Source organism: Sorex araneus, chromosome 2 (genome assembly GCF_027595985.1).
Source record: "Sorex araneus isolate mSorAra2 chromosome 2, mSorAra2.pri, whole genome shotgun sequence".
Taxonomy (NCBI): Eukaryota; Metazoa; Chordata; class Mammalia; order Eulipotyphla; family Soricidae; genus Sorex; species Sorex araneus.
This window is the reverse complement of record NC_073303.1, coordinates 342,780,921-343,069,278: the sequence shown is the minus strand read 5'-3', so window position 1 is coordinate 343,069,278 and position 288,358 is coordinate 342,780,921. Positions and strand designations below refer to the sequence as shown.

The 288,358-nt window shown below is 42.9% G+C and overlaps 1 protein-coding gene across 2 annotated transcripts; it reads left to right on the top strand.

Annotated features, from left to right (window-relative positions):
• The first annotated feature begins 51,708 nt into the window (after window positions 1-51,708).
• On the top strand, window positions 51,709-258,589 carry GAREM1 (GRB2 associated regulator of MAPK1 subtype 1). 2 transcript variants are annotated; one of them, XM_004606049.2, is made up of 6 exons: window positions 51,709-52,240; window positions 133,518-133,658; window positions 216,454-216,584; window positions 238,550-239,722; window positions 255,433-255,599; window positions 257,455-258,589. In XM_004606049.2, the coding sequence occupies exons 1-6, from the start codon at window positions 52,120-52,122 to the stop codon at window positions 258,338-258,340; spliced, it is 2,619 nt and encodes an 872-aa protein (XP_004606106.2). In that variant the 5' UTR covers window positions 51,709-52,119; the 3' UTR covers window positions 258,341-258,589. The 2 variants fall into 2 exon arrangements, with proteins under 2 accessions (XP_004606106.2, XP_004606105.2); XM_004606048.2 differs by having other exon boundaries at window positions 51,711-52,240; window positions 257,452-258,589.
• The last annotated feature ends 29,769 nt before the right edge of the window (window positions 258,590-288,358 follow it).

Here is a 288,358-nt window from a genome sequence, read left to right as displayed (position 1 = left end):
CAATTTACACATAAATAGACTGTCATTTTAACTAAAATATTTTTAAGGGGTTAGAGAGATAGTACAGGGGTTACTTGCTCATAGGTGACCCTAGTTGGATCAGCAGCATTACCTGGTCCCCAAACACTGTTCAGCATAGTGTAGGAAGCAGCGCTTGTGAGCCAATAGTATACATATATGTACATATATGTATATACATGTATATACATATATATATTAGAAGTAGAGAGAAAAGAAAGAGAATCTTTGGCTTAAAATGCAAGTGTTGTTACAGAGATTTCCTGAATGTTTAGCTATAGTCAGAGGAATAATAAGCAAGTACATACAATAATAAGCCTCTCACATACAATGAATATGTGAAAATTCAGAGATATATCTCATTCCCCCTTATAAGGGATATTTTTAATAAAGAAAAATCATGAATTAAAATGCTAAGGAAACAACTGCATCAGAGGGGAGAAGGGAATATTTTACTTCAAAAAATGATTTAGGGGCGGCCCCGCGCAAGATTGACCCCGGAGGCAACTGAACCACTTTGGACACGAGCGGCGCCCCCAAAATGCCTCCAAACTGTGTGCTGGGAGCTTCTGGCCCAGGCGCTGCCAGCGAGCAATGCAATTACCAAAAGAATTTTCCTTGGACTTCATATAGAAATCCAAAACCGCGCGGCTGCGATAGCAGCCGCGCGACCTAATATCTCTTGATTGTCAGCAACGTGTAAATGTTCCTTTTTGGCAGGGCTTAACGTGGGGGGAAACTCCAAACAATAGTACTAAGTTTTTTGTTAAAGGGTAAAAGATTGTAGCGATAGAATTTTAGGCAGAATTTTCCCTGGACTTTAACGGGTCGGACTTTGGTGGGAAATCCTAACAAGAATAGTAAGTCTTTTGCTGAAATATTGAAGGCCACCAAAGTGGTAGCCATCTCTATAGACTGAACTAAGCCATATCCCCACGCCAGCTGAGAAGAAATATCCTTCTTTCTCGGGAAAAAACGCGGCGTGGCGTTAACCATAGTATGATGTCCATTAAGCTGACACGGACCTGGTGGCGTGGGAACCGGATGCAAGGGAATAAATTATTATGTACTTGGAACAGCGGGACACTGGTGGAATCTTGAGCCGGGGCCAATACCAGCGTATTACTTTTGGTTCCAGAAACTGCTTGCAGACATTATACCAGACTATCAACTAAGCCAGAGCCCCACGCCGGCTGATGACGAGAAATAACCATCTCTTTTGGTTTGTTTTCCCTTTGTCAGGCAGCGTGGTGATTACTAAACAGGCGTGATCTCGGTGGCGCGGGACGAGGGGGGAAAAAAATAGAAAAGTTATGTAACAAACAGCGGGACTTAATATCTCTACATTCTCAGCAATGGAGAGCCATCAAATGCTTCCTTGACAGTGGGATTGTCTTCTCTTTTTTGGGGGGAAACCCTAGCAACAATAGTGAATTATGTGTTGAAACATGGACTGTAACCAAGATAAAGCGTAAACGAAGTGAAACTTATCACTTACAAGGGCGGGGACTGGGGGGAGCGGGAGGGGGCGGGAGGTATAATGGGGTGGTTGGTGATGGAATATGGGCACGGGTGAAGGGAAGGGTGTTTGAGTACTGTATAACTGACATAATCCTGAGAACTTTGTAACCCTCCACATGGTGATTCAATAAAATTTAAATAAAAAAAAAATGATTTAGGAAAAGTCCAGTGACCCTGAAGCCCAAGGGACAAACAGACTATAGACACGAGTGAGCTCATTTTTCAAATATTACAATATTCAGGCTAACAGATACTACATGTTTATTATGTTTTAAATAAAAAGGACATTTTTATTCATCAAAGATTATTAAATTTATGGAAGACATTGAATAGTCTTAAAACAATGTGCTAATTTTAATGTAACTTATGCCTAATACTGTGGATTCAGAGAGTTGTGTCAGGACTGCTGAACAGAAGAAGGCAGAGAGGCAAAGGCACTCGAAGGGGTCTGTTTATTTTTTTATTGAGGTATAATTAATACGCCCTGGAGCGGTAGTGCAGCGGGTAGGGCGTTCACCTTGCACGCGGCTGACCTGCGTTCAGTTCCTCCGCTCCTCTCAGAGAGCCCGGCAAGCTACCAAGAGTATCTCACCCGCACAGCAGAGCCTGGCAAGCTACCCATGATATATTCGATAAGTCAAATACAGTAACAAGAAGTCTCACAGTGGAGACGTTACTGGTACCCGCTTGAGCAAATCGATGAGCAATGGGATGACAGTGATACAGTGATACTTTTTTTTTTCATTTTTTGTTCTTTTATTTTTATTTATTTTTTTAAATTTTTTATTGAGTCACCATGTGGAAGATACAGTGATACTTAATGCACTACATTATATCAGCTTTAGTTGTACAGTATAATGATTGAAAATCAAAACTCAACCACGTGATTGAATACTGGTATACACATTGAAGTCTAACTACCACCCATCACAATCCATCACCACACAAACTTTGGGGATTTACTCTCTTGACAATCTTCAAGTATGCTCTCCCCAATATTATTGACTATAGTTGTCATGCTATATTACACCCCCATGATTTGTTTTATAACAGGACATCTGAACTGAATCTCAAAAGTAAAGTAATAGTTTAAAAAACAAAGAGAAGAGCAAGAGCTTCATGTCAACTCTTTAAAGAGGACACTGCAAGTTCAGTATTACCGGAAAGTAGTGTCCCCAGGTGGTAGAGAGTCTCTTGCCCTCACGCTTGGCTGTCTTCCCCAGGGCCCCTCGGAGGGGATGGGCTCCAGCTTCCGTCCCCACCCCGAGCAGAGCTCCCAGCAGCCGAAGACCATGGGAACCTAGCTACAGCCATGCTCAAGGCCCCTCTTCATACATTCGGACAAGCCTCGTGCATGAAGGTACCGGCAGAGGAACCCAGCTCTGTGTAATCCCATCAACGGCTAACATCCAGAGAGAGAGAGACTTAAAAGCAAACTCTCAGAAGAGAGTGATGCAGAGAGTCTCTTGCCCGCATGCCTGGCTGTCTTCCCTGGGGTCCCTCAGAGGGGATGGGGTCCAGCTTCCCTCCCCACCCCGAGCAGAGCTCCTGGCGGCTGAAGACCACCGGAACCTATCTACAGCCATCCTGGAGGCCCCTCTCTACATGTTCGGACAGGCTCATGCATGAAGGTACAGGCAGAGGAAGCCAGGTGTATGTAATCCCATCAACGGCCAACATCCAGAGAGAGACTTAAAAGCAAACTCTCAGAAGCGATATCTTATAGCCTACTTCTCCCTCTGGGAGAAACTGGCAAGCTTCTGAGAGTTTCCTGTCCACATGGGACAGCCTTGCAAGCTTCCCATGGTGTATTCATATGCTAAATCCAGTAACAAGCTGGATCTCATTCCTTTGACCCTGAAAGAGCCCCCAGTGCGACATCGACATCGTTGGGAGGGCCGATCTGAGTCGAGATAGACTTCTAAGATCTCAGGGAAAGGACGAAATGAGAAGTTACTGAGCCCACTCAAGAAATCAAAGATTAACGGGATTTCATGATCGTGATCCTGAGTGTGCCCAGTTGGGGGAAGGTGGGGAACAGAATCGGGAGAGGCTGGTGATGGCCCTGGGTCACCTGCCAAGGAATGAAACACCCTTAGGTAGTAAAAGGGCTACTAAGAATCCTAGAGAGAAGAGGAACTTGCTGCAATCTGCCATCCAGGAATAACACTTGAGTAATGTGTAGCTTGATGAAAGGGGATAAACTATTTTAGTTGATGATACAAAAAATAGTCATCAATGTCACCCAGTTAGAGTATTCATTGCTAACTGATTGGTATTAAGCAATAATTCTAAAGTGGTTGAACTTGAGGATACTAGACTTTAAAGGGCTGGGGGGCTGGGATTTTAGAAATTAAAGTTGTAGCACAAAATAGAAAGTTTTTCAAGGCAAATAAATAAAATAGTTCAAGGCAGATTTCATAAAACAACTGTTTGAAAGTCAAGGGCAGAGAGAGGAAAATGTCACAGGTGATTCAGCACACGCGCACGCGCATGAGCACATGCACATGCACACAAGCAAACCTCTAGAAGAAAGCAGTTGCCTGAAATTCAGAGGGAAGTTCTGTGGGAGACCACCGGTTAGTTCTACCACTGTGCCACAGCTCCAGTCCAGCTCCCCTTCCCACCTCCTATCTAATCTACTCCTTGCAGTTACATGGATTAGGGGTAGTAGTTAGTAGTCCCTCCTAGTATGTTAACTCCTTTCATATCTAGTGATCTACTGGCACAAAGAGCCAAAGTTGCCAGGCGCCAACAATAACTTGAAATGTAATGCTACTGTTTGGGGAGTCTAACCCAGTGATTCTTTTTTTTTTTTTTTAAACCCAATGATTCTTGATCAGGCAATAAAAACTGTCAGCAAAAGCAAGCTGCCAGGTATTGAGGTGATCAATTAGAGAATGAACCAAAGAGAAGGTTAAGCTATTAACCACTTACTGTGAGGTGTATAAGCAGGTAGACAAAGAGGTGTTGAAACTTGGTATGCCTGAAACTCAATCTTGAATAGCTTCGTAAATCACTTTAAATATCCATGAAAACAGCAAGGTGCTGGCGTGATAGTAAAGATACTGAGAGGTATAGAAATACAGAAGCTGGAGAGGGGTCCAAGACATGTCTTTATAAAATAATAATAATAATAATAAAATAAAATAAATTTTAAAAAAAGACATGTCTTGCATGCAGACAACCCTTGTTCCATCCCCAGCATCACTCAGTCTCCTAGCATTGCCGGATGCAGCTCTGGAGGCCCCTGAACGAGCACCAACAAGGGGACCCAAATAATCCCTGGCACCGCAGGATCATAGAAGCACAGCATCCTTAGACCCTTACCTGATGGGACAAGAATCACTGGGATAGGCTCCCAAAACAGTAACATTACATTTAAAGTTATTGTTGGCTGAGCACAAAAGTGTATAAATCTGTAACTGTACCCTCACGGTGATTCACTAATTTAAAATAAATAAATTTAAAAAAAAGAACATATCCAATTTCTCCTCTTAGAATCCCTTAGGCTAAAAGTTAACTATTTTTATGAGATCATTTATATCATTTTGTCCTTGATGATGAAATTTTCTCTTCATTTTAAAAATAAATAACCATTGTTTTTTTTTAAATAGGGGACAGAACTCACAGGGCTTGAGGGCCCTGTAGTGCCTAATTTTGATTCAGTTGCTTAAACATGCTCAGTAAGAGTACTGCCACCTCCTTGGCACTAAATAAAGCTTATATTTCTAATAATTATAAAAAAATAAAATAAAATAAAGTTATTGTTGGCATCTGGCAACTTTGGCCTCTTTGTGCCAAAAGATCAATAGGTATAAAAGGAATTAACATACTTGAAGGGTATAAGTAAGATAACATACTTAATCTTTATAAGGATAGAGAATTGCTACTATATAATTTTGACGTAAAGGAATGTTTGACACTCAAATGATCCACGAAGGTATTTCTTGTTATTCCATGACTAGTTTTAACTATGAAAGGTTATGTGCAGTAACCGCAGTCTGATGAGGTAAGCATCTCTCTGCAAATGGTTATAATCAGGTCAGCTTTGATAAGGGTTATGCACTGGAGGTGAGTCAGTGCACAGAGAGGATCCCTGCCATCCCAGTTTATTGAAATATAAACTGGAATGTCTGAAGAAGGACACTAACCAACACTGACTGAAAGAGTCATCTTGTCCACCTGATTATCAAGAGCCGCTTTTAATAGGTATAGCCTCTTGTGGGCATTTACCTAGGACACGAATCTCTTAGACACCTTTCATTTCAAGCATTCATGTACATCTCTCTCCCCAATTTCATAATGATTGATATTTCAGTAGGATTCCTTCCAAGTTACTGCGTGTAAGCCCTATTATCAAGTGCTCTTGTATAATTGTATAAGCAGGCAACCAAACAGGTGATGGCACATTGTACGCCTGAAACGCACTCATGAATAACTTTGTAAATCACCTTGAATATCTATGAATAACAGTAAGGAGAACAGAACTTCTTATCAAGACTTTTCTCCTCCCAATCGAATCAGTCAGCCATGTGTGTTACTTAAAGTTGAACTCCAGGTGTGCTGAAGGAATAGTACAGTGGGTAAGGCACTTGCTTTTGATCCCTGACACTGCATACAGCCCCTGGAGCACTGCCAGGCATGATCTCTGAGCACAGAGCCAGAGTTGGCCTGAGCACTGCCAGGCATGCACCACCCAACCCCCCAACTTGAGCTCAGTGGCATCAGGTTGATGGTGTAGCACAACTTCTTGTTGTCAGCACACAATGCAGATTCATCCCAAGTCTAAGCCCACCTCTGCTTCTGTTAACATATCATACAAAGATTAAAGGACAGAAGGAACAATTCACTGGAATCCGAGCTGTCATCTCTGCTAGTATTATCAAGCAGTATTAGTGCCAAATAGATCCTCCTGAACTAGGAAGATAGCTGACATAGGAAGTCCCTGAGCTCGATCCCTATACCCTACACCCCCATCCCCGCACTGTGGACAGTGGTCTCAGGCTCCTAAACTCCACAGGGTATGGCCTCCATCAAAATACTTCAAAAAGAAAGAAAATGACATGATGTTGTACATTGCTAAGAAAGAAAAAAAAACAACAACAGGGACTTAATGTTCTTGGGCCTGCTGTATATACACCAAAGGTCATCTTACATACCAGACTCAAACAGCTTGGGGAACCACACCCCAGAGATGACTTCAGACCACTACCTGCTGTATAGATTGCTTTCTCTTTGCAATCTAATAACTGATTTAACATTTTTCCATGGTTAGGGGAATTAGGAATAATGTATCATGACATGAAATGATACCAAATTCAAATTTCAGCCTCAATAAATAATGCCTTATTGGGACTCATTTACACACTGTTCATGGTCATTATTGAACTACAGCAGCAGAGTTCAATAGTTACAACAGAAACCATATGGCCTGCAAAGCCTAAAATATTTACTATCTGGCCCTTCACAGATAAAATGTGTTGACCCCTCATATATACTACTTCCATTTTATAATGTAATGCACTGTGCACATCCAATTTTATGGATCAGTGAATCAGAAAGCCCACGTTTGGCAATTTGGATATCCTATGGTCAAGAATTCAATCTGTTCCAAGATCAGAAGCCAGTGAGGATCTTCTTTTCTAATGAATAGTTGTTGGCAGAATAGGAATAGCATTATTCCAAAACCCCAGGGTGTCCACTATGAGTGTCCTATTGGAACTTGCCAGAAGCTGTACAGTATTTCTATCTGTCACCCACAGATAGAACAGACCAGTGGTTTTGCTAGGGCTCTGAGTTCATAAGGTGATTCGACCTGAACAACTCTGAAACCACTTCCTTTTGGGTCCCACTAAAAATGGTCACCTTCTGGAGCTACCTAGTATATGAATTGGTACAGCACGCCTAATTGTGGTATTTGTGACCACAAAAACCCAAAGAGGAACACAAAACATGATGAGTGATAAAAGGTCCATGCCTCACTGTTTAGGTCACTGATTCTCTATAAGCTTCACTGATACTGTAGACCTTGAACTTGCAAAGATGTTTCTTTCTCACTCCTTGCCAACCTATGGCTTATGCCTTCTGCAAGTGTTGATCCCTAATCAACATTCTGAACACTAAACTTCCTCTTCAAGTGTGCTTCCCAGAGAACTCAACTTGCAACCCCCTGGAGAAAGATTGTAACGGCATACTGTTATCCCTGCTATGCAAACACAAGCTGTTTCAGATTTCAGTTACCGAAGAAAATAGAGCAGAAGGAATTTTCACGCCAGGTGCCAGAGGTTCTGTTGATTTGTTCCACTAAAGATACCACATCTGGAAGACAGCTGTAGGTATAGCCATGCGATTGAATCTACATTTTCTTTAGCTCACCCTGGCTTATCTTGCTGTTGTCCCAGCTAACAGTTGAGATAAATGGTATATAGTAGAAATAACAAACCCTGCATCTTTCAATATGCATCTTTCAATACAACCCTAATCCCTGAATTTTCTTAGAATTCAGTCCCACTTAAGGTTTGGAATCTTTGAGAGGTCAGTACCTGGGAGTTCCCTGATTCCTAAAATAGAAGTATATGCTCCCTATGTATAAGAAAATATGTGGGGTAATTTACTAAGAATACTTATGACTGCTTCTATACACTAAGACTGGCAGGGTGGGGAAAAGTGTTTTTGGCTACAAGTTGGTTCTACAGTTCTACTGGACACATTACTAAATACACTTAAGCCCCAAACTCCATATACCATTAAATCCCGTTAGTTTCCATATTAATGTATATAATTGCTACATTTAGGGTACCAGGTATTAGTGATTATATCCCACTTTCTCCAGTTTATCTATGTTTGTCCTAATATTCCTAATTTCCTAATATTCCTAAATGTTCCATATTTTGATCTGAATCCCTCATTTCTCCATGGTACCATAAAATTTGAGAGCAGGGCCCAAAAAAGACAGAACAAAGATTAAGGTGTTTTCCTTGCAGACAATCAATGCAAGTTTAATCCCCAGTACTTAATCTGATTCTCCAAGAACCACCAGAAGTGATCTCTGAGCACAGACTTAGGAGTAAGTCTCCTGAGCACTGCTGGAAGAGGCTTCAAACCCTAAATAAAAAAATTAACTTGAGAACAAGTTTTGTCATCAATGGCTACAGGTAAGACTTTCTGAGTAAGACTTGGGAGAAGATTCAGATACTTGGGTCCACATAGCAGAGTTCTGTTCTTTGAAGGAAACTGGGTTCCTCTCAGGCAATTAGTTCTGGGTATACAAACTATGCTAAGTATAGGAAATTGGCAAATGACAGCAATAATCTACAACAGTGACTCAGGTAGATTTCTAGCTAGTAATCTTAGACTTTTCTCTTTGTATAAAGCAATATTTGCCTCTTTACTTGATTTCTGAAGATACCCTCTAATCAGTTCACCCTTGTAATAATTCCCTAGAGTCCAAAACACTAAATACTATTTCATCTCTACTTTGTTGTGATAAATGTCTTAGCTCTGAATGTTAATCCTGACATCTGGCCTCTACTAAACTAGGATCCCTCATTTCCAGTGATAGCAAAGAATTCAATTGGTGTCAACCCATCACTACAACCACTGTGTTCTCTGGCCTAAGACAAAATATCCACAGAACTTTTTAAAGATGGTGAATTTCTGTTAGTACATTTATTTCATAATGTCCTGATAAAAGTTATACTACTGGGTCACCCCAGGGATATGCTTAGGGAAAGTCTGGCATGCTCTGTCAGCATTCCCAGTTGCATGAGTCTTTAGATGTCCTTCTTCTTTGACAGTGTGCCAGAGAAGTTTTGAAATTTTGACCTCTCTTCTTTAGGACATGACTGAATTCAGGTTTTAATTACAATGCCTTGTCAATGGTTGTGCTACCTCCAGGTACTCAAAATGAATTAGGCTTTAAAATGCTGGGTAAATTGATCCATATCCCTTGGTATAGTATGACTGTATATGTTATTCATATGTTCAAACTCTGGTGACCAGAGTCCTTGCGACTTCTTAGTGTATCTTTTCTGAATAGGCACTTTACTTCTCTTGCCTCCTCCTCCCCACCTACCACATTATACTGGAGTCCAACTCTCATCAGGGGAGAGAATTGAGAAAATGCTGAGAAGAGCTGGCATCAATGTATGAATTTAGGGAAATCCTAAGCACCAAAGATCTCAGACCCAGACATGTTATTATGTACTTATTCTTTGTTTCAAGGTCTGATTTCTTACCCAACAGTTCTGTTACTATAATTACCCATGGCTTATCCTCAACAATACCTGCCATGTGACTATAAGAAAGAATACTGCTTTTTAAATTTCATAACAGGGACCAGCGTGATAGTACAGCAGGTAGGGTGTTTGCCTTGCATGTGGCTAACCCAGTTTCCATTCCTGGCATCCCATATGGTCCTGTGAGCACCACCAAGAGTGATTCCTGAGGGGAAAGCCAGGAGTAACCCTTAAGCACCTTGGTGTGTGGCCCCTGAAACAAAAACCTAAATTTTTTTAATGCCATAATAGGGACCAGAATGATAGTACAATGGGTAGAGCTCTTGCTTTGCATGTGGCCAACCTGGGTTCGATCCTTGGCACACTATATGATCCTCAGAGTATTACCAAGAATAATCCAAGAGTGCAGAGCCAGGAGTAAATCCTGAGCACCCCTGGGTGTGGTAACAAAACCAATAAATAAATTAACTCATTAAATACCATAAGAAGACCGGAGTAATAATTCACTGGAATGAGTGCATGCTTTACATGCAGGATGGATCTCTGGAAATACATGACCCCCTGAGCACCACCTGAGCAACTTTACTGACTTTTCTAAGCTTTCAACTTCTTTTCCCCCTATGTATGCTCTTTAAGACTACAAGAAGTCAAGTGAACCCCTCGTTTTTTACAATCACTTTTGTTGCTATAATAATGATGGACCACAACTTTTTGCTATCAGACACATCCATGCAGTCCAATACTCATATTCTTCTCCACAATTTTTGTACTAACTTGAATAACATGAACTCATCACATACTATTGTTAAACGATATCCCACTTCTCCTTAGGAAAGTATTTATTACTTTACTCAAGCATATCTGAAGCTAACCCAAAAACCCTATTCTGAGGATGTGACTTTTGAGTCAATTAAGGAATTATTATATTATCAATCTAAGTCCAAGAATTAAATAGAGGCAGAGAAAAGTGAGGATAATTCTTGGATACTTTTATAAATAAACTTGTCTCAAAGGTATAGGTAAGATAGAGGAAAACTACAAGGGGTAGTAGAACTATCTTTCAGAACTCATACAATCACTGGGCAAAAGGGGAAGAGAAGAGAGAGTAATGCCTGAGATCCAGAAAAAAAAAACATCAAGCAGGGCTCAATGATGTGGCTCAGTGATATGGCATGTGTCTTGCCTGAATGAGGGCCTAGTTGCATTTTGGCATCACAAAAAAGGTAGAGAAGTTTTCATGGATAGGACTACCTTGAGGGATAATGATGTCATTAGGTCTTGGCGATTGATTAGGATCATTGGCTGACTTGATCATTGACTGACTGGGATGTTTCTATTAAAGGATATTTTACTTATTCAACTATTTAGTTTTTCTTTTATAGTTTGTATTAAAAATAACTAGCATATTTTTTCTATATCAATTAAAAAATTAATGAACTCAAATTTATTGTAACAATTAGACATCTTCTAGCCTAATTCTCCCCTTCAGAGGACCTGGCAAGCTACAGAGAATTTCCTGCCCACATGGGAGAGCCTGGTAAGCTCCCCGTGGCATATTCATATGCCCAAACCAGTAACAATGATGGGTCTCATTCCCTGACCCTGAAAGAACCTCCAATGCAGCATCGTTGGGAAGGATGAGTAAAGAGAGGCTTCTAAAATCTCAGGACTAGGATGAATGGAGATGGTACTGAGACCGCTCAAGAAAATCAATAATCAATGGGATGATGATGATGATGATGATCAATTCAGATATTGATAATCAGTGAGATCATATCATTATATGATTGATAAGTGAGAATCTATTGGTTTAGCTCCTATTAGTTTGAGATTGCTCTCTTGCTTTTTTATAATGCAAAACATTCCAGATTCATGTTGTAAAACTCCTATGCAGGATATCCAAACACTTCTTTCTTGAATAACATATGTTTTTACCTTAGAAAATCACATTTTGAGACCATAATTTGTGAGAAGGTTTCTGTTTGATAGGAAGATAACTCAGCAGGCGGCCGGAGTCCATGCTTTACATGCATGAGAACTGGATTTGATCCCCTGAGTACTTTTAGGAGCCACTTCCAAGCACCACAATGGGAAAAGATCCTACATACTGCCAGGTGTGATACAAAAAATATTTAACTAGAATATTAATATTTTAGGAGAAAAGTTAAAAGATATATTGAGGGCCAGGGAAATAGCTCAGTGGTTAGAGAGTACATGTCTTGTAATATTAGGCCTTGGTTTCAATCCAAGGCAACACACACACACACACACAGAGACACACACAAACATACAAACACACACCTTTAGAAATTCCAGAAATAGTTTTTGGGAAATGTCCTTAGGAAATTGTTTATTCTATTTGAAAATGTAAAGTATGTATATGAAATAGGACATATCAGCTAATATATGCCTAATTTGTATTTCAAATGTAGTGGGCCCTAGGATAAGCAGTCTGTTTATCTATTAGATATACTATAGACCAAAGGACCTTTATAAAATCTTACTATAATAAAGAAGGAGATTAAAAATATTACTTAAGAGTTATAAAAAAATATTACTTAAGGGTTAAGCAAATCCAGGGACTGTAGTGATAGTATAGCTGGTAGGGCATTTGTCGTGCAGGCAGCTGACCTGGATTCAATCTCTGGCACCACATACGGTCCTCTGAGCACCACCATGAGTGATCCCTGAGTGCAGAGGTACGAGTAAGCCCTGAGCACCCTCCCCACACTCAAAAAAGTAAAAAGAAAAAAAATTCCCTTAAGTGAAGACTGTCTAGTTTTTCTTTTCCTGATACAAGTTATTGATAAAACACATCAGCCATGCAATGTATATATCAAAAATCTTAATATTAGCATGATTTATTCTTTGTGTTCCTACTTGCATAACCACACACACACACACACACACACACACACACACACACACACACACACACACACACACCAGCTCAGGTATTCATAGAATGAGCAATACTTTTTTACCAGAAAACAGTGAGCAACTCTCGACTCTGATCCAAAGAAAGAACTAATGCATCTCTTTAGACCATTTGCCAAACTTCAGGAGTGACTTTGATGTCAAAGCAGATAATCATCAGGAAAAAGGGCCTTTGAGCTGTTCCCTGGTCTTCATTTGCTATCAATCCTAGGATTTGGAGGACTTTTAACTCCTCATCTTCTATGTTTGCCCCCTCATCTTACCTTGTATATGTAATCATAATTTTCTATTCCTTTCATCTTAGCAACCACTAGATTTCATTTCTTTTAGTACTTATTCCTGCAGGACAAATCCTTCACAAGTAATTGTTAAAGGAAATTTAAAAATTTCCTTTATATTTCCTTAAATTTAAAAATTTAAGTCACAGCCCAGTGACTTAAAGGTTACCTTGAAAATATTTGTCTTCATTCGTCTTTTTTGAAAGGCCATGTTGTCTTAACTTTATAGCACGCTCTTTCCCCTACTCACTAAATTTGGTCTGAGTCTGTATTAAGGGTTACATTATTGTCTGCTGACTTCCAGAGAAACTGCTAAGCACCAAGAAAGAAAGCACTTAGCTGCTTTTAGTCATGATCAACGATTTGCTCATAAGAGCCTAAAAGGATCAGAAGAGGATGGGGAAGGATACAGAAAAACCTCTAATAGATCACCACAGGATTTTTTAGCTTATTTATGGAGAGAACACCAGTAATAGGGACTGACAGGTAATGTTCCTAATTGATGTTTTTATCATCTATAATTCTAGATGGGGTGTAAGATTATGTATATTTAATGTACAATATCTTTATAAAATTTATGTCACATTCTACTTTAATGCCCCATATAAACTGCTGCACAGGAATAGGAGGAAATAACATTTGTGTTCTTTTCCATCTCTGTCTTGGCATTAACAACTGCCTGGGGAACTTTGCTACACAATTGTCTCTATATTGGTTTAGGAGTAGCCCAAGACCAATAGGTGATATTAAATAAATAGGTATTAGCTAAAGACATTTGACCCAGGTAGACAAATCTAACTTATTGCTTTGGGATAATGTGTATTCCAGGGGGCAGTGACAATAATGGCTACTATTTATAGGATGAGCATTAGCTCATTAAACCAATAGCACAACTCTCTTCATATTTTACAGTTGAGGAAAACTGTAACCTGGGAAGAGTAAGTAACCTGCCCAAGGACATTAGACTGGTAAGGAATTAGAACAAAAGTTCATGTGCAGGTGAACCTGGCTGCAAAACCAAAGATGTTCTTATCATAATTATTATATACACCAATGCTTATTACAAAGTTAGAATTTGTCTTTAATTCTTTCATAGAGCATAAGTATCTAAGGTCAGATTTATAGTCTAAGTATAATATCAAAGAATGCGCTGGACAACTGATGAGCATGAGGGTCATCTAGTATAAATGGGCATAACTTCTGTGTTCTAAGTATAACCCTCATTTCAATAAGGAATATTCTGAGGTAAAGGGTATGATCAAAAAACAAAACAAAACAAAACCCTGTAGTGACAAGTAAGTCCTCTCTTGACAAATAAGTCCTCTATTTTCCATATGTATTTGGCAGCTATTGGTGGGTGAAGAAAGACAGACATAGTCTTCACATTTTTTTCCTGGAGTCAGGCGGTAGGGTAACATGGTTAAAGAACACATGATTTAGTCCTACTCTCTTCACGTATTTACTGTCTAACCTAGAATGAATCTAGTTTAACTCTTAGTTTCATCATGCATCAAAAGGGATAAATGATACATATTTCATAGTATTATAAGAACCAGGAAAAAACATATTTAAATTGCATTATGCAGAGTAGATGATTACGTGTTGACATATTTTTCTCTAAAAATAGAATTTAGTGGGGCTGTAGAGAGAGCACAGCAAGCAACGTATTTGTCTTGCACATGACTGACCAGACTTTGATCCCTGGTACCCCAATATGGTCCCCTGAGTCTTGCCGGGGGTGATCTCTGAAAGCAGAGTCAGAAGAAATCCCTAAGCACTCCTGGTGTGACACAAAAACAGAACAAAAACAAAACAAAAAGGAAATTCAACAAATATATAAAATGAAATAAAAATCTAATCCAGGAGCCAGAGAGTTAGGACCGGGATTAAGCCACTATTCCAACAAGATATGCCTTGTATGAGACTGACCTCTGTTTGATGCAGGCACCAGGTGGTTCCCTGAGCATTCCTAGATGTCTCCTGAGAGGTTCCTGAGCGCTACGTGTGTGTCCCAGGTACCCTGGCACCACAGGCCCAAGCAGCACCATATCCTCAGGCTCACACATTAAACTGCCATTTGGGAAGACCCTCTTGGAACTTTCTGAGCACCACTTGGGACACTCCCTCAAAAAAAAAAAAGTAACAGGGCCAGAGTGATATTACAGTTACCCTGTACACAGCTGATCCAGGTTCAATCCTGGCACCACTAGGAGTGATCCCTGAGGGTAGAGCCAGGAGTAAGCAAGCTCTGAGCACCAGCAAGATGCGGCTCCCAAAACAACAACAAAGGAAGCACGATCAATTTTTTTTCTTTTTTGGGTCACACCTGGCGATGCACAGAGGTTATTCCTGGCTCTGCACTCAGAAATTACTCCTGGTGGTGCTGAGGGGACCATAGGGGATGCTGGGAATTGAACCCAGGTCAGCCACATGCAAGGCAAATGCCCTACCCGCTGTGCTATCGCTGCAGCCCCACAAGATCAAATTTGAGAAAGGTCTGCTGGCATTGGTGGTGGGAAATGTACTACTGGTGAATGGATCAGTATTAGAACAGTAGCACTGTAGTCCCGTTGTTCATCCATTTGCTTGAGCGGGCACCAGTAACGTCTCCATTGTGAGACTTGTTGTTACTGTTTTGGGTACATTGAATATGCCACGGGCAACTTGCCAGGCTCTGCCATGCGCATGGGATACTCTTGGTAGTTTGCCGAGCTTTCTGAGAGGGACAAAGGAATCGAACCCGGGTCAGTCATGTGCAAGGCAAACGCCCTACCCGCTGTGCTATCACTCCAGTCCATTGGAACAGTATATGACTAAAACCCAATCATGAGCAAACTTGTAACTGTGTATCTCACTGTGGTTCAATTAAAAAGAAAAAAAGTTTTTAAAAGAAAGTTCTGCTTAGCCTTCTGTGATGTATCAACTGCAAAACAGAAAAAAAAAAAAACATGATTAAGAAACAATCATCCAGGGGCCAGAAAGATGTCTGGCACGCATGACATGTGATGTTCAGTACCTAGCACTACATGTCCCCCTAATTACCACAGAGTGTGGCACTGGTCGCCCCAGAATGGTCAGGCCTAAGCAGCATCACTGCTGTGAACCAAGCATTGAATCATCCAGCCTGCACAGCCCAGCAAAGAATTACCAAGGTTTGGGGCTGGAGAGATAGCACAACGGGTAGGGCATTTGCCTTGCACGCGGCCGACCCGGATTCAAATCCCAGCATCCCATATGGTCCCCTGAGCACGGCCAGGGGTAATTCCTGAGTGCAGAGCCAGGAGTAACCCCTGTGCATCGCCAGGTGTGACCCAAAAAGCCAAAAAAAAAAAAAAAAGAATTACCAAGGTTTGAAGCCAGAGAGATAGTACAGAGCATAGGGCTAACGCGGGTTCAATCCCTGGCACCCCAGCTGCTCCCCCAAGCCACCAAGAGTGATCCCTGAGTGCAGAGCCAGGGGTTTTCCCTGAGTCCTATGGCATATGCCTCTCCCCCAACCAAAAGAAAAAAATTACAAGGAATGGCCCCAAGGTCCCTAAGCAAGGCCCATGGCTACCACCCCCCCCCCCCCCGCCAAAGAAGCAAACCTCCATAAACTAGAAAGAGGGAAGGTGTATGAACAGGTCTTGTGATATGATGTGAAAGAGTCTTAAGTGATAGCACAGGAGGTAAGGCTCTTGTCCGCCACCTCAATGCAATTGAGGTGGTTGAGAACTTGGTACGAATTCACAGTACCACCTATTGTCCCTGAGCACAGATCCAAGAATAGCCCCTGATTACACCAGGAATGGCCCACACACCCCTCTCAGCCCAGAAAAAGTGCTGTCTTAGAATAGCAACATAGATTTTTTTTAATTCATTCTTTTGAAGAGGGTATCAGCAGCATTTTGCAGAACTGATATTTTCAACCTGCATTTGAACATAAAGGAAAGAAGAAATATGAATTTGAAAAGATTTTGGTACAAGTAAGATTATAAAACATCAATCTGTGTGACATCCATCCATTTATTCAAATATTCATTGAAAGCCACTATATGCCAGACCCTGTTAAAACATACTAGGATCACAGAAATGAAAAGACATAATATCATAATATTGCATTTAAGTAGCTTCTAGTATCGTGATTGATATGAGAATACTTTGCTCTTTTATTCTGAAATGTCCTATTATCTATTGTTTGAAAAGTATTAGTAACATATTTGAACAAGGGCTGGAGTGATAGTACAGTGGATAGGGCACTTGCCTTGCATGCAGCTAGCCGGGGTTTGATTCCCAGGATATGGTTCCCTGAGCACCACCAGGAGTAACCCCTGAACACAGAACCAGGAGGAAGCTCTGAGCAGAGCCAGGTGTGGCCCAAACTTAATATTTTTAAAGTAGTAGTATACTATTTAGGCATATTTGAAAAGATGGTGACTGAGCCCATAACTCAGATTAGTAATAGATTACAATAGTAATTGTAGCATTATTGCCATTCTTTCACAATAATTTATGTCATATAGGAAAAAAATTAGCTCATTAATTTTCATTTTTTTCATCACTTTCCTCTATAAAATTAATATTTACGTGCAGGTCAGCTTTTGAGTTTTTATCATACTCATTAAAATGATATGCAAAATAAATGTCTTTGTAGAGTTAACAATTTAGTGAGGCTAAGAAATCATCTGTCTGAACAGATTACGTTAAAAATCCCCTCATAAGATTTATCTTGTATGAAAACTTAAGGGTAAAATAATAGAAAGCAAAGTAGATTTATTAAACTATTCTGTAGTGTACCTGCAGAATCATTTCTATCCTAATTTCCGCAGGCACACAAGAAAACCAAATTAAGTGTGGGATTTATTGCTTGCTTTGGGCATCTTGACATGCTGCTGTATAAACTTAAGTCTCTATTTCCTTGAAACTGTTGCACAGAGATATCTTGTGTTTCTCACCCAGACATATATATATATACATATATATATACACATATAAATTTTTTTTACCAAAAAGACAGAGGACATGAAGACAATAAACAAATTGGAATGGCTTAAGTCAGTCTGGCTCTCTTCCACAATGAGACAGCAGGCCAAATTGTAGTGTTTGGAAATCCAGCTATGCTTTATTTTTAAGAGTCATCCCTAAAACAGAATGACACAGATAAAACTATATAGAGAAAAGTACTAAAAAGATTGATATGCTGAATGCCACCAAAAGAAAGCTGGTGTAGGTGATAAATACCAAATAAAACAGGGAGTCAGACAGAGACACAGAGCCTGTTTGTGAAAGGAACAAGCCACCAGAAACATCAGACAATCTTAGTCTTTTCTGAGCCTAACAAAAAAGCCAATCAAAAAAAGAAGAGCAGTTGCAAGAAGCTGACATCCACATAGTAGGCATTTAAACTGCCTGCCTCCCCCTAGCACTGTGGACTTGGTCGGGTCACACCCACACCACTGGGCTGGATGAACATGCATAGTCAGCTCCGGACACTGAACCATCAGGCCTATACCGTTAGTCCCAGTCTCACCAGGTGTGACTGGGATCTGTGCTCAGTGATTACTTCTGACAGGCTTCAGGGACCTTACATTGTGTCGGGGATTGAGCCTGGGTCAGCTGCTATGAAGGGAAAAGCCAAGACCCTTCCTACTGTACTATCTTTCCAGTCCCATAAATAAAATTTTAAATGTACTGATTGAATTGGATCAATAATCAATCAATATGCCAATATTCAATGTGCCGAAAACAGTAATAACAAGTCTCACAATGGAGACATTACTGGTGCCCGCTCAAGAAATCGATGAGCAATGGGATGACAATGATACAGTGATACAGTGAAATGTATTGATTAATTTTTAAAATGTGAGTAGAATGATAAAGGTGAAAATTTAAACAATAAGATAAGGATACTTGCAGAAATTGATCGATCTAACATCCAGCACTAAACACTTTGGAAATATGTGTTTTTCAAACATAGAAAAATAGAAAATACACTTTGAAGTATGTTTTCACATATACTCAAAACATTTACATAAACAAAGAAGTCACCCAAAAACAGTCCACCAAGTTTTAAATATTGATCCCCAGCACTGGGTGGTGGACTGGAGCAATAGCACAGAGGGTAGGGAGTTTGCCTTGCACGTGGCTGACCCGGGTTCAATTCCTCTGTCCCTCTCAGAAAGCCCGGCAAGCTACTGAGAGTATCCCGCCCGCATGGCAGAGCCTGGCAAGCTACCTGTGGCGTATTAGATATGCCAAAAACAGTAACAACAAGTCTCACAATGGAGACGTTACTGGTGCCTGCTTGAGCAAATCGATTAACAACAGGATAATAGTGCTACAGTGCTACTGGGTGGTATCCCTGGCACCACAGGAATAGCCCTAAACACAGAGCTAGAAGTAGCAAAAAGATAAATGTTTCAAAATGAGGGTCCAGAGAGATATACAGTGAGTAGGGTGTTTGCCTGGCCTGTGGTTGACACTGGTTGATCCCCCACACCCAATGTGGTACCCTGAGCCTACCAGGAATAATTCTTGAGAGCAGAGCCAGAAGTAACCCCTGTAGACTGCTGGGAGTGTCCCAAAATTTTAAAAAATTAAAAAAAGAAAGAAAGAAAAAAATCAACTCAAGAAATTAGATAAAGGAACAGGGAAGAAGAGAAAAGGAGGGGAGGGCGGGAATGGGGTAGCACTGTAGCAGTGTTGTCTTGTTGTTCATTGATTTGCTCAAGTGGGCACCAGTAATGTCTCCATTGTGAGACTTGTTGTTACTGTTTTGGGCATACAGAGTACTCCATGGGGAGCTTGCCAGGCTCTGCCGTGCGGGAGGGATACTCTCAGTAGCTTGCCGGGCTCTCCGAGAGGGGTGGAGAAATCAAACCCGGGTCAGCCGCATGCAAGGCAAACGCCCTACCCATTGTGCTATCGCTCCAGTCCTAGGAAATGGGCTAGAGAGGAGGAAAAAGGAGAGAAGGAAAATAGGAAAAACCTGAAAATAAAGAAAGCAAAGCAAATATCAGGTATTAGTAAAAATAGGAAATGAAAAATAGATGAACCAAACCAAACACCTGATTCCCTCATTGATAGCAACTAACCGGTTCATAAATCTCTAGAAAGATATATCAAAAGAAAAAAAAAAGATGATGAATCTATAATAGTGAGTTAAAAAGTGGAGAAACCTCTAGACATTTATAGAGACAGAAAAAAAAGCTAATGATGACCATGGAACTTTAATCAATGTCTATCCGTGGAGAGCCATGGACTACTCATGCTATGAAAGTGTCCTGGGTAGAAAGATGAGACGGGGGAAATCTTGAAAACAGGTTTTGGGGCTCAGGAAGAGCTCAACAGAAGATTGTCTGCTTCACAAGCCAGCAAAGCCAAAAGTTCAATCCCCAGCATCACGCCCTCGTGCACAGAATATAATCTCAGAAACCCTGCTACCTGGGATTTCGCTCCACAGCGAAGTGTTCTATCCCTGGGGCATCCAGCATCCCTCACACAGAAAATAATACGTGGGGTCTCCAATCATCACGGAAACTGCAGCCACAAAGGGAACCGTGGGGAAAGTGACAGCTGAGCACAGAGTCAAGCACAGCCCCTGAGCACTGCCCAACAATCAATAATAGACATTAAGTAAGTGTTTAAAAAATAAAGAGGAAAACACATTTTGCCCAAAAAAGGGCAAATTACAGTGTATGTCACTGTTGTAAACACCAACATGCAAATGTAAATACCAACATGCAAAGGAGCATTATATATTATATGGCATATATACTAAAGGTAATATATCCATGGGGATAGCAAAAATCAAACTCAGGATCAAGGTGACAAAGGAACATGGAAAAAGGGACACAGGCAGGAATCACATTATTCATATTTCTGTATGTATTTGAAACACCTCATAATGCAATTAAATAAATAAAAGACGGTTCAATTAGTCCATTTTTTATTCATTTTGTTTTATTGATTGACTGCCCTGGTGGTAATCAAACCAAGACCTCACATATGCAAGGTATGAGCTCTACCATGGAGCTTCAGCTGGGCTCCTTTTGCTCCTTTTAAATTCTCCCTTCTAGACACAGCAGCCAGTCCCCGAGGCACCACGGCACCGGAGATCTCTCTGGGCCCCATACTGAGCCAATTTCACCTACTCCAGATGGAACCCGGGGGAACAAGAGCTCCTGCAAGCAAGGCCCAGGTATACGGGTTCCAGAACTAAAATCTCTAAGCCGCATGGTGGCAGAGGTGCCAGGTTGTCCCTCCCCAGCTCTCCGCCCGCTCCATGGCCTAGCTGTCATGCCCACAAGCTTCCACCAGGTGCCATCTTAGCACACCAACAGCCCTGGTCTGGAGACTCCCAACTGAATCCCCAGTTGGACTATTTCCCTACAGAGATGTCTCTGGAACACAAACATTTACAATGTAGGATTCCAGTATCATGCAGCTGCAAAGTGGCCGTGCAAACTCTCAGGATATCCAAAATGAGCAACAGAAAATAAATGATCTAGCATCTGCCCCTGGCAGGCAGGCTTGAATGGTGGTGGGAAAATTTGGGCAAAACATAATGCCTAATAAGTAGAGAGAGAGTATTGGGGAAATTGTCTGCCATAGAGGCAGGGTGAGGACTGGGATGGGGGGAGGGGTGGGTTCTGGGGACATTGGTGGTGGAAAATGTGCACCGGTGGAGGATGGGTGCTCGATCATTACATGGCTGAATCTCAAATATGAAAGCTTTGTAACTGTGTCTCACAATGATTCAATAAAATTAAAAATTCTCCCTTCTATCTTTCTCCTTGACTTCCTCACAATTGTAACCAAAATCCTGAGTTCAACTTTTATGTACATGAAGTTCAGGAAACAATAATTTATTTCACACTCATCTTAAAATCTAAAAGCAAAAAGTCTTCTCTAAGCTTCTAAGAAAGTTCTTTCAAAATATTTCACTGCCTTACTCAAATCACTGCCACAGCTGTCTGAGGGAGATTCCGTTAGAACACCCAGTTTCCCTGGTACAGAAAGTGGTGAATGGGGCCAGAGAGATAGAACAGAACTTAAGGGGTTTGTTTTGCAAGAGGCTGACCTGACTTTGATCCCCAGAACCCCAGGAGTGATCTCTGAGCACAGAGTCAGGAGTAAGCCCTGAGCACCACTGGCTGTGCCCCCCCCCCCCCACACACACACCCTACCACACACAAAGTGGCCCCAAAGCCACCTTTGGAAGAAAAGGATTCAGATTAGGAGGAATGAAAAAAAAAAAAACCACCTGCTTCTTTCACTTCACTTACTGAAGTACCACCCAACAGATAAACTCCTGATTTTCTCTTAACCACCCTTTCCTCAAGGCCTAATACATGGATGCAATTCCAAGATCTTTGTTATCAACTCTGCTTCCAACCAGTCTACTCTCTGACCGTCCCCTAACCAATAGCCTACATTTCCCCAGCCCAATCCACAACCCAATACCCTTATGAATTAAGTGAAAAGGGTAGGAGATACTCCTTACCCACACCTTTGTGGCACAGGTTTTTCTTTGGAGACAAATGTGAAGTTTCAACCCAGTCGGATGTAAAATTCATCAAAACTATTGATCACTCTAAGGACAAAAAAACAACAACAAAAGCAGGAGCGAAGGAGGAGGCCCTAATGGCTGGAGCTAGCTTTGCATGTGGGAGGCCCATGTGCATCTCTTCACACCCTTGGGAACACTCCTGAGCATCATGTATGACTCAGAAATTAAAGGAAGGGCCGGATCGATAGCACAGCGGGTAGGGCATTTGCCTTGCACGTGGCCGACCCGGGTTCGATCCCCGGCATCCCATATGGTCCCCCAAGCACTGCCAGGAGTAATTCCTGAGTACAAAGCCAGGAGTAACCCCTGAGCATCGCTGGGTGTGACCCAAAAAGCAAAAAAAAAAAAAAAAGAAATTAAAGGAAGAAAAAAAAACTATTGGGGCCTTAGAAGTAGGTAGGGTGTTTGCCCTGAACATGGCCAATCTGGGTTCACTCCCCCAGAATTTCATAAGGTCGGTCCTCTGAGCACCACCAGAGAGTAATTCCTGAGTGTAGAGCCAGAAGTTAGCCCTGAGCATCTCTGGGTGTGACCCAAAAACCCAAAAGAAAAAAAAAACCAAACAACATTAAAAACAAACAAACAAAAAGAAAAACAAAACAACACCCTGTAAATCACAATCTAAAGAATAAAACATTTTTTTTAAATCTAATACTTAACATGCTCTTCAAGTCTGTGTTCCCCACTGAACTTGTGTCGCGTTTGCTTACCTCTTTGCTTGTTTTCTCCACTCTGGAAATGCCTATGTTCTCTCTTGAACAGACTTCCAATCTCTCTCCCCTAACATCTTTCTAAGTTCCATTCAACAGAAACTATCTTCCTCCTCAAAAGCAAAATAATAATTAAAATAAATTAAAAAATCAACGACTGGGGCTGGAGCGATAGCACAGCAGGTAGGGCGTTTGCCTTGCACGCGGCCGACCCGGGTTTGATCCTCGGCATCCCATATGGTCCCCCAAGCACCGCCAGGAGTAATTCCTGAGTGCAAAGCCAGGAGTAAACCCCTGAGCATCGCTGGGTGTGACCCAAAAAGAAAAAAAATAAAAAAAATCAACGACTAAACAATTATTTACCAACAAGTCAACTAAAACTCCTCCACTTTAAAATGGTGGTAAATTTTGGAGAATTACTGTTATTTTGCACAGGCTTTTTAGAGTAAGGCAGTTGGCTCTATTAATTTACTCAGTGACAATAAATTGCAAGCTATCTTCCCTTCCTTTCCTAAATGTAGACTGTGATACATAGCAAAGTGAAAACTGAGAGCAGGGCTCTCTCCTTAAGCCACTGTGGAAACTTGCTTCGAATAGCACACCCCCGCTCTGTTGCTGATGTGTTGGGCATCCAGACTTTACAGTGCTCACACAAACGTGGTCATGGAGTCCTGGAGAGCACAATTAGTTGTAGCCCTGGGGGTTCTCAAGGTTGTGCTGCTGGACCTGGAAACACACTAGGTCATGTCAGGTGGTACCAGGGATTAAACTCTTGGTCTCATACCTGAAGGCAGGTGCTCTGGCCCTGAGCCACATTGTAGGCCCTAATAAATTTTTTAAAAGAAAAAAAAGTTATCTTTACTAGACAGATAGTAAAGCAGGTAGAGTGTTTGCCTTGCACGCAGCTGATCTGGGTTCAATCCCCAGCACTACATATGACACCTGATTCCAGAGTCTGGAGCAAGCTCTGAGCACCACCAGGTGTGGCCCAAAAATATCAACGAGAAATTTGTTTTTGCTTAGTCTTTTCCAGAGGCAGCAATGTCCAGTGCTGCTTAGGGATCCAATAGTAATATTAAACCTGGACTTCCACATGCAAAACATCCACCGCAATCCTTTGAGCCAGCTTCCCTGACCTCATAATGATAATTTTAAGACAACACTATCATCTCCTTTGGACATCAGTGGAGATACAGTCACATAAGCTTGATGGGTGGAATAGCTCCTGGATATAAAAGAATCATTTAAGCTAGATAGTATTAAATTGGTGGCTTTGTGGGGCTGGAGCGATATATGGGAGGTAAGTTTTGTCTTGCATGTGGCTGCTGTGGCCCAAACCCCACAAATGGTTTCCTGAGCACCACCAGGTGTGGTCCAAATCTCACCATCACCACTCCCAAAAGAAATGGTAACTGGTCAAGAAATTTATCAGACTCTTAATAATTTCTGATATTTCAGAAATAATAAAATTAAAATTTAAGTAATAATTAAAATTTAAAAAGACAACTGCTTTTTAAGATGATTTTATGATAATCCAGGAAATAATGTTTTCATAACAGAATGTTAGACCAATCTTTCTCTTTATATATTATATATATTGTAGCCCCTGTTATTGGATCTATAAAAGTTTTCATTAGATACCAAAGAAAAATGTGAAGTATCTGTACCCGAGTATTTAAAATGAAGTATTTTTTGGCTTGAATTCATTTTTATATATATTGAATCCAGAGTTTCCATGGCACATATTATAGATGATTGGAATAAATTTGGGAAGAGTTCTCAAAAACCAACAATAGAATTTCCAGGATACAGGAAAACTTTACCTTCTTCTTCCCACTTTTATGCTAGGAAAAGAAAATATAACTTATTTATATAAACTTGATTTTACTATATTTCCCTTCCCCTGAGCTTCCCCTCCTCTCCCTTTCTCCCACTATCCCCCATTCCTCATCATTTTCACTTGAGGTTTTCTGCTCAACCTTTACTATCCCATAACCCCAAGTAATAGTTCTTTCCATTTCCACAGCCCAATTATTCCAATGAGCTTTACCCACAGGGACCTCACAGTTTTCCAGCACTTCTGTCCTATCTCCACTTCCTTCTTTCCATTTTCTCATTTTCAAGTTTCCTCTCTCTCTCTTACCCCATCCTCTACTTACTCTTGTATCACTTGTGTCACTTGTCATCCTGTTGCTCTTCGATTTGCTCGAGCAGGCACCAGTAATGTCTCCATTTGTTTCTGTCTCATGCTAGTGTACCCAGTGGCGTCTCCTCACCCCAGGAACACGAAGAGCCTCAAACTGTTCGTTCAGGGTCTTGACAAAGAAGTCCGACCATCTCGTAGGTGGGCAACCAGGCATCTTTAGATGTCCCGTGGAATCCAGTCGGTAACAGCTCTAGTCCAGCGGTCATCTACAAATCACATTACATGTCTGGCCCATCTAAGTTTTGACACCTTGGCAAATGAGACAGCGTCCCTGATTCTTGATCATCGACAGAGGTTGGAACTCCAGATTCCTTCTCTCACTTGAGTGAAACGTGCTATTCCAATCATAGCTTTTTCTATTCCTCTTTGGGTAACCCGAATAGCCTTATCCTGTTTCTGTAGGGCCCAGGTTCTCTGAGGCATATGTTCGTGCAAGAACGGTGGAGTCGAAAATATGTGCCTGGAGCCAGAGGCTCTTCATCCTCTTAACAACTTCTTCAACACTGTTGAAGGCATTCCATGCCACTCTCTTCCTCCTGCGCAGTTCAGGTGCCAGGTCATTTGTCATATTGAGTTCTCAACCTAGGTACACATAACTGCTGCATTTGGAGATGTTCATTCCATTGAGAGCAAATAGAATGTCAAGAACTTGCCTGTTTCTCATGAACATTGTCTTCGTGAGATTCAGCTATAGTCTGACCATTCCACACTCATGGTTGAAGTTGGCCAGCATTCGTGCCATTTGGCTAATGTTTGGTGTTATTAGAACAATGTTGTCAGCAAAGCAGAGGTGGTATAGTTGCCGATTGTCTATCTTCACTCCCATTCCTTCCCATTCCAGTTGTCACATGAGTTCTCGAGGGTAGCACTGGGTTCATCATGTTGACCAAGACCATCCATGGTAACTTGCAGTTCCAGAAGGCCGAATCTAAACATTGGACATGGGAGTCTCCCAGTGGACAGTTCCACAACGAAATTGGCCACATCATATTCAATCAACAGTTTTGCCTGGACGGTGTTGCTGTTGTCCCAAAATTCCAAACGGGATCAGACCACCATCTCCTTCGTGTGAAATTCTACTTCACAGAGCAGGGAGAAAGGGTTGCAAAGTTTAAGAAGAGAACTCTCAGAACGACCACCAACTGGGAGCTCTTTGGCACTATTGTGACAATATGGGAAGATGCCATAGTTGACAACATTGACAAGGAATATGATCGACTGGTTCAGCACCTCCACAATTGTGCAAGGAACACGGAGAGAAAGAAAGCCACAAAAAGACTCCTGTCTTCAGAACCTCTCGAGCTCATTTGCCAACATGGTTTGGCGCGAGCCTCAGGCAATCACAAGCTAACGTCCAAGCTCGAAAGCTATGCAGAGAAGCGATAAAGGAAGACCTCAAAGGGAGAAGAACAGCAGTGTTGGCCAATGCAGCAGAAGCTGGGAAATGTATTCACAATTCCCACCTGTCCTTTGTCAACTATAATACCAATACCACTGCCCTCCGACATCCTGATGGATCTATTACATCTTCCAGAAGGTCAATGGAAAAGGTTATCCACGACTTCTAGGATCTCTTCGATAGCCACATTCACCTGCCCACATACCAAATTCCACAGAATGTATATGTCATTCCCAGTGTTCTCCCTTTCAAAATCCGACATGCCATTTCATTGGAAAAGAAGTGTACAGCACCTGGTCCAGACATGGTCAGACCCAAACACCTGAAGAATCTGCCACTAGTACTCATCAATACACTGGCTCAGCTCTTCACACGCTACCTGTCTGAATACAAGGTTATGTCCCAACGGAAAACCAGCAGGACCTGTTGTCCTGTTGTACAAGAAGGGAGACATCCACGACATTGGCAATTATCGCCCAATCTGCCTGTTGTCCGTCATCTACAAACTATTCACTCAAATCATCCTGAATTGGATTGGCAGAACACTAAATGAAGGACAACCATGCGAACAAGCCAGGTTCTTAAAAGGATTTAGCATGATCGACCATATCCACGTGGTGACCAAGATCATTGAGGTTTCATGAGAGTTCAAGATGTCACTCTGTCTAACATTCATTGATCTAAAGAAGGCTTTTGATTCTGTTGAGACTAAAGTGGTCATTGAGGCCCTAGCCAAATAGGGCATTCAAACTCAGTAATCAGAGTCCTCCATGAGGTGTATTACAGCTTCACCACCAGGATCTCACCATTCTATAAGGAAGTGATCATTGACATAAAGAGAGGGGTTTAGCATTTCACCAAAACTCTTCTACTTACTCTATAAGTAATAAAAAAGGACATTGGTGTCTTTATTTCCCAGGGAGCCTGTGATAGATTCACCCCAGAAGTCCTATTTCCTTTGTTAATTTATATTTTAGACATTTACTTTACAAATGGAAAGGAAGTAAAAAAATTCATGTTGACCAACTGTACTTTTGTGCAATTCTCTAATCATGACAAAGTGGGATAAACTGCCCCTGGGGAATGAGAGTGAAGGCTTCCCTGAAGTCAAATGCACCAATTTTCATGTCTATCAACAAATGAGTACATCAAATCAAAGCAAATTAAATACACCAAGATATATGTTGGTGTCACAACACCAATAATGAAAAGAATCATATTAGCTCTTTTTCTCAATGGAATTATGGCTAATATCAAAAGATCAAATTCTTTACTAAATTATTATATCTTCTCTCCAGATGTGAGGTTTCTGAAATACAAACCCAGTGGCTATAATCATTTAACAAAACTCTGGAAGCACTGAGTTGCTTTAATTAGGACTTTATATATTTTTCATGAAATAAGCCTAAGTGCTCCTGTCCTCTGAACCCAATTTTTTTTTTTTTGCTTATATGTCACACCCAGCAATTCTCAAGGATTACTCCAGACTCTGTACTGCACTCAGGGATTACTCCTGTCTGTGCTCAGGGGACCATATGGGATGCTGGGAATCAAGCCCATGTTGGTTACGTGCAAGGCAAACACCCTACCCGCTGTGCTATCACTCCAGCCCTGCACCCCATTTCTTAAGGAGGTTTTTGGGCAGAATAATATTACATAAGTTGACAAGATTTTCTTTTATTTCCTCCTCCACATCTTCAAGTAAATACAAATAATATTGGATCAATATAAATGAAAGGTAAAATTTTAAAGCATTTTTTTTGAACACTGAAATAATTTTTTGTGAATATTTTCCCTGACTACAGAAATGTAAATGGGGGAAATGGTTTTTGAGCCTCACTTGGCCATGCTCAAGGGTTACTCCAGGATTTGAGCTCTGTGTTCTCAGGAGTATTGTGATGCTCAGGGTATCACCCTGACCCAGTTACTGAATTGGGGCCTCCCACATGCAAAGTCTGCATTCAGCTCTCTGAGTGATTTCTCTAGCCCAAGAAATGTAAATGTTTGGGGCAGGAGCGATAATATAGCAGGTTTTGGCTTGCACGTGGCCAACCTAGACTGCATCTCTGGCATCCCATGTGGTCCCCCAAGTCTTCCAGAAGTGAATCCTGAGTGTAGAGCCAGGAATAATTCCTGAGTACTGCCTGGTGTGGCCCAAAAACAAAAAAGAAAAAGAAAAAAAAGAAAATAAAAAAGAAATGCAAATGTCTTAATATTCAAAATGCAGCCTCCAGAGAACTTGATTCATTCTTTCCAGGTAAGAATCGTTGTGTTAAAAGATCTAATTCCAAATAAATATTAGAAACAGGAAACTTTATCACCTTTCCTTGTAAAGAAATATAGCTTGTATAACCCAGGCTAAGTGAAAATGAAAAAGACATTAGAAAGACACACGGTACCAATAGATCATGCATGGAAGAATGGTGATGATTTATTCTTCTGAAAGATCTCCAAGGAGGAAAACCTGGCAATGTTTTTCCATGACCTTTGTAGAGATTCCCCACCTCAGAGCAGAATTCCTTCTTAATCTTAATAGGAGCCTTTAAATTTTGTATAATGACAAGTATATTTCTGAGTTTAATGCTTTTATATGTATAGCACTTCTTTTCCGTAATTTATTTAGAACAGTTTCCCCCAAGTGAATTATAATTAGGCATTTAAGATTTCATTGAAAAGAGTGAAAGGCATAAATAAATCAATTTACATTTTTACCAAGACTTAGCCCATTTTGTCATATATTTAGCATTAAATTACTCTTATTTCTGTTTGCATTTAATTGTTTGTTATTATCAATTAGCAGGGACTGGAGTTTCCACCTTTATTTCAGTTGTTTGGAAAGTATTAAAAATGCTACCTGGGGCTGGAGCAATAGTACAGTGGTTAGGGCATTTGCCTTGCACACGGGGCTGACCCAGGTTCGATTCCCAGCATCCCATATGATCCCCTGAGCACCGCCAGGAGTAATTCCTGAGTGCAAAGCCAGGAGTAACCCCTGTGCATTGCCAGGTGTAACCCAAAAAGCAAAAGGAAAAAAATGCTACCAAGGAGAAGGGCCAGAAAAGGCAAACAGTGTGCCTCATAATTCTGCATCCCCTGGGCTATGAAGGCCTCCACATATTTGCTCATTTTACAAACCTTAATATTTATAATTAAGTTTTAGTTTCTGTATTAGATTCTAGGAAGTAACATGACTAATACCGGTTTAAGGAGTTTACTATCTTAACTGAACCATTTTGTAAAGAGAAAACAACAAAGTTTAAAACAATTGCTTGTTTTGTTTGGGGACCACACCTAGTGGAGCTCTGGCCTTACTCCTGGCTCTGCTCTCAAGGATCACTCCCGATAAGGCTATGGGATGCCAGGGATTGAACCCAGGCTTTGTCAAAACAAGTGCCCGATCTGCTGTACTATAGCTGAGGTTATGTTATATTGGTTTATTGTAAGTTATTCTAGTGTTCTAGGAAAACATCTTCAAAACAATCTCTGTTGTTGATACTAAATAATTCTAAGTAATCTTTTAAATAAATATTTCATCCTGTCATAAATATTCGGTCCCTATCAAAAGAAGCTAGAACTTTTACTCTTTTCTCTTTTCCTTTTCTGGGTTTTGGCCACATGCAGTGGTGACTCCTGCTTCGGTGTTGGGGATAAAGAGGGTGGGGGGCAGAATCACTCGTGGGGACTGTATGGAGCAGGGGTCAGAAGTCAGGGCTCCTGCTTGCAAAGCCAGTGCTCTACTCACTTGAGCAATTTCACTGGCCTCATTTTTATTATTTTCAGAAGCACTAGTCTGAGATATTCAGAAGTACATAAAAAACAATTAAGACATTAAGTGTACCTACAGGGAGACAAGGAGATAAATCTCTAAGGTTGTCTTGTGAACAGCATTGGCAGCTGTTGTTATAGATCATCTCTTTAAAGACACTTATAGAGTGAATGGCATTAGAAAGCAGAGATAATTTCTCCCATTGGAGCAGAATCTGTTTCTGTAATGTCCAGTGTAATAAAAATAACATCTACCTCAGGGAAAAAGATAGGTCAGGTTTGCCTGTTAAGAGATTTGGTTCCCTAATCTCAAGACTTCCTTCTGCTTTGTTGATGTTGTTGTTGTGGCTGGAGTTACAGGAGAAACACGTTCAGCAGTGCAGAGGGCTTACTTCTGGATGGGTTAGGAGACCATATGAGGTGCCGAGGACTGAACGAAGATCAGTCACGTGGGCAAGTGAAGTGCCTTACGCACTGCACTCTCTCCAGCCCAGCCTCACAGTATTCTAGCTGTGTTTGCAGCATCCATGTGAGTCACTTTGTTCATTTGGGGAACAAACAATTGAAGTGTACAGAGAGATCATACTGCCTGATATGCTGTAGCACTATAGCACTGTCATCCCGTTGTTCATTGATTTGCTTGAGTGGGCACCAGTAACGTCTCCATTGTGAGACTTCTTTGGGCATACTGTTTTGGGCATATTGAATACAACCCTGATATGCTAAGAGTAATATATTTTTCGTGGTTGGGGGGGGGGCACAACCGGTTTTGCTTAGAGGCTATTCTTGGCCCAATGTTTCAGGGTCCTACTGGTGGTGCTTGGGAGACCACGTGGTATCAAGGATACAACCCAGGGTTTCTGCATGCAAGGTATTTGTGTCACCCAGCACTTTGAGTCATATCTATGGCCCAGAATAAATCACTCTTGGTCTCTGATACAGAAATTTCTTATCTGTCACCAGCATTTTTGTTTTCATTTTTGTGTCATACCCATTGGTGCTCAGGGGTCACTCCTGGCTCTGCACTCAGGAACTGCTCCTGGCAGTGCTTTGGGACCATATGGGACTCTGGGGATGCAATCTAGGTCAGCTGCATACAAGACAAGGACCCTAACTGCTGTATCATTGCGCCAGTCTCATCACCAGCATTTATTAAATTAAACCAGGCTTACTTGTGAAGTTGGAGATCTTTGCAGTACTTGACATTGCCTTCAAGAAACTCACTAGTTGATAAAGATGTAAGAAAAGCACACAGATAATTATAATATATTCTATTTGTGACAATAGGTATGCAAATTGCTATTGAGAAGGACAAAACTGATTGTGAGCAAGAGATCATTTCAAAAAGGAAGGAAAGGAAAGGAACTGGTATGGAACAAGAAAAGAATTTAAAACTTGTAAATCTATTTTTATTTCTAAGACTCTTCTGTCTCAGTATCTTCCACTGGGTCCTATTATTGGAATCACTTGGGATTCAGATATTGTCCCATATCTCTTTGTAATCTATATCTTTTCTTGGGAAACTTTACCCACATGTTTTACTTCAGCTATCAAATATGAATGTTTGCCCTAATTTCTTCGGAAGCTTCAGTTCCTTGTTTCTAACCCCTTGCTTCACAACTGGAAAATTTTTAAGTGACTCAAATTTAACATGTCCAAAGTTGAGCCCTTTCCCTCTCTACCCCTGATTTGAGTAATAGTTTTTTCTCTCATATAGCTGTTAAAGGAATAATCATTCTCCAGAACTTCAGCAAGAAACCTGTAAGGAACTCTTATCAACATACATCAGAAAAAAGAATGTCCAATAGCATCAGTCATAGATGAACTATGCTACCAGTTTGTTCTCTGTTAACAGTGTCAATAAAGACAGGAAACCCCAAAGTTGTCCAGTTGCTTCATCACGAGTGTTGTATTGACACAGTAACTATAACAGAATGATTTGGTAGTTCATTATTATTGGGGAGGGGTTTTTTTGACGGTGTGTGTGTTGGGGGGGGGGTGTAATCCACAATCAGCAGTGCTCAGGGGTTACTCCTGGCTATTTTACTCTAGAATTACTCCTGGTGGTGCTCTGGGGACCATATGGGATGCTGGGAATCAAATTTGGGTCAGCCCCATGCAAGGCAAGCACCCTTCCCACTGTACTATTGCTCTGGCCCCTTGGTGGTTCACTATTATTATTCTGATTTCAAAGTTCATGTTGAGCAGCTAGAGGGATAATACTGTAGGTAAGGCATTTGCCTTAATGCAGCAGACTTGATTTGATCCCTGGCATCCCTCATGGTCCCCTGAGCACTGTCAGAAGTGATCCCTGAGCACAAAGTCAAAAGTAAGTCCTGAGCACTGCTGGATATGACTCAAAAACAAACAACAACAGGGGCTGGAGCGATAGCACAGCGGGTAGGGCATTTGCCTTGCATGCAGCCAAGCCGGGTTCGATTCCCAGCATCCCATACGATCCCCTGAGCACCGCCAGGAGTGGTTCCTGAGTGCAGAGCCAGGGGTTACCCCTGTGCGTTGCCAGGTGTGATCCTTCCCCCAAAAAAGCAAAAAAAACAAACAAACAAACAAACAACAACAAAGTCCCACAAAGTTCATGTTGGTTCCTCATAATGGACCCTGTGCACTAACTCTATGACTATCCAAACTAGGTTCAACACTATTAGATCTGGTGTCCAGTAGATTAATAATTGCTTTTGAAGTGTTGCTTCAAAATATAAAGTGAATTCATAAACAAGTTTGAGGATTTTACCTCATTATAACTACTCCCTTAATTCTACCTCTAAGAATACGCTAACCTATTTCAGCCTTCTATAACCTATCACTATTTTATCAGATTCACTTTTTTTAACATATATAATTAAGGAGAAGGATGCCATTTTATTAATTTATTTCATATCGAGGGTCTCATAGCTTACACCCACATGATTTTATACTTACAACACCACATCCACCACCAGAGTGCCAATATCCCTGATCACTGCCCAAGATACTCTCTATCCATTGACCCCTTCACAGCCTCAGTTACCAGATCTAGTGGCAGCATCAGGGTTTGTTTCCACTGGGGATTCTCCAATCTCTTGTCTTGCTTCCTTATATTCCCCACCCTAGCAAGATCATCTGGTGTTTGTTTTCCGTCTGACTCACTTCTCTTAGCATGTTATCCTTCAGTTCAGTGCAAGTTGAAGCAAATGCAAGATTTCATTTTAATTATAGCCGAGTCATATTCCATTGGTCAGTATAATATTTCATATCAGTTCACTGATGCACCAGATTTCTTTATCCACTCATCTACTGTTGGGCCTTTGGGTCATTTCTAGATCTTGGCTCTTGTAAATAGTGCCGAAATGAACATAGGATGGGAAATAGCCTTAGGAATAAATGTTTTTGTTTTCTTAGGAGAGATGGCCAGGATTGGAATCTCTGGAAGTTCATATGGAAGTTCTATTTTTAATTTTTTGGATGAGTCCACATAGACTTTATTTTCCACAAAGACTAACTCAGACAAAATCCCCACTTACAATAAATGAGATCTCCTTTTTAACCACATTCCCACAAATAATGATTGATTCTGGACTTTTAGATATAGATCAATCTCACTTGTGTGGGGTGATATCTAACTCTGGGTTTGATCTGCATATCTCTGAATAGTGTTCAACACATTTTCATGTCTATTGGCCATCTTAGCCACTTCAAAACTATCTTTGGCTCTTTCCAAAACCAAGCTACTAATAAATCCCTTGGTATAAGATTTTCCCCTTATGTGGCTGGAGCGACAGCACAGCGGGTAGGGCGTTTGCCTTGCAGGTGGCCAACTTGGGATCAATTCCCAGCATCCCATATGGTTCCCCTGAGCGTCGCCAGGAGTAATTCCTGAGTGCAAGAGCCAGGAGTAACCCCTGTGCATTGCTGGGTGTGACCCAAAAACCCAAAAAAAAAAAAAAAAGATTTTCCCTTTACCCAATATCTCTCTTCATTAATACTACAGATTCTTTGAGATAAAATTTAAGCTATTTTCAAGTTCTGGGTTCTATTTAATTCTTCCTTCCTTCCTTCCTTCCTTCCTTCCTTCCTTCCTTTCTTCCTTCCTTCCTTTCTTTCTTTCTTTCTTTCTTTCTTTCTTTCTTTCTTTCTTTCTTTCTTTCTTTCTTTCTTTCTTTCTTTCTCAGTGTAGGAGTACTGCTATTTGTTCAGCCATTGATTAAGCTGATTGAATTGGGCATGAACTCTACATTACTTTTTTATTTTATTGTATCACTGTGACATAGAGTTACAAAGCTTTCATGTTTGAGATTCAGCCATACAATGATGGAACACCCATCCCTCCACCAGTGCACATCTTCCACCACCAATATTCCAAGTATCCACACCCCATACACACATCCCAGTCCTTACCCTGTCTCTATGACAGAAATATCCCCAATATTCTCTCTCTAATTTGGGGCATTATGTTTTGCTCAAATTTTCCCACCACCATTCAGGCCTATCTGCCAGGGCCAGACGTTAGATAATTTATTTTCCATTGCTCATTTTGAATACCATGAGAGCTCGTGTGGCTGCGATTGTAAGTGTAAATTTCTAGATTGTAAATGATTAGGTTTCAGAGACATCTCTGTATGGCACTAATCCATTTTGGGAGTCAGGTGGGAGTCTCTGGGCCAGGGCTGTTGGTGTGCTAAGATGGTGCCCGGAGGCAATTTTTTTCTTTTTTACTTTTCCTGGAACCCCAAACAGTGAAGTAGTCAGGTGATTGGTGTCACCTGTCACCTGGGCACATACACAGTACCAGGTTTGAATCCACAGTCTTGTGTTTGCCAGACCTTATGTCACCGAGCCCTTTTATTTTTCCTTTTGATGGTGGGGACTCCTAATAGTGTTCAGGAGTCATGGAGTGGGGAGGGGGGACCAGAGACTGTTAAACAACAGGGACAAAGGCACAATGCAAGGGCACAAGGACACAAGGAACAAATACACATATTCTTTGGCTCTGAGGTGCTGAAATTACATGGGCAAGCCAGCGCTGTGGGGGACCTTTAAGGCCACAACCAGCATTGTTCTGCTACCTCCATCTAGGGCGGCAGCCATGGATACCGTGTGATGCTAGGAATCAAATCCAGGTCATGTGCATGCTGGTCATGTGCCCTAACCACTGTACTCTCCTCTTGTTTAAATTCTTTAGCCTCATCTTAGCCTCACCTTATCAAGTACTCCTTACTTCAAACTCCAAGATCCAGTGAAAGCAAATCGATCACAGTTCCTGCCCAGGCAATGTATTGCCTGTTCCCTCTCTGTCATTTCTCATGTTGCTCCTTGTGCTTAGTATATTCTTAGTCCTATCTTTACACTGTCTTGATCAGCTAACCTGTTCGCTGGTCTGTTTTCTATTGATCACTTCCGCAAAGAAATATGTCTTCTTCAACTCCTTCCCAATATGAAGCTCTATTTGTTGTCTCCAGTTACATATCTCTAACACTTAGCACAAGGGATTGTAATTACATTTATTTACTGTGCTGCTGGCTCTTCCACTAGATTAAAACTCTTGAAAGCAAGAACTCATCTTTCTGTTCCTACTGACCTAAATAGTGTCTGGCACACAAGTATTCAATAAATATTTATTAAATGAGTGGATAGATAATGAAGCAATGTATGAAGAGTGGAAGATGAGCTATGAACATTTATACAGCAATTTAATCAAAGTATATTTAAATTTTTAATGAGGGGATAAAAGAGACAATAGCATAGTGCTCTTGTTAAACGCTATTAGTTATTATGATTAACATATCATCAATATGAATTGACTGCTATTTCAATAACAATTGTATCTTTTTCCTCTGCATAAATTCCTAATAAGTTAACGATAAAATAAACTGGAACATAGTAAACATTTCCAAATTTATATGCCTTCCTTCTTTTTTTTTAAAGGGAAATACCAAGCATTTTAATATTGAAGTTGATAAAGAACAAGATTTATATTAATATGACATATCCTTACATTTTTTCTTTCTCCTTCCTAGTGAATTCTCTCTAAATTATATAATTTTTGTTTTTTGCAGGCTGGAGTGATAGCACAGCGGGTAGGGCATTTTCCTTGCATGCAACCTACCCGGGTTCCTTTGTTCCTCTCAGAGAGCCCTGCAAGCTACTGAGAGTATCCACCTGCAAGGCAGAGCCTAGCAGGCTACCTGTGGCATATTCGATATGCCAAAAACAGTAACAACAAGTCTCAGAATGGAGACGTTACTGGTGCCCGCTAGGGCAAATCGATGACCAACGAGAAGATAGTGCTACAGTGCTTGATTTTTTGCAGGGCCATACCTGGCAATGCTCAGAGCTTACTCCTGGTTCTGTGCTCAGAGATTCTCCTGACAGGGCTCAGAGAACCATATGTAGCATGAGGGATTGAACTGCAGTCTGCCATGTGCAAGATAAATGACTTAATTCCTGTACTGTCTCTGTGACCCTCCCATTTCTTTAAAAAAAATTTGAAAAGTGACAAATGACTTTGGAGAGACTAGAAGAGACTGAAATACTGGAAAAGACTGTTGGTACCTAATTTAATGTGCATGGGGAGTAATAAGGAAGAAAAAAGAAGCTAGAAAGTATGGAGGACTTGGGGCTGGAGCGATAGCACAGTGGGTACGGCATTTGCCTTGCACGCGGCCCGACCCGGGTTCGATTCCCAGCATCCCATATGGTCCCCTGAGCACCGACGGGAGTAATTCCTGAGTGCAGAGCCAGGAGTAACCCCTGTGCATTGCCAGGTCTGACCCAAAAAGCAAAAAAAAAAAAAAAAAAAAAGTATGGAGGACTTGAAGTTACAAATGAAGTAGGGAGACAAGTAAGAGTATTTTAATCATCTGAGAAAAAATAATAAAATATAAATGTATTTCAGTCTAGTATTTTTGGAGGAATTTTCTAGAATTCTGGTGGAAGTTTGGGAGAAAAAGCAGAGACTTTTTTTACAAATGTACAGACTTCTGATGAAACCTGTAGTGGGTTTGCTTAGTTATCCTAATGGTACTATTTCCCATAAATTAGCTTGAGAGCAAAGAAAAATGTAATGATCTGAGCTAATATTGGGTCAGGAATATAGATCAATATGGTAGAACCCATGTTTACCGTGTGCAAGGCCCTGAGTTTGAGCCCTGGTGCAGACATGACACTTCGGTCCTGAGCAGCACCAGGTATAGCTCTGGGGGACACTATACAATGCAGTGCTGGCCTGATGTTGAGAGCCTGTGCCTGATGTTCAGAGCTCATGCCTGATATTCAGGATATTCACTGCCTGATATTCAATGCATTGCTGAGCATGGTTGGAAGTCTCTAAGCACTAAATCTGCTCTCCTCCAAAACAAAAACAAAAAGTTTTACTTTATATTTTCATTATTTTTTGTTATTTGGCTTGAGAGTCACACTCAGCAGTGCTCAGGATTTAGTCCTGCCTCTACAATCAGGAATCACTCCCGGTAGTGCTCAGGAGATCATCTGGGATGCCAGGGATCTAAACTCAGGGATCGAAGTACAAGGCAAGTACCATACCATCTCTACTATTGTTCCTGCCCCCAAAAAGGTTTTACTTTATGATAGTATTTTCCAGTATAAAAATTTTACTGAAGTGGAAAAATCATAGTTTTGTCCAAAGATTTATCTCTGCTCAAAGGCATTAATTATGAATAATTGAAAAATGTAGAAACAATAAGCATGTTCAATCTTAATAAAGAGTTGGCTAAAGTTTGATTATATGTTGGTTCTTAAGGTTCCAGAACCAATTCCAGCAAAGAGCAAGGTGATATACCCATAACAACAAGCAATTCAATTCAATTCAGCTCAGCTCTGACACGATTCATAGAGACCTTCATGGCAAAGGTGAAGCTCAAGCCCCCAGGAACACCTTCACTTGAGATCCAGTTCAGGTAGTTACTGCGCTTCCAGCCAGGTGGCTCCCAGTCCAGAGGAACCCAGAACAATAGTCTCAGGTCAGAATGATTTGCCAAAAGGACCCATAGAACCCAGGAACCATATTTACTCACTAGATCTCCAGTTTGTTGCAAGATCAGGCATTTTTCATGCTTCCGTTCAACATTGCCATGGGAGTGGCTAATGTAGGGCACAGAAAAGGCCTGTTTGGTATTCATCTCTTAGGAATGCCCCAGTGAGACACACCTGGGAAAAGTACCCTGGAGAGCACTTATTGGCAGTCCCCTGCTGCCCATAGCTCTGCAAAGGAAGTCTGCTATGATCCTCACATATCTAAACATTGGCAGCTGGTTCTCCGGGCAAGAAATGTCGTTCCTTCGTCACCTCATTAACATAATAAGATAACCATTATCAATATCAGTAATTTAGAAATCCCAGTGCTTTTGAAAGTTGCAAGTCAGGATATGTGAAGACCAAATATGTAAATAGAAAAAAATCATATTTGGGGGCTGGAGAAAGAGTACAGCGTGGAAGTCGCTTGCTGTGTACATGATCGACCTTGGTTTGATTCCCACCACTGCACAAGATCCCCTGAGCCCCTCCAGGAGTGATCCTTGAACAGAGTCAGGAGTAAGCCCTGAGAGCTTCTGGGCGTGGTCCAAAATCCTAAAACAAAGAAACTTATTTGGGTCAACTGAAGAACCATATATACACATTCTCAATAATCTTAACTTTATTGATTGAATATTAGGCAGAGAGTCTCTTGCCCGCACGCCTGGCTGTCTTCCCCGGGACCCCTCAGAGGGGATGGGCTCCAGCTTCCCTCCCCACCCCAAGCAGAGCTCCCGGTGGCTGAAGACCACCGGAACTTAGCTGCAGCCATGCTGGAGGCTCCTCTCTACACGTTTGGACAGGCCTCATGCATGAAGGTACCGGCAGAGGAACCCAGGTGTGTGTAATCCCATCAACGGCTAACATCCAGAAACTTAAAAGCAAGCTCTCAGAAGTGATATCTTTAGCCACTTCTCCCTCTAGGAAAAACTGGCAATCTTCTGAGAGTTTCCTGGCCCCATGGGACAGCCTTGCAAGCTCCCCTTGGTGTATTCATATGCAAAATCCAGTAACAAGCTGGATCTCATTCCCCTGACCCTGAAGAGCCCCCAGTGCAACATCATTAGGAGGGCCGAGTCGAGATGGACTTCTAAGATCTCAGGGAAAGGACGAAATGAGATGTTACTGAGCCCACCCGAGAAATCGGTGATTAACGGGATATTGTGATTGATTGATTGATTGATTGATTGATTAGGCAGTTGTTCAAAATCACATTTAGGAATATATATTGATATTGGGGAAATGTTCACAATGTGTGTCAAATGAGAAATATAGATTACCAAATTATTATAATATATTATAGGTTGATCAAAGTGAAATAGATACACATACACATATACTTCTACACAGAAAATAGCCAAATAAGAGTAATAAGCAATTGATTTAGGTTAATGGGGTTATAGGTCATATTACTTCTTCAATGAATTTTTCCATATTTTTAATTTTATAAAATGGATATTTTATTTATTTATTTTTATTTTTTTTAATTTATGTTTTTTTAATTTTATCACCATGTGGAAAGTTACAGAGTTCTCAGGTTTATGTCTCAGTTATACCGTATTCAAACACCATCCCTTCACCAGTGCCCATAGTCCACCACCAAAATCCCCAGTATACCCCCCACCCCCTAAAATGGATATTTTAAACACCATTATGATCCATTTTAAATATGTGTCTGAGCTGGAAGGAAGACATAAACTCTTTTTATTTATTTATTTATTTATTATTTATTTATTTTTTTTCCTTTTTGGGTCATACCCGGCAATGCACAGGGGTTATTCCTGGCTCTGCACTCAGGAATTACTCCTGGTGGTGCTCAGGGGACCGACCATATGGGATGCTGGGAATCGAACCCGGGTCGACCGTGTGTAAGGCAAACGCCCTACCCACTGTGCTATTGCTCCAGCCCCATAAACTCTTTTTAAAAAGTGGTTTTGAGGGGCTGGAGTGATAGCACGGTGGGGAGGGCATTTTGCCCTACATGTGGCCAATCCGGGTTCGATCCCCGGCATCCCATATGGTCCCACAAGCACTGCCAGGAGTAATTCCTGAGTGCAAAGCCAGGAGTGAGCCCTGAGCATTGCTGGGTGTGACCCAAAAAGCAAAAAAAAAAAAAAAAAGTAGTTTTGAGAGACCAGAGAAATAATAAAAAAATTATGCCTAGCATGCACCTGAGGCCTTGACAATGCTTTGGATCCCAGCACCACATTTGGTTCCAGAGTACTATCAAATGTGGCTTCTGAGCACAAACCTAGGTGTGGCCCATGAGCACTGCCAGGTGTGGCCCTCAATCCAAAACTTAAAAAGTGGTTTTGAATAGAAGAACTGACAATAGTGGTTGAAGATCATTATTAGACAAGAAAAACTGTCTTTGCCTCAGAGCCTAAAGATAAGGGCTTCAGTCAACTGTCCCTTACATTGTTTGGGTTTGCAGATAAGACAACGTGCCTTGAGGCTGCGGAGACAGTAGAAATGGGTAGGGTGTTTGTCTTGCAATCAGCTGACCTGGCTTCCTTCCTCAGTTCCCCGTGCCATCCCCTGAAACCACCTGGAGTGATCCCTGAGTACAGAGCCAGGAGTAAGCCCTGAGCACCACCAGGTATAGCCTTCAAAGCCAAAAATATATACATATATACGTATATACATACTACATACATACATACATATCTAAAGACAGTGTGTCTCTAGGACCACTGCCCAAGGACGAATTTTATTGTTCACTCTCTGATATGGAACCATCTAATATGGAACCTACTCTTCCTTAAAAATGTGCTTTCTTATTCTTTTATTGTATAAGATCCCTCCCTCTCTTGTGACCAATTGCAGGCGAGATGCTTGTTTGGAGTTTGCCATCATCCAATCACTTGTTGTTGTCAATAAAGTTCTTTCTCAGAAAATAATAACAACAGAATTGTGTTTGGGGGCCCAGGAGGGGACTCAGTATTGGAGGGCCTGCTGGGCACGTTGAGGCCCTGGGATTGATTCTACTATCTCCTGGTCCCCTAAGCACCAAGTCAGGGGTAGCCCCAACAGTCACAGTATATGGTCCCTAAGTCACTTAATGCCTATCCCCCCAAAAAAAAATGTGGGTTGGAAGGCCAAGAAAGTGATTCAGTGGTAGAGGGCGTGTCTCATCCACTTGAGTGGGCCCCTGGGTTTGATTTTTTTGACTCTGCTTCTTCCCCCACCTCAAAAAAAAATTAAACAAATAAAAGTGGGTTTGAGAGCAAATAAAAAATTTACTAGAGAAGTTTTTGTATGATTTTAAGGAATTCTACATCAATTATTAAACACAGTGTAGCCTTCAGGGCCTAGGAACCTGAATCAGAGTGAACAGGGGGAGAAATTATATTCAATTTGGACAAAGGTAGGTGTCTGAGAAGGTGCCTGGCATAACCCGTCCGCTTGTCTTTCTGCTTTCATCACGTAGTGCCAAAGAGGGTCAAAAGTATAGACGATGGCCTTTCTTTAGAGGATTTGTCAGCAGGGAGCTAAAATCTCATTATCTTTCTAGGGAGAGGCTTAAAAATGGAAGCTATCTATAACCGCCTCTGACACTGAACTCCTTTGAAGCTTCAAATCATCAGAATGCCAGCAATAAACTTGTGTAAATCCTGTGAAGATTTTTGGCACTAATAAAAAGAAAATGAAAGGTCTTCTGCCTGTGCTTTGTCACATTAAAAAGATAAAATTATTAAGAAAAACAGAAACTATATCGCAAACCATAGGTTTTCCTAGGTGAAATGAATCTTACCTCATAAGCGATATAGCCAATGGAGTTATCTATTTCTTTAACCAATACCTAGTAAAATTGTAAATAATTTATCACTATGTACAAAATGATTGATTACTGGTCAGTAATTGTGATTTACTTTAGTAAAGTATTTCCTGATATTGCCAAACAGCTGACAACTCTCTAAAGCACTCGTCTGAAAAGCCTTGCACATCACTTGTATCACTTGTCATCCCGTTGCTCATCGATTTGTTCGAGTGGGCGCCAGTAATGTCTCCATTCGTGCCTGTCGTGTGCTAGTGTAGCCCAGTGGCATCTGCTTGCTCCAGGAACATGAAGAGCCTCAAACCATTCGTTCAGGGTCTTGACAAAGAAGTCCGACCATCTTGTAGGTGGGTGGCCAAGCATTCTTTTGACATCCCATGAAATCCAGTTGGTAACAGCTCTAGTCCAGCGATCATCTCCAAATTGCATTACATGTCTGGCCCATCTGATTTTCAACACCTTGGCAAATGAAACAGCGTCCCTGATTCTCGATCACTGACAGAGGCTGGAACTCCGGATTTCTTCTCTCACTTGAGTGAAACATGATACTCCAAGCATAGCTTTTTCGATTCCTCTTTGGGATACCCGAATAGTGTTCTCATCCTGTTTGTGTAGGGCCCAGGTCTCTGAGGCGTATGTTAGTGCAGGAAGAACGGTGGAGTCGAAAAGATGTGCCCGGAGCCAGAGGTTCTTTGTCCTCTTTACAACTTCTTCGACACTCTTGAAGGCGCTCCACGCCGCTCTCTTCCTCCTGCACAGTTCTGGCACCAAGTCGTTCCTCATGTTGACTTCTCACCCAGGTACACATAACTGCAGCATTCGGAGATGTTCGTTCCGTTCAAGGCAAATGGAACGTCAGGAACTAGTCTGTTTCTCATGAACATTGTCTTCGTGAGACTCAGCTGCAGTCCGACCTTTCCACACTCACGGTTGAAGTCGGCCAGCATTCGTGCTGCTTAAATCCCATCAAATACAGAGCCACGACCCAGTACCAGCAAATTCTCAAAATGAAGTCTTTCGCTTTGTGGGGAAGATGAAGCAAGTACAGGAGGTGTCACTTGTCTTACTTGCAGCCTGCCTAGTTCCATGCCCGCAACTGTATATGATCCCTGAGCACCACAAGGGGTCACTCCTGAGCACAGAGCGGAGCCATGAGTAGCGGCTTTGCCAGATGTGGCCACATAAACCCCAGAATCAAAAACCTAACTACAAACAGCCAGTTTCAGAGGTCATGGAGATAGCTCAAAAAGCCTCACTTGGCATGTGGAAGCCCTTGGTTTTATCCACCATCACATGGTCCTCAGTGCACTGAGCCAGAATTAGGCCAAGAGCACCACTGGGTACAGCCATCCCCTGCACCCCCCAAAAGAACAAATAAATTAATAAAAGAAAAATAACTAGCCTCTTTATAAATAAACCTAAAACCAATAATATTACATGATTCTGGTAAATTCAATAATTATCTTTTTATTTCAGTTTATTCCTAATTTTTGTTACAAGGGTTGAGGGGCTGGGTCACACCTGGCTTTGCACAAGGCTCACCCCTGGCTCTGTGCTCAGGGATCACTTCTGGTGGTGCTTGGGAATCAAACGGGGGTCAAGCACATGTAAGGCAAGTGCCTTACCTACCTTCTGTGCCATTTCTCCGGTCACAGATTATTCTTCAATTTTAGAAGCTCCTCAAACTTTTACGTGTGATTTTTCTTAAATTTTACAAGTTCTTACAACTTCAATGTGATGTTGAATCTGATGAATTACAAACACACATCATCATCATCATCATCATCATCATCATCATCATCATCCCGTTGATCATCGATTTTCTTGAGCAGTCTCAGTTATGTCTCCATCTGTCCTAGTCCTGAGATTTTAGCAGTCTCTCTTTACTTGTCCTTCCCAATGGTGCTGCATTGGAGGCTCTTTCAGGATCAGAGGAATGAGACCCATCATTGTTACTGGTTCTGGCATATGAATACGCCACATCTAGAGACTATAAAACCAAGCTCTCTTATAGTCTACTTCTCCCTCTCGGAGAACCTGGCAAGCTACTGAGAGTTTCCTGCCCACATGGGAGAGCCTGGCAAGCAAACATACAAAAGATACTATTATTTTAAATGGTGATTTTAACACTCTAGCTTGTATTATGGACTATGAAATAAAATTAGTGGACAGTGACTAATCTTAAAAACATTAAATATCTAAGACTAGATTAAGAGATCAGGATTCAGGGACTTTAAGAGAGTTCAATGGATTGAGTACAAGTTTTTCATGTGGGAAGGCCAAGATCTATCCTCAATATCACATGGTTTTCCAAGCTCTACTAAGAACAAACCTAAACAGCTACAGGTATGGCCCCCTGTCCCCCCCCAAAAAAAAAAAACAAAGAGAAAGAGAGACAGAAAGATCAAGATTTAGCATGTATTAGATATATGCAAGCAATTATCTTATAAAATTTTTGTTTGGCTTATTTATGTATGTGCTGGAATGAAGCATTACACCTTTTCAAAATGGGGTTGTGCTAAATGCTCTTTGGGGGTGAGAGGGAAGTGGGAAATGTGCCCATGAACCCCATTTGCAACTAAGGATCTTTCCTTCAATATTTCTATGTTGGCACTATAATAACTGTACTAATTTAATTATCTGTTCAGACTGGCACATCCTGTACCAAAGGTAAGAAAGGGAAAGATGATAATTTCTTACTATGTTTTCGATCCTTCATGAAAGTAACTGAACAGGATGTGCTTTTTAATGGTACTTCAGTTATTTATTCTCTTAATATATGGATAAAGAATTAGATATCTCTTTACTGATAAGATGGTTGATTGAGTATACTGTGTGGCTAGACTGGGTTAAAAAAAAAAGACTCCTCTTTGTGGATAAAATAAGGGAGAACACAAATAATTGACAAACAGTAAGGGAAAAAGAAACTAACAAGTCATAGAGAGATCAATGGGTTGAGTGCATGCTTTGCACTGGGTTTGATCTTCGGGTTCCCTGAGCACTATCAGGTACTTCCCTAGAGCACTGAGCCAGGAGTAATGCCTGTGCATAGCTAGGTGTGGTCCCAAAACAATCACAAAAATAGGCAAATAGTGCAAAAGAGATGGCTCAAAGCACCAAAGCTTATGTTTTGCATGTGGGAACCCCAGGTTCAGTCCTTGTTCAGGTACTCAGAACATTGCCAGAGTAATTGAGTGCCACTGGGTGTGACCGAAAATGCAAATCATAATAATTGATAATAAAATAAAAATAAAATAATCAACTACGTGAACAGTTTTCACAAGTGTTGTAGTTATTAATCTAGAGGTACATCTCCAGTTCCGTGACAAAAGTACTGACTAAATTTCAATGAAACACAAGTTAGATCCGTGACAATTTCTAGTCTTGATGACTATTAGTAGCTTATAATCAAGAGATGAGTTGACCTATGAAATAATATAGAGCAAGAGGAGGTATCATTCATTGATGACTCAATTCCACATAAATTGAGCACTTTTTAGGTGCTAGGCACAGAAATAGTAGCCAGGAAAAAACAAAGGCAAATAAAATATACTATCCATGGCCATAGTTAATTGCTCTTGAGTTGAGAAAGCTAATATAAAACTGATAACAAAGTGTAATCAACACAGTGAAAGGGGGGACTGCCAGGTACAAGGGTAACACAGGAAAAGGAATGGTCAGTTCCTCAGAGATGGAATGCAGATCACGGGAATAGGACTGGGACCTTTGTGGGAATAGGACAGGGAGAAAGGTACTGGAAGTTTAGAAAACTACCTCATGGGCAAGCATTATCATGCACATTGGGGGCTTCTATTTGAACGAATTGAATAGAATCTCAGAGGCTGTCTAAGGTGTCAGAAGGTGACCCTTTAAATTAAGGCTGTAGAGCAGTTCTAGCCACATTTGGGGCCTGGGACGGAGTTCAGATTTCGCCTTCAGGAGGCCTGGGTTTAATTCCTGGTACCACACAGTTCCCCTAGCACCACCAGAAGCAACATCTGAACAATACACCAGGAGGAGCCCCTGAGCACTGCGGGGGAGTAGCTGAAGCTGTTCCTATCAACAACAGCAAGACCGAAAACAATAAAAGAACCTTTGATACCATGCAAAAGGCTACACTTTATCCCACAGCTTAGGAGCACACAGCCAATGAGTCAGCTCTGGCAACAAAATGGAAATTAATTGAAAGGAATAAGAGTTTAGAGACTAGAAAACCGCCGAGGCTGTGAACTTTGATATCAGAGTTGACCACTGGCATACGATGTGACCCAGGACACTGATATCAGGAAAACCAACATGTAATACTTTTATCTTGCAAACCAGATAAGCAGAGAATTAACAAGTTAGGCATATGTAAACTGTAGTTTCACCTTTAGGAAGCTGTGGACTGTCTTTCATATGTGTCCTGAGGAAGCATAAGCCTGATTACCACCATCATCTGATGAGCAAGAAGGAGGCCTTACAGACACTGCCTGGACCTGCCAGGCAGCAGGTCTGGCTTCCTGTGGAATAAATTAACCCCAGAGACCAGACTGGAATTCAAACCCCACAGCCGGGAGAAGGTATCTAAGTTTCCCACTTAAGGGTTGTGCCTTTATTCTTTGCCCAGTATAACTACTTTTCCAAAGTCTAACCATCGTCTTGCAGTTTCATTTCTTTATCTTTCCTGTAAAATTTGCCACTTCAAAACAAATAACCTTGGGGTCTGGAGTGATAGCACAGCGGGTAGGGCATTTGCCTTGCACTCGGCTGACCCAGGTTCAATTCCCAGCATCCCATATGGTCCCCTGAGCACCGCCAGGAGTAATTCCTGAGTGCAAAGCCAGGAGTAATCCCTGTGCATCACCAGATGTGACCCAAAAAGAAAAAATTAATAACCTTAATGATAATAGCAAATACTCCCTCGGTGCTTCCTGTGGTCCGGTCCTATTCTTAAAGCTCAACATGTATTTTTTTTTTAATTTTTTAAATTTTATTGAATCACCGTGAGATAGTTACAAGCTTTCATGTTTGGGTTACAATCTCACAATGATCAAATCAACATGTATTAAATGATAAACTTTTCCTGTCAACCTTCAGAGAGAAGAGCCATTCTTGTCTTAGTACATTCAGGCGGCTAGAACAGAATACTCAGCACTGGTAACATTTTTTTCCTTAAATATTTTTTATTAGTTCAGGTAATATGATCACAATAGCATTAAAGTTATTTATTTATTCATTTATTTATTTTATTTAATCACCGTGAGATACAGTTTAAAGCTTTCATGATTAAGATTCAGTCATAGGATGATCAAACACCCATCCCTCCACCAGTGCGCGTTTCCCATCAAGCACTGGTAACTTAAAAACAGCAGAAATGAATCTCTCCCCATCCTGGGGGAAGGAGAGTCTAACACGGGGCGCTAGCCATTGCATACCCAGTGAGTTCCTGTTCACAGTTCTAATCGCCTTGTCAACTCCCTGCTTCCCCACACTACCACACCGGAGATTTGGTTTCATCATAATAAATTTTGAGGGCACAAATTCAGTTTGTAATAAATATCCTCATTTTTCAGAGGAGTGAGTAGCAAGTTGTCATGATTCACCCATGGAATCTAGCTAGAGAGTCACTTTTTTTTTTTTATACCACAACGTAATATTCGTCTTGAATCTCAATTTTACTTTATCTGGATAATAAATAAATATTATGACTAATAGCTATTATTTGGACAATCAATACCATGATATAAATATAAAAATATAACAAATATAATCATAAATGTTATTGGGATGATACACAAAGCATCAAGAGCTCTCCTGGGCAACACCTGGCGAGATCTCTACTGGAGGTCAATGCTTGGGAATCAGATGGGGGTTGGCTGCACGCAGAGCAAGCACCTTCATTCCTACACTAACTCTCTGGCACAAATATGACTCTTTTGTTTGTTTTTTGGCCATACCAGGCAATGCTCAGGACTCACTCCTGGCTCTGCACTCAGGGATCACTCCTGGGAGACATGGGGACCATACGGGATGCTGGGGATCGAACCCAGGTCTTGTGTGTGTGTAAGGCAAGAGCCCTGTTGTGCTATACTTAGTAATCTTTCCGAAAGATAGTCATCTTTCTGCCCCCCCAACCTTACTTTTTTTCTTTTCTTATCAGGTTTTATTTTTTGTGGGGGCAACACCGGGAAGTTCTCAAGACTTACTCCTGTCTCTGGATTTGGGGATGAATTCTAGCAGGGCGGGGGGACTCTTTGGGGTACTGGGGATCAAATCCAAATGGTCACGTGCAAGACAAGCACCCAACCTGCTGTCCTAGCTCTCTGTCTCCCACCAACACCAAATTCTACTTTTAAAATACACTCAGTACAAGAACATGGGCTCGGTACATTGAATTAATTTTGCTTTAGAGAGAACTCGAGGTTCTATTTTCATCAACTGCGAACAATTCTGTAAGCTCCCCAACCTGTTATCCCTTTTTAATATATGGTGTGCAGGGGTTCAAGCACCGCAAGAAGCCACCTCCTCTGGGTCTGAGTTTGGCAATACACCTCAGTCCGACAGATTGCCCCTCTCTGCCCATGTTGTTTACAATGTAAACACATTCTCCTTGTCCTCTAGGAGTTCAGCTAGGACAGGAGATTTAGAATTATGGCTCATTAAAATTTCTTCTCCTTGAGAGAGCAAAAGGGAATGCCCTGCCACAGAGGTGGGGTGGGGGGAGGGGAGATGGGGTGGGGATGGTGGGAGGGATGCTGGGACCATTGGTGGTGGAAAATGGGCACTGGTGGCGGGAAGGATACTGGACCATTGTATAATTGAAATTCAAGCACGGAAGTTTGTAAGTCTGTAACTGGACCTCACGGTGATTCACTAATAATAAAAAAAAAAATTCTTCTCCTTTATTCCTGGCCTTACCTTGCAAAGTCAGCAATGGGCACCAAACTAATGTAAGCTCCTTACTAAAATTTTGATTGAATTCATCTTTTCACGTTTCATCTTGCTAGGCCTTAAGGCACAGATTCTTTTGAGAGCAGAAACTACTTCCATACCCTGAAGCCCTTAAACAAGGATATGATAGTAGCAGAAAGCTATTTTTATTTTATTATTATTTTTTTTATTTTAATTTTTTTATTGAGTCACCATGTGGAAAGTTACAAAGTTTTCAGGTTTAAATCTCAGTTATACAATGCTCGAATACCCATCCCTTCACCAGTGCACATATTCCACCACCAAGAATCCCAGTATAGCTCCACCCCGCACCCCCACACCCCTAACCCCCCACCCTTAGCCCCCCCTGTGTAACTAATAAATTTCACTTTACTTTCACTTTGATTGCACAGAAAGCTATTTTTAAAAAGATCGTATCACTAAAGATTTTAGGATCGACTTACTGTTTGTAGGACCCTGAGCCTGAGTTTTCCTAAAAAGTTTTGTGTCCAGAGGGGTATAGCAGATAGGGCTTTGACCTTGCATATGGCCAATCACGGCACCCCATACACCCCAGCACAGAGCACTGTCAAGAGTTATTCCTGAGTGCAAAGCCAGGAGTAAGTCCTGAGCACTGGTGGCTGTGGTCCCCAGAACAACAACAGTCACACACCTTTCCTGTGGCATTTTGGAGCTTGAGTTTTATTTCCAGAAGCGATTACTTATTTAGAGACAAAAAAAAAATTACCTGGCACTTGATTCCGAATGCGTTTTTAACCGCGGGGAGTCAGGGGGTGTGGAAGGAGCAAGAGGCCTCTTCTCCAGCCCAGAGAGACGGCTCAACAGACTGGAGCACACATGCATGAGGCCCAGGCTAGATCCCAGCTCTGCATGTGGTACCCAGCACTGCCAGGAGTGTGCCCCTGTCCCCATCGGAGGGAATAGTCCTGGCACCCCCAGTGTGACTCAAAACCCAAAAGAAAAAAGTTTTTAGATGAGAATCTTCTAACTTTATGGACCTTCAGTTCTGCCAAGAATGTAGACGAAACACACCAAGACTTTAGAAAATGTTAGCGTGAATGTAACGACGTTTGGTACATATTTTACTTCCGGCATGAAAAGTTTTTAGAGAAAACGATGGCCACTCCCTGGAAGGGAGAGGAGGCAGGCAGTAGGTGGGCCCACAAGAACCTCCGCGTTTCCCGTCCGTCCAGTGTGAGTGGAGCAGTTTGTTCATTGGCACAGGCCTAAGTCTGCCCCCCGCGAGGCAGCCGGATGTTTGCAAACCTCCTTGGGTTGGGGAAGTTTATTCTGCATTACCCAACGCTCATTCTGTGTTGAAAGATTACAGGTTGATATGCCACCTGGTAACTACTCACCTTTGTTAAAGTAAAATACGACCCCCCCCCCCCGCAAGATTAGCACCCAGAAGTCAGGAGTTTTCTTTGGAGGGGAGGAGGGAGGGTGGGGATGTCCAAGAGCGCATGCGAGGCTCCCGTGCTTTACCCTCTGCACCATCTCTTAGGCCTCAAAGTCAGTTTTCCAAAAGAAAGAGAAGCCTCGCAGTGACCTCTCTGAGCAGCTCTGGCCCATAGTGGAAGAGAGGGAGGAACAGCATGACTTCTCCTTTAGTGCAGGCTTGCAGCCCGGCATATTCCCACACTGGGGGATCTTGCCAAACGGCCTACCTAACGGCTTGGTACCTGTGTCTAGGAAACGTGCATGGCCCCAACTTTTTAACCTGGGGCGACTACGTGAAAAGCACACGGAAAAGCGATCTGTAACCGGCACCTTGGGCTCGGTGCTTCTCAGTGGCCTCATCCGTGGAGCCCAGCCGCTCGTTCACACCCCGGGGGTGCCGCACTGAAGGTGCACCTTCCTCTCGATCCTTCATCACCATCACCGGCGTCTTCCAGTCCTGGCCCTTCTCAACCTACCGAGTAGTAGCCCAAGTTTGGCCTGCTGGGGAATCGGGGCCGGTCGCCCTGGGACAGTCGGGAGAGGGGGCGCGAGGGGTCGCCAAGGAGCGCACCCCCAAGGCCGCCTCGCCCGCCTCGCCCGCTCCGGAGGGGGAGCGATCAGGCACTGGGGCGGGTCCCGGGGAGCCCGGGGCCCGGAGGAGGCGCGATCCCCCCCCCCCCCCCCGGCTCCCAGGCTGGCTCCGGGGCAGGCTCCGCGGCGGGCGCGCTCGGCGGCGGCGGGCCGGGGGCCGGGAGGGGCGGGCGCGGCAGGCGCTGGCGAGGCTGCAGGGCGCCCGAGCGGTCGGACGGGGGAGCGAGAGGCCGGCGGGCGGCGGCCGGGCCCGGGCGGCGGGGGCGGGCGCGCGGGGCCCGGGGGGCGGCGCCGGCCGGCGGGGGCGGCGTCTCCCCGAGCTGCGCAGGCGTTGCTCGCACCTTGTTGATTAGTCAGTGCCGGGTGCGCTGCTATGGCGCTTCTCAGCCCCGCGGCTCCTCCTCACGCGCGCGCGGCCGAGGGCAGGAGGGCGGAGAGGAGGAGGCGGCGAGCGGGCGGCCGCCGCAGCTGCACAGCCCGAGCCGCCGCAGCCGGCAGCCGCGGCCGGGCGTGAGGGCGCGCGGGGCGCCCCGGCGATGCCCCGCAGCCGCCGCTGAGCCGGGCGCGGGCACTCCCCCCCTCCGACCCCGGCGCCCCCTCCTCCCCAGCCCGGCCGCCCCCCGCGCGCCCCAGACCGCGAGCGCCAGCAGCCCAGGCGCGGGTGGTGCCGGCGGCGGCGGCGGCGGCGGCGGCGGGAGCGCAAGGGGCAGAAGGAGGCGGGGAAGATGGACCCGGCGCCCGCGCTGGGCTGCAGCCTCAAGGATGTGAAGTGGAGCCCCGTGGCCGTTCCGCTCGACCTGCTGGTCAGCACTTACCGGCTGCCCCAGATCGCGCGGCTGGACAGCGGTGAGTCCCGCAGTCCGGGCGCGGGCGTGCGCGCGTGTGCCCGGCGGGGTGGGACCGGGTGGGCAGGGGGCTTCGAGTGGGCCGGGGCCACTGCCGCAGTGCTCCCCACTCACTCCCCGCTTCCAGCCGCGGCCGGGGCGCTGGAAATCAGAACCTCGCAGTGCCATTCGCTTAGGACGCAAAGAACAAAAATCAACAGCGGGGAAACCTCTGCAGATAGTAATCTCGGAGGCGAGGAGGCCCTCCCCACCCGCCTGCAAGAATTACTCAACCTGGGAAACCCTGAAGAGTTATCTTAAGCAACTTTCTTACGAAAATAATCGGACTTTGGGTGGCACCCCCTCCTCACCCCATCCCCTTTACTGGATGCTCCTCCGACCCCCCTCCCTCGCCCCCCTGCAAAAAGCCGTCGGTTTAAGAGGGGAAAAAAAGCTCCTGGGTGACCATTGAAAGGGATCGCATTTCCCAGAGACCTTTTTATTACAGCTTGTCTGTTTTGTTTAACCGAACTGAAAGTAATTTAGGACTGTGTGTCGAAAATGTTTTGAGCCCAAGTGATGGTATGCTTAAGGTTAATGATTAGCCGAGCGCGTTTCCCAGCTTGGAATAAACTTAAGTCACCCAAACCTATATTGACAGGGAACCTGAGCCCTGAGCTATGAAATGCTTTTATTTCCTCTAACTGACCGGAAACTAACCAAATACCCCTCCAGCTATTTTCTGCAGCTTGACACCCGCAGTGTATCGTGTCAAGCGCGTCGGCACCCGTCAATCAGTTCGAAAGTTGGGACACGTAAACCTAAGGTGGCAGTCCAGTTGGTTTCTTTCTCTTGTGTTCTCCCAGTAACTTAAAGTGGATGTCAACTTTGCAGGATTTCAGAGTGTGCAGGAACAAGGCTGTCCTCTTTGAGGCTGCTGGCAGGTACCTGAGCCCAGGCTGGCAGGAGAAAGGTAGAGCTGTGACCACACAGGCCAAGTTGAAGGGGTCATTGAACCAGGAAGATGGCAGTCCCTAGCCCAAGGATTTGGGTTACTGTTGGAGTGTGTAACTTGAGAAGTGTAAACCTCCTAAGAAGAACTAAGAACCCCCACCCACTCACTCCTTTCTTTTTTCCTGGGAGTAGATTAGACATTTGAAGCACTGAGGTGACAGAATGCAAGTAGGGAAGTTCAGGGAGTCAGGAAAACAAATCTTACTTCCTTGCTACCTTTGCTTGATGAGCTATGGTAGTGTTAGACATTGAGATGAATCCTGAGGTGGGGGGAGCAGGCAGGTGATGCTCCAAATATTCCTGCCCTGAGTGGGGGTGTGGAAGTGTTTCATACTTTACATACCCATTACCTGTAGATCTTAGTGTGTTGTCTGTGCGCATGCGTTTTCATGCTTTTCCTCTTCCACCGTGCATAGTTCTGCGCATTGGAAGATTGGGAGCCCCTTTTGACCTTTTGTCATCGCTGCACTTTCCATCAGAATGTCTGGACTTCCCAGGGAGCACTGGGGCTTGGGTGGCACCCCCTCCAAAAGCTTCATTCAACGGAAAGTTTGAAGAGATTGACTTTGAGATGTAGACATAACTTTTAGCTTTATTATCCACTTTCGTATCCCCACCATTCATAAAAAGGATCTGAATCAGCAGTCTACTCATCCCACACTTCTTTTTAAAATTAGTACGTGGGTAGCAAGTCTTAACACTGTGTCCTTTTGTGGCATGATTTTGTTCACTATGTGTAATTCCAGCTCTTTATTGTAGATTTCTCTATTACTGCTGAGAATTAAAAATGCTGCACTGATATTTAGGATCACAGCAGAATACTGCTTTACACCTTATTTCCTTTTCAACAATCCCATCTTGTTTAAATATTTTTCAAGTGTAGTAACTGCACTTTGTTCTGTGGGATGGTTGGTTATATTTTAATCTCTAGTCCCCTAGAGTGGAGATGATGCTGTTTTACATTTTGCCTCTCTAAGTTTTGATGTAATAGCCACTTTTGTACATACACGAATTGGTTTTGTTATATTTCTGCCTTGCTGTTTGTGAATCTTTTTGTTAAGTCCTTAATAGAGACTGAAGGTGATAAGCTACTAGGGGAATTGTGGGGGTCCCACTCTTCCCATGTTTTTAGAATATTATTACTATTTTTTCTCCCTCCGAGAATATTATTAAGTATCTGAAAAACAATTTTTATTTTTTTGCTAGGCTGGAACGATACCACAGTGGGTAGGGCGTTTGCCTTGCACGCTGCCGACCCTGGTTCGATTCCTCCGTCCCTTTTGGAGAGCCTGGCAAGCTACCGAGAGTATTCTGCCCGCACGGCAGAGCCTGGCAAGCTACCCGTGGCGCATTCGATATGCCAAAAATAGTAACAAGTCTCACAGTGGAGACATTACTAGTGCCCTCTCTAGCAAATCGATGAACAACAGGATGACAGTGCTACCGTGTTACAGACTAGAATGATAGTATAGTTGAGTAGGGTGTTTGCCTTGCATACATTGGACCTGGGTTTGGTCCCCAGCACCCCATATGGTTCACTGAACATTGCCAGGAGTTATTCCTGAGTGCAGAGCAAGGAGTAAGGCCTGAACACTTCCGGGTGCCTCCGCCCTAGCTCTCACCCACACCCCCACCTCCGCCCAAACAAAACCAAAAATTTTATTAATTTGATAAGGGAAGTATTTATCAGTTGAATTTTGGGTAGACTTTAAAAATCAGCCATAGGGACCAGTCATAGGGACCACTCAGGCCTTGCATGTAACTGACCCAGTTTGATCCCTGGGAATACATGGTCCTTTGAGCATCCCTGGGTATAGCCTGGAGGCCCCCAAGCACTGTCAGTGTCACCCATGTAATCCTGGCACTGAGCAGCAACACATCCTCAGGTCCTTGCATTGATCTGGCCTGGTTGGCTGACAATTTCTGCAAGGGATTCTGGCCTCCTGAGTGCTGCTTCCCATACTCCCCAGCCTCTTCCTCAAAAAAAAAAAAAAAAAAGTCATCTGTAGAGTTTGCACTTTTTTTTCCCTTTTTTTTTCTTTTTGGGTCACACCTGGTGATGCACAGGGGTTACTTCTGGCTTTGCACTCAGGAATTACTCCTGGTGGTGCTCAGGGGACCATATGGAATGCTGGGAATCAAACCCAGGTTGGCCGAGTGCAAGGCAAACGCCCTATCCGCTGTGCTATTGCTCCAGCCCTGCACTTACTTTTAATTATGTCTCAGAGCAATGTTTAGAACTTGCCGCCATACTTATAAATGGCATATGTGAAGTCTTACATTTTATATAGTCCTTAGGTTGTATCTGTTCTTTGGCTGGTTTTAGTAGTGCAGGTACATTTTATATACTCACACCCTATACTTAGACATAAAAGGTAGTCATTTTCCAAATCATTTGTTTTAAGAGACTGGAAGAATTGAAAAACATACCACTGGTTGACATGCCAAGAGAAAACTATTGGTGAGCGTTAGGTAATCATTTAAGGTTCTGAAGCATATAATTTCATACCTGTTGATCATTGAATGACTACTGTGTGGTGCTAAGGATGTAATTTCATGGATATTGATCACTTAATGCCTACTATGTGCTGCTGTGCTTCTAGGCACATGTTCTCTCAAATGGACAGCAACCCCATTTTAAGGATTTCGAGAAACTGAGGTTTAGTGAGAAATTGAGCGATATACCAGATATATCTGGTGGGGTGGGATTTTCAGTGACTTTCTGCTTTATTTTGTGGTTTTGGCTTGGGGGGGAGGGTATACCTCGGTGGGCACCTGTAGGGCATGTATTATCTCTCTGGCCTCGGGCTTTTTTCTTAAAGCTGACTTTGGGATTGGTTCAATTCCCAGCACTGCGATTGGTTTCCTGAGCGCTGCTAGGAGTGGTCCTTGAGCATCAAGTCCGGAGTGGGCTCTGAGTAAAGCCGGTGGTGTCCCCCGCCAAAGGAGTTTATGTGGGGCCCACAGCTGGCAGTGCCAGGGGACACACACTCCCAGTGTATCACTTATCACTTGAGGCGCCATGAGGTGCTGGAGAACAAACATCTTTGCTCCCAAATGCATAGCATGTGTACTGTTCTTTGAGCCCTTTCGTTGACTTCAATGAACTGCAGGCCTCTTATCTCATTGAACTAAACCGGAGCAGGGGGAGAGGAAGCTTGTCCTCTACTGTCAGGCTTTCTGAGAACCAGAGGCCTGGAAAGTCAACAGAAAATGGTGTAGACTTCGAATTAAATGCCAGTCACATCCATCAATTTAGGTAACTTTTAACTTTCCGAAAGACTACTGAAAACTGTGTAAGAGGCTGCATGAAATCTGAGAAAGGAGGAAGTAGAAGATTAGGGAATGTGATGTGTCTGCTGACATCACTCCCCAATACGTTTGCCGTACTTAAAATATTGGCTACTGCACAGCAGGCAGAGAACTCACCCGTTCTCTGCTATGCGTGTCAGTCCTGAAATGCTAGGTAGAAGGTACATTCAGTATTACCTCCGCAGTGGTAAAATCTTTCGTTAAATGGTAAAATGAATGCAAAACTGGTGCACCCTTCTGCATTGCCTCATGTGTCTTTCTTGAGACTCAAAACGTACTCGAGGGATTCTTCTGAGCGAGGTACTGCTCAGACATGAGTCTCTCCCCAGCCACTGAGGTATATAAAATGCAAATCAGATCAGATAGTTTAACTGATTGCCAGTCTTCGAAAATGTTGGCTGTAGAACCAGTTTCATGACAATAAAAGGAAGGAGAGAATGCTAATCCTCCCCCTTCTCCAGTCCATCCTTATTCAAAACGGGATAGGTAAGAAATTGTTCTTTTGGAGCTGGAGAGATAGGATAGTGGTACCTTCATTCCCCTGCCCTCCCACCAAGAAAATAAATTGTTCCTTTTATTTCTTTACTATTTTGTCTTGGATTAGCGCTGAAGACTTGGTCTATAGCAGCATTGGGTTTTTCATGTTTTGTTTTTTTTTTCCAGCTGGGGCCACATAGGCCCCCAGGATATTCCAGAGAGGCCACAGGTAAAAATAGCATAAATGGAGGCTGTGGAATGAGCTTCAGGGCCAACCAGTAGGAGGGGGTGAGTTGAGGGGTAGCGGGGAGGGGCACCGGAAGGAAACAAGGTCAGGAACATTCAAGAAAGGTTGAGAAGCCCTGGTACAGAGCAGTGTTCTTTCAACACTTTGGCTCCTGTACCTTCTCAGAGAGTCTATCAAACACTGCTCAAAGTACATTTTTTTTAACTCATTGGTAATACTTCACCCTAAGTTTAGTTGCAAAGATGTATTTTTCGGCATATTCATTTTTTGAAATAGTCATATTAAAGTCTTGTAGGTTCTTTATTTGATTCTCAATCATTTGCTTATCAAAAAGGTGCTTCAATAGCTATGATTTTTATGCTTTTTTCCCCCCCTCAAGTGTACTGTCAGGGCTCTTACTATCCTTTTTGCCCACAGTGTAATGCATGTTTACCCTTAAAAGTCTCTTATAGGTCACCTAAAAACTTTCTTTAACAAATTAAAAGGCAGAGACTTTCATTTTACAGCCCCTCTACAATTCCCCCTCCATTCATTGTCGCTACCAAAGGCATACACTTTGTAACTCAGTCTTTTATATGTCCTTTAACCACAAGTTTCTTCATATTTAAAGACTTCTGGTTGTTTATAACAAAGAATTAGGAATTACCCTACTTAGAAAAGGAGTCTACCCTTTGCTGGAGTTTGTCACTCCTCAACAAAGTCTCTTGCCCCTGTGCCTGGCTGTCTTCACCGGGGTCCCCAGAGGGGGTGGGTTGAGTTTCCCTCCCCGCCCTGAGCAGAGCCCCAGCAGCCAAAGACTTCTGGAACCCAGCCAAAGCCATGCTCAAGGCCCCTCTCCACACATTTGGACGAACCTCACGCATGAAGGAATCGGCAGAGGAACCCAGGTGTGGGGGACCTCCAAGCCTGCTTGGATTGGGACTGGGCCTCTTCTACCCAGATCCCACGTTTTCCAGTAGATAGGCAGTCACATCCAGAAACTGCCCCAAGTGCTGTGTAATCCCATCAACGGCCAACATCCAGAACTACAAAACCAAGCTCCCGGAATAAAACCAAGCTTTCGACATCTTATAGCCTAGTTATTCCTCTTGGAGCACCTGCCAAGCTACCGAGAGTTTTCCTGCCTGCATGGGAAAACCTGATAAGCTCCCCATGGAGTATTCATATGCCAAAACCAGTAACAGTGATGGTTCGGGTCTCATTCCCCTGACCCTGAAAGAGCCTCCAATGCGGCACCTTTGGGAAGGACAAGTAAAGAGAGGCTTCTATAATCTCAGGACTAGGATGAATGGAGATGTTACTGAGACCACTTGAGAAAGTCGGCAATCAGTGGGATGATGATGATGATGATGATGATATTTATTCTTTTGTTGGTTGCCTTGAAGCCTGGGGTGGTGTAATTTTGAAAGTTCTGGGCAAGATAAAGCAAATATTTTTGCTTTAAACACCCCCACCCCCATTTTTTTTTTTTAAAGAAAAATTTCAAGGATTTGGCTCAGTGGGACAGCATATGTCTTATGTATATAAGTCCTGGATTTGATCCTGGCAAAAACAACCACACACAGCTGTGCTCAGGACTTAATCCTGACTGTGCTTAGAAATCACTCACGGTCCCTCTGAAGATCAAATGATGTGCCTGGCATTGAACCAGGTAGGCCTCATGCAAGTCAAACCCCCGACGCACTGTATTATCACTGTGGCCCCATAATTTATTAAAACATTGACGTGAAGTGACATATTGGTTTCAGGTGTACAGTACCATGACTCAGTATTTTATAGGTTGTGAAATGATCACTAGAATAGCACTGTAGTGCTGTCGTCCCGTTGTTCATCGATTTGCTCGAGTGGGCACCAGTAACGTCTCCATTGTGAGACTTGTTACTGTTTTTGGCATATCGAATATGCCACGGGTAGCTTGCCAGGCTCTGCTGTGCGGGCGGATACTCTCGGTAGTTTACCGGGCTCTCCGAGAGGGACAGAGGAATTGAACCTGGGTCAGCTGCGTGCAAGACAAATAGCCTACCCGCTGTGCTATTGCTGCAGTCCATCACCAGAGTAAATGTAGATTACCACCCTCCAAGTGCAATGCGACTCTAACCTTGAGAATTTACTCTGCTTTGTAATGTGGGTAAAGGAGCACTGAAGGTGAGGTGGTGAAAGCAGTTTACACTCTCCCTGGTGGGTGGAGTTGGAGGCAGCCGAGAAGAGAGCCCGGTAGCAGCCTCTGTTTCCCCTGGGGTTGTTAGTATTGTGGGTACATTTGTCCTGGGTAAGATGCGGTTGACAGTTGAAAGGATACGGGATTCGGGACCTCGGGGCCTCTGTGTAGTTTTGTGGCCATGTGATCTTTGTCAGGTCTCAAAAGTCCCTTGATTTGTAGTCCTCTCACGAAGAAAAAGAAGAAAAGAAGAAGGATGTGCTTGTCCATTTATCTCATGGTTATTCACTTGTTTATTCCATTAGCTCATATTTATTTAGCCTCTATTATATATCAAGTCCTCATAAGAGTGTTTGGGACAACAACTCCAAACAAATCTGTGAAAAACCTCTGTCTTCATGGAGCTTACAGTCTTCTGTATCTACTTACTGCAATCATTGGATGCAGTAATACCCGTGAAATCCATGGAGATCGCAGTATGTCTGCCTGTGTCAGGTGGTACAGTGGAGGCAGTGACTGACCGAGGGGAAGCTTCATAAGCTTCATAACGTGTAATTTATGCAACAGAAGTTCACCGCATTGCTGTCCATTTTATTGCAGTTGAGATAAAGGAGGGAGGGAAATGCTCTCAGATTTCAGTCTCTCTCCTTTTGAGTATTCTGGATTATTGATTTAGTGATCCACAGGTTTTCATTTATCTTTTTAATGGTGTGAGGTCAGTGTCAGAGGAAAAGGATTATAAACTAACTCAAGATTGGGTCTGGAGTGACCAATGCCAGAAGTTAAGAAAGACACTTGGAACTTAATTCAGAACAACTGGAGTTGGATGAAATACTTCTGAGTTACTTGAATCTTTATTTTTAATTTAATTTTCATTCAGACATTATACTTTACAAAGTTGTTTATAATTTAGTTTCAAGCATTATAATAGGGCTTCAGGCATATAATGTTCCCACCTCCAATCTCCCTGCCCCAGGACCCTGTCCTCCACTGCTGACTCCAGGGTTCCGTCTTGCACCTCAGCCTGAATACTTGACAGGTATACTTTAAGATTTAATTATCATAGTTTGGGTCCCGGGGTTTTAGGAGTGTTGGGTCTAGTGGTTTAGATGCATACGGATACAGACAAGCCCAACACCCCTGACCCTTGCTCCTGTGTTACTTCCAGACCTCTTGTTTCCCTCCTCCATTTCTCTCCTTCTTTGGCATTTTTGTTCATTTTACTACCTTCCTTTCTACTTTCATTGCAACCATGGTGACTCTCTGAGCAGCTAGAGTTGCCATACACAGGTGGGTATGATAAAGCTCACGAGTGCTCTTTTATACACCTTGTACTTGAGTTATTTACATATTCCTAACTGGCTCTGCCTGAAACTTATCAGAAAAGAACAGGAGAGCACGCTATAGAAGGCAGTGAATGCGCTGACCAACAAGGCAAGATTGGACGTACCTCCTTTGGTGCTCACTTCTTAATTAAGATGCCTTGTTTGTTTGTTTTTGTGGTTTGTGGATTTCTTAGGCCATATCTAGCTATGCTCAGGATTTACTCCTGGCTCTGTGCTCAGGAGTTACTCTGAGCAGTGCTCAGGGCACCATATGGGATGCCAGGGATCAAACGCTGATTGGCCATGTGCAAGGCAAGCACCCTACCTGTTGTATTATCTCTCCAGCCCAAGATGGCTGTTTTTTTTGGGGGGTGGGGGTTAGACCATACCCAGCAGAACTCAGGAGCTCTATGTTCCAGGTCACTCCCAGCCATGCTTTGTGACCACGGGGTGCTGGGAACTGGTCTGGGGTTATCCGCATGCAAGGCAAGCACCTTAACCCCTGGACCAGCTCTCCAACCCAACATGGTTGTATTAAAAGTTGTAAATTAATCTCCATGTAGTCAGAAAAAAAGACGGACATTGGGTTTATCTGTAAAAGGAAAACTGGTTTGACGGTTTTGATGGACTCCATCATAGTTTAAAGAGGGAGTTTGTTAGTCTCTTTTGCTCACTTGGCTGCCTTATGGAGATAGCAAGTTCTTGTAGGCCAGCTTGTAAACTGGTTTATTTTTGTTTGAGATTCCTGAGGTGTCTGTCTTTTCACTTACCCAGCTGTAGTCCTAGAAGACTCAGAAACTCTTTCCTGTCTTCAGCAAGGCCATCAATCTTAAGAACACCAGTATTACAAGCGACCTGAAAAGTAACTTTGATTGCTAGTTTTATATTACTTTTATCACACTTTTAAAATATAAAATGTTTGCTAAAATATTTCAAATCTTATGGGATGGTTGTCAGAGTAGACATTTCCACACTAAGATGTTCCCATATCTCAACCCCTGTTTCTACTCCCAATTTCATAAAAAAAATGTTTCCTTGAATTTCAGGTCACAGGTGTCTAAAATTATTTTTTATTATTCCACAATTTGAAATATAAATGTGACATATGGGAGGGAGGCAGTTAGCGAACACTTAATAAATGAATGAAAATAACTCGGTATTAAAAATTTTAAGGGCTTGGGGACCACAGTGATAGTCAGTAGGTAAGGTGTTTGCCTTGCATGCAGTCAACCTTGCTTCGATACCCATATAGTCCCCTGTGCACCAACAGTAGTGATCCCGGAGTGCAGAGTCAGGTATAAGCCCCAAGCAGTGCTGGGTGCACATCACCCTCCCCCCAATTTCAAGGGCTAAAATAAAAAACTCAAAGGCCAGTACCAGCGAGATAGATGTACAAGCATTAAGGCGTACCCCTGCCTTCATTAATCCCCAGCACCACTTGATTCTCCTAAGCACCCTAAGTACTTCTAGGTGTAGGCCTGGAGGCACTGCTGGGGAGCACTGCAGTCATGGGGGTTTGCAGTGAAGACCAGGAGTCACTGGGAGCATGGGAGAGAGAATCCAGAGGTTAAGGCACTTGCCTTGCCTGCAGCCAACCCCAGTTCAGCTCCCGTTGCTGTACATGTTCCTGTGCTCCGCATGGAGTCTTCTTTGAGCAGAGCCAGCGCAGGCCTTAAGCCGTGTCCAGGCCTTCTGAGCACTGCTTGGGAAATCCCCTGCCGTAAATTAATTGACTAATTCCAAGGCCCATCGGGTGAGAAATTATTTTCTTTTACTGTTTCTTTTATTTTATGGGGGCTCTCTCCACCCTCTGGAGAAGGCTGCGGTATCTCTTGTCAACATTATCTTTTCTCTTTCCTTTGTTAGGCTCATCTTAAAAAATTGTGGTGCTCGGGATTGAACCTCACACATGCAAGGCAGGTGCTCCACCTCTAGTTGCCGCCCCATTTGTCTCTCCCCTTTCAATGTTACTTCAAAAAAGATTTTTTTCAAGTCTGAAATATCTATATTACTTCAGCTGTCTATGACCTTTATAAGTCTGAGTTGGATTTTTACCCTTTATTTCAGTACCACTGTATCACTGTCATCCCATTGCTCATCGATTTGCTCAAGCGGGCACCAGTAATGTCTCGATGGTGAGACTTGTTACTGTTTTTGGCATATCGAATATGCCACAGGTAGCTTGCCAGGCTCTGCCGTGGGGGGCAGATAATCTTGGCAGCTTGCCGGGCTCTCCGAGAGGGACTGAGGAATCGAACCTAGATTGGCCGTGTGCAAGGCAAACGCCCTACCCACTTTGCTATCACACCAGCCCAAGTCGTAAAAGTAGATGTATTCTTGAGTGGGGGGCTGGAAGGTGGTTGGGCCACACCCAGTGCTGATCAGTGACTCTTCATGGCTCTGTGCTCAGGAGTGACCCCTGATAGTGCGGGGGACCTTGTGTGGTGCCGGGGCTAAGATCCAGGGTCAGTGGGAAGCAGGGCAAGTGCCTAATTCCTGTACTATCTCTATGGCCCTATGCTCTTAATTACACAGAGTTTATCTACAAATAGATTATCAGTATTTTAAATTTACTTCTGGAAATTGCAGCTCATTTTTACATGTCACTTTCTTGTTCATTTGTACTGGTTTTCAGATGCTTCCCATATATATATATTATTTGTAGCAGCGCCACTGTGTCTTCAATGCTATATGGTCTGGAATGCCTTCAATCTTCAAAAACTAGCCAACTCTTCCTATAGTAAAGGAAAGGCCTGAATAGACAGCTATTAACTCATTGTTAGTAGGCACTGGGGATTTTTAGGGCACTGGGGATTTTATTTTTCAGCAAAGCAAGCCACACGGGTTTAAATAGTGTGGCAAAACTATGACTACTAATTTGGTACAGTTGTCATCTTCCTAGAATAGCTCTAAGATTGACACAAAACCTACTTAATCCCAGACAATGAGTTTCCTTTTATGCCACTGCAGGAGTATTACATAGTGGTAAAAGAAGGGAAGAACAATGTTTTCAAGCCCCCTCCAATTCTGTGGATGAATTACTTTATAATTATAGGTCATGTCATTATAATTGATTCTGCTAATTTTTAAAACCTAGTTTGAAGTATTTAAATACCACTTGGGCTTTGATGGCTTAATGGTTGTTTACTAATTATGGCCTTACTGAATTTAAAATGCAATATGAAGTCTTTACAGTGAGGAAGATACTTGTTATGCAGGTTAATATTTAACACGTACAGTAAGTTATTATGATTAGGCTTCATTATAGCTTAGAGGAAAATGTAATTGTGTTTGAGCAGTGCTTATGTTTGTAGCCCTGTGAGTATTTAAAATAAATTATCTTATATTGTTTTTTTTGTTTGTTTGTTTGGTTTTTTTTACTCAGTAGAGAGAGATTTTCCTTGGTCGGGACTTTTTATTTTCTTTTCCTTTTGATAACTGGCTCACATGGTCAGTTCTTCCCGTCCATGGGGGAGCTAGAGTCAAACCTCTGAAGGTAACTGGAAAGGGGGACATGTTTGGTTTTCTGTTTTAAAACATATGGTTACTTTGTAGGTCATCAGGGAGCCAGGTTATAACATTCTGTCACTTATTAATAAACAGCAGGTTAGCAAATGCCTTGAGGAAGCCTCCTCAGTTATCTGCAGGGCCTCCGTCCGCATGGAGCTGGGATCCTCACTTTTTTCTTGTTTCTTCTAGCCATACTCCGCAGTGCTGGAGCTTACTCCTGGCTCTTGCTCAGGGATCACTCCCGGCAGGGCTCAGGGGAACCAGTGGAATGTTAGTATGCAAGACAAATGCCCATCCCACTGTACTGTCGCTCCAGCCCCTGAAACTTTGAATGGCTTCTCCCTTCAGTGTCCAATGGGCAAGTAAAGGATGCTGAAACTGAGGAACTAATGTATAGTTCAGTATCATTCCTGACCCTTAGTAGCTTAGTGCTCCGAGACTTTCTATTCTAATCGGTCTCAGACTAATATTTAAAACAATGCATGATTCTCTTTTGCCTTGGACCCTTGGTTCACAAAATAAAATCAAGAAGTATCAGACTCAAGTAAAAAAGTTTAGGTATGACTAGAAGGTTCATAACACCTACTTAAAATAAGTAACATAAAGCCTGCTAAGGTTCTGTCAAAGCTTGTTGTAGCTCCCCTCATTCCCCTCACAGCTGCCCCCCAACCTCCAGTTCTGAAAATTTAGGCTGGTTTTCTAATCAGTCTAAGACAGACTTGTCCAAGGCTTATAATTCGAAGGATATGACACCCCCTCTCTGGGAGCTACCCCATTGCCCCATTGCTTTCTGTGGATTCTGATTGGTCCAAAACAGAACTTTTAAGAATTTAAGAATACAACAGAAATTGACAGAAGTTACATATTCCCCAATTGTGTATTCTCACCATTCTCCCTCATGCATATGTATGAATTTCCTGAAAAACTATTAGAGTGTGTATAGACTTGTTACCTCTCAGTGCTGGGCAGAAAACCAGACCTCCTACTTCCTGTCTTGCAAGCTGTTCTCCAGCCTATTTGGTGAACATCCTTCCCAACTTTAGTTGTTTTCATGCCAGTAAAACCCATCTTTTCAGTTCTGTGCTTTTTTGAGGACAAAATTCTGGTGTTATCTCCTGTTTATTTTGGTTATGCCTGTTTGGTCACTTGCGAAGAAGGGAGCAACAGAGATTAGATAAAAATCAGTAAAACTTTTTTGCAAACTCATCATGACCAGGTGTATCAGTTACAAGTAATTTCAGCTCTTCATAATAGGCTTCACTAACGTGGACTATGTTTTTTTATATAAAAAAAATCAGAAGTTAGATTGACGTGGCAGATTCAGACTCATGTCTTTCTGTCCATAAATTACCTGTCTTCAGTGGTACTTTATGGTCATTCCCCCCCCCCCCGCCCACCCCTGGGGTAGGGGTTGGGTGAGTGGGGGTTAGAGAGTGGTACCTGACAGTGCTCCAGGGACCATGGGTGGAACCCAGGCCCTCTACATGCAAGGCATGTATTCTGACCCTTTGAGCCAGCTCTCTGGTTCCCACCTCATTATCATTAATGGCTGGTAGCGCTCTAACTCTGATATATGTATCCTAGACATCATAAGGTATATTTCAGTGTCACACTTGACACTGAAGTACATGCATCTGATTGACCAAGACTGCACGGCACTCTCTGGGCAGGAAGGCATGGAACTGAAATCTGTTAACTGGCTGCTAACACACTGGCCTCAAGGTTCTTACTGTCAGGTAGGCAGACACTGGATACTGGGAACTTCCAGCAGTTTCACTCACTTAAGTTTTTGCTGCCGTGTTCATTTCTTTCCCTTATTTAACTTGCTTTATTCGATATGCCAAAAACAGTAACAATAATCTCACAATGAGAGATGTTACTGGTGCCCGCTCGAATAAATCGATGAGCAACAGGATGACAGTGACAGTGATGTAACTTACTGCAGTAGCCATGCATTGGATGCTCATTTCTGGGTCTTAGTGCAGGCTCTTCCCAAACGGATATGGTGGGAACTCCTTGCCCCTCGGTTTCTCCTTTTACCCTTGAGCATAAGCTAGTGCTGTTTGTTGTTCCCTTATTAGAGATGAAAGTCCTTTATAAGTAAGCCATCAAAAGTTGTTTACTTGTGAGGAAAATAATTGCTGTAAGGTTATTTCTCACATTCTCTTCTGGCTTGCATACCTTTTGGTGGGTAGGGGTGGGGGTCCCACCCAGCAGTGTGGGTGGCTACTCCCAGCTTCTAGCTGGTAGGGACGTGCAGTGCATGCTCCCAGTAGTGTTTGGGAAATCATATGTTGCCAAGGCTCAAGCCCAGGGCTCCTGCATGCAACACATGCACTTCTTTGGGTTAGCTGCCTATCGCCATTTAACTTTCCGATTGTCTCTTTGATCATGTAATAAAGTCGCTGTCCATTTTATTAAAGTTACCCTTTCTTTTTCCTTCTGTTACCTTTGTCAAAGAGGCTTGGTGATTGTGGGGTTTTTGTTTGATTGTTTGTTTGTTTGTTTTTGATATCATGATCACAGAGAATTTGGGAAATACATCTGGTATGGGAAATACATACCAGAAAGCAAATGTGGAAATTCCAGTGGTTATGTAATCTGTTATACAATCATTATTAATATTTTTTATTCTGTTGGCATGGTGGGTAAATGAAGAATATATTTTAAAATGGGACCAAACTGCATATAAAATTGTTTCTTAAACTGTAGATAGATCATGAATCTTTTCTTTCATTATTAATGTTCTTTGAAAATAAAAGTGTCATGCTTAATTGAGATTTTATTATTACCAGTAAACCATTATTCGACCATTTTCCAGTTGTTACTGTTACTCAGTTGCTTTGAGTTTTTAGCTGTTTTTCTACTTAGTCCAGGAAACAATTATTTATATTTTACTATTTTTGGATATTTGGTATATATTGCTGTCTTGTACCCAGGTAAGTGTGTGCCATCAGCTGTGAGTAAGCCCATTGATTTGTACATAATTGTATATTCCAGGTTTATTGTCTTTACCAATTTATATTAAAATGGGCATTTCCCCCCCGCCCAACTTCTATTTCTTGTTTCACTAGTAGAATAGCTTCAGTAGTTTTGTCATGTTTTGTGAGTTTTCTTAAAAGTTCTTTTTCAAAGTTTCTATAAAATAATTAAAGTGTAGTGTATTTTCTTCTTGGTTTTCTCTAGGATTTTATAAATCATCTCCAGGTTTTTGTGTGGGTTTATTGTTTTGTTTTGTTTTGGTTTTTGTATCACACTTTTTACGCTGTGCTCTGGGGGTACTTCTGGCTCTGTTCTTGGGGGTCACTTGCAGTTGTGCTTAGGGCAGACTATGTGATGCCAAGATCAAACCTGGGCCTCCTCCATACAAAGCATACATGGAGCCCATTGAGTGCTCCTTCTCATCTTTAATTGCTTTATATTTTTAAATTTAAATATTTTAGTCACCATGAAATGTCAAAGTTATTCATGATTGGGTTTCAGCCTACAGTGTTTCAACACTGATCCCTCCACCAATGCTCCCCACTCCCATTCGCCTCCCACCACCAGTCTGCTTCAGTGACATGCTCTTTAAAATATATGTGTGCGTGTGTATGTGTGTGTGTATATGTACATGTATGTATATGTATATTCAATTTATATATACACATATGTTTTTGCGCTGTGGTTCACAGCACTGTTAACTGATAGTTTACTATATGCAACTTTCCACCATAGATGTTGCCCCCTTCCTGTCTTATCCCTGGCCCCCTCATGTGGCATTTTTCCTACTGAGTACCAGTTCTCATGTTCTGCCTTTGAGAGATCATTCTGTGTCGCTTTCTCTCCCTCCAACTTCACTCAACATGATACTCTCCATGCAGCAGCAATTTTTTATGATTTTATCTTATGGTTGAGTAATATTCCATTGTGTACATACCATAATGTCCTAATCCAATCATCTGTTCTCGGACACTTGGGTTGTTTCCAGATTTTTGGTGTCAACGGATGGTGCTGCAAGGAACATAGGGTGCAACTATCTTTTCACCATTTTGTTGTAGGGCCCTTGGGGTATGTTCCAAGAAGTGGAGTTGCTGGGTCAAATGGAAACTTAATTCCTGGAATTTGGGGGAATGTCCATATTGTTTTCCAGAAAGGCTGGACAAATAACCATTCTGACCTGCGGTGAATGAGAGTCTCTTTCTTCCCACATCCACTCCAGAACTGGTTGTTCTTATTGATGTGATTATCCTTTAATTGCTTTTTAAACTTTATATTTGCCTTCAGCTTATGTTCATAAATTAGTACTTCTCTGAAGTCGAATAATATTGATAGTTTACTTTTATCAGTCTAGATAGTGGATTTGCTGCATTCACTGTTGCACTGTAGTCAGTCCTGTAAAATAATTCCCTTCCATTGTACGAATAAAATAATCTCATTAAAATCTTGGTTCAGACATTTTTGTATTTTCAATTAAAGGTTTAAACTTAAGTGATGGAGAATTACTCACTGGTACATTCTTGTGGATAAATTCCTTGTATTTCATGAAAACTGAGCTGAGAGCCTAGCTTTAGGTGACTGTTGGTTTTTAGAACTAAGAATGTCACTGTCACTGTCATCCCGTTGCTCATCGAATTGCTCGAGCGGGCACCAGTAATGTCTCCATCGTGAGACTTGTTACTGTTTTTGGCATATCGATACGCCACGGATAGCTTGCCAGGCTCTGCTGTGGGTCGAGATACTCTCGGTAGCTTGCCAGGCTCTCCAAGAGGGGCGGAGGAATCAAACCTGGGTCTGCCGCATGCAAGGCTCCAGCCCAGGACACATTTATAGAAAGACTTCATTCTTTTTATATGTAATTCTTAAAAAAACCTGAAGTGTTAATTTTGGACCACTTTCTTCGCAAGTTCCTATTTTCCTCTTGGAAGACCTGAGAGCCTGCTGAGGTCAGTGCTGGAGTGATGCTTTGGGAGGAGAATAAGGAACAAAGATTTCACATATAACTTCGAAACAGGGAGAGAAGTGAACTTGAAAGTTTGAATGTCATTTAGTTTCTTCTGAATATTTCTGCAAGCAACTTGAATATAATGACTAATAGAACCAGAGATTAGCCCAGTGTCATTGTCACCATATATATAGGCAGTGATTGATGGAAATAAAATACATATTCCTTTGCCAACCTGTCACTCAGGCATCTATAAATAGTGCTGTGTATCAGAGGGTTGGAGTGACATTTACTAAATGTGAAGCACATCCTGATTTTAAGAGCATCTTTTAGTAACAGAAAGCTTAGATTAACTTTATAGTAGGTAAGGTAGATGCTGACTCATTTCTTTTTCCCTTTGGCTTGGTGGAGGAGATATCAGTCTTAGTAGGTTGTACACAACTCAGTATAGTGCTGAATAGTAGAGAAATTTCATGTGCATAGCAGAAACTAGAGGCAAGGGAAAGAGGGAGATAAAGGGAATAATTACAAATATTTATATTGTAGTTATGTAAATTGTCACTAGGGGGGCTGGAGTGATAGTTCAGCAGGTAGGGCACTTTCCTGGCACTTGGCAGATCCTGATTCAATCCCTGGCACCCCATATGGTCCCCTGGGCCCCACCAGGAGTGATCCCGAAATGCAGAGCCAGGAGTAATCTCTGTGCATCACAGGGGGTGCTCCCCCTCCCCCCCAAATAAAAAAATTTGTCACTATGAAATAAGTTTCCTCAGTTACAAACTGCACATATACAAACTATTGAAATCCATATAAAGCATTTTATATATTTATTTATGTGGTTTGGGGACCACACAAGGCAATGCTCAGGGCTTACTCCTGGCTTTCTGTTCAGGGATCGCTCCTGAACTCAGGCCCACCCGGGGTGCCAGGAGGCAAACTCAGGTTGTCTGCATGCATGGCAAGTTCCCTACCGACTGTACTATCTCTCTAACCCCACATGCTATACTTTTATATATAAAATACACACCATATATTTATCATACTATATTTTTACATGGTGTGTGTTGTGAGGAATTTGAATACATAAACGTATTTTAAAGTTTCTGGTCAAAGTATTTAAAAACTAAGGCTGGAGAGATAGTACAAAGGTTAAGGCCCTTACCTCATCCGTAGCTGGCCCTGTTCTCTCCTTGGCCCCACATAGCGTTCTGTCACCTTTGGGAATGAATCCTGAGTGCAGAGCCAGCGCTATCCTGAGCACTGCTGGGGGTGGTGCAAGAATAAAACAAACAAAAAATATTTAAAAACTAAAGATAATCTGAAGACCTACCATTGGAGAAAACCACTGCCAACATCTGGTGACTGTCCTTTTCTTTCTCCTCAATTTAACACATGCATATCTACATTCTTATATCAAGGAGACATTTCTGACCACTCTGGGTTTTTTTCCCTTATGTTCTTCTCCATCCCTCCAACCCTGCCTACCATACAGTCTTATCTAGTTATGTGTCCTTCATATTCTGTTTCTGTGTAACCCTCCATATACATACAAGGACATAGAACTATCGTTGTTTAATGAAGATGAAATTATATGATCCACACTTTTTGGCCTCTTGCTCTTGATTATCCTTGGTGTATTTCGAAATCATCTGGTATAATAGAAAGTCATTTCTCAGAAGTTGCATATATTGTAAGGAGTAGAAATACTTGTTCCTATTCTGTGTTGTGTACAACTTTTTCTAATTATTTGTTTCTACGAACTTAAATTTCATAATAACCTTCATGGAACTGACAGGATTCATCTATTGACTTTGTTTTAGTAAAATTCCATGGTTTCTATCTCTTAGATTTCTCCCAAAATATTTTTGATAGTATTGTTTTCTTTATTCTCTTAATCTCACATGCAGAGACCAAAATGAACTCATTTTAGAATGATCCCACTACCAAAACACAGTTTGGTTGGAGATGAAGAGTTATTGAGTAGCTATTGTCAGAATACTATTTACAGTATCTGTATTTTCTCACTTCCATCACTGATGTGCAAGGATACTGTTTATCCACATTCATGTCATCATATATAGCACAGCAGTAGGGAGTTTGCCTTGCATGCAGCTGACCCGGGTTCGATTCCTCCATCCCTCTCAGAGAGCCTGACAAACTACCGAGAGTATTCCACGCATGGCAGAGCCTGGTAAGCTACCCGTGGGGCGTATTCGATATGTCAAAAACAGTAACAACAAGTCTCACAATGGAGACATTACTGGTGCCCACTCAAGCAGATCGATGAGCAACAGGACGACAGTGCTGCAGTGTAGTGCTATAAAATTAAAAACAAATATGTTTACCAGTGGGCCGGTGTGATGGTACAGGAATTCAGGCACTTGCCTTGCATGTGGCTGATCCTAGGGTTGATGTCTGGCTCTGCATAGGGTCCCCTGGGGTCAACAAGAGTTATCCCTGAGGGCAGAGCCAAGCGGGATCCCTGAGCACTCCCAGTTGTGGCCCCACTTTCCCTCCCTAGATGTACATATTTGCCAGTCTAGTGGATCCCAAGATCTTATTCCTATGTTACTTTGCATTCCTCTAGCAGTAATTTTGTGCCCCTTTTTTAATTCCTGTCAATCACATATGTGATCTTGATACAAATTGAATTAATAGCTTCTTTTTATTTTTTTTTTGGGGGGAGGTGCATATCCCGTGATATACAGGGGCTACTCCTGGCAGTGCTTGGGGGACATGTGGTGTCACAGATCTATCTTAGACCTGCGTGCAAAACACGTGCTTAGGTCTCTCTGGCCCACAGTTGTTCTGTTATTGGTTTATTCTTGCCATTTTCTAAATGTTATTCAAATTATTATTATAAAGACATTTTTCCTTATTTGTTGACTCTGTTATATCTAGTTTATTGACTTCATGTTACATATAACCACTTGACATATAGAGATATTTTTACATGGACAGACATCTTGCCTGTGCTTTTCACTTATTTTTGGTTTGGTCTTGTTTTTTGGGACACCCTGTGGTGTTCAGGGCTTACTCCTGTCTCTGTGCTTGGTTATCACTCCTAGAGGTACTCGGGGTACCCACATGGAGTACTGGGTACCGAGTTGACACCATTCTAGGTAAACACCCCTGCCCAGTGTACCATCTCTTCAGTCCAGTGTGTTTTCATTCCTGGTAAAGGAAATTCTCTCTTTATCCTTGGTCAAGAACATTCTCCCCGGATCATACATGTAGTCTCTTAGATATTCTTGGAAGACTTAAATGTTTTTTTAAAGTATTTAATCTGTCTGGTATTAATTTTTGCATATGATGTAAGATTTTTATTTTCCTCCAGACCGTTGTTGTGCCAGCACATTTATTCAAGAGTGTGCTTACTGAATTGAACTATCTTGGTCAAACTTAATTTGCTCTTTAGCAGCAGAAAATACATGCTTTAGCCGCACTTGTCCATCAGGGACTGCCTTGGGCTGTGATCTAGGAGACACGTACTATTAATGAAATAGGAAAACGACCCTTTATTCCCCAAAGAAGAGATGCTGTGGCTAGAGCTGTCTCCGGCCTCGACTTACTCTTCTTTTCCAGGGACGGTGGGAGGCTTGAGATTTGTTTTTCATAAGAACACTTTAATTCATTTTAAAGCCAGTGCTGCCCTGGTGGGTCTGGGAAATGATAGTAACTTGTTAAATGCCTTCTGGAAGCAAAGTCCAGATGCTTTGGCAATACTTTTTCTCCAGGGAAGAATCTGTTTTAAAACGATACTTGACTGAACTGCTGTTGCTGTTGCTGCGTCTGCTGGTGTGTGTGTGTGTGTGTGTGTGTGTGTGTGTGTGTAAGAGAGCATTTACCTTTTAGAATGTAAGAAGCCTTTTGAAGTTACACTGAAGTTGAATTAGTTGAAAGTATTTTTCAGTACCCTTTTATTCTGGGGGCTGATGGTCACACTTAGTGTGTAAGTGTGAAAAAAAAGACTGAACTCTTTTCTCTGTTCCCTTCCCCTTCCCCTTTTGTTACTGCAAGTCCTATACTCTTGATTGTGATGCTTGCACACATGCTTGGTGGTCATGCTCACGCATGTTTTGGTCTCGGTGCTTACATCCACTTCTTTTCGCTGCTCCAGTACCAGTTGGTTGCAGTATGTACCAATGACTCACTTTGTTGTGGCACTCGAGGCTGCGAGGCTTGCCCTCAGTTTGTATTAGCAGTGCCAGGGACCGAGCTTGTGGCTTTGCACTAGCAGGTACTTTGGCTAAAGAGCTATCTCCAGATTCCTCACACCATTCTTTTTATTTGTTTATTTTATGGGGGGGGGGGCAGTTCCCAGCTGTGGGGGCCATGCAGTGCCAGGGATGGGCACATGTTCTCTAGGAATCCCTGACCCCTCACACACTCTTCTTAACATCTCTGTGTTTATGCATCTCCAGTGACACTGTCTTTTTGTTCTGTTCTGGGGACATGGCTGGTAATTCTCAGGGTCTGTGTACTGTGCACAGAGGTTGCTTCCTGGCAGTTCAAGGATCTAACCCGGCCTGCTCACACCAGTGCTCAGAGGGTGAGCTCTCTCTGACCCTGACCCATCTTCGAGTCTCTCTTCATTTTACATGCAAGGACCCAAGTGAAAGCCTTTCAAACACACAAAGCAGAATAACACAACAGTATGAACCTATCTCAGTGTCAAAATCTACGCTCTGTTGGGGGCTGGAGCAATAGCACAGTGGGTAGGGCATTTGCCTTGCACACTGCCAACCCACGTTCGATTCTCATTATCCCATATGGTCCCCTGAGCACTGCCAGGAGTAATTCCTGAGTGCAGAGCCAGGAATAACCCCTGTGTATTGCCGGGTGTGACCCAAAAAGCAAAAAAAAAAAAAAAAAAAAAAAAAAAAAAAGGAAATCTACGCTATGTATATAAATACAGGAGAAAGAAGTGTGAAAGATGGCCTTCAGAATTTATTGGACTTTGTGTAAAAGAACAAATTCCTTTTCTTTGGGCGGGGGAAGGGGGGGCGGGGTGGAGCACACCTAGTGCTCAGGGACTTACTCTTAGTTCTTTGTTAAGGGATCACTGCTGGCGGGGCTTGGTGGGCAGTGTGTGGTGCCAGGGATCAAACCCATTTCAGTGGCAAGGCAAGTGCCTACTCACTATATTATGTCTTTGACCATTCTAATAAGATTTAAATGCCTGCTCTAAAGTAATCTGTATGAACTATGACACGTTGCTATATAGACCGTCTCTGGAAGTAGGTGTTTACACACTGTTTCTGGTAACCACTGTATTACTCTACCATATGTACAGTTATTACTGAAAATAGAAGTTTTCTCTGTTAAGTGATCTTTATGGGGGAAGGAGGTAGGGTAATTTTCACCTCAGCCCAAGAATTGTTCTTACACATTCTGCCTTATTTGGTTGTACAACCCCAAATCCCATACTAATAAATCCCCCCATCATATTATATTACACTATATATATTATACTTTAGTGATGAAATGAATACTGTGGTGTTACCTGGTTTAGAAGATAGGAAAGGTGATATACAGCCTTGGACTGTTGAGGTTTCTTCGCACCTGATTATAGCCAACTTTTGGACTCCAAAATGGAAATCATCTTTGGTAACTAGACAAATGATTTACAGATGGGACAGGGAGAAGATTTTTTCATAGTCAGGCAGACAAAGGAACAAAATCTTAATGTTGCATCCCATTTCAGTCTATTTATTAGACTGAAACTATGTATGTTTAAGCTTTTTATCACTTGTTTTGGCTGCTGTGTAGGGTACCCCAAATGAAGAATCCTGTTTTCTTTTCCTCTCGTACATTTCAGAGGATCAAGTAGAACCTTTATATGTTCATTTGGGATCAGAAACCTTATCGAAATAGGTTTTTTTTTTCTTTTTTACTTCAGATTTCTTGGGTTATTCTGCTTATCTCTAAAGTATTTATAAGCTCTGGGGGCTGGAGCGATAGCACAGCGGGGAGGGCGTTTGCCTTGCACGCGGTCGACCCGGGTTCGATTCCCAGTATTCCATGTGGTCCCCTGAGCACTGCCAGGAGTGATTCCTGAGTACATGAGCCAGGAATAACCCCTGTGCATCGCCGGGTGTGACCAAAAAGCGAAAATAAATAAATAAATAAATAAAGTTTTACAAGCTCTTCCTGGGTATACACAAATACACACATGCTCTATTCCTCACCTTCTGACCTTTTAGAAAATTCTGGGCCTTGAAGAGAGTGATAATTCCAGCAGCCACTCTTTCTTGCCGCAGCCCAAGAGTTTTAAAGTTTTTTTTTTTTTTTTTTTTTATCAATTTCTGACTTCTCAAATTCTCTCAACTGAGAAGAGTCCCAATATATGTGTTTTATTTTAGGAATGAGTTATATTTATATATTAACCTCATAAAAGGGTGGAAAATATTCTGAGGCTGGATGAAGCCAACTCAGCAGTAATTTTTCTGGTAGAGCATTGAGATTTGGCTATGCTCTTTAATCAAATGCTGTTTAATTTGTCTTGATGTGTTGAGAGAACATATTTCAAAATGGAAATGAACGTACTTTACTGACTCTAAGGTGTCCATCTCAGTATCTGAATCAAGATGTATTATAATTCATGGTGTGTCATAGTTTAATCAGCTGTGTTTATTCATGGCTGCTTTTAAAAATAATTGTTGTTTTAGAAGGTGGTATCTGAAATCACACAAACCATGGAACAACAGTGAGTCAGTTGAAAATATAAAGTACTAATGGATTTTGAGTTTCAACACAAGATGGGAGATAATCTAAACCGAAAATTAGGGAATACTCTGTTCACCATTGATCTCTAATTGAAAAAGGATCAGGATCGCATTTAGTATCAGGGAAGAAATGTCCCTCGTAAAAAATCAACTGTGGCACACTTTTAGCTCTAAAGAATGGCTTGATGGGGCTGGAGCAATAATACAACAGGTTTGTTTGAGTGTTTGCCTTGTACATGACCAACCTGGTGGTCCCCCACGTACCTCCAGGAGTGATCCGTGAGGACAGATGCAACCAGAATAATAAAGAAAGACTTGATTTCTCTAAACCCCACTAGTCTCTGACCTCCATGATTGCAGGGATATTCACTATTATATTCCTAACACCCAACACAGCTTCCAAACTTTTTTATCTTGGCATCATGTAGGTTTCTGTCAGTCTTGATTAGACACTCTGGTTTGCTCACATGAAGAGATAGTATAATGGGTAGGGTACTTGCCTCGCAGGCGGTCAACTCAGGTTTGACCCCTGGCACCCAGTTAGTGCCATGAGTGATCTCTGAGCACAGAGCCAGGAATAAATCCTGAGCACGGCCAAGTGTGGCCAAAAACACCCAAACAAACAAACAAACAAACAAACAAAAAGACAAGCAATAAAGAGTATTCTTTGCTTTGCACATGACAACATAGACAATATTTAATATATATGCAGAGACAGATCATACATAACATAAACAGACACACAGCAGTGAGTTGAATGGTTGTTCCCTCCCATATGCCCTTGTCCAAATCCTAGGACCATGTTTGCTACCTTAATTGGGAAAGGGATTTTGCAGATGTAATAACAGTTTTGAGATGACATCATTTTAATTACTCGAGTAGGCTCTGAATCTGGTGACAAATACTGTTCCAAAAGGAAGACAGAGGGAGGTTTCAGAAAGAAGAGGCGGAGGCAGGGTTGGGAGATAGAACCGCAGACCAGGTTTTATCCGAATCTACCAGAAGTTGGGAGAGACTGGGAATAGAATTTTCCTCAGGATCCTCCAAGAATGGGGAGCCTTGCCAATGGCTTGATTTGGACTTTTGACCCCTAGAATATGAAAATTTAATTCTTTCATAAATCACCCAGTTTATGGAAATGTACTGTGGCAGCCATAGGAAACGATGTCATATCTACACCCACTCATAAAATGATAATATTTTGGGGCTGGAGCGACAGCACAGCAGGTAGGGTGTTTGCCTTGCACACATCCGACCCAAGTTTGATTCCCAGCATCCCATATGGTCCCCTGAGCACCACCAGGAGTGATTCATGAGTGCAGAGCCAGGAATAACCCCTGTGCATCTCCGGGTGTGACCCAAAAAGCAAAAAAAAAAAAAAAAGATAATATTTTTAAAATGAGAAGTTATATAACAGTTCTGGGATTTTCAATAGGATAGTTTGCCTTAATATCCGTCAACATGGTCTGGAACGATAGTGCAGAGAGTAAAGCGTTGCCTTGCATGTGGCCGACCTGGGTTCAATCCCTGTCATCCCATATGGTCCCCCAAGCACAAAAGTTATTTCTGAGTGCAGAGCCAGGAGTAACCTCTGAATATTGCTGGGTGAGCCCAAACTCATTCCCCCCCCACAAACAAAAAATATCCATCAGTGGTTGTAGAATGTATTTTTCACATTATATTTATCAGCTATGGATTCCTTGTCTGTTATCTTTCTAGAACTAGCCACACATTGGTGAATAAATGTAGTCTCCATGATCAAGGTTAGATGTTCAGAAGACCTCTGGGGAGGTAAATTTATAGACATTTAACTCTTTCTTGTAACAAGCATACAAATAAAAAGAGCTCTTGAGGCAAGTTTCACAGAAAACAGTAACTACTGATTTAGCCCTTGAAAAATGAGTAGTTTTTTTTTTCCTTGGGGGTGTGGTGGGTGGGCTGGAGATGGTTTAAAAGAGGAATGGGGGGCTGGAGTGATGGTACAGCTGGTAGGGCATTTGCCTTGCACGAGGACAACCTGGGTTTGATCCCCGAAATTCCACAATGTACTCCAAGCCCATCCAGGAGTGCTCCCTGAGCACAGAGCCAGGAGTAAGCTCTGAGCACAAGTGGGTGTGGCCCCAAAACAAAAAGAAGAAGAAAGAATGCTCTTCTCAGTGGAGGTTAGAAATCCCCAGAATGTTCTAAAATGTTCCTGATGATCTTGGAGACTACATGATTATTCAGAAGGGTGAGTGAGAGGAGATGAAGCCCATAGACTAAAACAAATTCTAGATTTTTAAAAAAATTGTGAATGTCATGACACTGACACGCATATTGATGGGCAGGGCTAAACTCCTGAAATTTCACAAATTTATAAATCAATGATAAGTTGATAAAGTAAAAAAAAGGGGGGTGTCTTGATATCTTTCTTTTTTCACAATGCTGATTTTTAAGACCTTTAACATACTGGAATTTGACCTTTAGCCTGTGACTTACATGGTGGCCCTTTTTGTTTGTTTTTTGGACCACACCCACAGGTACTCAGGGATGCCTGGCAGGGCTTGGGGGAATGATACAGAACAGGGAATAAAATGTGGGTTGGCATGGGAAAGGCAAGTCCCCTACTCACTACACATTTGTTGGCCTTTTAGCTGTTCCCCTTCCCACTCATAGGTCATAGGCTGTTCAAAGAATTGATTGTGACAGTTCCCTTGTGTCTAAATTTTGATGTATTCAAGCATAAAAATACTCTTATCAATGCAAATTAATTTCAGTAGCCTCTGTAGAGGCCCAGTGCCTTGGGCCTGTCCGTGGTAAATCCCAACCTTTTCTCTTTCAAGAGACCCGAGTGTCTATCAAGTTTTCAGAGGTTTTTGAATCAAGTCCAATTTTTATTTTATGAATAAATCATCTCACAAACTTTGGTATTTTATAAAATACATTAATTTTATAAAATTCATTAGTATCGACTAATACATTCTAGAACTAGCTATGCCCAAGCATCGCGGTTGAAGATCAGTGTGTCCACAAATGACTCATCTTTGTTCCTGGGCTTCACAAAGTGGCCGTTTGCAAAGTGTTTCTCCAATTGTTGGTGGATATGAATGGGAGGGGGATCGGAGATGTTGACAGACTTAAATATGGGAAGGTCCAGTCTGATTTAGTTTTTAGGATTGTTTCAGAGTCATTCTAGAAGATCGTTTAGAAGAGTAGGGTGTTTGCCTTGCACACGGCCGACCTGGGTTCGATTCCTCCACCCCTCTCAGAGAGCCCGGCAAGCTACCGAGAGTATCTCACACGCACAGCAGAGCCTGGCAAGCTACCAGTGACATATTCAATATGCCAAAAACAGTAACAAGAAGTCTCACAATGGAGATGTTACTGGTGCCCGCTCGAGCAAATCAATGAGCAACGGGATGACAGTGATGACAGTGATGACAATATTTAAAAGAAGCAGACTTATGTCCATGGAGGAAGGCCAGCCGGCAAAACTGGCATGTGGGAATAGAGATAAGGGGGTGAACTGGAAACATGGTTTAAAGAATCTTACCGATCTTTGGATGAGGGCCATGAGGAAGAGGGAAGCACTCCTTCTGTGGTCCCGAGCGTCCTGTCTCAGCTGCCATCCCTTAGGCGTACAGATGGAGATGCAGGTTGTAGGCAGGTACGTTAGTCAGGGCGCTCTAGACTAGATTGTTAAGCTGCGGAGGTTTGTCTCTCCCTTGTGTTTATCTGTTTGTCACAAGAGAGCTCCGGGACCTTTGCTTTGTTTCATCCTCTCTGCAGGCTCTAGGCCTCCAAGCCCACGTTGACCAAAGTTTCCACGTCTGTTGAGTCAGGAGAGCAGATATGACAGATCAGCATGGGTCCCAGTGTTTCAGCCCCTCATGCTGCACCTCCGCTTCCTCTCCCCTCTCATTGTTAGTGGACTCAGCCGCATCTAACTCTGAAGTATGTGCAGTCCTAAACCCTGGGACTCTGACTCCAGTGCCTGCCGTGGCAGGAGGTGTGGGGAGGCAGCTTGCTAATTGGTGGATCTCTTGAACTTAACGTATTTATTTATTTTTGCTTATTTTGGTTTTGTGATACAGCTAGTGGGGCTAAAGGCTTACTAGGGTCTCCATCCTCAGAGATCACTCCAGTACTTGTTATTGTTATTATTATTATTATTATTATTATTATTATTATTATTATTATTATTATTACTAGTAGGTGGGCACACCTGGTGTTACTCAGGGATTATTTCTGGTCAGTTTGAGGGACTATATGACGTACCAGGAATCGAATCCAGCTCATTCATGTCAAGATAAGCGCCCTATCCACTGTACTACCCCTCTGCCCCCACCCCATCACTCCCAGCAATATTTAATGAGTGGAATTCACTTCTGAAAGAATTGGGAATTTGAGCTTGCATCATAAGTGTTCGTAACATTGAGGTCTTTCAATATAATGACTGCAAAGCGGATCATAGAACAGAATACCTTGATCAGGAAAGCCTAGGGCCTATGCTAAGGACACTAAAAGATCATGGTTATATTGTGATTACAAATATTGCAACCCCTGAGCTGCTATTTTCCTGACTATGGGGCAGTTTGCTATAACTTATAAATAATTTTAAGTAACTTGGCATGGGGTGGAGTTAATCACTTTAAACGGGATTTAGCTTTTCGAGTCTCTAAATTCGCTGACTTGCTTTTAGTAATTTAAGAGACGCCTTTAGATTTTGCAGCAGGATTTCAGCCAGTTTTGTGCAACAGCAGAGAAGAAATAGTAGAGCAGAGGATAGCCATTGTAGTCTGAACTGGAGATCAGTTATGAGTTGATTGATACTAAGATTGCTGAGTATTCAGAAAATTAGAATACCTTATAAAATTTTCTGATGGTTGGTCCTCAGACAGAAAGATGGGCTTTAACCTTGCTGAAATGATATTCTTTTTATAGCTCCAATTACTGGCAAAGGGAAGTAGTTAATAGCACTTTTCCCCATTGGCCTGTGTGCATACATAAGGAGATGTGCTTTTTTATTTTTTCATACTCTTAAAAGGTTTTTGTGCTTTTGCTTGCCTGACCTCCAAGGAGATCTACTATAGCTACATTACTTACTTTTTAAACTTGCCTTATAGACTTACATGATTGCCCAAAATAAAATGTTCTCCTTTCAAGGTTATGAATTTATCAGGAAAATGGGAAACATGCTTTAATGTATGTCACCATTTATGTCTTCGAAGGAAATTCAGCAGAATTATAGTAGAAGTAATGACCCCCCCTCAAAAAAAAAAAGATGATTCTGGTCTTAATAAATGAGGTGGAAAAGTGTTTATTGAACACAGGTAGAAGGGATTTGTGTTGGCACATTGTATGACTGAAACTCAATCCTGAGTAACTTTGCAACTTTGTAATTCATGGTGATGAAATAAAACTTTAAAAAAAACACTTATTGAAATTTCACTTTTTTTATGAATGGGTGGGGTGGGATTTAGGCCACACCTGGAGGTGCTAGGGCTTATCCCCGGCTCTGTGTTCAGCGATCCAGCCTTGCAGTACTCAGGGTTTTGGAGATGAAATGGGGTTGACTGCATGCAAGTCAAGTGTCTAATTCCCTGTGTGATCTCTCCAACAATTTTACTTTTATAGCAATGTAATATGATTGATTAAAAAAAAATAGAAGCTATGGCTTCTATCTTCTTAATAAGTAAAACCTTCAAAAGCAACTGTTCTTGGGCCCGGGATGAACAGAGACTGAGAAAAAAAGGTCACAGAGGCGAGGAATGGAGAAGCCACCAAGCCATTCTGGAGAAGTCACTAAGCCATTGTGGATTTCCTTGAGCCAGCCATCTGGTTGGTCTCAGTCCGTTTTCAGGCCAGGAAGGGTTGCCCTATGACAGCAGGCAGCCCCTCCCCCTCCACCTCGCTTCCAATTAATTCATAATGCTTGTACAGTGAGTGACTTTTTTTTATTGAAAAGGACCTCCTGGAGCCAGAGTGATAGGCGAGTAGGGTTCTTGCCTTGCCCATGGCTGACCCAGGTTCAATCCCCGGCACCCCTAAGCCTGCCAGGAGTGATCCATGAGTGCAGTGTAGGAGTAAGCCCTGAGCAATGCTAGCATGGCCTAAAATCGAAACAAAAACAGCTTATCTGGAGAGATAAGCTAATCACAGTTCAAATCTCGTGCCACAAATCTCTGATGCCCCTGAGCACCATCAGGGGTCCTTCCAGGAAAAGCCCCTGAGCACTGGCAGGTAGTTGCTCCTCCCCAAATAAATAAAAATGGAACCACCAATAGGCAAGAAACACATTTGAACCTGGTCACACTAAGAGCCACAGGACCCCAGGAACTGTAAGAAAGGATGGGACTCCCGAGGTTGATTTTGTATTTAATTTTACTCAAAAACTTATATTTTTATTTTTAAATTTCGGGGGTCACACCTGGCATGTTAAGGAACTACTTTTGGTCCATTGCTGGGGGGTTGATGCCAGAGGTGGTCAGGGGACCATGTGTTCCTGAAGTTGATTTTCTATTTAATTCATCATTAATTATTCTTACTATGGAGCGATAGCACAGTGGTTGGGCTTTCGCCTTTCACGCGGCCGACCCGTGTTTGATTCCTCCGCCCCTCTCATAGAGTCCAGCAAGCTACCGAGAGTATGGAGCCCACACAGCAGAGCCTGGCAAGCTACCCATGTGTATTGGATATGCCAAAAACAATAACAATAAGTCTCTCAATGAGAGACGTTACTGGTGCCTGCTCGAACAAATCGATGAGCAATGGGATGACAGTGACAGTGACAGTGATTCAGTCACCGTGAGATAGAGTTACAAAGCTTTCATGTTTGAGTTTTAGTCATACAATGATCGAACTCTATTTTATTTTCACTTAAAAACTTGTAGTTCTGGGGCTGGAGTGATAGCACAGTGGGTAGGGTGTTTGCCTTGCACGTGGCTGACCCGGGTTTGATTCCCAGCATCCCATATGGTCCCTGAGCACTGCCAGGAGTAATTCCTGAGTGCATGAGCCAGGAGTAACCCCTGTGTATAGCTGGGTGTGACCCCCCCAAAAAAGAAAAAAAACTTGTAGTTTTATTCTTAGAAGTTTTGGGGTCACCCCTGTCATGCTGATGGGTCACTTCCGGTCCATTGCTAGGGTTTACTCCCAGAGGGGGTCAGGGGACCACGTGCTACTGCAAACTGACCCCCCGACTCACACATACAAAGCATGTGTTCTAGTCCTTAGAGCATCTTCCCTGTCTTCTATTTCATGTTTGCTGTTATCCTATCATATTCTCCCAGAGAAGAAAGATGTTAGGTGGGATTATCAGCAAACACTTAAGTCTTCCCTTTTCCTGCAGTGTGTTTAAAGTGCTTGTTTCTTAGTTACTTTTTATACACCAGACACAGACTCCTACAAATCCATATGTACCATAATATCCTTCACTGAACCTTGGAAGAAGTCTTGGTAACACTCCAGCTTTTTTTCCACAGAGGCTCCGCTTCTGACGTACATCAGTCACAAAGCCCCACGCAGTAGCCAGACCCTTTCCATCTATCAAGGAGTAAGTAGCGTGTTTTATGAATAGAAAGTGAAATAGCAAACAGTGAAACCACAGGGAAACTGATGGGCTGGTGCCATCTGGTGCTGCCAGAGACACAGACAGGCTGTGTGGTCACAACACACTTAGATTCCAACACCAACAGATAATCCACCTCTTAGCACATTAGCTAAAATATCACTGATGCATGGCTGAGAAGAGAACTTGATTTATTTATTTTGGAAAAGGGCGACACATCCAGCTGTGCTCTGGGCTTAATTCTTGGCTCTGTGTTCAGAGATCACTCCTGGTGGGGTTCGGGGAACCTTGTGTGGGGCCAGGGATCAAACTTGGGTTGCCATGCACAAGGTAAGCACCCGATCCACTCCAGCCCCAGAACATAATTTTACCAATTTCAAAGTTCAGTGGTGCCTTGAAAGAAGAAGCAGACAGTTCCGTTTAGTGCCCTCCCTACCTCTCCTGGTACAGAATGATTTTATACCATTTTGGCAAGTGGGACCGTCTTAATACAGGAAACGTTAATATTAGAAAGGCAGCATTTTTTTTTTCATGCCCAGCGATTCACAGGGGTTACTCCTGGCTCTGCACTTAGGAGTTACTCCTGGCGGTGCTCAGGGGACCATATGGGATGCTGGGAATCGAACCTGGGTTGGTTGGCTGTGTGCAAGGCAAATGCCCTACCTGCTGTGCTATCACTCCAGCCCCAGCATTTTTCTTTTGATGGGTACAAGGTAATTTCTAATATTCTGACTGAATAAAAGTTGCACTGTAGCACTGTCCACCGATTTGCTCGAGGGGGCACCAGTAACGTCTTCATTGTGAGACTTGTTACTCTTTTTGGCATATCAAATACGCTGCGGGTAGCTTGCTGGGCTCTCCGAGAGGGGCGAAGGAATCAAACCTGGGTTGGCTGCATGCAAGGCAAATGCCCTACCCGCTGTGCTATTGCTCCAGTCCCCAAATAAGAGTTTTTTAAAAAAGCATTTGAACTTAGTTTTTTTTACCCAAGACACTAGACGTGGCAGATGTGAGGAAATGCAGCTTGAGAGAGAGTAAATTCTTGTGGGATAGACTCTTAGGTCTCAGCCTTGCTGCAGTGGGTGGTGTGTGGAATGCAGGTGGGTGGTGGTCTTCCCAGGGTTTTTTATTGTCTAAAGGCTTTTTTCTTCCCCTTTTTATTAATGACAGAAGAGGTCTCCACAGATTCTCACTGCAGCTCAAACGCTGCTCCACGCACATTTGTTTGGGACAATATTTTTAGAGTGTATTGATTAGAACAACCTTAGCAGCATTGCAGATCTCCTGGAAACTTCAAATAGATGTGCACAGAGGCAGTGTGCCCACCTTCCGCCAGAGACCCAGGACTCCATCTTGTTGGTGCTGCCAGTGCCTTAGCAAGGGGACCCTCCCTCACTGTGGGGACAAGAGCGTTTCACCGGAGCAGTTACTATGGATTTCCGTCAGGAATAAAAAGACACACCCCCATATAGTATTATTTGATCTTGAAATCTTCAGTTCACCACCTAACTTTCAGTCCGTAGAGATTTTTTTTTTTTCCAGTGGGAGTTGGAGGAGATGGCAGTATGGGGAGTAAAAAGTGGTAGAGAAGGTTTCTCAAAAATCTGAGTTTGTTGGGGGTCGGAGAGAGTTTAGTGGATAAGGCGCTTGCCTGGTATGACCTGGGGGTTTGATTCCCGTCAATGTATATAACCCCCTGAGCACTACCCAGGTGATTTCTGAGTGCAGAGCCAGGAGTAACCCCTGAGTAATCCCAGGTGTGGCCCCCAAACCAAAAATAAATAAATAAAGCAATAAAACATCTGCGTTTCCCCCCATCAGATGGCATGAGTTGACTTAGACTGTATTCACTTTCTGACCCTGGGCTGGGTCTGGCTTGCTATCTGTTTAAGTCAATGAAGTTTTACTACAAGACACACCCAGTCATGTTTCAATATTGTCTGTGGCGGCTTCTTCACTTCTGTAGCTGTTAGTTTTGACTCTAGCCGCCGACAGAAGTTTGCCGACCCTTGGCCAGTGGCCATCTATTCTTACTGGTTTTCTCTAAGAGTGGTGATTACTCACAAAGATGGACATACAGATGTGCATATGTTTGGGGATGCCCAGTGCCCTGCTGCTGCTCCAGGCTCCAGGTCCTGGTATAGCCAGCCACCTTGTTGAGGGCTGAAATGTTGGGAGCATGTTGGGGCCTGTGCCAGGGTACCTGGAGCTTGAGGCCAACCCCAGGGGGAGGTAGCCTGACACCTGAAACCGAAACAAACTATCCACAGCAGACCCTGACCCACTGTCCTCAGAGGGATCTGGCCTTGGGGGAACCGCACACTGGCTCAGGGGAGTCTGTGCCTAGTGAGCCTGCCAGAGTGATGCAAATTGGTCAGTGAGGACCACAAGCTGGGCAAGCTAAGACTGAACCTGAGTCAGCTCAGAAGACCTTAAGGCCCTGAGAGAACAGCTCATGAGCAGAGTACTGGTTTATTTCCGCCCTTTGGCCAGCTGCTGTCCACTTCAATACTCTTTTTCCCATAAAGAAGTCTGTTGCTTTGGTCATTACGGGGCCTCGATAATTCTTTTTCCCCAGCAGACAAAAAGCCCTCCTTTGGGTTGAGAAGAGGGCTATATTGCATAATATAGATTGTGCAAAATTAATGTGGATTATATTTATATAGCTCATATATACAAGATGGTGACATAATAAATGGTAGTGAGAGCCCCAACTAACCCCCTAAAGAAGTATACTGTTAGCAATAACTTTTGTAATCTTATTAGCTTATAAAGTGGCATAATTTTCATTCTACCTGATGGCTCTCTGGTAACCTTTCAGAGTATATTTACCTAAATTATTTAGTATAATGTAACACTCCTTTGCATAAAATCAGGGAAGCAGAACCACCTCAGTATCATATAATGAAATTCAGCAGCTTCTAAGTTATGCAGGCTCCCATGGAGTATTTGAAGTACCTTTTTTCATTAATGTGACTAAGAATTATTTATAGAAATAAAAATAGTTTGGGGATCATGCCTGTGGTGTATAAAGCAAATAGGAAGTGCTAGCAAATATAAGGCCCATGCCTTCAAGATACATACATTTTAGCCATTTATGTTTTCATACAATTATATCACAGTTTTCAACTAATTTGGGAAGCCTTAAGAAAACAGTTTATCACAATGTAAGAGCATTTATTCATCACTCATTGCTTTCTTAAAAATAAGTTTTTGATGGGACTGGAGTGATAGTACAGTGGGGTTTGCCTTGCATGTGGCTGACCCAGGTTTGATCCCCAGCATCCTATATAGTCCTGAGCACCACCAGGAGAAATTCCTGAGTGCAGAGTCAGGAGCAACCCCTGAGCATCACTGAGTGTGACCCAAAAAGCAAAAATAAAATAAAGTAAAATAAAAAAGTGGTTGAGACCACCACTGCATTAATATAATTTAAAAATGTACTTATGTATCCTTATTTCTTTTTCAAAGAAGTTTGCTTGGGAAAGGGAGAGGGGTTGAATTTTGAGCCACACTCAGCAGTGCTGGGAGCAACTCCTAGTTGCTCGGGGTTGGCTCCCAGTGGTGCCCAGGAACCACATGGTGCTGGGGAGTGAGCCTGGGGTTCTACATGCACTCCAGACTTCAGAGCTTTACGTTTCTGTCAGGCTAAAGGATTTTAAAGTAAAATTGGGTCATTGACTAGCATAGCAGCAGGACTATGACTTACAAGTTTATCTCTTTAATAAATTATAAATCTATTTTCTTAATAAACCAGCATACAGAAGTAAAATCTGAAATGTAATTTAGAGACACTTGGATATTTTGATACATAACTGAGTTATCTGATTTCTTATAGTGTTATACATATTAAATTCTAACCAGAGTAGAAGTCTGTTTTGAATTTTGTAATACATATTCAAATTCTTTCACTTAAGAGATAGAAGAATAATTTGTGTTGTAAGTGAATAATCAGAAGCCGACACACGGCTTCTTTCTGCATGTGAATTATATGGTGACAGACGCTGTTAATCTGGGTGAAGTAGTTCTGACTGCTGTTTCTGCGTGCTTATAATAGGAACAGCATCTACAATTTGAAAAGAAGCAAAGTTGCCTGTACTTACTGTTCTCTAAGTATATAGTACAGTCAGGGGCATTTATGACTTATGTCAGTTGAGCCTACTGGGGTGATGTATACCCTAAACACCATCTCCTAATTAGGCGCTGTTGCTTAGTTATTATTGGGAGACTCTTGATAGTACCCAGTAGCACGAGATTTTTGTTATGGCTCTACACTCATCCAGAGACTACACTAAGTCTCCTGAAAACTGCACCTGTACTTAACTAGAATTATTATGGAAGTTGCTAAAGGACTTGGGGCAGTGTTGGTGGAAATAATAGTAGTCAACTCAAGAAACCGTGCACAAGTCGTTGATGAGCTCAGTATTAGTATTCAGAAACACCACATTCACGATTTCTCTCTGTGTGTCTCTATCTCTGTCTCTCTCTGTCTCTGTCTGTCTGTCTGTCTGTCTGCCTGTGTGTGTGTGTGTGTGTGTGTGTGTGTGTGTGTGTGTGTGTTTTCCAGCCACACTTGGCAATGCTCAGGCTTACTCCTGGTTCTGCACTGAGGGAATCACTCCAGGGATCACTCCTGGCAGGGCTTGGGGCCATATAGTGTGCTGGGGATCAACCCGGGTCAGCTGCATACAAGGCAAATGCTATACGTGCTGTACTATTTCTGCCCTTGATCTTTCTCTCTTGGAAATTATTTGAACGCCAGTCAGAGATTTTCTTGACCCCTGTATGAATTTGGGAGAATAAGGAATTTTTCTGAATTTGTTTCCTTATAGGGCAGATTCTGGTTAGCTACTTTGCACCACTTACCCCAGCATAATTATTAATAGCATACTCTCCTGTCTCTGCCAGAAGTGTCCTGGTTTGTACAAGTTATATGATCATCCTGTTTGATCCATGAATTGAGATTGTATCTCATTCATAGTCTATTGCCAAATGTGGCTAAAATGAACATTATAGTATCTTTGGTTTACAAAAAATAAGATTCTTGTTAAAGATAACTTGGAGTTCTATAATAATAGTGAGCAATTGTATTGCTTCTAAGTAATGCATGTTATATATAATGTATATGTATATGAAGCATATGTGCCTATGTTACTATATATGCACCTACTTTGGGGAAGTTGCTGTCAGAAATGATGAGAATATTTTGGTAGCCATTTATAACTGCTGACTGTGTGTTGGTAATCAACGTTCTAAATTTTAAAAGGGATAATCACTACTGTACTTATGTCATTAGAGAGTTCTATTGCATAGCCTGTGTATGATTCTTTCAGTGTCTCCATCTGTTATTTAAATTAATTGGAAGGTTGTGGTGCTCTTGTGGCAGAGCATCATTTAAAATTTACAGCAGTTCGTTTTATGAATAACATGCATTTTACCTCAACACTACATTTTTACATTTCCGGATGTAATATGGCATTCTGCTACAGAAATGATAATTTGTCGGAGTAATTTATATCATGTTACTATAATCTTATATTTTTTGCTAGAAAAAGGAATCTAGTTAAATACCATATGGTTTGATTCTGAGGTTTTATATATACATATATCCAGTTAAATTTTAAGCTTTACAATAGGAATTTTAAAGTGTTTTCATGGTCTAGAAATAATTTATTTTGCTGTTGGAATATATAAGAATCCTGCAAAACTAGCTAATCCATATTTGCACATTGAACTTCAGTTATTTAAGCTAGTAGTGTTGGGCTTCAACCATTTTGTTTGATATAACTAGAGGATTTAGTAGAGGATCCTCTAATTTTAGTAGAAGATTGTTGGCATATTCAAAGACAAAAATTATTTTATAAATTCTAAATGTTACTGTGTGCAATGATTTTGACAAGACTGTTGATACCATTCCTTCTCTCTCTCTCTCTCTCTCTCTCTCTCTCTCTCTCTCTCTCTCACTCTCTCTCTCTCTTCAAATAACACCATGAGTGGTGGTCTAGGGAAATGACCTCCATTTGAGGACAGATTGCTATTTAGCATTTTTGCTCTTTTTTTTAAACATGTCTGTATATGTAAAATAGCTACTTTACACATAGATCATACCAGTAAATATGTTGGATTTTAGTAATTATTTTCTGTTTGAGAAAGATTTTAGTTATTTGGCCTTTATGTGTATGATCCTGGGTGAAAGCTGTATCATGACTAAAATCCCCCAAAACTTCTGGGCTAAAGAGGTAGTACAGGTAAGACACTTGATTGTACATGGCTGACCTGGGTGTGATCCTGATTCGATCCCTGGGACCATATATGGTTCTCAGGACACTGCCAGGAGTGATTCCTGAGCACAGAGTCAGGAGTAAGCCCTGAGCACTGCTTGATGTGTCTGCCTGCAAGAAAGCAAAAAACACAAAGCAACAAACCTCTATCGTTTGCTCTCTACAAATTTGCAAATTTCTCCACCAGAATCTAATCTATAAAGGTCCACAAAAATGTGGACTAGAAAGTGGGTTGAGGGTGGGTAGTGGAGAGATTTAGGTGCGGAGGTGAGCGTGTCCCCGGAGCATTTGCTTGTGACCCCCCCATGCATACAGATGTCTGGAATTGGATGTGAACATAAAACCAGGTTGCTGATGGAGAAGGGAAACAGGGTTTGCTTCCAAGAGGAAAGGTTACCTGTGCTGAACCTTGAAGGATAGAGGAACTCATTTGCCAGTTGGTCAGAAGCCCTGCTCTTCACATTTTCCAACTCTCCCGAACCCCAGATCTCTACGTGGCAGTGACTTTGTATTAATCTTTAAGCGTTAGACGTGTTACATGTACTGTCAGAATGTAGATGTTCAAGATAGTCCCGTAGGAAAGGGGATAGAGAGAATTATGCCCTTGCCCCGAGCTAGGCTAGGTTTATTAAGAGAAGCTGGTGGTGATGGGGGGGGGGGGTGCAGGCGGGGAGGGTGTCGGAGAATTGGGGTAGGATTTGGCTCTGTTGAGTACCAGGGATTCCCAGGGATGGTTTAGTTCAGTTGATTTTACTGTGATACAAAAACAAAAGTTAGTTTTTGGTTTTGTAAGAATAAAGTCTGCTGTTACTGATTCTTCACACGATGACAGTACCCTGGCCAGAATAGAATGTGGATTTTTCATCGCTCCCAAATTTGCCATGAGTTTGTTGCTGTGTTTTGCTATATGGCATGAATATTGAATCATCTCTTGGGAGCCAGAGAGGACCTTTGTCTGTCCTAGAGCCCAGGCATGCATTGGGCATACATAGAAACTTCACGTTCAGAAAGCCCCAGGCATTCAGCAAGACTCGGGGCAGGAACAGACCAGAATGAAGGCTCCACCTCTGAATCTCTTGCTATTTGCACAGAGTAAATGACTTAGAATTTGCTAACATCTTTATTGAGTAATTCACAAACCATGTCATTTTCTCTTTTAAAGCGTACAAGTTGGTGGTTTTTAGAATATTGTTGGAGTTGTGCAGCCATCACCACTATGTGATTCCACAATATTTCTGTCACCAGCTAAAGAAACATCATACACATTAGCAGTCATTTCTCTTTCTTCCTTCTTCCTAGCCCCTGGCAATAACCAATCTGTTTCCCTGACTGTATGGATTTGCCTATCCTAGATTGCTTTTATAAATAGAGTCATACAATGTGTAGCCTTTTATGTCTGGCTTCTTTCACATAGCATGTTTTCAAGTTCATTGATGTTGTAGTATGGATCAGTAAGTTCTTTCTTCCGGTGGCTGAGTAATATTCCACTGTATGGATCCATCTCGTCACATTTTGTTTACCCGTTCATCAGTTGATGGACATTTAATTATTTCCAGCTTTGGGTTTAGGGAGGATGATAGGAACTTTTGTGTGCTCTGCGAACATTTGTGTACAGCTTTTGTGTCTATGTGAAAACATTTTTGTAAACATAAGTTTTCAATCTCTTGGACACCCACCTAGAAATAAAATTGTTGGGCCACACAGTTACTGTTTGAGGAGTGGCAAAGCACTTTTCAGAAATCTGTTTGCCATTTTCCCAGCAAATATGAACATTTCCTCTTCTTTACACCTTTATTGTCTGTGTTTCTTGGTTATTTAGAAAGTATGAGGTGGTGGGGTTGGAGCAATAGCACAGCGGGTAGGGCATTTGCCTTGCACGTGGCCGACCCAGGTTCAATTCCCAGCATCCTATATGGTCCCCTGAGCACCACCAGGAGAATTCCTGAGTGCATGAGCCAGGAGTAACCCCTGCGCATCACCAGGTGTGACCCAAAAAGCAAAAAAAAAGTATGAAGTGGTATCTTATTGTGACTTTTGTTTTTAAAGGTGTTTTATTTTTCATTAGTCTTTTTTTTTCTGGGTTATACCCAGCAATGCACAGGGACCATATGGGATGCTGGGAATTGAACCCAGGTCGGCTGCCTGGAGAGCAAACTCCCTACTCCTATGCTATCGCTCCAGCCCCTCATTGCAGCCTTGATCTGCATTCTCCTAGTGAGTAATGGCTGAGTATCTTTGTGCTTGTCGGCCATTTGCGTTTTGGAGTAATTTTTGTTCATCTTTCTTGCCCATAATTTTAAATTGGTTTATTTGTCATTTATTTACTGAATTATAAAAGGTCCGATGTATTCTTAATCATAACCTATATCTGATATGTTTTGCAAATATTTTCTCCTAGTCTGTGGGTTGTCTTCATTTTCTTGATGTGGCTCTTTGAAACATACAAGTTTTAAATTTCAGTGTCCAGGAACTTCTTCTGGTCTTTTTCTTATGCTTTTGATGCCATATGTAAAATAACATTGGTTAGTTCAGCTCCTAACGATTAACTCCTGTGTTTTTTCAAGAGCTTTAACTCTTAATATTTGATTCTTTGCTTCATTTAAAGTTTAATTTTGTATAGATTTTTTTTTCTGACAACGACTTATCTGTTTTTAAGTGTTTTTATCTTTAAAATATTTTTAGTGTTTCACTCCATAAAGTTACATGAAACGTTTGAAGAAAAAGCCCATTTTTTACTTTTCTCTGTCTTATGTTTAGTCATTTGGGTCATTCTATTTACTGACATGCAGTGATTAATTTCAATTTTTTTAAACCTAATGCTATTGTGAGCTGAAGAATACACATGTTCTCTCTTACAGTAGCAAATACAAGTCAGTAAAGTACTGAAGACTCTTGCTCTGTTAACCTGAACAGTTGGGCTCTGTTCTAAAACAATATCCTCATTTTCCAAGAATATTTGTTTGGGATCTTTCAATGAAAGCATCTCTCTTCCCATCAGCTTCTTATCTACACAATGAACAAAGCTACTGAGTAGAGGGCAAAAACTTAAGACACGCAGGTGACTTGGAAACTGCCATGGCCCCCCCGCCCCATATGGTATAAGTGCTGAAATTTTATATGTATAGGAAACTTGAATTTGGAAAACTTCAGTCTGTTCTCCATAATGTGCTCAAATGATATGCTATAGAGTAATTACAAAGTCATCTTTTTTTAGTTCTTATATGTGCCTACTTTAGCATTGTTCTTTTTGAAAATAGCATGTTTTAAATCTAAGTTTCAGTATATCTTAAAACGTAGTTTGTATTCCAAAGAACTTAAGTTACACAGAGATTCACACATTAAACAAAGAGCTGAAAAGGAATTTTTACACTGACTTCATGTAAATTAGTGTCTATTCTTTATGAATTTGGTCTAGTTAGAATGTAAGATTGCTAAAATTTTTATTATAAACAATTTAGCTTCACACCTTAGGATAATGAACATAAAAATTGAGACTTATCTGATTTAATGTCACATTTGCACTATACAAAGTCTCAATAGTTTGCTCACTACTACTGAAGAGAACAACAGATTGTTAATACTGCATTTTATTTTTATTTTTGTTTTTAAAATTTTTTAAGTTTTTTAATAATGTAGGAGCTGAATTTTATTTTTAAGTGTTAGCTCAGTAATGATTTTCAAGTAACAGTTTAGTAATTTATTTTGGCAGTTCTGCTTCTAGCCACTTCAGAAGGATTTCTCCTGCCAAGAGCAATTAGGGAGTAGATGGGAGGTGACAGTGGGAGAGAGAAGGGACTCTGACGGTGGTGGGTGTGGTGATGGGATGGATGATGCCTGCGCGAGATTATCACTAACAGTATTGGAAGTCACGTACCTCAGTAAGAGTGGGGGAGGACAAAAAGGGCATTGAAATTTGCACCTGCCTTGGCTAGGGTTGGAAGCAGAGCTAAGCTGCAGGCTGGCATTCTGGGGCTGGTTGTGAATTCCTTGAGTGTTGTTGCAGTGACCTTTTCAGGGAATTGGTAGGCTGCAGCAGGGACAGGAAGTTTGCTGTATTTTGGAATGCAAGAAAAAATATTGGCACATTGTCTTTCCAGATGACTTTGAGAGCACTTTTCTTTTCTCCACAGGATGGGGAGGGTGGGCTGTGTGTGGAGAGATTTGCCATGTGGGCTGACTTGTGTCCAAAGAAGGAACCCTTTCAGAGGCTGATCTGATTACAGAGATGGAGAAATAAAATTGCACTGGGGGGTACTTTTGTTTCTGGATATGAGGGAATACTTCTGTGTGGTTAAAAAATATTTCTGTGTCTGGGTGAGCAGCCACTGAATAGAGAAAACAGGATCATGGAAGTAGGCTGTCTAGGTCCCTTGTACAAAAGGTAACTGCTTTCTTCATCAGCTGCTTTCAATTGGGGGGGGGGCGAAATTTTGTGTTGTTTTTTCCTCTAATAGTATAATAATGTATTTTGATTCTTTGATGAATCTCCTTTTTGGGCTGCGTTTTATAACCTTTGCCGTGATGAGTCTATTGCAGCGTTATTTCCAGTTTACATATGCTTGGAAGGGGTAGTGTGAAAGAAAATTCTGGAGACACTGGTAGAACTTAAGAAATGCCCCACTGAGCTGTACAAATAGTATAGGAGCTCAGGCATTTGTCTTGCATGCATTCCACCCTGGTTTGATTTGAAGCACTGCGGATGGTTCTCTGAGCACCACCAGAGTGACCACAGAGCACATAGCCAGGAGTAAGTTGTGAGCACTACTGAGTGTGGCTTCAAATCAAACCAACAAAAATGCTGCATCAAAAATGCTCTTTAAGGTGTAGGATACCAGATTGTGTGGAAAAACATGAACGTTGTGGCTCAGTGGAAAAATAATATATGCAAATATTACTCAACTCAGAGTTAGAAATACATTAATTTATGTCATGGATATTTTGTGGTTTACTTGGGTCTAAGAGTAAAAAGAAAATCTATGTCTAAATAAATCTCACCGATGATCTCATCATCTTCTTTAATGTGTTTGTGCTTATTATTAATAGTAATTACAAGAATATAGACAGTGCACTATTTGCAGTATTATACATAGCTTGTTGTTAATGCCTAGCTTCTTGAACTCTGATTATCAGAAAATGTTAGGGCTGGAGTGATAGTACCGTGGGAGGGTGCTTGCCTTGCACATAGATCCAGTTCAATCCCTGGCATTCCATGTGGTCCCCAAGCACCGCAAGGAATAATCCCTGAGCACAGCCAGATGTGTCCCTCGCCCCACCCCACAAAAACCGCAAAATCCCACAAAGAAAATGTTTGATTTGTTAACCATTTTACATATCACTATGTTTTGCATGCAGCTAACCCGGGTTCAATCCCAGGCATCCCTTATGGTCCCCCAAGCACTGCCAGGAGTAATTCCTGAGCACAGAACCAGGAGTAACCCCTGAGCATCGTTGGGTATGACCCAAATAGAAAAGAAAGAAAGAAACACTAGTGAAAGAAATCAGAGATAAGAATTTCCCATCATTTCGGAGTGCAGGTACCCAGATCCAAGAGACCCAGTGATGAAACTCAAATAGAAAAACCCCAAGACACATTATAATCAGGATGACAAAGATACTGAAATACTGAAAGCAGCAAAAAAAAAAAAAAATTTTTTTAAACGACTTTTGTACGCAGGAAAGCCCATAAGATTCACAGCACGATCTATCAAATGAGACTCTCTGAACCAGGAGAATTGAATAGTGTGGTATAGTAAAGAACAACTCAGTGAAACCAACAATGCTCTATCTACCTAGATTATCATTCAACAGGAACAATACAGAGCTTCACCAACAGGCAACAGCTCAGAGAATTCATAGCCTTGAAACCAGTTTTGCAAGGAGTGTTAAAGGGACTGCTTTAAAAGACAGAACAAGCGTCTCAGCATTGGCAGGTTGAGTATGGTGCTTCTGGTCGCCCTCTTTTAGATTCAGAGAGGTCTACTTATTCCTGACATGCAAAGGGATTTTATACCTTTCAATAATGAATTAGCATCTTGTTTATTTTGAATATTCTATGTCTGCTAAGGTAGCAAGTTTATATCTAGAGAGATTTTTATTACAATTGGTAATGGAGATTTTTGTTTTGTTTTGTTTTTTGGCTATATCCAGAAATGGCTTACTCCAGGCTCTGTGCTCAGAGATCACTCCTAGCAGGTCTTGGGGACCATCTGGGGTACTAGGGATTAAATTTCAGGCAGCCGCTTGTAAGGCAAGTGCCCTATCTTTGGTACTGTCTCTCCAGCCCCTTAATGCAGATACGTAAGTATTATCTGTAATATAATATTTTCTAACATCAAGCTGATGTTCTGTTTTTAGAATTAAATACAGTTTTCTAAATCCACTTTTTTGTTTAGTTTTGTTTTTTGCTTTCGGGCCACACCTGGTGATGCACAGGACTTATTCCTGGCTGTACACTCAGAGTTCACTTTTGCAGGGGCTCAGTGGATCATATGGAGTGCAGATATCAAACCTGGGCCAGCACCATGCAAGGCAGGTGCCCTGCCCGCTGGACAATTGCTCTGGCCCAATTTGTGTAAGCTTATTCAGATTGTCTCTTATGTTTTTCTTAATTCTCATCACCATTGCTAAATTGTGTGTTTGTAGTACTTACCTATTTCGTGTGAATTTTAAAATGCATTAGCATAGATTTATTCACACTATTATTATAAATTTTTTATCTACTTGTCAAAGAAGAGGTTGATTTTTTTAAAAAAATATATTATCATTGATTTACATTTCTGTGGTTTCGAGTTTAGCATTCTTCATCTTGCAGGTGTCACCACTTCTACAAGAAAAAAATTAAAGACCTCTCATGCCAGATAAAAAGAAATAGAGTAAGAGCACAACCATTTGTCAAAGTCATTGGAACTGAAGATTTTGTCTATATAGAGTAGACTTGGGCCCTTGGAATATAGGTGAAGGGCACCCTTGTGGCAGATGTGGTGTTTGAATGATGTGTGTGTGTGTGTGTATGTGCAAAGTATAATTAACAGTATTGTAAATTCTGGTACATAAATAAAAGTGGTTTAAAAAAAAAACCACCAATATTGACAATCATATTGTTTGATCTTTCCCAAAATGGGGAGCTCCCCCTTGGGTTGCTGGAATGATTCAGGGGGCTGTTAGCCTCTGGCACTGTGTGTGTGTATGTGTGTGTATGTGTGTGTGTGTGTATGTATGTGTGTGTGTGGTGGGGGAGGGCTTCCATTTGTTCAATTAAATAAAGTAGATTTCCAGGGGGGGTCATCAAGTAACTTTTTTCCCCTAAAAGTGAGACAGTACAACTTAAATTTGGACACCAGTGTTACAGATCTGGAAAGCAACTCTGGGAGGTAGTATTATATTTTAATGTTATGGATAAGAAATCCGAGCTTCAGTCAAGTACTTGCTCAAAGGAAAAAATAAAAGACAAGTTCTACTAGAAACTTAAAAAATCAGTCAGAGCCAGCACCTTGCCTTTGCATTTCAGTGTCATTTGATTTGTCAGCCATTTGTTCTTGGCAGTCTTTCGTGGCAGGCGCAGGGAAGAAGGGCGAGCTGTCATTGTTTCTGCCCCAGTTAGCCCGAGAGTCACAGGTCCTGGACGGGAAGAGTCGGTTTGATAAGGGGTTCATCTCCTTGGGCACAGGGACTCTAGCTGTCATCAAGGAAACGGGGCACGGGGCCAGGGGAAGGGAAGTGTGAGGGCTTAGCGAGGCCTTGTGGAAGGAAGTTCGTGGACTGTGGCCATGGCTCGGCCTGCTTGGTGTCCTTGTCGAGGCTGCTGGTTTGCGTGTGAGCACAGCACTCAACCAGAGCAAACAGACGTTCACTGCCTGATAAAGCATAGTTATTTTTGTCTCTTACTTGATTGTATATTAAAAATTTTCTCCCTTATTTTTTGTTGAGAGTAGAAATAACTGCTCATGTTCATTCCTGGCCAAGTAAGGAAGAATATAGAAAGTGTGTGTGTGTGTGTGTGTGTGTGTTTGTGTTTGTGTGTGTGTGTGTATGTGAGAGAGAGAGAGACAGACAGATAGACCGAGACAGAGAGAGACAGAGATTGTGTGTGTCTGTAACTGTATATGCTTATTTAGTTCATTATAGTTTTTTTTTTTTTTTTTTTTTTTGCTTTTTGGGTCACACCTGGCGATGCACAGGGGTCACTCCTGGCTCTGCACTCAGGAATTACCCCTGGCCGTGCTCAGGGGACCATATGGGATGCTGGGATATGAACCCGGGTCGGCCGCGTGCAAGGCAAACGCCCTACCCGCTGTGCTATCTCTCCAGCCCCTCATTATAGTTTTTGTTAGAAGTTTATTCAAGACTTTTTTAAGGGGGTCCATACCCAGCAATGCTTAGGCATCATGCCTGGAGGGGTTTGGGGGTGCTGGGAATTGAACCTGGGTCAGTTGCATGCAAGGCAAGTGCCGTACTCGCAGCCCTATTGCTTTGGCCTTCAGTAAATCATTTTTACTAGGCATGAAGAGTGATAAATCAGAATGCAGGCATGTGGCTCAGGTTAAAAAGTTTGTCCCATCCCTGAGTTCTTGGATGTGTTCCCTAGAACTCCCTTAAAAAAAGTAGCCAAGCATCAGATTTGAATTGTCTTGATCTACTGGACATTAGTTTGCCATTTTATTTATCTGTGTTGGTGTGGGGACCACATATGGCAAATCTTGTGGCTTGACAGGGCAAAGGTTGGAACCTAGAATTCCCTGTGCGTTCCGTCTGTTGAGCTCTCTCACAGGTCCTTGTTTACCATTTTAGAGACTTATTTAGTTGTATTTCCATGAAACTTAATGAAGGAAAGGAACCCCTTCTAACGGTAAGCTCAGTTTGTCACCCCAAAGGCTGTGAATTTATGGGTCCAGACAGACAAGACAGCTCAAGAGGCAGCTCTGAGCATGATCAGAGTGACTGTGTGTGTGTGTGTGTGTGTGTGTGTGTGTGTGTGTGTGGTGTGAAGGGCACAGCAACTCTTCATAGCTCTCTTCCAAATAACTGAAATCTGAGACCTTCTTCCAAACCTCCGCTCAAATTATTTGTATTGAATTTTGAAGGAGTTCATTCAGAGGCTCTGGTATTCTTTCCCCCCTTTCCTTATGTTCTAGGTCCCCTAGCTTGCCATCTGTCTGTAGGTACACGGCCTGAACTCTTCATGGCCCTACGCGTGGAAGCCTGTCTCAGAAGCATTGCCATTGCCATTCACTGCCCCGTGCCTGCTCTCTACCTCTCACCGCTCTCCAAAGGCAGTTCCAGCCTCATCTCTGGGTATGGATGTTTAGATTCCGAAAAGCTTGGGATCATCTGTCAAGTGCTTGGAGACTGGCATGTTGCTTCTCCTCTTTCCTTTCTCCTCTTTCGTTTCCTTTCTCTGCTTTCCTTTTTATATAAAACTAATGACACAGATTTTTTTTTTCTTTTTGGATCACACCTGGCGATGCACAGGGGTTACTCCTGGTTCTGCACTCAGGAATTACTCCTAGCGGTGCTTGGGGGACCATATGGGATGCTGGGAATCAAACCTGGGTCGGCCATGTGCAAGGCAAACGCCCTACCTGTTGTGCTATCACTCCACCCCCCTCTCAGATTTTTTTTTTTGAAGTAAAACAGATTTTTTTTTTTGGAGGATTTTTGAAGGGAAGGAGGAAGAGAGAAGTGGGAGAGTAGAGAGTGAGAGGTGCTCAAGAGAGAATGCTGGCTTCTCCAAGGGCGGAGAGAGCCCCTACACACATCGCAGCGTTAGATAGAAAAGCATGAAAGTATACATCTCAAGAGGGGAGATGCGGGCAACACTTGTGTTCAGGCACTGCATGTGCTTGGCCACGCGGGTGCAAGCAGCATATGGGCTGACACTCAGTTTTTAACTCCTTTAACTTTTCACATTTGGCATCTTTTCAGATAAGATAGAGTGATAGCATACTGGACTGTCAAAACTAGAGTGAGGAACACTAAGATAGTTCTCCTCCCCCTCCCATTCCCTTTAGATTACAGAAAGGGTGGAAGGAAGCCATGTGGACTCCGGGGTGGAAGGAAAGATGCTTGAGGTCATCCCTGAGTAATCATCAAAACAGACGCAGGACCCTGTCTCAGCTATTTAACACATTCCTTTGATCGATAAACCTGTATGTTGCCCAGTTGCCATCTTTATCATTGTAGTGATTTCAGATCATTATAATGGTTAAAATCTATATGTAAAGTGAGGAACCATGTGCTCTGCCTGGTAGCACTGTAGCACTGTTCATTGATTTGCTCGAGCAGGCACCAGTATCGTCTCCATTATGAGACTTGTTACTGTTTTTGGCAAATCGAATACACCACGGGTAGCTTGCAGGCTCTGTCGTGCGTGTTGGATACTCTTGGTAGCTTACCAGGCTCTCCGAGAGGGACAGAGGAATTGAACCCGGGTCGGCCGCATGCAAGGCAAATGCCCTACTCGCTGTGCTGTGACTTGAACCAGTTATCGCTCTGTCTGGTTTACTCAAGAAATTTAGACATAGATCCTTCATCCCTATTTCTTCACTCTTGGGTCTCCGTGTGAAATGAGGCAAAGTAACTCCAGTTATTTCATGAAATTTTACGTTAATAGCAATATTCCCCCCCCCCCATAAAGATACTACTTTTCCTCATGGTCAGTATTTTTTGACAGTCTTAACTTTTTACTCTGTGTCACTGTATTTGTTAATTACTACCACCATTGCTACTTTTATTTCCTTCGTTATTTAAAAAAAGAAAGATCTCTGAGCTCAGGGGATGTGCAAGCATCACTTCCCGAGGAGAGGGCCCCCGAGAAGACGCATGACCTCTGCAGCCTGGCGTGCAAGCAACACAACTGAATGTATGAGACCCTCACCACTGTGGTAGGGACAAAGGAAAGGAAGAGGGGGACATTTTTTTTTATTTTATTCTTTTATTGAATCACCATGTGGAAAGTTACAAAGCTTTCAGGTTTAAGTCTCAGTTATACAATGCTCAAACACCCATCCCTTCACCAGTGCACATATTCCACCACCAAGAATCATGGTATACCTCCCCGAGAGGGGGACATTTTCAAATCCCGTTATTGCTTGTACAAGATATTGTGGGATATTTTTGTAAATCTAACCACAGTACAATGTTTCTACAGATAAGACCATCAGTATTGAGACCACTTTTGTAACAACAAAACATGCTATAAATGAAATTTTTAGCTATTTTGAAATAATTTTAGACTAATAAGAATTGCACAACATTACAGATATTTCCAATATACCTTTTCCACACCCCCTCCCCTGTAAGTGTAGTACAATGATCAAATCTGCAAGATTGTTTCAGTACTATTATTTGAATCCAACCAGATTTTCCCTCTAGTTTACTTTTCTAAGAATTGGTCCATAATCCTCTGTTAGTTATATTTAGTTGTCTTGTCTCCCTAGGGTCCTCTGATTTATGACAGTTTCTTAATTTCTCCTCATCTTTTATGATCTTGGCAGTTTGGAGGAACACTGAATATTTACTTTGTAGAACCAGTTTGGGTTTGTCCAGTGCCTTCTTTTTATTATGTTGAGGTTGTGTATTAGCTAGTTGAAAGAATACTATAGTGTGCTTGTGTGGTCACTGGCCTGCCCCTGGTGACCGAGGTGCATTCAGGGGCAAACACAGTTCCCCTGGCCAGCCAATGGCTGAATGAAGGGATGGGGGTCACCAGGCTGGTTGGTAATCAGTGTCTATTTATTCAAATCTCATAGCATTAGTTACAGAGAAATCATGAAGGGCTGGGGGTAGCAGTTATCCATAGATGTGATTGAAAATTATCATAAACTATGCAGAGTGGTTAAGCCTTTCCTTCAGGGGAAGTTCTTCTAGGAGATATATTCAAGGATAAGGTTTCAGATAAGTGCTCAGCACTCTAGATTCCTGCTAGGAGATCTGCCAAAGGGCAGAATTCCAACTGTTGTATCGCTTTCTTCTTTACTTAGCCAGTCTCCATTTAAACAGTCATCTTAAATTTACTTCTTAATAGTAAATATTTCTAATCATTTTGTATGGACACAGTGAGAGATATATTTAGCTTAAAGGGTGCCTCTTCATGGGGACATCTTGCTATATATTCCAGTCCTCAGACCAGGTTAGTCTTTTCTAACCCCAGAAGGGTCCTTATGCAGTGACTTCTTTTTGGTTCAGGACAGAGTTTGTTCCATGACCCTGCTCTTAACTTACTGTATACTTCTTAAGGCACTTAGCCTGTCCCTTTTTGATGCCAGGTAGCTTACAGCTTGCCCTGGGTCCATCCAATCCCTGGCTGGGTCCCTCCTTTTGGCAGTGTTAGGAAGTAAAGGCAACTGAGGCTTAAGTCAAGTAAATATGATGGATGCCCAGGAATAAATATTATTCGGAGTCAGTTAACTCCCAAGTTACAAAACATAGCATTAACTGTCTTCCTGTGTCTATACAAAAAGGACATTGCTCTGAAATAAACTATGCAAAAGACATAAAGGAAAGGGAAGAGCAATATATCTCTTATATATACAAAATCTAGAGCCCTCAGAAGAATTTGACTTTACAAGTTACAGGGTCTGATTTGGGGCTATAAGTTAATAGCTAGGGGAAGCACAGCACAAAGGAGAGGTTAAAGATAAACACAGGGTTGGGAGTAACTGATGGAATTGGGTGTGCCTCAGGAGCAATGTGGTGGGAGTAACTCAGTAAATCTAAGCTCCCTGCGGGGGAGAAAGGACAAACCAATGTTATTTCTTAAAATGTTTTGAACTGAAATCCAACAGGGTGCCGCAGAGGATACCACAGAGGTTATAGTGTTGTATAATTTATTGTAGGTTATCAGACTTTGTACATGTAGACTTATGAGGGATAGTGGTGTAATTTTTTCTCTATTACTATCTCTGTTGTAATATCATAGTAATTTTAGCCCATAGTCTTCCCTTCTATTCTGCTTTGTTGCAGGGATTTAAAAATAGTATAGACAGGGGCTGGAGCGATAGCACAGCGGGTAGGGCATTTGCCTTGCACGCGGCCGACCCGGGTTCAAATCCCAGCATCCCATATGGTCCCCTGAGCACCGCCAGGGGTGATTCCTGAGAGCATGAGCCAGGAGTGACCCCTGTGCATTGCCGGGTGTGACCCAAAAAGCAAAAAATAAAAAAAATAAATAAAGAGCACACATTCTCAAATTAAAAAAAAAATAGTATAGGCATAGTATTTTTTTTCTTTTTCTTTTTTTCTTTTTGGGTCATACCCAGTGATGCACAGCTGTTACTCTTGGCTCTGTGCTCAGGAATTACTCCTGGTGGTGCTCAGGGGACCATATGAGATGCTGGGAATTGAACCCGGGTTGGCTACATGCAAGGCAAATGCCCTACGTGCTATAATATCACTCCAGCCCCAGTATTGTTCTTTAAAGTTCTAAGTAGAATTGACTAATAAAACTAATTATCCCAAAGTATGAGCTTTGGAATAATATTTTGGGGGAAGATTTCCTAACTACAAATTTCTTTAATAGAAGCCAACTCTGGCTATTAGTTTTTCTCCAGTGACTTTTAGTAGTTTGTAATTCACAAGAAATCCAACCACTTCATCAGAATTGTTGAGTTTACATGTATAGAGTTGCTTTTTAGGGTGATTTTAAAATACTTTTTATGCCTGCTGAATTTATATGAATAGCCCTTCTTGTGATTATTGATAATTTTTGTCTTTTTGTTCTTTGACAATCTAGCTAGTGATTTGTCAACTCTGTTGATCTTTTCAAGGAATTAGCTTTATGTTTGATTGATTTTTTCCCCTCTTTTTAATTTTATTGATTGTTTTCAATTTCCTTTATTTTTTTTTTGCATTCTGTTTTTATTCTCTTTGATTTTTTGGGGGTTTTATTTCACTTCTTTTTCTAGATGATTTTTTTTAAAAATATTTGAGAGCATGGAGTGAGGACAGGTGGGATAATAGATTGCAGAAAACTCTGAATGATAGTTTTTTTCATTTATTATTAATTACTTTGCACTGTTGAAGAATTTCACCTTGGGCTTTACACACAAAAGGTTAGTCCTCTGCATAAATAACCATAGAGCCATATCCTTGGCCCCTCTGCGGTTTCTAGTTTCTTATAGAGGGAGCTTAGATTCACAAGATGTAAAATCATGACTATTATTCAGATTTATCGAAATGAAGAGAAAAAAATGGCATTTTCTCTGTTCTAAAATAAATTCCTTTTGGCCGCCATAATTTACAGTTCTGTTAATGGTAGTGTTTCATGCACAAAGCATTCCCACACCACGCCATGCCTGCTTCCCTCTGCCCTGTCCCAGTGTGTCCCCTAAGTCTCCTTCTGTCATAAGTGTCCTACAAAAGGCCAGTTTATTGCCTTCTAGTATCTCCTCCTTCTCCTTCTCCTTCTCCTTCTCCTTTTTTTTTTTTTTTAGCATGGATCTTCTGGCAGTAATCTTTCTCTTTTTCTTCATCTGAAAATGTGTTTATTTCTCCTCATTTTCCGAGGATATTTTCACCGGGAGTCGAATCTCACCGGATGGTGAGCATTTCTTTTCTTGTCCAACTTGCCAAAATGTTCTTCCTTCTGGCCTTGGGTCATTTCAGTCAGCAGGCTCCTAGGTATGTGTCATTGTAATCAGGCTGTTTTTCAGAATTTTCTATCTTTGTCTTCCATGTTTAGCAGTTTGCTTGTGTGTCAGGGCATAGATTTTTTTTTTTTTTTTTGGTATTTGCTGAGACTTTTGAAAGCTGTAAATTTATATCTACCAGATTTCACACATTTTCAAACCTTGGCTTTACAAACATTTTTCAACACCATACTCTCCCCCTTCTGGGACCTTAATGACACGGATATGAGATCTTTTACTGCCCGACAGCATCTTCAGGACCTGTTTTAACTTCCATTTTTCTTTCAGTCTGTTTTGTGTTTTTAATTTTAAATTAAATCACGATGAGATACACAGTTACAAAGTTGGCCATGATTGGGTTTCAGTCCTTCAATGTCCCAACACCCGTCTCTTCACCAGTGTACATTTCCCAGCCAGTGTCCCCAGTGCTTGTTTTTGAGTAGGGTATTTTGACATGGATCATTTCTTTTGACTCATTTTTAATTGACTGGCTTTTTTCCTCAGGCACCTCCATTCTGCCATATAACTTATCGTTTTTCTTTTTTAACTTCTTAATGTTTTATTTCAGCGGCTATTGATGTTCAGTTCTGAAGCCTCTGCTCTTCTGTATACTTTGATTTTTGGTTGAAGCGTGTGTGTGTGTGTGTGTGTGTGTGTGTGTGTGTGTGTGTGTGTGTGTGTGTGTGTGTGTGTGTGACATTCGTCGATGCACAGAGGTCACTCCTGGCTCATGCACTCAGGAATTAACCCTGGCGATGCTCGGGGGACCTTTTGGGATGCTGGGATTCGAACCCGGGTTGGCTGCGTGCAAGGCAAATGCCCTACCTGCTGTGCTATTGCTCCAGCCCCTGGTTGAAGCTTTTTATCTGGATCTTTTATGAGTGTTTACTGTTACATTTTTACTTTTGTCTGTTTGTTTCTGAACTACTCCCAGCTGTGCTCAGGGATTACTCTTGACTCTGCACTCTGGAATCACTCCTGGTGGGTTCTGGGATGGTATGTGATGCTGCAGGATTAACCCCAGGCCATCCATGTGCAAGGCAAGCACCCTACCCACTGTCCTAAGTCTTTGGCCCCATGGACTTATTTTGGACTCACCTGGCTGTTCTCAGGTATCACTCCTGGCAGTGCTCAGGCGACCATGTGTGGTGCTGGGGATCACACCAGGATCAACCATATGCAAAGCACATGACTTAAATCCTATACTCTCTAGCCCTCACTGTGGTTGTAACAAGGGCTTTGAAGTCTTTTCCTTAATCTCAGCAGTTGGGTGTGGTGTCTTTTTCTTTATTGTTAAGGTTTCCTTGGTTTGTCTGGTCCCTGATTTTGATTTCCCATCTGGATGGGTTGAATGTTTTATTTTGAAACTCAGGGACTTGTTTGAATCTTAAGCACAGGGTGTTTGAGGATTTGTTTTCGTGTTGCATTAACAGGCTTTCACTGGTATCAGGCACTCAGACCACAAGTTCCAGCCAGCTTGTGTTTTTGCAGGGTCAGCTGGTTTTCACAGCCTTTGCAGCGAGCAGATCCGTGCACAAGAGGTGAGCCCAAGTTAGACACGACCTAATGGAATCCCTCCCATGATTTCCCGCCTGTAAACCTCTTGGCATTTTCTGATTCCTTGGGGCCACTTGCTCAGGCCTCTGACCCAAAAGTCAAAGATCACTTTTCTTCTCTCTGCCCTAAACTTTCTGTGCTCATTTGCCTGTGTCTAAAGCCATAGGTAGAGGACAGGAAGACAAAACAGCAGTGTGGAAGGATGGGCTGGAGTTTGATGGAGAGCACCTGCTTTGCACGCATCAGGGGTCAGCCCCCAGTGCTGTGAAGGAGAAAAGCAGCAGACTTGGCTCTGCATTCTTGGGGCCACCACTTCTCTGCTCAGAGAGAATTCCCCCCTCCTACAGTTTTAAGAATCTGTCCAAGGGATGCCTTCACTGCCACTGGGGTGCTGCAGACAGGGTGCTTTGTTAAGCCATCTTGCCCCCCTGCTAGCACTTATTTTTCCAAAGTGCATGCCTTGCATGCATGAGACCTGGATTTCATCACACGCACTACAAAAAAAATTTTATTTTCTTTTAAGTCTTTAGAATATTTCTCTACACATGCTGTCTATAATTACATTTCGTAGAGAGAGAAAAAAGTGGCACTTCTTACTTGAAATCTTAAAAGAATAATGCAAACACTAGCTCTACTGAGAGACCCAGCCAGACCGAGCCCCATTGTTTGCAGTAGATTTGCTTCTGTGTTCAACTGTATTCTATGTATTTGTGTGATATCTGTGTATAGTCTCTGAACTCAGAGCCTTGTGAGACAAATTTAGTAACTGGAGTATAGTTGTGTACAGATTTATTCCTAAACACAGCAATTACAGTATCAAGTCTAAACATTTCCTAGAGTGCTCCTTCCATCCCTTTCAGTGTATTTTATATGTGCCATTTAAATTTATTTGTAATGTAATTAGATTTTTTGGGTAAGATATCTTATTTATTTATTTATTTATTTATTTGCTGTTATTTTTGCTTTTTTTGGCTGGGGGTGGTCACACCCAGCGATGCTCAGGGTCTGCACTCAGGAACCACTTTTAGCAGTGTTTGGGGGACCATATGGGATGCTGGAGATTGAACCTGGGTTGGCCATGTGCAAGGCAAACACCCTACCTGCTATACTATTGGTCCGGCCCCTGGGTAAGATATTTTAAACATTGGGTTCCACATTTCTTTGACACCCTGAAATATCAGCGCACTCTGTTTTGGGTCTGATTTCTGGGTCGGAAAGCACTTACGCCTTCCACCTGTGTCTCGCTTTGATCCTATTTGGCAGTAGCATCTGCTTTTCTCGTCACAGTGCTCTGGGATTGGTATGTCCTCGGAATTCTTGGGACTTCATTGGTGATTCAGCCTTGACATTTGAGCTTTGATATGCTTGCTAGGGAAAGACTAGGCTTTCAGAGACAAGACTTTTAAAAATTCATATGATATCCATTGTTCATCAGAGTTCAAGGATACATGTAATATGTTGACCTAGTGTTGAAAACCAAATTACTGGGGCCACAGAGAGAGTACAGGGATTAAGGTGCTCGCTTTGCACTTGGCCTACCCACATTCAATCCCAGGTACCACTTGGTTCCCAGGCACTGCTGGGAATGACCTGCGAACACTTCTAGGTATGGCCCCCAAATGATAAATGCGTATTGTCACCTTCAGTTAAAATGAAAGAATGTCATTCCTCCCCCACACCAGAAAGAGCTGAGGCAGAAAAGACTATTTATAGCTAAAACTCACCTTCTAGTTGGTTGGAGCAAGACTTCTCATTAAGGAGGTGAAATCTCTTTTATCGGCATAGATTAAAATGTTACCAAGAACCCAACCCAGAAACACAGCCAGTAAACAGAATTGCTTTCTGGTGTCTTCCATCTTAGAGCTTCACAGCTGTAATTCACTTTTAGAAGTTCATAGCATTCTGTTGTGAGGTTTAATAAACTCCTGTCTGGCAGGTAGGGCATTTGCCTTACATGTGGCTGACCAGGGTTCAATCCCCAGCATTCCAGATGGTCCCCAAGCACCGCCAGGAGTAATTCCTGAGTGTAGAGCCAGGAGGAACCCCTGAGCATTGCTGGGTGTGATCCAAAATAAATAAAAATAAAAAGCTCCAGTCTTTAGGGGTGTGGCTCAGCAGTTGAGCTTCTTGCATGTGAGGCCCTACTTTTAATCCCTTCACCCACCTCGAAGAAACGGTGATAACAAAGATCATATCATGGCAGCCCCCAGGTTCAGAATGGGGCTCAGCTTCACCTTTTGAGGTAACTAAAGCTCAAAAGATTTGTTTTGTTGGGAGGATTACTTTAGGCTTGGCTATAAAGTGTCCACAAAAGCGATTCTGGGAGATTGTCAATCTTTTGAATAATAAAGTTGTTTTACAAGCTGTTATATCTAATCCTTATGAGGGACATGGTCCTGAGTGGCAGATCATTGGCACCAAAGTCACTGAACTGATTAGCATATCACTTGGGAGACCTGATGCTCCCCACTCATGGCGTGGGCATAGTAGTCTAGACTTTTAGCGAACTGGCTTCTGAGAGAAAGGAGCAGTACACAAAAATAGTCATACTCAAAGTGCTGTTGAACATGTACAATTGCTAGGGCTTTGCCAGCGATAAAAACAAAAGTCCCATCTACTTGCTCAGAAAAGAATCATAAAGTGTCGTGGACACTAAGGGCAAGAACTGAGCCAAGAACCTGAAATAAAGAAACTGAAAGGACGGTCTGGTTGACTCCTCCTGGACTTTTGTGCACCTTTGAATGCAATCTACTGTGTTTAGAGTATCCCGCCTGCACGATAGAGCATAGCAAACTACCTGTGGTGTATTCAATATGCCAAAAACAGTAACAGCAAGTCTCACAATGGAGACGTTACTGGCGCCCGCTGAGCAAATCGATGAACAACGGGACAACAGTGCTACAGTGCTACAGTTCTCCCTCAGAGTTTACAGGGCAAGAGTAACTCTTAAGGGGTAAACTAGACAGACTTCCCAATTTTTTTCCCCCTTTAGAACCCCCAAAGTCATGTTATCATACCATTTTTAAATTTTCCAGCTTCCTACAGTTAAGTCCTCTATTGATGTATGTATGGCCTTCAGGAAGATTACCAAATTTATCAAACTTGCAAATAGAACACATTTTCCCAACCATTTTCTTTTATACGCTGTTCTAACAGTTTTCCTCCAGGTGGCTGCTTTATATCTCAAAGATCATTGCATTTCTAATGGTATTATATATATATTTTTAAAGGGGTGACTTCCCTTTTCTCTTACATAATCTGTAACCATTTTTAGAAATCACTGTGATACACTTTTGCTCCATATATAGTCAGATTCTTTCATGCAGTTTTACTTAAATTGTACCAGACTCCTTTTCTTTCCTCATGCTGTCATATGCTGGGACTTTTTGAGACCTCAGACATTTAGTTTTCAAATTTAGAAAATATAGCTTCAATATATCAGTTAATGATGTGGCATATTTGAAAGGTCACATATTTTATGGTTGGAAGGGAAAAATTGGAAGTATTTGTGAGTCATTTCAGTTGTCTGAACTGAATGCTAGTTTTTCTCTCCAAGGTTTGCTGTTCTATTTAAATGCGGAGTATCACTTACCTCCAAGTGCCTGATTATAATTTTTGTGACAAGACAGAACATACTAATTCAATCTTTTATAGTAGAAAATGTTCTGTGCAGTTGTAGCTGGTGAGCATGTTGATCCTTCCAGCTTTCCTGATCTTGCCTCTGTTCCTGCCCCTCTTGACATTATTGTCACACACAATCACCTCCCAATACCACCACTTGTCTATGTGCACTTTGATTCCACAGTGAACTACATAAGGCAGATACTCTTGGTTTTCTCCCCAACTCTTGCTTACTGATAAGGTAACTTTGGACTAATTATTTCACTTTGCTGAGCTTCAGTTTATCCTTTTGTTTTTGTTTTTGTGTTTTTGACGACACATCCGAAAATGATCAGAGGCTACTCCTGGTTTTGCACTTAGGAATTTTTCATGGCAGTGCCCGTGGGACCAGGGTGCTGGGAATCACACCAGGGTCAGTTGTGTGTAAGACAAATGCTCAACCCGCTGTACTACTCAGGGCCCCAAGCTTCAGTTGGTCTATCTGTAAATTTGGGGGGAAGTTGCTGATGGACACAGTAATTAACATATTTCTTGAAAAACAATTGCTGCTCACTTAGCTGCTATTAAACTTTAGTATAGGATGTGTTTCTTATTTTATCACAACTCTACCAATGAAAGGCCTCATATCCTCATTAAGTTGGTATTAGCTTAGCTGCTTTTCGAAGACAATTTCCAAAATTTGAATTCTCAGAAGCTATCAGGGAAAGATGAGGCAATGAGGTTAATACCAACTTGGGAGTGAATTCATAAGGTGATTGATTTGATTAAAAACTGAAAACTCTCGGTGGGATTAAAAGAGGGACTTTTATAGAATAAGGAAAATAGTGTGGTACATTTGAGGACCCAGATTTACATGTAGGAAGTGGAAACTGGAAGAATAAACTGAAAGAACGTACAATAAGGTAAAATATAGATTGAAGTCAGTTATTGTGATATATTTGACTTTAAGACCCAGGGTCCATAGTTTAGAAATAAAAAGAATATATTGTTATCAATAAAAGAATACGATTTTCCTTATTTGGGCTTGGGGCACACCTGCGTATGATCAGAACTTCAGAGCTAAGGGACTTCTGAGGATTAAACTTGAGTCTCCCACATGCAAAACAGATACTCTAGCCCTGGTTGTAGCAATTGAAGAAAGAAAAATGGATCAAGAAAAACTTAGGTTAGGGGCCAGTGAGACAGTACAGTGGGTAGGGCACTTGCTTGCATGCAGCTGACCTGGTTTCAATCCTTGGCATGTCATGTTGCCTCCTAGTCTGCCAGGAATCAGCCCTGTGCACAGGGTGAGGAGTAAGCCCTGAGCATAGCTTGGTGTTTCACCAAACCAAAACAAATCAAAAAGAAAAAAGGAAATAAAGAGAGAGGGAGGGAAGGATGGAAGGATGCAGGGAGGAAGGAAGGGAAAACAGGCTTAAGTTAAATAAGAAGAGAAGGACATCCTTCAGAAGAAACAGACTTGTTCCGTCAGTCTTGGAGTGAAAGTAGTCCTGGCTCTTGACTGTTTCCTTGGCTTGGTGGTCCAGCTTCTTGCCTTTGCTGATCAACTCTTCATAGGCGTCAGCTGCAAAAGTGTTAAATCTTGTGCTTCTTGATTCTTTCTGCATGTTAGTCTTAGGCTTCTCTAACTCCCTTCTTTTTACTGCTTCAGTTTATAAGATAGGAGAGCACCAGTGAATTCTTGCAGCCACTGAAACAGATTTTGTTGTTTTTGAGTTATACCTGGCAATGCTCAGGAGGTACTCCTGGCTTTGCACTCAGGAATCACTACTGGTGGTGCTCAGGGGACCAAATGGGACGTCGGGAATTGAACCTGCGTCAGCTGCTTACAAGACAAGTGCCCTACCCACTGTGCTCTCAATCTGGCCCTTGAAGCTTTTTAAATTCACGTCCCCGCCGCCCCCATTCATTTATCAATATTCTTGGAGTCACTGTCATCCCATTGCTCATCGATTTGTTCAAGCAGGCACCAGTAACATCTCTCATTGAGAGACTTATTGTTACTGTTTTTGGCATATCCAATACGCACGGGTAGCTTGCCAGGTAATAGTACCTTACACTTGAAAAAATAGAAACTAATTTCCTTGGGGAAATTTCAGAGATATTAATGAGAAAAGTTTTCAAATGATATTTTGTGCCCTCGTGATGGTTCGATAAATTGGTTAACTATATGGAAACATTTATTTTCAAAAAGGAACTGTCAGGGTAATAGTATTAGAAAAGCAAGTACAGGAGGAAATCCAAAGCATATTTGTAGTGGAATATATAAAGGAGTGGGAGCTAATTAATGTATGGCAGCCCATTGTGGTCAAAAGAGTAGAGAGGAGGAGCCGAGTGATCATTTGGTTGACACTTTTCTCAATCACAAACACTAAATTGGGACTGGTACAGAATTTTAAGTGCCTTTTCCTTGGGCCTTACTGTTGTGATCTTTCTTTAGAACAGTTCTGATATACCCTTCAGATGGCTGGCCTGTGTGGATGTTGTCGGTGCCAAATTACAACACAGAACAAGGGACTGTTCTGTTTCATTTACTGAGAATAGTGCTTAATAAGTACTATTTGACAACATGCTGAATTAAGAGAATGTTATGAGGATGTTTCACAAAGAAAAGTGGGTAAAACAGCTGATGTTTACAAGTTCTATTTGTATGTGATTTGGTACTAATATAAAGCCACACACTTAAAGCTTGGTTTTTTAAATTTTTATTCACTACATGAGAATATGCTGAGACAAAAATGGGTTTAAATACATACCACTTGTCTATAGTTTATACTATTTTAGAAACAAGTTTGTTTGTTTTTTTCCCTAGGAGGTTTAAAATGTGTGAGACCCTATATATTGGTTTATACTGCACAGGTTCAAGGAATACTGATTTGTAACTTGGGACAATGATTTCTATTATTCCCTCTTCCCCTCCTCAGCTTTGATCTTAGTATCTTATTTTAGTCGCTTCATCATAAATAACTATGATTTTCTTTCTAAATATGGGATTCCAAGTAGAAATTAAACTATTTCCTATGTTTAATTCTCTCTCTATATATACATATATATATTTAGTATAATAAAGGTCAGTGGGATTTAATCACTAAAGAGGGCAATAACTCAACATTTTATAAAACTTTATTTTTACTTGCGTATTAGGCTAAGTATTTACCTCATGTTTAATTTATCGTAGGTTTTTTTCAGCCCATAAAAGTTTACTCATGGCATACTCAAATATAGTTCTACTTACTAATAGTCATCAATAACCCATGATAAGTGATAGTCAAATAACTTTGTATTGAATATATAAAATTACTACAATTATTTTTATAGTACACTGTAGGATGACATTGCTTTGTCTTTTCCCCCTTTGCCACAAGGAGCTTAGCTTGTCACACCCATCAAGGTGCTCCTGAGTCACTCCCATCCCTTTGTTTAGCTGTAATCACTTCTCTATGCTCTCTTCCCCAAAACAGTTAATCAGCTTTTCCCCCTAATCTGACTCTGCTAATTTGTAAAGTCAGACCTTTCTAGGACACTGAACTTAGAAGTTAATATTGCCTTTCTCCTTTCCTTATGCCTTTTGAATAATTTACTTTAAAGCAATGTCCTTTTTGTATAGACACAAGAAGACAATATTATGCTTTTGTAATTTGGGATTTAATTGGCTTCTAATATTATTCATTCCCGGGCATCTGCTTTCTCCACTTAAGCCTCAGTTGCCCTCAGTTCCTAGCACCCCAAAGTAGGGTCCCGACAAGGAGAAGAGAAACACACTCATGGGACTCCGCCCTTGGGTGGAGGGTCCTGCTGAAGGAGAATCTGTCCTAAAAGCAGCATCCCCTGAGGGGAAAGAACCTTACCCCTATTGATTGTGACCACACCTTGGGTAAGCCCCAACCACCTCATGCTGGGGGGATTTAACTAGGCTGTAAGAGTGGGTTCGGGGGTGAGATTCAGAGAGAGATCTCACCAGAGCCAGGAGAGAAGCAGAGAGAGAGAATGAAATAAACTGATCGAGCAACCAGTTTGGCCTTCTTCCTTCCATCGCCTGCCCTTGACCAACAGCCACACACAGCGGTTCCAGAGCACCAAACACGGGCAGTGAGACAGAGCCGCCCAGAGAGCCTGCGAGTGCACACGCTCATTGGCGAGCTTTAGTTTTTTATAGTACACGTCTCATATGCTTTCATGAAAAGATAGGATTTAAATCATCATTAATTCTCCTTGCTATGTGGCAAATCTGCATCATGACATTGAACTTGTTAGTGAGCTCTCATGCTGAAAGTATGGTAAATCTGGCTTTACTATGTGAGTACCATTGTAAACTCTAGATAGTATGCTTGTGCCTTAGAGAGATTTAGTTATGTGTATGTGGCGAGGGTGGGGTGGGGAGGGGAAGCCACACTGGACTGCTCAGGCTTACTCCTGCTCAGGCTCGGGAACCATGTTGCCTGCTAGAGATTGAACCTGGGTTGACCACATGCAAGGCAAGCACCTTGTGAGCTTGCCATACTTTCTCTCTAACCCATTTAAAAACTTTTTTTTTATAAAAAGAATAATATAAAGCAATATATTGAATTAAAAGAACAATATAGAAAGTCTATTAGATCTACTTACCTCATTATTAAATAGAACAACAAGACATGCTGTTTCAATGGACTAGAAACAGTAGACAGAGAATTCCAAGAGACCATTGACCCAGTCCTCCCATCACATGGTAGGGCAGAGGAAAGAGAGAGGAGTCACATTTGTGACATGAGAAAGACCTTTAAACTTTTTAAAAAAAGACTTTCATACTTCATCATTGGAAGTATGGGCTGGAGTGATAGCACAGCGGGTAGGGCGTTTGCCTTGCATGCAGCCGAGCCGGGTTTGATTCCTCTGCCCCTCTCGGAGAGCCCGGCAAGCTACCGAGAGTATCCCACCCACACGGCAGAGCCTGGCAAGCTCCCCAGGGCATATGCGGTATGCCAAAAACAGTAACAACAAGTCTCACAATGGAGACATTACTGGTGCCCGCTCGAGCAAATCGATGAACAATGGGACGACAGTGCTACAGTGCATTGGAAGTAGAGCCTGAGGGAAACTGGAATTTTTCCATATTCAAATAATACCCTGTTTTCTTAGGAGCTAGTGTAAGCCTGCTGCGCAGGGCAAGTGCCACTGTCAGAGCGAAGGGGAGAGGAGAAACAAAGTTGTGAGAAGGTTGGAAGGAAGGGAAGATGAGAGAGAGAGAGAGAGAGAGAGAGAGAGAGAGAGAGAGAGAGAGAGATTGATTAACTGGTAATGGTAACCCCCCAAATTGTTTTTAACCTAATATTTAACTTAAAGATTAAACATTTTTTTCTTCTGTTAAAAGTCATGATGTATGGCATTGTGAATTATGGAATACATACAGAATACATATATGAATGAGGCTGGAGTGATAGTATAGCAGGTAGGGCATTTGCTTTGCATATAGCCCACCTGGGTTTGATCCCCAGCATCTCATAGGATATGGTGCCCTGAGCACTGCCAGGACTAATTTCTGAGCACAGAGCTAGGAACATTGCCAGATGTGGTGCAAAAACAAACAACTCCCCACCAAAAAAAAAAAAAAAAACTTTTCTATTTAATCTTCACAATTTATGAAAAAGTCAGGGTGGAGGTTTGGGCCATATCCAGCTGTCAAACGTGTTGGCTGCATGCAAGGCAAGGCCTTAAGTTCTGAACTCTCTCTCTCTCTCTCTCTCTTTCTCTCTCCCTTTATCCCCAATCCCAGGGTTAGGGACTGTTGATCCCTGGTTGATAGCTACTCTGTACATTTGAGTAGAAAACGCCCTTAAATTATGTTTAGATCCATTGTTGGTGTTTATGATTCAGATTGGGTTTTGTTTTTATTTTCTTTCTGGGTCACACCTGGCGATGCACAGGGGTTGTTCCTGGCTCTGCACTCAGGAATTACTCCTGACGGTGCTCAGGGGACCATATGGGATGCTGGGAATCGAACCTGGGTCTGCCACGTGCAAGGCAAATGCCCCACCCGCTGTGCTGTTGCTCCAGCCCCTAGATTGGGTTTTGAATTAATTTGGATCATCCAGCTGGCAGCGAGCCGGACTTCACAGTGCACTCTGCCCTCAGACTCAGCAGACTGCTTTCCTGCATGTCACAGCATTCACCCGCACTGGATTTCCTTTGACCCTTAAGTCACATACACAGGTGCTTTTCTGAAATTTGAGCATCTCATGTATAGAACATGTGATTTAGTTTCCTTTTCAGTTGGTATAATAAAGTGATAAGATGACGGAGTGGTTTAAAACTTAAGCGGGCTGGGGCTAGTAGGTTGTGAGCTTGCCTTGTAGGCATCCGACCCAGATAAAATCCCTAGCATCATGTAAAGGCCCTTCAGTGCTGTTAGGAATGACCTCTGAGCACAGAACCAGGTGTGGTTCAAAAACAGAAGGAGGAAGAAGAAGAAGAGGGGAGGAAGGAGAAAGAGGAGGAGTGGGAGAGGGCGGAGGAAGAGAGCTCAGTTGACTCATGGTCCCTGAGTCTCAGTGGAGTGACTATGAAGTCCAAAGCCAGGAGGAGCCAGACATTTGGTGTTTAGTATTTGCCCCACAGCAGGATAGCACAGTGGGTAGGGCATTTGCCTTGCATGCAGTTGACCAAGGTTCAATTCCTTCGTCCCTCTTGGAGAGCCCAGCAAGCTACCGAGAGTATCCCGCCCGCACGGCAGAGCCTGGCAAGCTACCCGTGGCATATTCGATATGCCAGAAACAGTAACAACAAGTCTCACAATGGAGATGTTACTGGTGCCCGCTCGAGCAAATAAATGAGCTGTGGGATGACAGTGATACAGTGATTTGCCCCAAACACCCAAACCAGCTAAACAAAAAAACTAAGAATGAAAAAGTTTCATCAATGTTGCGGTTCCACTGGCCTTGTATACATGTCCTCATTTATAAGGTGAAGGCACTTGACCTTTAGGTTCTCCAAGCTTCTCTAAAATTTTATGACTTCAAATTTGTTACTATCCCACTCATAATTATTGTTGATTTTGTTTAAGTCTTGAATGTCAGATGATTGATCCACGGTTTTACATTGAGTTTTTTCTTTCCAGTCTATGTCAGAGATGAATAAGGTCTGAGTTTGGGATAATATGGTGAGAAGATCTTTTATGCTAGTTAGTGTCACGGAGTGAGACCCTCATCCTGAATTTGGCCGTTGGAAAATGATCACCAAATGTCAGTTAACACAGGCACTTCTTTCAACAAATGAAAATTAAACATCCATGTCAGATGCTTCAGGTTCCAAGACCCTAAACTCCTAGCCTAGAATGAAAGGCCAACCCACAAGTATTAACCACCTCTATAATTACTAGGGCCCTGGGAAAGAGGTGCCAAGAGATTAGGAGAAGAAAACTATTCCACTCATGAAATGGAAGGCAAATGGATGCTACAGCAAAGACTTTGCCATGAATGGAGTTTTACCGGATGGAGAAAGGATGCTTGACTGTCCGAAGCAGTAGGAAGCATGTTCAGAGGACCAGACCTGGAGGGGATGCATGGGAGAGCCTCAGGTAGTTCTATTGTGCCACGTGCTGGAGGATGACATGCTGGAAAAGTTTCTTGCATCTGCCTTGGCACAGTCTCCTAGACCAGAGGCTATCCAAGACATTAAGAAGATTTTTAAGAAAGGAAGAGTGAGAGGGACCTAGTGGACATTCTGTGTGGGGTGAGGGTGGGGTATCACATTGGAATTTTGTATTCATGAAGACCTATCATTGACAGTATTGCAAAATTATAAATTACCGTGACCAAAAAAAAAAAAAGAAAACAAACCAGATACCTCGCAGACGTGACAGAGGTGGCAGGCAGCATTAGGTCTTGAACCGCTGGGGGGGATGGGCATGCTCTTAGCAGCATAAGCATGAAGAAGGAACCAGGCGTGCTGGAGATAGCTAGTCCATGGGACCATGCTATTCTCCGCCCATGGGACTTTTGCCCCGTAGGAAAAGAGCAGGTGTGACAGTGCCTGTCTTGTAAACGTAGGTCACATGTTCCGATCTTTGTGTGTCCTGCATGTGCAAAACACAGTCCTGACAGCTTTGCTCTTGGTCCGTCAGTGATTCGGGGCTCTGTAAGCAGTTCCCAGCTGTTCCATGGCCAGGTGTGTGTAAGCATCACAAAGAGGAGTGCAGCCCCCTGGGAGCACCCTAAGATAGGAGAGGGCCACAGCCTGTGGCCATCAGGGGTGAGATCTGCAACGCCCCTGGTCAGCACCACAGCCATAACAGCCACGGGTCCCAGCACAATTGCTGATGCTCAGGTTAGAAAGGGTTTCATGCTCCACCCTGTAGAGTTTGGACACATATCTCTGAGCAATGGTTAGCCATTGAATGCTTGCAAGCAAGGTTCTGAGAGCAGATTTGCGTTTGGAAGATTCTAACAGCAGCAAAAGAGAAAGTAGATGAGAGGGTACCAGCATTTGGATAGAACACTGTGCCCTAGTATTGCTTCTAAGAGCTGATGGGAGCTTGCATGAAGCCAGGAGCCGAGGGGCTGTAGAGGAGGTAGAGAGAGCTGAGAGACAATTGAATTATAATAATGACAGCAGTAATGTCGGCTAAGCTTTATTGAATGTTTGCTCTGTACTAGGTGCCTGATATAAGTGCTTTATGTTGACTAACTCATTTAATCCCCATGTAATACTCTGAAGCAGATGTTATTGTTATTATCAATATTTTATACTTCATGACAGAAGGGAAGTACAGAAACTTTTAAAAATTACCGTGTCTCACAGCGACTAAGTGAAGTCTTGGGGATGTGAAGTGCACTCCTCATTACTGCATGCAGTTGCCTCTGTAGGCATCTGCTGGCCTCAGTGAGGGGTAGTAAGAGTCATTGCTAGTAACTGCTTGCTTGGTTGACCGGGAGGACGGTGCTACCTCTCACGGAGCCAGGAGGAACCAGGGGCATTGGAGCAAAGATAGCCAGCTTATAGCTGATGCTCTCCAGAAGGCAGTTGGATATATAGCACCAGTGGGTCTGTGCTTAGCAATTACACAACTGTCACTGTCACATGTCCCGTTGCTCATCGATTTGTTCGAGCGGGCACCAGTAACATCTCTCATTGTGAGACTTATTCTTACTGTTTTTGGTATATCCAATACACCACAGGTAGCTTGCCAGGCTCTGCCGTGCAGGAGCGATACTCTCGGTAGCTTGCTGGGCTCTCCGAGTGGGGCAGAGGCATCAAACACGGGTTTACCGCGTGAAAGGCGAAGGCCCTACTGCTGTGCTATCGCTCAGCCCAGCAATTACACAACAAGCTCTAAATACAATGTATTGGGACAAAACTAATAAATTGGTGAAATTGAATATGTTTCAGTAACCCTTGCCTCTCCTCCCCTCCCCTTTCTTTTCCTCCCCTCCTTATCTCTCTCTCTCTGTCTCTGCCTCTTTCTCTCTCTCCTAATTTGTTTTGTTCCCTCTCACCTTCCCTTTGTTGATCTGGCTGTTACAGTGAGGACCACACAGACGCCTAGCTGTGGGGCTCCCTGCTGTTTGTCCCTGAGCTTGTGGTGCTTGCACACCTGCCAGCAGTGCTCACGAGGGTGACACTTTTCGCTGTGGTGTCCGCACATGTGCTCACTGAAGGCCGTCGCGCTCTTGGTTGAGGCAGCCAGGTGATGGCTGTGCTCAGCAGCACTCTGCAGTGCTCGCACATGTTGTCACCATGGGTTGCACTTCTTGGTATGATACAGCTTTTTAGCGGTGCTCATTTGGGGGGTCCCATCCTGTTTTGTGGTGTGTAAACACACTTGACTGAGACCTGGAGGTCAGAGATACTCAGAGCATGAGGGAAATTGAAGTGCAAGAGGATCCTGTTGCTGAGATAGTGGGAGGCATTGGGGCATGGAACTCAGAGTGGCCTTCGAGAAACAAGTAAGTCCCCTGTCGATGGCCAGCAAGAAAATCGAGGCTTGAGTTTTACAAACACAACAGAATTCTGCCAGCAAAAAGTTTTGTAGAGGACCCGAAGCTCCAAATTAGAATCAGGCAGCCAGCAGTGTGCTATCAGCCTGAGCACAGAACCCACACTCCGTGCCAGGATTTTGACCTATGTTTAGCTTGCTAAATTGATGGTAATTTGTGAATGCAACACTAGATAGCTAACGTATGTCCCTGGTGTCCTTCTCCTCTGCTAGTTCTGAGTATGAGCCTTCAGTTGCAGTGACAGAGTCTTCCCAAACTCAGAGTATGTTTTCCATCCCTTTTAGTAGCTGTTAGTGCTTTGAATTAAGGAGAATACGGTTTTCTCCTTTTTAAACTCTGGGCCTAATCTTAATTGGTTGTGTCCTAGATTACTGGCTTTGGCTTCTAATCTCCAGGGGGGTGTAGAGGACACTGCAGCAAGGAATCATTGACCTGCTGTGGACATCAGAGTTTACCAATGAGATTTGAAAGCATTTGAAAGACAGGAAGAAAGTATCTCACTTGGACTGTGGCGCGGAGGGAAGGCAATGCAGGTTGTTCCTTTGTTGTTTCTTGGCCACACCCAGAAGGGCGTGGCCAGTTCTGTGCTCAGGGGTCCCTCTAGACAGTGCTCAGAGGCCTGGGATTGAGCTAGAGTTGGCTGTATTTGGACACAAACTATCTCCCTCTGGCCCCTGGCTGATAGATTCCTGGGTGGGTTCGTTCTGTTTTAGTCTCCATTGTTTTATTTGGATCTTCTAGTTAGCATTTTTCTTGTATCCAGGGCAAAAAGAGAAATAACAGAAAATATTTTTTAAATTAGTAGAATAAATTTTCCGGACATTGATAAATTATATAATATTTTAAATAATTTTTTTCCTTCAAACTGAAAGGCAAATGGGGTAGGGAGGTAAGTTTTCCACATTCAGTCCTAATGTATTCATAGTATTCATTTGAGCTAATTAGATTTCCCCTGTCTGAAAAATAGCTAATATATTTATATATGATAAATAGATTCAAGCTATCTGCCTGCCTGTCCGTCTGTATGGACATGCTTAGAATACTCCATTCATTCGGTCACTTTCAGTCCTGACTTTGATGGAGCTGGGAGAACCAAGCTCTCCATGTTTATGGAGTCAGACTCTGCGATCCCTTGTCAGTTGGTGGAAAACTCTATTTAATGTTATTTAAATTTAACGTAATTTAAACTTTGCAAATAGTGACCTTTTATCTAAATTTTTATTTAAATTCCCAATGTAATTTGTCTTAGTCAAATAGGTTTATTATCTTATAAAATATGTGTGTACAAAATGGATATGACAACTCTCATAATTATTTTTGCCGCATCTCAAGCTAGTTAAATATTCCTTGCCTCAGATGGCACATTTACGAAGAGGACTCAAGGTCAGAGTAACTTTTTAAAATTATATTTTGTCTCAAGGAACTGTGCTAAGATTTTGTTTATAATCAGTCTAGTTGGTACTGACCTAGGAGTTTGAGAAGAGGCGAGATCCCCAGCAGTGCTCAGAGATCCTGGAGGTGTCCTCTCAGACTCATCCAGGCGATCTGGGTCCAACAGCTCAATAGTTGTCTCAAGAGAGGTGCCAGAAGCCACCCTCGTGGGGCTCTGGGGACCAAACAGTGTCAGGGCTTAGTGCATGCAAAGTATGTGCTTTGTCTTTTTAGGATACCTCCACAGGTCCCTCACTGCCAATTTAATTGATGATGTCTTTCAGTCAATATCTGTAAACTGCTTTTTGTTTAAGGGATTTTCTTAGATTTTTTTTTTTTTTTTTTTTGCTTTTTGGGTCACACCCAGCGATGCTCAGGGGGTTACTCCTGGCTTTGCACTCAGGAATTACTCCTGGCAGTGCTTGGGGGACCATATGGGATGCCAGGGATCGAACCCAGGTCGGCCGCGTGCAAGGCAAACGCCCTACCCGCTGTGCTATCGCTCCGGCCCTTTCTTAGATTTTCTTAGGAAGAAAATATATTTTATCATATATTTATATTACATATGCATATGCATATTCCATCTGTATTCCCAGTTGTTTTAAGAAGTCGTATCCTACGTCCTTCAGGGACACTGTATAATTTTTGTTAGGCTTACTACATCTTTATAAACCTGTCTATTATATATCGTGATCTCAGTTTCTTAAAAAAGTTCCTTGACTTCATTTCTAGTATTTTGCTGTGGTGTTCTTTCATGTGGTGTTCTTACTCCTTAGAAATAAAGCATCTGCCTAGCTTCTGCCTTTAGGGCAACACACCTGAAATAATAAAAACTTCAGGAGTTATTTGGCAACCCACATGGAATAATAAAAACTTCAGGAGTTACTTGGCATCTGCATTTTTTCCTCTATACACCCTTTTATGTGAGCAGAGAATATTAAAATTAGGTGTTTTATATGTGTTAATACTGGAACATCAATAACTCCCCTAAAGAGTGCCAAGGAGTATTTTTTTTTTTTCCTGTGTAACTCTGAACTCCCTAGACTGGAGAGCTCTCCCAGGCTTTCTGTAATCTCCCATGCAACCCCAGGAGTTATCTGAGTACAGTAGGAATGAATATGACCCTCCTGCACCCCCAACCCCTGGCCTTCCCACACCTCCATCCTGCTAATCTAGCTCCCTCCCTTACCTGTCAGAAATGTGATTCCACTACATGTGCCAGAAACTGTGCTAGGAGATTTTTATATTTTGAATGTTTGTAGAAATACTGATACTATAATTGCTCCCCTGTTTTTCTAAAAGCTGCCTGGCATAGAAATCTTATCTATCAAATATTAGGTACAGCTCTGTATTTCAGAGCCTAAGATACCAGATTAGACATAAGTAGGCATACTTCTGTTTCATACTGCAAAAAATCTATTATTCCTGGTAAATCTACAATTGAATAAGTAGTCCTTTGTTCTGGTGCTCATTTGAAAAGAGGTAATAATATATCCCTAATCTTGCTCACTTTTTAAATGTCTCTCTCATGTGTCCTACATTCCTTTTTCCTGAGATCTCATCTTGAAATTCTTGGACTTTGTTACCACTTAGTGCTTTGTCTAAATTAATCTCCATTTTCTTCTCTTCTTGCTAGGATTTCAGTGTTAAACCAGACAATGTAAAAAGCACTACTCTCAATTACTTAGAACCCAAGTTTATAGACTTGGGGCTTTTAAATATTCATCTGAAAAAAAGAGAGATCTTAGGCAATGTAGATTTGTGGATGTTTGTTGAAAGAGATCAGTGAAAGACAGTTGAAAGAAATAGCTTTTCCTAAATACCTGCTTTCTTTGAGAGAATTAAAGGCTGAATCAAAACCTGAGCACTTAATTTATGTTTAGACTTCTCAGATGCTCACCCAGACTGTTCATTCATTCTACCCCTTCCATGCCCAGCCCTCTCATGGAATGCAAACAAAGCAGGAAGAAAGAGGGTGTTGCTGGTGGAAAGGATTTATAATCTGGTTGGGGGATTCCTGGTTGTTTAATGTGTATTCACTCAAAGATACCTGCAACAGGGATTTAAAAATTTCTACAGCATTTGTTTACTTTTCTAAACTTTTGTTTGGTGCTTGCCCAGTAAAGAAAGTGGAATTATTTTCAGATCAATCAACATGCTGTGGCAACAGATTTAACTTAATCAGAATATTTTCCTAGAATAAAGTTATTAGGGGGTCTAGTAAGTGAAAAAAATTCCTAGTTAGGTTGATATAATTATAATATGCCAGAAATTGTTTCTTTCATATTCTTGAGCATTTTCAGAATGTGGGGAGCTCTTCCTAATTTCTGAATTACACTGAATTTTGTGTTCATGGTCAAAATTCCATACAAGAGGAGAAGTTGAGGGTTAGTTACTAGAACTTTAATTCTAATAATGGTCAATTGAATATTTAACCTGTTCTATGTTTCTCAAGGTGGGGTTCTTAGGGGATTTACTGAAATGATCCAGGGGGTGGTAGTAGCTATAGGTGTAATTTGAGATATTATACCCTGTGATATCACTGAGATACCCTAACATAAGCACTGCTGTTGGTGGTCAGTTCCAAGGAGGGGCCTCTTCTCTAATTCTCATGATGCTTTTTTCCCCTTCCTTAAGGGTACGTAATGCTGTCTACTAAGATCCCTGTCCACTGACTTAGTTTACAAATAACAGAACTAAAGTTTATAATTTATATTAATTTAGCCATTCACATTATGGAGGTGAATTTGACCTGTATTTAGGTACAAGTAAAGAATTCTATTACATGTGCAACGGAATATTTTTGGTGATTTTAGAGTAATAGTCTGGCCTCTTAGAAACAAATTAATACAGTCTCTAACAAACTAATTAGGACTATTGAAAGAATGAATCGAAGCATACCAGTGAATAAGTTTCCTCCATCTTCTATGTAATTAGTAAGAAGTAAAAATTGGGGCTGGAGTGATAGCATAACAGGTAGGGTGTTTGCCTTGCACGCGGCTGACCCGGGTTCAAATCCCAGCATCCCATGTGGTCCCCTGAGCACCGCCAGGAGTGATTCCTGAGTGCAGAGCCAGGAGTAACCCCTGTGCATCGCCAGGTGTGACACAAAAACAAAAAACAAAACAAACAAAAAGAAGTAAAAATTTTTTAAAGACCCCAGTGTTCATTAAAATACATTTGAGTTTATATCAGTTTATACAAATGTATATATATATATATTAAATTTTTTTATTAGAGAATCACTGTGATGTACAGTTACAAACTTATAAACTTTTGTGTTTGCATTTCACTCATACAGTAATCATTTACCCATCCCTCCACCAGTGCCCATTCACTTCCACCAATGATCCCAGTATCCCTCTCACCACCCCCACCACCCCACCCTGCCTCTGCAAATGTATATATTTTAGGGTAATATTTTCACACTTTTTCAAAGTATAGGTTTGTGTACCACAGTTACCACGGGAGCCTTTCATAGATGGATAGCTTTCATAAAATTGGTTAAAACCAATAAAAAACAAATACCCTTCTGTTGTAAACTAGTTCATATATTTCAATTGGGCAAGTCAGGCACTACAGTTTTTATTTCATGTCAGTATTTCACTATTAATTTAGGCTTGAATTTAACTGCAACTCAGAGATCCAGAGACCAAGTGTACAGTGGTAAGTTGAGATGCCCATTACCAATTGGTTCTAATAATTACATCTATTTTATCTGTTAGGAAGAAAAATGAGGGAGAGAACACCTGGGTTACCGCTTATATTCAGCACTGTACTGAAGCCAGTACAGTAGCTTGTGCCAGTATTGCAGAAGAAAAATTATATATGACATTTGAATTAAACAAGAAAGAAGTGAAATGATTTCTGTTCACAGATAACTTGAACATGTGTACTCAAAATCCTAAGGAATTTATCCAAAATCCCAATTTGAACCTGCTCCCCAAGATTTTAAGGCACAGGAATTAGAGCCTCGCATGCATCTGATCCTGATTCCATCTCTAGCACTTCATATGGTCCCTCAAGCACCGCTAGGAGTCATTTTTGGACACAGATTCAGGATGAGTAGACCCTGAGCACAACCAGGTGTGACCCAACCTCCCTTCTCCACACTCCCCCCAAAAGACTTGCAACTTGGATATTGAAAACAACAACAAAAAAAATCATTGAAATAGAGATCTAAAGAAGTAGAAAAATATCATCAGGAATCTAAGATGATAGTCTTCACCCAAATTTATAGCAGATTGTTTTCAAATGATAGTTATTTGAAATATCACAATTTTTTAATTTCTTTTTTTATCACAATTTTTAAAGTTGACTAATGATCCAAAAATTTGTATGAAACTCTTGGAACACAGAATAAAATCACAAGAGTTATTTTTTGTTTGTGGGCCACACCTGATGATGACCAGGCTTACTTTTGGCTCTGCGTTCAGAGATCCTTCCTGGTGGAGCCCAGGGGACCATATGGGCTGCCAGGGATCTAACCTGGGTCAGCTGAATGCAAGGCAAGTGCCCTACCCACTATACAATTTCTCTGGCCCCTCACAACAGTTACTATTTTGAAGGGAAGAACAAAGTTGGAGGACATATTTCCTGCTTTCAAAACTACTACAGAACTGCTATAATTGACCGTGGCACTGGCTTTAAGATAGGTATATACAAAACAGTGAAATAGTATTGAGACATCAGAAATAAACCTTTACACTTATGTTCAATTCATTTTTTGCTTGCTTTTTCTGGAGGCGGGGGGTGTAGTAGAGGGAGTTGAAGGGTTGGTGTCATCATGGATAATACCCAGGAACTTACACATGCGAGGCATGTGTCTACTACTGCGTTATATTCCTGGCCCTGTCCATTGATTTTCAACAGGGAACCAAGATAATTTAATGAGGAAAGAGTCTTTTCAGTCATTCTTAGATAACTGGACAACTGTTTACAAATGAAGGAAGTTGAATCCTTGCTCACAACTTACATCAAAATTGGATGCTGCTAATTTTGAAAAGACTGGCAGTTCCCCCAAAGCTAGAGAGATCCCACAGGAGTGACCCAGGGATCCCACCTCCTGGTGTAGATTCAGGAGAAATGAAAACACTTATCAACGCAAAAACATTTTGTTTTGTTTCATTTTGCTTTGTGGCCGCACCCAGTGGTCCCCAGCACTTTCTCCCTGCTCTATACTCAGGGCTTACTCCTGACTCTGCACTCAGGGCTCATTCCTGGTGGGCTCACAGGGCCTTACGCAGTACCGGGGATTGAACCTGGGTCAACGTCAAGTAACGCAAGCGCCCTACCAGCTGTACTATCACTCCGGCCCCAGAGACTTTATGTTAATGTTTAGGTGTTACAATTCAGTAGCATTTAACTATAAGGCTTAGTTTACAGGATGGAATGTAATTAAGAGAATGACAGAAGGCGTTTTTAGTCTAGGTTGCCATCACAAATTCAAGGTAAGCTTTTATTTATGAGGAGTACTGGAATAGAAGAACCTCTGTCGTGAAACCTTTGTGCTCATTGTAATCAAGAGCCTCTGGTGGTGCTTACGATTCTACATGGACATGTTTTCATTAAGGCAGCCTAATTACTGGAACAAAGTAAAAACTATAACACTCACTGATTTTCCACTGGCATAATATTGCCCAGGGGATTTGTCACCATGACTCACTGTGGTCAGGGCATGGAAGGTGGTGTATTAACTCTGTATTGATTAAGAATCGAACTGCTGGTAGCTCTGCTTTCTTCAGCCTGTCCCAAAGTCTTCTGGGAATCAGTGTCAACCTTTGGCCGATGGAAGAACATACGGGACAGCTGCAGGCAGTTATTCTTGGTAAGGCTGGGACAAGAAATGGGAAGTGTTGTTGCTCTTCACACACCATTGGCTAGAACTCTACAGAATGGAAGCACTTCAGCACAAGGACACTCAGAAGAAGGAGGAAACCATTGAAGGCACTTAAAAATTTACATTTACAAGAGAAAATGCAATGGTTTGAGTGTTTAACTGATTCTGTAGGTTTCCTGTACACACCACACACAAAACTTGTAAGAACAAGCAAAGCATAATTATAATCAGGCAGCACTCTTCATTAATAACGAAAAAGTATCAGAACAGTGTTATCACTTAAACAACCTTTTCACATTGTTAAAATAAAGTATCACACAACTGTTAGATTTGCAAAAAAAAAAAAAGTAACACAAATATCATAAAATCAATTAGTTTGTCCATTATTGAAAGGCTTCCCTATGGCTTAAGGAATAGTTTATATCCATAACTTGTAAAAACAAGTCAAGTTTAAGTAGTAAATCTGATTATGATTATTTGTGTGTTAACAGTATAATATATCAAATTATCTCAATTGGGCCTTATAAACTAAGTCAGTCAGCAAATATATGTGTCCATCATAGATGAGGTTCTACCAGTAAAGGAAAAACAGCCAAGTTAATTAGAAATGAAATCCATTTCAAAGAAAAGTAAGACAAAAAAAGATGATTTTATATTTGATGTGCAAATTAGAGTAGCTGTATTCTACAACTTGAAAAGATAAAAAGCCACATGTGTATGATAGTGATGGATCCCCAGATTATCCACAGAGCCTATTACTATGGTTGAAATGCAGCTTTCAGAAAAAGACACACATGGAGAAAGCAAGAAACAGTTTAACATACCAGCTGCCATGATGGTGACAAACTTACAGGGCTGTATAAAATCACACACTTGTTCTGTGTGCTGTGAGGATGGCAGAATACCAGCTGACTAGGATATCTGTCCATTTTGTTCTCTGTCTTTAGTCCAGTCTTAACAGAGAAGCCCAGCAATGCTCAGGGGTTACTCCTGGCTTTGCACTCAGGAATTACTTCTGGCAGTGCTCAGGGGACCATGTGGAATGCTGGCATTTGAACCTGGGTCAACCACATGCAAGGCAAACGCCTGCCCGCTGTGCAATCGCTCTAGACCCATCCTTTTTTTTTTTTTAATTTCAAATTACAGTTTCAGTAAAACTAAAATAGTTACAAGCCAGCATTTAAAAAAAAATTAAGAACCGATGTTTGTGTAAATTATTTTGAGTAAATGAGCACATTATTAAGATACTAAAAGAGAGTACTAACCCATGAACCTGAGCCGCTTTCTTGTTTTATGTGGACACTGGTAAGAGGGGCAGGTTAAGAGAGGGTCACTTACGACAGAATGGGCCTGACTTATCTCTGGTTTTCAGCCCCTCTGACTGTTTCTCGAACATGAAGAATGTAAAGACCAGCCTCAAAAGGAAAAATAGATAGTCACTGTCATCCCATTGCTCATCGATTTGTTTGAGTGGGCACCAGTAATGTCTCTCATTGAGAGACTTGTTGTTACTGTTGTTGGCATATCCAATATGCACGGGTAGCTTGCCAGGCTCTGCTGAGCGGGCTCGATACTCTCGGTAGCTTGCAGGGCTCTCCGAGAGGGGCGGAGGAATCGAACTCGGGTCGGCCAAGTGAAAGGCGAATGCCCAACCGCTGTGCTATCGCTCCAGCCCAAGGAAGAAATAGAAAGTGGTAATTTCCAGTGTGTTAAATTATGTTATTGAAATGTTAAATATAAAAGCATAGTGTCAAACAAATATGTTCATTGTAGTTTTATATGAAAATTTAAATTCAGCTTAGAATGTAAGCAAAGCTACAAAATCAGTACTATGTATTTATTTTGGTTTTGGGGCCATATCCGACACTGCTCAGGGGTTACGCCTGACGGTGCACTCAAGAATTACTCCTGGCAGTGCTCGGAGGACTTTATACGATGCCAGGGATTGAACCTGGGTGGACCAAAGGCAAGGCAAGCACCTTACCTGCTGTACTGTCGCTCCGGCCCCCCAAATCAGCACCATTTCAGTGATTAAATATAAGGATTCCTTCTATCAGGAAGACACGCATTAAGGTGGCATTTGAACTGACCTTTCAAGAATGCGTGGGAAAGCAGTACATGAGTAGGAATTGAGAGATCCAGGTAAGGAAGGAAAGGTTATGTAGGTGTGGCATGTGGAGTAGGTAATGGGTTCTTTGGACTCTAATACATGGCGTGGGAAATAGAAAGGTCATATACCCTTTGCAGCTAGATTGCAGGGGCCTTGAATTAAGAAATTAAGTTCATAGGGCTGAGGATATTCTCATGTGTGAAGTCTGAGGTTCATTGCTTGGTGTTGCACGCATGCTCGCATGCGCACCCCCCCCCACCTGAAAGAATGAAAGAAAAAGCAATGCTTGCCATGCCAAAGCAATAGAAATGTTTGATGTTCGTGTAAAAAGTATGTGTTGTAGATTATTGGATTGATTTTGGAGGAGTCGTGAATTCTCTAAATATTAAAAATGATTTTTAGTAGGTATGTAAGACAATGTCGAAGACCAGATCAGGCAAGTAGAGTATATCAGGCATGCTAGATGAAAAGAAATTTTAGGAGAGCATTGTCATAGTTTGGAAAATAGCAATTTTGTTCTCTTAGCCCTTTTGTTGCCACATCTTTGAGCCAACTATATAAGTTTTAGTATGTTATACACAGTTAAGCAACAGGATAATAATCACAAACTGTTGACTTTAAGAATTCATTTAATGTAATGTTTCTATTAGCAGTCTTCCCTAGCATATTTTAAGATTGTGGTAAGTTTTATTTCTAGACAATTTTGTAAAACTTAATTTGCCTGAAGCAAGCACGTGGTTCATTTATTTTAAAAACAGCACCAACAAAAAACAAACTCAAAAGTAGGCATTCACTTTCGTACTATTTTATGACTTCAGAAATCATTCTGAATCCTCTTGATAGAGGGCTTACTATATCAGCTAGCGGTAGGGTTTAACATTAAATTTTCATTTTGATTAGCTTGACTGCAATTGTTTCTTGGCTGCTTCTTTAGAGCCCACTGTGGAATAAAATTAAAACCAGTTTCATGATATAACAATTTAGTTGCAGAAAATGACATTTTCCCTTTTTTCCCTGTACAGCCATGTTTTTCTCTATGAGTTCCCTGCTTATTCCCCATGGCTCTGGTTTTTCTCTTTTTCAAGACATCTTTTAAGAGTACTGCCAGATTAATTTTCCTTAAGCAGATTGTTGGCCGTTCTCATGTCTAGAAGCTTCCATGGGCTTCTTGTGTTGCCTTCTCATCTGTCTCATCCACGGGCAGTGAGGCCACCTTCCTCCCCCACCCCATCCAGCATCATCCTGTAGTATTGATCTTCTTTCGGAATGTCCCATCTCCACTCCGAATTCCTCTTTCTCGTTCTTACTACTCATCCTATCCTACCTTATACCATGTTACATATGGACGTATCATGAACATATCCCACAGATGAGAGTTGACCTCTTGAATAGAGAGACTAAGTCCATTGCTTTATGGGGCATAGCAAAACAACAGACTTGCAAAGGGCTCGTTTCTCCTCTCAGTTCCTGCACCTCTTAACCTTTACAAGCAGGTCATTGGATAACATGGTTCCATTCAACTTGTTTGAATGTTGATGGGGAGATGGTTGGGGTCACTGCTGCATTGCATGGAGTTTGTAAGTTCGCCTTCTCTGTGACTGCCTGCACTTAGCTCCGGATCTCTGGCTTCCTCTTACATCCCAGAGATGGGCTCACTGGGTGCGTTGTTGTATCTCACTTGTCTCTGTTGGAGTGAATGTGAGTGTAAATGCACCCTGCAGGGAAGGGTGTCCTGTCCAGGGTTGCTTCCTGCTTCCCCCTAAGCTCCCAGGATAGACTTCAGCCACCTACCCACCTACGACCCTGGGTGAGAATAAGTGCTTTGAGGAATGAATGAGCAGATGAATACAAATGACTGATTTGAGGTCTTTTGATGGTGTGGTGATTTGCTTTGTGATCAGAAGAATGCTGCAAGTTTCCTCTTATCTTTTCGCTTATTTTGGTAAATTTGCTTTCTTTACATGTCATTGCATTGAAAGTCACTTTTCAAGAAACTATTGGCAATGCTAAGTGAGAATTTTCTATGCTTTTTTTTTCTTCCTTGCCGCCAATAGCCCCTTTGACTCTCTAATGAATTCATATTTCCATCGTTCTTTTTGTTCAGGGAACACTGTGTCTGCTTTCTGTTGTGTGGTTCGCAGTCCCAGGCAGGGATTTTATTGTGTTCACTGATGTGTGTCCCCAGTGCTGGGAACTGTGCTGGTCTTACTGGATGAGTGAACAAGTGAGATTGGAAGTTGAGAGTCAGCTTCTTGCTTCATAGAACTCACTGACAGTTCAGCAGTTTTGAAACCCGTTGCAGTCTGGCATTGAGGGAGCAGGGAAGAGACAGGGGAGTGATCCTGACGTCGGTTTCCACCACTAACTAGCTGTGCCACTTTCGGATGTTTCTTGATTGCTCCGCACCGTAGTTTTCCTCATCTGTAAAAGGATAATATGACCTAAAGCACAGAGCTTATAGAAGAATTAAATTTTGGGGAGGGAAAGCTTATAACACAATTTATAGCTGATATTTTTGCTGATTATTCTTGTTGTGCTGGACTTGGCCTTACACGTTTTCCTTCACTGTCACCATCTACACAACCACTGTATGAATTGCCGATTGTTGTTGCTCCTTCTCGTGGGTGCAGAGAAGGTTCTTGCCCAGAATGACTCAGTGGTGGGGAGCAGAGAGCAGAGATCTGACGAGACCAGATCTGCTGGATTCTCAAGGCCTCCTCATCTCTGACCTTCTCCACCGTCTTGCCCAATCAGGAGGCCAAAGATCTGGGCAGGTGGGGGTTGGCAGTATTTGGCAGTATTGGTTGAGTGTTTTGAGGTGTGTGTGTGTGTGTGTGTGTGTGTGTGTGTGTGTGTGTGTGTTTTGAGACAGTGGTTCTAGATCCCCCTCTCTCTCCTCCTCCATCTCTCTCCCTCACTTTCCCTCTTTCTCTCCCTCCATCCCTCCTTCCCTCCCAGGCCGCTGTTGCAGGGTGCGAACCTTGCACCTGTGCTGTCTTCTCTCTGTCCTAACATACTTCACAAATGCAGAGACCTCCTGATTGTCAGTGGCTCCCTGCATGTCTGCATGACTGATCCTTGCAGAGCACGTGGACTGTGGGTGGGTGTGGGGGGGCTGCACCCTGGCTCCCACATTACTGCCTTTCCTCTCCTCCCTCCCCACTGTGGATCAAAGTCTCCACTGCCCTCCCTCCCCCTCCCTTGCTAGGGTCCCAGGTCTGCTTCTGCTTCTCTCATCCTACAGCCTCCACCTGTTCTTCCAAATAAAGATTTTGCATTTTTCCTCGCCACAGAGGCATAAAGGATTCAGGGAGGGTTTGTGATTTTGATAACCAGGCTGATCATTGCAGCCATCTACTTTTTCTTGAAAGTACTGAAATTTTGAAGCATTTTTGAGGGATTTACAAACACCAATTAAAACCATAGTTAAGTCATCAGTAGCTTTTTTTTTATATTGTCATATAAAAAGCATCAAAAGTAAGAAAGGTAATTGTTCTGCCTTTAAAAAGGCCAGAAACCTGATGTTTTTCTGTGGCAGGAAGTTAGTATTTATCAATTAGCCCAGGGTACATTTGGTTTCTGCACAGGAGGCTTCATACATAATCTTATACAAGAATCATCTTTTTCAAGGATTATCCTTTGAGCATTTAAAACTATTAAACCAAAATTAATATGATGGTTTATTAAGAAGATTCTTTTAAATTTTATAAAGCAAATTTCTCCTTTGAAGTAGGGTTGGTTCAGATGCTATGAAAGCAGTTCCGAAAATAGTCATGTATACTTTAAAGCTTCATTTTTAATTGGTTGGAAGGTTTGATAGGAGACTAGAGAAAACTGGAAAACCCTATCAAATGTAAAGGGAGATAGATATATTTAATTTTAATTACCTTTTCCAGAGAGAATGACCTAAAGCTTTATTTTTTCTTTCTTTTTGTGTCACACCCGTCGATGCACAGAGGTTACTCCTGACTTTGCACTCAGGAATTACTCCTGGAAGTGCTCAGGAGACCATATGGGATGCTGGGAATCAAACCTAGGTTGGCCGTGTGCAAGGCAAACACCCTACCTGCTATGCTATCACTCCAGCCCCTAAAGCTTTATTTTTGATAGCTATGTCACAGTGATTAAGAGCATAAGCTTTGGAATCAATTTGACTTAGATCTGTATTCCCTGCTTTAATTTGTACACTTCAACATGTTTCTTAACAGTTCTGACAAAACCTTGAATATTCCCACCTAGAGAAAAGAAGCAATAGCTATCTCATTTTATTTTATAACATGAAATAACATAGGCCATGCTTGTAAGTAGTGTCTGTTAAGTTGTTAACACTCATCGTTTGTTTTATTAACTTTGGAACATTGTGATTTTGATAAAATGAGGTACTAGAAAATCTATTTGAAACCAGAAGAAATATTTTTATGGGATTCTGTATACAGTTGTTAACTTGATATGGAATATCTTCTTTATTATTGCTAATTCAAAAGTGAACTTACCTTGGTGTGAATAGTTGATTTCTGCATTAGTGAAAACGTGAATTAGTATTTACTTGTGAATTTTTATTGCAGAGTATGGAGTAAGTAGATGCTAATTCTAATTTATTTTTAAATGATTTGCTGTTTTCTAGGAGAATGCATAGAGGGGCTTCGAGAGAATGACTACCTTCTGATTCACTCCTGCCGGCAGTGGACCACTATTACTGCCCACAGCTTGGAGGAGGGACACTATGTCATCGGGCCAAAGATAGAGATTCCGGTACATTACGCAGGTAAAACTCCCCAAGGCAAGAGAAGACAGAAAGGGCACTTACTTTCTGTGCTTTTTCCTCCACACTGGGAAAATCGGAATTGTCTGTAAATTAGATCTCTCATGAAAAATCAAATATGTTTATACAGTCATTTTATCATTGAAAGTTCATTTCTTTTTTTTGTGGGAATTTCTCATAAATGCTTATAACTAAAACAATTTTTTTAATTTCTTCGATTTTTATTTATAATACACATAATATGCAGTGCTGTCCCTAACAGTCTCAGGCATACAATATTTCAGCACCAAACCCACTACGCGTGTCAGCATCCCTCCATGAATGTCCCAAGATTTTCCTGCTCACCCCTCCTCATCTTCTTAGGAAACTGTTTTTTTTTAGGAGAGGTTGGTTGTTCTATGGACCACACTTCTGGTGTTTCAAGGGTTGCTCCTAGTGACGCGCAGGGGACCAACCATCTGTGGTACTGGGAATGAACCATAGTCTCTAGTCCCCAAACTTTTTTTAAAAGAAAATGATAGTTTGGGTCACATGCTTCTAGTCTTGATCTACATACTTATCTCACTTTTATACTGCTAAAGTGTCCAACACCCTTGGTCTGTGTCCTTTAAAAAATTATTGTTAGAGAATAGTAGAGATAAGTACCAGGAGGATTACTCCACAGCTTAGAAGCCGGCCTCACATGCTGTGGGGAAAAGGCAACTCAAATAGAGAAGGGACCAACCACCAAGTATAGGTGCTAGGAGGCCCATTCGGGATGGGAGATGCGGGCTGAAAGTAGACTATAGACCAAACATGATGGCCACTTAATACCTCTACTGCAAACCACAACACCCAAAAGGAGAAAGAGAGCAAAAGGGAATGCCCTGCCACAGAGGCGTGGGGTGGGGTGAGGGGGAGAAGGTTTGGAGGGGGTGGGGGTGGTGGGAGGGATGCTGGGACCATTGGTGGTGGAAATTGGGCACTGGTGGAGGGATGGATACTTGATCATTGTATGACTGAAACGCAAGCACGAAAGTTTGTAAGTTTGTAACTGCACCTCACGGTGATTCAGTAATGAAAAATTTTTTAGAAAATACAAATTATAAAAAATTCTTGTTAGATATAAAATGACAACTCTGCAAGCACCAAGAATGTTTCTGGACTCGGAATGACAGTCAACAATTATAGCAAAGTTCGCTGTCTCTGAGTAGTGTGGATGCGGCTTGAGTATTGCTTTGTGAATGAATTGATGTCAGGATTTCACAAGATGCCCTTTCATAAGTGAGCACTATGGCCTGGTTTTAAAAGCAGTGAACTAAGAAGTTGAGATACCTGGACAAGTCACTCACTGCAGCAAGACATTTAGAAATCAGGTGACCTTTCACTTGAGTTAAATCAGGATGATAGTTGCTTTCTCACTTCACTCTGACTCCATTCATTCCAGCCATACCATCTAACTTAAGCTTTATTAAGCACACTATGTGCCAGCCACGTAAGGGGGAGTTTAGGACGCGTCTTTTGGCTTGACTAATATTCAGTAGTGGTGACTTTTAAGTGCAATCTTTAAAAAACGGAGAGAGACACTTCCTCTGCTTCTAGTAGTAATGGTTCATTATAGAAAGGATCTTGACTTTTCCTCTACTATTATTGATTTTTTAGAACTTTGTAGCAGGACACATTAATCAGTTGACTCTAAAGTGAGGCGCTCTAGATTGCCATTATGTTGCTGAGTGATACTTTACAATGCCCACAGAGCAGCAAATGGTGTGTGTTCAATACTTAGTGAATACTTAGTGAATGAATGTCCCCCACCCCCACCTCCTTGTTTTAGTAGCTTTCAGTTGACAGTTTGGCCTGGGGATCACCAGGCTTCTCAAAGATACTTTATATACAACCCCCCCTTTTTTTGGGTCACACCTGGTGATGCACAGGGGTCACTCCTGGCTCTGCACTCAGGAATTACTCCTGGCGGTGCTCAGGGGACCATATGGGATGCTGGGGATCGAACCTGGGTCAGCCGCGTGCGAGGCAAACGCCCTACCTGTTGTGTTATCACTCCAGCCCCACAAAAACATTTTTATGGCTTGAAGCTCTAACCTCTGGAATTCTTAGTTCCTAGCTATAGGAGTAAAATTCATGGAGAAAAAAAAAAGAGCAGATAGTGGTAGGAAGTACTGCAATGGTGAAAATGAGAGCCTGGCCAAAGGGATTTAGAGTGAAGCCCCACCCCCCATCCACCCAAGGGAAGTTCCCCAACAAGTGAGATCCACAGGACTTTGGCAAACCCAAACAGCTGGTTCCTATCTTTCCAGGAGTACTGAGGTCGAAAGTATACAGTTGTGCTTCATGTATATGATTTTACCAAATCTGCTGTGTTCTCTTTGTAGGTAGTTTTAGTCTTTCTCCTAAACTGAATAGTTTTTATAAGATTAATTTTGCCTAAGGGATACTTTGATTTCATTATTTCATCATTTGTTTGGATCTCTGTAGAGACTCCAGTGTACCACCAGACTGATGTGTTGTTTCTGGTTCTCCAGGGACTGGTTTGGGTTTGTTTGTTTGTTTGTTTGTTTTTTGTATAGTGGTCTAAAAGCAAGCCTTCTCCCACTTGATTAGCCTTGACACCCTGCTTTCTGGATAGACTTGATTCTTCTCCATTTATACAGTTCCCCAGCTGGCCACAGTTGCCTCCTCAAACATGGTCTCCTAAGAGCTTGTTGTGTCAGGAGGGTACAGGCATCTTCTCCTATCCTTGGGTGTTTCCCCTGATACTTATCATGTATCACATTCACTTGGTGCCTATTCTTGGTCTTCGTTGCTTACCTTTTTCTTCATGCAAGTATGTAGTTTCACTTGCCTGTTGAACTATATAATTCCTAATAGGCAAGGTCAATTCTAAAACACCTTATGAACCTTTCAGAATATATATTCTAAAGCACCTCTATGAATCTTTCAGAATATATGCATAAAATTGATGATTCCAGGGCCGAAGTGATAGTACAGCAGGTAACAAATTTGCCTTGCATGTGGCTCACCTGGGTTCAATATTTGTCATCCCATATGGTCCCCTGAGCTGCCAGGAGTGATTTCTGAGTGCAGAGCCAGGAGTAACCTCTGAGCATCCCCGGGTATGGCCCACAAAAAAACAAAGTAAATAAAATTGATTATTGCAGATGTTCAACTTAAGGATGTTAAGTTCCTTAAGTTGAACATCTGCAATAATCAATTTTATTTACTTTGTTTTTTCTTACAAATTGGACTCATTCGAAGAATAGCTAAAAAAGATAGTGCCCAGGTTCCATCCCTAGTGGTTCTGAAATAATTGATCTTGAATGAGGATTTGGCATAGATTATAGATTATAATTATAAACTATAATTATAAATTATATAATCATAAAAGATCCACATATAGTGTAACACTATATATAGTGTTAGGGACCCTTTGTTCTGAATGGACAGTCACAGTATTAGATGATATAGCATTTATTCAAAACTTAAATTTGATATATGTCAATGTTTTACATCCATGGTGTCCCTTGAAACTGTTCTGTACATAGCCTAAGTGGCCACACGCAGCTCTAGTCACATACATTCTAGTTGTTGTAAAATTCAGCGTTTTTAGAAATCACAATTAACAGTGCTTTTTAAAGTTCTGATATTCTTTGTCAGAACTTTACATGGAATTCCTCATATGAAAAGAATTTCATAAAACTTTGGGAAAAGACAAATATGACTTCAAGTTTTTATCAGAATCGCACTATGATATGGTGATAATAAGAAAGACCTTATCCTGAAGTCTGAAATTACTGGCTGTGTTTTTTGGGGAAAAATACATTCCTCACTTGGGAAAAATAAGCTTTTTATTTTGGATAAATGAGTTTTCTTGGTATAACAAACAATAGATTGTGAGTGAATGTATTCAGTCAGCATCACATATTTTGCTAACAGAGGGAAACCACTCAAGAAAAATTGGCATAGTGTTAGGAAAAATGGTTGCTATTTTCACACACGTTTTACTTAGAAAGCATCACAGATAAGCTTCCATCTAAACTTCCTGACTTCTCATTGCTCCCCAAAGGGTAATGATTTCCTAAGAACGTACAGTATAGAACACAGAGATTGCTTATGTTCAGAATACTCAGGCTATCCAAGATATTGCCAGCCTTCCTCTGACGCTCTCCAGTCACCCCTCGTGTTATTTCTCTGCCCTCCCACCCTGCCCATCCTTATTTATCCTGACTTACTAAACAATAACAAAAAATATTATTTCTAAAAAAATGATAATGACAACAGGGGAAGTAAATTATAACAAATAGTTTCTATGGGACCAGAAATGTGGTTTGGGGTTAAGGTGCTTGTGCTTTGTTCTACCAACCCTGGTTTGTTCCCTGCCACTGCATTTGGTCCCCTGAGCACTGAACCCTGAGCACACACAGTCAAGAAATAACCATTGAGCGTCACTGGTGTGCTCCAAACCCCACTCACCTCCCCCAAGCCCACAAACTAAGAGTTTTTACACATGAATGATTTCTACCTTATAGTTCATGTGTCTAGATAACCGGATCCCTTTTGTCTCTGCTGTGGTCAGTCAACTTGGCTGTCATTCCAGCTCACTGGCAGGATTCCCCATTAGTGCTGACCCGTCTAAGATCCTAAATCTAGTTTAGTTCATCATTTCACATTTTTCCCCTTTCCTGTACACTCAGGCTCCACAAAATCCTGGACAGGCCCTTGCCTCTGGGATTTTATTTACTGTTCTAAACACAGAGTTTCCAACCTCAAAAATGGAGATTTACCTGAGAAAGGTCATGAAGATACTTGGAGACCTAACTTGTGCCAGTACAGCCCTGGACCTGGAATAAGACGAGTATTAAATACGTGTCACCTCCCCATTACCATGAAACAGTTCCAAACGCTCACAAGACAGACTGGGCTTTAAGAAACCAAATGGATCAGAATATGAGCTCTCTGGATCGGTGATCCGTCTCTGTGAGATGTAGTGAAATTCTGACTGGGTTTATGAAAATTTAAATTGATGCAGTGCTTGCTGTCAACATTGGATGAACAGATTGCTACTTGAACATTAGCATCTGAAGTAAACGCTAGCCACGTTCTATTTTTAAATTCTCCTCCTCCTGCAAATCCGGTGAGTCTACAGCAAGCTAAAATGATCTCAGTACTTCCTCCTCTTACCTACCGAATTTACAGAAACAGGTGACACTGGAGCACAAGGTTGGTAAGAATCACTTAGGAAGTCTGCAAGACCCTTATTCAGCAGGTACCCAGATTTATATCAGCAGTGCCTGTTTTAAAAAATGTGGGATGTGCAGTGTCTGTCTCTCGGGCAAAATTATAGCAATGTGGTATCTAACATAACCTTGAATTGTAATTACAGAACAAAAAGGAAATGTCGAAACAAGCTAATTTTATTCTCCTGGGTTGCAGGTTTAATTAGCATGAATCATACGTTGACAAAAGTAACTATTAGTGTTGAACAACACGTTGTGTATTTTCTCTATTACATGGGATAAAGCTTACGTGATAAAATGGAAAGTAACCAAACTTTCTTTTTAAAGAGTACTAAAAATGAATGCAGCTTGCCAAGAAACATTATCCCTGCCAGTTTTGCCAGTAATAAACATCGAAGAAATAATAATTTATCATAACTAATTGTTGGGGTGAAGGGGGTGTCTCAGTGGGCCTTGGCCAGGTCTTGCATGCAGGAGACTCCAGGTTTATTCCTGGCACCACATAGTCCCCTATGTGCCACCAGCAGCAACCCCTGAGCATAGAGCTCGGAGTGACCATTAAGCGCCTCCAGATAGGGCCCCCAAACCAAAAGCCAAGCAAAACATAATGGACTCCCCCTTTCTAAAAAGTAAGGGGCACCCCCAGCAGTACTCAGGAAGCTCTGGGGTCACACCCTGCAGTACTGGGCATCAGACTCGGTACTAGATGCTAGAGATGTGTTCTATGACCTCAACTCTCCCCTCACCCCATAATTGCATAATTAGGTCACAGTTAGCCATAACTAAAGACTTTGAAGTACTTACTTTTTCAAGTGCTGACTCAGCCTCTTACTGTCATTTGTATGTCTAAGCTTTGCCACAAAGTCGTGTTAGGCTCTATCAATATCTGTGTTTGTGTGAACACTGATGTTTAGCAATTTAGTATTTTACAATATTGTGTAGTTATTACGTGTGAGTACAGTGTGAGCTCTCTGGCTTTAGAACTTGCTTCCCACATCCACTGGAAGTGCTAGGTGACATTTCCCATGTGGAAAGCCTTCTAATCATCCTTGGGAGAAGAGAGATCAGTTAGTGAGCCAGTAAGTTGCATAAAGCTTCTGCATCTCTCTTTCCCTAAGAGCACGATACTAGTATTCTGACTTGGGGCCAATTACGTGGATATACACCTTCACCTTTACAGATGTAGATGTCACCATCATGTGGGTGATACTCCTTTTCTGAATAAATTACCTGCTTCCCGAAGAACACCTTTACATCTATGAAGATTATTTATTTTTCTAAATTGCATTTTTTAATTTATTTTTAAAAAATTAATTGAATCATTGTGAGACACATAGTTAAAATTTGTTCATGATGGGTTTTAGTCATACAATGTTCCAACACCTGTCCCTTCACCAGTCTGTCTTTCCCACCATCAGAGTCCCCAGTTTTCCTCCCACCACCCCAGCTCCCCCTCAGCTTGCTTCTGTGGTAGTCATTTCCCCCCCGCATCTCTCTCTCTCTCTCTCTCTCTCTCTCTCTCTCTCTCTCTCTCTCTCTCTCTTTCTCTCTCTCTGACATTATGGTGTGCAATAAAGGTACTGAAAAGTGGTCACGTTTGTCCCTTTACCTATTTTCAGCACTGAGTTCTGGGCCAGGGGTTTCACTTCCTTTTTGAGCGAAGCACTGGAGTTGGTTCATAGGCTTGACTGCTGGTGCTTCAGAAAGTACAGGGAGTCAGGGGGTGGTAGCCCATCCTGATTTTGAGAAAATCTGGTGGTTTCAGTCACAAAGACCTGCATACCTAAATTTTTGACAGGTTAATTTCTCAGTGAATTTGGTCCTGAGATGAGTCCAGTCAGAGGCATAGTGGTGATTTTGGAGTGTGGGAGCAAGTGACTGCTGCGGGTCTGTTTGTGCAGGCACTGGGCTGATGGAGAGGGTTATGTTTGGGATTCTGTTAGGACAAGGTGTTCTTACCAGATCCAGAAAGCTGGAGAAAGATCATTTAAATGTGCCTGAGGAAATTAATCCTCAAAAAGGCAGATGAAAGTCTCAGCAGATGAAAGAAAACATAGCAAATGGAGGATTAGAATGAGTACAAGGTAAAGTTGCAAGTGAGGATCAACTGTTTTTCACAAACCGTATGAAAGAGAAGTTAAATGGGAGAAAGTGGACTACGGGACATTTCCCTAATATCCATTTGAGAGAATAATGCAAGCCAAAGAACCATTTTGGGTACCGGGGAAAGATTCAGAAAAAGGTAAACCAATGAACTCAGTAGCCTGCTGTCTGAGGATTGTCTCTACCATTTCTTCCCTGACAAGCCTTGATTCCCCTCTTCCTCTCTATTTCTTAAGTTCCTGGTGTCATTTCTGTAGCTGCTCTATTGCATTGTTTGATCCTAGGTGTAATGCGTGGATATTCTGTCACCCATGGATATTTATCCTGATATTTTGTTTAGTTTTACTTAGTTATGGGGGGGAGGGGTTTGGAGGCCATATCAGTGGTGCTCAGGGCCTATTCCTAGCTCTGTGCTCAGGAGGGATCCTTGGCAGTGCTCAGGGTACCATGTACAGTGAAGGGGATTGAACCGTATTTCCTGTACTGTCTCTCTGACTCACATTCTGATACTTTCAATCAAAATCTGATAAAGTATATAAGCATCTACCACTAATTTAAAAGTGACTGAAAATGTGGATTTGAGGTTATTCATGATAAGGGGATACTAGGGGAACTTATTGTGTTTTGGACCACACCTGGCAGTGCCCGAGGCTTTCTCCTGGCTCAGGGGTCACCCCTGGCAGGGTTTGGGGGACTGTATGGAGTACCAGGGTTTCAACCAAGATTGGCTGTGTACAAGGCAAGCGCCTTACCTCTTGCAGCATCTCTCTAGTCCTAGGGAAATCTTTTGTTAGGTATAATACTAATATTAGAGTTACAAAGGAAAATGTCCTTTTTTCAGTAGACATAGGCTGAATTATTGGGGAAGAGGGCTGGGAGGTGATTATAATTTAATCGAGCACTAAAGTAAAGCACGTTAGTAAGGACAGAAAAATATATAGTTATGATAACTATTAAAGTTACAAAATCTTGGCCAAAAGGTTCCTATTGACCTGATTTTTAATAAAAAGGAAAAAATAGGCTGTATTATGACCCAGCAAGCAAAAATAAAAGTTATTTTTTTTTTTTTGTACAGTCCCTAAGTGGTATTCTTACCCGAAGCTTGCTGTCTGTCTTTGAAGGCCCTTTATTGCCCTTAGTAATTTCTCTGGAGTGAAAAATGAACTCAGTAAGAAATAATTCTGCTTTCACAAAGTGGCAGAACCATCCTGCTAGAAGGTTCCTATGGAGACGGGGCTTCTCAGAGCTGCGGCTGGTGTCCAGGGGCCCGCCCAGTGGGTGGAAGTGATTTAAGTGGAAAGCAGGGAGAAGGGCTGAGGTATGTAGTGCATGTGTGTGCATCAGATCTCTCAAGAAAGAACACAATATTTTCATTTGTTTCTTATAATAGGAACTTTGATAAGAGACATGGAAAGGAAAAATAGGAACGAATACAGTGGACAGTTTTGGTGAAGTCATCCTTCTTGGTTTTTCTTGCTGTGTGCACTCTAGTAAAATAACTTTAACCCAGAATCCCTTGATTGGTCTTTTCACACATCGGCTGATTGACCTTCAGAATCCTTGTAAATCACACTGAAGCTGCAAACAAAATCTAGGATCAAAAAGGTTGAACTCTGCCATAATGGTCCATGATATTTGGGGTTCCAAGCGCCTAGGCTCTACTCTTCTCTGTCTCCTTTCTGCTTGGATGTGGACACTCGGTGGAAAGTTGGTACTTGAAAGGGATTAGTCCAGTTCAAGTATAATTTAACCTATGAGATAATGTGATTAACATCAGGTGGAAAGTTTGAACAAGCCGCCTGTAACCGCACTGTTAATAGAGTGTTTATAGCTTGGGTGGGGATGGGCTTGTCCCACTTCATAATTCGATTTCCATATTGGATTTGTACCTCTTAAGAAGTGTGACCTTTCAAAAGGTTCCCTTCTGGCTTTTAGGAATGACTTTGAGCTTCTTTTTTTCTTTGCGGAAAGCAGATTTATAATATGTTCCAAAACTGATTGCGATGCTGCTAAAACTTCCTGAAGTCACTCCACTACGTTTCTTAGAATTGGAATCACTTACCCTTATGACTCACTCCGCCGTCAGGTTGTGTGCCGGCCTTCTGTTATACCACTTCACTTACCCATCTGCGTAGTTCATACACAGACCACGTGAACTTCCCTGACATTTCGCCTGAGAGGAGAAATGATTCCGTCACTGCCATGTGCAATTTTAGTAAGGCACACATTAGCAAGGCCTCGAACCTGTCTGAACTGGTTACAGAACATAGAGCCTGCTCCTCAGTCGTGAGTCAAACTAATGAGTGAGCAGGAGACAAGCAGAATAAACAGAACTTTTCATTCCTAAACATTCAACATCTTTGGAGATACACAAAATGCCGTAGACACGTAGACGTTTGAAATATTCCATTTCTCCCCTCCTGTCTTCTGCATTGCAGGCATTTATTACCCAGTGGCAATTAAGTTTCCTTTGTACAGCTCTTTGCTCCATTTCATCATCTTGGCTCTCTTCTGGCTGTGAAGGCACTCACGTTGGGTGGTCATTTGGGGCCTCTGTTGCTCTGTGCTCTTACGTAGAGGCCTCTCGAAATAGCCTTGCGCCAAACGTTAGTGCTGTCTCTGTAATCCCTGTCAGAGCTGCTTCCTTTCCAGCCTCCTCTCACTGTCTCTCAGCCGCTCCAGAAACCCAGGTGCTCCCTGTCTTCTCCGGTCAGTCTGCTGTGCTATACTCAGGTCATTTTGTTCCCCAGTGTGTTTCTGTTACTTGAACACTGGACAGGACTTCCAGAGAATTCCCTGTGTGAGTCAGCCTCCGTGAAACAGGAACCTTCTGAAACACAACAGGAGCTCAGTGCCCGGTGCCCTGAGCACTGAGCACAGCAATCACCATCACCCCACATGCTCCATGCTGTCCCTGGGCCTTGGAGGCCTCACTCAGCAGAGTCACCACACATGACGAAACCCTTCGGCCAACGTCACCTTCCTCAAGAAGCTGCTCCTGCTTTTACCACCCTGTAGAAAGATCAGGTCTGTCCTCTTTGGAATCTCTCTCACAGCTATGCTCAAGATAGTTTTTGTTGTTGTTGTCGCTGTTGTTTTTAATCTCAACTTTCTGCTAAAGGCTCCCTGAGAGCACTTCTGTCTCTCACAGGACCTACCGCAGGCTTGCATGATTTCATGGCTCACTAAGTATTTTTGATCAAACTTAAATTTCCTTTGGAAGGACAATTTTTTGGGGTGGCGGGGTGGGGGTGGCGCATAGGAGTGATTGACAAAGACACTTGAGAACTTCACCTACAGAACAAGTCTGGTCTCCTACTCGAAGCAAGCAGATACAGCTTCAGCTCCGCATGAGCAATAAGAGAGGCAATTGCTGTCCCGGGGTGAGGACAAACTCACAGGCCACTGACTAAGTACGGAGCTGCTGAGTAAGACAGGCAAACTCTGCCTGGGGCTGGGAGTTGAGGGCCTCCATGAACATGGGGGAGAGGGGATGGATCACCACCTGGAGCAAAGGTATGGGTTATAAGTACTAGGGAAGAAAGGTAAGGGGTTCATGGAACAGTGAGGAAAGGAGTATGTAAACCTTTCCAAAGAGTCTCGGAAACCTAGTTTGAAGTAGTGAAGGGCTTTGTATTTTAGAATCTGTGGAAGAAACTGTGGTTATTGTGTCCTGTGGAGGTCAGTCACATGACTTTCATTGTACAAAGATAACATGGAGAGAAAAACATTTTTTTTTTAACTTTTAAAGATCACGTGAAGTTGGCACCCTCAGCCCTTGTTACCTCCCTCCCTGCTCAGTCATGGTGGGCGGAGAGGAGGTGAGAGAAGCTGAGAGAACATTAATGAAACGGACCTGATAAATGATAATGAAGATCTGAGCAAGAGTGGAATTAATGATGATGAAATAAAATTGTGTATCTAGGCAGAGTGAATATGGATAAAAGGAGAGAAATAAAATTGAGGGATTTTCTGACCAGTTTGGTTTATTTTAGTTTTTGGACTGAATTTGGCTGTGTTTAGGGCTTACCCTGCACTTAGGGATCTTTCCTGGTGTGCTTGGGAGAACATATGGGTGCCAGGGATCAAAACTAGATTGACTGAGTATGAGGCAAAAATCCTACCTGCTGCACTATCACTGTGGCCCCCAAGTTTTTAAGGAAACTTCTCTTTTAAACTTCCCAGGAATAGACATTTGCTTACTCGTCTTGTTTGCTAATTGCCTGCCTGCCTGTCTGTCTGCCTCCCTCCCCGCCTGTGTCTCCCCTCCCCCTCCCTTTTTTCTTCCTTCCCTCCTTCCTTCCTTCCTTCCTTCCTTCCTTCCTTCCTTCCTTCCTTCCTTCCTTCCTTCCTTCCTTCCTTCCTTCCTTCCTTCTTTCCTTCCCTCCCTCCCTCCCTCATTCTGTCCTTCCTTCCTTCTTTCCTTCCCTCCCTCCCTCCCTCCCTCCCTCGTTCTGTCCTTCCTTCCTTCCTTCCTTCCTTCCTTCCTTCCTTCCTTCCTTCCTTCCTTCCTTCCTTCCCTCCCTCCCTCCCTCGTTCTGTCCTTTCTTCCTTCCTTCCTTCCTTCCTTCCTTCCTTCCTTCCTTCCTTCCTTCCTTCCTTCCTTCCTTCCTTCTTTCCTTCCTTCCTTCCTCCCTTCCTCCCTTCCTTCCTTTCTGTTACCCTAAATTCTATTAGCAAAGTAAGATATTTCACATTTTTTCTTAAAATGGAATAAAAGTAAAGATTCAGATTTCTTTAAAAGCCCCCTTTGTGTGGAGCTAGAGATACAGCAGATAGGCTGCCTGTCTTGCACAAGGTCCACCGGCATACCATGTGGTTCCCCCATGCACTGCCAAGATTAATTCTGAGTGCAGAGCCAGGAGTAACCCCTGAGTACTACTGGTGTGACCCCCCCTCCTTAAAAAAAAAATGACCTTCTGTGATATTTTGGAAAACACGAATTCTTCTGGAAGTTTCACATACACTGAAATTCTAGAATTTTAGATTGCTAAAAATGCTCTTACCCTTGTAGTTTGTGGGCCTGCTGGGTACGTCGGAGATAAGACCTCCATGAAAGTATGTTTGAAGTAAGGATTCAGAGAGCTGGTGGAAAAGATGTGCCCCCAAATTAATTTTTTTACAAATTGACACCATAAAGATTTTATTGGTTTGCCTGTGTTTGGCAACTACTTATTCCTTATATCCCACCAAGCAGTCTTTGTTCTATGTATCAAAGCCTAGGAGAGTGTAGTTAATTACATGAAATAATCTGGTTGTATATTTTCAGGACTAGGTTAAAGAAATTTCTGTGTCAAATAGAGCAGGTGTGTTGTAGGTTGACTTGTTATGATCAGGACATCTGTTAAGTGTTAGTCACAGTTCCTAGTAACTGCTATCTCCTTCTGTAAGAAAAAGAATCGTGGATTGGTTTCTTTAACATGCACCAGTGGTTCTCAATCAAGGTGAGAGAGTTGTGCTTGGGCGGCACCCGCTCACCATCCCAGGGATTTTAGCGTTGTCTGAGACATTTTTGACAGTCCCAACAAGAGGAGGGGACTCCTGTCATCTGATGAGTAGGACACCGGGATGCCACTGAACATCCCACAGTGTCCCAAAGAACAGTGGCCACAGCACAGAACTCTCCAGCCTAAGTGTCGACAAGGCTGACATAGACCAACCCAGATACTCATTCTTGTCACCTTTATTATTTATTATCCGTTTAATTTTTTGCTTCAGCATCCAAAGTTCTCCCACGTCTTGGACAGAGGCTGTCAGACAGGCATTGTCTAGCAAAGCAGTGTCAGGTCCTAAAACCACAAGCTGTTGCCTGGGTGGGTGGGGGAGGGCGAGTTCAACAGTTGTGAACTGACCTGACTTTCTGCACACACTGCCTGGGACGGAATTGGAATTGACCACGCATGTCACGGCACAAGAATTCTGGGGGCAGCGAAGGAGCAATCTGGTTAGTTGTAAAACTGTTTTTCTTTCAGAATTCTCGCCTCTTTTCTTCTTTGACATTTTTTTAAAGGGGGGTTGTCTGTAAATGTCTAGAATAAAAATATTTTAAAAGAATCATTGTAAAAGGTGGCCTGCTTGTTTCAGCTTACAGTATACGTCGGGGTAACATGTTGCCAGTAAACAAATGCCCCATACTGTGTCCGTATGGGGTGAAGGTCTGGCCTCCCTTCACCAACCCCCACCACAAAATAGAACTGTGTCAACATTTCCCTTTTATTGCAATTCTTTTCTCTTCCCAACATTTCAACAACTTTATTTTTTTTAAAAAAATACAAAAAAACAACAAAACACTTTGGCAACTGCAATGACTCTGAATTCAGGAAAAGGAGAGAGCACTGAGTAGGTGCCGCTACAGGTCTGTGACTGTAAGCTGATTCTGATTGAACGATTCAATCCCTGCTGGATGCCAGGAAGCCGGAACAACTGGAGGGGCAGGATGGGCAGGTGGCAGGTACACCCAGCGTGGTGAGGGCTCAGGAAAGGCCTTCTGTATGGGGGTTAGGACTGTCTGGCTTAGTGAGCCATGATCTCACTAATTCACAGAAAACTCCCTTTCTCAAGGAAGATACTAAGGCTTTGGGATCTGAGCCCAGCTCCTTGTAGTTAAGAGATAGAAAATCGAGATTCTGTCTCTGAGCTGGCCAGCTGTGCAGCCTGAGCCTTCCGCCTGACGGAGGCCAAGTCGTAGTCGTGTGACCCAGACTCGGGTGTGGATCACTTCCTGTAAGGGAGCTCACTCCCATGAGAGCCTTGGCGATGCTTTGGAGATAACCCTTGGGTAGCAGGTGGGGATGACCTTTTGTGTCTAGCGGGTTGCACAAGAAAGATGAAAATGGCAAAACAATACATTCCATTGTTCTTCGAGACGGCTGTGGGGTGAATCATGGCAAGCAGGATAATCTCAGGTACGAGAAAGCGTCTTAATGGCAGTGGCAAGGTTCCTTCTGTTTTCTCTTCTTTCCCTTACCTTCAACCCTCTTTCCAGTTAGTCTGTGTAGGTCATGTTCTTAACAAGAACTCAGCTAGCAGGAAAAGGTCAGGTCTTTGAGGTCTCTTTGTTTCTCCTCCCTTCCCTTGGCACACCAGCCGGGACCTGACGTTCCCAAGGTAGTCGTGGCCCGGGGAAAGAACAGTTCTGTCATTTCTGAGCTACCCCACCCACCTTGTCCAAATTACCGGAGCAGACAAGATAACTGTACAAATGTTGGTTTGATTTTTCTTTGGTCCTTTGGTTTTCAGGGCTCGATGCTCAGGAATCCTGATGTGGTTTGGGGTATCCTACGGAAGTGATTAAACCCAGGACAGCCGTATGCAAGGCAAATGCCCTACCTATTCTGCTATCTCTCTGGCCCCAGACGACTGTGAAAATGTAAACAGAAACAAACAGAACTGTAGAGTTTCTGCCATATTAAATTCCCCTTGGCCCTGATTTCCTTCTGAACGTATACACATTTTACATGTTGTTGTTTAAAGTGACTGCGCCTTAATAAAATAAAATTCTTATTAAATAAATAAATAAATAAAGTGAGTGCGCTTGGGCTGGATCGATAGCACAGCGGGTAGGGCGTTTGCCTTGCACGCAGCCAACCCGGGTTCGATTCCCAGCATCCCATATAGTCCCCTGAGCACTGTCAGGAGTAAATCCTGAGTGCATGAACCAGGAATAACACCTGTGCATCTCCAGGTGTGACCCAAAAAGCAAAAAAATAAAATAAAATAAAATAAAGTGTGTGGGCCTGTTTTTGTTTTTGTTTTTGTTTTTTTTGAGTGGTAAAAAGAAAGTCACTTTCCCTTCTACCCTTTTGCCCATTGTGGGAGTCATTAAACAATGATCTGTTCTTTGATATTGTGGTTCTGCTGAAATCCTGTGTGACAACCACCATGCATTTTGCTTAACAGAGGAACCTCATCCACTAATCTCAGGGTGTCCCATTATTCCTAGGCCACTGTCTTCATTACTGACCAGCCCTGTGGTGCAACACCGGTACCTTAGTAACAGTAGGCCCAAATGACATGGGTTCCAAGACATTCAGGTTTTGGGTCTGCTTTGGAATTCCTCACAGACTCAACTTCACACTTCCTCTTTTGTTTGCTTTATTTTTGTTGCTTTATGGCCATACCTGGTGATGCTCAGGGGTTACTCCTGGCTGTGCATTCCGGTATCAGTCTTGATGGTGCCCAGGGGACCGTATAGAATACCAGAGATCCAACCCAGGTTGGCCACATGCAACCGGGCCTCCTGGGCCCCTCACATCTCCTTACTGATGGCAGCAAAGTAACTTGTGGAGTCAGGAACAGGATAAGGATTCCCCTCCATTCTTCTGTAGCTGTCACTTCTTTGGGGCTTCCCTCACAAAATATCACCACTGGGTCACTTGTGGACAACAGGAATTTTTTTTCTTAGAGTCAAGGAGGCTGAAGCGTGACATGGGGCTGTCAGCATAGTCAGGCTCTGGTGAAGGTCCTCTTTCAGGCTGCAGATGACCAACTTCTCCCTGAGTCCTCATGTGCTGAAAGGGCCTGGGGTTAACAGGCCGCTATGAGGGCTGCCTATTCAGAGCATGTTACAGCCACAGACCTCTGATCTTGGGACCTAAGTTCTCTCCCCAAGGTCCCTCCTTCTAATCCAGTCACTTCCAGCTTTAGATTTTCAATGTGTGACAGTTAAGGACACACAGATATTCAGTCTATAACAGTGTCCAAGCAACTGAAATCTCACCTCAACTTAGTGTGTGCATGAAAAGGTGAGGCAGAGTAAAGCCGCTAGAGGCCTGAGGATTTTGTTTGCTCTGAGGCCACACCCAGTGTTGCTCAGGGCTTCCTCCTGGATCTTGGATCACTCCTGGCAGTGCTCGGGGGACCATATGCAGTGCTGGAGATTGAACTGGACTAGCTGTGTGTCTGTGACCTATCTTCTGGATTATCTGGACCATCTCTCTGGAGTGACCTTTTCTATGCACTGCCTAGCCTTTCTGTACTTCAGTGTCATCGCTTATAAAATGAAGGTAATAATGCTTCTCTTTTAACTCTGCCTTGAGGCTGAGATAAGCTGATGACCGGCTCTCTTAATCGAACATCTGGTACGAATACCTGAGCCTTCTTTGCTCTTTGTTGCTTGGTAGTTGACGTAGTGACAGAAATTTAAATGGGATTTCAAACATTAGAAAGAAAGAGAAAAATTGGAATTGTATGATTGCCCCCAATAGAAAATTTAAGTCAACAAAACAAGAGACGATCATGAATATCAAAATTGAGTGGTCAGATGCAAGATTGGACCTTAAAAATCAATGTTTCGGGGCTGAAGAGATAGTGAGTAGAGGCAGGAGTAAGCCCTGAACATTACCGGGAGTGTCCCTCAAACAAATAAATCAATAATGTTTTTAGTCTACAAGAAATAACCAAGTGGAAAGTCTCATTTTACAGAGTTGTTTCTACAGAGCAGCTTCCAGAACACATTCTTGTTTTTCTCCAAAAGTCCTTTGCTTGATGGAAATCAGTGTTTCCCTAAGTGGGTAATCCTGCCCCCTGGAAGGCAGTGGATAGAGCTTGGGTGGGGGTACGGGTGGGGGAGGGAGGGAATAATATCTCTGGTACAATGTGGGATGTTTTCTGTTTGTTCCCTTAAAGAAGATAGATTTCCAGGAGTGTGTTGGGTCACCTTCCCCCTCCCCGCCCCCCCTGCCCCTGAAAAGGAGCATAAGCCAAGTAAGTTTGAGAACTTCTCACCTGAATGAAGACAGTTAAGCTTAGAAATGCAGCGTACCCATTGTTCTGTAAGATCAGGGATTCTTTCTTGGCATGTGAACATGTGAACATTGTAATGTATGGATTTGTTTTAATATTCTAGATGCCCTTTTTGCTTCATGTAGAGAGGCACTGTAGCACTCTAGCACTGTCGTCCCGTTGTTCATCGATTTGCTCGAGTGGGCACCAGCAACGTCTCCATTGTGAGACTTGTTACTGTTTGGCATATCGAATACACCACAGGTAGCTTGCCAGGTTCTGCCGTGTGGCGATCAAATTGAAATCTACTTTTCGGATTTTGTGATACCCAAATGATTGGAAGTTACCATACTCTCATTTCAGTCTTCTCTCTGGACATGGTGAAGTATGGTGAGAGATTTTATAAAAACAGTGCCCAGGAATTCTCCTATGCAGACTCCCTGATAAAAATCATGGCACAAATAGCAGTTCCACTTCATGTGACTGCTTGGTGGCAATTGTAGGTGCGCTAAGTTAACTATATGAAATCGGTATTGAAGATCAGTTCATTCCTACGGAAATCTATTTGCAAGCTTTACAAACAAAATAGAGAAGTTAGATTAAATGACTAAGCTTGTCCTATTGTTTTTTTTTTTAAATCTATTCAATATCAGAATCAATTCCAGATACCCAGTCTAACCTGCAGCTATTGCCTCCAGTCTGGTCACTCCCAGCTGGCAGCATGCAGGGTATCAGGAGGTCTAAACTGGCACTCCTGTGTCTTCATGAGACCTTCTCATTTGCAGAGAAGAGCACATCAGTTGGCATATGTTGAGTGGACTGGGTTTTCGAAATGAAAAGCTTTGATTCCATTTAATTGGTCTAGGTAAGATATAGAGGCCCTCTTAACTTGAGATAAAATTGAAAAAGAGAAAAAAAACCTCATGGCATGGATTTGCAGACCACTGCTACTTAGAATTATTTTAAGTGATACAGACTGGGCTGTAGCTGTGTGGAGTCTTGGAGTTGGGAATCACAAACTCTGTTGTTCACCTCTGAAGTTAGAATTACCAGCTCTAATTTCAAAAAGCACATTTATATGCTTTCAGGTCCCAATTTTGTAATGATAATATTGGTGACTTTTAAATATATTAAGTATAGAGGTTTGGAACTGTCATGAACTATTCCTTTGCAAGGCACTATTTTTTATATCTATCCATGTAAAATCCCCTGGTCCTTCATAAATTTAGGAACTTGTCTAGGAACTAGAGGTGGGACTGTGCTTAGAATTTTTTTTTGGCTTTTTTTTGGGGGGTCACACCCGGCAATGCTCAGGGCTGACTCCTGGCTCTGCACTCAGGAATCACTCCTGGCGGTGCTCAGGAGACCATATGGCCATATGGGGTGCTAAGAATCAAACTCGGGTTGGCCGTGTGCAAGGCAAATGCCCTACCCGCTGTACTGTCGCTCCAGCCCTGTGCTTAGAATTTATGGTACCCGAGCTATAAGCCATCATAAATGCCTTCACTTTAAAGCCTTCTATTGGAAAGACATTTCTTATGAGCTTCAAGACTCTTCATGTCTTGCATTTTGTTACATAAAATGCCTTTAGCATGGATCTCATTTTCACTTGTTTTATTTATTTTTTTTGCTTCTGGGGTCACACCCAGTGATGCTCAGGGATTAGTCCTGGCTCTACACTCAGGAATTAGTCCTGGAGGTGCTTGGGGGACCATATGGGATGCCAGGGATTGAACCCGGGCTGGCGGCATGCAAGGCAAATGCCCTACCTGCTGTACTATCGCTCTGGCCCCCTGGATCTCATTTTTAAATACAGTATTTAATTTTTGCATTCTTCATTACAGTCATATAATATATGCTTAAATGATTGAACAGTTGAATGAATCAGCTGCATTATTATTGCATGTATTTTTCCATTTATATTGTATACAAAGGTACATTTTACAGATTGTGCCTTTCATTATACTTTTCTGTCTTTTTTCCTATAGTTGATACACATTGATACATCTGTTTTTCAAGAGGAACTGCTTGATTTTTACCTTAGTTTATTCTGCTTGTTTTACTTGAATGGGCATAACCTAAAGTGACTAAATTGATTATGATTACCAGTTTGGTTTAAGTTAGAGATAGGTCTTTGTAATATGAGCACATGCCAACAGGGAGAATATCACTTGGAGGGTATGGAGGTGTTTCATACATTGAAGTATATATAAATTTGAGTCTCGAAAACCAACATGCAAGTTAAATGGGATATTTTAATTATTCTGTAGAGCAAGCAGTAAAGTGCTGTGTGATGACAGAACACATGGTATGAAACTGACTAGCTGCTTCCTGAAAAGGAATGGAGGAACACATTTCTGATGTGTACTTGCATGTTCCTTATGTCTTGACAAGCATACTTGACCCAGATAATAATGTAGTACAAACTCTGGCTTCATTCTGGATTCATATTCTTCCGTAGTGTCTAATCTCACAACTGAAAACTCAGTTCAGTCTTACCGGTGATGTTTACTGCGAAAGCTGTTGAAATCACGTGCTAGGTTTTAACCATCAGAGCTCCAGCTTTGCCAGTATGCAAGAAAAATAAAATCTCTAGGCACAATCGCCACTGATGATGAATATTGTGCTATATAGTTTAGTTAGGGTGAGTATCAATGTGTTCATTCTGCCAGAAATCCTTACCTGCAGCTTTATGATGTCTTGAAGGCCTATTTACAGAAATAATTATGAAACTTTTATTAATGGGTGCCACTAACAGTAAATGTGTCCATTTATTTCTTTTACAATAAATGGCAGAAAATCAGCAGCTTGGTATATCTGAAGGTCAGAAGGCAGTTGAGATAGGATGTAGTGGCTTATCATTGTGCTCATATTACAAAGATATTTGCGATAGGTGGAGCATATTGTATAACAGCTGTTCCATTTGTCATCCTCTTTCAGATGTCTTATTTTCTGGTGACTCTGTGTATCAAGATATAGCCCAAAGGACTGAAAATTTCATATTTGGGTGATTTTTTTTGGAGGGGATCAGAAACTTTGTGAGCACATGTGAAGAGAAAATAGAGGTGATCTTTTTTCAATTTAATTTGATGAAGCCAGGAATATGATGCCAGATTAAACATTACTTAAATAGAAAAGTCTTAACATGCTACACCATTTTCTACTTATTTCTCTAAGTAGGTGAGGGCCATGGACGTGTGTGTGTGTGTGTGTGTGTGTACACACACGCATGCACATGCACGTGTACAGTTATTTTCTGGAAAACTCATCTAAGGAATTGGAGAGGCAATATACCCAGCAGGAGTGCCCATTACCCGTTGTTTTGACTTGTCCTCCTAAAGAGTCTTTTTAAATTCCAAGCCCATGGAATGCTTACACTGTGAGTTTTACAGAGCCCCATATGCTGTATCTCAGGGTTCCCATGGCTGTTTACCTGGGACTTTTTTTTTTATGGTGATAGAAAGAGATAAAACAAAATCCACCTCCTCCAAAGTTGGACTTAGTTTTTGCCTAATTAAGTACAGAAACTTTTCTGTCAAGTCGAGTTTATGCTGTCATAAGCAACAAAGAGGATTATCTTTCAAGTTGAAATAATTTTATGTGTTATTTCTGACTGGGTTATTTGACTGTTGAGTTTTTCATTCTCCAATTAAAAGTTCAGACATTTATCTGTTTTGTTTTGTTTTGGAGCCACACCCAGTGATGCTCAGGGGTTACTCCTGGCACTCACCCAGTAATTATTCCTGGTAGTGCTAGGGGGACTATAAGGAATGCCAAGGATCAAACCTGGGTCAGCTGGGTGCAAGGCAAATGCCCTACCCACTGCCTGTTGTTTCAGCCCCAGGTATTTACCTGTTGCACATAGCATTACAGCCTTAAAGCTTTAATATTTTCCCCCATTGTATATGGCCTAAGAATAATGATCAGAACTGCTTGAAAGTGATTTCCCTCTATGAAACACCACACCGCACCATTTCCTGTACTAACGTCAGTTCTGCTGCCTTCTCTGAAAGTTATCTTGTGTTCTGCTTCTCGGGAAGTCTTCTCTTACCATTCTGACCTCCTGTCCAATTTCACAGTTGAGTGGGCCCAAGCCAAACCCAGTGACCATTTCACTGAACTGGGCCAGTTTAACCAGTATTCCCAGCTTTGTTGACATTGCAACATTACACTACAGAGCTGTGTGTTCTTCTTTGTAGTGCTGAGACAGAGGCAGGTGTGGAAGCTTCACAGGGTGGAACTTGTCCCTCTCTGATGATTCACAGGGGCCATCTTTGGGTGGATATGTCAGTAACCCCCTTGCTAAGAGGTCATTTGCCCTCAGAAGTATAGTTCCTAGGCTCTGCTTGTAAACAACACCTGGAAATAGACCAAGTGTGTAATGGCTTTCTGCATTCTAAAAATCAATAGGATTGGGTGCAACTCCTTTCCTTGGATGACTATTTCACACCAGGTTTCCCAGGAGAAACAAATTTCTTTTGTCGGAGGGTGGCGCAGGATGGCCTAAACTCTGAGCTTTAGGCTTTGATTTAAAAGAGAGAGATCATACTGCCTTATCTGGATGACTGAGAGTTTGATCACTAAAAAGGAGGTGCAAATGTAAAGACACACACTTTATTGCTACTTAATCTTAGCAATAATAAAATACTCTTGGTGTCTGTGCATTTGTAAGTTCACATGTTCTCATGTGTACATACTAACACATAGGAATGTACCTATTAGTCACCAGAGTATGAATATCCCATTGTCTGCTTCTAGGGAAGGAGATTTCAACTGAAAATTTCAACACAAAAATCCACCTTTAATCCTATTTCTGTGTCTAAATAGCTCTTGTACCAGGTGTCTCGATGCTTTACCTCTCATTTACCTCATGCTTCATTGTAGTTTGACTTTTGTTCTCAAAGTAGCATCACTGAAAAAAAAAAAAAAACTTTAAATAAAGTCCTTACTGCTTCCTTATATGTCTGGAGGACATATTTTTTACCCGGGTGCATCTCATTTCTATAGCATTTGAAATGATTATGTGTCTTTCTTCTTGGTGTCTGGAACTCTAGGCTATCAGGAGATCACTGAAACTCCCAGTTCCTCTCCAAGCTCTCCCACCCTCTGTTACTGGCCCCGTAATATTCCTTGTCACCCGTTTTGTCAGTCTTTGTGCCCCACTTAATACAGCTCAGCTCACTCTAAATTTAGCCCCGCCCTTAAACCTGCTCTTCTTCTGCATCCTGTCTGGTGGCCTTACCGCCCAAGCCAGAAATCTGGGAGTCCTTGCATGACTTCACCCCTACATCCTGTGATTAAAAGTCCACTGATTTTATCTTCTCTGCATATCTAATGGGTTCTTCTTTACAAACATTATTTCTGCTGCCCTGACTTAAACCCTTTTTTACATTTTACGCACAATAATGGTGTTTTAACTGCCTCTAGTTTTATTTTTCTAAATTTTGCTGCCCCCACAGTAGATAGAAAGGCCCTTGGTATTTAGACCATGCACTCTTTTTTTAAACCGTATAATTACATTCATTGTAAAATCACCATGAAGTAGTGTGTAAATGACCAAGACTGAACGCTTTTCCTAATTTTTTTGTTTATATAAATAAAATTTTGTCATATGTGCTTTCTGATGATATTTGTAGCTGCGTACACAACTTGAAGGAAAGATTTTTATCCTTCTTGATGTTCATAATCGAAGAAAATGAAAGACACATATACAGTGAATGGCAGAACCAGGGCTTGTAGCCTGGTCACTCTACATTTTCCTGCTTTTCTCTCTGTGTTATACATAAGTCCATATTGGGGAGGAAAGACCTCAGAATGAAGACGATGATAGCAGACACTAATATTAGAACACTGTGATTATAGATGGCTTCTTCTCATTTTATAAACTGTCTCTCATGATATTTAAGTAATGATCAAGACATTAAATAGATGTCACTTTGACACCTAACCCTCTCTTCCCCCCACCAAAAATGTTTTTTATGTTTTCAACTAAGTATTGCTTATGGGCTGGAGCAATAGCATAGGGGGTAGGGTGTTTGCCTTGCATGCGGCCGACCCAGGTTCGATTCCTTCATCCCTCTCGGAGAGCCCGGCAAGCTACTGAGAGTATCTTGCCCGCATGGCAGAGCCTGGCAAGCTACCTGTGGCATATTCGATATGCCAAAAACAGTCACAAGTCTCACAATGGAGACGTTACTGGTGCCCATTCGAGCAGATTGATGAGCAGTGGGATGACAGTGATACCGTGATACAGTGATTGCTTATTAGTCACTAATAGTCATTCTATAGTGATTGTTCTTTTGATTTGAAAGACTCTTTGGGGGCTGGACAAATTAATATATAGAGGGGCCGGAGCGATAGCACAGCGGGTAGGGCGTTTGCCTTGCACACGGCCGACCCGGGTTCAGTCCCCGGCATCCCATATGGTCCCCCAAGCACTGCCAGGAGTAATTTCTGAGTGCAAAGCCAGGAGTAACCCCTAAGCATTTCTGGGTGTGACCCAAAAAGCAAAAAAAAAAAAAAATTAATATATAGATACTCAACCTGTAACAAATGCACTGTAGCACTGTAGCACTGTCCCATTGTTCATTTGTTTGCTCAAGCGGGTACCAGTAACGCCTCCATTGTGAGACTTGTTGTTACTGTTTTTGGCATATTGAATATGCCACGGGTAGCTTGCCAGGCTCTGCTATGTGGGTCGGATACTCTTGGTAGCTTGCCGGGCTCTCCAAAAGGGATGGAGGAATTGAACCTTGGCCGGCAGCTTGCAAGGCAAACGCCCTACCTGCTGTGCTATCACTCCAGTTCTGTAACAAATGACATCAAAAAAATCTTGGGTACTAGGGGCTGGATTAGTAGCACAGCGGGTAGGGCATTTGCCTTATATACTGCCTACCCGAATTCAATTCCCAGTATCCAATACGGTCCCCCGAGCACTGCCAGGAATAATTCCTGAGTGCATGAGCGAGGAGTAACCCCTGTGCATTGCTGGGTGTGACCCAAAAAGAAAAAAGAAAAAAATCTTGGGTACTGAAAATAGAAGTGAAAATAAAAGGAAAGGGTTTTAGATTGGTAAACTAGTAGACTTTAAAAAAAAAAACTTTCAACAAGACAAATTTCTAATGATTTTTGTTCATCACAAACGAAATTTGCTTAACATATGCAGAATTTGGATCAATTGTATCCATTCAGTTATAATTTGAAAATACGAGGGTATGAAAAGGTATTTTTAAATAAGCATTTGGACCCAGAAATGTGAATTTACATTCAAATCTTATCATTATTAGGCTCTCTGAGCAAAAATAGAGTCTTGCTTAGAACCTAGTTGTGGTAAAGGTAGTACAATTAATGTGATTTTTGGATGTCATAACTGTTCTGATCTCCCTTCACTGGCATCAGTGGCGGGGGAGTATAGTTCAGATTGATGCAGATTAAAAGGAAATTTTGATATTTTACATTGAACTCCCATAGCTGATTTTTCTTGATTGGCTATATTTAAGTTAAGTGCTAGGCAATGTATTTTGTTTATTTAATTTCACTGTTGTTACCAGAGAACTGGGTTTCTCACATTTCCTGATCAAAATGCAGAGTATTTTTGAAAAGCCGTGGTAGTATGAAGAATGCCTGTGTGTGAGAGTGGGGAGAAGGAAGGGAGGGGGAAGGAAGCGGGGAGAGGGAGAGGTGCATTTAAAGGTGAGATGGTGGCCAGTAATGAGCTAGGGAAGTAAGGAGAGCTGGGCTGGGAAGGGTCTTTGTAGGTCCACTGCCATTCATTAAAGTGAATCATGTAATCACTTGGTACTTAGCACCTTAGACTCTGTTGACTTGATGACCTTTATCTATAAAACATAGTCTTGCAGCTTATCAGAATGGCAGTGGGAACAGTGAGTCAGAGTAGGGAAAAAAGATCATTTTTTTATCAATTGGAGAAATAGTGTGGCCACTCCTCAAGTTCGACTGCCTATTTTTCCCGATAGTCCATGAAACATGCTTTACCATAAGCAATTGTGACTAAGTGTTATGAAGATAGGCAGTTTTGTACGAGTTTGGTGACGTGTCTTAGAGGGTGGAGAGCATCCCGGTAGTGCTCCGGAGCTCCAGATGTACTCCCAGCATGGAATTGGGGAGAACATCTGAGGAAGGGATTGGGCCTGAGGCTCCAGCATGCAAGTGGGAGCTTCCACCCTGGGAGCATCTCTCCTGTCCTTAGTAAAGTCTTGAAATCATAACTTGCCCAATCTTGGTCATGGGTCCTTATTGGTACCCATTCCCTAAGGATTTTTCCCTATGAGGAACCAGGCCCTGGGGATAAGATGAAGAGAATGGAGGCACTGAAGTTCCTCCGTATGTTGCTCTCATGGCAAACCAGGTCATGATACATTTGTCCAACCTTGTGGACACGCCCAAGAGTGAGCCCCAAAGCAAGCCTCAGGCTAAAGTAAAGCAGTGTTGGTGGGTCCATGTAGGTTCATTGACTCAGCTAATGTAGCACTGGTAGGGAATGTCACCAGTGAGGGGTGTTCTATTGTAAGAAGTGGGGACAGGATCATAGGGGAGGTCACTACACCTCTCCATTTTGCTGTGAACCTAAAACTGCTTTGAAAGAAGACAGTGTAAGTGGATTTTCCCAGAGTAGATTAGGAGTGAATGAATGTCTCGGACACGTCATAATCTTTCGTCTGGCCTGCTCAGAATCCCTGTCTCCGTGTCAAGCCCCAGATGAATCGCGTCCCACGGGAAGACTCCACTGCCGCCCTGTGCAGTTAGTCATCAGCATCTCCAATGAAGGAGCCACTGGAAACATTTCACTGTTTTGCTTATGCATCCCAGGTTTATTCAAGATTGAGAGTACCCTGTTCAGCCGTGTTCCCTAAAACATAGTGAGAATCCAAAGTGAAAACATTCAATGCATGAAATAAAACCAAATAAAAATGAAATTTGTATATTGACAGTGAAGTGATTGTTATCATTTTGTTTGGAGGCTGGATCTGACAGTTGCTCATGGCATATTCTTGGCTCTGTTTCTATTTTGTGTGGTATTTTTTATTTTGCTTTGGGGGCCATATTCAGCAGTGTTCAGGGGCAAAGCCATGCTCTGTGCCCAGGGTTCTCCTGGTGATGGTCAAGAGACCAGCCATATGCCATGCCAGGGCAGGAATCAAGGTCAGTTGCTTGCAGGATATCACTGTATTACTGTCAGTGTCATCCTCTTGTTCATTGATTTGCTCGAGCAGGCACCAGTAACGTCTCCATTCTTCCCTGCCGTGTGCTAGTGTAGCCCGATGGCATATTGGGAGCTCTTCCAGGATCAGGGGAATGAGGACCATCGTTATTACTGTTTTTGGCATATTGTGTACACCATGGGTAGCTTGCCAGGCTCTCCATGCGGGCAGGACAGGGTAAGTGCCTTAATCTCTGTACTATCTCTCTGGGGCTGGAGCGATAGCACAGCGGTAGGGTGTTCGCCTTTCCCGCAGCTGACCCATGTTTGATTCCTCCGCCCCTCTCGGAGAGCCCGGCAAGCTACCGAGAGTATCAAGCCCGCACGGCAGAGCCTGGCAAGCTACCTGTGGCGTATTGGATATGCCAAAGACAGTAACAACAAGTCTTATAATGAGAGACGTTACTGGTGCCCGCTCGAACAAATCGATGAGCAACGAGATGACAGTGACAGTGACAGTGACTATCTCTCTGGGCCGGGTCTGTAAGAATTGTTTTGAAAGTCTGAAATGCAGAGTCCATAGATGAAGAACAGCGGTGGTAGAACTAGAGGGGACTGACGGGAAGATGAATCTGTTCTTAAAACAGACACCCACTTGTCCTTGTTTATACATCATATCAATAACTCAACTTTTTTTTTAATTAAAAGAACTATTAGTGTTGAGAGTTGTTGGATTTTTTTTTCCCAATTTGCAGGCTGTTCTTTGTAAAGTGTATGCCTCTAATTTCATAGAACTTGATTTCTTAACCTTACATTTCACCTATTGCAATAAATGTTCTACTCCCGGGGACCTAAATTCCACCCACTGGTTTTTCTGGAATATTTGTAGGACTTTCTCAACAACTAAGAGCTGCCAACCCAGTTTTGGTATGTAGACCTCCCAGCTAGCCAGAAGCAAAATATAATTTAAATCACTCTTTATTGCATAACTGCGGGATGACTCTGGTACTTAAGTTTTATTTAATGACTTTAACCAAAGTTTATCTCATATTATGATGTTAGTGGTTAGACTACTTGTGAAAATGGATGAGGAAGGTGATTAGAAACTGCACTGTCATAGCTTTTGGTCCATCAGCCCTTTAGATTTTTAAATGTATGGAGTTCTGTTATGTGAGTCCAAATTATACTCTCTCTCTCTTGTGTGTGTGTGTGTGTGTGTGTGTCTTCCATCTTCTCTCTCTTTCTCTCTTTCTCTCTCTTTCGCACACACAGTAGTATTCTTTAAAGACTGTTCTTTAAGTTTACTATGGTTATGCAACAATGATATGTTTTTGGATTCATCTATGCCAGAAACTATAGTAGTCTCTGGAGCATAGAGAAGTTATGAACCTGATTAAATAGCAGTTTTGTATTTACTGGTATAAGGAAAATACAGGAACTTCACCTGACCCCATAGAAACAGCTAACTAGATCTAGATTAGGGTAGAGCTGGTAGAACTATAAAGTGGTGTCCTGCCGAGGAGGGAGGAAGGTAATGTGGACTCGGGCTAGGAGAAAAATCTTAAAAGTTGAGAGAGTTCAGTGAAAGAAATGATCATTTAAGACCACTGAAACTAAGAAGTTGGAGAGAACAGTGGTCAGCCTGAATCCAAGCTAGGCTGGGGTTGTAGGTACAGCATATGCTTTGAATACTTAAGCTCTGGATTCGATCCTTGGCACCAAAAACAAGCAATAACAATAAAGCAGGAGTTGGAGCTAAAGAAATGATCTACTAAGGACTTTAAGCAACAGCTGAAGAATATTAAAGATGTTCTGTAAATCTTCTCTACCTCTCTGAGTCCTCCCTCCCCCTCTCCCCCCACCCCGCCACCTAAGGGTGTAGTTCCTTAGATGATACTTATCAAATACTTTTGTTTCAGAGGATAAGCTAAAGGTGTGAAGAATATGATTTTCAAGGGAGGGGGCACATTGGAGCCTTGATACCACTTAGGCCCCAAGCACTGAGCGTCACTTCTCCAGTAGCACTACTGGATGTGACGTAAAAGCGGAAAACAAAACAAATGCTTCACCTTCAACCTTTTAACTCATAGTAAAGAAATCATGGTAATTTGGTCTTATTTAAATGGTGGTGATTTCATCCAACATTGAGTTCAGGTTTTTGCTCAGAAGGACTTAGGGTGAAGTGCTGATAGCAAAGTTGGAGATAACCAATAAGGCAGTGAATTGTGAAGCACCTAAATCCTAAAATGAAACTTGGGAGGATGGAGGCAGGCTGGTGGGCGTGGGAGTGAGTCTGGAAGTCTGGGATCACTAGCCTTAAAATTTTGGTCAGTCCTACCTCATTCACTGTTACTTCCCTCTTCTCCACTGTATCATAAAAGGGAGTGTACTAGTGTGACATTTTCCTGTAGTGTACATATTGTTTGAAACAAAATTAGGTTTTTTTTGTGGGGGTGGGGTTTGTGCTACACTAGGCACTTGTGGTACCTGGTATATATGTGCAAGGCAAGTGCCCTACCTCTGTACTATTGCTCTGGCCCCTTGACACAAATTTTGAAACCATCATATCGTACATGATGTTTGTACCGCTTCTGGCAAGATGCTTAATTCTGTAAATGCTAAGATTATGGAAACTTGCCATTGAAATGTTTGTATGATAAACAGACTATAAAGGAAGATTTCAGGTTAGTATAAGCAACAGATTTGGAATGATAGTATTTCATGATTATCAATCACAGTTTTTTCTGATGAATAAGCTGACATTTCTGTCATTGTTGGGATGTTAGAATATCACAATGCAAGCAAATAGGGATGATGTTTATTATTTGCTGATAAGTATAAAAAATATCACATATGTATATTTTTACATTATTGTTCTGAAACAAGGTTCCTCCTAAAGACACCATTGGCCATTCTAAACTTTCCTGTAGATGACTTCAGGGCACAGGTTTTAAGCATTGAGGTTGAGATTTTTTTGCTTTGACACTTAAAAGTCTGATTTTGTTAATACATTAACACTCCAGAAATCAACTTCCTCTTTTGCTTGTTTTGGAATAATAGGAGTTCTTAAGGAATAATATACGTAAATCTTTTGATTATTTCTTCTTCTCTGTGATGTGCCTGACAAATGGTACATTTCCATATTTAAATTTAAGGGAGGAGGATTTGGGCCAGACCCAGCAGTCCTCAGGAGTTACTCCTGGCTTTGTGCTCAGATACCTCCTCCTGGTGGTGCTCAGGAAGTACCTGGTAACCAGGATAGAATGGGGATCAGTTGCATGCAAGGCAGCTGCTTTACCACCCAGAGATAGGCTGGTGATTATCATCTCCTAGTTTATTTTTTTCCAGTTTTTTTTTTGCTGTTAATATATGTCTTAAGTTTATAATTTTCTGAGCCCTATGAGCCAGATCAGAGAATTTTATAATTGTACAAATATTAGTAGATTTGCAAGATTAATCTGTGGATTTACAGGACTGAACCAGTAAACTGCATACAAAGCAGGCATCTTACTCCTGTACGCCTTATCTTTCTGGCCCCAAAGAGGACCTTTTTTTTTCTTTTGCTTGAGACGGGAAAATATTTTTGCCTTTAAGAAACATAGGTGGGCCTTTCAGCCAGAACCATCATCTGCTAGTAAATAGCAAAAAAGACCAACACAAAGGGAAAGAGTTGGGGCACCCGCTTTATGTTCTCTAGACCTGTTAGAACACATGGAATTGTTCCTTTGGTCACATATATGTGGATCTACAAGAATGTGATATCGTAGACAAAAAGGGAATGGGCACTGTCCAGAAAGAAACGCCCATGAATGCTCCCAGGGCAAACCCGGAAGCGTCTACAGTGTTACCCAGCATGCAGTTGGCATTGTCATAAACAAACAGGTCAAGGGCAAGATTCTTGCAACAAGAATTAATGAGCGTGTGAAGCTCTCAAAGAGCCAAGACAGCTTCCTGAAACAGGTGAAGAAAGCTGATCAGAAAAAGAAGGAAGCCAAAGAGAAAGGGCATAGGGTTCAACAGGAGCGCCAGCCTGCTCCTTCAGACTGTCGCTGGGAGAACTCACAGCAGGGAGTCTGAAATGTGGGAGCACACGCCCCAGGGATTCAGGGCAGGAGAGGTGGTCTCATTGTTATTGTTTTGTTTTGTTTTTAAATAAAAAGACCCCTGAACTAGAAAAAATAATTTTCTTCAGAAAAAGAAAAAAATAGGAAAATGAAACTGAGATGGGTAGACTCCAGTCTCTAGTTCCTAAACAAAACTGTTTACCATGAAAATAGAGAGGGACAGTGAGAGGAAGATAGAAAAGGAAAGGCTGGTAGGAAGGGAGGGGAGGAGGGAGGCAGGCAGGCTTCCTACTAATTCCAGGAGAAGGTGGTTTGCCTGTTGTTTCAGGCACATCCCTATTTTTATTGACTGTCCCATCAGTTTGACTCCCATGCCCTGATACCAGGAACTCAGTTGAAAGAGCTGAATGCGGTTCTCACAAACTATAATTCTACTTTACCCCCCCCCAGTTTAATCAGATCTGACATATGAACCCAGATCAAATGTGTACACATTGAATGATTATATATACAACATGTTTGCCATAAAATTTTTTGGAGTTCCTAGTCAATATGAAATGATTCGGTATAGAATTCTAGTGTAGCAGTGTGGGACACAGATGGCAATTAAATAATTAGTGGGATATTGAAAGTCCTTCACTGGTTTTAAAATGCAAACTTGGGGGTGGGGCCAGAACATCAGTAGAGCAGATGGGGTATAGCAATAGCAATACCAAATGCCAGTACCCCATGTGGTCCCTTGAGCCCCACCGGGAGTGATCCCTGAGCTCAGAGCCAGGAATAAGCCCTGAGCACTGCCAGGTGTGGCCCCCAGACAAATAAAACTGCAAGCTCAGGGGTGGGGGTTGAGCCACACCCTTCGATTCTCAGGTGTGACCCCTGATGGTGTTGGGGAACAGGGGACAGGACTGTATGCAATAAGGGATTGAACCAGGTCGTCCACATACAAGGCAATTAATTGCCTTACCTCTTGTACTGCCTTTCTTGCCTAAAAAAGAAACTCGTGTACTCGTGGGGGGGTGGCGGGGGGGTTGGGTGGGTTGTGGAGTTCGGGGACTACGGGGACTACTCCTCTTCTCTGTGCTGGGGTGGGTTGCTTCTGGCAGCAGGGGTAGTGGTAGTGATGATGGTGCTGATGGTGGTGGTGAGGGGAACTTACTGATTCAGGGCATCAGGGATAAAACCAGGTCAGCTGCCCTAACTCCTGTGCTTTTCTGGTGGCCTTTAAAATGCACACTAATTTAAAAGCATCTTTTTCCCCTCTTAGGTAGTATACATTCTTTTGCTTTAGTGGATAAAATATCTTGATTTTTTTAAAGAACTGAAAGAGCAAATTGATATATAAATAAATGGTTAGATTTTCTTACATAACATTAAATTTTATTCCAGTAAACACTAACCTAGTAATCATTTGGCTAAACTGTTTGACTCTTTCAATTGTTTCATAGTTGAGGTTTTTATGTTTGCCAGTTATTGCCCTTTTCTGTAATTTGCCTTCCACTGATATAGAGAAAACAATATCACACATACCATTTATCCATCATTTACTTATTAGCTACATAAACATCACAACTAAAGGGACATACTGAAGTTCAAATATCATATGCGTTCATACTCATTTAATTTGGGAGTACAGTAGCATTTAGGTTACAACCCAATAAGACTCTTAAAAATTGGTCTTTACAAAGAATATGAAAAGATCTAACTCTAGAAATTGACATGTTCCAGAGAGAGACAGTTTGCCCACCTTAAGAGTAAATTGAGAAGACTTCTGAATAGTGAAGACCGAGGCAAAGGAATGAACAAGAAACTGTGTGTTGTTACGAATGGCCAAAAGGCACATGAAAAAGTGCTCTGCATCACTAATCATCAGAGAGATGCAGATCAAAACAACTTTGAGATACCACCTCACACCACAGAGACTAGCACACATCCAAAAGAACAAAAGCAACCGCTGTTGGAGAGGATGTGGGGAGAAAGGGACCCTTCTTCACTGCTGGTGGGAATGCCGACTGGTTCAGCCCTTCTGGAAAACAATTTGGACGACTCTCAAAAAATTAGGTATTGAATTCCCATTTGACCCAGCAATACCACTGCTGGGAATATATCCCAGAGAGGCAAAAAAGTACAATAGAAACAACATCTGCACATGTATGTTCATCGCAGCACTGTTTACAATAGCCAGAATCTGGAAAAAACCCGAATGCCCCAGAACGGATGACTGGTTGAGGAAACTTTGGTACATCTATACAATGGAATACTATGCAGCTGTTAGAAAAAAGGAGGTCAAGAATTTTGTAGTCAAGTGGATGGGCATGAAAAGTTTCATGCTGAGTGAAATGAGTCAGAAAGAGAGAGACAGACATAGAAAGATTGCACTCATCTATGGTATATAGAATAACAGAGTGGGAGACTAACACCCAAGAACTGTAAAAATAAGTACCAGGAGGTTGACTCCATGGCTTCGAGGCTGGCCTCACGTTCCGGGGAAAGGTCAACTCAGAGAAGCGATCACCAACTACATTGTAGTCGAAGGCCATGTGGGGGAAGGGAGTTGCGGGCTGAATGAGGGCTAGAGACTGAGCACATCGGCCACTCAACACCTTTATTGCAAACCACAACAGCTAATTAGAGAGAGAAAACAAAAGGGAATGCCTTGCCACAGTGGCAGGGTGGGGTGGGGGGGAGATGGGATTGGGGAGGGTGGGAGGGACACTGGGTTTACGGGTGGTGGAGAATGGGCACTGGTGAAGGGATGGGTTCCAAACTTTGTATGAGGGAAGTATAAGCACAAAAGTGTATAAATCTGTAACTGTACCCTCACGGTGATTCTCTAATTAAAAATAAATAAATTTAATAAAAAAAAAAAAGAAACTGTGTGTTGTGGAAGAGAGAACTTTGGAACTAGAACATGGTATGGGCAATACTGATGATATAGTATACAGGGCTAATAAGCCCCTGTATAGGGGAGTTGCATGTCTAATTCTTGTATTTCCGTTATCTGCTTCCTCCCTGCCATACCACAGCTCCTACAGCAGTTTCTGGTAGCTACTGAAGATGGTAGAAATGCTTTATGAGAATTTTGCATTTGTATCATTTCTTGAAAATAATCTTTGCTTAGCAATGCATACCATTACACTAAAAATGGAGGTATGCACAGCTATAAAGACGAGAGCTGCTCTTGAAATTTTAATCATGAATTAGCCTGGCATCTATATCTTCCAAAGACATATAATGGCAGATGGACAAATGGATTCAAAGTATGAATGAATGATTTTTGTTTTGTTTCATGTGGGATGAGACTGGGGGATTAGGGTCAGCTATGCTCAGGGCTGCCGGAGCGCCGTCCCCACTGTACTGTCTCTCCAGCCCTACCCACTTTGGGGAATTTGGACCACAACTGGCCTCTGGTCTTACCTCTGCAGTCGAAGATCTCTCTTGTCAGGGCTGAGGGACCAGAATAAATGGATCCAGAGGAGAGACACTCCCTCAATTTCTACCTATCTCATTACTCATGACATTAATTTAAAATGAAGTAAGTGCAGCACATTTTATAAACTTCATTGGGATATAGAAAAAGAAAATTAAAAAATTACCCATTTCTCTAAGATAGTTGGTTTAAAGAAGATGTTGAGAAATTATAAAAGAGTAATGTCAAGTCTTATAGTATCTTAACCTGTTTCTACTAGTTTACTGGGAATGGGAATTTCCAAATAATTGTGTTTCCAAATAATTTTCAACCTAACATCAAAACTCATGGAGTTGATCTGTGCATGCAGATCATTTGTAGCAAATCGTATTGTCACTAAGATCCATTTGATCCGAAGTAGTATTTTGGCTCTTCCTCCTTAATTGCACTGAAGGAAAAAAAAATCCAAAAGTAATTTAATTTTGGAATATTTTACTTTTTATTGACTTTTGCCTTTCTCATCATGCTTGACTGGTTCTAACATTATAAATAGCCAGAGTCCTTAGGCTCATGCCAACAAAAGACCAATGAGGAAAGTTGGCCAAATGTGTGTGGCCACGAAGGAGATACGGAGCCAGCGGACATCAGGATTACCTGTGAGTGATTCCTGGAGTAGATGGCGGTGATTGTGATGACTGTAGGAAAGAAAAACTCCTCTGCCTCAGAAGAACTGAAAGGACTATGCTTTCCCACTCTGCCCCCAAGAGGGGCCACAGCCAGCATGCTCGGTTCAGGCGACACACGGAGGCCTGAAGGTTTGGTGTTTTGATGCCCCTACAGCATACCCAGCAGTTCAGGGGTGGGGTTGTGTGGTCCGTGGTACAGGCCTTGCTCATGCGAGGCATGTGCTCTGAGCTATTTAGTTCCTGTGCAGTCTTCCCTGTCCCCATACTACTTCCTTAGGGTTAAGCCTAACAGTTGGGTAAGGATCAGCGGATTATCAGTGATCTGTATTTTTGAAGAAGTGTTTCGAAAAAAATAAAAGAAAAAACTGCTACATGCAAATACATTTCTTCCTAAGTGAAATGTTGCATTGATTTAAAGTCTGCAGCAAAAGGTGAACTCTAGTTAATGGTGTGATTTGGTGTCTGTTTAGAACTGTATTCACTGCTGACTCGGGAAACGACATGAAGGAACAAGTACATATAGACACTGAAGAACAGCTGAGAATGGCCAGAAAGAGAGAGAGAGAGAGAGAGAGAGAGAGAGAGAGAGAGAGAGAGAGAGTAAGGCTTAAGGCTCCCGCCCCAGTGTAGGTGTCTTAATAAGTGCGCTACATAACAGGACACTTACTAAAATATTTACAAGTCATTTATGTTTAGAGACATGGAGACAAATACCAGAATAAGCTGTTCAGAGTGCGAGGGGGCTGGAGCGATAGTACAGCGGGTAGGACATGTTTGCCTTGCACACAACAGTTTAATCCCTGCCACCCACAGGGTTCCCTGAGCCTCCCAGGAGTGATCCCTGATATCAGTGATGGGAAATGTATCTTGATAAAACTGTGTCTCACAGTGATTCCATAGAAAAGGGGGGGAAAAAAAAGAAGAGTGATCCCTGAGTGCAGAGTCAAGAGTAAGCCCTGAGCACAACTGGGTATGACCCCAACACACACACACACACACACACACACACACACACACACACACACACACACACACAAGTTAGAAATGTGTTCTCTAGGTGCAGGGACCACATGGAAGGGCTGGAGCAGATTTCTTCTCCACTGTAAGATAATTAAGTTTTAAACTCAGGGTATGTTGTATACTAGGTTTGAAACAGGAAAGCCGAAAGCAAAGCCTGTGTTGGCGCCTGCCACGGGCTTCGGGACCCTCTGAGTATCATAGGACGTGAGGACTGGACCAGAAGCTGCAGCGGGGCAGTTTGGGGAATGTCCTGGCCGCCTGGGCTTGTGTTCTGGGCAGTGACAAACAAAGCCTCACATTCGCTTTCAGGCTCCGCTGTAGCGCTGATGCAATTTTTGATGGTTGAGGAACAAGGGCCCTTCCTTTTGCATTTGGTTCTGGGTCTTGCAAATTGGCTAGCCAGACGGGCTTCTGGCCGCTACATTGTTAGATTTCTGGCAGGGCTGAGGTTGCAGCTACTTCCCTTGACCCTGACCTTCCAGTGGCCTGTTTTACCCACCCAGCCATTGCTCTGGCTGTAGAGGTTCTCTCCCTGACATTCCTTACCAGGGACGTTGGAAGTCATGAATTAGCTCACATCTCAGAAAACTGCTCTGGCTTCTCTGCCAGTTAATACTTGGCCCTCTTATTAAAAATAAGATGATATTTGGCACACACAAAAAAAATCTATTATAGTTTATAAAATAGGTTTTATCTTTTAAAGCAATTTTAAGACCGCGGCCACCTGGAGGGAAGATGCAGCCGTTTTCCCCCTCCCTCTGCCCTTCCTGCGTCTAACCACTGGTGTTACAGGCAGCCCTCACGGTGGACGGAATATTTGTTATAATGGATGACTTGACATTGACCCGTCATTATCACACAGAGCCTGCAGTTCAAGTTCACATGAGAGCAGCAGTTCTTCATAGGGGGGAGGAGAGGTGCTTATGGTCCCTGATGGGACCCCAGGTTATTCCAGCAGGGCCACCCATGAAAATTACGTAACTAGAAAGCCAGGGCACAAACCGGGACCAAGTGGTAGGCTGGGGCCGTCACAGGAAGGAAGCAAGGTCAGAAGGGGGCCGGAGCCAGAAAAAGCTTGAGAAACACTGGGTTAGAGTACACCTGTCTGCCTGTCTGTTGAGTGTTGTGGGCTCTCTAACAGAATACCATAAGCCCATCGTATATAAACAACAGAAGTTCATATCCTACGGTTCTGAGGATGGGGAGCCCACAGTTAAGGGACCAGCCCATATCCTGGAATGTTTGAAGGGCCACGCAGCTTCTGGGCCCGCCTGCCTGAGCACTAGTCCCACTGATGAGGACTTGACCATTAGGACTTTGTTCCCACCCAAAGGCCCCAACTCCAGATATCATCAGGTGGATTCAGCTTTAGCCTGGATTTTGGGGGGTGGGGGGGCGGGGAGGGAGGGAAGACAAAACATTGTCTGTTTGGGTGGCTTTTTCTGACATGGTGTGTTGTCGTGCTGCCAAGAGGAGCTTCACTGCCGAAGAGTCCTTGGTGCTCTTCGCTGCCCCCTGCTCCCAGCACATGAAATTTAAATCCTGAACTAAGCACCAAGTTTAATGGCTTTTCTAGGAAAGAGTATTAGCACTTCACAGTAGAGGGTTGGAAAGCTACTGTCGCAGCACCATTTGGGATAGGTGGAAGTTGATGGTGTCCCTGAATTGATAAAAGACCCCACACAACCCACCTGAGCCGGCAGGCCCGACAGAGGACTAGTGTCAGGCCCCATGGAGCCAATTCAAAGGACTCTTCTTTTCTCTTCGGGTTGGTTGGTATTGTTTGGGGGCTTCCCCCAGTGGTGCTCAGGGACTGCTCCTAGCTGGGGGCTGCACCTGGCAGTGCTCAGAGGACCCCATGGACGGAGCCCTGGCACCAGCAGCTCGCACCAGCCCTTTCCCTTCCTGTGGCGACATTGGCCTTCACAGGCACTTATTTCTGGGCCAGCCCCACATCCCACTCCTGTTCCCGGAACCAGTTTGGGGAAGCTCACAGGGTGGGGTCCACGTCCCACAGTAGATGGACTGGTGCTGCCCACTCTGCTGCAAATCTCGGTGCCCTCAGCCAGGCATGGGCTTGGATATCAGGGTGGGGCGGGTGTCATCCAAGCAGAGTGTGTCCTGTGTAGAGAAGGAGGGGGGACGCCATGCTCTGAAGAGACGGTGACTGGCCTCGCAGAGAGGAGACGGGACTTCCAGTTGGGTTGGTAAATTTGTTTTAAAGACTGTTCCTTCAGACCTCAAGTGCAGTAGTAATATCACTGCAGCCGTTACACCGGCCCAGAGTGCTATTTGAATCTATGCCCTCATATTTCTTAAAATAAGTTGTTGTTATTTATAGTGCTGTCTTATTTCTAGTTTTTTTAGTTTAGGAAAATACATGTGTGGGGTGGAGCGATAGCACAGTGGGTAGGGCATTTGCCTTGCACGCAGCCGACCCGGGTTCAATTCCCAGCATCCCATATGGTCCTCGGAGCACCACCAGGAGTGATTCCTGAGTACAGGGCCAGGAGTAACCCCTGTGCATCGCTGGGTGTGACCCAAAAAGCAAAAAAGAAAGAAAAAGAAAATACATGTGAGTCATTGCTTAAATGAAAATTTCTTTCCACTCTCCCTCCCTCTCTTTCCCTCCTTCCCTTTTCACCATCCCTCTCTCCTCCTTTCCTCTCTTTTACTCCCTCTCTCCTTTCCCTCCTCTTTGCTCCCCTCTTTTAACATTTTGGATTAAAACGATTTGTGAAGGTGAAGCTTCTCTGCAGCTGTCATTAATTCAGGTATGCCTTGAGTGCTGGCTAAGCGGAGGAGACTGTCGGAGCCTTCCTTCCCTTTTACTCGGGCAGGTATTCCGCTTGATACCCTCGCGGGTCAATTACCCACTGTCTGGGAGACACCAAAGATTCAAGGTCAGTCAAGATAAAATCAGTCCCTGTCATCAGAGAGTTCACAGTCCAGAGAGGGCAAGACACTAGCAATTACACGTTGAGATAAAGGCAGAAATGGAAAGTTTGAGGTGTCAGGAGAGTTGAAAAGGAAGCGTTCATTTAGGTTGAGTTCAGGATAGACCTGTTTGAAGAACTGAAAACTGAGTGATGAGTTAGGACAAAGAGTATGACCAGCACGAGGAATAGAGTGTGCAGGAAGCCAGCACAAGTGTCCGCTCTTTGTACAAAAGAGTTCCTTAGAGTCCCTGTACCTGGAACTCAGAAAAGTATTAGAGTAATGCAGAACAGAGAGGAGCTTGGGGAAAGGCGGGACTAAGAACTCAGTTGAAGTTTTCATGGTTTAATTATTCATAGAGTGGGAAGCCGTTGATCTGTGTGGCGGGGGGGAGAGGGGTCTAGAAGAAGCCTTGGACCTTCAAGTAGCATCCTAAGATAGTTCTCAGAACTACCTCAGAAATTGTTGGCTTAGGTAAACCTGGATTCCAATACTGGGTTTACTTTTTGCTGGCTGTGTGGCCTGGTGCAAATAGTTTAATGAGGTTTTCTTATTTGTAAAATTGTCAGGATAATATCATACACCTAATATGAAGATTGAAAATCATACAGAAGATACTGGATACATACTCTGACATCTAGTTAAAGTTTTGGAAGCTGGTGTTGTTAGGAATTGAGGCAATAACATTTGTGTAGTTAATGATTATATATTTGAAGAATTGTAGCAGGTATGAGTAGACAGGAACCCAACACTTTAATTAAACTGTCTGGTCATTAAATATGAAAGAAATTAGTAGAGGAGTTTTTTCCCCCAAAAGTAAAAATGGAGCAACCAAAAACTTAGTATGTCTTTATGAAAGGAAAACTCAAAAAGTGGGAGAATAAAACTTATGCTTCTGACATTAAAACCTTGTGGAAACAAGAAGTTAAATAGCTTGTATGTAAGTGTTTAGAAAGTAAACATGAGAGATTAGTATGAATGGTCCTTAGACATATTTGCAAATCTCTGGTATATAATTACCAGTACTTTTAAAATTACTCATCTTAAGGAAAACTTTTTGGAAACCGGAACTTTTTTTTTTTGGAAATAGGAAAAAATTGCTAACCTGACCTGCTTCATGATGATTCATTCTCTTCCCATTTTTCTCTGTAGAACAAACCAAAAAGCCAGATGTTTAGTTGCCGAAGATGAAATCTGTTTCCTTAGAAATCCTGAATAAAAAGAATATGTGCTTCTCTAGGATGACATGGTCTTTCTAGAAGGTAATCATGACCTGAATCAGGCCGTAGAATGTCATTATAAGAATGTTGCTCATAGCAACAAAGAGTACTTGTAGATACATTCATTTTCTAAAATAAGCCTTCCCGAATATTAAGTGCATGTGGAATTTTCCTGTTCGCTGTACCAAATGTTCTTTTTCTTTTTTTTCAATGATTGGGTGGATATAAATCATAGTTGGGTAGGTTTGTTACCTTTCTGATTATTTCTGTTTGCTTAAAAAATATATTTCAATTCTTTCGTAGATTTTTAAATTATCTGTTAGCAGTCCTTTTGTTCTTTCTGTAAATTTCAGTCAAACCCAAAAAAGTGAACACATTACAAATTCTTTCTTCATAATTCTTAATATCACAATATAATCAGTAAATTGTAGTTGTCAGTTTTTAAAAGATGAATAGATTTGAAATTTTAAATGTGTTGAATTTCTGCACAACTTTTTTGAGTGACTGAAACATTAATGTAACATTCTGAATGAAACAGCATAAAACCAAGTTATTTTAACTACTTTTCTCTCTATGTATGATTTCTTTTCTTTTCTTTTCTTTTCTTTTTTTTTTTTTTTTTTTTTTTTTGCTTTTTTGAGTCACACTCAGCGTAGCTAGGGGTCACTCCTGGCTCATACACTCAGGAATTACTCCTAGTGGTGCTCAGGGGACCATAAGGGATGAGTAGGATGCTGGGATTTGAACCTGGGTCAGTTGAATGCAAGGCAAACACCCTACTCACTGTGCTATCGATCCAGCCCCTCTTTTTTTTGTTTAAATATTGTTTTAGTTCTGGGGATTTAACTCAGGGCCTCCCACATGTTCTTTGTTAAGGCAAAATTTCTGGATAATTGTTATAAATGGAGATTCAGATAAAGTAGCCATATCTAAATGTTATTTCAAGGATCCAAATAAAAAATATATATCTAAAGATATAATTCTAGGTAGCATTATTTTATTATTCATCATAGACTTCTTGTTTCAAGAGTTTCCTAAGAAAAGGAATTAAATGTAGATTTGTACAATTGTGTAACTGCCAGATAGATTTGGAAGAAACTTAGAATATAATAGTCATAAGCTCTTAAATATCAATAATGATCCTGAGACAATTTTCTCTTAGAAGCTTTCTCATCTCTCTCTGACTCCCCATTTTCTTTCCTTTAATAGCCTGTATAGGCAGTTTTGTTTGTGGAATTTCCTGGAACAAAGTCCATTGACACAATGGTTTCTGGTAATTTTATCACCAAGCAAATACAGTAGCCACTTTTTATTCACTTATCTTGCCTCACAACTTCTGATTTTGCACAAAACATTAAACATAGTCACTATTGAGTAAAACCCTGGAGGTTAAGTTTGTAGATGAAAATTTTGCTCTTGGGGAGGTTTTGAGGGGGAGGATTGTTGCTTGGGGGCCACACCTGGAAATGCTAGTGGTGATTCCTGGCTCTGCACTCAGGAATAACTCCTACCAGTACTCAGAAGATCATATGGGATGCTGGAGATAGAACCACAGTCAGCCACATACAAGGCAAATATTCTATCTGCTGTCTATCACTCTGGCCCCAAGAATTTCCTTTTAAACGTGATTAAATAATTCTACCATTAATTTCATTTAAAAAAAACAAAAGATAAATATGGAGCAGTGTTTGCAAGTACTCGGTTCTTTCTATTTTAATGCAACCTTATAAGCTAATGAATTTATCAGTTTAAATTGTTTGGGCAACTCATCATGTTATTAATTGTTCTTAACGTAGACCGTATAGGATATCTATGTAAATATTTTAACAAGTCAAATGATTAATAAAAGATGTTACCTTTCTAGGGATAAAGCTTTGTTATCTTGCTGGTTGAAAGTTTATATCCTCTCCTTTGTGCCTCTCTCCCATTCACAAGTTCCGTTCCTTCCCCTTCTACCCTATCCCAGCTTCTCTCTAACCCTAAATCAAGCATAGGTTCCACTGGCCAATGCTCTCACTCATGGGACAACAGAGAATTCTTTACTATTGAGAGACATTTTACAGTAAACTTGCCAACTTCGGTGTGGTCAAATTGATTCTTCTTCCAGGATTCAACTTGCTCACTTTATACTTAAAATGCTGGTAGACTTCATATTTTTACTGTACTTTAATGTAGCTTAAAAGTTAAAGACTTAAAGCATCTAGTTAGCTGACATTCTGATAGAAAGCAAGAAATTCAGCCCCTTAGGCTAGCTACTTGAGGACCTAGCAAGTGTGAAACATACTTTTAATACTTTTGGTTTGAAGTAAGGCTAAAAAAGCTGATCAGGGGCTAGAGTGATAGCACAGTGCGTAGGGTGTTTGCCTTGTACGTGGTCAACCGAGGTTCAATTCGCAGCATCCCATATGGTCCCCCGAGCACTGCCAGGAGTAATTCCTGAGCGCAGAGCCAGGAGTAACCCTGAGGATCGCTGGGTGTGACCCAATAAGCAAAAAAAAAAAAAGTTACCCATTATCTATCCATTATCTATCTATCTCTCTATCTATTTATATGTCTTTAAAAGGTATTGGAGAACAGAGTGATAATACAGTGAGTACAGCATTTGCCTTGCATGTGGCTGACCCAGTTTCTATGACCAGTATCCCATCTAATCCCCCAAGCACTGCCAGAAGTAATTCCTGAGTGAAATCATCACTGGTGTGGCCCAAATTCCAAAAGAACAAAAAGACGTTGAGGGGTGCAGGAGCTTCTGATTTTATTGATGTGTAAATAGAACCTTTTATGTCTCTATGGGGTTAGAACGGGGGTCTGCACCTGGTGGTCCTGTAGGCTTACTCCTGGCTCTGTATTCAGGGGACCATATGGGTTGTCGGGAATTGAACCCGGGTCTGCTTTAGTATTGCTCCAGCCCTTTCTTTTTTTAAGGTGATGTTTTAAAATACTAACTTATTGCAAGTGGAAAATTCACTGTAACTTTCATTTCCATATTAACATTGATAGCACAGCAGGTAGGGCATTTGCCTTGCACGTGGCCAACCCGGGTTCAATACTTCCATCCCTCTCGAAGAGCCTGGCAAGTACCTAGAGTGTCCCGTTGGCATGGCAGAGCCTGGCAAGCTACCCGTGGAATATTCGATATGCCAAAAATAGTAACAAGTCTCACAATGGAGACGTTACTGGTGCCCGCTCGAGCAAATGGATGAACAACAGGACGACAGTGCTACAGTGCAGTGCTATACTAAAAACTCAGCATCCTACAAAAGTACCAGCTGATCTAATGGAGGTGCTGAAGTTAAAAGTTAATAGTTGACAGTAGGTATCATATTAATAGAAAAATGAATGGAATTTTTTTGTCTAAGTCCCTTTGGGTTCCCAATTTATATCACTTACCTATTAGCTTCCCAGAGGCCCAGGAGAGTGGCATGGAAATGCCTTTATACCTTGGCCACTGGGAAGTTTCTTCTTTTTTTTTTTTCTTTCTTTTTCTTTTTTTTTTTCTTTTTGGGTCACATCTGGCAATGCATAGGAGTTCCTGGCTCTGCACTCAGAAATTACTCCTGGCGGTGCTCAGGGGACCATATGGGATACTGGGATTCGAAGTAGGTCGGCTGTGTGCAAGGAAAACGCCCTACCTGCTGTGCTATCGCTCCAGCCCCTGGGAAGTTTCTTCTACAGAACCCCCTGAGTCACCCCAGCATTCTCTCTTCTCTGCCCCCAATCTTCCAAATGTGTTCCATTGAGATTCCTTCTTTCATTCATAATCACAGATGCTCACAGGTTGCTCCTAATCAGATCCTGGGGAAAGAAGTAGAGAGTAAACATTGGCTCACATCAGCGCTCACTAGCTCACTCCGAAGCCCCACCCATCCTCTTCTCATCCACTTTCCATCACTTGCCCCTCCTCACCTCCCAGCATCTCAAACTTCAGCGTCTCATCCCTGTGCCCCAACTCTGCCCCTCACTTCCTAAAACTGTGGGCCTTATCCTGGCCTTGTGGAGTACACAGTCCACTAGTAGTGCCAGGGATTCTGGGCACCGAGAGAAGGGCAGGTCCCCCAACCTGGGCTGCTGCCACCCCACAGACGTTGGCTTCCCATGCATTTTCCCAGTGTTCCGTGCAACCGTTGGCCCTGTCTTAGTATTATTATGTTTTAAATCAGGTCTTGTGCTCCGATCTGGCAAGTTAATCCCCAATTATAATCCTGTTTCCCTGGGAAAATGTTGAAGTTTTGGAGAACTGACTAATAAATGAACTTTGGGAATACCATACGTTTGTAAATTGGGGCCTGCCTGTTTTCTGATAAGGGTGTAGCCTGCAGCTGCTCAAAAGGGCTTTGTTTGGGATGGGGGTTGAAAGGGAAAAGGGGGGTTCATTTTAACATTGAGAGATTTTAGCTCTAAAGGTTCTTTTTAGTCATTTTATCTTATGTTTTCATTTAAAGTGGGGCATTTTAGACTACATATTTGCCTATTGCCTAGAAAATTATATATTTTAGATACATTCCATTTCATAAATCTACGTATCAACAGCTGTGTACCTACACTGAAGAATAGATTCCTTTTCATGGGCATTTCTTTAGATCATGGAAACTAATATTTTAATCCATCTTTTCAAAGAATGTACTGAGAATTTTAATGCAGGGTAACTGTTCCAACTTAAACTGTGATATCCAGTCATGCTGAGCAAAATTGAATTGGGGTGTGTGTGTGTGTATGTGTGTGTGTGTGTGTGTGAGAGAGAGAGAGAGAGAGACAGAGAGAGACAGAGAGAGACATAGAGAGAGACAGGAAGAGAGAGAGAGAGGTCTATTCAACAAGTTTAAAAATGATTTAAAAATTCATTTTTAAAAAATCATTTTTTATTTTTCAAAATGCTACTAAAAATACTTACTAACCAGGTTCTCAGAAATTGAATGAATGTTTAAGATCACCCTTGAATTAATTATCTCCAGCCTTCTTTTTGTTAAACTTGATTGAATGAAATGTGTGTTTAGGAACTTGTTTGAATTGTGTGTAACTGATGTCATATAGGCCTTTTAATCCACACTTTACAGCTTTTCACGGGAAATGTCTGATGCTGTATTATGTATTTATATCTGAGTTAAGATAGGGCCAAAGATGTAATTGTTTTCTTATGCTTGCATCAATCGTTTTACATAAGTCTTCTCTACTGATAAATTTGAGTCAGACTAATGAGTAATAAATCTAAAGATAACCTTTTAAAAACCATTGGAGAGCCAAGAGTGAATAGATAATTGATTAAAAAGGATATGTGACTAAGGCACTCAAATGAATTTCATATGGTACATGCCCGCTTCTTTCTAGTTTAACACACTGAATGAAAATTACTTCCTACTTAGCTCAAAATAGCATCATTGATTACTTGAAACATTTTTTAATGACGTAAGGAAATACAGTAGTACAACATAAAAATTTAAAATAGAGAAGGCAGAGGTACCAGAAGTTTAACCAAAGGACTAAGAAATTAATTTCTGTACAGGTTCCCAGGTAAATGTTGATGTCAGCTTTCTCACCAATTATTTTGCTCTTTGCCGTGTTTCTAATTAAAAATGGGCATTCCATTTTAAAACAGTGCATTTGTAATAAAATTAGCACTTACCTAACTTTATTAAAACATTATGCTATATGGCATTTCTGATAGGCCATAAAAGTTAATGTGGAACAGAAATGTAAAACCTGATGAGTGGATTTCATGTGTCTTTCCAAACCAGGCCATCTCCTGATTTGTTTCTATAGAAAGAACATGGATGTTTTATTAAATCTTTTTAGCGAATAAAGTCGAAATGACAACTCTACTATTGATAGTTTGTTAAATAATGTATGAATATCTAAATAAAACCTAAAAAGAGTGGTTCAAAACCTAGGAGATTTGACTTGACAGGTAAAGGTATTTTTCTGAAGTGCATTTAAAGATTTTTTTCAGTTTTCTTGAGAGAAATGGAGTCTTTATAGCAATATCGAATGCATAGTTGGAGATATTGGCATCTACAACTTAAAATAGAAACGTCTAGGGGAGAGAGGGGAGAGAATACAATGTCTACCCTAATTTAAATGCCTATATAACATGCTCAAAGATCCTGATTTTATTTTTAATGGAGTCCTGGCAAGAATGTACTAATAATAGCCTAAAGTTTTAATCAGTGTACTATAAGAGTAGTTCTGTTAAGGTTGAATCTTTATTTCATTTATTATTTTCCAAACTCTAAGTTTCCAAACTGTAAAGTGGTTATATTACTTTCATAAATAGACTTAAAAAATATCTCCATGTGTATATATATTTAGAGAGGAGAGAGATTCTGAGTGACTCATCTGAAGGAAGGGGGTGGGGCGGGGGGGGGTCAGCAGTTTTTAACTTTTCAAATAGCTTGCTTTCCTCCTCTTCCCACTTTTTTCACCCAAATCCTGCCAGTTCCTGCTCATAAAAAGTGTTCCCTTTCTTTTAACTCTCGCTGCTTGTTGCCAAGGTGTAAATCAGAAAGCCCCAGTCTCTTTCTCCAGCTTCATAAACAAGACTCAGTTCTGCTTCAGACACTTGGAGCGCCGCCAAAGTTGTCATGATGATGTCAGTTTACCAAGAATGTTCACATTTCTCATGCTGTGTTCCACATTCCCTGCGCTGGAGCAAATGTCCTTTTAGAGCTCATTGAAGTTTTCGGGGTGGATTTAAAAAGCATGCCTTGTCTCCGTGCTCTCTGTTACCTTTTCAGAATCACGCATTTTAACAGCATGGCAGTTTTCAAGCCCCGTGTGATACATTTGTACTTGTTGATTAAGGATTTAGAGACCGACCAAAAACTGTGTCAGATGGTGAACTCAGATTTTCTAAGCTTAATAAATGAAAATGATATTAATTTGATATTCCCTCATTCAGTGCATATTTAATTGTCCATCTATATATTTTATTGATTTTTATTTTTTTATATGTAACAATGGGATCTGCTAAATTTTTGGAAAGGAAAACATATAGAAGATGTTACTTCTAAATGTTCAGTATCCAGAAGTCTCAAGCACCTGTCTCTGATCCTTAGTTCCTAGCTGCCTGGTTGGAAATGAGTGTGTTGGCAATAATATTCAATGAAGAGCATGACTTTGACTTGTGAGTTGTAAACATGATAAAAGCCTGAAAATAAAAGTTTTGAAAATTACCGAAAAGAGAGGTTCCCCAACTTACATAGCCTATAGTCCCTTTTAGGAGTTAAAAACAGTCACTCAGCACCCCCTTGAAATCACTTTCTTTTTCCTTTTTTTAAAATCTACTTTTTTCAGTGAACAGACAGCAATCTTAACCCCATGCCCCCTCCCCTCACCCACCAGCCAATTAATTGTAGCTCCCACCTGAATCTGCCCAGCACTTTTCAGGGGACGGACGGTATGGCCCACAGTGAAAACCACTGATTTAGAAATATGGCTGTGGTTAAAGGTAATAGTCCTAACTTTTTATGTATGTGTCTTTTTGTGGGGGGGAGAGGGGAAGTTGGGACCACCTGGTAATGCTCAGGATTTACACCTGGCTCTGCACTCAGGAATTGCTCTATTACTCTGGCGATGTTTAGGGGACCATATAGGATAACAGTGATTGAACCCAGAATGGCTGCACACGATATAAACATCCTATCCTCTATACTATCTCTCCAACCCCTTATGTATAAGTCTTGATAACTTTAAATGGCCTCTATGGAAAAGGTATTAGAACTATAAAAGGTGACTCCCTATTAACATTTAAAATGTAAGTTTAGTTTTATAGACGTTTAGAGAGCTAAGGTGTGACATCAAAGCTATTCTATTTTATATCTGCTATGTTCATTCTAGTTATCCCCTGCAATACAAAGCTATGTTTAGGATTTTAGTTCTGGGGAAATCTTTGAAGAATAGATGTCTAAGTAAAATTTTATACGTAAGTAAGTTCTGGGTACTTGAATGATTCTGGGTGGCTTAACCACATGTTAGAAAAATTGGACTAAGTATGATAAGTTCTGCCAAATATATTTATGTTTATAGTTCTTTCTGAATACTAATCAGAAAAGTGCTTATGTGGGTTTTAGTAGTGAATAAATGTTAATGATATAATTAGACTATAAATAATAGTAATTATAAATATTATGTATATATTTTTGAACAATTCTCTCATAGCAGAAGGTAAATTATCATGCCTGTGATATGACTCAGTGGTAGAGCTCTCGCTTTGCATAAATTGGGTTTGATCCTCAGCACTGAACAAAAGTAGATTTCATATTTACAATGTAGGAAAAGGAACTTTTCTTTAATTAATATTTAAATTTAACTCTCATTGACTTTCTAAGCTAATATTAGATACTGCCTACTTTTCATTTCTCATGATAATATGAGGTATGAATAATTTTCTTTAAATTCTGGTTCATTCAATATAATGGAAATTCTTGAGACAGATACACTAGCCAAAATTAAGACAAGTGTTGTTAATCATAGGCAAAACCATGACTCTCTGTTCTTTGTTCTTATTGAGTGCTTAACATACCCTTTTGATAAATTTCTAGCACATTCCATTATATCTTTTTACAAAAGTTTCAAAACAAGTTTAAAGTAGGCAAATTAAAACTGAGTTTGAATGCGGAGAATTTTTAATCTCTATTTTAAGAAATAATTGCAGACTCCAGAGTAGCTTTCAGATTAGTAAGCAGCCTTCACCAATGTTTTATTACTACCTTAGAACCCCTTTAGGAGTCTGAGAGTGAATTTGCAATAGCTTGAAAGGGACTGAAAGTCCAGAAGTGGCAGACTTCCAGATGTGACCTTCCCTGAAATCATACCAGTAATAGATCAAGGCCAGGAAAATACATAGGTATAATTATTTAATGAAATTCCATAGAGGTCTGCAAAAAAATTAGTCACTAGGTAAGAAAAGATCCCAAGGCAAAGGTGTACTAAACCAGCCAACAAGTTTGTTGATTTGGTACAACAGTTGTCAGACTATGGAAGGACATCGCTTTACAAACTTTTAATGTTTCTATTGTCCACTTCTCTATACTGCACAAAATAATGTAAAATTATAATTGTAATATTGGTTTATAATATTGATTAGGTTTCAGATGTATAGTCTTTTAATATAGTCAGTGCTGCATATGTTCATTACCTGGATTCTGGTTTCCACGTGTCATCATACTCCTTTATTAACCCATCCTTCTTCCCTCTTCTGGTACTACTGTTTTTTAACTATAGTCTAAAAGTGTTGTTTTGTTTTGTTTTGTTCACTTTTAGTTTGTAGTTTCATATACTACATATGAATACAATTATACAACATCTCTCCTTTTCTCAGATTTACTTTATCAAGCCCAATTCTCTCTAGTTTCATTCAAGTTGTTGTTGCAGAATGACAGGATTTAATCTCTTAAATGTTTTAAATAGCTAAGCAGTAGTTCATTGTTTATATGTTCCACATTTTTATCCACTTGACTGTTAGTGGGCACTTAACTCGGGTTGTTTCCAACTCTTGGCTGTTAACAAATAATGTTCTATATGTGACTAAGTTTTGTTAAATATTTTTAAATTGGCACTGACCTTTTGGTGATTTTTGAGTAAAAGTTATTGTTACATATTTGCTTTGTGCATTCTATATGGCAGTTCTCAAAACAGTTGTTTTTTTCCTTCAAGAAATCTTCCCAGATTGACTCAAGCGTATCGCCTACTATCATTAGTTCCTTGTAAAGATATGTTCCCAAATTCTTGGATTGTATAAACTGGAGCTTGTACACATTTTTCATATAAGAAGATATTTCTAACAATGCCTATCACTTTATAAGAATATTTTTCTTTCTATTGATGAAATGCCCACAAAGGATTTTGCATGAAAGATATAATTGGGAATTTGTATTGATAACTTGAAAGCAGTTAAGGTCAATCATTTAATGTGAGGTTATCCTTAGATGTTTGTATTCCTAATTATTACTTATAGAGGAAACTCCCTTTGGTGCTCAGGGGACCACATGGTGCCAGGGTTGAATGGAAGGTCTTACACATACAAGACATGTGCTTTACCTCTTGGGCCATATCCTTGGCCATATCTAATTATTGCATTTAAAGTTTTATTGCTGGTTGAGGCCCAAAAGATTGAGAACATGTTTTACATGTGGGGGCTTCATGTACTGTACATATGTTCTTCCCTGAAGTCACACTGGAACCTTACTCTGAGCACTGCTAGGTGTGGTTCCCCTTGCCCACCCACCTCCCACCACCACCAATATTTTATATATTTGCTTCATGGGGCAATACCACAGTGGGTAGGGTGTTTGCCTGGCATGTGGCCAACCCAGGTTCGATTCCTCCATCCCTCTCGGAGAGCCGGCAAGCTACCGAGAGTATCCGACCCGCATGGCAGAGCCTGGCAAGCTACCTGTGGCATTTTTGATATGCCAAAAACAGTAACAACAAGTCTCACAATGGAGATATTACTAGTGCCCACTTGAGCAAATTGATGAACAACGGGAGGACAGTGCCACAGTGCAGTGCTACATTCTTTTTCATTTGCATGAAAATTAAGCACATATTGATGGTTTTTGCTGACAACTTTTGATAAACATGGTAATATCTACAGAAGTATCCACATTTTAACTTAAGTTGAAATTAAAAGTAAAACCAAACTATAGTATAAAACACATGATTTTAGTGAACGATACATCTTAGTGGAAAGCACATTCAGTGTTTTCAGATGACTAATCAGATGCACTCTGGGTGATCTGCTTTTAGTTGATTGGATCCCTTCCTCTGATCGCCTTTATCAAAGGTGCAGTTCGGGCCTGATTTTGAAACCCAGGTCGAATTGCCCCCAATGTCATTTTCATCAAGTTGGCACTATAAATCCAAGCCTGAACTTCAGAAGCTGCTTTTCATCTGGAGAGTCAAGTAAGCGTTTGCTTGTTTTAGCAGGTTTGACCTGAGTTTTTCCTATGTTAGTTGCTTGCTTAACCATATTCATGTTGCCTTATCAAGACAGTAGTGAAAAGATGTCTTAAACATTTTTCTGTATTTTTTGGTCAGCCTAAAAAACTAAACTTAAATTTGTTCTAATAGTTTAATCAGTATTAAAATTATTTCTAATTAAACATATTTGTAAAATTTTAGAGTTAGATTTTGTTTCAACAATTCAGAGGAAATATGCTTACTGGAATGAAAATTACTGGAAAAGAACTTTCATGCTATGGAAATAATACCAGATTCTTAATCATCTTAAAGACATGGATATTTCATTAACTTGTAATCGTTTTAACCTTTTTACAAATCTCCTGACTTTATATTAATCTTTCACCTGAATATTTGAGAATTAACTGTACTTTGTGTATATTTGATTTACATATACATTTTACTTGTCTGGCTTGCTTAAAGACTACTGACCTGTTTGTTAGGGACTACTGAATAGTTCTCTCACCTATCACATTGTTATTACAAACTTATTTTTTGAGTATATGCATGTATATTTATCATTTCTTAGTATTTTTGGATTTTTTTTCAGAAATGCTTAGACTTAATTTTTTTACCCCCATTATTTAGTTCCAAGAAAAATACTCAAGAAATTAGACATTTCTATATATAGTCAAGTGCTATTTATTCAGCAGTTGCATATCCCCCATTTAGAGTGATTAGACATAATTAGTGATAACTTCTGTGAAGAAACCAGCAGTGCAAGACCAGGTTTTAACAGGAGTCTAGCTACTCAGTCTAAATCCACTTGGCTATCTGGGTCTAAAAAAAGATCACATCTGAAGGAAGCTGTCTGACAGATGGGGTCTGGAGGTGGGACCGGGGAACATACAGAGGTGATATTAATATCAGCCCAGACTGGGCATTTCTGAAACTTCTTCCAGGGTATCATGTGAAGTAAACAGAGCAGGATGCACTACAAGTACTTGGAGATGTGAGTCTGAGCAAGAGCAGAGCTACAGAAGATCAGCAGATGGCCAGTGTGCCCAGGAAGGCCTGGAGGAACACCCGAGAGCCTGGCTGTATTTAAAACACTGAGTCAGTGGGCTGGAACAATAGCATAGCAGGTAGGACATTTGCCTTGCACGCGGCCGACCTGGGTTCGATTCCCAGCATCCCATATGGTCCCTTGAGTACCGCCAGGAGTGGTTCCTGAGTGCAGAGCCAGAAGTAACCCCTGTACATCGCCAGGTGTGACCCAAAGATAGATAGGTAGATAGATAGATAGATAGATAGATAGATAGATAGATAGATAGATAGATAGATAGATAGATAGATAGATAAACACTGAGTCAGAGTGGGAGATGAGTGCGTATACCCTGGACTGTTATTCTCCACAAAGCAATGGGAAGCTTGTTGATGTAGATGTATGTTCTAACTGCTAGGGAGGGTCTAGATTAACACTAAAGGTAACTGCTGTTGTTTCCTATGAAGATGATGTAAATGCATGTTAGGCAAGTGGTAATATGTTATACTAAAAGGTATGTATTATTATACATTATTCACTTTATAGTATTAAGTAATTACTAAATATGAATAATTAATAAGAGATTAATTATTTGAAGAATACGTTTGCCTTGGTTTTCTTTTAGCTAGCTTGGTTTAAAAGTACTCTTGTAGGGGCTGGAGCGATAGCACAGCGGGTAGGGCGTTTGCCTTGCACGCGGCCAACCCGGGTTCAATTCCCAGCATCCCATATGGTCCCCTGAGCACTGCCAGGAGTAATTCCTGAGTGCATGAGCCAGGAGTAACCCCTGTGCAACGCCAGGTGTGACCCAATAGGCACAAAAAAAAAAAAAAGTACTCTTGTAAAAAATAAAAAAATCTAAAACTCCTGTGATCCAGAATGATCAAAGCAATCTTGGGGAAGAATGGTAAAATTGGAGGACTCACACATCCTCACTTGAAAATACTTTGCAAAGCTACATTAAGTAAAACAGTTTGCTATTGGCATAAAGACAGAGCAGAGCAAAGAACTGAGACATAAATTAGCCACACATAGTCAACTGATCTTAGCAAAGGTGACACAAACTACACATTGGGAGAAATGTAAGTTCTTCGAATCATTCTGGAAAAAACTAGATAGCCACCTGCAAAAGACAGAAATGGAACCCCTGTTATACACCATATACAAAACTCGGCTCTCACTTTATAACATTAATCTTATAGCAATAAAGTTCTTTGATCATCGTTTCAGAGTCAACAGATAACTTTTCCACTCACGTTGCTTGACTAGAACACTGAAAGACCATGATTGTCCAATTCCTCATATTTACCCATCTCTGGATCCTAGCACAGCATTTTGCAGAACTGAGAAGGGAAAGGGGTAGAAGAGACACCCAGACTCTATAAGGACCTAGCAGAAGGGACACTGAGGTGATGGGAATGTGGTTGTATTTTGAAGAATATTCCAACCAAGGATTTTTTCCCCCCAGGGTAGCAAAATGCCACCAAATAGTGTTCAGGAGGACCTGTGGTCCCACATCCAACTTAGGCAAGTCCCCAAAGATCTGCTGCTGCTCATGCCCTTTAGTGCCTGGATTACCCAGGCCACTCAGAGATGCTCAGAGATCACGTGGTCACACCTGATGGTACTGAGGACTGCCAGAATGTGATGCTAGGGAGACCTTGTGGTGCCAGAAATTGAGCCCAGTCGGGCACCTGCTAGACACCTGTGGTGTCTGAACTGTGCCACTGTACTATCTCCAGGCCAAGGATTTTGAATTAAAGCCAGATACCTTTTGGAAGCTGGTGAAACATTTTAGGATAGACCATAATTGCAGGATTAGGTGACATTTTAGACTGTCATTTCAACAGTTGTTGATTTGAAGCCAGACTGTAAGTTCAGCACAGAGAGGAGAGATGTCTCAGTCCAGAACTTAGGCAACAGGGATGGATAGAGCTGAAGGAACAGCATTTTGATGAAAGAGCCAATAAAATACTCGGTGAGAAGGATGTGGGGGCCCTGCAGTGAGGATGAAGATGACTTCCAGGTTCCTGTTTGTGTCCCGTTATAGATTGTAGTTGTTATTTGAGAAGCTAAGGAATAGATGGTAAAGAGATTCGGAGAGCAGTACTATGAAATGAGGTGCTTATACATTTAAATATACCGATTTATTTTTAAAATTTTGATTTTTGCTTCAGAAGAAAGTTCCTTAAGGACTTTATTTTACATGTGTTTTAGAGGTCTGCAGACTAGCTGTCCCAGGTGGCCTTTATGCCTTCCCAAGCACCCAGCACTAGTACAGGGTTTCCATGATGTAGATGAATGCAGGATCTTTGTAGCTGTTTCTTCAGCCATGTGTCTCCAGTCTAACTCATCAGTAATTGCAGTGGATGCAGACAGCAACATGAATCATATTTTCATGGTTTAGTCTTAAAAGGCATTAAGAAGGGTGAAACTCTGTATCCCTATTTATAGTCATGCTTCTCCAGAGAAATAATCCAAGAGGTTGTGTGTATATGCATTGATAATACACATCCTTTTACATGTAGATTTAGCTATGCATGCATGTAAACACATGCACTCACATGCGTACATGAATGCAGGGAGAGGGTGAGGTGAGAGAAAGACTTCTTGATTGTATGATCATAAGGAATTGACATGCAATTGTGAAAGCTGGCAGGTCTGCATGGTACAGAAGCAAACTGAAAATACAGGGAAGTTTGCGGATAAATTTCCTTTCCTCAGGGAGTCTCAGTCTATCAAAAATCACTGATTTAAATGGTGATTTAATCCTACCCCACCAACAACCCCCACTCCTAAAAGAGAGGTCCTCACAGAATGTCAAATGCCATTTAAAATTGAGTTTGGCCTCAAACAAAACAAGACAAAACAAACATTTGTTGTTGTTTTGGGGCACAACTGGTTGTTATCCGGGCCGACTCCTCGCTCTGTGCTCAGGGATCACTCCTGGCAGCATCAGAAGTCCTTATGAGGTGCCAGGGATTGAACTTGGGTCTGTCACATGTAAGTCAAGTTCCCTACCTGCTGTCCCAGAATAAGTATGATAGGGGGAAATTGCTAAATTTATTAGAACTGAAGATTTTGTCTACAGAACTGAGCCTACATGGAAGAAAAGGTTGAGAAAAGTCGTTGGGACACTGATGGAGGGCAATAATCTCTCGTGATGGGTGTGGTATTAGAATAATTTATGCTAAAAAGAATAAAAAAGTATTCTAAACCCTGGTACCTCAATAAAAATGATTTTAAAATAAAATAAAATGTCTGATATGCTGAGACAGTCTCTGTTAACACAGTCAGTCCTGCCCAGAACATTCTATCAGCCTTATGCTAGAACTACCACTCATTACAGCTGCTCAATTCCTAAAACTGGCCCAGCCATTCTCTTCCTGGCATTGGCTTAAAATATTTAATATATATGGGGCTGGAGCGATAGCACAGCGGGTAGGGCATTTGCCTTGCACGCGGCCGACCCGGGTTCGAATCCCAGCATCCCATATGGTCCCCTGAGCACCGCCAGGAGTAATTCCTGAGTGTAGAACCAGGAGTAACCCCTGTGCATCGCCAGGTGTGACGCAAAAAATAAATAAATAAATAAAATATTTAATATATATATATATATAATTCCCTTCATATTGTTATCTCAGAATATTTTACTGACATTTTATTCCTTTCCAATAATTGGCTACAAATCTCCAGTTCACCCACTTTGAAGAATTTGTTAATCTATAAATAGCCCAGAGACACATAATACAAAACTCCCCCAAACTGTGTTAATGTCCCTCTCCTTCAGCGGTCTCCATCTTATCAGTCTGGTGTGTGTTCTTTATAAATAAACTTATTCTAAACTTAAAAAATAATACTGTGTTTGACCAAAATCTAAGAATGATGAATGAACCACCTTAGCCATAATACCCAGTAACTTGCCCTGGCTTTTGCCACAGTTTGCTCCAGGAAAGTTCTGGAATGCCCCATGTCTATAAAAGGCAGCCTTTGTAAGAACTTCAGATTTATATTTGTTTCTGTAGTACTACACCTGGTGTCGCTCAGGGGTCACTCCTGGTGGTGCCCAGGTGATCCTTTAGTGCTGGGGGTGGAACCTGATTCTCCTGCATGTAAAGCGTGTTTTCTCTGAGCTATCACTCTAGCCCAGGGTTCAGATCTCAGCTTGTTTATCTAGAATTTGAATGTCAAGTACTCAGTGTATTCAGAATTTTAGGAGCCTCAGAGAAGAACTCCCTAGTCCTAGTTCAGGAGCTTTGCTTTTGCTTTATAGGTGCTTTAGCATTCTAATGATCCTGTTTTGTTTAGGAAAGCAGAGTATAGGGACTGGAGAGACAGTACAGGGGTCAAGGCACTTGCTTGCATGTGGCCAACCTCAGTTCATTTCTCAGTCCTGAGTATGATCCCCAAGCACCTCCAGGAGTGATCCCTGAGCCAGGCACACATGGTCTGAAAAACACAACAAATAAGAAGCAGGGAATATATACGCTCACACAGTCAGGATTTCCTGGTCCTTGCCCATTTTACAGATGTGGAAAGTGAAGCCAGGAAACTTTAGGCCTTTCAAGTTGATCCCCATTAAGTGATAGAGTTGAAAGTCTGTTCTCTCACTTTCAACTGAGCTAATGGTATGATTTTCTTTCTTCTCTTACCCCTCCTCCAGCCACCCCCAGGCACCTTATTTTTAACAAAGGAAGGGAGAAAGAAAATGTGACTGAATATGAGAATGAACATCTACAGTAGAACTCCCACCCGAATTTGGGATAGGAGAAATGAAAAATATGACCTGATGATATGCTTTCTTTGACCTCTCTGGCGTTGTGGGCATCTCAAAGTAGAGGAATTTAGGTTTGCCTTCCATTCCTGCCTAGCTCTACATTTTGGGGGGTCATAGGTTTGAGGATGAATAAGGATTGAAACTTGAATGAAACCAGTTCCTTCACTCTGGGCTGCCCTCCCTAAGGTCCCGTAGCCTTTAACAGTGTTTTTACAATCATTGAGTCTGCCAGGTTGGGGCTGCATTCTGCCCCCTTCCAGTTTGTTTGGTTAGTTAGCTAATGTGTTTTGCATTCAAGCAAGGAAGTTCAAAATACTGTCTGTGAGAGAGCCAGAGTAGACTTACTGCCCAGCTAGTGGCAGACTAGCTGAGTTCTCAGCGTGATGATTGAGCAAACCACCCACTAATTTTAACTGGGAAAGCTTGGAACACACGTTGAGTTTTCAGTAGAAAATAATGTCATTCATCCTCAGACGTTTTATAGCCTTTGGAAATATCTTCTGGTTCTCAAGCCCTTGGACATTTTCAAAGTTTTTGGCCCCACTCATTATAATATGAGTTGTGGTGAAAGACGCCACATATTTCTTTTTGAAAAACGTAACATTCTACCTTAGCTCATTCTAGATCTCAAAGGTCATGAAAGCAAAGCTTTCCTGTGACTCATGCAGAAGCAAAGCAGTGAGCCTCAGGCAGCATTCTCACCCTTCAGTGGGCAGAGCTGAGTGGAGGCTCACAGGCCTACAAAATTTCCCTGAGTTGCCAGTTTCCACGCTTGTGTACCAGGGATTGAATTGCAGTGTAGAATGTGAATCACTGTGCATATGTATATATTATCTGTCAAAACTTCCATTGGGGCTGGATACAGCGGGTAGGGCACTTGCCTTGCGTATGACCCACCTGGGTTTGATCCCCAGCACCCTATGTGCTCCCCCGAGCACTGCCAGGAGTGATCCCTGAGCGCAGAACCAGGAGTGAGTCCTGAGCAGCGCTGGGTGTAGCCCCCAACCCCCTAAAAACACAAGGAAAGAAACAAAAACTCCCCCTGTTATGTCATCCACCTTGGTTTGCACAGAGGGAGTTTAATGGAGCTTAAGTTTAAGCTCAAGCTCCATTTGGCCTTTGACTTCAGAATCGCATGACTTCAGAATCGCATTAGCCCAATTCTAACACCTTTTCAATTTTTTTGAACTAAAACTGGGAATTTAAAATAATAAGCCCTGGGACTGGAGCGATAGCACAGTGGGTAGGGCGTTTGCCTTGCACGCGGCCAACCCAGGTTCAATTCCCAGCATCCGATATGGTCCCCTGAGCACCGCCAGGAGTAATTTCTGAGTGTGGAGCCAGGAGTAACCCCCGTGCATTGCTGGAGTTAACCCAAAAAGCAAAAAAATATTAATAATAATAATAATAATCCGAAGAGATTGTACAGAGGTTGATGCCCTTTATTATGTGTGGCCTATCCCAGGATACACTTACAGGCCCCAAATGGTCCCCCAAGCACTGTCAGGAGAACTTCTGAGCACGGTCCGATGCAGCCCAGGCCTCCCACACTCTCACCCCCAAATGCTTTCCAGCAATGGATCGCCCAGAGACAGCATCAAAATATATGATACTGGATAAAGGGAAAAACTTATCTAATTACTTTCTAGTTTTGAAATTCTCTTTAGATTATATACTGGCTTTTCATAACAAATCTGTGCAGTAGCTAGGACAGCTACTTGCTAATTTATATTCAGTCACTGTCATCCTGTTGCTCATCGATTTGTTCTAGCGGGCACCAGTAACGTCTCTCAATTGTGAGACTTATTTGTTACTGTGTGTGGCATATCCAGTACGCACAGGTAGCTTGCCGGGCTCTCCGAGAGGAGCGGAGGAATCGAACTCGGGTCAGCCGCATGAAAGGCGAACGCCCAACCGCTGTGCTATCGCTCCAGCCACTAATTTATATGAAATTATGAAAATCAAAGGAATGGTATTTACGTAAAGAACCTTGAGCATGTATTTACAATTACCAATTCCAGCCTCAAGTGTCCCAACTTCGAGTTAGGGAATTCAGGGAATTGATTTTCACTTGCTGTGATATGTACGTCAGCTAAAATTTGATCGCTGTAACAACCTGTGATAGTTACAATGGGCCAGTTTATAGATGCAAGGGAAGCTTCAGGGAAGATTCATCTGTTTAGCATTTGGATGCTATGTAGTGGAGATCCTGACGCCTGAACCCCATGCTTTTCTAGTCTTCGAAGGTCTCCTCACTACAGTGTACAGACATCATTTCTGTGGCCAGTTCTGATTCGTACTTGCTTCATTGAAAACTTTAGTTGGGGAAAAAGTCAGAGCCAATACAGATTTGATTGGCTAGATACTACATTTGCTATATGCTAACTTTAATAAATCCAGAGTATATAAAACAAAGCTTCCAGAAGAGGGTGATGCAGAATTTCCTGCCCCCGCACCAGGCTTTCTTCACCAGGGCACCTTGGAGGGAGGCGGGTTGAGCTTCACACCCCACTCCAAGCAGAGCCCCAGCAGCCGAAAACCTCCGGAACCCAGCCACAGCCATGCTCAAGGCCCCTCTCCACACGCTCAACAAGCCTCACGCATGAAGGAACCAGCAGAGGAACCCAGGCATTCGGCACCTGGGGCTGAGATCTCCAAGCCTGCTCAGATCAGGACTGGGCCTCTCCACCCAGACCCCCATTTTCCAGTAGCTTGGCAGCCACACCCACAAACTTCCCCCCAGCCCCCAGCGCTGTGTAATCCCATCAATGGCCAAGATCCAGAGACTATATAAAACAAAGATCCTTCCAGGCCGCCCGACCTCTTATATATAGTCTAGCCCACTGATGTACCTAAAGCAGCACACATATGTTTGATTTCTACCAAGAGTATCCCGCCTGCACACCATGGCGTATTCAATATGCCAAAAACAGTAACAATAATAGGTCTCATTCCCCTGACTCTGAAAGAGCCTCCACGCATTGGGAAAGATGAGTAAGGAGAGACTGCTAAAATCTCAGGGCTGGGACAAATGGAGATGTTACTGGTGCCCGCTTGAGCAAATTAATGAACAATGGGATGATAGTGATACAGTGATAACTTTAATAATGAAATGCTGTAAATCACTTTTGCATCTTTTATGGTAACAGATACTTCAATTAAAAACAAGATGAAGGAATTAAGAGATTTTTTAATTCAACAGTATTTATAGAGTACTAGTACTAAGTGCTGAGACAGTCTCCTTCAATATGTACTGTTTAATGCAATTTTTACAATCCCCCAATAGATTTTGTTATTTAGTTACCAAAAAAAAAAAAGGGGTTTGATCCCACAAAGAATAAAATATTTGAGCAAGACTCTCCCAGCTGACAAGTAGCGCCAGGGACATTCTACTTCCCGTCCACTTTTCCTGCCTTGTTAGTATTCCCTGCTTTCAATGAGCTCCGTTGCTACCTTGTTCATCCTGCTGGCCTCCTCTCAGTCCACCAGTGGCCCCAGCCAGTCTTTCATATTTGCATCTCTTCTTGAGAATTTCAGACGACTTAAGTATCAACCCAGAAAACATTTCCTGAATTGTAACTGGAATTGTGTATGGGAAATCATGCATCCAAAGAAGGTACTGTATTATACAGTCATTAGCATCTTGTTTAGGAACCTCTTTTCGGAATTAATTTCACAGAAAGCAGTGGCGTTATCTATCAAGCATTTCTGAGAAATAAATACAAGCGATGGATACATGTAGTTCAAATCAGGACAACTCATTACATCTGCAATGGGTACTTAAGGAGTCCTGAGGTAATTGAACATGATAATTGTGTTGCTGTATCTGAGGGGTTTCACTGACACTTGTTTTGTTTGTATTTTGCATGAGCCCATAATTGCAGAAATATTCTCCCATGGTGATTAGTTCCCAATTTAAAATAGACTGTTTCATTAAAGGTAACTGGATAATGAGACCAGTGAGGACCCAAGCTGTGTCCTTTAATGATAGTAATTCCCTCTTCACTTGCAGCTTGACCACGTGCCCACAGAAGAATGAGTCAAAGGCCTTCATCTTGGTCCTGCTTGAATTATAAGAAAAGAGGAGGTCGAATTACATAGCCTTTCAGGTCCCTTCCAGCTTTAGTATTGTGTGATTCTTTGGAATATTCACCAAATGGAAGTTCAAAAATTGATTCTGCTTTCACACTGAGAGGGAAGAATGCCCACAATTGAATAAAAGATTAGAAGCCGTGGAAAGGAAATAGTTGTCTTGAGTGAGTTCTTTTATTGGAAATCAGCCTTGTACTACTGGACAGGAAATTAAGTTCTTGCCTGGGTCATTAATCATGGTGCCAATTTGAAAATTGGCAATGGGGGAGGTGGCTATATTTGAGGAGGAAGGAAGAAGTGGGCGGAAAGAGCAGCTTCTCAAAGCTCCCGGGTTGAGTGGGCATTCGAGCGCGGGTAAAGCTCGGGTGCTGATAGCCACTCCCTTCTCTTCAGGTGACTCTGTCATTCTGTCAACTGTCATGGCCCTGCCCACACATCTCCTACTCAAGCCAGTTCCCCACTTTTAACGAGAGGTGGGGAGTAGAATGATAGGGTATTAACAGAGGGAGAGCAAACGGGCTTCTGTCCTCCTGCTTAACCTGAGATGTTATAGAGGAGGGATTCTGAGTAATCTTGATTTTTGTCAAAGTGAACATTGATAAGCAGCAAAACACAGCCAAAATATGGGTACTAGGTCAGACGATGTCAGGGCAGCCTTACGCTCTGGAAAGACTCTCTCCTGCCTTCTTTTTCTCTTCTCCCTCTTCCCAAGGGGGCAAAGGAATTGGGAATGGGGGTTGAGCGGGTATTGTCAGCTGCCTCATAACTTTGAAACTTTCCTCTGTATGTGGTAATGGGATGAGAGAAATTGCTTTCACTTTCCCATCCTTCTCCCAAGATGCAACTGTTTTAGCGTATTTGTACTTTTGTATTTATTTTTCCTTTCAGGTGAGAAGCTTTGGTAAATAAAAACTTGGCAGCAGATTTTGTTTTCACAAAAATAACAAGTTGACATCTCAGGGTGTCATCTGTCTCACCACTGTTCCCAGCGGAGTCTAAATATACCACCCGGCTTTCTCATCACTCAGCCCAGCCACCTTGGAAACGCGCACCCCAGGGGTCTGCTTGACTAAACCTCTCCGAAGCGCTCCCTCCCCTTATAGAGTTTGCTGATGGGAAATGGCAGAATTGAGTGGGGAACAAAAGTCTCTGGCTTGGTGACAGCCTTACAGTGTTTTTGTTCGCTCTCTACAGACACCTGCTTCTTCCCGACAGTGATTTCACAGTGTTCTTCGCTGCTTGGGGCGCAGTGTGGTCTGGAGCACCCCTGATGAGTCCTTCATGAGTCACCCTGCCTACAGGGCCTGAGCGCTGGTGGAGCAATAGAAAGATACTGAGTGAGAATAAGAGGGAAATTGTCTGCCATAGAGGCTGGGGATGTGGGGATACTGGGGACATTGGTGGTGGAAAATATACAATGGTGGAGGGTTGGGTGTTCGATCATTGTACGAGTGAAACTCAAACATGAAAGCTTTATAACTATATCTCACAGTGATTGAATTAAAAAATTTGCTCGGACCGGGACTGGACCTCCTCTACCCAGATCCCCCGTTTTCTAGTAGTTTGGCAGTCACACTCACAAACTGCCCCCAGCGCCATGTAATCTCATCAGTGGCCAAGATCCAGACTGTAAAACAAAGCTCCGGAAGAGAGCGATGCAGAATCTCACACAGCAGAGCCTGGTAAGCTACCTATGGCATATGAAACAGTAACCATAATAGGCCTCATTCCCCTGGCCCAAAATGCGACAGGAACGAATGGAGACGTCACTGGTGCCCACTCAAGCAAATCAATGAGCAGCAGGATGACAGTGATAGTGATTCAATTAAAAAATAAATAAAAAGAAAGAATTTGAGCTCTTCTCTCTACAGCTTGCACACCAGGAGATGGAAAGATCTGAATCCTTGCTGCGAACCAGCCACAGCGGTTCGCTTTCCTCCTCCATGATTTACCCCACTGAGGAGCACCAGGAGATGATTTCCAAAAGTTTTCTTTTCTTTTTCTTTTAAATTATCTCCAGACTTAGTGTCTGTCAGATCAGCCCAGGGAGAGTATTCCGATGTGATACGATGTGATGTGGATCCGGTTCAGAAGGCGGTTGCTCTGAGCCTGCCTTCTCTCTGTAGGACATCACCTAGCCTTGCCATCTGTGGGGCCCTTTGGAATGAAGAGCGGGCTAGCTTTCCATTAGACGGGAGTGTGTAGACCTAGTCTGAAAAATAATGGAAGTTGCTTAAGAATTCCTGAGGTTCTGACTTGGAGAATCAGATCAGAACATTGCTTGCGGTGGCCTTGGTCTTCTCAGGGGCTCTGCTCCTTGAAACCCAGCTACAAAAGTTGCAGTGACATCTACTTGTCAAGAAATTTAGTCTTCTCTTTTCACGATGCCTAACTTTCTGGCCCACCCATCATTAGTGGGATGTTACCTTGAAGCTTTTCTTCCCAACTCTCACAATCCCACTCGAGTCTGTCTTCCCTTCATCTTCTTGAGTCTTTCTTTGTCTTCTTTGGTTCATGCCTTTAACCTTGAGGTTAAAGGTGCCTGTCTTTTCTCTCTGCACCTCCTTCCCCCTTCAGGTCTCCCTCTTTTATACGCCACAGAAAGTGTAACCCTCATAACTTTGTCACTTACCCTAAGTCCTCTGATCTTATCTTCTCCCTTTTAGAAAGTTTTGCTGCCTACCAAAAACATTGCCACTTTATTATGACTGAGACCAGTCTTCACTTTTCTAGAGGGAAAAAAATTGTTTTTTTATCCCCCAAACTGCTGTGCTGTGTCCATTTCTGCCATTGTCATTTCCATCCATGTCCTGGAATACCATGTTCATCTCTCACACTCTTTCTCTGTTCTTTGTACCAATGCACCTGGGGGAGGGCCATGGCGGCTTCCAGTGAGAGGGGCCCGCATTTGGGGCCTAGATACTGTCACTTAGGTGCAGGAAGACTGTCAGATTCTGCACAGAACTTTTCTGGGCTTATTCTGTTTGGTCCACTCCGCTTCCAGTTAGGAAACTAATAGGAAAAACTCTGCTCTGCCCAGAAATGGGAAGAGATAACCCTGTCCTTTGTCCCAAATGCATTGACTTCAGCTGCAAGCTTAGAATCAGAAACAGTGCATTAATAATCAACAGTGCATTAATAATCAAATGGACTTTGTGAATGCAACTCTGGTGAGAACTTTATGACTGAAAGTCTGAGTGCCTTCTCAGTTTATTCTCTTCCCTTTGAGGTGGGGGTAGGACTTGGTTCTCTTTTATCTCCTCTGTGGCTCTGTCCAGGGGAGAAATAGGAAGGCCACGCACAGGCTTTGACACTGCATTTTATGCTTTTTTGGGGGCAGGGGGAGTCACACCTGGCAATGCACAGGGGGTCCTCCTGGCTTTCACTCAGGAATTACTCCTGGTGGTGCTTGGGGGACCATAATGGGATGCTGGGAATCAAACCCAGGTTGGCCGCGTGTAAGACAAATGCCCTACCCGCAGGCTATTGCTCCAGCCCTGGCACTGCATTTTAAAAGAGCTGTAGAGGGAGCCAGGAAGAGCTCCAGCCTGGGTTTGAAGCCCTACAGACCAAATACTCTTTTCCAGTAATATTTATCTTGTAGTATAGTTTTATTCTCCCATATCCCTAAACCTCTCTCACTTCATTCCATACAATGTTTGTATAAATGGATCTGGTTAAGAAGGATAGAACAAGTGGTCTCTCAATGACTGGTAAGAATAACACTTAGGTAAATGGTATCAATACATCCATCTCCCATCTCCTTGCAAAATTTCAGCTGGACTTTAAAAGTCATGAGTAATTGCTGGAATAAGCTACTATTTGTTGATATAGTGTATTCTTCCTAAATGGTCTTGACCATATCAGCCAGACCATAAATTCAGATCCATCCCACTGTGTCCTGTAGTAATTCCCTATCAGATGTCTGAGTATTTTGGGTTTGCGAATTATTTATAGAATAGACAAAATAAACATACTGTTTGAACATTCACAGCTTTAAGTAGAAAACATCAGAAAGATTCAAAACTGTATGAAAATGAGTTTGCAAAATATTTTCAGTAATCTTTGAGTGAATAAATTTTTTTACACTCTACACTCCCAGAACAGAGGATTATCTTTGTAAGTAAAAAATATCTTTGAATTTCTTTTATTGAGTTATCATTGACATATTACATTTCAAGTATATAATTATTTTACAATCCTATATATTAAGAAATGATCACCCAGTAAATTTAGCTAACATCTAATTAATTACAGAATGTTGGGTGGGTGGGTTTGAGATCACCCCTGGCATGCTTGGAGGTCCCTACTAGCAGTGCTTGAAGGGAAACCATGCAGTGCCAGAAACTGAGCCACCATCACCTCATAAAAGGCAAGCACTTTCCTCAATCCCTGTAATATCTCTTTGGCCCATAAAAATGTTTCTTGAGCTAGAGCTTTGCTTGTTTTATTTTGGTTTGGTATTGTTTTTACTTACCCTCTTAGCCCGCACCCAGGGGGAAAATGTGCTACTCCTGGCACAGTGCTCAGTAGTCACTCACAGAGGTGCTTGGGGGGGGGGGTGACCATGTAGTGCTGGGGATTGAAATCAGAGTTCCTGCCTGCACAGTATGAACTCCTGCCTTTCGTGCTGTCTCTGTGCTGTTATTATTTTGAATAATAAGTAAAATAAGGAGGAAAAAAATTAATGTGGGGGCTGGAGTGATAGCACAGCGGGTAGGGCATTTGCCTTGCACACGGCCGGCCCAGGTTCGATTCCCAGCATCCCATATGGTCCCCTGAGCACCACCAGGAGTAATTCCTGAGTGCAGAGTCAGGAGTAACCCCTGTGCATTGCCAGGTGTGGCCCAAAAAGCAAAAAAAAAAAAATTAATATTTAAGGTGGTCCTAATTTCAATTTAAATTCAATTCTCTTATCAATTTCTAATAATACAAAACATATTTTTTAAAAATTAAGTAATGCCTCACTGTTGAGTGCAAACTACTGTTTGTTGAATTCTGTAAACATGTGACCTTGTTTAATCCTTATAACAATCCCATGTAGCAGCTATCACCATCTCTGTCTTATGGATGAGGAAACTGATGTGCCGAGAGAGGTCTTTTCCCCAAGGTCACATATCTACTAAGGCACAAAGCTGAGACTCAGCACCAGGACTGCCTGCTCCTGAGCACTTCTTACTAATGCAGACGATCTTGGTGATATCTTCCTAGATGAGAATGTGTTTGTGATTACAGATACTTGGCTAGAACATTGCGTATTTCATACCAAAAACTCACTCACTCATATTCGCTCTGTATTTTACAGTAAAATTGTGAGTAAAACCTATTAACTTGCTGGGTACATTCTTTCCTTGCCACACATAGTAGCTGGCACCCCGTTTCTGATATTTTGGGGGCAATTGGTTTTAAGGTTACCTATTTTTTTATTGTGACCTACCATTACCTTCGTAATGTGAGTTAGTGAATTTTCTATGTATACTCTTGTTTCGAGGCTAAGTTTTTATCAGTCTTTGTATGAACCATATATTGAGAGGAGAGGGGTGCCTTGAGGATCTCATGTCCAACGGTACTCAGGTCTGAGTACTACTGAGTACTACTCAGGGGTCACTCCTGGTGGTGGGCAGAGACCATATGAAGAGCTGGGAATCCAGCCACGTGCAAGACAAGCACCTTAACCCCTATATTCTCTCCCCACCCCCGCCCCCACCCCCGGACCAAATTTTGATGAAGAATTTGACACACCTGAATATCAGCACTAAACACCAACATACCATCTACCAATTCTGCGATTAGTTTTATTTAATTGATAAATTGTGAGTAGTTTTCATTCAGCATCGACATAGTCTCACAAACTCCATAAATCCTTGAAAACCGCTTCTCCAATCCCCGGCACTTAAAAAGCTTATGATTTTTATTATAAAAGAAATAAAATCCTAAACCAGCAGACAGAAAGGCGGTCCTTTCAGTAGCTTCTGAAGTCAGAGTTGCTGACTCAGTCTTAACTGTTCCTTTTTCTAAAAAAAAAAAGTCCCCAGTGATTTGGTTTATTAAAAGCCCAATCTTACATTAGAAACGAGAGTATTTTTCTTTGAAATGCAGCTCTGTGCCCTGACAAAGTCACCCTAAGAGGAGTTTTTCTCTCTAGTCTTGTTTACCCCATCAGGCATTCCTGCCAGAAAGAGCCTGTGTACATAACTGCCCTTGTTGGATGGAACATTTTACTGAATGCTGCCATCCACTGCCCCACAGCCTGTTTAACATGGAATAGGGACAAAACCTAAAAGGCACTAGAGCATGCTCAGTGAGCTGGAGGGGGTAAATAGAAGTGAGGCCTGTGGAGGAAAATGGAGAAGGGAGCAAGAAGAGCAGGGGCATTTTGTCAGCAGTCAAAAGGAAACAAAAGGAGAGAGTTCTTTTGTGAGGGGGTTTGCAGAGGGAGACCTGTTCTTTGCTTCTGGAGCAAAAGACTGTTTAGAAATCTGCTAAATACTTTTAACCAAACAGGAACAGCGAGTTCATAGGAACAAAGCAGGGCTATTGCTTCTCATTTTATTTCACTGGGAAAATTTGACAAGAATGGGGTCTTGGGGACCCATGATAGTACCGAGGTTAAGGCACCAGCCTGGGTTTAATCCCCAGAACTTTGTGTCGTCCCCTATCCTCACCCTTAGCCCTAACTGGAGTGATCCGTGAACATAGAGCCAAGAGTGAGCCCAGAACACAGCCGGGTGTGGCCCCAATGTTCCCCTGCAAAAGAATAAGGGCTTGTCTATCATATAGTGGTCTTTTCACTTTGCTGGAGTTTTCCTTTCTAACCAAGTTGGTTGGTTGGTTGGTTGGTTGGTTGGTTGGTTGGTTGGTTGGTTGGTTGGTTTTTGAGTGGTGCTCAGGATGTACTCTTGGCTCTTCACTCGGGGATCATTCCTGGTGGGCTCGGGAGACATGTGGATTGCCCGTGTGTAAGACTTGTTATCACAGTACTGTCACTCCGGCCCCAGCAGTTTCGACAAATTTTTAGTAAATGTCAGGCACTCACCATGACTGTGGTCCTAAATATATTAATTATACAATGAGGAAGAGACACTTTAGTTGGGGCGTGGGGGCTTTCCTACTGTGGTTGGTACACCGGGCAGTGCTCAGGGCCTCCTCTTGGCTCTACTCTCAGGGATCAGGGATCACCCCGGGGCTCTGGGGGTCGATCCCGATGTGACCACATGAATGGCAAATGCACTACCCTCTATAATATTGCTGCAGCCCCAAACAAAAGATATTTTACTTGAAATTACTATTCACTGAGCAAAGGGCTCGCTAACATTTATCTTCCCACCTTTATCTTTCTCATCCCAAGACTCTGAAACCAAGTGCTATTGTACCAACGTAAATATATCTGCAATTCCTCTCCCCTCTCTTCCCCACTACCAGTTGTGCCATTCCTTTCGCTGCATCAGAATTAGAGCACTTTGAGAAGAATTTTTTCGGGATTAATATAAGGAGATCACACCTTTCTTCCAGCCACTAAGAAAATCAGTACCATGGTTCTGTGTTTTTCAATAATAAGTGCTATTCTTGTGACATTTGACGTGTGTCTGTCGTGTGGGTACCACATCCATCTGTGGAGTTTTAGTGGCATCTAACCTTATCTAACCTCCCTAGCTTGTCATCTCACTGCCCTACCCCACCCCTTCCGTAACCACCATATTCTCCTCAGAGTCTCAGTTATTTTCATTGTTTTGTCAGTCCATTTAGTTTATTTGTTTATATTCAAATCCAGTGAGATATTCTGGTATTTGTCTTTCATTTTTCTGACTTACTTGGCTTAAAATCATGTCCACTTTCATCCAAAAAAGGCAGATTTTTTTCTTTTTTCAATAGTTCAGTAGTATTCTGTTGCGTATAGATGGCCTAACTTATCTGACATATCCTCTGTGGATAAATCCTTTGTATAATTTCACTTTTGCAATTGACTGCTAACCCCACTTGTGTTCTAGAAGTAGGAGGCAATTGGAGGTATCAAAACATATGAAAGAGGGAAGGACAGGAATTAAACCTGTCCTTTATTTATGCACTTAATTAATGTGCTAAGATATAGAAGCAAAATAGTTGATAACCAATGAATACATTACAAGTTGGGAGTCATAATTCGTGTACTTCATCACAAAAACAGTGTCTGTTTCTGGGGGTGCCTTACCTAAGCTCTGTATTCGATTCAAACCTTTAAAGAATTGCCTTGTTGTTGCTTTAATAATTTATTATTTTAGGTCAGTATTGGTTCTAGGGCAAAATTGAAACTATATGTATTCAATATCCCACTGGCCACATTCGTGCATGGTTCAACATACCTCTCCAGAGTAGTACCGGTAGGGCCAGAGAAATAGTACCGGGGTTCAGGTGGTTGCCTGATGGCTCCCAGCCCTGCTTTGATCTGCAGTATCGCATGGGTCCCCTGAGCACTGTTGGAAGCAGCCCCACGGCCCCAACACTGAATGCTCTGCCTCCCTTTTAACATGTCCTTAGAAAGTACTACTCTTTTTCTTTTTCATTTCACAGGATGTTGTGTAGTTGGAATCACATAGTACAGCCTTACACATTGATTTGTGTTTTTGTAGTGGCATGCATTCAGGTTTCTCCCATAGCTCTTTAGGCTTGATGTAGATGTAAAGATGTAGCTCAGTGATAGAGCTACTTGCAGATGTGAGGCCCTGAGTTAAAAAATAACAAATAAAGTTTTCTCTTCTACACTCCCTTTCAAAAGCAATGAAAAATGGTAAAAATGTCCCCCTAACCTTTATGGCAATGCCATTTGGAACACGTATGTGTCTTTGTTTTTGTTGGCTTTCCCCATAGCATATTCATGTAGTAAGCTGAGGAGTGTGTGTCTTTGTGTCTGTGTCTGTGTGTTTGTGTGTGTGCCTGTCTGTCTGTCTCTGTGTAGTAAACCAAGATGGGTGTTAAAATTTGAACTGATCTTCCTCTTCAAGACTGAGCATATTCTACATCATATTTTACCAAATTATTGTAAATTGTACTGTATTTACCAAAACAATTTGTTTCTATATGTGGAGTTTTACTTGTCTTGGCCCAAAGGTTAAAACCTAATTCCTTTTAATCAAGGCACTTTTTTTCCTGATGAAAACCACAGCTTGAGCAGCTGCTCGTATTATTGTCTCTGCTCTGTGGTCCCACTGGTGTGTGGGAGTTGACTCTTGGGCTGTGGAAAAGGGAGCAAATAAGCCAAGAACGGGGTTGTGTTTCAGTAGAGAAATAGTGGTGGGATGTTAAAATCCTGGAGTTGTCCTCAGCCTCCCCACATTTTTATCTTGCAGTTTGGCTCTTTTTTCCTTTTTAATTATTTCCATGGGCTGGAGCAATAGCACAGTGGGTTGGGGGTTTGCCTTCACGCAGCCGACCCAGGTTCGATTCCTCCGTCCCTCTCAGAGAGCCTGGCAAGCTACTGAGAGTATCTTGCCCACACGGCAGAGCCTGGCAAGCTACCCGTGCGTATTCGATATGCCAAAAACAGTAACGAGTCTCACAATGGAGACGTTACTGGTGCCTGCTCGAGCAAATCGATGAGCAACAGGATGACAGTGATACAGTGAAATATTTTCATAGACCTCACAGAGAAGCATAAATCATCAGAGCCGTAGTATGAGAACTCCTAGCCCTCAACTTTGATTTTGTATAGTGTGTTCCTCTCTGTCTGTAGTTGGAAAGTGACAACAGCTTTAAAGTTGCATTGTGTCTGATTTTATCTGTCTGCATTAGTCTGATAGATAAATCTTTCTTTCTGTCTCATTTGAAATTCTAGGGGTTTTTTTTCTGTGAAATATTTTCTTGTGTAAATTGCTATGTCCATTCATGCTTTCCCTCCTAACATTTCAAAATGCATGATTTAAAGTACTACAGACAAAAACCAAAGTTTTATTTCTGCTATTATTAATTTTTTATGTAACATGTGGATTATTTCTCCAAAAGAAATAAATAAAATTGCTTTTTACATGTCCAAGCTTATCATTTTCTTAAATATAAGTATTTGAGCATTCACTGAAACAGCTGGTGGTAACAACTGTAATAGCAGAGATTAAAAAGAGGAGCTGAGTTCTGATTCTGCAGAATGAGATAACATTTAAGACTTTCAATTACTCTAAGTTACACTTAAAGGAAGGAATGTTTTATCATTTTACCATTTGCCAAATTCTTCCAGGGGAACTAAACCAATCTGAATAGCCCTACAAACTTGACCAAATGATTTTGTTTCCTATATAAATAGTAAAAAAATATTTCTTTACTAAATTTTTTTACAAGCTACCTAGAGTATCTCACCCACATGGCAGAGCCTGGCAAGCCATCTGTAGCGTATTCGATGTGCCAAAAGCAATAACAACAAGTCTTATAATGGAGATGTTACTGGTGTCCACTCGAGCAAATCAATGAGCAGTGAGAGTGACAGTGACAATGAAAGGCCACATAAGGCTACAAAGTGACCAGTAGATTTTTATGTATTTTTTCCAGCATAGCTAACTCCTCACCCTTCTGACCATCTCCTGAGGGAAAAGATATTGATGATTTAGGGAAGCAGCACAGTGAAGGTAGATTTGGGTTTAAAGACATAAGTATAGTCCTAAATATACAACTGATGTGCTATGACCAACTGCATTTTTCTTAATCTCCTCTGGTTTTAGTTTCCTCATAGGTCAAATAGCTAATTCCCGGTCCACTTCCAGGAGTGATGGGTGAGGGGTATGGGGCTAGTCTAGTGAAATCAAGTTTGCAGCACAGAGTCTTCCTTAGAAGGTTCTGGACCCAAGACTCAGGCTCCTCTTTCTATTGTGTTTTTCCTTTCCGCATCTGATACTGCAGCATCCTTCAAAATTGTTTGTGTGGTATGTGAATCTGTTCTCTGATTCTTTGTCAGTGCTGGCAGTTAATGTAATTGGGCTGTCAGAATCAGAAAGAACCTACCATCCTTTTTTACCGTTTTCCAAGTTGAATGTATTTGGTGGGCCAAAAGTAGGAGCTCAGGGTATAGCTGAACAAGAAATTGTGGACAATGTAGTCCTTAATAAAATTGATCAGAGTACCGCTACTAAAATCTATAAGCAGAGGCCTCTTTCTTAAGGTCATGATTCTAATTTAAGGGAGAATGGAGCACTCAAAGGGCCAGAACTTTCATCGGAATATCTCGAGGAGCCAGGGAAATAGTACAGGCTTTCCAGGCTGGAGACCCAAGTTCAGTCCCTTGCACCACAGAGCCTGGAGAAAACCACTGGGTGTTACCCGGAAACCAAATTAATACCTGTATTGAACAATTCCAGATCGAGGGACTTTGTTAAGGCAAAGACCATGGACTTGGATGAGAAATTGAGAGCTATTAAACGTTTATTCATTTATTCTCAAGCTGTATTACACACAAAGATTCCTGGGTGAGGTGACATTCACTCAGGTCATGTTTTAAGATGAGTAAAGTGATAATGGCAACACTGAAATGGAGGCAGCCTTGAAATCTGAAACAGTAATGCTGTAATAAAGTGATAAGGATCAGAGCCAGAATGGTGGCAATGAGTGCCAAGGGCAGAGAGATTTTAAGGAAAGACAAGTTACAACTTAGGGAAAATGAATATAGGAAAGATAAAACCAATGCCGAGATTTCTGCCACAGCGTACTAGCAACTGTGTTCACATTGAAGATATTTTATTGGTTCCATCATGTTTGCAATAACTGTCTCTCAGAAGATGTCTTTATTTCTGAAGAACCAATTGACCAATTAAATGCAAGGGAAAGAATGCAGTCTTGGGGCTGGAAAAATGATACAACATGTAGGGCATTTGCCTTGCATACAGTGACCCAGAGTCCGTTTCTAGCATCCCAGATGGTCCCCTGTGCACCAGTAGAAGTGATTCCTGAGCGCAGAGCATCTCCAGGTGCTCAGGAAAAAAGTGCAGTCTTTTCATTTTCAAAATATACAGAATAAATCATCTCTGGATATACCTGGGCTACAAACGATGGTGCTGTGGGTACCATGCATTTCTAGGATTTAATTCCAGGACCTCACATTGTTTGAACTAGTTTGGCTGGTTAAAGCACATGTCCCCAAACAATTTGTTTTGAAATGTAGATGTAGTTAAATGAAAGGATGGAGACCAGGGAGATGGCTGAAAGGACTGGAACACATGCTTTGCATGCAAGAACCTTAGGCTTAGTTCCCGCGCCAAGTGGTCCACTGCATATCTGTATATTTCCCAGTGTGCTCCCACCCCCATGATAACTTAAAAATGGAGTTTGCAGGGGCTGGAGCAATAGTACAACGGGTAGGGCATTTGTCTTGCATGCGGCCAACCCAGGTTCAATCTCCGGCATTCCATAGGGTCCCCCAGCACTACCAGGAGTAATTCCTGAGTGCAGAGCCAGGAGTGACCCCTGAGCATTGCTGGCATGATGCCTCTCCAAAAGAAAAAAGTGGAGTTTCAGCATGAAGAGTAATCGATAACTTTTTTTGTGTTGTGTCAAATGGAAGAACTAGAAATACCCACAAATGATTTCTGGTGAAACTTTTTATCATTTTTTCACCTTAATTTCTATTTTCTGTGGTTATATGTTTTAAAGCCTTGTGCTGAGATTGATTTGAGTGAAGAGCTGCTACCCTAGGTGGGCTGGGGGCCATTCCCAGTAGTATTTGGATACAACAAGGCCCGTTACACCCGGTGCTGCTATGGGGGCAGCCAGTCCCAGAATAGACCCCCAGGGCCTCTTTTAGTACATCCGGGTAGGAGGTTTTGCAGTGTCAAAGGTCAGACTTAGGGCTATACACATGTAGTAGCTCTACCACTGTGTTTGTGTTTTTTGGTTTGTTTTTTTGGGGGGGTTTTTTTTGGGGTTTTTTTTTTTTTGCTTTTTTGGGTCACACCCGGCCTTGCACAGGGGTTACTCCTGGCTCATGCACTCCTGGCGGTGCTCGGGGGACCATATGGGATGCTGGGAATTGAACTCAAGTTGGCCACGTGCAAGGCAAACACCCTCCTCGCTGTGCTGCTCCAGCCCCCCAAGCCCCGTTTTTATTTTAATGATGGTTAATATTACCAGAAACTTCAAAAATTAGTAACAAGAAAGTGAAAAGAACATGAAATAAAAATATCATGTAAATCATATTCATTTTTTTAATGGGGAAAATGCAATTAAAATCCTCGAGAGATAGTTTTATTGTTGTGTTTTGTTTTGTTTGTTTGTTTGGGAGGGCCACACCCAGTGGGGCTTAAAGCTTACTCCTGGCTCTGTGCTCGGGGATCACTCCTTGGTCGTGCTCGGGAGAACATATGACATGCTAGGGATCAATCACAGTTGGCCTTGTGCAAGGCAAATGTCCTACCCACGTATTATCTCTCTGACCCCAGTGAGACACTGTTTTTTGCCTATCAGATTGGCAGGGATCAGAGAGAGAAGGGGTGCTGATAATTTTTAAGAGTTTGGCAATAGAGCATTAGGAAAAGTATGAGGAAACGTATAGCTAGTGGGAGTATGAGGAGACGGTCTCTGTGAAAGTTACTTTGGCAGTATCTGTAAAAATTAAAATGTCTTTTGCCTTTGACCCGGTATTTCTACATGTATTTCTCACCATTGTACATGCACTTAAGTTGGCTACACCGTTGGTTTAAGGGTAGCACTGTAGCACTGTCGTAGCACTGTCGTCCCATTGTTCATCGATTTGCTCGAGCAGGCACCAGTAATATCTCCATCGAGAGACTTGTTACTGTTTTTGGCATATCGAATACGCCACAGGTAGCTTGCGAGGCTCTGCCATGCGGGTGGGATACTCTCAGTAGCTTGCTGGGTTCTCCAAGAGGGACAGAGGAATCAAACCCGGGTCAGCCGTGCAAGGCAAATGCCCTACCCGCTGTGCTATAGCTCCAGTACAAGGGTATTAATGTCAATATCACTGTTGCTGCAGAAGATTAAAATAAGTCCAAATCCATCAATAAGGCGTCTTGTTATGCTTCAAATTAGGCATGGTGTCTGGGTTGTTGGGGTACAGTAGAACTTGTAGAAAGAACATAGAGCTTTCATGTGGAAGGGGAGAACAGAGTCTGCCCATTATTTGCAGAATAGTGTTCATAGGTTATGTCAGAGACTGTTTCTGGCTGGCTAAACTGGAAAGTGATGGTGCTGTCTCAAGAGCTAAGGATAAGAGTGGGAAGACTTATTCTTTTTGCCTTCTAACCTCTAGTACCGTTTGAATTGTTTTGACAGTCACAGAGAGTAACTAATCTTAAACTCTTCAGTCAAGATAAAGAAGCCAAGGCACTCATCAGCAGTGTTTGGTGAAGCATTTAGGAAAATGAGTCTTTATATATTGTTGGAAGCAAATATTTGCATAAATTTGTTTGTTTGTTTTGTTGAATCACCGTGAGATACAGTTAGAAAGCTTTCATGTTTGAGTTTCAGTCATACAATGACCGAACACCCATCCCTCCACCAGTGCACATTTCCCACCACCAATGTCCCCAGTATCCCTCCTCCCACCCCACCCCCCCACGTCCCACTCCTCCCCCACCTCTATGGCAGACAATTTTCCTCTTATTCTCTCTCTCTCTACATTTGGGCATTATGATTTGCAATACAGATACTGAGAGGCCATCATGTTTGGTCCTTTATCTGCTTTCAGCACACATCTCTAATCTCGAGCGATCCCTCCAACCACCACTGACTTAGTGATCCCTTCTCTATCCCAGCTGCCTTCTCCCCCAGCTCATGAGGCAGGCTTCCAACCGTGGAGTAATCTTCCTGGCCCTTGTCTCTACTGTCCTTGGGTGAACGTGAACTTTTTTTAAAAGGCAGTATATAGCTTGGTGCCCTTCAAAATAACAAGGGACATAACTTTTCCTTGGAAATCCTATTTTACATTTCAGTCCCATAGAAATCCCAGCCTGCATGCATCATACATAAAGATAAAAGTACAAGAGTGTTTTCAAAGTTAAATCTTGAGTGTAAGTATGAATTTCTTCCAGGGCCCATTTACTTTTTGAAAAGTGGCTCATGGTTTGCTGTTTCTAACACTTGAGAATTGCTCGTTTCCTCATGCTTGGAAATTGTCCAGTGGCCTTAATGCCCAGTTATGTGAACCACTTATTTTGAATATGTTTTATTTGCACAAGTGACTTGAAACCATCTAACTTCATGTTGGTGGCCTGTCCTTGGAAAAGGTGTGAGAAAGAACTCATTGATCCTTTTGCTGATGAGTAAGCACCTGCTTTATGCCTCAGATGCTTTAGTGCTTGGAACCCCACACCGAAGAACACAGATTTGGGGCATTTTCAGCATTCCAAGTTTAATGTTTCTTAACCATTTTACCATTTTTAGGCTGCAGTGGTGTTTTGGTGCCATTTTGTTGTTGCTGCAAGACTCCAGTAAAATACACAGTTGAGATACAGGCCACGAGATGGGCATCAGAGGACTCAGCTTTCGTTGTTTCTTTTCATTTACATACATAAAGTTGACCGGTGTGTTTAAGGAAAATGAGCAGTAAAACCACAAGCCATACAGAAGGTGGCTTTATTTTACCAGAAAAGATGGGGACCCAACAAGGGCCAATCACAGGGGCCCCATCTCCACCTGAAGTATAGAACATCCTTCCACCTACGGTTGATCCTAACTTCCTGACTTCTGGTGACACCCGTTATTTCTATATATCTCAGCATTCTCTCTCTGTGTGTGTGTCTCTCTCTCTATCTCTATCTCTCTGTCTCTCTCTCTATCTCTCTCTCCTCTCTCTCTCTCCCTCCTCTCTCTCCCCTTCTCTCTCCCTTCTCTCTCTCTCCCCTTCTCTCTCCCTTCTCTCTCTCTCCCCTTCTCTCTCCCACCGCCCCCCCTCTGTCTTTCTCTCTCTCTCTTTCGGGGGCTTAGAGGGAACATTGTTGGCAGTACTTGGGGGCCCAGGAACATTTCCATTAGTACTGGGTGTTACGATTGCTAAAGCCTTTGCTGGGGGTCAGGAGCATTGCAGTGCCAGGTATAGAACCCAGGGCCTCACACATGCAAGGCATGTGTTCTATAGCTTGAGTCCCATCCATCTTCTATCTTCTGTAGAAGAGCCGGGCCACACTCTGTAGTGCTTGGGGGCCACTGGGGCCATGCCTGGTGTACTCAAGGGACATATTGGCTGGGTAGCCAACTCAGAGCCTTACACGTGCTAGGCATATGCTTCACACTCAGCTACCTCAGATACCTCCGTGTATCTGTTGTTCTTGTCTTAATTAGCAAACTGTGCTTCCATTTCTGTCACGTGACCTCCTTTAAGTAAAACAAGGTGTGTTGTAGTGTGGTCCTGTTGCATTGCACAGTACCCAAGACTTAGAGACTTCAGATAGGACTTTGAGCCTCTTGGTGCTGTTTAATACTGCATCCTTATTGAGTTAAGTTACAATAATATTCTTAAAGAACACACAACTCCCCAGTGGATGTTTTTGGGGTGTCTTTATTTTTTGCAACTTGTTGATTATATAAGATAGTTTTAGAAACGTAAGAAAAGCAGGGCCCTCTGGTACCAATCTCGGCCCTTTACAGATTGCCTCACGTTCTGTGAAACTGTCATCAGTGAGCATGACATTCCGTGTTGAATTAGTTCCTGGGAGTTTCAGGGTCCCACAGACGGAACAGTTCTCACAATGGAGACGTTTTATGAAATCATCAAAGCTGTCGAAAGACAATGCCGTTTCCTCCCGCTCCAGGAATGGAGTTTGACAGTAACATCTCAGAACAGATGTTTCCACCATCTCCAAATGTTTTTATTTGGTGGCACAAAGACTCTGTTATTCATGAAACGGTCTGTTAAAAAATTAGTTCCTCCATGTGGGGGTTGTGGGAATATGTGTCATGTAAATTGATTTCATATTTTGGCAGGGAATTGGCTCCTAACTCTAGGTTGTCGCCATGGTTCGACTCTAACCAAAGTTTACACTCCAGGCTATAGCAGTCCCCGAGAATAGAGTAACACAATAGCTCAGCATCCCTCCCAGGGCACTTGCAGTGGATTAATTGAGAGCTGCGTATTCGTTCACAAAGGATAGAAGCTAAGTAAAAGTAGACGTTTGGTCTTGGAAAAATACAGTGAGAAGATGTTTGTGCCTGCTGATTATGTACATTATTCTCCTAACATAATCCATTCCCATGCTTCTGTTTAAAGCTGCTGTTCTGAGGTAAACACGGGCCTGTTTAGGATGTAGTTTCAGGTGTTTTATAGCTGTTTAATGGTGTTGATATGCAAGGACTGATCACTTCTCATGGTCTGTCTTCTGGACACCTCTCTGATCTATATTTTCCTCTCCTTCCAGCAGACAGAGGTCAGCAGACTGGGTGGCCTCTGACCTGCTGCCTATTTTTGGTCAAGTCTGATTAGAACACAACTGCTCAAGAGACATCACCAGAATTGAGTGGGTGCCACAGGGACTGTTTCACTCATGAAGTCTGAAATATTTCAGAGCAAGTTTACCATTCCTTGGAGTCAGAAGTCACATGTATACTGGCCCCAGTGTTTTAAACAAGAATACGTTTGGCGCGTTTTGATTTTAAAGGCAGGTGGGCAGTATAGAAAATGAAAAACAACTGTTTACTTTAAGATCATTAAACATAAGATTGGAAAATGTTTAAAATAACATGTATTACATAAACAAATCAAAATCATGGAAAATCTGAGATGAGGAATAGAAGAGAGGAGAATAGTGCTATTAGTCATGAGACCAGTGAATGGCACCAAGGAAAGAAATCTTCTGCTCATACAGAGAATGTTCACATGTCTGGACCCGGGCGCGTAACTCACTGATTAGAGGTTATGTGTCACACACATGAACCAAGAGTTGATGCCTGTGCAGCTCCACGCTATGCCATATAGTCCCCAGCAACACCCCTTTGATCCTGGAAGCCACAAGTGAAATCCCAGCACCCCGTGACATATGTGCAACTGCTGGACAATAAAATAGAAAGGGAGAAAGCATTCATAGCCACCCAGTCATGAAAAGTAAAATATATTTTACAAAGTTTGGCATTCACCTGACAGCAGATGGGACACACATTTCTCTGTGCTCAGGGGTCACACTTAGCAGTGCTTGGGAGGTTATGTGCACTAGAAGGATTTGAACCACTGTCATGGCTGCAGCAGCTTTCAAGACAAGTACTGTCTCCCCATTGCCCCATGTTTTGTTTTTTCTTTATTTTCTTTCTTTCTTTCTTTTTTTTTTTTTTTTTGCTTTTTGGGTTACACCTGGCAATACACAGAGGTTCTTCCTCCTGGCTTTGCACTCAGGAATTACTCCTGGTGGTGCTCAGGGGACCATATGGGATGCTGGGGATCAAACTCGGGTCAGCCACGTGCAAAAAAAAAAAAAGGCAAATGCCCTACCCACTGTGCTATCGCTCCGGCCCCTGCCCCAGTTTTAAAATGATACGTTCACATGTTGAAAGCTTCTAATATTTAACTGTACTTCACTGTCGCTTTTATTTTTATACTTTTGTCTGTGTGTGTTCATTGATCTCAGAGGAGTTCCTGTAAGTACTCCCATATGTACATGATTGTGAAATCGCCTTGTCCAGGAAGATGATGAAGAACATGGGTGAGACTAAACAACACATAGATAGTCCCTGACTTCTCAATTACTTTAGCTTCTCTCCAGCCTGAATTTTGGTCTCCCACAGTTTTCCCATAGACCCATCAGCACGCCTGCCTCCAAGATCTTGATTGGCGTAATCAGCCAATGTTTAATCACTGGCTCTGGCTCCAAGCTCATTCCCTTCCCTTCCAGGGAACAGAGATGGACTCTCAGACTTACCACCTTCCCCTCCCCAACATCTTGGGTCCCTCTTTACCCAGCTCAGGCTCCACGGTCTGTCTTGCATTTGCTCCCTTGCCCGCATCCTGACTCCTTTGCTCCTTTCCTCATCTCCTACTCGCTTGGCAGTTTCGCAACTCTGGCTGAGTCCTGGTCTCTGCCCACTTTGTTGCCAGCCTCTGAAAATTGCACATTGGCTGGAGAAAGAAGCGGTTCTGTCTGGTTTCGCTTTTAATTCTTCATCATGAAATTCAGGTCAGAGCTGAAGACCGCGGAGTGGCATTGTGTGTTAACTCCCTCTCACTGGACTCTTGCTTTCACACCTCATCCCTCAGCCTTCTCGGCCGATGCCTCCTGACGGTGGCAGGAAAGCTGAAGCAGTAAAAGAGCCCACTGTTAGAGAATTCTGACCCAGAAACAGGCAGCCTCTGAGAGGTCTGAGGGAGGCCCCTTTTATTTCTGTGTGGGAACTCCACCTGGCCGGCCGCTGCCAAAAGGACTGAGCCCCGGGCACAGGTCTCAGCGGTTTCCATCCTTTTGTTGCCGGGTGGAGGGTCCCACAGTGGACACATCCTGTGCTTGAGACACTCTTGGCAGGTTTTACAGCCCGTTTACTTCTCAGCTCCAGTTCTTACAACCTGGTGTGAGCCAATTCTTACAACATTAGTCGGAGTGATTAATAACCCGTTTGTGAGTGTCCGGTTCCCAGAGTGATTTGCTCAGGGGGCATATTCCTGATTCCCGCTTCACTATCGCCCTCACTGGAGCCCTGTGAAGGCAGCTTCCCTGTTCTGCTGTCCACTCTGCCTACTCAGAGATAGGGGCTAGTCGTTCTTCCCATCATCTCCCTGGCCCTCCCCTGTGGGTTTACTCCCATCAGCATTGAAGCATGTGTCACGTTCTGTCATATTAAGGGACACAAAAATAGGGACTGGGAGATAGGACGGCAGTTCTCAGCTACAGCCCTGGAGTCCCCTGTGGTCCAGTGTCTTGGGCATCACTGGGCTGAGCAGCAGCGCGTCCTCAGGCTCTTGCACTGAATCACCAGCCCAGTTGGACAAGAGTCATTGGTGGGACACCCCATGCCCGACCCCCCGGGCCTTTTCACACTGGACACCTTCCCCCAAAAAAGAAAGAAATTTTCCCCAGACCCTGTGTCCACTTCCTCCCTTTAATTCCACTTTGCATATTTTCTCCCCATTCAAGTGAAGCCCCCAGTACATATCTAGGGACCATTCTTGAGACTCTCAGTTCTCTCTCAATTTCTATTTCATCTGTTCTCACAAACTTTGGACCTAAGTCTTCGGTTGGTGCCTTCAACATCCATACGCCACATTTCACACTTTGTTCACTGTGTTTGACGCCTCCCTGACTCCCCCCGGCACTCAAGTCCGGCGGGAGTCACCTGGTTTCATAGCTTCTGGGATTCGCCCTTTTCTTGATCTTATTCTTAACACCAGTGAGTGTTTCTCAGTCTCAAGAAAGACTAACCTAAAACCTCTCTTCTCCCTGTCCTTTAATCTCTGTTCATCATCTTTACATCTGCGGGTCTCTTCTTCCATTATGATCCACACAATTGAGTTGGTAGAAGGAGGGGGGAATGGGGCGGTATCGGGGAAGGATGAGAGAGGGGACTTGGGGTCTTTGGAGGTGGGAGATGGGTACACTGGTGATGGGTGTGGTGTTGGAATCACATGGATGACAAACCATTACTATAGTATTGCAAACCGTGAAATCTCGATTTTCTAAGTTACTTTGGAAAGATTTTTAAAAATAAATAAAATAAAGATCATGTGTGGGTAGGAGAGATAGCTTGGTGGACTGTATATCATGCTAAGCATAAACCCATGTTCAATCCCCAATGCTGCTTGTACCCCCCCCCCCCAAGAACTGCTGAGAGCAACCCCTCAGCACCGAGCCGTGAATAACCCCTGAGCACCACTGGATATGACCAAAACACAAATCTTTATAATTTTATTTTTGGGCGGTGAGATTGGACTCTACTCAGTCATGCACAGCTCTCACTCCTGGCTCTCTGTCCAGGGATTATTCATGTCAGTGCTCCGGGGACCATATTCAGTGCCAGGAATTGAACCAGGATTGGCTGCATGCAAGGCAATTGCCTTACTCCTGCCCAATAAGAATCATTTTTGGTCCAACAAAAAAAAAAATTTTAATAAAATAAAGTTCATCTCTGTGCTAATGACTTTCAGATTTATTATTTCCAGCCAGACCACCCTCTCAACCATCGCATGAATGTCTCCCAACCTACACAACTTGGCTAACGGCAGCTCCCGGTTGGCTTCAGCTGCCCCGACACATTCTTAATACTTTCTCATCTCTTCCAACGCCTGCACTCACGCTTGCATTACTGTAGACGCTTCCCCACTTGACATCTCTGCCTCTGAGCCCCTTTACAGTCTGTTCTTCTACGACCTTGGTTACCTCACTTGCCCCACAGTAATTCCCAGTCCATTCCAGTGAAGAACTGTGATTCTTCAGAGCCACACAGTCCGATCACCTCTTATGTCTCTGATTTTCTTTTACTTCCTTCTTACCTTTTCCTTCCCCTGTGCCAGCCATACTGGTGTCAGTATGGTTTGGGGGCTACCCCTGGTAACACTCCACAGCTACTCCTAGCTCATTATTTGGAGGTCATTTCCAGCTCAGGAGAACATGGAAATTGTCCAGGACCCCCATATATAAAATAGGCATTTCAGCCCTTCGTACTAGCTCTTCAACCGCGTGGCTCATAATTTCTTCTTTAAAAGATTCTCAAGTGTTGTGTTATATGAACCAACCTTCAGAAATGACTCCTTTCACATGATGGCATATGGTCTTCGTTCTAAACTGAAAATAACTCTAGAATGTAGCAGAGTAGTGAAATAAATAGTGAAAATGTGTAGACAACATAATTGATCCTTAACACTCTCTGCTACGTGTTCAGAGTTCTTCACAAACTCCCCCCGAATTGCAAATACTAGGGTAATGTATTCTAGTCTCATAAATTTACTTCTTGGAAGGAAGCTGAACCCCAACCAGTCTCACCATGGAACCATAGCGACATGGCAACTCAGGGCCCTCACCATTGTCCATGTAGCCTAGAAACCTAAGGTGCCAATTTATGAAAGCCAACAGTCTGGTATTTCTGTTCTGTTTATAGGTATTTTAAATAGCGGCTTGAAAGGTTTTATTCTCCCACCACCACCACCATTCGACCTTGACTTTAGAATATGCGTGGGTTTTATTCGAATTTAATGTCAAGGTGAATTATTATTAAAAATAAAATGTGTCACCACTATCACAAGTCTTAAGTTTTTTGCTTTGAGATCAAATTACGGGTACATATCCATTCACTTTGGTTTGGGACTTTAGATAATCAATTCTAAATATAAGCCAAAAATATATGTGAGTGTACCTACGTTTGTTTTCATTTCAAAATTGATTTTTATACATAATAGCATAAAATGCTCTTTGCTGCCATAACTTTTTTCCCTTTTTAATGATAATGATCAGAAAGCCTTTGGCTAAAAAGGAGTGGGAGTGAGGAAAGGAGATGTCGTCGTCATGGTGACAGCTGTCCAGGGTAAACATCTCACATCTCTTCCATTAATCATGTATTTTAGGGCAATTCAAGCTGCTGGAACAAGACCGAGATATAAAGGAGCCAGTGCAATATTTCAACAGTGTGGAGGAGGTGGCTAAAGCATTTCCTGAACGCGTGTACGTCATGGAGGAAATAACATTCAACGTGAAGGTAGCTCTGGAAGAACCAAATATTTATTCTCACTAAAATAATTTAACTTTCAGATTATTATGTACACAGTAAGTGACCTTCTGTGCCTTGTGGGCGTGTTCCGTCTTCCTGATGGGTTAATGACAGTGAGGGGTGAAGCTGGCCTGTGTGAGCATAAAACAGGCTGTAGCTGACCAGACTGGGTCTGGTTCTGGGCTTAATTGCTAGAATAATTGTGAAGGCAGATCCAAAGTTGTTTGGGATAGGGGGTTCTCTGGACTTGATTGTAAGTCCATATGTCACAACTCTTTTACCAAATCTTTGGTGAGTTTGGATGCTCCCTTGCAAGCCAGCAAAGGGTTAGACTGCTGTAGTGCACGTGCCTTGAACATCATGCATGTGTATTCCATGCTGTGAAGACAGTGTCGGTTCATGGAGAGAAAATTGGCACACAGATTGTTGCCCCATAGGTATTTATTGATTTTTGTTCAGCAGAGAAAAGCTAAATAGTGTTTGCAGCATTTGTTGTTGGATTTTTCCAAAGAGAGTCCCATGCCCCCTTCATGTGGAGTGGACGCCTTCGACTAGCCAGAGGAGCAACCCTCCAATAAGGCCCAGCCTCACTGAGTTGTCTTCATAACATTCACAGCTGCATGAAAGCATTTCTGAAGGGGTTTGCACGGAAAAGATTTTCTGTTGAAAATGTTCCCTTCACCGGAAGTCCACTCACTCAGCCACTCTGAGATGTAGGGGGCGAGATCAAGATGTCTCTTTCTTAGAGAGCCCCCGTGTGCGAGAGGCAGACTGCAGGCTCTGAGTGCAAGTTTGTTGGGAGGGGGGGTAGGGGGGTTGAGTGTCTCTGTGCATGAGTCACTCCGCCCACACTCCAGGAAAGTGCTTCTGCCCGTTGGATTGGCTTAGTCTAGTCATTCTTTCTTCCAGTCCTAAAATACAGCTGTTAGAGTCACTTCCTTCTGTTCTGGTATTTTGGGTTGTTTTGTTTTTTTTTCTAATGGGTGAGATTTGTGTGTTACAAAATTATTTTAGACCAATGAGAAAATTTAAAGGGGGCTGGAGCAATAGCACGGTGGGTAGCACATTTGCCTTGCACGCAGCTGACCTGGGCTCGATTCCCAGCATCCCATATGGTCCCCTGAGCACCGCCAGGAGTAATTCCTGAGCGTAGAGCCAGGAGTAACCCCTGTGCATCGCTGGTCACCAGGTGTGACCCTAAAAGTAAAAAAAAAAAAATAAAAGAGGAAATTTAAAGGACTAGAGTGCATACTTTGCACACAGGAGGATCAGATTCAATCCCCAACAGCGCATCTTCCTCTAAGCAGGGCATCAGTGACCTCTGGGTCCTGCTAGGTGTGACACAATCACCTAAAAATATTATATTATTATTATTATTATTATTGGAGTCACAGCCATCTGGGTTCTAAGTGGAAGATAGGAACACACGGTGGCAGTGACTGAACTCAGTGCCTCACACATGCAAGGCACACGTTTTACTACTTAACACCACGGAGCCACATTCCCATCCCCTGTAGAAAAAATTCTTCACTGGGCTGGAGTGATAGCACAGCAGAGAGGGTGTTTGCCTTGCACACAGCTGACCCAGGTTCGATTCCCAGCATCCCATATAGTTCCCCAAGCACCGCCAGGAGTAATTCCTGAATGCAGGGTCAGGTGTAACCTCTGTGCATCACCGGGTGTGACCCAAAAAGAAAAAAAAAAAGAAAAATCTTCACTAGCTAAAGTATATTTATGTCTGTTCCAAGTTTTGTGTAACTTTAAAATATATTTATTAATTTAAAAATGTTTATTATTACTATTATAGTTTAGGTAATTTAACCCCCTTTGGTTGCTTAGTAAAATTTCTCTTTATTTACAAGATTTGTTGAGGACATGTTCTTTTTCAGACCTAACAACTCATTGACCAGAATCAAATCGTAGAACAAAAACTTACCTTGTTCTAAAAGTCACCCGTGCTGAGACCAAGAAAATATAACCAAACCTCTAAATTTACCAAGAGAAAAGACTGAGGGCTTACGCCTAAAACACCTCAGCACTGGCATCTAGAAAGGAGATTGAAAGGAACAGCAATAAGATTAAAAGACAACCGTGGTGGGGCGGAGCAATGGCATGGCAGCTAGGGAGTTTGCCCTGCACTCCGAAACCTCAGTGTACCATTTTTTTCCCAAGCACTGTCAGGAGTAATTCCTGAGGCAGAGCCAAGAGTAAGTCCTGAGCATTTGTGGGTGTGGTTCAGAAACAAACCCAAAAAGACGGGGGTTGGGTAGGAAAATGTAAGAATATATGGGCCGGTGCCTCTCCCCAGTGGTTTGTGATGCTTCCTTAGTCGCTCAGAAAGTAATGGCTTTCTTTGTTTTTAGTCTCCTACCTATCCCACATTTTTCTTTTTCTCATTATTTCCTTTATTTCTTACATTTTTTTAAATTTCCCTGGTAAGAGCTTGGCTTTTGGTTTACCTTCTCTGTAGCATGTTTTGGGTTTGTTTTGTCTTTTGTTTGGGGGCCATGGGGCCGTAGCCGGCTGTGCTCAATGGTTACTCCTGCCTCTGTGTTCGGGGATCACTCCTGGCCCAGATGCGGTGCCAGGGGTCAAACCGACCTTGGCCTCATGCCAGGTGAGTGCTTTCCCCAACATGCTGTCTCTCTGGCCCAGGGCATGTTTGTTTGTACCTTAGAAGGCTACCACCTTTCCATTTTTTTCATCAGCCATGTTCCCTTGCAAAATCAGAAGATGTCCTGGGGCAGGAGCGATAGCACAGCAGGTAGGGCATTTGCCTTGCACGCGGCCGACCCGGTTTCGATTCCCAGCAATCCCATATGGTCCCGCAGCGCCATCAGGAGGAATTCCTGAGTGCAGAGCCAGGAATAATTACCCCTGTGCATTGCTGCGTGTGACCCAAAAACAAAAAAAAAAAAATCAGAAGATGTCCTAGCTCTAGGTTAGTCATCCAACCAAAGGTTCGTTCTACTTTTCAATAAAGTAAACAGTTGTTTTAGTTATCAGCATTTTAGTTATCAGCATTCTTTAAAACAAACCAGCACAAAGGGAACTGTAGTGTTGCTCAGGCCTTAGATTCGTGGTTGAGTACAGCCCATTCCAGACTGGCCTGCACTAGACCCTTTAGTCTTTACGCGCAGAGGTGGGTAATACTCCCCATCCCATAGATGTTTCTCCATAAGGGATTGACAAATTGCATCCTCTGGGCAAGCCACCTATTTTTGTCAATAAAATGTTACTGAAACGCAGTCATCCTACACACTTTAGGGTTACCTATGATGATCCCTACCTTTACAGCCAACTTGTGTTATTCCACCAAGCCTAAAATCACTACTCTGGCCCTATAAGAAAATGATGACCCCTGATTCAGAACATGGAAAATTTACCAAATTAACTCTCCCATTAAAAAAAAAAAATTCCCACCAACAGATTATGTCATTTGCTTCTCTTTATTTAGTGCTTTATATCCTCAGTGTGTTAAACACTGAGAACTCCATAGTATGCGGTGGCTATTTGTTTCACAAGACCTCTTCACCTTTCATACTTCTGTGGAGACTTACACCAGTACCAAGCAGATTGTTTCCAGAATGTCCCACCCTTTCAGACCCAGCCAGTGAGGTTGAGGAATGTTCTACACATATCTTTGCTTCCTTCGGTGTAATGACACGTAAATGAATTCTTCATCCAGCGTGTCTCTTTACTGTGACAGTTTGGAGAGGGGAAAGCGCTGCCTTCCGTGTGGCCTGAGTTCATTGGCAGTGCTCTTGAGTGGGTAAGAGCCTTTCCACCTCCACTGCTGTCACCTCCAAGCTTTCTGCCTCAGAAGTCCTGTCCCCAGTCTAAGGGCACCCGGGACCTTAGTTTGCACGTTTGAAACATTGCTAGTCTTGTTGTAGTGGTAAGGTCTGTGCTCTCCGCAGTTTCTGCAGAGCTTTTCCCCAGAGACATATAACACAGTTGCATGGTCCCCCTGGGGAGAGCGCCCATAGGAGCCATGAGCACTCGACCGGATGTGACCCTGAGCTCTAGTCACCGCTTCTGCCTGCCACACTCTAGGGAGCTGTCAGCCTGTGGTCTGGGACTGGCGCTGAGCAGACAGTCCTGTCACCTGCACATCAGCCCCTGATAGCTGGCGTAGGCACCTGCTCTCGGGAGGGCCATCAGCGCCGAGGAGCGGTGCTTCCAGAGCATGGAGCCAAAGGCTCGGGGTTGTTCTGTTTAAATAGGGAGAAAGTTACGTGAGGACCAGAGAACTCACCTGATAACTAAGCGTTCGAGTACTGAGAAGCATGACCACGAGAGGAAGGATAGACTGTTTGGAACCGGACCAGAGAGAGTACGGGGCATATGGCGCTTGCATTGCACACGCCTGGTCCTGGTTTGATTCTAGGCACCACACTTGTCTCCCAACACCCCTGAGCACAGAGCTAGGAGTAAGCCCTGACACAGCCAGGTGTGGCCACACACACACATACACACACACACACACACACACACACACACACACACACAACAATCTAGCTGGACTCAGAACTTATAGGTTCAGAGCTTTTATAATTGTCAGATTTTAGACTTACAAAGCCGTGTTGCCCATTTTCAAATCCAAAAACTGAGAAACAGATGTTAGCCACTTCCTTGACTCACACAAAGCCTCAGAAGTGCTTAGCAGCAAGCCAGGTCTCCTAATCCTGTCCAGTCTTCCCACTGCTTCCTTTCATTCTCTTTGTGGGTTTGAGGTAATGTCCATGATTGTTATCAGACTGTTGTTTCAAATTAACACAGTGGCTTCTTTCATTTTCTTTTCAAAAATCTGAACATCTTGAATAATTGTTACCTAGGAAATCCTGTCTTGTGTATTTTGAAGTGCTGTGGTCCGAAACAAAGGATTTGGCAGCCTTTTTGAATATTACACGTGCAGATTTTTACATATTTCATGTAAGAATATGATTTTAACATTTAAAGAGGTAAAATCCAACAAATTATCTTGATGTTTTCTATGGATCAACCCAGTAGCATTTCTAACCAGATAACATGCATCAGAACAGACCCCGTAAGCTGACAATCTGAAATACATAATGAGCTCACGCAGTTCAGACACCTCTCACAGTGCAGCCCAGTCAACACATAACAGAAGACTGGAAAGAAGATACACAATTTTAAAAAAGAAAATGATACACAGGTCTCCTACAAGCACGTAAAAAAATGTTTGATCCCACTTTTCATTGGGGAAATGCAAATTCCCAGTGAGCTATCACCTCACACCTTTGAGAATGAACTCTATCAAAAAGCCTGGAAAGGGGCCCAGGCAGTCGTACAGTGGGTAGGGCCTTGCCCTTGACTGACCTGGGATTGATCCTCTGGCATCCCATATGATCCCTCGAGCACTGAAGATCCCTGAGTGCAGAGCCAGAAGTAAGCACTGAGCACTACCAGGTGTGGCTCCCAACCCCACAGGTGTAAAAACCTGTAAATAACAAATGTTGGCAAGGGTGCTGAGAAAGAACTCAGGTACACTTTGAGTAAGAATATGTTTATGCAGCCTCTACTGAAAACATTATGTCAACGCTTTTAAAAATTTAAATGAAGTACTATGTTATCTAGATATTGTTGTGTTAGCCAGTTCATTGGCATTTATCCTAAAAATATGAAGACATTAATTTGAAAAGATATGTATATCTCAATGTGTATAGCAACATCCATCACAATCGCCTGAACATGGAATCAACTCAAATACCTATCTATGAATGACTAACTAAAAACAAAATTGTTAAACACAGACTTCATGGAATATTACTCAGCATTTACAAAGGTGAAATTGTGCCTTTTATGACATCATGAATGGAGCTTGTGGTGGTTATGCTAAGTGGAATAAGACAGAGTATGAAATACTATTACCGAGTGATTGCATTTATGTGTAGAATAAATAATGAAAGCAAATGAATTGTCTAACACAACCAAAATACCACTTAGACACTGAAAAGTACAGAGACAAAAGGAAATGTTCAGGAAACATGAGTTAATTAATTATTTTGACAGTGTGACGACCTGGGTCCTTGATGCTGGACAAAGTGAGACTTAATACAACTGGAGGTGTAAAACTGTACCCTGGAATTTTATAAGATGGTATATCAGTGAGGTGAATCGCTTAGATTTGTTTATAAAGATGAATATGAATAATAATTTTAATAAAACTTTTCTAAAGTACTACTGTGAAGTGTTAAACTGAGGTGCCAGAGAAATGGCCTAGGCCGAGCATTCAGCCAACCCTGGTTCAATTTCTTACACTATATGGTACCCCCAGCACTGCTGGGGACCCCCAAGTAGTCCTCAGACTCTGGGCCATTGGCCAAGAGTCGCCAGAAGAGGCCTTTGCTCCTCCTAAGCGCCACTTGGGAGGTATCGATCCTCTGCCCACCTCAAAAATGTATCACTAACAGAGAAATTTTAAACTGTTAACTGAGAAACCAAACTAGAGTTGGGCTATTTTACCTGTTGCTTGAAAAAGCGTTAAATGTACATGAAAGAGATTAAAGTTGCATTGCCGAATTAATAAGCAAGAGTTTTCAAATTTAATATGAGCAACTTGATGCTAAGCTACAGCTTTTTCCCGAAGTTTCCAAGTTACTGAAAATTAGCTCATTTTCCCCTCAAGTTGTTGATTTGAGCGGTCCGAGTGCCTTCAAAGCATTGACGCCAAGGCAGCACCTTGACAGCCTTTTGGCAACGTCGGAGGCTGTGGTGAGCTCCACCGCCCGGTGTTGGCTCTCCCCAACTTATCAAAATGATCCATTGCTCTGCCACCCAAACTGCCCAGTGCAAAAAGGAGCCCTAAAAAATGAGGTGAATGAATTTAGAGGTAGTCCATTTTTTCTTTTCCAGTTTTGAAAAGTGTGTTTTCCTTCCAAGTCACATGTCACTTATTTTGGGGATTCATTCAGAAGTAAATTGAATACCATTGTGAGGCTAATTGTTGCAGTGTTTGAAGACCTCCCAGTGCTTTTTTTTTTTTTTCTTTTTTTTTTTGTCGTCTGAGGTTTCGAGACCTCCTCTGAAAAACTACCAGTTGGCCAGGCCTGTGCTGTGCTGGCACAAAAACCATTGTCTTTGTCATCCGTACCCGGCTACTTATTAAAAGAATGAAAACAGAATCAGAGTTGACATTTATCCTAACTGCTAAGGCCCTTCCTTCTTCATTTTCTGCCACTTTCCAAAGGCAAGAGTTATAGAAACTGAAATTGGAATAGAGCTAAAAGATAGATAATACTAATCTGTTTAATGCATCGATCGGAACAATCCTGATCTTTTTTTCAGTAGTTGACATTTTAACCTCAGTGATATCTTTGCTCTTTAGAATAAATGTTTTTAGAGAACAGATTGCCTATTAATAGAACTTCCAGAGTCAAAGGGGGAGGTGGTGTTTAAATTTTTACATCAGGCTGTAAAATGTTGATGAACCTTGAGGTATTAATTCTGAGAGAGATTACGAACTGTAAAACCCTGATCGTTTCCTGGATTAGACCTATTAAGAGTTGTTTAGATAACACGCTCTGAATTACTTCCTCTCAGGAAACATTGAAACTGGAAATGTTAGCCAGGCACACATACCGAAGCACTTAGAACGAATGCATTGTTTCTTTCGCTGTTAAAAAAGAAAGAAAGAAATTATGCAAATAAATCACATCTGTAGAAACCAAGGGAGACTGTTTGGCTCAGCTGCCAAAGGAAGAACATTTATTTCTGAGATTCATCATCTGTCACTTGACAGTGACCACAAAATTGGCCAGTATGTTAGTGTCATCATTTTACACAGAGCTCACTGCTAGCATCGGCAGTGACATCAGAGCTGGGAGCACAGAATTGTACTCACCCAGGCTGTGCTTGGGAATCCAGCGATTTCCTTTAAAGGTTCACACATTACTCCAGATTGTTGGCAAAACCGTTGAACATGCCCAGAAAGTGGCATCCAGTCAGGACGTTTGTGGTCCGTTTCATCTCCGCACGTCCTGTCTGCTGCATGGCTCCAAGCCGTGTGGGCAGGACGCCTGGTGTTTTCTGTGTGGCCCTCACTCAGCTGATGCGCTTTTTTCTTTCCAGAAGGTAGATGTTCATGAAGGAGGACGAGGGGGAGGGGAGGAAGAGTTGTTTTAAAGAGCTACCAAAGAGCTTTGTGAGTTTTTTCACATGTGGCAAGCATTGTTGACTCCCGGAACATGAATTGGAAGTATTTTGTTGCATGACTGAACATGTGTGCATTTCTCAGATCTCCTGAGAGTCCTCTCTGCATCCCTGTCTCTGTCCTGATCCAACTACATGAGCTGCCAAGTTGGGTTGTTGTTTTTTTTTTAACAAAGTTTTAATAAAAATGGAAGGAGAGCAGTACCCTGGAACATTTTAGAGACTGGTCTCTCCGCAAACGATCTATTTTCAATCATTTCAGCATGTTCACTTCCTTAGGGATACAATGGTAATGATATTCCAGGCCCTCTTCTGACATTAAGTTTTATTCCAGGATAAGGCACTCAATAAAAACTCGAGCCGTTCGTTAGCATAGAGAGAAGGATGATGTTTAGAAGTACTGGTCTGGGCTTGAAAATAGTAGTGATTGGAAATAGAAGCTAACGTAAAAGACAATGTAAAGAGGAATTATAAGAGTAAAATGTTTTTATTGTTAACGAAAGTAGCATGAACCTCTTTATGAAGAACAGATCATTGCTCTGTGGGAGGTGGTTTTGTACACTGACTGAGCGCTTAACGTCAAGGGTGGTGTTCCTTCTTACAAGTAAGGAAACTGAGCCTCAGCAAAGTAAAACACTTTATCTGAGATCACCTAATATAAAGGCAGGAATCAAACTTGACTCTGTAGTTTAGTGAATAATATTGAAACGGTTCATTTTCAGAGGTCATGTTTTTTCCCATTCACCTAAACCTTTCGGTAAAGGGACAAAGAGTACTTTTTTAAGAGCGTGTAGAATGCAAGCAACCATAGATTAGACAGAAATGAGCAGATATATTTACGTTGTAAATAAAGTTCAGTAGAACTTTATTTTTTGGGCGTATTGAATACACCACGGGTAGCTTGCCAGGCTCTGCCCTGTGGGCGAGATACTCTCGGTAGCTTGCCGGGCTCTCCAAGAGGGGCAGAGGAATCGAACCCAGGTCAGCCACATGCAAGGCAAATGCCCTACCTGCTGTGCTATTGCTGCAGCCGTATTCAATATGCAAAAATAGTAACAAGTCTCAAAATGGAGACATTACTGCTGCCCACTCGAGCAAATTGATGAGCAATGGGATGACAGTGATACAGTGACACAAAACTTTATTTACAAAGTCAGGATCTAGGCCAGAGGAGAAGGGTGGGCATGGGCTGGGGACAGCACAAAGTTCTGGCCTGTATAGGACCCCAGATTCAGTCTCCAATACCACATGACTTTCTGAGAACTACTTGAAACTGCCAAGAGAAGAAAAAGAATTGTGGGCAATTCAGTTGCCAGTCCCAGATCTATATTGCTGTAAGGTTAGTAAGTACTATATCTGAGGTCACCTAATATAAAGGCAGGAATCAAACTTGACTTTGTAGTTTAGTTTGGTGAATAATGTTAAAAGTAAAAGGCTTTGTGCTAAAGTGAAAGTTAAATACCGAAGAAATCTTTATAAGCACTTGGTGGCCAGTGTCAAGGGAATGCAATGACTGAATCCTAGACCCTCTAGGAAATGAAGGCCAACCTTCACCCATGCCAGGAGCTTTCCTCTGTAAATGACTCATTAGCTTAAAAAATCCTTAATCTGGGGCTGGAGAGATAGCACAGCGGGTAGGGCGTTTGCCTTGCACGCGGCCGACCCGGGTTCAAATCCCAGCATCCCATATGGTCCCCTGAGCACGGCCAGGGGTAATTCCTGAGTGCAGAGCCAGGAGTAACCCCTGTGCATCGCCAGGTGTGACCCAAAAAGAAAAAAAATAAATAAATAAATAAATAAATAAATAAAAAATCCTTAATCTATATTCTTCAGAACTGTTGAAGTCAACACACACAAGTGCGAAAGCCCAAGAAACTTACAGACCAAAGAAATATATATATGTACTGTGGGACCCAGGGTTTTGATCCCAAACACCCACCGAAAAAGGACATTAATGAGGAAAAACTGTGAAATCAAAAAATAATAATAATAATAGCTTACTCAATAGAAATTTACCAGTGTTTAATTTCTTTGATTAATATGCCATAGTTATAGAAGATGTTGAAAGGATGAGCTTGGTGATGGTTGTATGGAAATTCTCTATACTGTCCTCTCAGCAATTCCGTAAGTCTAAAATTGTTCCAAATAAAAATACAATTTGAAAAAAATATTTATTTGGATTCCTAAACTGGGGCCCGAGAGAGAACACAGAGGACCAAGTGCCAGGAATAGACCCAGAGCACTGCTTAATGTGGCCCAGTAACAAAATTTTAAAAATCTTAAATTACACCAATCCACATTGATGGGCAGAATCAACATAGATGAGTTCTTGCAAAAAATTGTGATAATAATAGCACTGTCATCCCATTATTCATTGATTTGCTCGAGCGGGCACCAGTAACATTCTATTGTGAGACTTGTTGTTACTGTTTTTGGCATATGGAATACACCACGGGGAGCTTGCCAGGCTCTGCCATGTGGGCGGGATACTCTAATATCAATAACAATAATAATAATAATAATAATAATAATAATCTTTCATCTGAGTCACCCGAAATGAACTTTAAATCTTAGGAAGCAAAATTGACCTTCAAACAGGATAGTGCTGACGTTTCTGCACAGATAACGCGTCCTACCAAAAAAAGCCAGTTTACTATAGAAACAACAAAGCTGATTGTGTTTTATAGCACTCATGCAGATTAACAGATTGCTTGTTCCAAAGGTTAACAGTATATAGAGTTGACCTAGAATTGTGAGCAAGAAATTTTTAATGATTATTTTCACTTTCTGGCAGTGCTCTGGGGGCCATATGGGATGCTGGGGATTGAACCTGGGTCAGCTGCATGTAAGGCAAATGGCCGACCCTTTGTACTATCACTCTGGCCCTACCTAAATTCCTAAACACTTCCATACTGATGATTCCTACTTGAGTTAGCTGTGGGTACATGGTCGGTTACTTCATCCGCTCTTTTAGTAACAGAAAAGGGAGCAATTAATCTCGGCCTTAATGTAAGCATCGTATTAAAACGTAACAGCATAATAGAGGGCTTGAGATGTGCTCAGTGGTATAGCACTTGCCTTGCAGGCACATGTAAGGCCCTGGATTCTATCCCTGGTACCCAGTGATCCCCTGAGCACCACCGGAAGCATTTCTGAGCCAAGAGTTACTGACAAGCCTATTAACAGGTGTGGCTAAATAAATAGTTAACGTGATAGAATTATTGACTGTCCCTGCCTATGAGTAAGATACATAAATCATAGATCAAATACTATCAAAGAAAATCAGGCATAGTCCGGAGAGATACCACAGCAGATAGGGCAGTTGCCTTGTAAGTGGCCTAACCAGGTTCAATGCCCAGTTACACATATCGTCTCTCTTCCTCCCTTCTTCCCTCCATCCCTTCTTCCTTCTTTCCCACCTTCCCTTCCTTCCTTTTATTGTTTTTCTTGTTGGCTCAGGGCTGGAAACCAGGAAGAGGGTGTGGGATGAACCCAGCCCCCACACTCACTGTTGGCTCACCAGCATTGACTACATCCCCAGTCCCTTACTAGGTACAGAAATAGCATTAAAATATATATATACATATATTATTTTCATAAAAGTAGTTCACAGGGGCTGGAGCGATAGCACAGTGGGTAGAGCATTTGCCTTGCACATTGCTGACCCGGGTTCAATTCCCAGCATCCCATATGGTCCCCTGAGCACCGCCAGGAGTAATTCCTGAGTGCAGAGCCAGGAGTAACCCCTGTGCATCGCCGGGTGTGACTCAAAAAGCAAAAAATAAGAAGTAGTTCGCAATAGTTCATTACAGATAAAATACCAAACACCACTCCCACAACCAAGCACCTTCCCACCATAGTAAGAGGGAAGTGTGTGAGGGTTGTTGTGTTTCATTCTGGAGCCATTTAAGCCTGAATGTAAGAGAATACAGGCAAGTATGTTAGAAACCAAACAAATGTGTGATACTTTTGATAAGTGAGGTAGAATGTAAGAGGTTGCATGGCCGCGAATGCAGCCACATGCTCCAGGAAATTCTGTGCACTCTCTCCCAGAGCTTTAATTTATAGTCTCTGGGTCTTGGCCATTGATGAGATTACATGGCGCCAGGGGCAGTTTGTGGGTGTGACTGCCAAGCTACTGGAAAACTGGGGACCCTGGGGGAGGAGGCCCAGGCCTGATCCCTGCCTATGAGATCTCAGTCACAGGTTCCCGCATACCTAGATTTTCCTATTAGTCTACTCTTGAGTGAGGTTCATCCTGTCTTGGGTGAGGTTTGTCCCCTCTTGGTTGAAGCTCATCCAAGCATGCGGAGAGTGGCCTTGAGCAAGGCTGCGAATGCAATCTGGAGGTTTTCAGACACCAGGGTTCTGCTTGGGGCCGGGAGGGACACTCAACCCACCCCGCTCCAAGGTGCCCTGGTGAAGACAGTCTGGCCCGGGGTCAGGAAGTTCTGCTCAGAAATAGTATTTGATTAAAAAAGAAAAACTTGCAAGTTCTTTGTAGAAATTCTAGAGTTAGAAAATTTTTCTAGCAATGGGATAAAGAATATCGTTTTTTGTTGTTTTTGTTTGGGAGGGGTTGGTTTGGGGCCACACCCAGTGGTGCTCAAGGCTTACTCCTGATTCTGCGCTCAGGGATCACTCCCGTGGGCTTGAGGGACCATATAGGGTTCCAGGGATCAAACCCAGGTTGGGCACATGCAAGGCGAGAACACTGCCCGCTGTACTATCACTCCAGACCCAGTATCAGTTTTAAGTCAGCAAACTTCTTTACTGTTTAAATTAAAACACTGATGATATTTACATTAAAATGATAAAATAGGCAGAAAAAAATACCTAAAAATTGTCTACTGTTACTTTGCCTTTCAATTTCACATTAACTGCTACCTTCTTTGCTGAAAACTAAACATTTCACGAAGAAATTCATTGTGATATATAGATCATCTTGCCATAGATATTCTAATTGGGCATGAGGATGGGGTCCTTGATAAAATCAATCAAAGGAACAGAATAGACATGATATATACATAGTTTTTTTAAATGAGTAATTAGACAATGAAATAGGAAATCAGAGTGATTGTTTCGGTGACCCTTGCCTTTTTTTGTTTTAAGTTTCTTAAGGACTATAGCAAGAGAAAAGGATCTTTCTGAGATAAATACTGAATTTTTTTTTTTTAAACCCTACAACAAGACCAGGACATTCCATTCCTGTTCTACCCTCTCCCCCACCACAGGAAAAAAGGATGAGTCATTTAGCAATGATTGAAAATTCATCTTTGCCCATCAGTGGCAAAGTCATTATCTTTAAACATCTGCACTTGCGTTATAGAACACCTGATTTTTATTTTTAATCAGAAAAAGATTCAACCGTGTGTGTGTGTGTGTGTGTGTGTGTGTGTGTGTGTGTGTGTGTGTGTGTGTGTGTGTGTGTGTGTGTGTGTGTGTGTGTGTGTGTGTGTGTGTGTGTGTGTGTGTGTGTGTGTGTGTGTTGGAGGTTCTTGGGCCACACCGTGTAGTGCTCTATTCCTGGCTCTGTGCTCAGCTGACCCTCCAGGGAACCTTATGTAGTGCAGTGGTTGGAACTGGGTCAGCCTCATGCAAGGCAGATACCTTAGTTCTTGTACTTCCGCCACAACCTTTTTTTTTTTCAATCAAATCACTGTGAGATATACAGTTACAAAGTTGTTCAGTCATAAAGTGTTCCACCACCTATCCTTCACCAGTGTACATTTCCCACCACCAATGTCCCAAATTTCCCTCCTGCCCCACCCCCTCCCCCACCCGCTCTCTCACTCACTCTTGCTCTCTCTCTCTCTCTCTCTCTCTCTCTCTCTCTCTCTCTCTCTCTCTCTGCCATTATGGTTAAGAAGCAACCCTTTTAGGGGCCGGAGCGATAGCACAGCGGGTAGGGCATTTGTCTTGCACGCGGCCGACCCGGGTTCGATCCCCGGCATCCCATATGGTCCCCCAAGCACCGCCAGGAGTAATTCTTGAGTGCAACGCCAGGAGTAACCTCTGAGCATCGCTGGGTGTGACCCAAAAAGCAAAAAAAAAAAAAAAAAAGCAACCCTTTTAAACCTTTTCACATGTTTTGACAACTGTTCAACCAACTCTTGTTGAGCAAAACAAAATTCCCAGTATCCATTTCAAATCTTTCTGCTTTACAGCTGGGGTCCTCCGTCTCTTGAAAATAAAATGATGAATCAGTCCATGCAGTCATTAATTTGACATGGCTTTCATGGGGAAAGGGAAGGAAGAGGGTGTGGTAGGAAAGAGAAGAGCACTAGACAAAAAAGGTAAATTAGACATACTGTGGTTTTCTTTGAAAGAGAGAAATGCTATTTTCAACAAAAGCAAAGGAGTATTGAAAGCCATGAGTCAGGCACAAACTCTGTTCTGTGTTAAGTAAATTTCTTGTCCCCACAGCACCATCAATGTTAATCCCCCCAGATTGGGCTTTGTCTGCTGACCTTCCACACCCAGATTTCTCAGGTGCAGGGCTTGCTGAGGTTTTTAGTTGCGGGAGAGCCGGTTTCTATTCTTCGGGGGTGAGAGGGGGTGGTTATCCACTTCCCTTTGCCTTTCATGGGACCTTGAGACCCTGTAGCGTTCCGTGTAATTTGGGTGATTTTTCTTTCTCTTAGGTCTGAACTTATTTCAACCTTCTTTTTTTTTCCCCCTTTCTTGAACCACTAGAGTTAACTGTTCTCATCCTGTTTCTTCTATTCAGGGAGCGTTGTCGCTGCCGGAATGGCATCTCATCCTCCTCTTCATTTTTCCTGCCCTCTGCCGACGGGGAATCATCCTTGACCTCCACCTCCCATTCTTCCAAGTCCTCACTGTCTGCTGTGAATTCTTTCCAATCACCTCGTAGATTTTGCTCCTGGGGAGAGATGAGGATAGACCTTTCTTAGCTGGAGGGCCTGATTCCTTTCCACAATCTTCATCAGCATCTTCAGATTCCTGACACTGGGTAATAATTACTGACCTTGTGTGCTGTCAGAACAGAGCTGAGTGCAGGCATCAAAACTCCACGTGCCCCACCTGGAGCTGATGGTGGCCCCCAATCCCAAGCCAGTCCCCACATGCAGCTGATAGAGGCTGCTTTTTTTTTTTTTTTGAGGAAGTAAGTTTGGGGGTCATGCACAGCAGTAGTTAGGAGCTATTTCTTTTTCTGTGCTCAAGTGACCTCTGGCAGTGTAGGGGAACCATATGTGGAACCAGAGATTCAGACGAGGGTCTGCAGCTTGAGCATAAATGCCCTAACCCCTACAACATAATTGCTACCCATGCTGCAGCCTCTTCATGGCTTTCTTTAGTTTAAGCCCCTTAATCAGACACGAACCCTGAGACCCAATTTCTTGAATGAATCACATCCAGAAGCACTCGTTGAGGGTTTGCCTCTCTTTGGATTGAATTTGATCATCTGATTAGAATATGGCGATCTTCCCCTCCCTATACTTTTTCTCCTACGCAATTAATGATGCCTTAAAGAACGACTCTTGAATCAAGCTCCTGCTGTACATTTGCATTGATTGGTGATTCTTGCATATATCAGTCTATTTCATAATTATTGCAGGGTTATGATTTTTTACCACTATCCTTCATTGGTCAGCTTTTTCCCAGTAGTTTTTTTTTTTATTTCTTCATTTTTACTAATAGGATGGACTTAGACATTCTTACTCTACCCAGTAGGTTATAATTCATTAAAGTCTTTTATTCCGTTGGCCAAGATTTGTTCATGGGAGCTGATTCAGGCTGACTTCTGTGTCTCCTTGCCATCATTTTATCAGCTCTTCTTTACTTTCTTGAGCAACCAAATGTCCCAGGCTCATCTCTTACCTTCCTTGCCCTGGCCTTGTATTCACTCATTTTCTTACTTCAAGATGCCGTGGGGGAGTAGTTGTCGTGGAGAATGGTTGGGTCTTTGGTACAGAGAGTTGTGTCAGATGCACCATACCCATACACCTGAACAGCACAAGTCTCCAAGAAAGAACATGATATTAGTGGGGACTTCTTGTCTCTATTTATTTTTAATTTTTTTTTAATTTTCAGTTTATACCCTGCAGTGCTTGGGTTTATTCCTGGCTCTGTGCTCAGGGATCATGTGGGATGCCAGAGATCGAACCCAAGTTGGCCACATGCAAGGCAAACAAACACATCTCCTCGCTCTGGCCCGTTTTCCCTGCCTTTTGACAATAGTCAGAGAAACAGACACTCTCGAGTGACTTCCCTTAGTTCTCTGACTCTACCCACTCTGCTTCCTTTATTCTTTTTGAAATATTAGATGGTTGGATTCAGCTGTTTCCAGTTGCATTCCACTTTTTAAAAATACTTCTTGAATTTCGTTTTATTTTTTAATATGTAGAGCATTATTAACATACTTCCTAGGAGTCAAAACTATAGCAGGAAAGACTCCAGGAGGGGAGACTCCTTCTTGTTTCCCTCCTGAACATTCTACCCACCGGCCTCCTGCAGGTGATTTCATTCCTTTCTACTCTTGTTTTTCTTCTGTTTGTGTGTTTGGGGGAGGGGGGACACAAAAATAAGCAGAAAATGTAGCAATTTTTTTCTTCTTTTTGGCATTTTTTGGTTCTGGTTTTTGAGCTACCCCCGGCAGTGCTCAGGACTTATTCTTGGCTCTGCATTCAGGGATCACTCCTGGCGGGCTCAGGGTACCATATGGGGTTACTGGGGATCAAACCCAGGCCAGCCCCATGCAAGGGAAGCGCCCTACTGCTGTACTGTCTCTCCAGCCCATTTTCTTCCTTTTAAAATAAGTATGTATAATATAAAAGATTGATGCGAACTTAGCATGGACACCTGATCAGCATAGCACACTACAGCCCAGGATTCCTGGACTGGAGCGATAGCACAGCAAGTAGGGCATTTGTCTTGCAAGCGGCCGACCCGGGTTTGATTCCTCCATCCCTCTCGGATAGCCTGGCAAGCTACCCGTGGTGTATTCGATATGCCAGAAACAGTAACATGTCTCACAATGGAGACGTTACTGGTGCCCTCTTGAGCAAATCGATGCACAACGGGATGACAGTGCTACAATATAAAAGATTGGCTGTTATATATACACTTTGCTTTTTTAACCCTCTTGACAGTATATCCTAGAAGTCAATTTCAAATCAATTTATTGAACTCATTTCCACACTCTTGTATACTATCTGTGTGTGTGTGTGTGTGTGTGTGAGAGAGAGAGAGAGAGAGAGAGAGAGAGAGAGAGAGAAAGAGAGAGAATATGTATGTATGTTCCTTAATGTATGCATTCTGTCTTTGGGCATTTAGATAAGTTCCAGAATTTTAAAAATATTAACACTATGATTAATAACCTTGTATGTGTATTATTTTTATTTTTGGAAGAATATCTTGAGGGTAAATTGCTGGGAACAGAATTGATAGGTGAAAGGATATATATGCATAGTTGTGTTATATTTTGCCAAGTCCCTGCCATGAAATTTGTATCATTTTTCATCTTCATAAGGACAGAGTACCTGCTTCCCCATAGCCAATTAGTGTGATGTCAAGCTTTGTGATTTTGGGGGGTGGAAAGAGGGTTGGGCCCTAGCTTCTTTCACCCTTGAGGTCAGCTGCATGAAGACAAGCACTTTAACCCCCATACTATCTTTTTGGGGCCGGAGCAATAGCACAGTGGGTAGGGCATTTGCCTTGCATGTGGCCGACCCGGGTTTCATCCCTGACATCCCATATGGTTCCCCAGGCACCGCCAGGAGTGATTCCTGAGTGCAGAGCCAGGAGTAACCCCTGAGCATCACTGGGTGTGACCCAAAAAAAGCAAAAAAAAAAAAAAAAAAAAACCTATACTGTCTTTCTGTCCCATGCTTTAAAAATTTATCAGCATTGTAAAAGTTCCAGTGAAAATGGTATCGCAGTGCAATTTTAACTTATCTGTTTTGAATTACAAAGGAAGTTGGACATCTTTTCATAGATTTGAAAGCCATTAATTAGCTTACTTTTGGGTGAATTTTTTTCAGTGGCCCCTGTTTTTCTTGAGGATCTTTGGTCATTTTATAAAAACTACTTATTTTCTGCAGTTTTTAACTTTATCTGAGGTACAGATGGAAGTTAATTTTTCTCAGTTTCATTTGATGTTGTTTCTCTTGTTTCTTGCCATCCAGAAACTTTCTGACTCAAATAACAAGTGATGGGTTTTATTAGAAAATGTATAATTGACACAGAGAAATTGGGAAAAAAAAACCAATAAGGTTTTAATAGGGGAGATGAACAAGAGAAAGATTGTTAGAATAAAACAGCCATGAAAATAGACATGAACACATCTACATTTGAGTTTGTTAAGTAAGTTAAATCATTAATAAATGAACCATCAAGATTAGGAGAAAATAGGGTCAGCGAGATAGCCAATTGGGTAGGTGCCGACTTTTCATATAGCTGACCCAAGTTTGTCCCCCCGAAAGCTCTGAGGCCTCGGTGTGTTGCCCCAAAATAAAAACAAGAATAAAAATGAAGAGACTAGAGGGAAATACTGGAACATGTTCTATGCATTATTATGTGTTTCGCAGCATCTTGGTGAAAATAGTACCCTGCCAGTCATGGCAATAAAACATGTCTGTAGGCCTGAGAGATAGTACAGCAGAAAGGCACTTGTCTTGTGTGCAGCCAGGTTTGATCCCCTGGTTGCATACAAGACCCCATATGATCTGTGCAGCCCTGCCAGGAGTTATCCTTGAATGCAAAAACAGGAGTAAGCCCTGAGCACAGCCTGGTATGGTTCAAAAAGGCAACAAGTCTCCAGACATTGTCCATTGTCCGTTACTAGTAGGGGGTAGAAGCAAAATATATTGATCAGAACCTTTCATGTGTACAATTTTAATTTAGGAGCCTAATGTTTATGAATAGGATCATAAAGGAAAGTTTTGAGGAATGAAGAAAGGGAGGGAGGGGGTGGAATGGAAGCAAGGGGAGGGCAGGAAGGAAGGAGAAGGAAAAAGGAAAGAAAGAAGGAAGGGAGCACGGAAGGAAAGGAGAGAGGGAGTGAGGGAGGAAGGAATTTTTAAGAGGCCCAAGAATAACTCAGCTCCCGCTTTGCAAGTTTGATGCCCAGTGCTCTGCATGGGACCCCTGGCACTGCAGTAGATTACTGAATTTCTCACCCACCACAGCCAGGTGTGTGCACGCACTGCAGCTGAAGCACCTGACCCCCAGCAAGCCTCACTAGCAAATCTGTGTGTGCCGCAGGTGGGATGAGAACCCCAGAGCACATGTGAGTGAGCACCGCAGGGACCCCTGATGAGCTCAAGTAGAATGTACAATCACCTTAACAAAGTCTATGATTTCTAGCCAGCATCTCAGTCAAGTGTATGAGCACCATAACCAAATGTATAAGCCCCCAGGTCACCTAGCAACAAAGGAAAAAGGGCGTGTGCAGCTTCGTACTTGCAGGAGTTATCAAATTGATGCCAGAACTAGCTCAAATGGTAGAAAGTGTGTCTCGTATCTGAGAGGCCCTGAGTTCAGTCCCTGGAACCATATACTCTCCCTAGCCTCTCTCTGAGTACTACCAGGTGTACTCAGAATAGTCCCTGAGCACCGAACCATCAGACCTACACCCCCTGGAGGGTCCCCAATTTAAAATAAAAAAACTATAATTTGGAGTTCAGGCAATAAATTGAAAAGTATATGGCATAAATGGTTTCTACAGTACCTAAAATGTAATTAATAAGATGAAAGAAAATGATAGACACAATAATATGCAGAATGAAGGACAACAGAGAATATATAAAACAAGAGGTAAGCAGACAGAATAAATGGAGGATGTATTTTTTATTTTAATATTGAGAAACATTATCTCAGCATAGGAAACGGAAGATAGATAACTTCCTAAATAGCAGGACCAATGAATTAGGATAAATATTAGAGTACAGTGGGCAATATTAATCTTTCAATTTTACACACACACGCGCGCATGCGCGCACGTACCCTTTCTCCATGTAGTTTCACTTCTAGGAATTTGTTCTCAGAAACTGTTTGGATCATAAAAAAGAAAGTACATTGCAGTATTATTTTTAACTGCCTAACATTGAAGAAATCCATCTGTCTTAGAATAAAATTGGTCAGATAAATTAAGATTCATCCATGTATAATGAAGTGTTTTAGATCAGTATAACCAGTATTGATATATATATATAATTTTATACTGCAAAAGGAAAATTATAATAAAAAGAAATTCAGTAACAGAATATGTGTGGGTATTTACTTCTCTGTGATACACTGATACTGCATTAATTTTCATATTTATGTAAAATTACTAACAAATTGCCATTACTGGTAAGATTAGGTACTATTGATTAATTTTCATATCTGTATTTTACAATATTTCTCCCATGAAAAATAAATAGTTTATACAGTAAAATGAAAGAATGGGAGAAATAAAACATTTTTCATTTTTTTTCACAACTCCAAGTTTAGAACATTATCTTGGCAAAATTATTTAAAATTTAAGAGTTAAAAAACTGGCAAAGTTTTAGAGCTGGAGAGATAGTACCAAAAATAAGGCTCTTTTTGCAGCCTTCGGCTGCAGCCAAAATCCTGATTCAAATCTCCCAGCACCACACAAGGTCTCCTGAAAACCAAGAGGCTCATTTCTGAGGATAGAGCCAGGAGTAGTCCTTCAAAAAAATTGGTAATATTTGAATAGTAAAGATAAAAATATTTTCTACAGTAATGTCCATTAAGGGCTGGAGTGATAGCACAGTGGGTAGGATGTTGCCTTGCAGGTGGCCAACCTGGGTTTGATTCCTCCATCTCTTTCGGAGATCCCGGCAAGCTACTGAGAGTATCTTCCCTGCACGTCAGAGCCTGGCAAGCTACCCGTGATGTATTCGATATGCCAAAAACAGTAACAGCAAGTCTCACTTGGAGACATTACTGGTGCCCACTCAAGCAAATCGATGAGCAATGGGATGACAGTGACAGTGATCAAATTATTAACCATATCAGTCTTTTTGATTGTTTAGGCTTGGGGACTGTATTTGGTGACAGCCAGGGCTTACTACTGACTGTGCTCAGGGAATCACTCCTGGGAGTGCTCAGACCATTTGCGTACCCAGTGCTATCTCTCCAGCTTCCTTGTCTTTGAATCGTGCTCATGATGATACTTTCTTTTTGATTTTCCCCCTTGTACTTCCCAAATTTTCACTAATGAACAAGTACCTTTTTTCTTGAGTGGGTGGTGGGGGTAAAAACATATTTTAAAAGTCAAACTTGGGGGCTGGAGCTATAGTACAGCGGGTAGGGTGTTTGCCTTACACGTGGCCTACCCGGGTTCAATTCCCAGCATCCTATATGGTTCCCTTATCACCGCCAGGAGTAATTTCTGAATGCAAAGCCAGGAGTAAGCCCTGTGGATTGCTGGGTGTGACTCAAAAAAAAAAAATGTCAAACTAGGATTGTGTTATTGTTAGCCATGAGAAGAAATAGAGGGGCTAGAGCAATAGCACAGTGGATAGGGCTTTTGCCTTGCACACAGCCAACCCTGGTTCAATTCTCAGCATCCCATATAGTCCCCTGAGCACTGTCAGGAGTCATTCCTGAGTGCATGAGCCAGGAGTAATCCCTGTGCATCACCGGTGTGACTCAAAAAGAAAAAAAGAAGAAGAAGAAATAGAGTGTCTAGATTTAGTATCAAAACAGCCTTTTTCTTTGTGTGCATGTGTGTGTTTATAGTTCTTCACATTTTTCTATGGATCGACGATGGGAAACTGACCTGACGTTTGGTTCCTCTGTTGTAGGTCGCTTCGGGTGAGTGCAATGAGGACACTGAGGTTTACAACATCACCCTGTGCACGGGGGACGAGCTCACGCTGATGGGGCAGGCAGAGATCCTTTACGCAAAGACATTCAAGGAAAAGTCCCGACTCAACACGATCTTCAAGAAGATCGGGAAGCTCAATTCCATCAGCAAGCTGGGGAAGGGCAAGATGCCGTGCCTCATCTGCATGAATCACCGCACCAATGAGAGCATCAGCCTTCCCTTCCAGTGCAAGGGCAGGTTCAGCACCCGCAGCCCCCTGGAACTGCAGATGCAGGAGGGGGAGCACACCATCCGCAACATCGTGGAGAAGACCAGGCTGCCCGTGAACGTGACGGTCCCCAGCCCCCCACCCCGGAACCCGTACGACCTCCACTTCATCCGGGAGGGCCACCGCTACAAATTCGTCAACATCCAGACCAAGACTGTGGTGGTGTGCTGCGTGCTGCGGAACAACAAGATTCTCCCCATGCACTTCCCCTTACACCTGACTGTGCCCAAGTTCAGCCTCCCCGAACACCTGGTGAAGGGGGAGGTGTGGGCCGAAAGCCTGGTCCATCACTGGCTGGGCATCTGCCAGGAGCAGTTCGACATAGACGAGTACTCCAGGGCTGTGCGTGACGTGAAGACCGACTGGAACGAGGACTGCAAGAGCCCCAAAAAGGGCCGGTGCTCCGGCCACAACCACGTGCCCAGCTCCCTGAGCTACGCCCGGGATGAGCTCACCCAGTCCTTTCATCGGCTCTCTGTCTGTGTGTATGGCAACAATCTCCATGGCAACAGCGAGGTAAACCTCCACGGCTGCCGGGACCTGGGCGGGGAATGGACCCCCTTCCCTCACGACATCCTGCCCTACCAGGACCCCGGGGACAGTGGCAGTGACTACCTGTTTCCAGAAACCAGTGAAGAGTCGGCGGGCGTCCCCGGGAAGTCAGAACTTCCTTATGAGGAACTGTGGCTGGAGGAAGGCAAAGTCAGCCATCAGCCCCTCACTCGCTCCCTGAGCGAGAAGAGCCGATGCGACCAGTTCAGAGGCTCCGTCCGGGTCCAGTGTGCCACGTCTCCCCTGCCCGGCCCGGGAAGTCTGGGAGCAGCAGTGAAGTCTTCAGAGATCGCCCTACCTCCACCTCCAGTGCCTCCCAAATCTGAAGCCGTAAGTCATTTCTGTTTGGGCGGCGCGGACCAGCCCCTCATCCTTGCTTGGTTATCCACTCATTTATTTTCTCTCCTAAAGAAAGGGAAAAACTCCCCCCGTGGAAGATCATCAGAAGGTGCAAATTTACTTCCTTAGAAGCGAAAGAAATGCCTGCTAACCTGTTTGTACTAGTTAGGAATTAGAGTTCTCCTTTTGCAGAGAGAGCTCGAAGGGCTTTGACAGCTACCCAGAGGACAGATACTAGAGAAAGGAGAGGAGAAGCTAAGAGCCCTGCAGAGAGATGGCTGATTTGTTACAGAGGTTACAAGTATTGATGCCTAGCTTCAAGAGCCATAATACAGCACGTAGGGCACTTGCCTTGCACGCTGACCAACCTGGGTTTAATCTTCAGCATCCCATATGGTTCCCTGAGCAGCCCAGGAGTAATTCCTGAGCACAGAGCTGGGAGTAAGCCCTGAGCTTCACCAGCTGTGACCCAAAAAAGCAATAATAAAAAATAAAATAAAAACCAAAGAGAAGTATCAGAGCCTGAATCACCGCACTTAGTCACAGCGGAGAGTAGGGAGAAAATGTTCGCCACAGAATGTGTTTTGGAGGTAGACGAAGAGGTATTTCCTGTTAGATGGAATATGGGTAGTGAGGGAATCGTAAATCCAGGAAAACTCCTACTAAACATTTAGCTAGAGTAGCAGAGTGACTCTGAGTGTCATTTGCAGTGATGGGGAGACTGAAAGAGGAATAGATTTATGTGGGGGAGGGATGCATCAAGAGCCATTCGTGTCTTCTGTGACCCTCCTGTAGGACCCAGGCTGCTCAGAGATCAAAGTGTTGCAGTGAGCTAATGAACACATACATGCAGAGGTATGGTGCACACGTGAGCAGAACCTGAGACTGATGTGGTTCTTTATTGCTTAGCCAATTTTTCCAGACATCGTGTAAGGGAGGGCATCAAATTTAGTGTAAAAAGATCAGTGACAGTGTGACAGATAAGTTCACCCATTTTGACCATTATCTTTGATTGACAGGCACTCCAAACCTTTGCTTCTCATTTTTAATCATTGGATTTCATTCTAAAGGGTAAAAGCACTAAAGAACACTGGATGTAATTCTGTTCTCTAGTTTGACAGTATTTATTACAATGGTATTCTGTTTTTGTCTATCTCCAACCAAATTCTTTTTTTAAAAAATCTTACATAAATCATAATAAATATTTTGATTTTTATAAAAAAATATAAATTAAAGTCAGAATCCATCTGACTGAAGCACAGATGGGAGGGAGGGAGGGAGGGAGAGAGGGAGGGAGGGAGGGAGGGAGGGAGGGAGGGAGGGAGGGAGGGAGGTAGACAGGAGGGAGGGAGGGAGGACGGGGGGAAAGAGGGAGGCAGAAAGCTCTACACACCCCATGGGTACTCTCTGTTCCCACTGGGTGATCCAAGACATGTCTCTGGAACCCTAGGCCTGTGCAGAACCCCATTTCATGAGCAAAAGAGTTTTGGTCTGCAGGCTAGAAATAGTCATCAGTTAGACCTGGATTCTAGGACCTTTCTGTTTTACAAGGAAGCTGACAGATGAAGAGATATGATTACGATTAGGTCGATTAAAATGTAATAAGCAATAGGCAAGATACTGATGTTAGAGATTGGCAGATGGTCACTGGATGGGGAGAGAAGATAGCTGGCAGCTCCTGTCGGGCACTGAATGCAAGATGCCCTCGTGAAGGTCATAGCAAGTGAGATGAGCACAGAGAATGTGTATTCACTCATCGGAAGAGCAGCGAATGAGGGGAGAGACAGAAGAGCCCGGGGAGAGGTGCAGAAGCTGAGACAAATGAGGAAAACCAAGTTCCTCAGAACAAGCCGTTCCTGAGCACTGGGACGGAAGGCCAGGAGCCAGTTGCGGGCCTCCTTAATAAAGGTCAGGGACCATTCCTCCAGGCAGCAAGATTTGCCTCCGTGCTGCAAAGCTTTCTTGAGAGGGGGTCACTTCTGGCTCTTTCCCCCCCGGGATACTCAAATGCCCGTGAAGGTGCTGGTCTGAACTTGCTCTGTTACCTAAAGGATTTACTTGGGGAAGTGTTGGAGGAGTCAGAGTCCATATATATGAGAGAGTGTTCCCCAGCCCCTGTGAAAAAACAGGTAAAAGAGAACTGTAAAAGAGCCTTGGTCATGTTAGCAGTATCTCAATTCAGTTCTCTGCTTCCTGTTGCTTACCGCTTGGAGCCCCCGTCTTTAACAGTAACTTGAGCACCTGGGGCCCTTTCAGCAGAATGGTCCCTTACCTCCAGACATAGCAGCTGGGGCTTATGTTTGCCGGCCGGTAGGTTGACTCATCCACGATGGTCACACCTCGAGTTTTTATGTAACTCACTCTAAGGGGCAAAACTAGCACCACTTGTTTTTCTGTGCCAAATGGAAAATGAATGAGACCATAAATATTAAAAGGCCCTGTCTTTGACCTGGGAGTTAAAAGAAAAATGCTAGTATTATGTGGGAAATGGAAGCAATCCTACAGAAGAATCCGTGTGGGCCTTCAGTTTATGCTATCACTTCTTATGACATAAGAGAATCTTTTCAGAATATGTCCAATGTTTATGGAATTCTAGAATCATAAAGATTTTTTTAATAAACACCTGAAATCATTTAATTACTAAAAAAAAATTTAATGGGCATTTCAAATGAAGTCATGTTTTTTATTGGGTCTGTGGCCACGAAATGAATTTTCCATTTTTAGGATGTGCGTGGGATCCAGAAAACGTCATGATCATTAGATGTGGCTTCAGCTTATAATTTTCAACAGGGAACTTTAATAAAACATAAAGGCAAGTGTTCTCACAAAATTAAATAAAGCTTCTTTGGATAGTTAACAGCGGAGTGAATCCTGGGAGGAAAAGGTGGTATGGAGTCTAATAGCTTTGTCACCTGGTAATTAGAGATGGCGATAAGCTTTCAAGTGAGCCTCTTTCAAAGGAGGCATCATCTGGGACGGTGACAACTCCCCTCACATCTTTAGAAACGGAAGGTGGGACAGTGCCCAAGAGAGCGTGTCTTGCAGAGTAAAGGAAGCAAAGCTGCTAGCTGGCAAGTGAACCCTGTCCATCACAGTCCTTGATCCTGACAGGCTGGCAGCCCCATTGCCCTGGGGGTCGGCCTGTTTGTTTCCTCTAGCTCTTCCAAGCTTCCTTCTTCACCTTCCCTGTCCTAAGTTGTCACACATATGTGTTCAGGGGCTGGAGCGATAGCACAGCGGGTAGGGTGTTTGCCTTGCACGTGGCCGACCCGGGTTCAGTTCCCAGCGTCCCATATGGTCCCTTGAGCACCACCAGGAGCAATTCCTGAGTGCAGAGCCAGGAGTAACCCCTGAGCATTGCCGGGTGTGACCTGAGAAGCAAAATGTGTGTGTGTGTGTGTGTCTGTGTGTGAGCAAAATGTGTATGTGTGTGTCTGTGTGTGTGTGTGTGTGTGTGTGTGTGTGTGTGTGTGTTCAGAGAGATAGTACAGTGGGTAAGGTGTTTGCCAAGCCAGGGTCAGCTCTCAGGACTGTGTTTGGTTTCCCAAACACTGCCAGAAGTCATCCTTAAGCATGGAGCCAGGAGCCCTCAACAAACACTTAGAAATGACTTGGCAGCCCTCCTAAGTGGCATTATGATTAACATAAATCCTTATTGGTGTGTATGTTAATTCTTACCCATTATCTTATAATGTTTATACATCCACTATTTTTATTTTCTGGGTATTGAGTGAAAAAAATCAAATTTTTTTTCCAGAGATACATCCTAAAAATGTAATAAGCTCCAAGAGTGAGCTTTATTTCCTACCCCTCTTTAGAAGGTGCTGTTTGGAAGAGCAGTGATGGCATGGCTTGATATTGTCTGAAATTCTCTAAGTAGAATGTTTGACTCCCAAGCTGCTGTGGCCTGTGTAGTAAATGACCAGTCATTAAAAGTCATTATCAAAATTACAGGATTACAATTCTTCTAAAACCATGCATACAGCAGTAATCAACACGGATACCCTAGAATCTAGAGATTAATGCCCTCTGTCTGTCTCAGCCACAGACAAAAGTATAGTCACTCTTGGTTGGTTGTTAACATTACAGCAATTTCGGAGCTTCATGAAAGGGAAACCATAAAAGGTTGTGAACCACTGGCTTAAACCACATTTTACTGCAGCGTTGCAGAATCTGTTAACCTTTGCAATAGTCAGGGATGCCCCTACAGCCTAGGAAAATCAGGGCAGAAGGGATTGAGTTATAAAACGAATTGGTAGCATAAACTGTCTAAGGCTGGAAGTCCATCGTAGATAAAGTTCCTGTAATGGGGCACTCCGTGTGGTTTTTGTTGAAAAAAAAAAAAATAAGATTTACAGAGTGAATTGAAACCAGATTGGCTGAACCTGGTCCAGTGAGTGCTTGAAAAAAACGGAACTAAATACAGAAGCGAGCTGCCCTGACTAAATCAGAAGCAAGCTGCACTGACTAAATCTGCCTCAAACAAGCCGAACAATTGGTGAGACAAGGAAATCCCAAGTATGAACTGAATGCAAGGAAAGACATCGCCTACTGCCAGGTGTGACAGATAATTGGAGGGTGGAGCGTGTATGTGAGTTTGAATTGACCATCTACTACTTAACGGCGTCAGGCCTTGAGCAAACGATTTAACCTCCCTAAGTCAGTTCCTGTGGGGCTAATAGCAGGTTCTTCCCTGCATGATCATATTGTGCAAAGCACTTGGCATCCTGCCCTGGCACATGAGCGGCATTCAAGGGAGAGAAGCAGTAACTTAATATAGGACGAGGTCTCACTGGGGTCAGAGATAAAGTGATTTGGGGAGAGCAGGTAAGTATAGAAACGTCTGCTTTCCTGGGTGGGGTGCAGTCGTCCCCACATTTCAGGAGTTTGGTGGGAGGGCAAAGGACGGCGGCGGGGGGGGGGGGGCAGGGTCCTTTTCTTTCACTCAGTCTCTAGAGTATTACAAAGACTCATTGGATTCAAAAATAAGAAAATATTCTCTTCATCTGGCTTTAGACGATCCCTAATTGAGAAGCTAGGATATAAAGTTATCCAGCTCTGGCAGTGAGTATGTCATTTTCAGAAACGAAGAACAGCTACACTAATATTTTTATGGATCTCAGTCATGTGTAGTCCCTTCAAGCAGGGTGGGGGTCGAGGAATGGGTAAGTCAAGGTGGTGGGTTTCAGCCTCTGTATTTGGGGAAAGGCGGGTTCACCGCATCTAGTGGTACCCAGAAAACTGGCCCTTTGTTGTCCCCAGGACTTGAACCAGGTTCGACTATCAAGCAAGACAAGTGCTTTTTCTCCAATTCTGTCTGTCTGGCCCCATACATTTCACCCTTTCCAAACATGCAGACCAGTGAAAATAGGAGAACTTTTTCATGGGCTCCAAAAGCAAATAAAAGCCGTTAACTGGGTCCAGAGCTCAGCAGCAGACCACCTGGTTTGCAGGTAAGCACGCCCCACCCAAAAAAAAAAAAAAGTAAACATTTCATTATTTATAACAAAAAATGTTGCCATAGCAGTATTTGTAATAGTGCCCCTACGTGACAGCAGTGTTATAGTGGCATGAGCTTTTTGTGGGCTGGCACAGGTCCGAGGACCAAAAACCTCTCAGCCGAGTCCCTGAAAAATATTCCAGCTCTGGCCCCAACTGCTGAGTCCTGTCACGAAACTGAGACTTTTAAGCAGAACTTCATAGAAGTATCGGAGTTGAAAAGTTGCCTTGGCTTACTCTGCCCTCGGAAGTGGCCCAGCTAGGTCCCGCTGCTACCAAACGTGACACCCCAGACATTTCCCCCCTCCCCCAGCCCCCAGAGAATTAGGGCTCTCCCAAGACTGCTCAGAAAGAGCTGTCAAGAAAAAGCAACAGAGATAGGTTTACCTAGAGCTGGAGAAATAGCTTGGGTTGGAGGGCAACCTGTGCACGCCCGAGGCCTGGGCTCCATCCCCACTACCCCTGGGTACTTCTGGGTGTTGCCCAACATCACAGCTTTGTGGGCGAGCCCAGGGAGGCAGCTGTGTACATTTACTTGGAGCTTTTCTCCTGTAGGAAAAAAATTAAGGAGCACCCTGCCAACAGAATTAGCCACAGCAACTTTTATTATAGCACTGTCAGTCCCGTTTTTCATCGATTTGCTCGAGCAAGACCAGTAACGTCTCCATTGTGAGACTCGTTGTTACTGTTTTTGGCATATCTTATACGCCACGGGGAGCTTGCCAGGCACTGCCATGCGGGCGGGATACTCTCAGTAGCTTGCAAGGCTCTCCGAGAGGGATGGAGGAATCGAACCCAGGTCGGCCGCGTGCAAGGCAAACGCCCTACCCACTGTGCTATCGCTCCAGTCCAACTTCTATTATTAGTAATAAAAATGTTTCCTTGGGGAGTAGGGGCTCACATACAAGCCAAATGCTCTACCGCTGAGCTTCCCTTCCCCCCCTTTGTTCCTTCTGTGTGAAATTAGTATTAGAAAAAGCATTAACTGGAATGTTTTTCTCAAATAAACCTGTGCATTATTAATATTCAAGTTGAGGAACAAAAAAGATTAATCTGGAAGTGATTATTTACTTTTCAAAATAATTGCTCTACAAAAAAGATTCACTCCAGATTCCACTAATTAATGAGGTCTCCTAAGGCATTTGACATTTAATTAATTTTAATTACAACTTTTAAGGAGTACTCTGTAAGCGAGCCCTACCTACGTGCCCATTTGTTAATTGAAATAAGGACTAAATTATTATTGTGCGTTGGCAACTTTGAAAACTAATTGCCTTCGGTTTCATGAAGGTTATTTTGTTTGTAAAGGAAACCTTCTAGGCCAAGACAATTTTTTTTTTCTCTTGTGCCCATTGAAAGTCCCACCGCTTCAAATGTTAATAAAGGAATTGTAATAGTCTCTCTGCTAGGTCTGGATTCCAGTCCCTCCTCTTAGGTACCATGTACACAGAATTGCATTCTGTCCGGGCAGAGGAAGGTTACATACTGTTTAAAGATATCTATCATGTATTATATTCCTTGCTCAGAAAGGTCTTTATTCTCTGCCCCAGTGGCATATTCTTCTGAGTCCGTGGAAGCACCCTGGAATTTAAACAAGTATTCTTTTCAGGGCCAACTTGCCCTGTTTGCCTCCCACTTGGAGTCTCTGCCGGCCCCTGCCTTCCTCACCCGAGGCTTGGAGCCCAGGGGCCCATAACTCAGGTCTGTCTTAGTTCCTTATTGTCAGTGTCTGAAAAAGGGGCAATCTAAGAATCAGGATTTTGAATATAAATCATATCTGCTCCCGTGCAATTCATCAGATAGGGGGTTCATTTATTGCCACTCTTGTCATGATAGAACTTTAATTTGTCTTGGGCTGAAAATACCCCTGATGGTTCTGTGACAGGGTTATGAACTCTTTGTATAAAAGCCTCTTTATAAATAAGATTTCTTAAGGCTGTAATGATTTTGTTATCTGGGAGAGGAGAGAGTGTGGGAAGAAATGTAAAATGCAGGGCAGAGGGCACTCGGTCCAGGCAAAGCTACAAAGTTCAACGCCGCCTCGTTACAAGACGCTTTTCTTTGGATTGCTCGTATCCTGAATTTGGCCTTTTAGGGACAAAGTTACATACATAATCTAGGTGAGTCCTGGTTTAGATTAAACTTCTGTATTGTTTAAACAATAGGAAAGTTTGATAGAGAAACTGTTAAACTATAGAGATATCTAGTTTGATAGTGGTCAGATAGAGAAAGAGAGAGCTAGATCTTTGGGTTGTTTTTGTTTTTGTTTTCTGAATTATTGTCAACATGAAAAAAAAAAACCCTCCCAATGACAAAATCACTTTGGTGACTGCCCCTGCTTCTAAGCTGCAGGGTCTAGACATGGGAGATTGCCATGCATGGTGAGACGTGATAAACGTCATATCACATGGTGGTAGGTTTGAAAACATCAGGATGTGAAGGGCCATCTCAGTAGGTCACTCCCACATTCACGGCCTTGTGTTTAAGCAGTGAGGAACCACTGCTACGTTTCCAAAAAATGATTAAGCAACTAAGATGCCAAAGTAAGGTTTCCATTTACTTCTGTTCAAGCTGTCTCTTTGGTCCAGTTATTAAGGGGCTGTGAAAGTATCGTTTCTTCAATAAGAGACAGTTCCAAAAAACACAGACTTTGCAAGAAGCTTTTTTGTACCCAAATGCTCCTCGTCCCACTCTATGCTATTTTATAAACACTTGGTGAGTGTTGTGTCTAGCACTGCACTGTAGCACTGTCATCCCGTTGTTCAGTGATTTGCTCAAGCGGGCACCAGTAACATCTCCATTGTGAGACTTGTTACTATTTTTGGCATATCGAATACGCCTTGGGGAGCTTGCGAGGCTCTGCCCTGCGGGTGGGATACTCGCTGTAGCTTGCCGGGTTCTTCGAGAGGGACGGAGGAATCGAACCCGGGTCGGTCGAGTGCAAGGCAAATGCCCTACCTGCTGTGCTATCACTCCAGTCCGTTGTGACTAATATTCTTTAAAACCCTAGGAACTGTCAGAGAAAGATAATGTCACAAGAGAAATTAGTTCACAGGTAAATGTGTATAAAATACTCCACGTCTATATGATGCTTGAGTTTTTTTCCTTAAAGCATCTACACATAACCCTGTTTTCAACCATACCAAAATGAACTTTGTACTTTTCAAAGTTCTCATGCACTGAGAGTGATCCCTAAACACAGAGCCAGGAGTAAACCCTGAGCATCACAGGATGGGACCCCCAACAACAACAAAAAAATGTGTGTGTTCAGGAGAGGTAGCGGTTGGCCAGAGAGGTAACACAGCCTGTAGGATAGATGCCCTCCTGTGCCAACCCAGGCTTGTTCCCCAGCACCAGTGTGGTCTCCTGAGCACAGAGCTGGCAATAATCTCCGCGCACTATGAGGGATAGCCCCCAAACCAGAAAAAAATAACTGTCGGGCTGGAACGATAGCACAGCGGGTAGAGTGTTTGCCTTGCATGCAGCCAACCCGGGTTTGGTTCCCAGCATCCCATATGGTCCCCTGAGCACCACCAGGGGTAAATCTTGAGTGCAGAGCCAGGAGTAACCCCTGTGCATCGCTGGGTGTGACCCAAAAAGAAAAAAAAAGAAAGAAAGAATGTCATTGTAGGACTGAGGAGATCAGTTGCTAGACTAGTACGGGCTTTGCATGCAGGAGCTCTGGGTTCTCCGAGCACTGCCAAGAGTGACCCGCTAAGCTTTAAGCCACATCTCCTGAGCACTGCTGGGAGTCCCCCCTCCACCAAAAAAAAAAAAAAATTCCATGCATGATTTTTTATTTGTGGCTATTTTGGGAGGAGACTGTTGTTTTTCTTTTTTCACAAGTTTTTGATTTAGAGATATAAGAAAATGGGGGGGAGGGAAGTTTAGTTAAATGCCCACTTCAGAAGCAGGAAATCAAGTTATGCTTGCTGGTCAGTGTGTTTAAATAAAGCGAATTCAGTGACGCCTTTAACTCTGACTGAAGGTTAGAATCCTCGGAGCCACCCCCTTAAGCGCTGGCGCCGGCTGTGCAGTGGTTCCGCTCCTCTCACCCCGAGGTGCCCAGAGCCATGGTAGAAGGACCAAGCTCGCAGACAGAAGGCTCCAGCCCTTTGCACTATGTCCGTGGACCTTGGGTTTGGACCAAGTGCTTCTGTGTCACTCATGCTCTCGGGTGTCTTCCGGTTTTGCTGTTCGAGGACAAACTGCTTTTCTCGCCATGCCTGGCCAGTCATGGCCTGGCAAAGGAAGGGAACAGTGGGGAGAGGCGTGTCCTCTAGTTGTCACCCGTGAAAGGCAGATCCCAGGCGCCAGCGTGTGCCACCTCCAGTGTGCAGCTTCCTCCCCAGTCAGCTTCTGCGTTTCTTCCAGTCCCTTTCCTATAACTTCCGTTCTTGCTTTGCAGCCAGTGCTGCTCCTTCCAAAGCAGGGGTCGTCCTCACTAACTGCCCCCTCTCCTCCTGTTCTAGATTTGACGCGTTTGAACCAGGCTTCTGCTCTCCTTGCTCGATGCAAACTTCGTATGCTGAAAATCCAGTGATTCCTCTCCAAACCTCTTCTCTGAACCTCTGTGCCTTCCTCACAACCCCTTGGGGCTGTCCCCTTCTCCTGGCATCCACCCCACCTTTGGCTTCCAGGACATGTTCGGGCTCTGCTATGGGCAAGAAGATGCCTTGATTGTGTTTCTCTTGCTTCAGCCCTCCCCACTCCTCTTCGGAGATCTGGATGACCTCAGATCCTGTCAGCAAAACTTGCAGCTCTAACTTAACTTTCTCTTCTTGGTTATTTGGGTTTTGTGTTGGTCTTTTTTGGGTTTTGTTGTTGGGGTTGAACAGAAGTTGGTCACACACAAGCAAGCACCTGAATGCCCGCGCTATCTCTTCTGAAATACAGAGGCTTCAGCCCCGCTGGAGAGAAGAGAGAGACGAGAGACTCGTGTTCTGTCCTTATGTAGAGGAGAAATGACGGGGCCGGCCATGTGAGACTGTGTGCAAGAGGGGAGAGAGAGATAGAGAGAGGGAGGGAGAGAGAGAGAGAGAGAGAGAGAGAGAGAGAGAGAAAGAGAGAGAGAGAGAGAGAGACTAAACTTGATCTGTACTTATGGGTGTGGCGGGGGAGGTTAAGTGGCCCCAATATTCATAGCCATTTAGAAATCCCATTGTCCTTTTCACTTGTACACTGTACCATAAGGGGTGTGGGGGAAGAGTTGATGGGGGTCATCAATACATCTGCTGCCCCCCACCCCCACCCCCGGCCACTTCATTGTCCCTATTGGAAGCACAGGGGGAAAAAAAATGCATCAGCCAAATAACTTACCAACAGCAGTTTCCACTTAAAAGCATCAAAGCCATTCCTAAGTGTCTTTTTTAAGCATGAGTTTTTGTTGTATTTTTGGTGCCACCCATTAGCTTCTGCCTGGCATTTTGTGTGACATATCTGTGTCAGAGGTGACGAGTCCTGAAAGCTTTGCCACCCCCAGGGCTGCGGAAGCAGTGGCGGTGCCTGCCATGTGCTGGGGCCGATGGGAAGTCCTGGGGGGGGGGGAGCAGCTGGACAGAAGCGGGGCCTGGCGGAGTGGGGGTTCAGGGAGCCATTCTCGTGGCTGCTCGCCGTGTTCTCAGGTGGGGCAGGGACGGGCTCGAGGGTCACGCCAGAGGAGCTGACATTTCTGCGGAGACGGCGGAGAAGTAGAGAGCGAGGCAGGGAAGCAGGGCTGTGTTCGGGGGACACTGTTTCGTCTTTCGGTGGTGCTCAGGGGCTACTCCTGGCATGGTGCTCGGGGGAGCAGGTGGCGCTGGGGTTCAGACCCACCCCTTGCATCCCGTGGAATCTGCGTGTTCGTAGAGAGGAGGAGTGGGAGACATCACCAGCCAGATGAAGTGAGGTGGGGCAAGTCCTTCCTGCAGGAGGCGGTGGGTGGCTGCAGGCTGCAGGGGGCCTGTGGGGACAGCAGCGGGGCTGGCCTTTGTCCAGTCACCTGAGGGTGCCGCTGGGAAGGGGCGTAAGAGAAGGAAAGCCGCATGCTGCGACTTCCAGGAGGAATGTGCTGAAAGTGTGGAACTTAAAAGTGAAATAGAATATGAGGGGAAAATGGAAACAAGGCGATGGGCCCCTTAGTCTTGTAGAATGCCTTTTGTTGTCAAGAAAAATCATTTCAAGTACTGAAGTACAGCTCTTTCCAGGACGGGAGCAGGGGGGGCGGGGTCTGACATCCCCCTGACTCTGCACTCAGGGATCACTCCAAGCGGGCTCAGGGGTACCTTGGGTTGGGGGGTGAAGGACAGGAATCAGACCCAGGCCGAGCTGGTGCAAGGCAAGTGCGTGCCCGCCCCGCTGTGGCAGCTCTCCGGCCCCTCACCTACAGCTGTGTTCCTCTTGGTATTAATGTCCCACGCTGAGTGAAGTCCAGTAGCAAAATGAGTACTGGTCACCACAGTGTATAGAAAGGAAGTCATAAGCCCTCCTGCCTGTGACCCCTGAATCCCAAACATATGAAAGTTGAATCAAAAGATAAGTCCCAAACATCTGACAGTTTTCAAATTAATACATGTGTGCGTATTTTCCACTGAAGTGAAAGTGGTTTATAACTTCCATAGGTTTCCGGTATACAGCATTATAATTCAGCTTGGTTCTATGACCTATGGCCCACAAAGGCCATCATTTCGGTGGATTGTCGTGAACTCTGATTTCACCGGAGCAACCACTGCCTGTCGGGGGTACACTCACTCGGAGATGCGGCTGAGGGCACGGCCCTTCCCTAATGAACCTGCATAGTGGGGCCCAAGTTTTCATGTTATGTTTTCATTTTTCGAGAGTTCACTAGGTAATGTAAAAAGTGAAACTCAAATTTAAAAGCAGCTCATCAAAATATTTCAGCCTACTGTCTCTGAAAACTGCTACGTTAACAATATGCAGCGAGAGCCAGAGAGGTTGCCCAGTGGGCAGGGCACGTGCCTCAAACCCCAGATGATCCCCCCCAGCCCTGATGGGTGTGCCCCAGCCCAGAATAAAGCAAAATTATAGAACATTCATCATCTCTGTGTGTGGTGGCACACAGTCAAAATCATATATGCCATACAAAGAGATTTGGAAGTTGATTTTCCGTCTCAACAAAATAGCGGTTCAATTCTTATCGTGACCAAAGGCCCTTTCAGACTGTTTTTATTTAGTTTTGTTTTGAATTACCTTTTCCCCAAGCTGCGTTTCAGAGAGCCTGGGTCATGGCCAGGATCGACAGAACCGTGGGTCCGGTGCTTGCCCTGCTCGCTGCTGACCCCAGTTCAATCCCCGGCACCCTGCGCCAGGAGTGATTGCTGAGAGCAGAGTCAGGAGTGAGGCCTGAGCACAGCCAGGTGTGGCCCAGCACCGCCCCACCACCCCCCTGCAGAAGGAGAATTCTTTCCCTTTGACCTCTGGTGAGGACACTCACACCCTCCCACACTCCCACACAACAGAGTCTGTCTCTAGGCCTGGAGAAGGACTGCTGACCACACCACGTGTCTCTCTCTCTCTCTCTCTCTCTCTCTCTCTCTCTCTCTCTCTCTCTCTCTCTCTCTCTCTCTCTTTCTCTTTCTCTCTCTCTCCCTCTCCCTCTCTCTCTCTCACTCCTCTCTTCTCTCTCACTCCTCTCTTCTCTCTCCTCTCCTCTCTCTCTATCTCTATCTCTCTCTCTCTCTCACACTCTCACATGTGCTCTCTCTCGCTCGCTCGCTTGCCTGCTCACTCTCGCTCTCATTTATTCTTTCCCCTTCTCTGGAGTCAAGTGGCCACACCAAAACCTTTTCAGTATCTTCGTGGCCACTTGGAGGCCGGCAGTCCCCACGCCCACTGAGCTGGAGCCTCTGTGGACACTGCTGCCACCAGACGCACTTTTCTCCACCTCATCTTCACACGGGTCCAGTGAAGACTCCTGCACGCTGCCCGGGGTGGGGGTGGGGCAGAGCCGGATCCAGATGACCCGGCGCCTGGGCAGGTCAGCGGAACAGGAAGGGGAAAGCCTTCCCAGGGTCACCATCCACGACCAGCAGCTGCTTTCCTGAGCTCCAACCGTGGGTCCCCGAGTTTCCGTGATGCTTGTACCTGTTGTCATTGGCACCTCGCAGTGTCGCAGTGACGTCTGCGGGAGTGCCGCTAGTAAGACATTAATGACTAATTCCGTTATGTAGGCCTCAGTATGTATTTTCATTTGTGTGGGCGCCACAGTGGACTCTGCTCAGGACTTACTCCGGGCTCTGTGCTCAGGGATCACTCCTGGTGATGCTTGGGGGGCCTGCATGAGGTGCCAGGGATTGATGCAAGGCAAGCACCCTCCCCGCTGTGCTATGTATATTGGTGACTTAATTTTGTAACTGGTATGCACCTCCAAAAGCCTGGGTGTGAGGTGATCCAGCCAGAACCTTTGTGTCCTCCGTTCTCTCAGCTTAACCCAGCTGGAGAGATAGTACCAAGGGTGAGGTGCTTGGTACTCTGGTACTTGGTACTCTGAGCGTCAATCCGTGTGGTTCAATACCTTCTGCCCAAAAGATACCCCAGAATGATGCAGGCGCCCCTGTGGGCTGGCTGAGTGGCCTTATACTGACCCTAGGTCTCACCAGATTTCTCCCCAATTTCTCTTCAGTTGCTGCCACAACCTCACCTCAGACAGTGCTCAGGAAGTCTGGAGGCCCCTCTTGGCAAGTCTCGGCCACAGAGACAGACCAGTGGCTCCACACAAGGCCACCAAAATGAGGCGCCCACAGTGCCGGGGTGGCCAAGGCTCTGCACTCTGTCCCCCACCCCCACCATCTTTTTAAAAGCTCAAGGGGAAAGGAAGCCTGTTACTTTGAAGAGCAAAACTGCTCCCCTGAAGGGCTTCTTCAGATTAAGAGATCTGTATTCCTCCGCCCTGGGTCATGAACCCTCCAGGTGGGAGCAGCAGCGAGACCCAGTCCTGGAAGATGCATTGTGTGACCTGTGACACTTTTAAAATTAAGATTATGTCTTATTTTTTATTGAAGCGGAAGTGGTTTATAACGTCACAGATTTCAGGTATACCACATTATAATTCCACATCTGTGGATGCTAGGTGTCCTCTCCAAAATTCTTCATTTTTACATTTTGTTTGAGGCTCGGTGAATTTGAGCACTATTGGTGAGACTGTTTCATGCCTGAGCGTTCCCACCCCATGCCCTGCACCTGAGCGTCAGCTTAAATCGCTTTTGCAGGGCACAGAACCTCAACTTTTTTGGGGGGAGAGGACAGGGAGAGGATCCAGCCGGGGAAACCCCTTGTGAGTGGTAAAAACCCATTTCATTGCTAACAGAGCAGACAGGAAGTGCCTGTCTCATGACTTTTATTATCCTAGAACTGCTGGCAAGAAAGGAATCGAAGGTACAGATCCAAAAGATGCAAGACCTCTAAACGGCGTGGCGTTTTTTTTGTTGTTTTTTTTAAGACTATTGCCTCCTTTACCACCGACGTCCTGTAGGGTAGAGTCACAGAACCGGGGACAAACTGCCCCCTGCTGGCGAACATGCGAAAGTGCATTTTCAAACATACCCAGATTCGTTCCAAGGCGTCTGCTGCGGCTGAGGGTCTGCAGGCCGGGGTCGTGGGCTGAATCTGACTCCTGAGCGTGCTCCCGAGCCTCCCTCCAGGGGGCAGGGAGGAAGGACAGAGCGCTGGCTCATTGCACACTCGGCCGGGTTTGCACAGCAGGCTTTCTGTCCAGTGTCCCCCAGCTGGCGAGAAAGACGCTCTCTCACGCCACCCTGGGCCCAGCGAGTCGCAGCCTGCTCCTTCCCGGTTGAGTCAAAGACACACCGAGTGGGAGCTAGCAGCGTGTGGCCCTGGAGAAGGCGCAGCGTCCCCTAAGGTTTGGGTTCAACCGGCTTCCGTGGGGAACCGTGAATCAGAGAACTTAACCTTCCACTCAGATCAGGGTGGCTTGCACCCTCCCTAATCACTCACTCACCCATCCCTCCCTCCTGAGCTGGGTTTCTGTCCTGGCGGCACCTGGCTGTCACCGAGCAGCGTCCTTGTGCAGATGGGCCCTTCCGGGCCAGGACTCAAGGGCCGCTGATCACACTGCGCTTGGGCCAGCCTTCCTGTTGGCCAGGATGGTCGCGAGCCCCGCCCTCGCCCCCTCCCCCCCTCCCCCGGCCCCTGAGTACGGAGACCCTTGGCCAGCACGGCTAACCCTGAGTGTTCTTTCCCACCAGGTCAGGGAAGAATGCCGCCTCCTGAACGCCCCGCCTGTTCCGCCCCGAAGCGCCAAGCCTCTGTCCACCAGCCCGTCCATCCCTCCGCGCACCGCCAAGCCCGCGCGGCCGCAGACACGCTCGCCCAGCCCCACCCTGTCCTACTACTCTTCAGGGCTCCACGACATGTAAGTCTTTGTGCCAGGCCTGCGTGCACGCGTCCCCTCTCGGGCCGGGCCTGGCTTCCTGCGGACACTCGATGGGGAAGAGATACGTGGGAATGTGGGAGAGAGAGACAGATACTCTTTTTTTTTTTTTTTTTTGCTTTTTGGGTCACATCTGGCGATGCACAAGGGTTACTCCTGGCTCATGCACTCAGGAATTACCCCTGGCGGTGCTCAGGGGACCATATGGGATGCTGGGAATCGAACCCAGGTCGGCCTCATGCAAGGCCCTACCCACTGTGCTATCGCTCCAGCCCCGAGACAGATATTCTTAGTTTGGTTATTTATTTGTTTTCCATGGGAGATTTTTTTTTTCTTTTTGGGTCACACCTGGTGATGCACAGGGATGACTCCTGGCTTTTCACTCAGGAATTACTCCTGGCAGTGCTCAGGGGACCATATGGGATGCTGGGAATTGAACCCGGGTCGGCCGCGTGCAAGGCAAACGCCCTACCCGCTGTGCTATTGCTCCAGCCCCTGAGATGATTTTTTTTTAAATATTACTGGAAGAGAATGCTGGAGCCCCCAGCCCCCGTATGTTTTGAGTTGAAAGGAAATCTCTGGAACAGTGCCCCCGAAGGAAAAGAGACAAAGTAGATGCGAAACTCAGTGGCCAAAGTCCCCTGAGTTGTCCTGGCAGTGGCTTGTCCTGTGGGGTCCAGAGCAGGAGCACCGAGGGAAGGGCGCTGACCTTGCATGATGCCCACCCAGGTTAGCTCCCCAGCCGCCCTGATAGTCCCCTGAGCCCTGCCAGGAGTGAGCCCCAAGCACCGCTGGGTGTGGCACAGAAACAAAATTAAAAAAGAACCCAAGGCAGATATTACTGTTTTGTTCGGAGTATTTCTCCCTTCCTCACATTACTGAATGGAAAATAGGGTGTGGGGGGCAATGTCACAGTGTCACAGAGCACAAAGAAGCAAGCCCAGGCTGACCAGCCGCGTGCTCTCACTCCCCCTGGTAGACCTGTGGCTGACCAGAGCAGCTGCAGAACCCCCTCCAGAATGATCCACCGCCACTCCAGGGGCTCCTGGGTGTAGTCCGTGAGCAAAGAATGTACTTGACATCTGTAGCACTTTAAATCATTATATCCGGATGCCTAATTAGCCACATATTTTATTTAGTGATTTTACACATGGCCATCGGTGTAGACCACTGGTGATTCACTTGGATGGGATTTAATTGACACAAATTGCAGTGCTGGTGTCAACATCAAAGATTTTATTTATTATTATCATGTTTTTTTTTTTCATTTGGTATTTGGGCCATGCCTGGCAATACTTGGGGGGAGGGGGTGTGTGGAAGGGGTGCTTCCTTGGCTGGGAGCTCAGGGATGGAACCCAAGTCTCCAGCAGCCGGCAGAGCAAGTATCTAGCTCATTGCGCCTCTCTCCTGCCCTGGAGATCTTTCCTTTATGAACCCTGTTGAGATTAGCGGAGCCCTTATTGAATTTCTGATGCAAAAAATGCATCTTTACCCCCACCCACCCCTTAACTATAGTTTTCTACTAGACATGTATGGGATGAGAAAAGATTTGGGATTTAGCGCTTTTGTTCTTTGTTGACTTTTTTCTTTTCTTTTTTTTTTTTTTAATTTTTGATTTGGGGTCAGACCCGACCATGCTCAGGGCTTCACTCCTGATACTCCGCACTCAGGGATCACTCCTGCGGTTCTGGGGGACCCTACGGGAGGCCAGGGGAGGGGGATTGAACCCAGGTCCGCCGCATGCAAGGCAAGAGCCCTGCCCGCGGTGGGTATTGCCCCGGCCCCGGCTGTTCTTGTCCCCGCCTGATCGCCCTTTCTTGCATTTGCTTTCCAGCAGCGTTCCGAAGAGTGAGCCGAGCCCTGCGGAGAGCGCCCCGGTGTCCTGCTACCCGTGCCCGCGGGTGAAGGCGGAGGCCGGGGACCTCAAGTCCCCGCTGGGCAGCCCGGCCGCCGAGGCGCTGTCCTCGCGGCTGTCGTGGCCCAACCACTACCTGGGCGCGTCGGAGGCGCAGACCCGCAGCGACTTCCTGCAGGAGCCCAGCCGCAGCTACAGCTACCCGCGGCCCAAGGCGCCGGCCACGCCAAAGAGGAACTGCCCCGCGCCCTGCGAGCTGGACGGCCGCGCGCCCCCCGGCAGCCCCCCGAGCCCCGAGCCCGCAGGCGGCGGCCAGGGCTGCCCCAAGTCGGCCAGCTACTCCCTGGAGAGCACCGAGGACAAGGCGCTGGCCGCCGGCCCCGCCAAGCAGAGCGTCTCGTGCCCGGCGCTCCCGCCCAGGGCCCCGAAGCCCGCGGAAGAGAAAGCGGCCCCCGAAACCTCCCCGTTGCCTCTGCAAATCGATGGTGCTGAGGAAGACCCGCCGGCGGGCTCGCCGGACCTCTCGGAGGACCCGTACTTCGTGCCAAAGGGCGTGCAGGACCTCTTCCCCGGGCCCTACCCCTTCTCGTCGCCGCTGCACCTGCAGCTGGCCCCGCGCTCCTGCGGCGACGGCTCACCCTGGCAGCCCCCCGCCGACCTGGCCGGACTCTCCATCGAAGAGGTGGCCAAGTGCTTACGGTTCATCGGCCTGTCGGAAGACGTCATCGCCTTCTTTGTGACCGAAAAGATCGATGGCAACTTGCTGGTGCAGCTCACGGAGGAGATCCTCTCCGAGGATTTCAAGTTGAGCAAACTGCAGGTGAAAAAGATCATGCAATTCATTCATGGCTGGAGGCCCAAAATATAGCCAAGGAACCCCAGCTAGCATCGGACAAAACTGACCCATTTGTATGCTAGATGGGGTGGGCGGGGACGCAGTGTCATGTTTTTGAGGGTTTTGTTTGTTTGTTTGTTTGTTTTGTTTTTTGGGTTTTTTTTTTTTTTTGCACTAAAAACCTTCTCTGTAAATAGGGATAAGAGAAACTCTTCCTATGCAGATTATGCTTTTGAATGGGGAACAGGCTATTTTGTACATCAATAAAAATGCTGTACAGAACACTTGGAGGTGTGCCTTGTACGTCACTCAACACTCAACACTCAACAGCTGCTAAAAGACAGAAGGCATATTCAGAGAAGTCATTCTTGGGAGTATTGTATGGGAGAAGGTATGATATTTATTACAAAGTAGCCAAAGCTGAAAGACAGACTTAAGAATCTTTAAAATCAAAAACACTTTTGAACAATAATTCCCTGCTTTGGGGGGAAATCTACTTTAGACAATTCACTCTGTTCTGTGCTCTGTTGTTTGTTTGCATTGCTTAATGCTAATTGTTTTACTCTTGTGCCTGAAAATGTTAGTGGTATGAAATGACACTTTAATGTTACATGCTTGGTGGGAGTCTTTCCTTCAGAAGATATTTTCCAAAAGTTATGTATTGACAGATGATATATGATGCCCTTGGGAGTAATACAAACATGACCACAATTTATCTGTAACTGCTGCTAATTTTTATGGAGCAGAGGAAAGGAAATATATACATATATATACATATATGTACATATGCATATACTTATGTGTATGTATACATCATGTGAGTCTGATATTTTTAGATAACATCTGTTCGTTTTAAAATGTCCATTGAGGCTCTCTTAGGACGAATGGACCGAAGTGATTCCAAAGATTCTCGATCCTGCCACTCAACGCTATCTTAGTCTTCATCCCTGAAAACTTGGAACAGATCCGTCAAGAGTCTGTATTGAAAAGTGAAATTCGGTTGTGAACACATCTTGTACTGACGTCTGACAGTGAGAGGTCTGAGGACGGTTTCCAAGAGCAAATTCGGTATTTTCAATATGCTTCGTGCTTTAGGAGCACTCAGAAGACAAATCAGTTGTGATAAGAGCTACATCTGTTGGATAATCTCAAAGTCTTAAGGAATACTTGTTTAGTTGGTCAACTTTCTCCTCTTCCTTTCCATTCTTCCAAAGAAAATACGTCACTACATACTTTTATGCCAAGAATTTCAAAACATTAGTCTAATACTTGGTGCCAAATTAAATATTCCAGAGTGTAATAGCAGCATCATTCTTGACTTTTTGAAAAACTAGAAATCTTAGGAAAGTTTTAGTTCACCAAGCAAAGCCTCACCCCTGCACACTCCCTCCCCCCGCAGCCTACACACATACCATCTGTCCCCAGAGTCTAGAAGTATACACAGACAGGTGTCACAGTGACTTGGGGATTCATTTATATAGACTCTACTTCCTGCTTACCAAAATAAATAAATTTAAAGACCCACCAGTCTAGTTTTGTAAACCTGTGCAATAATATGTCTTTATTTCTTTGCTTTAGGAAGATATTTTGGTTCATCTCTCAGTTTAGAGTTGAGATCAACTATATCTCCTTTCATTTTCTGTCTTACATCTCTTCCATTCAAAACAGCATTGCTCCCAGGCCCACGCCCACCCACACACACCTGTCAAATGTAAATAGTAACACTAAAAAGAACCCCATAGAACTGCCCTGTGAGTTTTATCAGAAGTCAATGGCCAGAGAGAAAGTACAGCTGGTACAGTGTTTGCCTTGCGTGCAGCTGACCTGGGTTTGATCCCTGGCATCCCATATGGTCCCCCATGCTCACTAGGAGTGATCCCTGAGCACAGAGCCAGGAGTAAGCCCTGGGCACAGCCAGGTGTGGCCCAAGAACCAAAAAGACAAAGTCACTGACATCCGCCAGTACTGTCCACCTGCTATGAGGCTCCCTGAGTTACTCCCACCTGGAAGGCCTCTTCGGCACAGCCATACCCACCTCTCAAGAACTTCCCTTCAAAGGAAAATCCAAGAGGCCAAAATGAAAACATTGCACATTATCCTGGGCAGACCCTTGCTGGATTGATTTAAAAACCATTAACCCCACATAAACAGCAAACGCCTTTTTTCTCTTTCCTCTTTGATTCTTCTTTTGTGAAATCTCGACCCCACCATTTCTGAGGTTTTTGTCTTGGTGGTATATTTTTGTCAAGTGAATAGTGATGGGCAATGTGGAGACCCCTTAAGGGCAGGCGCTGTGGCCTCTGACTCACCCAGTCCAGACCCACTGGGCATCTTTCATGTGTCAGGCCCTAGGCCGGCGGCACTCAGTAATGCTAAAACAAAGACTCAGCGGCTGCCCTTCTGGAGCTCGTGATGTTTATATTTAAACACAGCGGCTGAGACTGTGTATGTGTGTGTGTGACCGGGACCTGTGTGGGCCTCGGGCAGTTAGTTGGCTGCTGGGAGACTTGATCGTGTCTTATCTTTAAAGGACCCCCAGATGAGAGAAATGGCAGCCTCCATAAAAGGGGTATGAAACAGAAGCCACAAGATCATTAAAACTTGAAGTAGGTGGAAAGTAACTCTGGCGAGTGTTCTCCTCCTAATTGGGAATTTTTGTTGTTATTGTCGTTGTCATAAATCTCTTTTGGCTTCTGTAAAGTCGTAGAGGTCCTTCCCGCTGGAGGCAGGCACAGGCAGAGAGCCAGGCCCGGCCTGCAGGAGCTGGGTGAGAAGGAAAGGCCCTTCCCACGAAGATGGGGTAATGAAAAGTTCCCCTATAGAGATGCCCGCCAACAACCTTTTCCAGCCAACCTGCTCGAGACTGAATTCATCTTCTGGAAAGTTCCCTGTAGTTGGTACAGAGACCATAGTGCTTCAGGTCCAGACAGCACCCTTGGGGGGAGGAAAATCCTTAAATTCACAATTTTAACACCCCTCCAGGAAGGAAAATCAGCAATAAACCAAACCAGGCAGCCAAAAGGTAAAATGTGGACGTGCCTCGTGTCAAAAGAACTGAAACCCTCAGATCAGCTCCATGTCCGAATCTCATACACCCAAGGAGTTCTCTCAAGTTGAGCGGCTCTGCTTATGAACTGTGACATAAACATTGCTCCTCTTTGAACCCCCAGACACCGTTCAGGTTTGGGACGTGGCAGCAAGTTGCCCTTTCAACTAAACTGCAGTGTTTATTCCCGCTCATGTAGACGAAGACAATCATGTGGGAAATATTATGACATCCAGCCAGCTGTTTTCAGACACTACTATAAACACCCTCTGCTCACATTCCAGAACCACCTGCACATCATCCGCACAGCTTCTCCACCAGTCCAGGGAGAAGGTGCGGGTGGATAGAGGTTCCTTCATTTTCCAAACACTTTGGTACAACAAGTCATTATTCATCACGCCTAAAGAGCAAAGGACTAACATTCGGAGTCACAAACGGGAAAGCCGAACAGTTCTCCAAAGAACCTCACACACTCTTCAAAGACATTTTCTCAACTGCAGTCTGCGAGATGAGTCCAGTCTGCTGGTGGACACACAGGACTTGTAGAAATTAGAATCATTATTCAGCTCCCACTATTTTTCTAGTAACCACATGCCAGCAGGCTGGTAGGGCCCGAGGAATTAAATGCGCAGAGTGTGCAAATAATGGAAACTAGAACCTGTCCCTGTGTGAAGGGGAGATGTGGGGAATTGTGGCCACTTGTCAAATCGCACCACTTAGCCTTCAAATTTTGAAGTTTTAAAGTATTTGTGAAAGCCAGAAACAAAGGGTAAACATTTTAATTTGAGCTCTAGATAAATATCTTCTGTAATTTTGCTGCTCTAATTTTTAGGCTATGAATTTTGTGAAAAGTTTATCAGATTCTCAATCTCCTCTGTTTACAATCTCACGGATTAGGGCTCAGATCATTTCTCAGTTATCCACCTTTCCCTGCTCTTTCCTATCAAGTTCCATTTTAAATATTGTCTAAGCTAAGTCTAAATATTGAACTCAAGTGGAAATTGAGGGAGTATCCCTTGACTTATAAAAATATGTTCTTTTGAAAGAATTTCTGTGACCATCTTTGCAGTTTCTTTGTGTGGAAAACTGGGTTTCTAAGCTGCTGGTGAGCAGTTGTATTTCTTTCCAGAGCATTAGCTAATGGGCCCGTTGTGTACCTCAATAGAAACATGGTATGTTATGTCTAAGAAAGTCCTTGTTGATCTCAGTGGTTCCGAAATGTCTATAAATAAAGAGGTTTGAAAAGTTGCTTTTGCAGTCATGACTCCGTGAGTTGGGCCCGGGAGACCCCCTGCGAGCATCTTCAATGAGCGGAGTATGAGCCGGGTGCTAAGGCTGCTGACGTTTTCCTTCCTTCTTAAGGGACCCCGAGCAGTGAGACTTGGCAAGGGGCAGGCCTGAGTTCAGTGCTCTGGCAGTGGCCACCAGGTCACATCCAGTGGGGCTAGGGGGTAGGGTGGGAGCCGAGAGGGGACATTTGGGAAAGAGGATCAAACTCCAGATATATACCATCCGTGTGTTACCCTGGTAAGCCACATTTCCAGCTCCCAAAGGGATTCTTTTGAAAGTACGTTCTGTATGAAGAGGTTAAAGCCTCTCTGACTGTCCGTCAGAGCAGCTGAGAACCAGGTTGTCTGACTGATGGCCTTCCAAGAATCCAGAAACTACGTGGGCTGGAATTAGAGCAAAAGACAAATACCGATGAAACTGGAAGCTTTGAAGAAAGCAAGTATGTTTCACACAGGAAAAAGAAAGAAGGGCCAGAACTGTAGCATGGTGGGTAGGTCATTTGCCTTGCATGAGGAAGACTCAGGTTTGGTCCTCGACATCCTATATGGTCCCCCAAGCATCACCAGGAGTAATTCCTGAGTGCAAAGCCAGGAGTAACCCCTGAACATGTCCAGGTGTGTCCTAAAGGCTAAAAAAAGAAGGAAGGGAGAAAGGGAGGGAGGGAGGGAGGGAGGAAGGAAGGAAGGAAGGAAGGAAGGAAGGAAGGAAGGAAGGAAGGAAGGAAGGAAGGAAGGAAGGAAGGAAGGAAGGAAGGAAGGAAGGAAGGAAGGGAGGGAGGGAGGGAGGGAGGGAGGGAGGGAGGGAGGGAGGAAGAACAAAGTCATCTGCTGCTTTTGTAGAGTTTGTACATATTCTGACTTAGCATGAACAGTGAACAGGAATGGGGTCAGTATGGGGAGTACCCACAAAAAGTTAGAGCAGCCAGTGTGCTGTGCCCTCACCGGTAAATTTTGTAACAGTTGTCCAACAGCCCATGGACAGTGCTAATGAGAATTTTATTTTACTCTGCCAGTAGCAGTGTTTATTGTACTCTGCAAGTAGCACCTGAGCACTGTTGGGTGTGGTCCAAAAATAAAAATAAAACAAAAAAAGATGAAGAGAGCTAGTACAGGAATTAAGGCACTTGCATTGAGTGTAACTGACCCATGGTTCGATCCTTGGCACCGCCTGGTCCCCCAAGCACAACCAGGTGCAGTCCTGGAGCTGCCACAAGTACTTCTGGGTGTGGCTCTGGAGACCCTGAGCACTGCCGGGTAACACTGTAATTCAAGCACTGTGGGGCTGGCGCAATGTTGCATCCAGACACTTGCCCCAACCCACCCCCCCTGGTTGGCCAGTAATCACTGAGGGGTCTTGAATCCCTGAGCACTGCCTGGGAGACCCCCCACCTCCAAAATAAAAAGACGCAGTCTGCAGCCACACGGTCACAACAAAACCACACCGAATAAATGACAAAAATCTGTATGCCATAAAAAGCTGGGAGTGGGTTTAGAGATCCCAGCGGCAGGGAAAGTTGTATCATTTGCCCATGAATACATTTTTCATTAATTAAATCGATGTCTTCGGTCTTGTTGGCTATTTTTGAATGGATCTAAAATGAGCTAAGGGAAAGATGAGTGTGCTATGTTGGCTCTGGCTCGGGCGCTGAGCTTGGGAGGAGGGGGTCCGGTTGGAGGCGCCAGGCCCGGGGATGGAAATGGGGGTGGCAGGAGGCAGGTGTGGCCTCTGCGTGATGAGAAGCACAATTGGCCCAGATATACTTCGGCCACAGGACGTGCCCTGAGGGCAGATCCCAGAAGTTTAGCACCAGTGAGGACCTGAGAAAGGAAGGGACCCCACATCCTACCTGGGGAGTGGCGTTGATGGAGGACAAGTGGCTGAGCCCCCGACGTGCCCTTTGTGACTGAAGCTGACATAGAAACACAGTACTCTGGTTCTCCATTGTTGAACGTGTCCAGGGCGACATAACCTACCAACAGCCTCACCTTAAAACACAGCAGTATTTTTTAAATTTATTTTATTTTTATTTTGTTTTCTTCAATCACCATGAGATACAGTTGCAAGGTTTCATGTTTGAGTTACAATCTCACAATGATCAAACACCCATCCCTCCCCCAGTACACATTCCCCACCACCAATATCCCGGGTATACCCCCCCCCTTTCCCACCCTCCCCCTGCCTCCATGGCAGACAATATTCTCCATACTCTCTCTCTACTTTTGAGCATTATGGTTTGCAACACAGACACTGAGAGGCCATCACTTTTGGTCCTTTATCTACTTTCAGCACACATCTCCCATCCCGACCAGTCCTTCCAACCATCATTTTCTTAGTGATCCCTTCTCTATTCCAGCTGCCTTCTCCCCCCACTCATGAGGCAGGCTTCCAACTATGGAGCAATCTCCCTGGCTCTTGAAACACAGCAGTATTTAAAGGGATTAGAAGATAGCTGGGTGAGTGAGCACATGCTTGCACGCCCAAGGCCCAAACTAAACCCCCAGTGTGGAATGTACACTCAAGCACCACTGGGAGCAAGCCTTACGCAACACCCAACCCAAAAGAAATAAAGATAGCACTTGAAGAGCAGTGAGGTAGCACAAGGAGTAGAGTAGAGCACATACCTGGCATGCAATAGATGCTGCGTTTGATCCCGAGGACCTCACTGCCGCCTCCCCCGCCCCGGTCCCTCTGGACATAGCCCTGGTGGTACCCAGGCTGAGTAACCCTGGTAGGTGCCTGGTCCCGATCTGTCACTGCGATGTCCTCTGTAAGAAAAGTAATGATTTTTCTAAGTAACATGGATCAGAGAATAGCTGAGAGGGCTAGAGTGCGTACTCTGAATGTGGGAGGCCTAAGTTAACTCCCTGCGTGGCCTGGTCGTCCAAGCCCCAAGCCAGAAGGATCCTCTGAGCACTACTGGGTGTGGCCCCAAAGCAAAGCAAAATGAAAAAGGCAATCTTGAAGCAAGAAGGCAATCTTAATCAAGGGAAAGTGGAAACTTCTCCTGCAAATTGGAAGCTCGGGACGCGTCTTCTGCTTTTTGATCAAAACGGATGACTCAGTGGAAATGATAAGCAAGGAAGGTTTCAGATGAAAAAAAATGTAAAAACTCCACGCAGTTCACAGCTCTTAAGGTTTCTTCCCGGGAGGTTTTGTAAGCCCCAGGGGAAAGGGGGCACCGCTCACGAGAAATAGCTGTAGTACTAAACATGACCACTGGGTGTCGGGCTTTTCCAACCAACTCCTGACCACCCAAGCTGCATTACTCCGGTCAATGCTGATGGCGTGCGAAGGTGAGTCGAGGATTAGCGGAGCAGAATTTTAAGGCCAGTCATAATAGAAGTGTGTCTCCTCTCATCAGTCATTTCCCCCAATTTCGCTCATAAGCTGTAGACACTAGAATGCTGAAATTATAAAAACGGATAAACAGTAAAAAGTGGCTCCAAAAATTAAACAAATTGGGAAATTGTTTTTCTCAAATTGGATTCGACTGGGCGGGAGGTAAAAGGCTTTTTCAAAGATCAAAATTGACCTGTCAGATGTCTTGCCCCTTCATGCTTTTTTTCTGTGGAACTTTCAAAGTGAGTAGTGACAGTCAGAAGCCCTTGGTAGTTTGGTGGTGTCTTTTTTCTTTCCTTTATTTTTCTTTGGGGTGGGGGTGGGGGTGAGCAGCAAAACCCTCAACCCCCCAAAAAATATTTCAACTCTCATTACTTTAAAGCAGAATTAAGAAAATAAAACTTTAACAATCCTCCTTCCTCTTTTCACTTTTAAAGAGAAGACATATCAGTAAACCATCAATAATGTCAGTTTTCGGGGCTAGAGCACTAGCACAGCGGGTAGGAAGTCTGCTTTGCACGCGGATGACCCGGGTTCGATTCCCGGCATCCCATATGGTCCCCTGAGCACCACCAGGAGTGATTCCTGAGTACATAAGCCAGGATTAACCCCTGTGCATTACCAGGTGTTAAAACAAAATAATAATAATAATAGTAATAATAATAATGTCAGTTTTCCTTCAGATTGCCACCTTGAAACAAAATAACTGCCAGTTCAAGTTCTCAACTACCCATGCCTACCTCTTTTTTTTTTTAAATCACATTTCAGCATTTTCTGATTGTTTAGTGGGAAATGTGTTTGTTCTGAGAGTGGAGCACAGTTCAATAAAACACTTTCCCCCATGGTCAGTTCTCTGGCCTTCTGGTCACCTGTCTGCCCTTGGGTTGGCCCCACCCTGCAAGCACAGACACTCACCTCTGGTTTCTTATCAGGGTAAAGCCAAATTTATGCCAGTTGTGCAGGTGTGTGCTGTTTGACTTCCTAATGTTTAAATAGTAAAGTGTTGTTTGAGCCGTGAAGCGAATGCACCTTTGAGAGGGCATCTGAGTGCTCCCGGATCTTAGTTGGGACTACTCAGTCTCAGACTCACATTCCTGGCTAGGAGTTTTGATCTACTCCCACTGGGATCATCTCCACCCCCGGGGTCCCATCTGCAGAGCGAAGTCCCTAAGAGTTCCCAACTTTTCCTTCTCTGCTTCATTTTGCAACTCAAATTGCCCATCTAATTTGATGGTCGCTGTGTCTCTGGTTTGTTGTTGTTGTTGTTGTTGTTTTAGTCTTCATAAAGATAAATGTGTGACTCTGGTCATTTCCTATCATCTTCTTTCTCTAGATTTTACTACGGAGTCAGCACTATGTGGGGAACATTTTTGGATTTCCCTAGATTAATCATCTTGGTGGCAAAAAGACGTGGAAGTTCTTTGTACTGGTAGAAAGGAAAGTTAACCTGTAGAGACACCAGTGATCGCATTGCTTATAAATTACTACCATGATAAGTTAATCATTGATAGTGTGTTACTTAAAAGGTTGAGTTAACTAACTTACCTTCCAAAGATAACCCAAAGTACAAGAACAGACTGAAACATGTGTTGGAAGTAAAGCACGTGCTCTTATTCAGTTAACTATTAGGCAGCCCTCCCAAGAACTGATAGAATGGAAGCACCTCCTGTTTTACCCTTTCTGGTTTCTTGGATTGATTGGGGCGTGGGTGGGAGGGTGGTGCTTACCATGTGCTTGCCAAAAGCCAGCAAATACAGGCTTTTGATGGGACTGTCTTTTATCCTTAGACCTTGTCCCCTGCAGTCTCCCAGTGTCAGGGTGTGATTTGGGTGTAGAAAGATTATTCAGAAGTCAGTGATGTTTGGTAGGTAATCCCAGCATAGCAACCGCATTCTAGGTTGTAAATTATTCCACTACAATACTTATATATTAACAGAAATATTATTTTATATGCAACCATGTGTGAATGTAAGGTGTGCAAGATATTTACATATTGAATATTGTCACTGTATTAGCAGTACCTAACAGTGGTTATCATGTCACACAGTGACTTCTTTCTGTGTATTAAAAATGCTTAAAATACAATTTCTGTATTAAAAATGCTTAAAATACAATTTCTTAGCAATTTTGGTTTTGTTGGCTTTTTTTAGGCAGGGTGCTTGGTTTCTTTTGGCTTGAGGAAACATATTAGATGGTGCTTAGAAGCTACTCCTGATCCAATGCTCAAGGGTCATTCCCAGTAGAGTCTGGAGGACTATGCCATGCCAGGAATTGAAGTCAGAGCTCCTGTATGCAAGGCAGGCTCTGGCCCACTAAGCTATCTCCCAAGCCCCTCTGCTATTTGCAAGTTTGCATCAGTAACTTACATCCCTCTCCCTCCCCACACCCCCAGCTCTTGTGAAATATCACTCACTCTGTTTTCACAAGTTTGGTTTTATCCGATAGTACAGCACGTAGGACGTTTGCCTTGCACACGGCCGACCCAGGTTCAATTTCTCCGTCCCTCTCGGAGAGCCCGGAAAGCTACCCAGAGTATCCCACCTGCACGGCAAAGCCTGGCAAGCCACCCATAGTGTATTTGATATGCCAAAAACAGTAATAACAATCTCACGATGGAGATGTTACTGGTGCCCGCTCAAGCAAATCGATGAACAACGGGATGACAGTGCAGTGCAGTGCTACATGTAATGCCACGGAATTTCAGGAATTTAACTTCACCCCTCTATATGCATGTAACTGCCACTATGTCATGACTTAAGTCCCAGTACCATCCAAACACCAAAACGATCTCCTTCCTCTCTTCTCCCATGCCCTCCCCTTTCCCTCTGACGACTGTCCCCGTCTCACTGAGTAGTAGAAGTTCATTTTGTTGTGTCATGTCAGTTCATCTATGAGAGTAATTCATAGTCCATACATAAGGGAAATCATCTGATAATTGTCTTTTATTTATTTCCTTAGTTCACTTTGCTTAATCTCCTCAAGAACCATTCACTCCCAAAGACCACCATTTCATCTTTCTTTTCTTTTAAAAATAAAATCATATTCCCTTGAGTAGACCTACTATGCCTTTTTTTATTCAATTTGGTATCTATTGATGAGCATTTGGGATAATTCTTTGTTTTGGTCATTGTGAATAATGCTGCTATGAACATAGGGGTGCATATATCCTTTCAAATTGGTGTTTCCAATTCTCCAAATAGTTGCTTAGGAGTAAAATCTCTAGAACTCCACTCCCCCACTTAGATAAAAGCAGCAATCTCATATCAAACAGGTCTTTCGTATTGAAGGAAATGCCTATAAATAGGAACAAAACTTGCTTAATTAGAGTTTAACTGAATGTTCATTCCATTAGATATTGTATTAAAATTTCTGAAAGCAGAGAAGAATGGTATGATGATATAACTAGACTTCCACAAGTCTAGACATGAAACAAAAATAATGAAGCCACTGATTTTTTTCTCCTTAGCCACAAGCACATATGCAGTATTTTTATTTATTCTTCCCTACGCTTTCACTTCCAAGCTGAAAGGTGTTCAAAGATTCTCAAAACTTATCGCTATCATGTAAGAAACGCTGCAAGCATTGTAGAGAGAAATGGTGTCTTCGTTCAGTAATTTTAAATTATACTACATAGCAAAATAGTGTAGTGGATCTGCTGGCCAGTGGAATTGGATTGAAAACCCAGAAATAAACTGATACATATGGGCAGTTAATGTGCAACAATAGAGCCAAGAACATAAAATAGAGAAAGGTAATTCTCTTTAGTAAGTGGCGCCAGGGGTGAGGGACATATGGGTGGAAAGATCACACCAGGGTTTTGGCATTTGCTTTGCAAATATCTGACCCCTCTTCAATCTCTGGCACTACATCTGGTCCCCTGAGCACTGCCAGGTGTGACCCCTGAGTATGAGCCAGGACTCAGCCCTGAGCACTACTGGGTATAACCCAGAACAATGAAAAATATATAAACAATGGTGCTAGAAAAACAAGTAGCCATAGGCCAAAGAAAGAAGTTGGGTCACTATGTTGGACCATGCATAAAGTTAAACCAAAGTGGGTTAGAGACTTAGATCTAAAACCATAAAATACATTAACGAAAACTCGCACAAAACAATCTATGATAAAAATTTTTAGTGGTGTGTTTATAGATTCTACTCCAATGGCAAGGAAAACAAAACAATGAGATTACATCAATGTAAAAAACTTCAGTATAGCCAAAGAAGCTATCATTAAGAAAAAAAATCAGCATGGGAGTGGGGAGTGAAGGGCATGCTACTATATGGGAGAAAATATTTGCACATAATCATCCTTAAAGATCAATATATGGGGGCTGGAGCGATAGCACAGCGGGTAGGGCATTTGCCTTGCACGCGGCCAACCTGGGTTCGACTCCCAGCATCCCATATGGTCCCCTGAGCACAGCCAGGAGTAATTCCTGAGTGCATGAGCCAGGAGTAATCCCTGTGCATTGCCGGATGTGAACCCCAAAAAAACAAAAACAAAAACAAAACAAAACAAAATCAAGGTATATAAAGAGCTCACAGGGCCATTGATATTACAAGGGCTTAGTGTCTTGCCTTGCACTTGGCAATTCCACTTCTATCCCCCATACCACAGATGGTCCCCTGAGAACAAGAAGACTGATCACCGAGTGCAGGACCAGGAGTATGACCACAGACACAGTCAGATGTAACAACCGCCCCCCCCACCAAAAATAAGAATTTACAAAATTAAACACACACACACATACAAATCCCCCAAATGGGGAAAAAGTTTAATAGACACTTAACCAAAAAGTGCATACAGATGGACACATGAATACATGAATATGCTTGTTGCCACTTATTACCAGGGCAGTATCAAAATAGTGATGTGATGACTCTCACCTATGAGAATGACCTGTATCAAAAGTGCCAGAAATAACAAGTGCCAGGAAAGGAAAGTCCCAGAGAAAAAGGAACCTTCTTTCATTATTGGTGGAAATATCAATTACTCCAGTCTCTATAAGTAACACTATGGACATTTATAAAAAGTAAATAAAACTACGATAAAAAGGCAGAGGCTGGAGCAATAAGCACAGCGGGTAGGGCATATGCCTTGCACGCAGCCGACCTGGGTTCGATTCCCAGCATCCCATAAGGTCCCCTGAGCACCTCCAGGAATAATTCCTGAGTGCAGAGCCAGGAATAACCCCTGTGCATCACCAGGTGTGACCTAAAAAGCAAACAAAAAAAAAAGGCAGAGGCTATGGCTCTAGAACGCATGCTTAGCATGTGCAAGCCCTGAGTTTGATTTCCAGCACAACATGGTGCCTTAGCACCACTGGGAATCACCCTTATTTATAAAAAAAATAATAATAATAATAACTCATGGGGGTTTGGAGCAATAGCACAGTGGGTAGGGCATTTGCCTTGCATACGGCCGACCCGGATTTGATTCCCAGCATCCCATGGTCCCATCACTCCCAGCACCGCCAGGAGTGATTCCTGAGTGCAGAGCCAGGATTATCCCCTGAGCATCACCGGGTGTGACTCAAAAAGCAAAAAATAAATTAATGAATAAATAATGGGAGAGCAGTGCCACCGGCAAGTAAACCTGTACCTGCAGTAGGTGCATCAGCAGCTTGATGATGTCTTCAGGCTTCTTGGGTTTTTGTTTTTATTTCTGTTTTGTTTTTTTGCTTTTTGGGTCACACTTGGTAATGCACAGGGGTTACTCCTGGCTCTGCACTCAGGAATTACCCTTGGCGGTGCTCAGGGGACCATATGGGATGCTGGGGAATCGAAACTGGGTTGGGGGTGTGCAAGGCAAATGCCCTACCCGCTGTGCTATCGCTCCAGCCCCCAGGCTTGTTGATAAACCAGCACATAAGGCTCGACCTTTAACATTTTATTAATCTCTTAAAGAAGGGCTTAATGGCCCCTGGCTGAAATGCAACAATCCTCATGCACTTTATTCTAAGGAAACTTTTTGGATCATTTTCAGGGGTTTTTCATAACAAACAATATAAAATAAATTATTTTGGGTCTGCTATATTGGGGCAGGGGCTAGGGTTGGGGATGGAAACTCCCAAAATATGGTGGTGGGAAGGTGCAATGATGGTGGGATTGGTGTTTGAATATTGAATGTAATCAAGAATTGTGAATTGTCACTGTCATCCCATTGCTCATCAATTTGCTCAAGCGGGCACCAGTAATGTCTCCATCATGAGACTTGTTGTTTCTTTTATTTGGCATATCAAATACGCCATGGGTTAGCTTGCCAGGCTCTGCCATGCAGGCGAGATACTCTCGGTAGCTTGCTGGGCTCTCCGAGAGGGGCGGAGGAATCGAACCCAGGTCGGCCACGTGCAAGGCAAATGCCCTACCCACTGCTCTATTGTGAACTACTTTATAAAAAATAAAATAAAAATGAAGTAAACAAATATTTTAAAATTTTAATATTTTCAAATGATGACGCAAAGCGTAGTCTATGAGTCATGTACCTCTCTTTTTCGAACAATCCCTGCCTAATTTTCTATTATTTTGAAAGGCTTTCACTGAGTCTGCAGAGCAGGACTGAAGGAATAAAATTCCTCTAGGAAACAGGAGTCAGACTTTCATTTCTTTGGACTCGGAAAGCTAGCCCAATGGTGAGAGAAAACAGAACAAACTTTACATATGAGTAGAAAGAGGGGAGGAGACTTGGGGGTGATTATTTAGCATGCAACATGGCAACATGATGATGAACGTTTTCACCAGGGGGAAAGAGCTGGCATTGACTTTCCTCTTGCCCAGGACTGGCCTAGACGTTTTGCCAACAGTGCCGGACCTGGCTGCGTGACGAGGGAGCTAGAGGGTGGGAGTTAAATTTAGCAGTTAGAGCATGAGACTAAGGAGACTGATACCCAGGGACAGTAGAAACAAGGGTCGGGAGGATTAGTCAATGGTTGGGACCCTGCATCAGGTGCTTGGGGAGAGGCAGTTGGGGTAGGGAAGGGACCACCATGACAAAGGGATTGGAAAGGATCACTCTGTTTAAAAACTGTGTGCTGAAAGTGGGTAAAGGAACAGACAGGATAGCCTCTCAGTACCTGTATTACAAAGCATAACATCCAAGAGGAGAGAGAAACAGAGACAGAGAAGGAAAGTGCCTGCCATAAAGGCAAGCTAGAGGGAGGGTGGCAGGAGGGAAGCTGGGGACATTAGTGGTGGGAATGTCCACTGAGGAAGGCAGGGATTGGGTATTAGTTAGAGCACTGTATAACTGAAACCCGACCATGATCAGCTTTGTAACTATCTCATGGTAATTCAATGAAAAATAGCACTGTAGTACTGTCATCCCATTGTTCATTGATTTGCTTTGAGTGGGCACCAGTAATGTCTCCATTGTGAGACTTGTTGTTACTGTTTTTGGTATATCGAATACGCTACAGGTAGATTGCCAGGCTCTGCCGTGCAGGCAGGATACTCTCAGTAGCTTGCCGGGCTCTCCGAGAGGAACAGAGGAATCAAACCCAAGTCGGCTGCGTGTAAGGCAAGTTCCCTACCTGCTGTGCTATGGCTCCAGTTCCAATGAAAAATAAATTAATTAAGTAAAAATAAATTCAGCTATTCCCTCCTTAAATGTTAAAGCCGGCTTTATCTCTCACTCCTCATCTCTCTCCCATGGTGCTGCGGCCCTGCCTGCGGTGCATTTTGAAGGGGCTATATGTTAGCATATGGAACCAGAAGGGACTTTCTTGCAAGGTGAATCTGTTCCTCATGCACATCTCAGGCCCTTGAGCCCAGGGCGCTGGAAGTTCTCATGCTTCACATACCTTTGTCCTGGTCCTTTGCTGTGGTTTACCTGCCTCTCCAACTGTCTCTTCCCTGATGGTTTTCAAAAAATATTTATGTTGTTGAAGTGGTGAGGTAGATTAACTCTTTAAACATGAGGTGGAGGTGGGGTGAGGGTTGCTTTGGTGGGGCACTGTGCTCAGGGCTTATTCCTGGCTCTGTGCTCAGGGCTTATTCCTGGCTCTGTGCTCAGGGATCATGCCTGGCAGTATTGGGAGACCAAGCACGTTGACCAAGAGACCAAGAGAGTCTCTTGCCCGTGCGCCTGGCTGTCTTCCCCGGGGAAAGCTTCCCTCCCCACCCCGAGCAGAGCTCCTGGTGACTGAAGACCTCCAGAGCCTAGCCACAGCCATGCTCAAGGCCCCTCTCCACACGTTCGACGAGCCTCATGCATGAAGGAATGGGCAGAGGAATGCAGGTGTGTGGGACCCGGGACTGAGACCTCCAAGGCTGCTCGGATCAGGACTGGGCCTGCTCCACCCAGATTTTCCATTTCCCAGTAGATAGGCGGTCACACCCAGGGACTGACCCCAGCACCACGTAATCCTGTCAACAGCCAGTATCCAGAGACTTAAAATCAAGCTCCCAGATACATGTGGCCACTTTGCGGCTGCATGATATCTTATAGCCTACTTCTCTCCCTTGGAGAACCTGGCAAACTACTGGGACTTTGCTGCCCACATGGGAGAGCCTCGCAAGGTCCCCAGGGTGTATTAATATGCCATAACCAGTACAAGATGGGTCTCATTCCTCTACCCTGAAAGAGCCTACAGTACGGCATCGTTGGAAGGACGAGTAGAGCGAGGCTTCTGAAATCTCAGGGCTTGGACAAATGGAGACGTTACTGAGACCACTTGAAAAATTCGATAATCAATGGGATGATGATGATGATGATGATGATGATGATGATGATGATGATGATGATGATGATGATGATGATGAAGTATGTTGACAGGATCAGCTGCACACAAGGCAAATGCCTTACTATCCAAAACTCACACTATTTGTTTTTTAGGGGGTGTCGGTTTGGTCCATACCGGCAATGCTCAGGGGTTACTCCTGACTATGCACTTAGCAGTTAATCTAGATGAGACACACCGGGGATCAAACCTGGGTTGTCTGCATTGCTATGATCTCAACTCATGCATTCTTTCAGCCCTTAAATATGCTTTTGAAAACAATGTCTTCTTTAAGGAGTGAATTTTTAGAAAGGGAGATAAATATTGAGTAAAAAAAATTAAATGTCTAGAGATAGTTGTATTCCTCTATTTAACAAATCTTTGTACTTTAAAACAAAGCCTATGTTTAATTTTCAGTTCAATGAAATAATCTGTTGTAGCCTTAAAAAATTCAGCATACCAAATGTTTTTAGATTTTTGGTTTTTCTTTTCATTTAGTATGGTGCCTTCAAAAAAATCTGCAACATACTGTGCATAAAATCCTCTCTAAATTGCAATGTGATTTACTTTTTATGGTTTAAAATATTCGCCTCTATTAGATTTCTCTTCTCTCCCTAAGTGAACAACCAGATGCATTGTGCCAAATTTGTCCTGAAGCAGAGAGAATGTCAGTAGTCATTTAAAGCATTTTATTTCCCACAAGCCATTTCAGGAAGGATCTCTATCACTTCCGTCTTTCAAAAGTTCTAAGAAAGAACAAGTCTTTGAAAAAATTAAAAAACTACCAAACACTGTATAGTCCTCCATCTGCCATTGAAAGAAGACAGGCAAAGGTTAACAAAAATAGAAAGAAATTTAACTCATTCCATTTTATTGAAAGCAATTTCCAAGTAGCTTATCCGTTATGAAGATAACTTCATCCAAGCATTTATTTAATAGTTAATTAGCAGCATCTCTTAAAAGGATTCTGCAGTCTAGAAAACACGAGGCCATAATCCAAGCTAATAATACCAAACTGATGAGCAAAGACACAGCACCTACGTTTTCAGCTGATGATGTGGCAAAGATCATGAAATTCTGCAAAACTCAATCTAAAGTGAGTTATAAATCGCACAAATACCAGCTAATGGATAATGAGATTCTATTCTAATGTTGATAATGTGCAATGTAAGTGTTTCCTGTTTCTTAAATAGGATATCTTTGACCATTTAAACAAGTCTTTAGCACCAAGCATCCACAGGCATGAGTATATTAAAAAAGCCATTTGGTGTATGCCGCTTGGAGGTAATGAGAAAGTGCCTCTCGATGGGACACGCATAAGAGGAGACATCAATGTCTTATTAATAGGTAAGAGCACGCTGAGTTAATAGTGCATTGATAACTTATTTTTATAGTCCCCTCCTCACCACGCTTGTGTGACTCGGTGATGTAATATTAGCAAGAAAACAAAAAGCCAAACTGGCACAATTACTGTGTCATCATTTTCTTGTATAAAAATGTACTTCCCTCTTAATGAAACATGTTTCATTCTTGAGAGCATCATTTGACCTTTTCCACAAATATCCTCTGGCCAGTGCATCAGCAAGCTAGCCCACGTACCCTACCTAGCTCCTTCCTTCCCCTCTTTTATGGAGCCCTAAATTCAAACTTTGAACTACACAAAAATTCAACAATCAGGGAAAGAGAAATAGTACAGGAGGGAAGGTGTCTCACTCATGTTGACAACCCCAGTGAGATCCCTGGCACCTCACATGGTCCCCCAAGAACTGTTAGAGGTCACTCCTGACCACAGGGCCAGCAATAGTGTCTGAGCACCACCAGGTCTGATTCAAACCTCCCCGCCAGGTCCAACAAATAGCCAAAAAGCCCCAACAGTGATCTACAAAGCCCTGGAGTGGTCCTTCTTCCCCATCTTTCCATTGACTCTCAAACACCAAAAAACCAAGTGGGGGCTAAGCAAAGTCTTTGGGTGCTTGCATCCAAGAGCTTGCCATTGGCAAAGCTCTGCCTATCGCTTTGTCCCTCTTGGTGCCAGGCAGTCAGGGGAATACAAACATGCGTGACACTCAGGAATTGCCTTTCTGTGTAATTATGGAGATGGGGCAAACAGACTCAACAAACCTCATCCACTAAATTACCCCATGCGGAAGTTGACCAGCCACAAACAAAACAAAAAATGAAGAACACCCAGAGGAAAGGGATTTTGTCACAAAAACGTCAATTTATTCTACTGCAGTTATGCAGACCCGTCAATTCTCCAAACCTGGGTAATTCGAGCACATCATTTGAATTTGCACTACATTTGCACCTTCTTTCCTTCCTTCTTCACTCCCTTCCTCCCTCCCTCCCTCCCTCCCTTTCTACCCTCTTTCCTTCCTTCTTTCCTTCCTCTCTCCCTCCCTCCCTTCAGTCCTTCCTTTCTCCCTTCTTCCTTCCTTCTTTCCTTCCTTCCTCCTTCCCTCCCTCCTTCCCTCCCTCCCTCCTTCCCACCCTCCCTTCCCTCCTTCCTTCTTTCCTTCCTCCCTCCCTCCCTCCCTCATTCCTTCCCTCCCTCCTTCCCTCCCTCCCTTCCCTCCTTCCTCCCTCCCTCCCTTCCCTCCTTCCTCTCTCCCTCCCTTCCTCCCTTCCTTCCTTCCTTCCTTCCTTCCTTCCTTCCTTCCTTCCTTCCTTCCTTCCTTCCTTCCTTCTTTCCTTCCTTCCTTCCTTCCTTCTTTCATTTTCTTTCTTTTCTTTCTTCCTTTATTTCTTTTTTGTAAGGAAGACAAGAAATGGACAGATAGTAAGGAGCTAAGGCACTTAGCTTGCAGGTGGCCAACACAGACTAAATTCCTGGCACCTCATATAGTCCCTCATGCCCCTACCAGGAGTGATCCTTGAGCTTAGAGCCAGGAGTAAGCCCTAAACGCTGCCAGGTATGGCTCAAAATCTCAAATAAATAAACAATTTTTTAACAATAAAAATTTTTTAAAAGAAAGACACAAAGTTAATCCTGAAGAGGCTCACAAAAGAGAACATAAGGGGATAAAATGAAAAGAATTTAGAGCACCATGTGCTCTTAGCTCTGAGACTGGAGTAGCAGCAGGATGCTGAGAAAGTCCCCATGGAGAGAGGAGGAGAAAGAGAGTTATTCAGAAAAGGGAGATATCCCTTTCTGGGCATGGTGGAGATGTTCCAGTACTAGAATTTTCGCTTTTGATACTGTCTTGACAGTCATTTCAGAACAACTAGAAATTATTCCTAAAGACTTGCTGTTTTCCAGGTGTCCCTCTGCATCCCCCATATTCAGGGCTGTGACTAATTCAGATTTCCACTTGACTGTCACCACCACGAGACTCAGCCAGACTTCCCCAACAGAATGGTGAGGCAAGGACTCTCCATGATGTTCACCACAGGGCTTCCTAAGATGGATCACTTTGCACGTGGGTGATGTGGAACTAATCTGAGTCGACCCAAGTCTGGCAGAGTCACAAGAGCAGCTCGCCACTACCCGAACTACCTAGAATATATATATATATATATATATATATAAAACTTGCTCCTCCCAGAGGGGGGTATAAAATGAGACCCCCATAGCCATGCAACTGCTGCATGCTCCAGGCTGCTTTCCGGCCACATTATAAGACACTTTCTACCCATTTTCCACAATTACCACACCAAATCATAGACAGTAATATGTATAAATATATATGTGTTATATATATATACATACATACATACATACATACATACATACCTCTCAAAGAGCCTGGCAAGCTACTGAGAGTATCCTGCCCGCATGGGCAGAGCCTGGCAAGCTACCCATGGCATATTCGATATGCCAAAAACAGTAACAATCGGTCTTATTCCCCTGACCCTGAAAGAGCCTCCAATTATTGAGAAAGACGAGTTAGGCGAGACTGCTAAAATCTCAGGGCTGTGAGGAATAGAGACATTACTGGTGCCCACTCGAGTAAAGAGACAAACAACGGGATAACAGTGATACAGTGACAGTGATAACTTGGAATTAAGGATTTTCCAAAAAAGAACCTTTCCTTTAGAGAAACCTATCTCTATGGTGGGGAAGCACTCGCCCTCGTCATGTGAGCCCCCTTTCATTCTCTTTGAGGCTTCAGGCCCCTATTACACTCTGTAGCTCAACACACACACACACACACACACACACACACACACACACACACACTCATTTTGTCCCTTTGACTTTAGAATTTACATCCATATGGCTTCTCCATTTCTTTGTAATTTAGCGCATTTTTCTCTCTTACTAATCTTGCTAGCTTGACCAGGCCAGACAGAGGGATAGGAAGAAATCTTCTCTCTGCCCCTGCAATAAACACCTGTCTAGTTTCTTTAATTTTAATTTATTTACTTACCTTTGTAAATGTGGGGTTCACACCCAACATTGCTGGGGGACCATTGAGTGTAGGACGGAACCTGACCTGCTCCCGTGGACACAGGCCCTGCAGCACCATCTCCACAGCCCCCAGTAGAACAGTCTCATCTGGGATTCTCTCTCACTTGTGTCCAAATACAGTGGGTTTTTCCTTGAATACTTTTGTTGCCTACTCTGTTGCTGACCCTAGAACAGAAGCCGATCACAATGGTATCTCTGAAGGAGCTAGTGATAAACTAATAATAGAAAGTAACCTGGTCTTAACGGTCAATTTGAGAAAATTCTCTTTCTTGAATCTTTATATTTCACTCCTTCCTCCTCCCTCAGCTCCCACCTTCCACCACTGATTCTGTTTGAATTAGAACCTTGTACTGTTCACCAGGAAGCAAGTTTTACAGCTGAGAATGCTCAGCACACCCTCAAATAAACCTTCCCAACCTACCCCAATGGTACAGACAAGAGTCATTGTCAGAACCTAGTCAAACTATGAAAGTGAAGCAAAGTTTGCATAACTGTCAATTCGTAATAATATAATTTTTAATGATATGAATTATGTAAGGAAATGAATTCTGAATTATAGGGAAGAGTGGTCTTTTGTGTGAGTGTAAGGTTTAAATTTAATGAGGATTAAGAATTTAATTGTATGTTTTATTCATTTCCTAACATTTTATGTCAAACAGAATGACTATCGTTCTGAGAAGAGGGGAAATGACACAATTATATTTGATTGGCAAGTAAAAAATGTACCCTGAATAGTATTTAAGCCTAACTAGCTAATAATAATGATCTAAATGAGATATTGTCTCCGCTTTAAAGCTTCTTTCTAAAAAAAAAAAATTTATTCTTTGAAACGTGTTGTTATTTGTCACCAATGGCTTTGATTGTGCTAATTTATTCCATTCATTTGCACAAACTGAGTGGAATATTTTGTCTACTCCATTACAAGTATTGGGAGGGGAGGGGTGCTGGATGGAAAGCTGAAGGGAAAGCTGTAAGAATGAATCAGAACCTCACGGATTCTGCAGCCTAGCTTCTCGCCATATGTTCTAGAACACTCTTATGCAAACATCTGATATTTTCAAAGACTCGCCTCACTTGTGCTCTCAATATTCGAAATGGAAATGAGGTCAGAGGAAGCAGCCTGGCTGCACAGCTCACGGATCTCGGGCCAGAAGCACCAGCCCCCAAATTGCTGCGCTTCTACTTGTCCTGGCTCCCTCGTCAGTGGGAACATGAGCATCTGTGCACTGAGCTCGGAAACCAAAACATCCTCTGCTGCTTTAGGAGATAATGTCCACAGAAGGCTGAAAATTAAAATAAAATAAGCAGGGGACAGCAGATTGTTCAAATTAACCTATATTAGAGCGAGATAAATAGGCAGCCATTTAGCTGTTAAATTAGGCTGTTGAGGCTGCTGATTTGAGAGGACAGATAACTAAACAAGTGTTAATAAACCCGGGGAAAGGTATAAAGTGAGCCACAGGGAAGCAAGGAACGCAGTGCAGATGGACAACTGGATTTGTACAGAAGGAGAAAAATGAAATTTTTAGATTGCATTTAAAAAAATAGCAATTACTCATATTTCAATAGAACTACTCCTTTTCTTTAAAATATCTCTGAGTCTTTTTGTGAGTGTGTGCCTGTAGCCCAAGAAGGGGGAGGTAGAGGCCATTGGTAAAGTGATACAGATGACAAATCTGACAAGGAAAAGTATTGAATGTTTTCCCGGAATCTCAAAAGCATTGCACCACTTGGTATGTGGTACTAAATACATAGGCATTTTTATAAGACCCCAACGCAGGCCAATGATAGACTGGAGAGATAGTACAGTGAGCAGGGCACCTGCCTTGTATGCAGCAGCAGACGAGGGTTCAATCACTCAAGGGTGGTCTCCCAAGGGCTCCTAAGGTCTCCCAAAGACCACCAAGAATGAGCCCTGAATGCAGAACCATGAGTAAGCCATGAGCACAGCTTATGGACAACACCCCCTAAAAAAAAGAAGGCCAATGAAATTAGACAATCAACACAGCCTTACATAGCCAAAACTTCAATTTGAAGCTATTTGTTGAATAGATGAACAAAGGCATAAATGGGTAGATGAAATAGATTGTATGCTTCAGTAGTAGATATTGAAAATAACTTCCCAGTGAACCTATAATAAAACTGACACATAAATTAGAATTGAAGCCTCACCTAGACAATTCCCACCTGTGAGATAAGACCTACTGGAGCAATTGGTGGAAGTGGCCAGTCAAGGTCAGTGGTTGGATAACAATTATTGTTATTCAAGTCACCTGCTGAGAGCACACCCCAATGGGCAGGTTATCGGACTTCATGATGCATTAGAAATGCAGTACTAAGCGAAGTACAATGAGCCACTGTCAATGCTTCATGTCCAGCAGAGACAGTGAGGTGATAGCTTCCACATTTTCTAGTGAGGTTTTCAGAAAACTCATCCATAAACATGAGGGAGAAGAGCAAGCATGCACAGTCAAGAACACACAACAAACATATGTCATACACCCAGAAATGGCTGAGGAAAGTCATGGATGTGTGTGTGTGTGTGTGTGTGTGTTAGTTTAGTAGTAAAGAGAAAGGATGCTATATGTCTAGGAAGACTCCCGCTGTCCGGTTCCATCAGACCAGAGGCCTGGGGGCCTTATCAGTGCAAAAGTGTTCTGAAAACTCCACTTTGGCCCAATCAGAGTTAAGAGAATGCAATGGGGGTGGGAGTTGGAGGGGGTCACTTCTTACAGAGAGTGATCATTACATCCTACAAACTACTAGGCTTAGTCTCACCCCAGAGAGTTCTTTAAATTTGGTGAGGAGAGGATGAGTCACTCCTGGCTCTGTTTAGGGTTTATTCCTGGCTCTGTTCTCAGGGGTCACTCTTGGCAGGGCTCGAGATCCCATACGCCATGCCAGAGTTTAAAACTGGGTTGGAGCTGTGCAAGGCAAGTGCCTGCTCTCTGCATTAACTCCTAGCCCGAAATTAACAGTTTTTGAAGTTGCAAAACACCCTGACATAGGCTTCTTGGGAGTAAGGTGCACTCTGAGTCCTGCACATCGTTAGTGAGTTTGCTTTCGCTTCCTCTGGGACGCTCTCAGGAAGGCAAGCCCAAGGGAAAGACTGAAGCACAAAAGCGGGAACCCTCACCTGAGGTGCAGCAGGCTAACACAGCCAACCGGAGCCTGCCTGGCTGCAGGCACAGGCCAGGCCAGCAGAGGGGCAGCCTCAGAGGTGAGGGAAGGTGCAGGAAGCTTCTTGCCTGTTCCAATAGCACAACAGTTGCTCTCCCTCCAGACAGCCTGGGCCCTGCTTCTGTGCTGGAGCGACTTGGACTTCCCAACTAAAGCCTGCACCCCGAACCTGAGACAGTACCTCTCTCTAGCCAGATGCAAGGCCTAGAAACACGCCAGTGTGCTCCCTCAAGATGAGCTCGCAGACGGGAGAGAGCTAGCAAGCCCTGAGTCCACTTAGCCAAGTGTTGAAAGAACCTCAGACCTGGAGGCAAAGAAGTAAGCTGAGGGTGCAATTAATTACCAGTTGTCATATTTTTTCCTGTTTTTTTGTCCTACATGCATTTTATAATATATGAGCAATGGACTAGAATTCCCTGGGCAATTTATTTTATTTTTAACACAGCCCTGTAATGTTTTGATTTTCATTACTTGCTAAAGTGTTTCAAATGTGATAGAGTGATTGTAAATATATACATATTTATAAATTCACATTGAGTCTTTTTGTCCTTTCTGTAACTATAAAGTTATTAAGTTCTATTTTCTGTTCTAACTTCCACTGATAATGTATTAAAAATGCATAAACCTACCAGTTATATTTAGTTCGCACTGATTGTTTTATTTAGAATTCTTAACTGGGAATAATAGATTTCTGCCCATTTACTCTTTTCTTACAGATCAGAGAGACAGTGCAGGATTTAGGCCCTTGCTTGAATCCTGGGCACCATATATAGTCCCCCTAAGCACTGCCCCCAGATCCTCTGAGTACAGAACCACGAATAACCCCTGAGTATGAACATAGGGGGTCGCTGGGGTGGTGGCCCCCAAGCCAAAAGTCAAACAAAATGCCCACGACCTCCACCACTATCCCTAAGCCTCTTCTATTTTGGTCTTCTTTCCCTTCTCTTCCTTCCCCCACTGTTTGGTCATAGACTTTGTGTTCCAACGCCCAGAGTTTGTCGGTGTTTAGTGCTGTCTATTCATTCTCTTGTTTGACTCTTTGTATTCCACGGACGGGTGAGACCATTCGCTATTTGTCCTGCTCCTTCTGATTTATTTCATTTAACCTGATTCTCTCCAATTCCATGAACCTTGCGGTAAACTGCATTCTCTCCCGCCATTCCAAGACCAGCCATGGCCTTCCCAAGCCCTCAGCGATGGATGCTCCAGCAGCCTCTCTCGGCTCCCTCCTTGGCCACCAGGGTGCGCACGTGAGCCAGGTGAGACCAATCATGACATGGGCAAGAAATTGGTACCCAACCTTGTGCCCCGGCATCAAAATCCTTTCCCACGGCGTATGACGATCCATACGCCTCCTGGACGGAGGTCTTCGGGCCCGAGATGGCACGTGGTCTATGGCACCTGCCCAGCCACAAACCAGGAGCTGGTAATAACAGCTCAAGGCTAGCACCCCACCCAGGGGAACCGGGAGACCTGAGAGCAGCAGCAATTGCTGGAGGGAGCCGTGCCTGTGACTCCAGCCTTTCCTCCCCAAGGCCAGCTTGAGTCCCGGCTTTCCCAGCGCAGAATTTGCAAGTCAATCAAGATATTTTTGTAAAAGCAAACTTGTCACTACTTCACTTCATTCCACCAAAAGGTCACGTTTGCTTGGGGTGTTTCCTTCCCACTTCTTTGAAGTTCCAGGGCGGAGGTTTAAGGCCAGCTGAGAGTGGAGGGACTGTCTTAAAGGCAACTTTATTTCCTTTCCTCTAGCCTGGGCTCCACGTTTAAAGGAATGAGGCCGCAAGGGTCTGGTGAAACCTCAGTGCGAGCATTTACTAGCCGGGAGCTGAACACCCAGTGATCATACGTGAAGAAAGTGGCCTCATTAAGCAGATTCTTTTTAATTGGGAGTCTTTTTGTGGACTATTTTTAGGCGGGGGAAGGGGTTTCGAATAGCCCCCAAATATACCACTTTGGCACGTGGATTATTTTAAACTGAAAGCAATCAAGACCAGCAGACTCAAGGGAAAACTTTTACCTCTCTCTTAATTAACTAGAACTTATAAAGAGGGCCTGGCCCAGAAAGAGAGTTATCACCCAGATAACACTATCGAAATAACCTATCTCTATGGCAGGGCAAACATCTAATTGCCAGACACATGCTTTTCAGATTTATTGTTCCTTGAATTCCCTCTCTATCAAAGCCCAGGCTCTCCCATTCTTTAGTTCAACATGACACATCAAGCTGGGTTTTATCCCCTTGTCCTTGAGTTTTCTCTTTGTCACTCTCTTTTGCTTTTCATTTTATTTTTCAATAAAGTCATTTATGATGATTTGTCACATTCAATATTCCAACACCAATCCCACCACCATTGCATCTTCCCACCACCATTATTTCCAATTTTCCCAGCCACCCCTCAAGCCTGCTCCTGTAGCAAGCCCTGAATAATTTATTTTACATTGCTTGTTATAAATAATTCACTGAAAATGATCAAAAAAATGTTTCCTTAGAAGAAAGTGTGCGAAGATTCTTGTATCTCATCGTGGAGTCCTTAAGTCCTTGTAAAAGAGATTACTAACAGGTTGTGACAGGGTAAGCCTTGTGTGTTTATGTCTTGTTAATCGAGATTGGTTGCCTTCTCTTTTACATTCCATTCAATGTGGTGTGCTACTCCTGGTTTATCAGTGATGCAGAGTTTGAGATGTCACATGGTCACAAATGCAGTCTCAAGTGCCAGGAATTCAAAAATCAGAGTAATATAGTTGGGGTTAAATTTTTAACTGGATTGAGTCAGGTTCATGTATACAAAACTATTTTTTTCCCTCCCTGTTAATTTTCTTAAGCCCAGGTAATCATTATACTGGCCCAAAGATTGTAGAAGCATGAGGGGAGGAGTGTATATGCGATATGCCTTTGCTGGCACATCATGTACCTTCTGACTGTCACGAGCCAGTGACTCTCACTGCATTATCTCAACAAAATAGTCACCTATCTCTCAGGGCACTGTCCTTCAGCTTTCCAACCTACTCTCTTCCTATATTACAAATGACCCTGGAGGCAGTAGCTCTGTAGCACTGTTGTCCTGTTGTTCATCCATTTGCTCGAGCGGGCACCAGTAATGTCTCCATCATGAGACTTGTTGTTACTGTTTTTGGCATATTGAATATGCCACGGGTAGCTTGCCAGACTCTGCCATGTGAGCGGGATACTCTCGATAGCTTGCCGGGCTCTCCGAGAGGAACAGAGGAATCGAACCCGGGTCAGCCGTGTGCAAGGCAAACACCCTACCCGCTATGTTATCGCTCTCGTCCCAGGAGGCAGTAACCAATAGGAAAGTAGGCACAGAAGCAGCAGCACACAATAGAAGGCACAGGTTAGAGAGAGATTAAATAGAAAATTATTAAATTGGAAAGACTGTTGTATCTTCTAAGGAGAAAGACATATTCCATTTTTGGTTTGGGGGCTTTGTTTTTTTCTTCTTGGAGCTCCATCCTGAAATGCTCAGGTGCTGTTTCTAGCTCTGTGTTCAGGAGTGAGTCCTAACAGTGCTCAGGGGACCCATTCAGTGCTGTGGGTTGAGCCTGAGTCAGCAGCAAGCAAGACACATGTCTTAACCCCTGTACTATCTCCCAGGTTCCTGTTTTTGTTTGTTTGTTTTTGTTGTGCGTGGGATTGAACACAGGCCTCACATATGCAACACAATCTCGGTACCATTGAACTACATCTCCAGCCCTTGGTACTCAGTTTTCTTCTAAAATTAACTACCTTTTTGTAGGGACTTCAATATTAACTTAATGGGTAGGGTGTTCACCTTGCACACCACCAACCTGGGTTTGATTCCTCCATCCCTCTCGGAGAGCCCAGCAAGCTACTGAGAGTATCTCGCCCTCACAGCAGAGCCTGGCAAGCTACCCTAGGTGTATTCAATATGCCAAAAACAGTAACAACAAAGTCTCACAATGGAGACGTTACTGGTGCCCACTTGAGCAAATCGATGAGTAACGGGATGACAGTGACAGTGACAGTGACTTTCAGAGAAGTTTATGATAAGTAATTCAAAAAGTATTGCCAAACTTTAGAACCTAAGAACTTCAGAAAAAAATAAAAGAAGAAGAAGAAGAACCTAAGAACTTCACCCTGAGAAGGATATCTTACGGTTAAGGGTTACAGATAAGCAGGTTGTGGTTCACAGCTGATAGTACAAACTGCCTTATCAGCTAATACATCATCAGAACTGCCTGACTTATGTTCATTACATGTGCTAATTTCCCAGAGATCAGTGTAAAAGAAATTTGGATGCTTTGGGATATACCAAATTTTCTGTCATTAAGGCTTATGATGGGCTGGAGCAATAGCACAGCAGTAGGGCATTTGCCTTGCATGCTGCCGTCCTGGGTTCAATTTCTCCGCCCCTCTCGGAGAGCCCGTCAAGCTACAAGTGGCGTATTCAATATGCCAAAAACAGTGACAACAAGTTTTTGGCATATTGGAGACGTTATTGGTGCCCACTCAAGCAAATCGATGAGCAACGGGATGACAGTGACAGTGACAGTAACAGAAGGCTTATGATGACTGAGTCATTTCCAGAAAGGGGACATCTTTGATCTGAAGTGATTTTCCAGGGGCTGCGTGATAGTACAGTGGGTGGGGCACTTGATTTACACTCCACCGAGCTGGGTTTGATCCCCAGTATCCCATTATAAGATTCTTCAAGTGCCATCAGGAGTAATTCCTGAGTGCAGAGCCAGGAGTAACCCCTGGTGTGGCCCCCACAAACCAAAGTAAATAAATAAAGTGATTTGTTCAGAATGGGTGAGTGTTTGTGGACTTGGAGATTATCTATTATTATTTTGTTTATTATTTTATTTTTATACTTTTGATTTGGGGGCTTTACCAGCACTGTTCAGGAGCTCCTCTTAGCTTGGTGCTTTGAGTAACTCCTGGCAGTGTTTAGGAATCAGACCTGGGACTCCCACATTTAAACCAAATGCACTCCAGCCCTTTGAGCCACCTTCCCAACTCCAGAAATACAGGAAATTTTAATTCATTTTTTTAAATTTATTTATTTTAAATTAGAGAATCACCGTGAGGGTACAGTTACAGATTTATACACTTTTGTGCTTATACTTCCCTCATACAAAGTTTGGGAACCCATCCCTTCACCAGTGCCCATTCTCCACCACCAGTAAACCCAGCATCCCTCCCACCCTCCCCAATCCCATCTCCCCATAATTCATTTTGTTTTTTAAAAAACTTTTATTTTTTTACTTTTGGGGTCACACCTGGTGATGCTTGGGGATTACTTCTTGCACTGCACTCAGGAATTACTCCTGGTGGTGCACAGGGGGCCATGTGGGATGCCAGGAATCAAACCTGTGTTGGCTGGGTGCAAGGCAAAGGCCCTACCACTATACTATCACTCTGACGCACATCATTTTTGGATCCTAAGGTAAAACAATGCTTAATCTCCCTGGTATTTTAGGAGGTATATTAACTCAGAGAGTCTCTTGCCCGAGCTTCTGGCTGTCTTCCCAGGGGCCTCCTCAGAGGGGATGGGCTCCAGCTTCCCTCCACACCCCAAGCAGAGCTCCCGGCGGCCGAAGACCTCCAGAGCCTAGCCACAGCCATGCTCAAGGCCCCTCTCCATACGTTCGATTGAGCCTCATGCATGAAGGAACGGGCAGAGGAATCCAGATATGTGGGACCTGGGGCTGAGACCTCCAAGCCTGCTCGGATCGGGACTGGGCCTGCTCCACCCAGATTTCCCATCTCCCAGTAGCTAGGCGGTCACACCCAGGGACTGCCCCCCCCCCCCGCCCCCATGTAATCCTGTCAACAGCCAGCATCCAGAGACTTAAAAGCCAACTCCCAGAAGCTTATCTTATAGGCTACTTCTCCCCCTGGGAGAACCTGGCAAACTACTGGGACTTTCCTGCCCACATGGGAGAGCCTTGCAAGGTCCCTATGGTGTATTAATATTCCAAAAGCAGTAACAAGCTGGGTCTCATTCCTCTGACCCTGAAAGAGCCTCCAGTATGGCATCATTGGAAGGACAAGTAGAGAGAGGCTTCTAAAATCTCAGGGCT

Excerpts from the sequence above, each read along its gene's own strand:
- GAREM1 (XM_004606048.2), top strand. The coding sequence starts at position 52,120 with ATGGACCCGGCGCCCGCGCTGGGCTGCAGCCTCAAGGATGTGAAGTGG. Across the intron at positions 133,659-216,453 it reads GATTCCGGTACATTACGCAG|GGCAATTCAAGCTGCTGGAA; the intron begins GTAAAACTCCCC and ends CATGTATTTTAG. Across the intron at positions 216,585-238,549 it reads AAATAACATTCAACGTGAAG|GTCGCTTCGGGTGAGTGCAA; the intron begins GTAGCTCTGGAA and ends CCTCTGTTGTAG.